At 40.5% G+C, this 245655-nt stretch overlaps 5 protein-coding genes across 6 annotated transcripts; 3 read left to right on the forward strand and 2 right to left on the reverse strand.

Annotated features, from left to right (window-relative positions):
* Positions 1–16516: 16516 nt before the first annotated feature.
* trpm3 (transient receptor potential cation channel, subfamily M, member 3) lies at positions 16517–182294 on the forward strand. 2 transcript variants are annotated; one of them, XM_085367211.1, is made up of 27 exons: positions 16517–16720; positions 101321–101400; positions 104300–104501; positions 106728–106941; positions 108671–108795; positions 110190–110361; positions 134757–134931; positions 135275–135398; positions 152833–152905; positions 157793–157893; positions 158195–158329; positions 158414–158464; positions 163072–163107; positions 163272–163412; positions 165222–165251; positions 166595–166887; positions 168552–168780; positions 171287–171490; positions 173727–173867; positions 175061–175189; positions 175776–176027; positions 176787–176961; positions 177422–177550; positions 179176–179326; positions 179876–180069; positions 180225–180357; positions 180674–182294. In XM_085367211.1, exons 1-27 carry the CDS (start codon positions 16517–16519, stop codon positions 182292–182294), a joined length of 5514 nt encoding a protein of 1837 aa, XP_085223337.1. The 2 variants fall into 2 exon arrangements, with proteins under 2 accessions (XP_085223337.1, XP_085223338.1); XM_085367212.1 differs by lacking the exon at positions 163072–163107.
* Positions 182295–189423: 7129 nt separating this feature from the next.
* klf9 (Kruppel like factor 9) lies at positions 189424–193683 on the forward strand. The gene is made up of 2 exons (XM_085368113.1): positions 189424–190279; positions 191645–193683. The coding sequence occupies exons 1-2, from the start codon at positions 189871–189873 to the stop codon at positions 191923–191925; spliced, it is 690 nt and encodes a 229-aa protein (XP_085224239.1). The 5' UTR covers positions 189424–189870; the 3' UTR covers positions 191926–193683.
* A 1976-nt stretch (positions 193684–195659) lies between these two features.
* On the reverse strand, positions 195660–203201 carry fam219ab (family with sequence similarity 219 member Ab). The gene is made up of 6 exons (XM_085368114.1): positions 203124–203201; positions 202078–202177; positions 199882–199987; positions 199215–199295; positions 199073–199127; positions 195660–195818 (listed from the first exon to the last, which is right to left on the reverse strand). Exons 1-6 carry the CDS (start codon positions 203199–203201, stop codon positions 195660–195662), a joined length of 579 nt encoding a protein of 192 aa, XP_085224240.1.
* Positions 203202–220561: 17360 nt separating this feature from the next.
* ela3l (elastase 3 like) lies at positions 220562–223303 on the reverse strand. Its single transcript, XM_085368115.1, has 8 exons — positions 223259–223303; positions 222972–223060; positions 222654–222751; positions 222331–222459; positions 221691–221827; positions 221175–221320; positions 220716–220868; positions 220562–220619 (listed from the first exon to the last, which is right to left on the reverse strand). The coding sequence occupies exons 1-8, from the start codon at positions 223296–223298 to the stop codon at positions 220602–220604; spliced, it is 810 nt and encodes a 269-aa protein (XP_085224241.1). The 5' UTR covers positions 223299–223303; the 3' UTR covers positions 220562–220601.
* A 3845-nt stretch (positions 223304–227148) lies between these two features.
* bco2l (beta-carotene 15, 15-dioxygenase 2, like) lies at positions 227149–242529 on the forward strand. Its single transcript, XM_085367213.1, has 12 exons — positions 227149–227203; positions 228972–229149; positions 229386–229597; positions 229989–230104; positions 230203–230305; positions 232151–232291; positions 237131–237291; positions 237728–237898; positions 239968–240105; positions 240799–240981; positions 241172–241282; positions 242057–242529. Exons 1-12 carry the CDS (start codon positions 227170–227172, stop codon positions 242171–242173), a joined length of 1665 nt encoding a protein of 554 aa, XP_085223339.1. The 5' UTR covers positions 227149–227169; the 3' UTR covers positions 242174–242529.
* The last annotated feature ends 3126 nt before the right edge of the window (positions 242530–245655 follow it).

Consider the following 245655-nt stretch of genomic DNA (forward strand, 5'->3'; position numbering starts at 1 on the left):
ACGAGCAGTGCAGAACCGTGCACACAATTTCTGGCAAGGTTTCGTCTTGCCAGAAATCGTAAAATTATTACTGTACAGTAGTAATTTTATGATTCAACGTTATTCAATCATCATATTTCATGATTAGGTAGAAAGCTAGCTTTAACTGGCTTTGCTTTATATTGCTTTGGAAATGACAGTTTATTGCTGTGCCATAAAATGTGTATTCACACGCACTGTGAGCTTCTGGTATAACATTTTACAAAGTATGCACTTTCTGCATTTAGATTTGTATCCAGACAGAAATTATTTTTAGTGGAGGTATAGAGAATCATAGGAGTACCAAAAAGTTCACTGAAGAGTAAGAAAATAAACTTTTGTTGTCTGATTCCCAGAGATTCAGACAAAGCCATAAGTGTCTGAAAGATGAATTACAAGGTTCCCTGCCCTGCATCTGTGCAGTGATAAACTGCCTTCATGGTAATACTGAGACTGTTGTAAAACACCCTTTGCATTGAAAGTAGACTCATTGTTTATTTAATTTCCAGGGTTACAGTACAGAGCATACTGAAACCGCAATATTTCCCTAAACCTTTAATGAGTAGTTTTTAATACCTAAACCTAACCAGGTATTTTATTTATTTATAAACCATCTATCAAAGTGAAATCTAAAAGTTAAAAGTGAGTAAAAAGAAAACCGAAGTGCAAAACACGTAGTCGCCAAACGGTACACAAAACTTTGCTCTCCTGGCTGACAAACGTGTCACTTCTGTCACCTCTGCCTCTACTTATCGGTGTCCAGTGCATTCATCAAGGCATCATTACCAAAAGACACTTCTGTGTCTCTGTGACATCAGTGGAACCTGACAGGATGTCAGTATTTGACACACTGTCTCGGCAAATCTATAATCAAATCGATCAATTCAGCTTGAAATCTATCATGACTCCTCTTTTTCGAAAGGACCGCTTCCACGCACACATTTGCATGGAAACAATTTGTGTGTGCAGAGACCACATTAGGCTCCTTGAGTCCACACTGGAGACTTCATTACAGCAACAGTATCGTGTATTCGAGGTAAGTTTATTTGGATTCCCGCAACTACCGCACATGATACATCATTTTTCAGCCTCACCATTCAGTCGCTTCAGCGGTTCCCTGCTGATGCTCGGTGATGGCGGTCCTGAATAATTAAACAATTCTGACATCCATGTAGGGGTCCGTTTCCATGACAACCATTCTCCCCTTGTCCTCGCAGCCCTGAAGAGTAATGTAAATCTCCTGTCTGCTTAATGTCACAGTAACACCAGCAAAGTGCCACAGAAAGACACACAGGTTGGGATCAATGGGAGCTTTTGATGACATGTTTGGCCTTGGTTTGCTCGCCGCTTGGTGTTCTTACACAGGCAAGTCGTGGTGGACAACTTGTGATGACATGAGGCCTGCCAGGAAAGTAATGCTGGTTTTCAGGTGCCAGGTGACACCAGATGAAGCGTAATGATAGACCACACGGGGCACAGAACACCGAACTGTAGTAATCCAGGCAGTATAGAAACTTCGGTATGTACTGATTAATCCAAGCGGAGGTGGGAAGCATCGCTTTAAGGTCACAGAGTGAATATTTTAATGATGCCTGTAATCTTCTCTGACAGTATGTTGACACATCCACGCTTCTGAGGGCGATGCTCTCTCTATCTCGACACACAAAGTCCCCTGGTTTTCCCCGCCACACACACAACACCACTCAGACATAGGCAATTACCCTTTAACATCAAATGGTTCATCAGTTCCCAGGACCATTAGACAGTGAATTAACCTTATCTACCTGCAGATGAAGAGCCATGGGTATGACAGTTATACCCTTGTCCCAGTCTGAGCTATTGCTAGAAAAATATGCCGTGTACTTTCCACGCAGCAGGACACAGGCTAATCACGCACTGAGAAATGCAATAAAAAAAGGATTATGATGCAGTTATTCATTGTCAAGAGTGCTTATTCTGTATTTTAATCATTCACTCAGCTAATATGTGACTCTTTGTTGGGGATACAAACCAGGCCGTGAGATGACTAAATGCTAAAACTCAGCATGGGGTTTTTAAAGCCAAACTTCCTAATGCTGACTCTTTGCTGTGTGTTACCTCAGAAAAAGAAAACCCTCTATGTTTGTAACAAAGATTAGAAGATGCTTTAATTTGATTAAACGTAACTTTTAAAATGTAACTTTTATTTAACTATTAAAGAAAATTGTGGAAACTGTCTAGTCTCAAACACTGAGCTTTGTACTGAATTAGTTTTGTGCCTTTGCTGAAAGCAACTATGATGCCAAAACTATTTGGCACATCATCACAAAAGGATGATCATGGCTTTAGAAGTCACTCACTAATTCGTCCTGTGCAACTGGTCTGTTGAAGACACAAAGTGTACCAAGCCAAGATAATCACTTGTCTTGGTAGCTTACCAACTCTTGGTATGCTTTGACTGGCCAAACATTAAGTCTGTTGTTCCATGCTCACACAAATGGATCTAGAAATTGTGGGAGATGACAGGGTAAAATATCTGTAGAGGCTATATGTAGGTTCTCAGTCATCCAGGTTATAGTGGTCTAAGGTGTTTGAATTAAATGCAACCTGACATCTTTTAATGGTTTGAACATCGCTTCCCAGGCGATTAAACCATTCGACATGTTTGATCTTAACAACTCTCATAATCGTCAGGAAGGGTCACCCCAAACCCCAAATTTCCTTTTGGAATCTTCAGCTGAAACACCAGCTGGAAAACTAGTTGGAAAAGCTACACCTATCCCGACTTCCTAATCCTAGATTACTTTTCAGTGACGACACTCCCAGCTCTGACATCCAACATAAAAGTATTTCAGGAATAACACCTGGTAATCAGCTGTAATAAAAAAATTTAAACATTTTGGTTAAGAGGTGAAAGAGGTGGGAACGCCTTGGTGTTCCCCCGGATAAGCTGGAGGAGGTGGCTGGGGAGAGGGAGGTCTGGGCCTCTTTGCTTAGGCTGCTGCCCCCGCGACCCGGCCTCGGATAAAGCGGATGAGGATGGATGGATGGATGGAGGTGAAAGACCTTCAAGAACCTAAAAGAAGTCAACTTGCCTTCAACTCAAGCATTTTAGTCTGTAAAGTGCAGCAGCTTCACTTTAGTCGAGTGAAGCTAAGCTATTCATTTCTTTGAGCTAATAAATTCATCACTACTTACATTTACTGGAACTCAGGAAGGAGGGAATACTTTAGAAGCTATTGAGTGCAAAAATGCATCTCCAGAGCTATGAAAAAGAGAACAGCTCGTGTCTGCAGAACACTTGCTATTGAATAGTGAGCAGGCTGGATGCATGCGGGTAAAACTGCATTGAGGTATCATTCTTATGCTAATCAGTATACTGTGTTTACATCAGCCATAACTCACAAACTCCAATGTTGTGTCTCTATACTACTGCAGTGGAAATAACATTTAAATAAGTAAAAGATGAATCAAACAGTCAAGATGGGACTGAAGTGCAGACTTTCAGCTTTAATTCTTGGAGCACTGAAACTGGTTGTAACTCCTAAACAATTAATGCGGTACCTTTGTTACTTCAATCACACTTCAATCACATCTTGATTGTTTGGTTTAAAATCCACTGCGGGGGGTGTGCAGAGGCAAAATGAGAAAAAATTGTGTTGCAGTCCAAATACTGATTATATCTAAGTCCCAGAACCCAGCTTAAAAAAAGGATACAGTGAGTTACCAAAAAAACCCTACCTGATAACCTTTTCATCTGAGCAGCTCAATACGTGACATAATTGAATGCACGGATTGGATTTTGGATTGTGTGACTTTTTCTTTTGTGCCAGCGGAGTCATGCCCTCAGCCAGGCTCAACAGTATCAACACCCCTGATGATTAGAAATAGATTTTGTGTGTTTTCGGTTGAGACTATTTTCTGCTCTTGCACATTGCTGGTTAATTGTCTGCAGTATCCTTGCTCCTCAGCCACATGTGAGACACCATGCATTATTGCCTTTGATTAAAGTCACACTGACATAGGACATGTTTTAGCTAATTATGTGTCTGTTTTATCCACTTTCTTGCTTTGAATCAGTTTTTTAAAAAAAAATCATTTTCTCTTTTCTTTCTTAAAAGGAGAGCAATAAAAGTAATAGTTATAAGACTGACATTGTTTCCAATAAAGTTAGATCATCATTAAACCGTCAGCTAATGCGAAACACTCTTTAGTATCACAGCTTAAGGTCACAGTGGTAAACAGCTTTAAATGTCTGCTTTATTCCCTCGCTTTCTTCTCTGACAGTCTTCACTGTTCATCGCCCTCCTCCACAAACTCCTCCTCATCGCCCAGCTCCTTTTTCTACAATTACTGTCTCTTCTTATTTGTGCATTATATGGAGAATTTGTGATAACAAGCTTGTAGGGTAGAACCACCCACTCACTGTTACGCACCGTCAGGTAATTGATTACAAATTGTACGCTGTTATCAGGAACCATTGTCTAAGATGCTACGCCTCTCTTAATTGTTTTGTCTTGTTCATGCACTGTTTTGCTCGGATCTGTCTCTCTGTGTCGTTCGTTAAAAGTCCAAAGCCTAAAGAGGTGATCAGGGACGTTTGTATGCAGCAGGTGTGCGTGGTTGCACGATAACGCAGTGTGGAGATGAACGACGCTCAGATCAGCACCGGTTTGTACCTGATGTGACAGACCAAAATTGGATAAGCCACTTTACAGTCTCACCGCTGCATTGTTGCAGACAGGCCATGATAGGAGATGGAATAAAGTGAAGGGAGGAAGCGAGAGAGGATAGCATGAGGATGAACTCAGAGGTGAAAATCACAAATAATAAAAGTAAAATAACTAAGATTAAAGGAAATAAAACAAACAGGAAAAACGAAGAAAGATAGAAGAGTCAAATAAGCAGAAGACAGTCGGTTAATTAAGCATGGATACCAAGCTATGGGTTATCTCATGCTCATGTTTCCAGACAACAGAGAGCCATCTTAGGGCCCTAAAATTAATATTGGATCGACAGCGGCCCCTCGGTGTTGTCTCTCAAGACAACTCCTCCCCTCTGTTGCTGTGGCATCCAAGTGATCTCTTCATTAATTCATAGTAGAGAGCAGAACTAAATTAGCTCTTGTTAGCCTCCTGCTGTTTACTTTTCTTTATTTGCTATCATTAAACCTGCTCCCTTCAAACTGTGCACTTTGTATATATATGCGTGTGTGTGTGTGTGTGTGTGTGCATGCATGTGAGGGATGTGAGGTGGGCATCATACCACCCTCACCTAGCAACCTGCTCCTGTGAAATGCTCAAAGGGTCTGAATCACTGGGGGTGACACACACACACACACACACACACACACACACACACACACACACACACACACACACACACACACACACACACACACACACACTGGGTGTCCCACCCTGCAGCCCCTCAGAGTAACTGTGACTCAGGTGCTTTTGTTGACGACGTTCCATGTGCCAGATGCTCATCAGGCCCAGGCAGCAGCCAGATCTGCAGGAACAGGTCTTCACTGACTCTCCGATTTTCCTTCTCTTTCAACTTCATCACAAGAAGCAAGGCACTGACTGATAAGAAAATGAGAACGAGCAAAGGAGACGTGACACATTAGTGGAAAAGGGGAATGGCATTGCCTCATCTTCATCACCTTGAGTATTAATTGATTCTTGCTGCCAGAGAGATCTTTTGCAGAGAGATGTAGTACGATTTTTTTTGTTTTTCTTCCTCGTCTTCATGCTCTTTTTGACTCTTCAGGCTCAAACACAGGTATGGCTCGCACTAAAAAGACATTTAAAAAGGCTGGTGTAAGAACGGGACGACGGGTTTGGCACTGAGGGCTCAACAAGATGACTCCTTGGACAAGCACTCTTAGTGGACTAGCTAATGTGTTTTAATAGAGACTGACATTATCACATACACACACACATCCCCATGTGGATACGCTGCGTCATGCCCCATCCTCCAGCACGCCTCCACTACCAGAGGGATGTCTTCCCCACCTGTGGCTTCTGACTCCTAGAGCCAACCATCCTATCACAGCCACCATTATCTCTCTCCTGGCATTCATCTGGTTTTCCCCTTCATCATCTGGTTGTGCTTTGCACCTTTTCTGTTGAAAGTTTTTTTTCTTTAAAACAGAAGAAAGAAGGACTTTTGTAGAAGATTCAGAAGTTCACGTCAACTAAGGCCAGGAGGAAAGCGATTCCCAAAGGAGCACCCGGAACTTTCCCAGTGGTAAGACATCAGCCATTTTGAATATGAAAGCTCCCTTGGAGATGATGCTCGAGCTAAGGGTATAAAGATGTAATAAAGAGGCCAGCGATAACATGGAAAGTTCCATTAAATCATGCCTAAGAAAAAGTAGTGGAATGAGGACACAGTGATTTGGCAGTGAATTAGAGTCACTGTTGTCTGGGGTGTATTACTGTTAATATTTAGTTATTTAATGTTTTTAGGGTGATGATAAAAATTGCATTGTGTAAGCTGTAGTAACAGATCAAGTGCTCGGCTGCTGGTGTCCTAAATAAATAATAGTCCTGTCCCCATATTCTCTCTTTTTCTTGCTTTGCCCCTCCATCTGTTGGCCATTGGACACTGAAGCAACCATATGCTCTTTATGTATAAATCATGTCAATGTTAGTGAAACATGGATTTGGCACACTTCTTCAAAATCAGCCTCTGAGGTATCCTCTGTCCCCTAAAAAGAGTTCATTGTCTATCTCTGTTCTTCTATTCTATCTTTATATTTGCCTTATGTATGTATTTATATTAGTCTAAGAATTCACAACCCTGTGATGTCCTATATGATATTTCTTTCTTCAGTCTTTCCACATTACTGAAATTTATCTCTATAGTTTCAAATGGCTTAAAATTTGCTAACGACCTGGATGAACATAAACTTTTCTTTACAGTGTGAATTTGTTTGTTTTTTATGAACACAGCTTGTGTGGACATACTATGGTGTCTTGTCAGAAATTCAGCGATTGGCTCGTTTGTCCTTAGACAAAGGCGAGCCTCATTAGTGTATATATGGTTGAGACTGAAGGCCAACTTTAATTAGAGAGGCGAAACCACATTTATATAGAAACGCAAACAAAAATGCATCATTTTGCGAGCATATTGAGGGTATCATGAGTTTGCTGGCTGTCACGTAGACTGTCATCAAACAGCCTGGGAGATGTGTAGGAGTGTCGGCAGCAGTTTGGACAGTTTGGATGACACTTCTCTACAGGAGGCTGAGTTTGCTTTTGGCTCATCTATTACAGCCTGACAGTTTGTTGAGTCTTTCCCAACAGTATAGCAGCCAGCAACAGAAGGGCCTAAACAACAGAAAAGCAAAGCTGGTTCATGTGTTTTCATTGGGTGGATTTAGCTCTTTTTTTGTTTCTTTTTCTTGGAGTAACACCTGTGTTTCAGTATGGTCACAAATGATAGCTCACCCACTACATAAGGTAGCTGCGCTGCTGATGACAGCTCTCTCTGTCTCTTTGGATGATTGATACCCGACCAGAGTTTTAGCTCTAAATATGCACCTGATGAGTACAGCTGACATATTTGAGGGAAATTCAAAAATTCTGGCTAAGAGAAACACATATATTGTGTGTGAATATTGTGCGTGAATTATTGATGGCATCGGCCTGCTTAAAAATGCATCCCCAACCTTTCTGTCGCACAGAGAGAGGAAACAGTAATTAGTGTGAGGTTATGAGAGGAGACACTGGCTAATTATCAGTGGGGTAAACACAGCCGCTTCTCTTTTTGGAATAAGTGTTTTATTTACAACAGATCGTACAGTTATATGGATTTACAACAAAACAAACAAACAAATAACAGCCATGCCATATTGTTATTTGATGTCCCTAATTTTGAGCGCATGATAATTTTGATAATGAGGGTCCTTTGTTCATTACACTAGTTTTCTACGTTGATTTGCTCAAGATCGTCAGGTGGCATCGTGCCAGACTGAGTATGGCACTCACGGCTGATTAAAGAAAATAAACTATGAAGGAATAAATAGACGGGGAATGGGAACTAGTTAGGCTGCGTGCTGAAGCATAATTGAATCTTATAAAGAAAAAAAATCTGAAAAATCAAGTTCCCACACTAATCTGTGCAGTCCTGTGTAAAACTAAGTACACCCTACTGTATCTGCAGGAATTAATTGATAAGTAGCAGCCAGGAGCTCTAATCAAATGCACTTATTAACTGATCATAAGCAAGTATGAGCACTTTGGTCTGGTCTGGAGCATTCAGGTGTGTGTTAACTCAATGCCACAATCTTCCTAGGGGTGCATGTCTAAGCCAATTCACCCCAAGGTCAGAGTGTGCAATGAGAGAAAGAGAAACTGCAACAAACCCAGGAGCTGCATCTCCAAATCAAGTTTGACGTATTTGGAAAGGTTACCAGGAGACAGTGTCTTGTCTCTAAAAAGAACAGGACAGGATCGCTTTGGTTTGCAAAGCTACATCCAGACAAACCACAAGACTTCTTTGTGGCAGAAGGCTGCCCCTCCCCGAGCCTGGTTCTGCTGAAGGTTTCTTCCTGTTGAAAGGGAGTTTTTCCTTCACACTGTTGCCAAGTACTTGCTCATATGCTGGTCGTTTGATTTTTGAGGTTTTCTCTGTGTTATTGTAGGGTCTTTACCTTATAATGCAAAGCACTTTAAGGGGACTATTGTTGTGATTTGGCACTAAATAAATAAAATTGAATTGACACAATGTCCTTTGGGCAGATGAGACCAAAGTGGAGCTCTTTGGCCACAGCAAACACAGCAAATGTCCACAAACACCTCAGATGAACTGTCAAGCATGTTGGTGGAGAGGAGACGGCTTGGACAATTTGCAGTCCCTGACTCAACCATGGAGTCCTCTGTATACAAGTATGCTAGTCAAATATGAAGCCATATTTTTTTTTCCACAGGACTAGATGTTCAGTACAGCGGAGAAAGTGCCTTCAAGCGTGATTGTGATTATTGTTATAACAGCATTTATAATTTATTTATTCTACAGTATTTTGATCTTTGTGGCCCATTGTACTAGTAAATCCACACTCTGCAGTTTGCCTTGTGTTGCATTTCCCGGTAATTAAAGCTTTGCTATCGTGACTTGATTAAAAAACTTTAAATTAACTGAATTTGGAGCACCTTCAAAACACCCGAAACACACATCTCTTATAATGTTCTTACCAACTTTTTAAAAAAATGTAACGCAATTCTGAAAATTTACTGTGAGGATTTTAAAAAGGAACAAAAAACACTTTCCTGTCAGTCCCAAACAAATAGTGAAAAACCTTTGATTTATGACCTTACCTCCCTGGACAGAAAACAGACTGAAATCATAATATGTCAGTTAACATACAGCCACAGTGAGTGTGCAGATCTTCATAATGCTTTGAGTGTAAAGAGTGTAGCTCCAAGAGATCTGGTTTCAAAAAGAGAGTAAGGGATTTTGCAAGTAAAACTATTTGTGTGGCATAAAAAAAGAATAAAAAAAACACAAATGCGGAAGTTCAAACATGATTTTACTTTTTGTCTTTTAGAATCTATTACATTTGCTGTCTTAAAAATACTTTCAAATTATGAGTTCAGTGTCAAATTGTTATTGGACAGAGATGAAGCAGTTTTGTTTCTGACATCTTCTGACTCTAAGAACAACAAATATCTCATTTTGCTCTGCTTTTTTTTTACCCAGGGGAAAATGACGAGGAAGTCTCACACCAGAAGAGTTCTGACCCCACTGTGCACGGAAATTAAGGTAGGAACGATACTCCCAGTTTCCCCGAATATTTTAAATACTAAAAAGACAAAAAACAAACAAACATTTCATTTCTAATAGTCGTTTCTAATAACTCGTGCCTGCCTTGTTTCTACACATCAATGATCAAAAATCATGACGAAAACAAAGAAATATACAATTAAACTGACTGTTTGGTTGAACTGATTGATAGAATAATGAATGAGAGGTTCGAGCTCAGCAACCCTCACTCCAGTCCCGCAGTGATACATTGTGTTTCCTAATGCAGCTTAATCACGATAAAAGCCTAATTAATAATGTTAATGCAGTGTTGATTAAAGAAGGAATATAGTTTTCTAGTAAAGAGACTGAAGTGTTTCTGTTTCTCAGGCTACAAATGCTTATTATCCACTTGCTCATCAACAAAAATTAAGACAAGAGTGTAAAGCCTCGTTAAGAAAGTCTAACCACCACCAGTAGCTGTTTATGATATTAGGAAATAACAAGTTTTTCTCAGCTAATGGCAACTCCTTTAACCCTCATCTCCCGCTTCTCCTTCTATTCTGCTCCGAGCCTGTTTGCAGCGTTAAAAGAATAAAATACAGACAGTCAAAGTCACGATCGCACAGCATTTTCTGCTGTGTTAATAGGTCAGTTAGACTTTTAACACTGCAAACATACCTTAGATAACACAATGTGCCACTAAAATACAGCGTTTGCCGGTTAATTTATTGTAATTTAAAACATTTCTAATCAATAAATATTATCTTAAATAAATTAAATGATGTTCTTTCAAAAACAGGTTCGCCCCCCCAAAAATATTTATAGCATTACATTTAATAAAAATGTCTATTGATTAAAAAACAAAACAGATCAGCGTGAGGTCTTAGAATTATTTATTCACATTTTGAAGGAGAAAAAAAAGTTTGTCCACTTATTAATATTACTAATTTGTACTACTGAATTTAAATATAAATATGTAATAAAAGTTATGTTATGGTGAACATGACAATTGAATTCTGTAGAAACACATGAATAAATTAATTACAGGATATTAAAGACTCTCTTCAGGCTTTTGGTCTGAAAGTGTTTCCTGCAACTTTAAATTAAAGTCAGTGTGGGTCAGAGATTTGTCTATATGTTACACATACGTATATTTTCCGATTTCTTTGGGACAAACACCGTGGAGAACATTTTGTGCAAAATCCTTTCAAATTTTCTTATTTATGAAAACCGCCCAGCACTGAGTGAATGACAGATAATTTGATTGTCAGGAGAAGAGAAATAATTTGTTCTTCAAACGTAAGTGTTTCAAAGCCAGATCATTTCCTTTAAAATGCTCATTACTTCAGCAGCTCTGCTACTACTGCTTGGACAATTTTAATAATTGTATTGATGTCTGTAGGAACAGTAATTCTGCCATTAACAGACTGAACACAAGAAAGTAATGTCTTTTTTAAACTCTGACAATTAGTAGTTGTTTAGGAGATCAGACACTAACTGAGCAAAGTGTTCTTTCACACCCTCGGCTAGTGGTAGCCCCTCGCGAGGGCATGCTTTGCTCTTTTGTTTATGTAACTGGTTAGAGTCTGCGCCTGACACTTCACGTTCAACCCCGTAAAAAAGTAATTCTGCCACTTGAAGACTTTAAAAGCCTTTCCAACATGTCGCTTGTTTAATGAGATGACCTCGAACTGATGGGTACATTTTGATAAGACAAACAACTCTGTTAATTACTTGGTTTTGGGAAATTTTCACATCCGTCTGACACGAGTTGAACTGAACAAGAAGCACAGGTTGTCCTCTGCATATCTTACTTTCTTTTTTTTGCGGCACTTAGTACATCACTTATAATTTTTGTTGTTAAATCTTTTTCATGCTGTGTAAGAAGATGTGATCACCTGCCATATATGAAGATTTATTTCTTAGTAACTCTTATCGGTAAAGTTTCCTGTACAAGAAAAAACACAGAAAACACGGCTCTGTAGGATTGTGTGTATGTGGATGCAACTGTGTAGCCTTTCATGGGAAGAGTGAACATGATCATAGTTGTCAGGTTAGTAACCTTAGCAACGAGAAGATGTGAAAAGGAATCCTGAGAATGGAGACGTGCCACATATAGCATGTTAACACTTAAGTTACATTAAAAAAAAAAACCTCTCATTCTCTCAGGCCATCGTTGTTTAGAAAGCTGCCAGGTTAATGAAAGTCAAATGGTTTGTATGATCTTGGTCTCAGTTCTTGGACCTTAAACCAAATAAAACAAAGAGATGCTGAGCTGACTGAGCTGGTAGGCTGTCAGGTTCCTCTGAGATCAGGTTTGTGGCTGTTTGTGCTGTTTGTTACATTTCATTCACATTTCTTCGAGTGATTTTCACCTTCTAGTTTTGCCTTCTTGTGAGATAAAACTGTAATTGTTGTTTGGTTTTAGTTGTAGCTTCTAACCAACAGCATGCCTTTTAATCAACTATATACATCAAAGAAGTGCCGAGAACATAGCCGTGAGTTTTTCTTACTCTTTTTAGAAACACAGTAAACACGAATATCACTTGTTTCTTTTGAATAGAAATTGCAACCAAAAACAGTGCAGTGTGCATTTTTCTTTTTCTTATGCTTTGCATACTCCGAATCTTAGCAATAGCAATTTAAACACTTGAGTGCAAACAAATTATGTCTGGATACACAATGCAAATGTTACTCAAAAGACTGAGTGATGTACAAATGACTTCTTACTTTTTAAGAAAGTAATGATACTTATTATTCTCTGAAGAGAACATTTTGTTCCCTGACAAGGTTTGAAATGCGCTACAGAGAAGATTAGACTACAGTCCACCTCTTAATGAGGCTGCACAGAGTTTTCTTTTAATGTTTAAGTAAGAACAGAAAGCTGACGAAAAGGTAAAAACAAGCCCGAAGAGCACTTCACATTGATCAAAAACTTGGCAGTTGTGCAGAGATTGCATTGAATTTTTTTTTTTACTTTTAGCAACTGGTTGCTAGTAGTTGTAACAACCAGCTAGTTGCCCAGAGGTTGAGTGTTCAACAACCTCATTCTATGGGCGTTTGATCACAAGGAAATTGCAAAGGTTACGTGATGGGATGCGACCTGTCTTCAAACAATCACAGTTGGATTCAGACTGGCTAAATTAGCCCAGATTTAGCCAAGAAGACACACATCCAATCTCAGACACATTTGGGAAAGCTTGTAAATAACTGTCTAATTAATAAATCGATTCAGCTGGTTCCCTTCTGGTTGGATACCTGTTTTAAAACTAGGTTGCTGAGTCCCTATGGCATTTTACAGTTAAATCGCTTTCCTGCAGCAACTACGTCACTGTTTATCGAGGAATTTGTGTTCCTCTAACCTCTAATCTGCAAGGTTACGGCTGGACTGTGAATGCAAGTAATTAATATGAATTTCTGTTTGAATTTCTGCTCATGTAGATGACAATAAATTTACAACCGATAGCAGGCTGTCTCTATCTTATTGTTGTTTAATGGCTGTCTTGAAGCACCAGTCGCTTTGAAGATGGAAGCTGACTACAGGTGCTCACAAACCTGATCCTTACCCTCAGAGCAGCCATTTTTCAAGTTCATTACACGTGGTTGGAGTATTTTTTTTTTTTTTTTTGAGACAGGATCTTCAACCACTGCTTTCCCGGGTGTGACTGTAGCATTAGCACCAGTTTCTGTCCAGGTCATAACTTTACCGTTATGATCTTTTCCATTCATGCAATAATAATAAATGTAATGTCCATGTAATGTCCATCTCTGCCCCATCAAAAGTTATAGACTGCTCCAACATTTTTCTTGCAGGCTGCACAAGAACTGAAATCAGTTGATTTTAAAAAGTATTTTAAAAAGTGTGCAGGAAAAAGGAGACAATGTTTTTTTCCCCCTTCTTATCAGTCAATAACTGGTGAACCCCTGAAGCACAAGTAAAGCCAACTCTGTGATTACTCTGTATTACATTGCAACACATTACATAGTTTGAATGAAGGCACTCTGTGCTTTTTAAATTTTGAAATGCTGACTTTTGGAGGAGGGGAAATAGGCTGATGTGAGCTAGGCTAGTAGGCTAGTAAAAGTTGTTAAATCCACTCAACTTCTCTCAATTTCAGATGAATCCAGTGTGTTTATACAAAACATGCCTACGACCCTTTCTTTCTTTAAAGAAAGGGCGTGTGTGTGTGTGTGTGTGCGTGTGCTTTTACCTTAGCAAAGCAAGGTAAAATTATGTATACAAACAAAGACAGCAGCTAGCAATGTAGGCTGGCTGCTGTTTAGTTTACACAGTTCAATTAAGATCAAATCAAGAGAAAGACAACCAAGAACTTTTAAAAACTACATTATACAGGTTACTCGTTCATATTTGTTAGCTTTATCTATACCAACCGCTCCTTGTGATGGGATTTCATTTAACTCCTTTCAAAATGATGTGAAAATTAGCTTTAACTGACTCACTGATAGTGAATTTTATATGTCTGGTGTCATGGTTTGCTTCAGATAATACTAAACACTATTAAATTAACAAACTGAAGTTAATTTAGTTGACTTTTGAAATGTGAAAGCTTAACTTAATAAAGTTAGTTAAGTGTGCGTAACTTTAGTGCATTTACACAGAACCATCAAACTGTTAAGAGACGTTTGTGTAGCTGAATTCAGTCTAACGCTGAAACAAGCGGCCTGCTGTGTTTTACTGTGAGCTAAATATTATTAAATATTTTCCTTATGCTCTGAAAGAAAGCACATTAGTGTTTTATGCACAGCTTTCAATATAATATACAAATTCTTGGTGAGAGCCTACAGGTCATTTTCTCTAATAGTTTGAATGATCAAAAACAGATTCATAACATAAAATTCTCTATAAAACATAAACACCAGTTAGATTTATATAAAAGAGGAGAAGCTGGGACCTGTGAAGGCTTTGACATTTCTGCTTGAATGCCTTTTTGTTTTCTTGCAACTTTCAAATTGATTGACAAATTGTTTAAGCTATAGAAGTGCAACGACTTTTTGTTGTTTGATAAGACTGAATCAATGGTATACAATCTAGCACGTACACTCTGACATTTCCTTTTAGCTTTTCTGATCAAACATGTCATAACTGGCAAAATGTACATCGCGTGGCTTTGAGTTGTTCACCAATAACATTGAGGGCTGGCTTTAATATCATTTTGTTGTCATCATTTGTTTGACCTGAACTGGTGATGGTGTGTTTTTTGCTCCAAAAGACGCCGTCTCTCGGTCTCACTCCTTCTTCTGCTCTCCCACTCACTTGCTCCCTGTACCTCCTCTCATCCTTCAGGGACTCTCTGTCTCACTGTCTCTTACTTCTCAGTAAGACTCTCTATCTCTCGCTCGCACGCGTAAACGCCGCAGCGTCCTCCCAGGTGGTGAGCGGTTGCTGGGAGCGACTGCAACAATGTCCCCGGTGTTCAGACACTGTCACCTCTTTTTACTGTGCATCCCCCCGTTTCCGTCCCGTTATCTTACTTAATCCCTCTCTTCCCGTCTCTCTCTATATCTCTCATATTATTTTTTGTCCCAGAATAATTTTGTGCTCTTCTCCTTTTGCCACAATCTAGTTTGTGGCATATTAGACTTGCTGTCATGCTGTTTCTCCACTACTGCACTGGAAAAATGGACTCAAATCCTTACCGTCTGTCAACTCCACAGCGTGGCATGTCTTTTAACACTTCTGAAGCCTTTGAGTGAGAAGTGTGAGAGTGGAGGAGGATGATGATGATGGAGAAGAAGAAGAAGGAGACCATGACTCTTGGTTTTATTTGGCGACACTTTTTGTTCTACAACAAAGAAGCCAAGGCTGCGCCATGAACTGTAAACCATGTGCATAAAGTACCAAAAGAGAAGAAGAAGAGGGGGACACACACATGCGCCACACACAGAGGAGAGAGTGACAAGCTGAATGAAAGATCGGGGAAGCAAGACAAGCAGGAGAGGGAGGGAATGGAGGTTTTAGTAGCTGTGGGTATTCAAAGCACAGTGTTCACAGTAAGAGAGTGACTTACTGAACAGGGTGTCTGTTTCTGTGCCTCTCAGTCAGCTTTAAGCAGCTCTGCGCAATGCTCAACAGGAACCCTGCACTCCTGAGACTCTTGCTTGTCTCTTCGTTTTTCCTTGTGTGGTCGCCTTTTTTTTTCACCTCTCTCCACCTGCCTAGCTGTCATCTCCTCTCCCCACCTCTCCTCCTTGTTGTTATTTCATCTCTTTCACCCGGATCTGAATATTGTACTCCCTGACCCCCTCCTCCTCCCTCTCCCTCTCTCTTTCTCTCTCCCTCTCTCCTTCTATTGCCTTGTTTCCCTATTTTTCACTCTCTCTCTCTCTCTCTCCCTGCGAGGAGGGAAAACAGCATCAACGGCTGAGCCACAGTAACAGCACATGCAACAGGGTGCAGGCAGCACCTTCTGCTTCACCACCTTCCTCTCTGACTCTCGCTCCCTGCCAGAGGAAAGACACAGAGAAGAGAAAGAAGAGCACAGGAGTGAAGCCGTGCAGGTTGCGCAACAGATCAGAAGAAGAGAGAGAAAAAAGTGACATTAACAGGGAGACAGGAGTCAGACATTTACCCAGTCTTAAGACTTAAGGAAAAAGGGGGCAACAGAGGGAGACAGGGGCTGTTCAGTGGGTAGTTGAGAATGAAGTGAAGATGCCACCTGTAGCACTAGTTTGAATCAAGAACAGCCTCCTCTAGTCTGCGTGGCTGCCGTACTTGCCACATCTGTTGACTACATTTTTAACACTAATGGCTTCCAAGAAGAAGTGGGCAGAGCGGAGGGAGTTAAGACGGGAGCGGCCGTTCTCCACCCGGGATGATTCATCTGTTGCATCCGGGACATCTGGGCCAGGACGTCCCACCACCAGGGGGCGTTTCTCAGAGTCGTGGAAGAGGCTCAGCTCCAGAGGGGGGTCCACCAAGAGGGGGGTACTCAACTCTCAGCAGCCACCGGTAAGATGTTTCGAGGCCCCCGCTACTGGTTCCCCCAAAGATTAATCGATGATCTGGGTGCTGGGAGGGGAAATGGGACAGGAAAGGCTGCTGTTAAGCACCTGTGAGAGATCAGGAGGTAATTGGGGTAAAGGAATTTGTAAGACTAATTTAACCAATCAAATGTACCAGTTTAGTAGTTTAGTACGAAACTGGTACATTTTAGTAGTACTCAAGTAACAGCAGACTTTTTATACTTCTTGAGTGGTAAAAAACATTTAGCGTTTAGGTAGGTTGCTGTTTTTGCCACAGAGTAGTTGTTTTTTTAGCTTTATAGTCTGCCATCACCTGTTACCTTGGAAACCACATGCAGCAGTCAGAATAGCTTTATTATATTCATATTGACTTTATTGTATACACATACTCTAAATCACACAAACATATAAGATCACTTACTGGTTATGGCTTAAAGCTGCCACTTTTTTCTTTAACTTTACTGGCAGTCTTCTGTAGGAGCACCACAGTGTCGTGTCTACCAAAGACTAATGGTGATTAAGGTGCCTGCGTTTCCTGCACATAATTAGCAAAATGTCCAAAGGACCAGCCCGTAAAAACCCAGAATACCCAGTGGATGTGTAATGGGACAAAGGAAAAGAACTGCACATGCAATAGTGATTGAAACAAATGAAATAACTTACCTTGTGTATTGAACCAAACAAGAGACCAGCCTTGAGGACAGTGCCATTTGGAAGTTTTTGCATTTTTAAAAAAACAGGTATCAGCTTTATGACTCTAAAAACAGATATTTTAATCTTGGTAACACTTTATAATAACCCTCAGCAACCAATTTTAGCAAATATTTCTCTCACAGTGAAATCAGTTTTCTTGCTCTACTTGCAGATTATGTGTATAAATGTATACACTATATTAGAGAATCTGTTAACATTATGTAGATGAATATTAATGTTTATGTGGCTCACTTGTCAAGGCTGTGAACCTGCAGAAGAGCTTGTGTGATTCTGTGCGAAACCAATGGGTTGAATGACAGCAGCATTTGGGAATGATAATGGACTCAGTAATTACATTTTTTTTCTTTTATAGAGTTACAATCACATTTGGAAATCATTATTCTGGATTGTATTATATTACACAAGCTTAGGATCAAGTAACAATACCGATGGTTATTAAACAGCTTTATTATTTCACTGTTTCCTCACAGCAAACTGTTTGCTAAATCTGAATTATCCATCAACAACATATTAACGATGGCGACTACAAAGTGTAATCTCCATCTTAATAGCCTCTTCGGAAATGGCCTACGCATAATACAATATTCCTGTGGATTAGCATTACTTTACAATTTATGAATAATCCAGGAGACAGAATTAAACTATTAGCACTTGCTTGTAAATATATCGGAAGTTTAGATGAATCACTGAAATTCAGACTCTTACTGTTCTCTACTCTTCATTTCTTATTTCCATTTTTCTGCTTGTCTTCTTGTTCCGCTTCAAAGTGCCAGGATGCTTGTGTACTCCTTCTTATGGCAGCATCTGTCAAGCTAGTGGGAAAAATCTTCTCCATAGTCACTGCAGCAGTGATGAAACTTCTGGGTAATATGATTCTTAGGGATGCAGGGTCCGGTTCACACTATTTTCCGAAATACAGATCTTCTTTGATGTCTATGGATTTAGATGAGACCAGCTAAAGCCATCGGTTAGCCGAACTATCGCACTTAGCCAATCTGTGGCGTGATTTGGCAGCAGTTCCTGCAGTTGGAGATGTGCAGGGGACAGCGATATGCACAGATGGAGATACTAGATCTGTTTCCAGTTTCTCACTTGTGCTCCAGTAACCAGTACGATTTAATATTGCACACAAAAAAACTCAAAGGAAATGGAGCTTTTATTTATTTATTTTTTAGCCACATGGACTTAAAGGTAGTGAGCAGCTAGTTTTGTTCCACGTGGGCTTAGAGATCATCTGAATATATGGAAAAAGCTCATTTCATAACATTAAAGCCATTATATATTCTCCTGATTGCGTTTCATGTGCACAGCATTAGCTTCTCTTGGTCATTTGGGATTTGAGTTGCTTGGATATGAACCTCTGTGTCATACTACACTGCAACACCACTGCTAGTGTCACATCATTAGTCATCCATAATGGCTGCTGTAGGTGTGTGTGTGTGTTTGTATGCCTTTTTATAGAGCGAGTGAGTGATCCTGTGTGTGACTAACTAAATGAGTGGGACAGACAGTGAAGAATAGAAATAGTGATAGATGAAGAATTACTCACCTAACATCCAATATTTTGTAATTATTCTGAATGGATGAAAGACGGGAGGATTAGAGGCCAGGGAAGACCAGGAGAATGAGGCATTTAAAAAAAAAACATTCACCACAGTATTGTGGATTTAAGTGTATTTCTTGAAATCTCGAGTAAATGTCTGCATACTAAATGGAAAAAAAAAACCTTACAAAAAAGGCGAATAAGGCAACCAGCTGCAAAGCCTTTATCAAACTAAGAGATGACATCTTCTGCCAACTTAGGTTAAGAAGTTCAGTCAAAGTGCTTTCATGAGCCTGTCAAATGTAATATTCCTGCTCAGGCTTTCCAGTCTGCTTAAGTTAAAATGACTTATGCTATTAAGTTACAGACTTTTTAAATACTTCTTATTTCAGCTTGTAACCAAGTGTTTGGAGTGTTACTTTTATGCTTATTTTTTAACGTATTACCCATAGAAGTTAATTTGTTCCAGATATTACATTACTTTTCCATTTCTTTTGTGTTATGTATTTAAGTATAACCTCAAAGTTGACTGCACAAACAGCACAGTGCATTTCGTTACGATACTACAAGTTGATCCTTCCTTTTACTTGTTGTAAATCAAACTGTGGCTTCTTGGTTGGGGTCAGCATACACTTAGTTTAACCATCACCCTGTGCCTAGATTATTATTATTTTATTTTTTTGCATAGAAATCGAAATGTAATATATTGCCTTTGCAGATGCAGATGAGACATTAGATGTATTGGTATATGTTTCTAGCATGGGTACAGTTTTCGATTTGTGGTCACATTGTTGTTCTTTTTCACAGCTCTTAGAATCCTCAGACATTTTTCTCCTATTTTCTGCACAAATGATCACTGCCACCTTTTCTTCACATCAATCTATCGAACTCATCCAGTTCATGTGCTGGAGGCTATTTGGGCTGTCATGGTGAAAGGGAGGGTACACCCAAACACAGAAAGACAGACACCCATTCATGCCAAAATTCAAACCTATGGCCAGTTGAGAATCATGAGTTAACCTAAGACGGATTTGTTTGCAAGAACTTAGTGAGCCCACTAGTGCAAATTCCACACCAGAAAGACCCCAGGTGATCAGTAGATCTGAATACTTCTTGCTGTGAGCCAACAGTGATAACCACCTCACCACTGCGTTGCTTTTATTCACATAATAATGGATTGGATTTATATAGTGCTTTTCAAGGCACCCAAAGCGCTTTACAATGCCACTATTCATTCACTCTCACATTCACACACTGGTGGAGGCAAGCTATGGTTGTAGCCACAGCTGCCCTGGGGCAGACTGACAGAAGCGAGGCTGCCATATCGCGCCATCGGCCCCTCTGGCCAACACCAGTAGGCGGTAGGGTAAAGTGTCTTGCCCAAGGACACAACGACCAGGACAGAGAGCCCGGGGATCGAACCGGCGACCTTCCGGTTACAGATACGCTTCCCAACCCCCTGAGCCACAGTCGCCTTACATAGAACTGTAAGAAATAAAACAAAACAAAAAAACAATAAAGGAACACATTTTGAATCTCATATCTTTCAAAAGTATTTCTAAAAATACTGATGCGAGCCTGTGCTACCCCTCAGCCTCCTAGAAGATGCCCCTTTGGTATAAAGTTGAAAATCCTACATTGTTTAATTCTCAAGTTATTGGATTCACAAACGTGTCCACACCACCCACTGACTATCTGCCCGCCTGGCCGGCTGACAACAATACCCCGTCAACCTTTTACATCTGAGGGGTAAAAATGGCTAATAATTGCTTTAGAGGTGAGACTGTAAATTTGGTAGTTAGGTTGGTGCAAAACTAAATATAACATACTTTAAAAAAAAAAAAAAGAAATATTTCTGATTTTTAATTTGCTGGCAACAGTTTCATTTAACAAAGAAGGTACTGACTCTTTAGGTTCAGCACAGGCCACGCCCACATATGATTTGTGATCTACACCAGCGGTCTCAAACTCATTACGATGCATTCTCTTTATACAGACAAATATATTCTAAAAAAGTTGACATCCATCTAAAAATAGATCGATTATGAGAAACATGTTTAATATAAACATTAATTCTCCACAGTTTCCACATTGGTCAGTCTACTGTCATTACAAAGGCTTCCATAACACAAAGGAACTTGCTTAACCATCATACTTCAAGCTAAGGCCATACCATACCATACACTTTATTTAAAAATCACTTATTTATAAAGGGCTAATCAAAGTCCTGTACAATATCATATATGTATAAAAGACAAACACAGGCCAAGTAAAAGAAGAAGTTAAAAAATAACAGAGGATATAAAAAGTAAGCTAAGAGCAACATCTCACGGTTTTGGCCTTGGGTAATGCCGCTTTCAGTAAGAGGGCTATAAAAGTGATGATAATTCAGCCTGATGCTAGTATGAAAACAACTGTTTAGCAATCCCTTCATGATGTGATCTCAGTCATTTGCAACACAGTGTCAAGTGAAGCGCCAAATATAGCGAGCCAAAGTCCAAAAATGATACTAACTTTCTTAACGTCCTTTCTTCTGGATCTGTACGTATTTATGTTAGTGAAACATGCATGCTTATGTTTATGCGTATGGCTAAAAAAGTGAGTGCAGCGTGTTATGTTGTCTGGCTGTAGCAGGTTCAAACTACAGCTTCTGCTCAGCTTTATAAATTCTCATTATATAATTGCAGAGAGAGCCAGCAGGCACGCAATCAGATCCCAGAAACGGTGATAATTAAAGTGCAGCTGCTAATTAATATTATTGATCACACCTGCACCAGCACCAAAAACATGTCTGAGCAGTATCCACCGATGCCTTTCTATAAATAAAGCTACATATTGGGTGTTTATACTCATCGATGCACTTTAAGCCTGCACTTTAAAGATTGCTGCAGCCACTTTTTTAATGTGCATATGTTTGGTGGCTTCATCACCATATGTTAAATTATGCATTCATGCTGCATTTGTTGCAAATGGTTCGGTACAAGCTCCTCTCCTCTTTCACAGAAAAAGACTTGTGTTCTGGCTCCTTAAGAGTCACCACTCATGTTATGTAGTGTTATACAAGTTCATGCAATCTTTATTCGTTTCTGGCACACTGTTCATTTTATTTTGACATTCTACCGGAAGTGCTACTTCTCATTACTTCCTGTCTAACGGGAGAAGGACAGTTTGCTACTCCTGTGCCTGCCTATGCTACCTCTTAAGCCAGCACAGTCTGTAAGTTGGCAGTATTGTTGTGTTTTATGTTAGCACTAACTGCCGTGTGTTGTTTGTGATATTTTGAGAAAGCAAATTGACTCAATGATGTGCTTTATTAGTCATTAGCCTAAACGCTAATTAGCGCTAGCTAACCGCTAACGTTAGCTTGTTAGCTTGTTTCGTTCTGCTTTGCTTTGCATAGTAACAGGTCATAGCATCTTCTAATTGTAAGAATGTTTGCTTATATTAGCTCACATGGGATATTTTGTGTTTGTTTACAGTTTTACCATTCATCCATTCATGTATTTCGACAAAGCCATGCTATGCATCCAATCAAATAAATCCACCAGAAAGGAACAACGGTGTGGTTTTTCTACATGGGATGATGGTTGTCTGTCTGCCTAGTTAAGTGCAAGGGCAGAACAGTAAAAAGACTGGCGAAACGGCTACTTCAGGAGGCAGTCTTCCAGACATCTGACCCAGACGCCACTATGCTGTCAGCAGAGGAGGAGCAGCTGGAGGTACGGTCCACCTGCTCTGGATCTACATCCAGATCCCGCAGCTCACTCGCCAAAGCAGCAGTCGAAGCACGGGCAAAGGCCGAAGCAGCACGTGCCAGAGCAGAGTTTACACGACGGGAGATTGAGGTGAAAATGAGGCAAGCAGAGTTAAGTGCTACATTAGAAGCACTAAAAGAAGAAAAGGAAGCAGAAGCTGCGCTCGCTGAAGCCAATGTATTTGAAGCAGCAATAGCAGAGGAGGTAAGCGGGGAAATGTGGTCATCTCGTGTGTCAGAAAAACAATATGGGGAATCACGACAGGGTCAAGAGAACTCACAACCAGCGCTGAACTCTCACGCTCTACTCCAGCTTCCAGCTTCAACCCAGTCATACAGACTACAGAGTTATCTTGGATATTCTTCACCAGAGCATCGCAGAGAAGACGTGCCGGACCCCAAACACTTTACGCCGATAAAACAATGTGACATCAGTCCAATCCCCGATCCAGCCACTTCACCTCAATATGTCCCACAGGTAAATCAACAGGACATCAAATATGAGATTGGCAGCCATCTGACACCAGCTGCTGATACCCAAGAAAAATGTGGCCAAAGGTATGTAAGTACCACACCGCAACCTATGAGCTTTTCCCCTTACACTCCACCTTTCCAGCCAACGCAAATCAACAACGGGAACAGTGACTTTGCTAATCTCGCTAAGTTTCTGGCAAAAAGAGAATTGGTGGCAGACGGTCTGACAAAGTTTACGGACAGAGCAGAGGACTACTGGGCATGGAGAGCTTCTTTCTGTAACGCTATTGAAGGGTTAAGCTTAAAGCCTAGCGAACAGTTAGATTTGCTCACCCGGTGGCTTGGAGAAGAGTCGTCTAAGCATGCCAAACGTATACGCTCTGTCCATCTCAACAATCCAGCAGAGGGCCTACGTCGAGTTTGGACACGGCTACAAGAATGTTATGGCACCCCAGAGGCTATTGAGAAGTCGCTCCTTGACAGACTTGAACGCTTTCCTAGAGTGTCAAACAAAGACCCCCAGAATCTCAGAGAACTTGGCGACCTACTTTCTGAAATTGATGCAGCCAAATCAGACGGCTCTTTACCTGGGCTAGTGTATTTGGACACATCACGTGGCATTGCCCCGATAGTTGATAAGTTGCCAACAAATCTTCAAGACAGGTGGATGTCAGAGGGGACTAAATACAAGCAGAGACATGATGTATATTTCCCTCCATTCTCATTCTTCTGTCGCTTCATACAAGATGAAGCGAAAATGAGAAACGACCCCAGTTTTAAGTCTACTGTATCAGGTCCCACATCCTATCCAACAACTCACGACAACCACTATACAAGATTTGCCAAGTCAAGACCGCCTGTTGCCGTCCACAAAACAGAGGTAAACAAAACTCACAAACCAAACTTAGGCAGCACGAGTGAGTTCACAAACAAACTGTGTCCCATCCACAAGAAACCGCACCCGTTAAAGAAGTGTAGAGGTTTCAGGGAAAAGACACTAGATGAGCGTAAGGCATACCTCAGGGAACACAACATCTGTTTTAGGTGCTGCAATTCCTCAGCTCACCAAGCTAAAGACTGTAAGGAAGAGATTACTTGCCTAGAGTGCAACAGCAACAAACACGTTGCAGCGCTGCATGCAGGTCCAGCTCCATGGACACAAAACACAAAAGCTCAAAACATTGCCCCAGACCAGGACAGGGAGGAGCATGGCGGGGAGAGTAGCCTAGACTTGGAGACTAGCTCAGCATGCACTCAAGTTTGTGGGGACTTAGGTGGGGGGCGTTCCTGCTCCAAAATATGTCAAGCCTACATTTATCCAAAGGGGCATCCAGACAAAAAGGTCAAGGTTTACGCTATCATAGATGACCAGAGCAATAGGTCATTAGCGAAGTCAAATCTTTTCGACACCTTTGGCATCCCAATGAGCAACCTAGCGCCATACACACTTAAGACATGTACAGGGGTTTCCACTACAAATGGCCGCTTAGCTGAGAACCTCTTTATACAGTCTGTTGATGGCCAGTTCAGCTCTCCTCTGCCTTCTTTGCTCGAGTGTGACTCACTCCCAGACAACAAGAATGAAATACCAACGCAAGAGATTGCCCTAGCCCATCAACACCTCAAACACCTAGCAGATCATATGCAGCCCCTAGACCCTGAGGCTGACATTATGTTGCTGTTAGGCCGAGACATAATACAAGTGCACAAAGTGTATGAACGAGTGAATGGACCAGTCAATGCTCCATTTGCCCAGAGACTTGCACTTGGGTGGGTTATTGTAGGTGATGTATGCCTAGGAGGAGCCCATAAGCCAGCCATCATAGGCACATACAGAACGAGTGTTCTAGAGAACGGGCGTCCAAGTCTCCTAACACCCTGTCAAAACAGCTTTCATGTCAAAGAGCAGTCACACAACAAATCCTGGAACACTCACAGTTCATGTCAAATAGGGAAACACATATTCCAGCAAAGTGAAAAGGACGAAGAGCTAGCCCCTTCCTTTGAGGACCAAGCCTTTCTGGAAATTATGGAAAGAGACTTTTACCAAGACGATGCAAATAGCTGGACAGCTCCACTTCCTTTCCGTACACCGAGAACCCACCTCCCAAACAACAGAAATCAAGCACTCAGCCGCTTAGAGTCGTTGCGCCGCACATTAAATAAACGCCCTGAGATGGAGAGACATTTTATGGATTTTATGCAGGGGTTGTTTGACAGGGATCACGCCGAACCAGCACCAGCTCTCGAAGAAGGAGAAGAATGCTGGTATCTGCCCTTCTTTGGCGTTTATCACCCGCAGAAGCCCGGGAACATCAGGGTGGTATTTGACTCAAGTGCTAAGTTTCAGGGAGTGTCCTTAAATGATGTGCTGCTCAAAGGTCCAAATATGAATAACAGTCTGATTGGGGTGCTCATCCGTTTCAGAGAAGAAACGGTGGCTGTCACAGCGGACATACAACAAATGTTCCACTGCTTTCAGGTGCGAGAAGACCACAGGAACTTCCTCCGGTTCCTTTGGTACCGCAACAATGACCCAAGAGAGCCAGTTGTCGAGTACAGAATGAAAGTGCACGTGTTCGGCAACAGCCCCTCTCCAGCGGTGGCAATTTTCGGTCTGAGAAAGGCAGCACACCTGTTCGACACACAGCACTATTCTGAGGCCAAACAGTTTGTTCAAAGACATTTCTATGTCGACGATGGACTCAAATCCCTCCCTACTGAGTCAGAGGCAATTAAGCTCCTCAAAGACACACAGGAGCTGCTCGCTGCGTCCAACCTGAGGCTCCACAAAATAGCTTCAAACAGCCCAAATGTCATGAAAGCATTCTCTACTGTAGACTTGGCAAGCGGGCTCAAGGACATAGATTTCAACACAGAGTTTCCTCCAATGCAGAGAAGCTTAGGAGTATGTTGGGACATTGAAGGCGACACCTTCACATTCAGAGTCTCTCAAGCCGAAAAGCCTTACACGAAAAGAGGTGTTCTGTCCACTATCAACAGCCTTTTTGACCCGCTGGGGTTTGCAGTGCCAGTGAGCATCAAGGGGAGGGCACTGTTGCGGGAGCTGACAAAAGAGACTTGTGGGTGGGATGAGACTCTTCCAGAGGGCATGTTTAAGGAGTGGTCAGAATGGAAGAATGCTCTCAAACAACTCGAGCAAATCCGTATCCCAAGGCCATACTGCTCCTTCTCCTTTCTTGGTGCGAAGCACAGAGAAATCTGTGTCTTCTGTGATGCATCAACCCAGGCTATTGCAGCCGTGGCTTACCTGAAGTTAACGAACAAAAATGGTGAGACAGAGTTTGCGTTCATATTCGGGAAAGCCAAACTTGCCCCCAAGCCCGATCTTACCATTCCCAGGCTCGAGCTGTGTGCATCGGTGTTAGCGGTGGAAGTTGGGGAACTAATCAGAGATGAAATGGACATTCAGATTAGTAACATGCGCTTCTTCTCCGACAGCAAAGTCGTTCTTGGCTATATCTACAATGAGGCAAGAAGATTTCACGTTTTCGTGAACAACCGGGTGCAACGCATCAGACGAGCAACAGTACCAACTCAGTGGGGCTATGTACCCTCGGTGCACAACCCGGCCGATCACGGATCCAGATCTCTACCTGCCGAAAAACTGTTGTCCAGCACATGGTTGAAAGGGCCGGAGTTTCCCTTAAAGCCCTTACAGAGCAACTCATCAGGTACATTCCAACTTCAAAACCCCGACTCAGACATTGAAGTTCGTCCCTTGATCACTGCCACCATTCAAACATCATACCCCTGTTTAAAGACTGCAAACTTAGAATCTTTCTCCAGCTGGCAGTCCCTTACCAGGGCAGTTGCACGTTTGGCACACATTGCACGCACCTTTAAGGTAAAGCAATCAGGCGGACAATGTAAGGGATGGCATATATGTCATGAACTCACTACCTCAGATTTTGAGCAAGCAAGAGAGACGGTTATAAAAGCAGTCCAACAAGAAAGCTTCCCAGAGGAGCTCAAACAAATAGAGTCAAGGAAGGACATCCCAAAGAAAAGCCCTCTCTTAAAGCTTTCTCCCTACCTTGACAAATCAGGCCTCCTGAGGCTTGGCGGACGCCTTCTTCATTCTGACCTTGAGTCCGCAGAAAAACACCCCTTGATTATGCCGCACAAACACCATGTAACTAACCTGTTAGTCCGCTATTACCATGAAAGGGTCAGGCACCAGGGGCGTCATCTTACAGAGGGTGCTTTAAGATCCGCAGGTTACTGGGTCTTAGGAGGTAAACGCCAGATCAGCAGCCTCATTTACTCATGCGTAGTTTGTCGCAAGCTAAGGGGAGTAACACAGTTCCAAAAAATGTCAGATCTTCCTGCAGAACGCCTTAGTGCTGAGCCTCCATTCTCTTACGTAGGCATAGATGTGTTCGGGCCATGGTCTGTTGCCTCTCGTCGTACTCGGGGTGGACTTGCCAGCAGCAAACGATGGGCAGTGATGTTCACCTGCATGAGCACAAGGGCAGTTCACCTTGAGATCATAGAGGGGATGGACACGTCTAGCTTCATTAACGCTCTCCGCAGGTTCTTTTCAGTCAGAGGACCTGCAAAGCAATTGAGATCGGATTGTGGAACTAACTTCACAGGAGCCTCCAGGGAGCTAGGGTTTGACAAAAGGATTCCTTGTGACCCACGTGTTAAATCCTTCCTAAATGATCATGGATGTAGTTGGGTCTTCAACCCTCCCTACTCTTCTCACATGGGGGGCAGTTGGGAGCGGATGATAGGAGTGGCACGTAAGATATTAGACTCCCAGCTCTCTCAACTTGGTTCCAGGCCCCTCACGCACGACGTCCTGATCACCTTCATGGCAGAGGTGGCCGCCATCATCAACGCACGGCCGCTGGTTCCAGTGTCAAGTGATCCCGATGTTCCGTGCATCCTTACTCCCGCCACACTCCTCACGCAAAAAGTTGGTGCACCTCCAACACCCTTAGGTGACTTCGGGGAGAAGGACCTCTACAGGCAACAGTGGAAAAGAGTTCAGAGTCTGGCCAACTCTTTCTGGCATCGCTGGCGTAAGGAGTACTTATCAACACTGCAATGCCGCCGCAAGTGGCATTCCACCAGACCAAACCTGCAGCAGGGGGATGTGGTCCTCCTGAAAGATCCTCTCGTGAAGAGAAATCAGTGGCCCATGGGGGTGATTGCAAAGGTTCATCCTAGTAGTGACGGACTTGTCAGGAAGGTAGAAGTCAAGGTGGTGAAAGATGGTAAAGCCAAAGTTTACTTTAGGCCAGTCACAGACGTTGTTCTTCTTGTATCAGCTGCTGTGCAACAAGTTTAGTTTGGGTACAAGTGTGACATCTTACCGATGTCAGGCGGGGAGTGTTCTGGCTCCTTAAGAGTCACCACTCATGTTATGTAGTGTTATACAAGTTCATGCAATCTTTATTCGTTTCTGGCACACTGTTCATTTTATTTTGACATTCTACCGGAAGTGCTACTTCTCATTACTTCCTGTCTAACGGGAGAAGGACAGTTTGCTACTCCTGTGCCTGCCTATGCTACCTCTTAAGCCAGCACAGTCTGTAAGTTGGCAGTATTGTTGTGTTTTATGTTAGCACTAACTGCCGTGTGTTGTTTGTGATATTTTGAGAAAGCAAATTGACTCAATGATGTGCTTTATTAGTCATTAGCCTAAACGCTAATTAGCGCTAGCTAACCGCTAACGTTAGCTTGTTAGCTTGTTTCGTTCTGCTTTGCTTTGCATAGTAACAGGTCATAGCATCTTCTAATTGTAAGAATGTTTGCTTATATTAGCTCACATGGGATATTTTGTGTTTGTTTACAGTTTTACCATTCATCCATTCATGTATTTCGACAAAGCCATGCTATGCATCCAATCAAATAAATCCACCAGAAAGGAACAACGGTGTGGTTTTTCTACATGGGATGATGGTTGTCTGTCTGCCTAGTTAAGTGCAAGGGCAGAACAACTTGATACAGTTGGAGTTGTTACTTTGTATCTAGCCCAGCTTTTCACAGCCACACAAATTTCACACCAAATTAGGTTTGGAGCTATCGCTTAAATTTCCCTATGCACAAGTCTGTAGAGATTAAGTGTGTGATACACTGTTTCTCTCAATTTGGGTCTTTCTTTATTGCCATGCGAATGCCCTGCAGTTCACGAAGCCATCTGTGGATCATAGAGACCGTCTGCTCGGTAAGGCTAGAGAAGTCCCACATCTCTTTTAAAGGTCCACGGGGATGGTTTTTTTCCTCAGGTTTCCCATATCTGTGTGATGTCTGTTTGAGCGTAGCTTCTGTGTATTTTAATATGTGAACCGTGTGAGAATATATGAAGAGTCTCCTTTTGAGGATATGGCAATTTGAGATGGGATGGTAGTGTCAAAGCCTCTCAGCTTGTACCGTCACTATCAAGCTTTGGTTGTAATGAGCCTCATCTCATGCCACAGTGGGACCATACTGTCTGTAAAACAGATATTACCCCCCTCCCTTGATCACTCTTGCCCCCGGAGCATGACATCAAAAGCTCCCAGAGCTCATTTGACTCTTTTTCTTATAGGTCTTTAGCTGCTCTGATGGGACACATTGGTGCTTACTATGTTTTTCTGGAGATTTATTTGATGTTAAGAAATAGAAAAAAAGAAAAAGAAAGTTACACCAAACATCAGATAGCTTTTTAAATGGAAACCTGGCAGCTTTGGTCACAGCAGGAAACTGTTTTAGTGCAAAAGACCTACTACATTTTTCCATGAGTCACTCTGTCGTCTGTATATACTCTGTATATATCCCAGCTTCTAGCAAATCATTTTTTCACACAAAACTGGTACATAATGATGTAAGTTAAGATTTTATTTTCTATTTTTTTCCCGTAATTTAAGCATTGATGTAAAAGCAAACACAGGTCGATCACGCAGCCTCAGTTGGGGTAACCGAACTTACATCACTGTAAAAATGTCCTGCTTGCATACAACAGTCATGCGAACAAATCAAGTTCTTCACGTGTTTGTAGGAGAAACAGATGCAGATTTTGATGTTCCCATCTCTATGCTTCATGTTTTAATTTGTCTCATTCAGCTTCTACCATCCTAACTGTGTAGTTCAAAGTCCTCACTTGAAACCTCGCTGTTTTATTCTTTTCATTTAATGGTTCGTGCTGTGCCATTCTCTCTCTCTGCACTCATACTAGTTGACTGTATTTCACAATGGGTTATAAAAAAAGTTGCATCTGGTAATTCTCTACAGCTATTCCTGCTGCTATTTCCCTCCAGGCTTTTTTTTATTGTTATTTTGCTGCAGTGTTGGGCACAGGGTCTGCCTGTGCCCAACACTGCTTTTGCATAGAAATCACCCAACAAATAACCTGCATGATAATCTGCCGGATAAGATATGTGATCATGACTGGCTCCAGCATCCAGGCCTCCGGGCCCTCAGTCAGCAGTCTGGTCACTGGGGAGGCGACACATGCAAGGAATCTGAATCAAGGCAGGAAGTGTATGCTAGGCAATTAAAAAAATCCTCTCATGTTATCTCCTGTGGTTGCTTGGCAAGAATTTAAGCAAATTTTACATTAGCTGTTTCATTCATGGGCCTATGAGTCCTTCAATGTGCATGAATATGGATAATCGCCTCACAGAACTAAAAAGGTACGGCTAACTGCTTAGCATTGCTAACTGTGGTAGATGCTTTTACAAAAGCTTTTTATGGAAGCTTTTTTCCACCAAAAAAACAAAACAAAACAAAACAAAAAAGACATTCATAGCTGAAATTTCATGGCAATAAATAAAATTTCAAGAAACTAACTTTAGCTGAGCGACTTGGGATGCTCTGTGAAGCTTACTTACCGGGAAGCATAAGGCATCAGTTGGGGGTGGAGTTTTGTCGCCATCCTGCTAGGTGGGTGGCCGCTCTGCCTAACTCGAGAACAGGGCAACATAGGATGTTGAAATTCATACCATAGGTGCATCTACTAAAAACCTTTGACATATTCCAATCTCAGTGACCTTGAACTCAAAGTCAAGGTCAGAGGTCAACTTTTGCATAAAACAAATTATTTCCTAAAATTTTGTTGCTTTTTTAGTAAAGTTTTATGATAAAAGTTAGAAATTCCACTTTTAGGTTAAGGTTTAATCACTTGCACTGAAAGTGCCCGATTTCTTTTTATATGTTCACATTTCCCTTTTTTAAATTTTAAAAGTATCTTCATAAGAGGTTACAGAGTTTAACCATACAAAGTTTTTGAGACCACTGTTACTAACAGCTTCACTGCTTCATTAAATTCTTTTGGAAAAGAGTAAATGTTCACCAAATAGCTCCACATCACAGTTGTGTTAGCAGTATTTCAGGCTTATTTTTTTTTAATGCTTCACCTTCTGCTCGTGTTGGATTCTCATTAAAATTAAGTCAAGTATAATAATGCTTCTGAGGCAGAGGTCATAAAAGAGGGAAAGCTTTCACAGTTCCTATGGAAACAGTGCGTTTTTTTTAAGCAGTGCTTTAGAACAAAAGTCTCTTTCTCACAAACTTCTTTGTGTTTTCTGCTCCATTGCACAAACACTCAAAATATTAAAAATAAGATCAGACGTCAGGTTAGTGCTGTTTGCCTCTTCAAGCTATTTTTACAGTTAAAGACAGACACTTAACGATTAAATGCAAATAGCTGTATTTTTGACATTGATTGGAAACACGTTCAGTTTTATACTGTTAGCTGTTTGGATCCAAAACTCAATGAGAGAGTAAAAGCTTTGATTACCTTCTTAAACATTTCAAGTTTTGAGTGATTATGTGATTTTTTTGCAACTTTTTTGCTAAAGGTGGTCAGTCTTTCTCCTGCTTTGCATAAAACGTCTCATTTTTACCTACATTTGCATCCTAGGTACAGTTTTCTGGTATTGATTCTAATATCGCTGGGAGGCACTTACTGATTTTTTTAGGGCATGATGTGTTTTTTTTATTTTATATTCATAAATAAGATGCACTTTTTATTTTGTCTTGGCTCTCCTGGGCTCACTTTAAGTGTTGTCATGTTTTTGAGAGTCCTAATCTTCTTTTTACTAATGTAACAAAGAAGATTCAGCCTTCAGGTTATGATGCTGTGTGAGTGTCGCAAAGACATCATGATGAAAAGAAGAGCTACGTAGCTCTCTTTGCTGACTGAATACACTGTCTGGTTATATTAAGTTATAAATGATGCAAACCATCTCAATTGGCTGCTTGTGAATCTGATATGTGCCTTATCTTGCAACTTTGTTTTGTGCTTTCATGGTTTGTGCTTTGAAGTTCTCTCAGTGTAGCTGTTCAATAAGTGCAGGTGATTAACAAAATGTGACACTCATGCAAAATCAATTGAGCAAATATTTTAGTGCTGTGGTGATACTAGTGCCCCCTTGTGGCTCCTACAGTGAAAGAAAGAGATTAAAAGACCACTCAGCAGACAATTATTTGACATTTATTTTCCTAACTACTTTTGTAATTGTGTGAGATATTGGCTTTATTTGATTGGAAGGCTAACAATAGCTGATTCACTGACATGCGTGGGCGATGTGGTGGGTTACCACTGCAAGGTAGTGCTAAGACCAAGTGTGAAGAAGGATGATTTGTGCAGATGTTCTGGTAATGGCAATTGCATTTGCACCCTGTTGTTGTCTCAGCAACACTTTTTGTTGCTTCTGGTCACTTAACACGCTTCTTGTTTTTCCAAGCTTCTGACCTTTCCATTTTCAATGCTAACCCGAGCTAGCAGCATTCTTAATTTCATTCCAGAAAACAGGTTTTAATAAATTACTATTCATGTTATGCATAATGTATAGTACCCCTGCTCTATATTGGCAGATACCCAGTATTTTTTAAATTCTTTTCATAGAAGTGTTTCATTCTAGCACAGTAAGGTGAGAACCACGGCTTCTTTGTAAACCACTGGCCTATTGTAGTACAACTCATGTTAATTAAATAGAAATTACACAGCAAAGGGAAGGGGGAAATGAGGCGGCCATCTGGAGAAAGGCTAGTGGGTGGCAGATGGACAGAGACAGATGTGGGAAATGTGAAAACATCAGTCCCCACACCACTCTCAAACCGGCATAGTCTGGCAACAAGTTGCTGACTGGGAATTAGCTGTCAAGCAGCCCTGCTTTGTACACAAAATTTAAACAGAAGTAAAACATCCTCTTGTTGATGAAGGAATCATTAATTTAAAAAACAATGACAAGAACAACAACCTGTTCTTGTAATGCAATAATAGATTTAAATTTAAGTAGTCCATCACGTTCATAAGCACCTCTTACTCAGTCTGTGCTGTTCTTGCTACCTCTGAAGCTGTCCTTTTCTTTCATAACCACGTTCTCTTGTTTGTTTGTTTGTTTTTTAGATATTATTATTTTTATTTTTTCCAAAACTCACGAGTCTCACATGTTAAGATTTTGAAATGGGAAAACTTCAACTGAAAGATCAGATTCTTTTTTAAGCTAATTTACACTCTTTAGACCTAGAACATGACATAAACACAATAAAGGACCTACTCACTCCTCTTTGATGTTTTCCGTCTCGTCGTTCCCGTCCTCATCATCACCTGCCTAAATAAATAAATAAATGGACAGGATGAGATGGCACCCTGTGGTGAGATCTCACCAGCTGTCACTGCACCATAAGATGACCTTGTGAAGATCTACGTAGCTCATAGGCTATATAATGCCAGAACTGGGGAAAGAAAGGTCATGAGGAGCCCAGCCCACCAAGAAAATGACGTGCTTATCTTTTAAAGTTTTATTTTAGAGTCCATCTAAATTGAAAATCTGAAACAACTGAGTAATTGGTTTATTTTGGTAAGTGTCATAGCATGTTTGAGACCTTCGTTTCACTTTCTGTTAGCGGCAGTCATGAATCAGAAGAATCCCGAGGCTGGGCTGCTGGCATGCCAGCGCAGCTAAGTCCTCAACGTTTTAATCTGCTTAACACACTTTTCAGTGGCAGACCAGTAGTACAAATAAGCTGGTTATTTGATGGCAGGGAAGGTGTGTATGTGTGTGTGTGTGTGGAGGGTGTTGACTGACATCCATAGCAACAGTAGCATGGAAACAGCCTAAAGTATCATGTGGAGTTTGTTTAAGAAGTGAACACTGTGGGAGGTGTCAGATAGTGGGAGAACGTGCTGCGGAGACAAAGCATCTTTTGGGAGGATAAAAGCAGTTATTTGTACGTGATTGTGTCCGTGTGTGTACGTGAGACAGAGGAGGAGAGGGAGTTTGTGACACAGATGGAGCTTTAAGTGCCAGAGGATTGAGTAGGCAGGCAGGGTAAATTTGAAACATCTCAAAGTGTTTGGTCTTACAAATAAAAGTTGAACATTTAACGACTTTTTTATTTTGTTTCATTTTTTTTTGAACTGCCTCTGTGCCTCTGACAGCTGTGGCAGTGTTTTCAACTTGTTTACTGTGAGTATGTCTGCTAAATGAATGTGGAAATGACCATAACTCTAATTACAATGTGGAGCAGGATATAAAACCTGATTTAAAAAATAAAAAGATAAAAGTTGTTTACTTTTGGCATCATATATGCCTCAATCCTGAGCGTGGAGACTGTGCAAGTCTCACCGCACCACAACACAGTTTATGAAAACAGTGAGCCAGTATCTGCACGTTCACTCAAATAACAAGTCAGGGTTTGCTTATGTTTCCCAGAGGTGGGAGTCTCGCCGTGTTGCAGACTTCTTGAAGATGGCTTCTTCCGTGTATAAGGTGGATGTAGCTTCTGATACAGAAAAAACCTTGCACCTGCAGTTTTTCAACTGCCAAAAGGGGTCGACTCTTCTATTTGAAGTCCAGCTGTGGAGAAATGCATTAAAAAAAACCTAATTTCTAGTTTTCCAAGCCAAAACATATCTCCATGTGGACATTATGACTCTGTTCCAGTCACAAAGACGGTCATGTAGGATGGATTTTAGGGCAGGCTTAGCTTGTGATTGACATGTCACAAACCAGCGTTTATTCTTCGATTTTGCAGTCAGACTCCTCTTCCTTCACTCCTCACCCCTCATGTGCTATTTGAAAAGAGGAACATGGTGATGTCAAAAACTCTCATCTCGAGGCTTCATCACAAAAAACCCACATTGTTAACAAACATCATGGCTGCATCCATCGTTTAAATGGCGATAGCACAATATTCTGCAGAAATACCTTCACTGCCATTATTGAACTATTGAATTGAATGAGATATTTCTATATACTGCAACGTCATCAGTCATTTTTCTTTTTCTTTTTTATATTTAAACAACTAAAATATCCATACAAAAAGAATGAAAGAAGAAAAAGAAATGAAAAGAAAAAGACGCAAAACAGGAAACAATAAATAAATAAATAGAAGATACATAAGGAAAAAGAAAAAGGAAAGAAAAATAAATAAATAAAAATGAATAAATAAATAAATAAATTTAAAAAAATGTAGATCTTTTGTTTCCATTAATATAACTAATATTTCTAGTAGTTAACAAAGTCAAAATCTAAAGCAAAAGCAAAAACTGGCCAGCGTTTTTTAATGTAGTCCATCCATTTCTTCCATCGTGATACAAACAGGTCCCTCTGTAATTACAAGTCTGTAATCTGGTTGCTGTCACACACATTTTGGAGGTGTGGTGAGACCCTTTTGTTGAAGTGTGTCTCTGGAGATCTTCTCCCTGGAAACCATTCAGAAGGATGATGTGAATGGTGAACTTTTCGGGGCAGGGAATTGAAAGGGCAAAAATGAACTGCTGCCATGGATAGAAAAAGAGAGGGAGAAGAAAAGCAAGATGACAGGGTATGATAAGGTTGCATGGCATACTATTGTTGCTGTGTCAGTGATTCCTCAACTCTCCTTGATGAGGCAATGACCGCGGTGGGCACGACGCACACTATCTGCATGTTTGGAGAGATTATATGTGTGGAAGCTGCCTGATTGAAGGCGTATCCTGACCTCAAAAACTCTCATTTCGATTGCTTCAGTTTGACTCAAGTTGAGTCTTTGTTATGCAGCCCGCCAAGGTCCTCTGAACTATAAGTGAGTTTGCCTGCACTGTCTGCTTTTGTCTAGATAAATTGCTATAAATAGAAAACAGGAGCTGACAGATTTTATTTTTTTTTGTAGATAAAATACCACACCATACACCACGGAGGGCTTCTCATTTATCGCAGTCTTCTAAATGCCATGCAGACAAGAACACATGCCTGGGTGACAAGGAAAATATGTGATCAGAAGTCATCAAAATTGTAGCTTTAATAGGGCTTTTATTTATCGCTTCTTCTTCCTCACTGATCCACCCATCAACTCCTCACTGCTCTTTTCTCTCCATTTGATTTTACAGAGACGTGGAGGTGTTATGGCACTTCAGTAATACTTTCTGCAAAGCTTTTGGATCATCCTTGACATTTACTGTGAAAGAGCACTGTGAATTAGATTGGGGAGATCGTTTTCAGGTTACTTTGTCTATACTTTGTGCAGCTTGCCTTTCAGGCTTGTGCAGTAGAGTGGCAGAAATTCAGAAGTGAAATAACTGGCGCATGCACAGCTTCACGCTGAAACAGAAAGAAATGAAGCAAAAGAAAAAGGAAAAAAAATGTTAAAAACATTAAAAAGGCACGCGACCTCAAAATTACTGAAATAATTAATCAGATACACTTGTGATTGTTATTATTAGTGCAGGATAGAGTAAAGGCATGCTTAAACACTTGCCAAAGCAATATATAGCCTCTTAAAAATGAACATGCTTTGAGTCGCTCCCCTTATGGATTTGTCAGATTACTGGCATGGGTCCTGATCAAAGCTTTTTTAAACCCGCCTCTAAGCAGCCTCGCTCTGAATTCCTTCCGCTAATTTATCCTCGCTGAGACAGAGGAGGAGAGGAACAGAAGTGGAGCAAGAGAGGCAGACAGAAGTGTTTCAGAGATGCTCAGTCATGCCTCGGCAAAAACAGCTTCCATTAGCGCCCAGCTCATATTAGATTAGAGTTTTTCTGAATGCTGAAAGAAATTATAAGTCTTAATTTTTCATTTCCATTCCTCTTTTTAGAGAAATCATTAGTGTTTTTTTAATGGGTTAGGGTGCCATGTATTGATTTGATGAACAGGGCCTGACAGACAGTGAAATCTCTGCTGGCCTCTTGGTCTTAATTTTTTATTTTTTTTTTTTGCATATTTGTCACATTTGCATGTTTTAGATCATCAAATTTCAATATCTGATAAAGATCATATTAATGTGATTGGCCAGTCATATTATGTGGTCATACTATAAATAGTAGCTGGTATCTGGGTTTGATCAGTTTGATCGGGCAATGCCGTTTCTGAGAAAAACAAAACAAAACAAAAAACAGCCAATTGGAAGCTTCTGCGGCTACAGCCTGTAATCACACCTGTTTACCACCGAGTGAAATAACTGAACTTATGGGCCAAAATAATAACATACCAGTAATCCATAGAGAGGAGGCTTCTGAAGAAAGAATCCAGAGGCAATCTCTACAAAAGCACGACTCAGCCAATTCAGACCCAGGCAGCAGGACATGACTCCTACCTGTAAAAGCTATGGAAGTCAGGTGAGGGATGCTAAGCTAGCAGCTACTATTTACAGTGTGACTATACAATCCGATTGGCCATCAACCAGCAATTAGCAATGCAACATTAAATCAAATATTCATTCTGCTACACATGGAAGAGTGGTGAACTTTCCCAGGAGTGGCCAGCCTACCAAAATTACTCCAAGAGCGTATTGGCGACTCATCGAGAAGGTCACAAAAGAATGCAGAACAACATGTACAGAACTGCAGGCCTCACTTGCCTCAGTTAAGGTCAAAGTTCATGATTCAATAAACAGAAAAAGAGACTGGGCAAAAAAAAAGGTAAAATCCACGGCTGACCAAAAGGAACACAAAGGCCTCACGCCCCCCCCCCCCCCCCCCCAAAGAAAAGAAATATCAATGATCCTCAAGATCAAATACTGCATTTTGCGTGTACTCGGGTTATTTTTGTCTAATATTAAAAAAATTTTAAAGCCTGTAAGTGCGACAAAATATGCAGAAAAATACAGAATCAGGATTGATCAAACACTTTTTCACAGCACTGTACATTTTAGCCCTGGCTGTCAGCATTCAAGCTTTCTCCCAGAATTTGAAGGTAAATATGTAAATTTTGTCATCTTTGATTTAGGATCTGTTGATCTGAAACCCGTGTTGCACCCTCGCTTTGAACTGTGGCTTTGAAGCTATTCAGTCTGATGCCGTGAGTCTGGGCTTTGAGGCTGAGTGTATCCTCCTATGTATCTCCTGGTTTAGCGGTGCTTGTGGCAATAATGATTGCGATAAAAGCCATTACCAGGGGCCCCGGGCCCACTGGGCTGCAGGTCTAGCTTTATTACTCTGACCCATAGGATGGTAATTACGCTATGTCTATGTTGCTACGGCAACGTGGAGGTTCTCCACAGCTAATGCAAAATTTATGTCAGGGGAGTGTGGCATTTTGTGTTTATACACATTGTTGCAGGCAAGCATTGAGACTTGTATGTGAGCATGTGTGTCACTTCTGAGAGCTCATTTCAAAGACAGAGGCAAAATGCAGGAAGTTGACCCATTATTTGTAGTGTCCATTATTTCACCTCACTGGTTCCAGCCACACAGCTGGGTACTAATGCCTGATTTTAGGCTGGGCTGGAAACATTTCAAACAACAAACCACATCAGATGCTCTCAGATTCCTGAACTAAACGGATCCGAGCACCCGGGGTGAATCATTTCATCAAAGTCTGCTTATATTACAGCGGTTTTTGGATTAGTTTCATAAACTATGGCTTCTGTGATATACTGAATGAAATTACAATATCTGTTACATACAGCTCTGAAAATCTTTCAGGCTGTAAAAGTTTTGCTAAAAGTTTCTCAACTTGATCCTGGATTGAATTGACGAATCAAAAGTCTAGTGAAGCCACAGAGAGTGCTGCAGAATGAGGCTTCAGGTTTAAGACAGCAGACTATTCCACAGCACTGGGGTGCAATGAGTGACTGTTCATTATAGTGGCTCCTGACACTGAGCCGTGTCTGCATTGCTCTGTTGACTCAGAAGATTAGATCGGCAAGCACTAAGGCTAATCTGGCATTTATAGATTTCTCTGAGCCTGCATTCGTGTGTGTGTGTGTGTGTGTGTGTGTGTGTGTATGTATATGTGTGTGCACTAGCTCTCCTTTGAGCACTGAGCTGACGGGGACTTGTGGGCTTCAGGTATTACCAGATGGGCCGATCTGTTGTCTCGAGATGAGTGTGTCCCTTTAAAGAGAGAGAGGAAACACCAGATCACCTATGATACAAACAGATGTTGCAGATGGATCCTCCTCGCTCAGGTTCTCATGTGCACAAAGCGACCTTCTATTTTCTTACCTGCTGTTTTCTTTTCGTGATCTGACTGCAGCAAAAAGACCAGAGACTTTATGTTTTTGGGTTGCCCGTATGTCCCATTTGTGTGACTGTGATATCTCTTATCACTGTGAAGGAGTTTCTTCAGATTTGGTGCAAATGTTCACTCGGGCTCAAGGAGAAACTGAGTACATGGTGGCTGAGAACAAGATATTTTTTGGGCGTTACTCATGGAGAATTACACTAACTCACATTTATTACGTGTAATAAAAACAATAAAAAAAATATTTTATGAAATCTGTTAAGAACGTGTTCAAAAGTAAAAATTATATTATTAATTTTTTAGGTAAATAACAAACATAATTGACATTTTTAGACCCAAATATGATCCGACACAGTGGAAGTCAGAAATTAATCAAACGTTACATTAATAAAATTCATTTTTTCTGTTCAGTAATGCAAGTGTTTGGCATCTAAATCAATGATTTTCAATTTTTAGTATTAAAAATATCATTTCGGTTAAAGAGGTTGCACACACATGGTATATTAACCATTCCAGAAACATAAAAAAATATTTTAGTAATTAACAATAATTTTAATTTAGAGCAGCTGTGGCATAAGACTTCTAGTGTGTGCTGGGCTAATAAATTTGGTAGGACTGAAAATTTCTAACTCTGGTGTTGTCACAGGAATAAATGGCGTTAATTTATATTTGAGTTTGTTTTTAGATGATGTAGCCCAGCATAAGGCCACAGGTTTCCAGTATGATGCAATGTCCTTTAAACGGGCCACAATGACTCCACCATAGCCCAGATAACCTCTGACATACAGCAGGTCCTAATATAACTCTGATGCACATCACATGTTGACGTTGCATGTCTTTCATTGTAAAGCTTCCATCATTTCCCACCAATTTCAGAAACTTTTAGTTTAAACACTTTTAGCTTTTGCATGAGAAAAAACTGTGATACACCTGCGGTTTGCAGTTTCTCTGCATTCAGCAAGAAGTTGGAAGCCCTGCCAGTTTAAACTAGGAGTGACAGTCTGCTGCACCACTATGAAAAAAAGTCTCAAAAATTCCTTTCACATACACCAAAATAAGTGGTCACACAATATTTCCACCCATTGTATTTAATTATATTATGCCTTTAAATGCTATTTTTTTTATTTGTACCCCTAAAAGAGTTAAAGATAGGGACTATAAAACGAGGTTGTTAAACACCAAAAAAAAAACCCCCACAGGTAATAACCTTCCTAGACTATTTTAACAGATTGAGATGAAAATTTATGATAGTTTGAATCCCTTCAGTGGCTTTTATGCATCCATATTATGCATAAGAGCTCTCTATATGTGAAATAAGTGTCTCTCTGCCATGCCCTCTCTGGTTTCTGTCCATTACCCATTTTATTCGCTCTTTGCTTTTATACTTTCCTCTCTAATTCTCCCTCAGAGGGGCTGCAGAGAAGTTCTCTCACCATGTTCTTTGTCACACTTGTCTGCTTCATCGAACGTTAAAAAACTCCCCCAGATCTACTTTTTGAGAAACTTGAAGCTTAACGCTAGACATTTTTAGCTCTGGGCTAGAATTTGATGTTTTTCATTGATTTATCGTGGAGTTTTTTTAACAGGTCTTCACCATATATTCAGTCTTCCTATACTCACTGCCCTCTGTGTAAAACTCTGACAGCGTGAAATCCCTAAAAACCTTAAACCACAAGAGCACAAACAAAAGCATATTTGGTTTACTGATGTACTTCCTATATTGAACTAGTGCTGAAAGGAAGATGTTGTATTGTTCATAGCCCCATGCTAGATTTTGGTCAAATTGAGCTGTGGTACATGACGAAAGCAGGGAGGATTTCAGATCAGTCAGATGACAATGATGCCTGTGTCCCTGGGTTAATACAACATTTTTGCCAGGCAGATGCTTTTGATATACCAAGCACTTAAAAGAGGGTGAAAGCAACACAGAAGTAATCTGCTCTGCATATGAATGCCTCAAGCATGTGATGCATCAGATATACAGAATAGTCTTAGACAAAACATTCGGTCACATCATACACATTCTCACTGAACATGCTGCCTGCTTTAATTTAATTGCCATATCTCTTGTGAACTCTTTTTTTTTAACCTTTACACACATGAAGTGACTGCTGTGGAATAAGGAATCACCTTAGTTGTGTTTTGGTATATCATAGTTTAAAAGGCTTTTGGGAGGATCTTGTCACCATCTTCCTTGTAGCTTCTAATTAGTGCTTGCGCCGATCATTTAATGAAAGCCAAATTAACGAAAGACATTGTGTTGTCGTTTTATGCACTGGAGGCTATAGACAATTTTTCCTCCTCTGTATTTAAAAGTAGTGGAAAGAAATCTGCACTGAGTCTCCTGAAAGTGTATGCAGTTTAGCATATATTTGACAATGCTTGTTTGTATAAGCGATTTCAGCAAACTTTCACAACAACTAAAAAAAAATAAAATGAATGTCTCATCCAGGGATGCTTTACAGTGAAAACTGTGAAAGTTGGCTGCTATGCAAGAAGAAATGAATCATGTGCGTTTGGCGTATCGTGCATTGAAAAGCTGCTTTTCTTTTTGGCACACTTGATATGACACAATGCAGTGCAGCTACGGTGATATAAATTAAAGAATGCATTTAATGTACTGAGTGTAAGAAGCTTTTCTGTCCCCCACTCGTTACCTGTATGAATGGCACCTGTTTGAACTCATCATCTGTATAAAAGACACCTGTCCACAGCCTCAAACAGTCAGACTCCAAACTCCGCCATGGCCAAGACCAAAGAGCTTTCGAAGGACACCAGGAAAAGTATTGTAGACCTGCACCAGACTGGGAAGAGTGAATCTACAATAGGCAAGCAGCTTGGTGTGAAAAAATCAACTGTGGGAGCAATCATCAGAAAATGGAAGACATACAAGACCACTGATAATCTCCCTCGATCTGGGGCTCCACGCAAGATCTCATCCCGTGGGGTCAAAATGATCATGAGAACGGTGAGCAAAGATCCCAGAACCACACGGGGGGACCTGGTGAATGACCTGCAGAGAGCTGGGACCAAAGTAACAAAGGTCACCATCAGTAACACACTACAACGGCAGGGAATCAAATCCCGCAGTGCCAGACGTGTTCCGCTGCTGAAGCCAGTGCATGTCCAGGCCCGTCTGAAGTTTGCCAGAGAGCACATGGATGATACAGCAGAGGATTGGGAGAATGTCATGTGGTCAGATGAAACCAAAGTAGAACTTTTTGGTATAAACTCAACTCGTCGTGTTTGGAGGAAGAAGAATACTGAGTTGCATCCCAAGAACACCATACCTACTGTGAAGCATGGGGGTGGAAACATCATGCTATGGGGCTGTTTTTCTGCCAAGGGGACAGGACGACTGATCAGTGTTAAGGACAGAATGAATGGGGCCATGTATCGTGAGATTTTGAGCCAAAACCTCCTTCCATCAGTGAGAACTTTGAAGATGAAACGAGGCTGGGTCTTCCAACATGACAATGATCCAAAACACACCGCCCGGGCAACAAAGGAGTGGCTCCGTAAGAAGCATTTGAAAGTCCTGGAGTGGCCTAGCCAGTCTCCAGACCTCAACCCCATAGAAAATCTGTGGCGGGAGTTGAAAGTCCGTGTTGCTCGGCGACAGCCCCAAAACATCACTGCTCTCGAGAAGATCTGCATGGAGGAATGGGCCAAAATACCAGCTACTGTGTGTGCGAAACCTAGTAAACGTTTGACCTCTGTTATTGCCAACAAAGGTTATGTTACAAAGTATTGAGTTGTATTTTTGTTATTGACCAAATACTTATTTTCCACCCTGATTTACGAATAAATTCTTTACAAATCCTACCATGTGGATTCATGGATTTTTTTTTTCACATTCTGTCTCTCACAGTTGAAGTGTACCTCTGGTGCAAATTACTGACCTCTGTCATCATTTTAGGTGGGGGAACTTGCACAATCGGTGGCTGACTAAATACTTTTTTGCCCCACTGTATCTATTTATCCATTCACTCCCACCTTCATAAAGGTTGCTAGTTTGACCACCCACTTCTGTCTTTTTTGCATCCATTTATCCAGTTCAGGGTCACATAATGCAAAAATCACAGCTTAGTGCATTTAGAAAGAAAGAAAGAAAGTGTACTTTATTGATCCCCGTGGGGAAATTCCTCTCTGCATTTAACTCATTCACTCAGTGAAGCAGTGGGCAGCCATTGGGCGCCGGGGAGCAGTGTGTAAGCAGTGTGTAAGGACGGTACCTTGCTCAGGGGTACCGAACCCCCGACCTTCCGATCATGGGGCCACCACTCTACCTACTGAGCTATCTCTGCCTTAGGCATGTAGACATCATCAAGACGAAGTTTGTTTTAATGCTTGGTATCAAAAGTGGGAAGACTGTCATTTGAATGTGGTATTAGATGGGCTGAAAGCATGGATCCATCCCGTCAATGTCAATGGTTGTTGATGGTGTAAGGGGGTGGGGGAGATTTTCCTCACACACTTTTCGCCTCTTACCAGTATGCCACAGCTTACCTGAATATTATTGCTGACCATTTCCTTCCCTTTATGATCAAAGTATATCCATCTTCTGATGACTGCCTCTAGCAGGGTAACACACCATGTCACAAAGCTCAGATCATCTCAAACTGGTTTCTTGAACTTGACAATGAGTGCACTCTACTCAAATGGCCTCCACAGTCAGCAGGTCTCAAACCAATAGAGCAGCTTTGGGATGTGCAGCCAAACATTATGGTGTTATTCAATCCTGGAAGAACATGAATTGGACCATAGCTTCTGCAGTAAGTTAAAAAAGAACAAGAAAAAAAAGGCTTGTTTTCAGTAGCCAGAATGAGCATGCTATTAAACAAGAGCGAATTTTGGAGGCACCTTGCTAATCAAGCTAGCATTAGCTGCTAATTTAATTTGTGACTGCACACAATTTATCTCATTTTTATGAGCAAATTTGACTTGTTGTTGCTGTGATGAAAAGAATTTAAAGTTTGATGAGTCATTTTAAGAACAGAAAGCTGAGCTACTTTTGATATTTACCAGTTTTATGACACTTCTGAGGACTCTCCTCAGATAAAGATTCATGTTCAGGTAAATTGGTTTTGGCAGGTGCTGTCCATAAGCTGATGAATCTAAATAATAAACGGGATCTTTGTTGACCTGAAATAGCATTATGCTAAGCTGTGATAAGGCGGTTGCTACCTGAACAGTCCCTACAGGTCATTATTTTTAATCAGTGCCATCTTCTCACTCTGTTACCTCTGGCTTATCCGATAATGTTTATCAACAGCCGTTTGGACCTGCCAATAATATTTAGCAGCACTGCTCGAGGCCTAAATACCAGAGATGAAATATGCAGCGCTGATTTTAGGGGATGTGAAGACAGATATGCAACGCATTTTGAGTCAGCTAATATCAGTTTAAGAGGGCTAGTAACCTTAGAAAACACCTACAGTAGAGTGTGAATATTTAAGTGACTGGCTCGTGAGTGATGGTTGGTGGAGAATGGAGAATTTCCCCCAAATGTGGAGAAAAGAATACATTTTGAGAGCAGTGGTGTGAATGTGTGTGAGCTTGTGTACGTGCGGTTCCATCCCACAGGCTAATAATCATTGCTTCTCTCCAGATGGAGGAGTGTACCCAACTCAGCAGAAGTCTTCCTGCCTCTTCGGGGCAAAGACAGCGGGGGGGGGGGGGGGGGGGGGTAGTGTGTGTGTGTGTGTGTGTGTGTGTGCATATAATGTGAAATACTGAACTGTCATTTACTGAAAATCCTCCAGGACATGAGTATCTCACGGAGAAGAAGGATGGGAAGCCAAATTAGAAAGTGGCTTTGTTAACACATACCTTCAGTTAACAGTGCCTTAATGTGCACATCTTTATTGTGAGTCCAGTACGATATATAATTTGTTGCCATCATTGATCCAGAACTGAACTGCGACCCTCATTTTCTGTCCTCACAGAGAAAGAAAGCTGCTGCAACAAGAAGTGAGATCCTGTTTTGCCTCATCTTTGCATAAATACAATCACAGTTATCGTAGTTAGTTGGTTAATATTAGGAGAGGATGCTTTTTCCCAGTATTGTAGTTTGTAACTGTATTACAGTTTCAGTTCTAAAACCTGGAAGACCAAGTAAAACTGAGACAAACCTTAAGAAGAAAGTAAATGTCCTTAATTTATTCCAGCCTTCATGCTAACCTTTCAGTTTTCTGTTCTGGTTTGGCTCAAGCGGGATCTTTATAGAATAAAGTTCAATGGTAGATTGAACAAGAGGGACACAGTCGTACAATCTACGCTTTGTTTGAACATGATGATGGTGGTATTGTTTATATGCACTCATCTTCATGCACTCCACCTCGAAGCCTCTTGAGTCTGTGCATCACTGTGCATTGTGATTTCTGAGAGGTTTTTGTTTACTTACTCACCACTGCAGCTCATATGAAAAAGTGGTACGCTTCCCTCTGTTTATTTACTGCACAGATTGTGTGGTTACTTTTTCTCCTTGCTTGAATATAAATACAGAACTAACAACATACAGCTTTATATCTTATTCACACGGAACCTGGAAAAGGTGGATTTGAATACTTTTGCTGCATATAAATTGATCAAACCACAAAAAAATCTTTTACAAGTTGGTAACTGCGTAAATCTGCAACTGCTCTTTGAACATGCCTCGCTTGAACAAGATCTCAATGAGCACTTTAAAAGCACTTTAAAGTAATTATATTGATAATAACATGCAGGAGCTGAAGTGTATTGCCATTAATCCCCTGACTTCAGTTACATAATGTTTTATAGAAGAAAGTACCTCTACAAACATTATGCAAAGCTATCTAATCTATCTCATTCACTGAGCAACATTTATTGATATTCACTCCTTTTACAAGCACTTTTTGCACGATACCAGCACAAAGGATTTATTTTTCCAGTGTGTGACGAGCAGCTCTGGGCTTTGGCTGAATGACAGGTGGAAATGGGCTTCTCTCACACTCCTGTCACAGTGCTGACTGGTGATGTCAAAAGGGCTACCTGTGGCAGAGATGTCCCTGAGAATAAATGGGTTACAGAACACCCACTCAGTGCTATTACTGCACTGCTTGTGGGTTGTGATGAAATGATTCAATCAGCAGTGCACTCACATTTACCCATGCTTGCTTATACATAATACCACCTAAAATCACATCTACAAGCACTAAAACGCGATGATTTAGGCTGGCACATTAGTCATGCTGTGTCTACAGAGCAGCATCTGATGACAGTATATTGTGTTATTTCTATATATAAAAAAGAAACCGTGCTGACCTCAGTTTCAACTTCTCTGGAGATAAGTTACCTCATAAAACTCCTATATCGTGCTAAATCTGAAAATGTGAGTGATATTTATTGTTTGCCTTCACAATCTGATACAAGCGCTCAGTGCTGAAGGACTTAAGTGATTCACAGTAAATTGCCTTCTTCGTCTTGCCAAGTTAAGTTCCCACTGGGAGGAATGAATCACTGCGAGAGAATTAAATCTCGTCTTGTCTGGTCCTCTCCTGTGCCAGAGCTATAATACCTTTTTAACGTCACGATAATTAGTGTAGCCATGCAGAATTAGAGGATGAAACAAACAAGACGCTCTCTGTTGTGTGTGTTGAACAACTGCCCTCTTTTGGTAGCACTGTGCACTCTCCCTTTATCTTCAGAAAGATAAGACTCAACTTCCTCCTCCTAGCATCCTTAGATGTTTAGTAATTAAAAAGAGGTCTTGTTTTGTTGCAGTAAAGTAGCAGACATTTTCAGTGGTTCAGTTGAGTTAGGGGAGTACAAGTGATGTGTTTGGATGCTGGGTATGAGATGGGTATTGTGCATTAGAAGGTTGCCATCTAGAGGCAGGATACAGACAGTGCATGGGTCTGAACTCAGCTGTGTTGGTTGAATCATTTCATGAGATGAGATGAAGAAGCGTGTGAAGCGAGAGGGCTAGAGGGGAAAAGACACTCTTTGCCTTCCTGTACTACAGCCTCCTTACTGCCTCACAAGCACAACTGCACACACAGGCGTAAACACACACGTGTACGGTTGATAGACAGATACCTCAGAGGTCTCGGCAGTCCTCAGGGCAGCCAGTGGTCGGTGACGTGGACACGCTTAATGTCAGTGCTTAACTGTCAGGATGAAACACCTACTAACCGGGAGCTGGTGACTCAAGAGAATTGTTAGTCATAACTAAATTTAAAAGAGCAAGGCGTTCTCTACCGTCAGGGATGTATTTAATTCATGCCAGCGACATGCACTTTAAAACAAATTGTGACAGTGTGTCATTTGTGTTTTCTCATATTGTTTGACCTTTAATTTAGGAGAAGAAATACAAACCTGTGACTTTTTTTTTCTCTGTTTTGCTTTCAGGGTACCCTCAACAGTATTTCCTGCTTCACTGAATGCTTTACTTTCATGTGAGCCTCCTTTTACCCCTAGGTCCTCCTTTTCAAAAGCTTGAAAGCAAGGCAGACTGCTCCCTCGCCATATGTATGTGCATATATATATATATATATATCCTGTGTCCACATTCAAAGATGCCGCTCTTACGTACTTACCCGCACTGTACACATACATTTGAAAAGTCTCGGCTCATCCGTGCTGCACAGTTACTCTCAGGCATTTTGACGCCGATCAGGTATAGTCATTAATTTGAGACATTTTTAAACAATGACAACATGCAGCACATCAAACACGAGGCGTGATGCTATGTCATCAACACCTCTGAAGCCTTTATGCTTTATTTTCCCTCTCACACTTATTCAACCAGTCCAAACCTGTCAATTCGGTCGCAAAGAGAACTGTTAATTTTAGTCATATCTTCTGTTTTGACAAGCTTTTAGGTGTTTGAGCTGCGCGCATCAGCAATTAGCTGGAGACAAGCAGTCCTGATTGTCCAGAAATAGAAGAGATGAGGCAAAAATAGATGTCTCTTTTTATTTATTTATTTATCTTTGTCAGTGTGCTTCACAAAAGCTGCACTTCACTGATAAGATTTTCTATTGTCAATCTGCTTTAGATTGCTGCAGCTCTATAGATTAGTGATGTGAACCAGTGGCTTTGACACAGTGCAGCTCTCCCTCAGCCCCGAGACAATGAGAATAATCAATTAGCCTTTAATCAAAGCCCGTAAGGATTTTGTAGTAATGACAAATATCGTACGTGTGGTGTAAAATATCCACAGACATTTACGCCAAAGATGCTGAACCAATGTAAAATGCAGATTTCATATTGTAAGTTGTAAACTCGTTTGTATATCAGCGGGGACCGTCACTTGAGAAGTCTCTGTTGCACTGATCACAGGGATCAGTCATCAGTAGTTTGTAATGAACTTAACGATCTTGTTGAAGATTTTGTTTTTAAGCTCACATCATCCAAAAAAAGAAAAAAAATCATACTTTCTTCTCATAGACTGAATGCAATAAACAAATTAGCTTACACTATTAGTATAATTGCAGCATAACATTTATGCCAATACATCAAAATGAAGAAAATGAAATGTATCAAACCCAGAGGGAGGCGTGTTGGGACGCTGCGAGGCGTTAAAAATGAGTTTATGCAATATGACAGTCACATCAGCGTTCCTCTCTTTAACATTGTTTTCAAGCCACTTTAGAGATTTTTGTGCACAAACATGATGCCTGACATGTGAATTCCTAAGTAGGTCGTACTCCCCTCCACAGCCGCAGAGCCAAGTTGCTCAGTGTGCTTCCATCTTCAAGCTCCATCTGAATTCACTCTATAAGGCACAGCCTTGACTTCGCTTCATCCATTTCCCCTTTTACCACCATACAGTTCCCTCTCTTCCCATTTTCTCCATCTTGCTTTCTCTGTGTGTCTTTCCATCCTTCCTCTTTTTTTATTTCTCTTTTCTTTTTTGTTCACCCCCATGCACAGAACCAACCTCCTTCTCCTGCATGGCACCCCCTCCTATCTCCATAGTTTCAATTTCATCTTGTTCATCAGTTTTATTGGATTTTAATTGGTTTTCCCCTTTGTCTCTCTCCCTCTCTTCCTCTCCCTCTTTCTCCCTGACGCTCTCTCTCTTCCATTCTCTCTGTTTTCATCTTGGAGACAGTGGTGTGCATGCAGCCTCAAATCTAAGTCACTGCCTGTCAGGCTGCTCCGTTTATGCGCTCTGCGACTCTCTTTTCCTCTCCTCTCTCCTCAGTGCTGTGCTGCACTGCATTCCTCGTCTCTCCTCTGCCCACATCTCCATCTCTCCTCATTCTCGTTCTCTTTTCCCTCTTCCTCTACCTGCATCTCTCTCACCCTATGCGCTCTTCTCCCTGTTGTGCATTGCTGCGCTCTGCTCCGCTGTTTGGGAAAATACTCTACCATCTCATTTTTTTCGCGCCAGAGCTGAGTGCACTTCAGCTACTGGTGGAAGAGGAATTAGATGCTCATGGAGCTCCAGGTTTGACTTCCCTTGGATTCCTTGGATCTGTGTGAGCTGGAGAGGAGGAGAGGGCAGGAAGGGAAGGAGAAAGGGGGCAGAAAGCTGCTCAGGTGAGAGCTTCGTGTGCTTGTGGAAGTAAAGGCTTAAAGGTGGTGGTGCTGGTGACGTTGGTTGGGGTTAGTGGCTGATGGTTGTCCGTCAAGGGTCATGCCCTGGGACTTGCGTGCTTTTCGGCAGTTGGAGTTGGAGACCCTCTCCCATTTTTGTCCCCCTTGTGGGGTAACATTGATCCTGGTGCCGGGAAAAACTGCCGGGCACCAGTGGCTGAACCGTGAAGAGTGGACACCATGAACCAGCTGGATGCACCGCGGCCACTGAACTGGACCATCAGAAAACTGTGCCATGCAGCCTTCCTACCATCTGTACGCCTGCTAAAGGTAAAAGAACATGAAATTTAAAAAATAGATGCCTGGAGAGATTTTGTTAAATATGTCATGCAGTCCTCCTGCTATCCTGATGCTTTTCCAAAAGAACATAAGTAGAAAGAGGTGTGAGGGCACAAAATGAATGCTGATGAAGCCGCTGCGCTTTTTGGTGCATACATCAGTGGATGCAATGCAGTCATTAAGAAGTAATAGAGGGGATAATGTTGTTAAAAATGAAGAGAAGTGTGGCAAAGCTGTCGGTGTAACACTCTTAGAGGGAAGCTTAAAGGTTTTGGAAGTAGATGGCTGTGCAAAGTGGATGCGCAAAGAGTGGAGGATAAAAATGGAGATGGGAAAAGCGAGAGCATGATGCTACAGAGGCACGGATGAGAGATTGGGATAGAGAAATTAAAGAAGTGTGATAAAAGAGAAAATGCAAATAATTTAATTATTTTTTTGCTGATAGCCAAAAAAAGAGAGAAAGAAACCGAGAGAAAGAGGAGGAGATGGAAAGACATCAGAGAGGGATCCAGTCTTAAAATAGCAAGAGGGTTACACAGAGGGTGAAGGTGGAAGCATGAAATGTCGAAATAAAGTGAGCGAGAAAAAGGGGATGTGAGAAGGGAAAAGAAAAGGTAGATGACAAACTGAGGAGGCATGTAACGAGTTAAGAGAGGATTTGTGGGAATGGGTGAGCGGGAATGTAAAATTGGAGGTGGCAGACATGACTGAGGAGCTTTAGTAAAGAAGTGACAACAGAAGACAGATTTTAAAATGAATTCTGCCATGTACCTCGATGTAAAGAAGTTAGAATTAACCAGGTTTATTTGGTTTTTTTTGGTGAACAAGTGTAAATTCATCTGTGTGCCTGAGCATGTGTGGCTGCCTTTGTGTAAGTGTGATTTGTAGCCTCTGCAAATCTACAGTGCAGTCTTTATAACGCTTGCTTACTGACATTTGTTACCTAAATCCTATTGTTTATGCATTTCTGTGCTTTCATAAGCCAGTTACAGGCACTCTGTAAGACGGTCTATTGTCAGAGGTCTTGAATGGCTCTTCTTCAATGTCCTTTGAGCTAGCTTCATCAAAGTGTGTCACACAACAGTATTGCTGTGATGTTGAACCACACAGCCAGCAAAATCATTGTATGTGCATTAGGATGTTTTGTGTGTGTGTGTGTGTTTTAGCATGTGTTGTGAAACTTTACACGAGAGGTTTTTTTTCAGGCAATTTTATTTCAAGAGTGAAATGTTTGTGTAAGTGAAAACACTCCAAACATCAGTGAATTGATACAAATGTTTTTGGTGGAACATTTCTTCTTATTCGTGGAAACACTTGCCAAATAGATTTTTAGACTCAAGAGTGTGAAACTCTTGAGTCTTCTGGATTAGAAGAAATAATATTTTACCCACCTAAGCTTTATCTGGCTGTAGCAGAGGATGGAAAGTGAGACTTTTTGAATTTCGTGTAACAAATGATTCCCTGGCTCATCCAATAGCTAATCAGGACATATTTTTATCTTAAAAAGCACAGACTGTATGTGAAAGATCCAAGTAGCCACCAGGTCTAAAAAGAAAAGCATTTCTTTCTAATGACCAGCAGGGGCGCTCTTCTGGTTCCAAGAAGAAGTCTGATTGTAAAGAAATCTTTGAGGAAGTGATTTTAATTCCTACTGGATTTGTTACCCCAGTTAACATGTTCCAGATGAGTTTATGGTCTCAAGATTGAGTTTCAGATCTTTTTAAATACAGCATGATATTCATTTTTGCACACTCTGGTCACATTTAGTGCAAAATGGATGATACACTTTAGAGTTGGTGAGTTTTCAGTCATTTTCACCCATAATATTTAGTTTTAATCCCAAAATGATGACAGCCAAAACTCAAGGCTTCTTATTTGTAGTCCACAAACCAATAGTTGATGTTGTGGTGGCACTGTATGTCTTTCACACAAAGATGCTCTGACAGCACCATTGCCACAGTGCTTCGTATGTACACTTAAGAATTACCTTCTCGATATTTTGTACAAAGTGCCTCACTTTGAGTGGATCTTTGCTTCAGGATGACTCCTATAAATAGTGCTGCTTTTGAGCAGCTGAGTTTTCATTTTTGAGGTTATGTTTACAGGCATCAACAGACACAGCTGATCCTTTTGCCTCACCTGTACTGGCACCATGGATGAAGCTATACTACAGAGGATTACGGTTCCTGCAACTACTGAAACAGTTTATGTGAATCCTCCCAGGGAGACATCAGGCTGTCAGTATGAAATTAACCTAATAACCTTTCATTATTGTTGGAAATTTCTGCTTGGCAAGCACTTTCCTTGCAGGCCTCTCTAACTGACCTGCCCCCTGCTGCTAAATGCATACTTAAATTCATGTGTGTGTGACTACAATTTTTATAGGCTGCCAGAGATGTCTCCATGTGTGGGCACAGTGGTGTTTATGCATAGGTGTATAAACATATAGTTATCGACACTGCAGCAAAAAGGTACTAGTGCTGGGTTGTGTGAACAGCGAGTGGGATTGACCATGGAACATTTTTCCATATGAAGCTTCCCTCTTACCTCTAGCCTTTCCATGCACAGGCGTACTCTTTCAGTGTGTTTCATTGTATAAAACCAGAAGTTGTTTTTTTTTTTTAAATAAATCTAAAATCTTGTTTTCTTTAGTTAGTTTAGTTTGGTTTTACAAACATGCTCCTACATGCTACAAACTTTCACAATCCGTGTCTTCTCGAAGCTAACCAGTGATGCAATAACATGTAATTTCTGCAAATAGAAACCTAACCTGCTGACGTACCTCTAGCTTGGGTATCTTTTATGGTCTGGTGTGGAAATGGAGTCAAACAAAACACAGATTGTTGCCCCATGTGAAACTTGCTCTTTTATGTGGACTGATATGAAAGCCCTCTTATGCCGGTTATGGTTTGCGATGCAGGTTTAATAATATGTTTGTCTCTGTCAGAGCCTTTGTTTCTCTCTCAAAACGATCACATCTTTGCAAGATTGAACTTTTTACAAGTGTAAGCCTGGGATTTTGTGTAGACTTTGTTGGATAAAGTGTGAAAAAGGAAAATAATATTAGACAGAAAATTGGAAATCTTGTTTAGTGTTCTGTGCACCTGTAATCCTCAGCTTGTTTCACTCGTGTACCTTTATCTGTTCTTTTTCTTTTCATCATATATATATATATATATATATATATATATATATATATATATATATATATATATATATATATATATATATATATATATATATATAGTGCAAGATGCTAGCAGGCAAGGCATACATGGAACGCCATAACCAAGTGGCCGGCATAGTGTACAGGAACATCTGTGCCGAGTATAACCTGGAAGTCCCGAGGTCAAAATGGGAGATGCCCCCAAGGGTGGTGGAGAATGAACGAGCTAAGATCCTGTGGGACTTCCAGATACAGACGGACAAAATGGTGTGTGGCTAACCAACTGGACATAGTGGTGGTAGACAAACAGAAGAAGACGGCCGTAGTGATCGATGTAGCGGTTCCCAATGACAGCAATATCAGGAAGAAGGAACACGAGAAGCTGGAGAAATACCAAGGGCTCAGAGAAGAGCTCGAGAGGATGTGGAGGGTGAAGGTAACGGTGGTCCCCGTGGTAATCGGAGCACTAGGTGCGGTGACTCCCAAGCTAGGCGAGTGGCTCCAGCAGATCCCGGGAATAACATCGGAGATCTCTGTCCAGAAGAGCGCAGTCCTGGGAACAGGACCCTCAAGCTCCCAGGCCTCTGGTAGAGGACCCGAGCTTGAAGGATAAACCGCCTGCAGGGGCGTGCTGGGTGTTAAAAGTTTATATATATATATATACTAGGGGTGCAACGATATTCGTATCGATATTGAACCGTTCGATACAGTGCTTTCGGTTCGGTACGCATATGTATCGAACAATACAACATTTGTAATTTATTTTATCAACTTTCCTTCTGAAAATGCTGTCTGTGTTGAGCGCTCAGTGAATCTGCTTTCGACTACTCCGCCTAGGCTGCACTGTCGAGCGCAGATCCACTGAGCGCTCAACACAGACAGCATCATCAGAAGGAAGAGCGCAGGGCAAGCTAGCAAGACAGAAGTTAAGCTCTCCTTGCAACATGGCAAATTGAACCTTCCCCACCCTCATTCAGATCTGGCGTTTGGAATTATTTTGGTTTTCATGTGACGTATGACCCTGAAGGTAAGCGCGTCATGGACTTGGTAATTGTGACGTGTATCTTTGTGTGCCACGCAATGCTTAATTACATGGGTGGGAACTAGTGTGTTAGCGCAGTTAGCTCGTTAACGTGTTGGCCGTCTAGCCCCATGCACGGGGCAATCAGGGGTAGCTCGTTAACGGAGATTTGCCGTGTTGTGGCGTTAATGTCATTTCAACAAGATTAACCTGAAAGCACTAGTGGGAACACAACAAATATGACTGCACATTTACATCATCCTAGTGCAAAGACAAGTGGAAGCAGACAAAAACAACAAGCATGCATGCTACAAACTTTACCCGAGTCATTTAGACAGTCGTTAGCACATGATTCTCCTTATGGGGACCTGATATGTTTAATATGCTGCTGAGAATATACCCCAGAAGAAGCGTATAGTATAGCTTTTATTTTGGAAAGAGACATTTCTCTGTAATAAACTCTCTTTTCCAAAGATGAGTGATTCCTCAACCAGGACGTCGGGCTCGCAATATCGCTAGCCCGACATCCTGGGGCTAGCGATTTTTCCAGTCGGGCTACCAAAATCTATCTCTACCCTGCCCGTCGGCCTATCGTAGGAAGGAAAAATATATATGTCAATGCTTTTGCATTCTTTTGGAAATGTAGCTGGGTAATTATGTCATTGGCATCGGTGAGCCACTGTCAATATGTGACATATTGAAATCGCGTTTGAATTTGTGCTTGTTTTTTGCTTTCACTTTGCAATCGCGCGAACTGTGTATAGAGAGCGACAGCACTGATCTGTGAGTGATGATAATTTGTGCACCAATTCCTCTGACATCGTCTTATTAATCGTTAGCTTACTATGCAAACATGACAAGTGAAATCTCCCGCAGCTTAAACATGTAAGAGGTTGATCGCGCAGAGAATCGCTGACCGTTATGTGTGTGTGTGTAAAAGCAGCAGGATATATATTTCAGTTCTGCTGAGCCAAATAAGACAGGTCAGGGTGAAGAAGTGACAGCCAAAGAAAAGCTTACCACAAAACGGAAAAGTTATGACAAATCAGACTATAAGGTAAAAGAAAGTGCAGCTTTATGGTTTCATGGACAAAGAATTTCTGTGGCTGCGATATGATGAGCTAAATAACCAGGGGTGCACATAAGTGGTCCGCAGGTGCGCATTCGCTGTCAAAATAAAAAACACGCACAAGGGTTAGGGTTAAATTTAAAAACTGTACTTTTGAGTTAAAATATATATTTATAATTTTAATAAATGACAAATTAAAAATGCTTGAACATTTTATTTGTATCGAAAGAATATCGAACCGTGACACCGAAGTATCGAACCGAACCGAACCGTGAATTTTGTCTATCGTTGCACCCCTAATATATATATATATATATATATATATATATATATATATATATATATATATATATATATATAAGGACGAAAGTGGCCACCGTCACCCATAGGTGGCACCACCAATTTTTGTATCTACAGTAATTCCAGTAAAGGAGATACAATAAGTCTCAATTACAGAGATTAGCCCTTTTTAAATAAATGACATATGAAGTACCCTCTTCCTCACACATACTTTTAGTGTACGTGTGTGTGTGTGTGCCTCTCTTAAATGTAAGATGATAGTTGGAGCTGCTGAAGTGTTTAAACAGAAATTTTACTGACTGATCTGAGTGTTTGCATCAGACTCCCTCAGTATAAAACACGTTGTGCCTCATTTCCATATCCTGATAAATCATACAGATTGGGTCGGCAGGGATTCTTCCAATTACCAAGCTCTGATTATCTGATTAAAATTTTCATGGTTAATGACACCCGTAATACGTGCAATACATCAGGCTCTTTGTGTGCATTTTGTTGTTACCAGGTTTATTTAAACTGGGGAAATGTGCATAACATGGCATTGTAAAAAGGAAGGACTAATAATTTGCTCTTTATCTTTTTCTTTGTCTGTGCAGGTAAACACAAAAATATCGTTTCTTATAGTTTTTACAAATGTAGTCAAGTTAGTTGACTAAACTAAATACAAAAGCGCTATTTTCACAAGTACTTCAAGGCGAGGGTGTGCTCAGTCAGTCTTCTTTCTCCCAAAGTAACCAAACTCGTCTTCTCATACTTGCACACATCCTGACAGTTCCTAGTGTGTTGACCAAATGCTACTTGAGTGTTGAATGAAACTGGAGGAAACAGCATGTTGTCACACACGCCTAAGGGGAGGGTCCTCGCCCCCCCTTTTTTTCTCACTTTCGTTCTCCTGGTGTAAACAGGCCTCAGAATTGCAGGATGTCTCAAAGCTTGCCCTTGTTTATGTCTCAATTACCCAGCAAATGCTGCAGTTGTAAGATTTCAATTAAAACATTATCGTCCTAATGAGCCAAAACGAGAACATAAGCTGCCAATTAACACATCATTCCTTTTATTCAGGCGCACAAAGGCTATATTTCCTATTTGGCACGCTTCCTCATCATAGGTAGTTAAAACCGCTGTCGGTAAATTTGTATTTTTAGGCTTTTTCTAAATATTTGGATCTTTAAACAAGAGACCAGCTTGAGGAAACAATGCATTCTTTTTTCAATTGAAAAATGCACTTGTCCTGAATAAATACAACAGATAGTACACGAGTCTACCTACCAGTCAGCTGCTGAATAATGTATGAGATTTGATGCTAAAAGGACCTGCAGTTTCAGAATAAATGTATAATTTGGCAAACCACCTCCAGCTTTTACTGTTGAAAATCCCCACGTGCTAGTGAACAAACATCAGTGACACGCGTACAAAATAATGATAATCGCATCCTGCTATTCACCAGTCACACTTTGACACAAGCAGTAGAGTTATGAACTCAAAACATTGACCTTTGGCCCGTGAAGTTACATGTGGGAAATATATGCCAGCGGTGATGGAAGGGGGGCCATTTAAATATGTATGAGGACAATAAGTCATGAATGCTCCTCATGTGCTTCATGAACTTTGCATACACGGTTAGAAAGTCTGACACTGTACTCAGAGAATTTGTATTCTGTAATGTTTATGTGTACATCAGGTTGCTTTATGCATTGAGTTTGCAGCTGCTGAATTTCACGCTCACCTTATACAGCTGCAGGTTTATTTTATGCTGCAACCATTCGACAGTGTGCAGATATGGAGCGAGAGAAAGGAGGGAGAAGGGGAATTGAATTTGTAACTTTACAAACTCAGCAACATTACTGTTGGCATGAATTTGTACTTATTCCTTCTAGTAAATTATTTATTTAGAGGAAAAAGCATCTTTTTTTCTAGGCCTTGCCAAGAGTCACAGAAGAATATCTGCTGTATACCACTACCATATCGACCCAATAAGTAGATGAGATTTACATGAAGATCAGGAATCATGGGGGAAAAACAAAAGCAAGTCTGGCTCTGTGTAAATGAGAAAAACAATTAAATAAATAAAACTACTGACTCCTTTAGAGTTTACTAAATAGCACTTTTGTTTTTTGTATCTCTTTGCAATTAACTGGTTTCGTGCAGACCTTGTTTGTGATTTCAGAGAGTGTCTCTCTGAGTGGCAGTCACTCACCCCTCCTGCACATCCATCACCAAGACTGGACCACTTTCCATCACTATTCATCACCCATCCACCCTCCACCTGCTTATACTGAAACAAGAAATTGACATGTTTTGTTACGTACGGATGTACCAAAAATAATATCGATTGAATGTTGCGAGGTTTTGGCAACCAGTCCAAACAGTTGGTTTGGCCCCCTTCAAAGGTGTTACCTGTCAGTATGCAGAACTAGTGCGATAAATCACTTTAACAAGGCGTGTTTGTTTGGATTATTGGATATGTCAGTATGCATGGATGCTTGGGAGGTGGGGGGTGATTTGCAATCAATAGCGGGTGTATCAATAGGTCAACAGTAAATCAATAAATACTCAATGCATTTCCGTTTTCACATTCGCTCACGTAATTGCCAGGGGTGTTAGGATCATGAAAGGCCAACGTGAGGTGTGAGGGCAAGATGGAAAAACGAAACTAAAATTAGAGCCTGTATAATCATCTGAGAGCTTCTCCCATATTGTTACTCAAGTGTGTGTAATCAATCAAGTGTTGCTCGGGTTGAATTGGAGCCATACAATCAGCTCTACTTTCACAGTGCAAGTGACATTCAGTCAGATTAGTCTCAAGTTTTTAAATCAGCACCACGGACAGCTCAGCAGGTCACGCTCTCATCTGAAACTGCAGGGACACACAGTCCAAATCATGGCCACATTTTATTTGATTTTTTATTCACTCGAGCCCTGATAGCATCTATTCTATCTTACCAACAGTTTGTATGAATTAGCAACTATGTATATATATATATATATATATATATATATATATATATATATATATATATATATATATATATATATATATATATATATATATATATATGTATGTATGTATGTATTGTTAGATTATAATATTATTTTAGGCCATGTTATACCCCTAATTAAAGATTGTGAATTATTAGGTAGTTTTAGTTTGCATTATTCTCCTGAATTAGAAGAAGCTGATAACTATTACATTAGTTAAACTGATTTGCATTACATTAAATTGCTGACTTGTTGTGAATGAATGATATTGTTTTATGATGCATTATATTGCTGAGTTATAAGAAATACTGTTCGCAGAAGGTTATTGTCTAATTTGTCTGAGTAGAAGAGAACAGAGTGTGCTGGAGTTTTCTGCCCCATTTCAGCAGGAGCAGATAAACAGGGAGCCAAGGTCGTAGCTTAGGCGCTGTGTGAGAGAAAGCATGTGAATGTTTAGGCTTTGTATGATAAGGTGGAGGCACCAGAGGCTATAAAAGTTTGAGCAATGCTCCACCATTTTGAGATTTTGAGGCTGTCTGCATCAGTGTCCATCTCCCACGTGTGTGATCATTAAATCATCGTTTGACTCAACCCGACCGGACCAGTGTTGTTATTGTGGTTTTTCTCTTGTCTCCATCCCCAATATTTTGAACCTTAACAGTATATTAGGGGTGCAACGATACACAAAATTCACGGTTCGGTTCGGTTCGATACTTTGGTGTCACGGTTCGATATTTTTTCGATACAAAAAAATGTTCAAGCATTTTTAATTTGTCATTTATTAAAATTATAAATATATATTTTAACTCAAAAGTACAGTTTTTAAATTTAACCCTAACCCTTGTGCGTGTTTTTTATTTTGACAGCGAATGCACACCTGCGGATCACTTATGTGCAGCCCTGGTTATTTAGCTCATCATATTGCAGCCACAGAAATTATTTTGTCCATGAAACCATAAAGCTGCACTTTCTTTTTGCCTTATAGTCTGATTTGTCATAACTTCTCCGTTTTGTGGTAAGCTTTTCTTTGGCTGTCACTTCTTCACCCTGACCTGTCTTATTTGGCTCAGCAGAACTAAAATAGAAATCCTGCTGCTTTTACACACACACACATAAGCTCAGCGATTCTCTGCGCGATCAACCTCTCACATGTTTAAGCTTGCTGCGGGAGATTTCACTTGTCATGTTTGCATAGTAAGCTAACGATTAATAAGACGATGTCAGAGGAATTGGTGCACAAATTATCATCACTCACAGATCAGTGCTGTCGCTCTCTATACACAGTTCGCACGATTGCAAAGTGAAAGCAAAAAAACAAGCGCAAATTCAAACGCGACTTCAATATGTCACATATTGACAGTGGCTATATATATATATATATATATATATATATATATATATATATATATAGTATAGATAACTAGAATGATAACTAGAATGATATAACAGAATATAACTAGAATGATGCAGATTTCAGTGTCAATTTCAATGGGTGAGTTACAAACATGCAAAAATGACCTTATTAAAGTCTGCACTGACAGTGTCACCTGTTTAAACCTCCGACAAACTCATGGGAATGGCCGTGTAGGCATTGCTGTCTATGCATGTCTGAGCATGTGGTAGTCTATGAATAATTGATACGGCCTTGGTAATTGTGACGTGTATCTTTGTGTGTATATGAAAGGCTGAGTCATGTTTGTAAGATTAGAACCTATTATACAGGCTGTGCAAGCCACTCGTTTATTGGGGAACATTAGTGTGAGCTGTTCATTCTTTCAGTTCAACACTCAAAAACTTGATAGAGAATTATTATTTTTCGCAGCCAACCTGCCCGCTTGCTAAAATTGAGGTGCCATTTATCATGCAAAGGCAACAGACTGAGTGGATTGAATGTTATTGTTTTCACACTGTGCATATTGGCTGATTTGATATTTTTCTCAGGTGCATGCGGTGATATCGCTTGCATAAGCAGTTACAGTAATTTAACTTTTATCATTTTAAGAAATCAAATAAAAACAGAAACTGTTTTTCTTGTTATTTTTTACTCCGTTTGTATTAGACTACATATGCACATATGGTGAATCTTGAGCGAACATTCATCATTGTGAAGCTTTTTCTTGAACTTTAACAACATAATCAAAAAAAGAGTCTTCACACAGCAACATAGTGTGACCGTTATTGAAAAGACATCTAGCACCTTGATTGTTGTGTTGGAGAGCTGAAGCTGCAGTGCGGCAACCAGATGAAGCATAGGTAATACGGCGTCTTTATTTATGAAAAGTATTTAAAGATAATACAATTGTTTTAATAGGAAGCAAATTTTAACACAAAGCTTTCATCGGTGAGAACAGTGCTCTCTGTCTGTCGTGCCTTTGCGCTGAGCATCAGCTCTCCCTCTTCTTTCTCTCTGTCCTGCTCTCATTGTTTTCTCCCTACTTCTTCATCTGCCACTCTAATAAGTATCCTCTCAGACTCTGTCTCTTCATCTCAACTCAGCTCACCAAAAAGAAAAAAAAAGCCATCTTGTCATGTTACTTGGCTGCTGTTTTTTCATCATTTTGCTTTATTTTTAAAGCTAGAACTTGTCACAAGTGGATACTTGTTCAGGATCCCTTAGCAACACAATTTATTGCACTAGGTGTCCTTGGATGAATTTGTTTCTATGCAGAATTATATGTTAACTGTCTTTTCTTTCCCAACTAAACACCTAACAAAAACAAAATTAAACTAACTACAGTCTTGAAATGTACTCCACACTAACCCCGACCTGCCTCTTTAACCCATCTTTGTCTCTTAAAAAAATGAGTGTTTGCTCTCTGTTTTCAATATTGCTCCAACCTGTGCATGACTCCATCTGTGCCAAAGGACGCCAGTGGCTCTGAGAAGGCATCAGCATTTGACACCCTGGGAATAATAACATCTTGGATAGATTGACAGGCTTTGATGGAGCATTCACATTTTCCTGCGTGGAAGCAGTTCAATACTTCACAAATCGATGGCTTCTCATGTATGTGCATGAATTATAAACCAAAGGGCAGGCATTTAGCTCACTGTAGGTAAAATAACGAATGTAACCGTGTGCTGTGAGCTTACGATTTGTCAGATTTTCAGTATGTTTTATTCAAACTAGCAGAGCTATGCATTTCCTGTTGTTTCCAGCCTTTGTCCCATGTTAAACTGATAACTATGTTACGCTTGCCACATAAAGTACTAAACTGTTCTCATTTATATTGGTCGATTTGCAATGGAATACTTTCCACCCAGCATGGTTTTCTGCAGTTTAAATGTCTAATTTTGTTTCAGGCGCTCAGATTTATTAATACTCCAAAAGTGTTGTTCAGCTGTCCAGCACCCTGCTGCGCTGCACAGTGACTGGAAGTTTGATAGGTCATTGGTCAAGTTTCATACACCTGTCTAGACCTCCCTCTGAATTTAGTAATCCTTTAATCAAGGTTAAATAAGGTGTACTTGTTTAAGATTACTTGCTGGGGAGGAAGTGGGGAATTTTTCTTCTCTCTGTAGGAATTGTTCTCTATTTGTGATGATCATTTTTCAGCACCACTTCCCGCTGCCTGCACAGTATTTCCTCCCTCACTCCCCACTTCCTCTCTGTTTTTAGGTCTTTGTCAGCAGCTGTGTCTCTCCCTGTATCCATCTCCCAGCAGCACTTTTTCTCCATTTTGTATGTTGTTCAAAGGAGTATTTTTGTGTTGCCAATCTTACTCAGGTCATTAGCTGCGAGTGGTGGCATATTAAGTTGTACCTGGGAAGCTGAATGCTTCCTCCAAAATGATACCCTGTGTTTTCATTCACGGATCATCAGACGAACACAGGAACCCCAGAACATAATACACATGGTGCCAAACATTATGCACACACCGGTACACCCATTCGGTTAACCAAAACAGGCAAACCAGAGAGACAATATTGTTTTATAGCTCATGTGCAATTAGCCTTCTTCTGGCTTAGAGGTTTATGAGGACTTTTTATAGACGTGGATCTCCTCTCTAGCAAGATGGAGGAAATTGGGAAGAAGACAGTGGAAGAATTGGGCCCTTTTTACCCTTAGCTACAATGACACACATATGCACTCATGTGCAAGAATACAAAAACCTATGCAGTTTGCACATGACTGCCTGTGGACAAGAAGGGTCTGAAGATCAGCTGTAACACTAAGTTTCTTTTTTTTTTTTTTAAATAAACTCGATTCCTGCAGGTCACTGTGAGCCTTGAAGGAACGACAGCTGCATGTTTGCAAACTGTCCTCTCCTTTTCTGTTTCCCACTCCAACTTTCCTTTCCTCCATCTCAGCCTTTATCTCTATGGTGCCGTCTCCTTTCCTTCCCCTCAGCCTCTCGCTGTCCATCTCTCTACCTTTTGTCCCCTTTAAACGGAATGAGCAGCTCTAAATCTCATGGCACTGCTAAGAGGACGGCACCCTGGGGATGTCCACCAGCTGCAGTCTGTGAATGTGCATGTGTGTGTGCCACTGTACTCCTTTTCCCAAGTGCATGGCTAGGTACAACTTCACCATCTGTTGAAAATATTCTGGATGGAGATGTGTATGAATGGGACTGAGAAAAAAAGGGAGCCAATGTGGAGGTATACAAAAAAAAGTGGGGAAAGACCCAATTTATCACAGCTGTAAATGGGATGGTGCGCATGTATGAGGATGTGTGTGTTTTTCTGACATAGAGAGGGGGGATGGTAATTTGGGATGAAGTTGTGTACGCGAAGGACATCAGAGGGAGATGTGTAAAAATGTGCCTGTGTGTGTATGACTGTAAATTGGATACTGGGACATGGAAAATGAAAGTGAACGGCATGGCCACACAGAGCTATTTTTGTCCTCCCATCTATCTCTCAGTCTCACACTCTCACTTCTGGATTCCTCTCACCCCCTCCTCCTCCCTAAACTTTACTCCTCCCTTTTTTTCCTCTTCTTGTCATCTCTGTCCTCTTGCCCCTTCTCCAATATGTCTGATACATCTGTTGCCACATAAGCCTAGTCAAACCACTCCATCCTCAGTATCCCAACTTTTAAGGATAAGTCACACTTTCATCATCTGCTGTTGTCACTGCTCTATCCTGCAGGAATAACTGCCCTTTTAGATAAAAAAAAGTGGCTGCTCCACTTTGGGTGCCAAAATATTGTTGCTTTTTTCTAAAAAAAAGGTTTTTTTAAATTATCTGCGCACTCTGTCTTTTACATGCCCTGCAAAATTTAGCATTTCAGTGTATTATTTTCTGTCCAACACAATTTTACTATTAAGTCATGTAATCATTTTTTTCTTCGTGTTCACACAGTACTGAAGTAACACTGTTGTAAACCCCCGAGGAGAATTCTTTGGAAAATTCTGCAGTAGTTTATGCAGGATTTCCCTCCACTTCTTTTCATCTTTTTTTTCCAATTCCTGCAGCCGACAGCTCAGTTACGGTATATTAATCTGTATCTATAAAAATTCAATTTCTTCCTCTGCTACAGTGAGACATGAGTTTTGTGCAAGGAGAAATGAGGGTCACTCTGCTTGACCAGATAAGTAGCAGATTAGCGGAGAGATAAAGGAGAAAATCGGAATACAGTGATAAAGTCTTTCGCATGAACAGTGACTGCATGAAGCTATTTCAGTTTGTGTTTCACAGAAAGGCTTTTAAGTGTGTGATTGCTTTGAATGATGGTCCCCATGTGCAGCTATAACACAAAGCATGGGTTGCCATTTGTGAATGCAGTTCTATGAAGCGCAAAGATCATTGTATACAGTGATCAGCATTGCTCTTTACAGCTGTACAGTTCATCTTTTTGTTCTTAAATACTTTGTGCAGCGCAGACATACAGTATGGATGTTCGAACATTGTGCCTCCCTTTTGAGTGCGCAACAACAGAGGCAGAAAATCAAGAGGATTATATACTCTGTGAGGACAACTAGAGACAGCACTGCTCGCTCTGCCTGCCTTTCAGTGTGTTCCCACAAGGCAGGAGGAAAGTAGGATGCATCACTTTCCCAAAGAAAAAGAGAGAGAGGGAGAATGGGTGGTGAAGGGGGACAGGGAGAAATAAGAAAAGACACAATAAGAGATGGAAAATAAGGGGAAATGCTGTGCCAGGATACAGGAATGAATGAGCAGATGGAAGGAGGAAAAGAAAATAGGATGCAGGAAGTCTGTGTATTGGTGAATGTGTGCCCGTTGTTCTGTGGGATTGCTGGCAGGTGCTGTGGCCGCTGATCGCACGAGCCCCAGTCCTGCCAGCAGCCTTATGTAATGAAGCTTTATCTCTGCCACTCCACAAGGGTGAGAGGCACTGCGGCACAGTGCCATGAAGAAATATCGAGCTGGAGGTCATTAATGAAGAACATGAATGAGAATTGCCTGTTCAGTTTCTCATTCCTTAATTAGATTGGTCGCCGAACCCTTAGTAAAGTACTGACCACTGATTGGTTATGAAATCAGACATTTCATGAACTTCAGCCAGTAAACGAGTTTTATTGACTCCTGTATACAGTCCAGTGCCAGTTATTGAAATGATAATAAGCAGTAATGTGACAGCACAGGACCCTGCAGTCAACACGAAGCCAGTAAACCATGAAATTACACAAAAGGAGTCCTCTTTTTCTCCATATTTAACAGTGTTGATATATACTGTGTTTTAGAGCATATAAATATACTGATCATACATTCAGAGGTTTTAATTATGTGTCAGTTAGCTTATAGGTTAGCAGACTTGTTATAGTTGTGTTAATTCTTATTTTGCTTTTACTTGTTGTATTCAATTCATTTTAGTTTTACCTTTTTGAACATTTTTATTGTTAGTTTTATTCTTCTTAATTAATATTGAATGGAAGGCATATGCCAAAGGCAAGATTTAAGAAAATCTGAAGAAATCGAAGAATTTATGAACAAAAGATAAACCAAGGTTTACCTGTGGTAGAAAAGTCAGCTAGCGGCAGGTAACACAACCCTTACAAATAAAAGTCAAGACATAAGACCAGAATAAACAGATCGACACAACAAAGAACTGAGTAGAGACACTGTTATGTATTTAGTAAAATCAGTTTATAGTTTGTGGCACTACTTTCTGTTATTGAGTGTAGAACACAAAGTGTGGTGTATGCGCGCATTGATATGCCTGCGCCTTGTTTTCCTTAGACTGGTTATTAAAGTAAATTCCTACGACTAAAGAAGGCGTCGTTACTTACCAGTTAAGTTATAAGAGAACATAACAGACTGGCGACGAGGATTAAAACGGATCCCCGATGTGCATTGGACGACAGAGAGGGGGAAATCCTTGTGAAAGTGGCCAAAAAGACACGAAAAACGGTTAGGGCCAAAACAACTAACCCTCCGTGTGGATGCTAGCTCACCTGCCTGGCTAAAGAGAGGACGTGAGTAACATCAATTATTTTAAGTGAAGGACGCTTATAAAAATACCGAAAAATGTCAGGAGGCGTTGGACAAATGGACGTTTTCGATAATGGCACAGAGGATTGGACAACATACGTAGAGAGAGTTGAACAGTATTGTCGAGCTAATAAAGTAGAGGACGAGAGGAAAGTTGCTGTGTTACTGAGTGTGATGGGAGCGAAAACATACAACTTGTTGCGCAGCCTCATCACACCGATCAAACCAGCTGACAAAAGTTTCAAGGAGATCACAGAAGTGCTCCAAAAACATTTCCAACCGAAGCCACTGGTTATAGCCGAACGTTTCCGATTTCATAAACGAAATCAACTAAAGAATGAGTCCACATCGGAGTACATCGCGGAACTCCGGCGGCTGTCGGAACACTGTCAGTTCGGGGAGGGGCTGTCAGATGCGCTGAGAGACCGTTTCGTCTGCGGCATGAACAATGAAGGCACACAGAAACGACTTCTCACAGAGGATAACCTCACCTTGCACCGTGCATTAGAGATAGCGATATCGATGGAGACAGCAGCAAAAGATGCCGGAGAGCTTCAGGGAAAAGGCACGGAGCCGTGTTCTGTAAACAAAATGTCAAATGGAAATGGACAAAAAACTGTGAAGAGGCATTTAATGGCGCTAAGCAGCTCATTACATCAGAGGAGGTTCTGACACACTTTGACTCCAATCTACCACTTCGCCTCGCCTGTGATGCCTCACCATATGGCATTGGTGCTGTGCTATCTCACAAAATGCCTGATGGATCGGAACGCCCAGTTGCCTTTGCTTCAAGGTCCCTAAATGCAGCCGAACGCAACTATGCGCAGATAGACAGAGAAGCACTCAGTCTAGTGTGGGGCGTGAAGAAGTTTAATCAGTATTTATATGGACGACACTTCACCCTGATCACAGACCACCGACCGCTGGTGTCCATCTTTAACCCTCAGAAAGGTATTCCAACCATGGCTGCGGCACGCTTGCAGCGATGGGCCTTGTTCCTAGGTGCACACACCTACACCATTGAGTTCAAAGGGACAAAGTTACATGGAAATGCAGATGGACTTTCACGTCTTCCACACATGCAACCCACTGAAGAACTGACTGATCCAGCTACTGTGTTTCACGTTACACAAATGGAACCCCTACCTGTCACAAGTGCTCAGGTAAAAAGGGAAACGAGCCGAGACACAATCTTGTCCAAAGTATACGATTTTACTGTGAATGGTTGGCCGTCCTGCACTGACACTCAGTTCTCTGCGTACTCCACCCGCAAAGACCAACTATCCGTTTGCCAAGGATGTGTTATGTGGGGAACTCGTGTCATCCTGCCACCCAAACTACGTACAACGGTACTGGACTCACTGCACATTGGACATTTAGGTGTGGTTAAGATGAAATCTCTTGCTAGAAGCTATGTTTGGTGGCCAGGCCTTGACTGTGAAATAGAGAACATGGCAAAATCCTGCACTGGTTGTCAGCAGACGCTGCGTCAACCTCAAACAGCACCTGTACACGCGTGGGAGTGGCCATCCGCTCCATGGCAACGCATCCATATAGACTATGCTGGCCCATTTATGGACCAAATGTTCCTAGTTGTGGTTGATGCTCACTCAAAATGGCCAGAAATCTTCCCCGTAAAGCAAGCAACAGCTGCCAGCACGATCAATAGCCTTCGGTCACTGTTTGCACGCACAGGTCTGCCACAACAGCTCGTAAGTGACAATGGTCGTCAGTTTACTGGAGAGGAGTTCCAGTGTTTCCTTCGGAGTAACGGCATACGACATATCACTTCAGCTCCCCATCATCCTGCAACAAATGGACAAGCCGAACGGTTCATTCAGTCCTTCAAGCGGTCAATGAAAGCCAGTCGCACAGAGGGGAAGCCGCTACAACAGAAAATAGACAATTTCTTACTGGCTTACAGGAACGCCACCCATGCAACAACTGGACACACACCTGCAATGCTCTTCATGGGACGAAATCTGAGATCACGTCTAGATTTGCTGAAACCAGACATTCGCAAGAATGTCCAAGACAAACAGTCTTCCATGGTGGACGCAACAAGAAACAAAACTAGATTCTTCAATGCCGGACAAAAAGTTCTCGCCAGGGACTACAGAGACCCAAGTCAGAAATGGCAGCCTGGCACGATCCTGTCACGGACCGGACCACTGACATATACTGTAGATGTTGGAGCCAACTTAGTCTGGCGTAGACATGTTGATCAGATTGTAGATGCGGAAAGCCACATGGTTCCACAGCCACCTGAGAGCACATCTACACACCAAGATTCAGAAGAGTTTGCCCTCGCTCCATCACCTGAGGTTCAGGATTTACGTGAAGCTACCGATGTTCACACACCTGAACTTACCACACAGAGCACTATGGAGTCTGACCAAATAGGCAGACGGTACCCTGAGAGAAATCGCAGAGCACCTCAGAGACTGAACTTATAGGTTTCACGTTAATTCTGTAGGAAAGCAGTTCAAATGTTTAAAAGGAAACAACCTACCTACATGTTGTAAATCACTGAGTAGGTGTCATATTTCAGTTCAAGTTAAATTATTGGTTTACAACATTATCTGAAATATTTTGATTGTTTGGTACCTATTGTGTTCATCAAGGTTGGATGGGAGGAACTGTTATGTATTTAGTAAAATCAGTTTATAGTTTGTGGCACTACTTTCTGTTATTGAGTGTAGAACACAAAGTGTGGTGTATGCGCGCATTGATATGCCTGCGCCTTGTTTTCCTTAGACTGGTTATTAAAGTAAATTCCTACGACTAAAGAAGGCGTCGTTACTTACCAGTTAAGTTATAAGAGAACATAACAGACACTAAAAGCTATAAATACACAATGTAATTAGGGAAATGGGAAATACCAGAGTACACATCTGCAATCAGTCAGGGAAAACAAACAAGGGAAGCAAAATGAAACACAGTGCACATAAGAGTCTAACAAAATAAAACAGGAAATAGCTAAATATGGAAACATCTAAGATGCAAACAGAGCCACAGAAAACACACTGGGCATAAAAATTGCAACTTAGGGAATAAACTGATAATTATAATAATGGAGTACAAAAGAAGGCATAATTAAAACTGAGAAAAGAATAGAATCATGGAAATTAAAAAGAGATAGTAATGACAATACAAACTTGAAATGACGTCAACAAAGAACAAACATGTTGAAAATGTAACAATAAACAGAACTAAACAGCACAATAACACAGGTATTACAATACAAATGCAACAGATTACATTACAGGCATGTCATTCATCATTTCATTCATCTAGTTTAAGTTTTTGGTTTTTAGTTGGTTTTAGTTAACTATGATAACCTTGTAGACTAATAAGGTTTTCAGAATAAAGACAGAGGTTTCTGCGGCATGAAGGTGGATCTATGTTTACCTGAAACAGCCTGTTGCACCTCACCACCATCTCCAGTGGAGGTTTTCTCCAGTGGTGTCAGGTATATATTTACATTGCATAAGCAAACCTGTTGAGCAGTATTAGTAACACCATGGAAAAAAGACACAAAGCTGCTTGGAACAGTATATGAAAGTGAATTTATTGATTTACATCTGTTTCAGTATGCCTTTTTATGCTTGGTACTAATTCATGCCAAGTTACTTTCACACTATTAAAACTGTTTCCAGGAGATTTTATTGGTGCCTACCTTCATTTTGGGACCATGCCAAGTGTAAATGCACCTGTTTAAATGCAGCCAATTAAGGTTGAAGTTAAAGCGCATCTGATGGTGTTAGTAACTGTAAAAATACACATGAGTATTGAAAATGCATTGACTTATAATAAAAAATATTTTAACTCTGGAATTTACAGGTTTTACTGAAGCATTCATTTAACCAGTGACTTCATGCTATTATAATTTTGGTGCATTCTTCATAGCTCCTCGCCTGCGCCTCCTAAATGAAGTAGGCGGCTCTTTTCATTGGTCAGTTTTTGCAGAAGAATAGCAAAATGACACTTAAAACACCCACTTTTAGTGAAGTGCTCACAGAACCTGATGAAGACTGTTTTGGTAAATAAAGAATGCTGAGGTTTTAAGGTTTTGTTAAGTCAGTTAATACAAATAATGCACAGTTATGTCAAACTGACTTTGCAGTATAGCACACAGAATAATATGCAGGTGAGACCTTTGAAGGTAAAGCAGGAAAACACACATGGTGCATTACATCAGGTTTTCTGGTTGTTCTTTTTGGGTTGTGAATTCAAATGCTATATTTTAAGAGCCAACAATTCTCACATACAAATTTCAGCCGTCCTCCTTCAGGTCTAGGTAAAGGGACAGGAGGATTTTCAAACATTGCACGGTTGAGTGGAGATGGGTTGAAGCAGAAAAAGAAGTCCTTGTTTTTAGTTGTCGATCAGGAGAGGTCATATTCAGTACATACGGTACTGGAGCATGTAGAACTGCTGCGATTCACATTATTCATCTGTTTCTTTCCATCCGTTTTGGGACTTAATGTATGCCTTTACCTCGGGGTGGATGTTGCCCCATATTTGAGTTTGAGCCATGATATTGGCCCTTTTCCTGATATAGTTTGCAAGTCCTGCAGAAGCAGCTATCTTTCCCTAAAGTCTGTATGTATTATTCTCCTTGTGACAACCCCCATTAGCTCTGTTGACTCACTTCTTCTGTTATTATGTAATCTCTATTTGTCGTACCCTTTAGTTTCTTCAAGTTGCTGCCCTTTTCTCTATTACACTAAAGTTTAACTAGGTAATAACGTACCTGGATATGTATACCATTAATATGCTGCTACTGGACTGACATTGTTTGTGCCTTTTTACAGACTACCTGTCAGTATTTCTCAGTGACTACTTGAGTTAAGTGGATAAATAGATCGGCTATATGTGATTGGTTCAGTCCATCAACTGTAATTATTTTGCAGGGTTTTGCCTCCCATTGAACTGACAGTTGAAAATTTTTAACATATCGCTCACCCCTACCGCCCACCCGTGCACTAAACCTCACTTTGTGTATTAAATCTGGGCTTTTGAACTGTGTTTCCTGTTGTGATTCCTGCTTTTGAGTCTATTTTTTGGGTCATGAGCTGCTACACTGTTAAAGAGGGTCAGGTGCTTAACAGTAGCAGCTGCCAAGAGTGGCAGACAAAGAAAGCCTAGACCTCAGAGAGGCTGTAAATGAGAGTAGCTATTTGGGGAAACCTCACACTCCACAGCTTTTCACCACAGGTGCAGCGAGAGACATACATGACTCATTTTATGGTCAGACACCAGCTCATAAGTACGCATGAGGATGCAAAGTACACATCCACTGAGAGATATGCATACATTAATGTCTATGTGTGTAAATTTGGATGTCAAGTGAAAATTCTGTGCATGCACCCACAAGCCCAAACATGCATGGGAGCAGACACACAGTGTAGCCCATATTTGCATGTTTGTATGGAGACATTGTTCCCCTATGAATTGAATAGATTGAGAGAACGGGGTAGATGGCTGAGATGGGAATAGGGGGAAGAAAAGCAATTAAAGTGGCAGTCCAATGGTTATTGGTGCAGCAGAGCATTGGATGAGACATTCACTGGCTTAATTATGCTTAGACCTTACCACGATGACACACCAGGTATTATGACACACTAGGATAGCCAGGAACATGTGAAGTTTCAGTGTGATCTGCTCATGGGTGTATAAAGAAAAGAGCTGCCATTCAGCCTTGTTGCTTCTCAGTGGTTACATGTGTTACTGCAGTCCACCCGCTGTTTTACATCCATGAATCTGACTCTACTGTACATCACATGTAGATTAAAAACCCCAAACCTATCGATTTCTCTTCTGTGCATCACCTTCTCTTTATTCCACACAGTGTACAACACAGACAAAGCTTCCAGGTCAAAAGAAATGAAGCCAACACGGAAGTACCTTAAACCTGATGGCCACCAGATGGCGATAGATGTGGTAGCAAAAAGACTTTTGCTTCTTTAGAAGTCTATGCTTTCTGTTGTGACCTTTAACCTCAATCAACACTTCCTGTCATTCATTTTGGGTCATATGAACTACAAAATTGGTCACACTATGTTTCAAAATGAAAGATTATCTGTGGTATGAAACCACATGGTCATTGGTCATTACCCAATGAATATGTCATTTCACAGTTACATCCATTTTTTTTAAAACTAAATGGTAAATGTACAGTGTCATACTACTCTACCTGAGCACTCAAAGTGCTTTATCCAACATGCCTATGTCACCTGTTCACAAAAGGACTTTTTTCTACACTTAAGTGCTGAGTGTTAAACAGAAGGAGCAAATATTGGAAAAGAAATCATGTGCTTTTCAAATCATCCTTGTTATCAAGTTCTTATTTAATGATATAATTGATAGCAAGAACAAAACTAGGCAGATTGGTTTGTATGTATGTAAACAATAAAGTATTAGTAAAAAAGTATATAAATGCATCTTAAAGTGTCAAATTCCAGCACTTTAAGTTATACTGTGGAATTTCCAAGCTGGATTCAGTATCCCTCTCTCTCAAGTGTTCCTTATTGCGCACATGTCCCTACATCTCAGTTTTTGTGGGCTGACAGCCTGACAGCAAGGGTAAAAAAAAAAAAAGAGCCTAAAGGAAAGGAAAGAAAAAATATGAGTGCTAGAGAAGTGCTTCAACAATGGAAAGTGAGGGTTAAAATCAGCCCATTTTCAGGAAGATGGAGAAGCAGAGAGACTTTAAGGACTGAAGACACTAATGAGTTGCTGAGAGAATGAGGCGATAAGTCAGGAAAGGAGTGAAAAGGTCTGTTGTAAAGCAGCAAAAAAATAGGAAGAGCACACGCAAACAATGTGATTAGTAAGAGAGCCTCCGAGCAGAGAGAGGACGCTGAATAAGAGTGGGAACCCCTGATCCTTTGCCAACCGTTTTTGCCTTATCAGGCTGGTCCAGACATGGGAGAAAATCTTGTACCCGCAATGCGCTGTGACTGTTGCCCATTCTCCTGGAAAGTGCCCCTAACCCTGTCCTATCAGCTCAGAGGTCGACTGCCAGTGCTAGTGGCTCTTCATCGTTGGCTCTTCATCTTTAGGTGCTGAGCTCAGCAGACATAAAAGCCCACAGATGCATTCACAGTATGGGCAGACACATGTATATCAACTAGAGTCAATGATCGAAAGTTGAGTTCAGATCATGATACCGTCTACATCATTGTCTCAGTTGGCAGCTCAGATTAGATGCACATATACATGTAAAAAACAAGAGTGGTTTTCTCCTCTTTGCTTCAGGTCAATAATAATAATATAAATCATGTTCAAACCATTTGGAAGCATTGCAGAATTTTCAGGAGAAGAATTAGAGGTTTTCAATCACACAAAATGGTGCTATCTTGATACTCACAGGCACAAATGGACACTCAGAGAGATAAGTATGCATGCATATGCACCAGTCAGTTGGATAAAGAACCCAGCTGCACTGACTTACAGCCGCTGGCAAACGTTGAGGCAAGCTGATGAGTGTACTGTACCACTACATTTATCACAGGGCCTGTTTAGTGACTTGTAATTTGCAGTGCCCACTTACTTTGTGTGTTTGTGCGCACACACTACTCTTTGTATGGGACCAAGGAAGGTTTTAGTGAGTGTGACTTTCACTGATGACTGACATTGATGAGGCCGTTGATGAGTTTGATGAGCTTGTGCAGCCATTTCTCCATTCGAAGGGAGAAAGCCAGCAGACTATGTTATGTCATTTCAACTTGACACAGGCGTGAAAAATTAACATAAAAGGCTTTCAAATCAGTCTTCTTCCATTTAAAATTTGATATTGTACACGGTATGAGAGCAAGAAATAGACAGAGCGGGGTGTGGATTAACTTCTGTTCAGCGTGTGCAAAACTGTGAATGTGCTGACTCGAAACTCCGTGGAAATTACATTAAGACGAGATGAGATTCTCTGTTTGCAACAAGCCCCCCCCCAAAAAAGTCGAGAAAAAGCAGCATATCTCTTGTGAAAAGACAAAGGAAGATGTATTGTGCTTGTGATCATATACATGCTTTCTTTAAACTATCTTATTACTGAGTAAGTGTTTGCTTCTCAGGATAGATGCATGGCGTAGAATCGATTCGGGGCAAGTGAGTTGTTGATGTCCTCGTGTTTCTGCCCATCTGTTGTGGTTTAACCTGTCTTGCTACTGCAGCCCACATGTTCCTGTCTGTTCTTCCTTCTCTCTGAAGCACACCTGTCTGAAGGAGAAACAGCATGTTCGCTAATTGTAAAATCTTTCAAAATATGTTGAAGTTACACATTTTTAATATATAATATTCCCTCTTTTTAAGCTGCCAAAGCTACAGTTTTGTTTTTGCTTCCTTTAACATTTGATTGACATGAAATGCATGAAAATGACAAATTTGTCATGACACATTTTAGAAGTGCCTACAAGAAAACTGGCAATGGCTATGATCCCAGTATAACATTACGCTTCTTTATAACATGCATATTGAATTAAACAGTCTTAGACATGTTTTTTTCTTCTAAAAAAAGGACCATTCAGACTCATTCTTCCAACCACAATTTATCCCATCAATGGAAAAAAAACACCTCTGTGCCCTGTGTAATACTGCTGCATCACCTCGCCTGTTTACCTGTTGCTATGTGTGGTGGAGCTGCCTGAGCCCCACCAATAGTGAATATTGGTGGAGACAAGAGCACAAAAAGCAGCTTAGACAGAAATAACAGCAAAACAAATCTCATTGTTTACAACAAAACAAAAAAGATGTCCAAACAACAGACACAGCTTCTTTCTTGGTCACAAGTTATTTTAGTCTCTCGTTTCTTCGTCCTTTGTCTTTCTTTACTGTTTTTTAATATAACGATGAAGCTTTACACAGCTGTTAACTGATAGAGCTGATCAAGGCGAGCCATTCCACTTCCCAGTAATCCTATTGTACAGAAATTGGCTGCAATGCAACCAGTGCGGGGTGGAGGCTGCATGACGATAGTCCTAAATGAATACAAGTGATTTAGAGAAACATCTAAAACAATAGACAAAGTAGGACACTATTTATATTGGTTTTAAAAGTACAGCAACAATATCCCTGTAATTTCCATTATAAGGATGACTATTTTGCCCATAAACCACTAACATTCTGCTAATACATGCCATGTCTATTTCTAAACTAGACCTTAAAAGCACAATTAAACTACAGCAGAAGCATGCATACAGTTTGTGTACTGCACTAAAAGCTGATTTTTGTGGTGGCTACTGACTGACTACTGCTAGAAGATACCTGAATGTTATAGAGTGGCTCATGGTGCTGGCAAGTCCCTAATACTTAGAGAAATATATTTTATTACAATCAAAACCCTGAAAAATGCAAAAATGGGCTCATATTCAATCCATCCATCTATCCATCCATTTTCTTCTGGTTATTCGGTCGCAGGAGCAGCAGCCTAAGCAGAGAAGCCCAGCTCTCCCTCTAACCAGCCACCTCCTCTAGCCTGTCCGGGGGAGAACATTGGTGTTCCCACGCCAGCCGAGAGATATAATCTCTTCAGTGTGTCGTGGGGCTGCCCGGGGCCTCCTCCTGGTGGAACATGCCTAGGGCACCTCACCCAACATCTAAGACACCCCAGGTCGAGCACCCACAATCACCCCTCCCAGGGACTCCAAAAAGGCCGGGTACTTTAAACTGTAATTTGGCACATAAGCATAGACATCACACCCATCCCCCGACCCAGAGGTTCAGGGAACAAACCCTCTTGTCCACCAGAAAAACTCCAACATAATTATTGTTTCAGTCTCTTAGATCAAGAACATGATGAAAATAGTAAGAAGGAAAACGTTTACCGTGTGAAATTGACGTTTTCCAGCTACAGCTCCATTATCTCATGAGCACCTCGATGAAATCTGAAGTCAACAGAGTGGGGCTGTACATAATATGAATGCTACCAGGCTTGTTAGCAGTGTCCAGCATGCTCAATGGTACTGTAGTTTTGTAAATGTCCAATATAATGTACTCAAGTTTCACAAATTATTAAAGAGAGTTAAATGTGTATCATATGTGTTGTTTTGTACAAGTTATATTAGAATTGTGAATAAGAGGTTAAGCAGTTAATATAGCTATTATTCCCCTCAGTGGTTCTGGTGGTTAATTACAGAGAAATGATAGATTCAAACCAATGAAAAGCCCCAGTGACTATTTTGTCCATCCATCAGTATTTGAAAAGATTGTATCATGTATGAAATTATAACTGGCTTGCAGGAGTTAAAGTTTGCTTGGCCAAAAGCATCAACAGTTATTAGGTAAAACATATTTTGAGCTTCGTCAAGATTAAATCTTAAGTAACTTCACGGTATCAAATTTGGTTTTGATAGATAAAATCATACGTGGTGGAAACTGACATGGTGCTTTGAAACTGGCACAATCACATGAATTCTCAGGCCAATTCATGGCAATTGTATGCATGGTTCAAAAATGAGGTGTATAAACGCACCACTGCTTTGACTCGCAGGTGGTGCCAGAGTGCTCAAGGCCCAGACATGATGAAAATCACACAATTTTTCCAATCAGTGTGCCAAATTTCAAAACGTTTTACCACAAATTCAAATATTTGAAGGAAAAAGAAGAGGAAATACGCTCACTAAATGGAAAGACTGTGGAGGCCTACTGAGTTTTTTTCTGCTTGGCACCATGTTACACATTTTTCTAACCTAAAATGTCATTTGATGTAGAAAGAGATTATTTTACACAAGCTCGATGAGGTTCAGTAGACAGCAGCAGAGAAAGGGAGTGAAAGAATACAATAAAACATCAAGTCCACTTTGATTGTGGAGCATGTGAGTGTGGGGCCAGTGCTGATTGCCTGATTATTTAGTTAATGGTGCTGTCCTCTGAGACCCAGCTGGCCTGACAGTTCATTTCACTGGACTGGTTCTAAGTTAACAAAAGGAATGTGTCCCCTTTTTGCTGACTTTTAAAAAAGTTATACAGGTAAAAGAAGTTAAATAATGTGCTTCCTTAGAGGCCAAAGTTTTAAACTCATCTGACTGATTATTATTGACCCATTTGTTAGAGTATGAACCGAGCACTGACACTGTAAGTGCATCTACGGCCTGCAGAGTGAACCCTGTTTGCTGCAGCTCTCTCCAACCAGACGATCATCCCACCGTTATGCAGTTAGAGATGAGAAATACTTATTTCCCCCATATTAGCAAATTCTTTGGTTACAACAGTTAAAACAACGACTAACTCATTAACCCTTCATCCACTGCTGTTACTGCACCTGTCTCTTCACAACATTAAAACCACTGACCAGGTGTAGTAAATAACATGGAACATCTTGTTACAGTACAGCACAATGTCCTGGAGACACTGGGTCCTGACACCTAGACACAGATCAAACATGTGTAACATTGTAGCACATGGGGTGGACCTACAATATATGTTCCAGTGGTTTTAATGCTGTAGCTGATCTCTCTTTATTATCCCTCTCGCTGTTACTACCCCTCTTTCTCCTTGGCTCACTAATTAAAAGGAATTTGTATGCTTTGACTCCGGGAAATTTTTCTTGCTGAGGTAATGATTTGTAAATACAGGCCATTTACTGTACCATCCACTACCTTTTTGTCCAATTAGAGGGCTTGACACAAATCCCTGCTGAGCAGGGATAAATGGCAAACAAAGTGGTAATTATCTTCAAAAGCAGTTAAGACGGTGCTGGCGGTGAAATTGTGATTGTTAAGAGAAGATTCATATGCAACACATATCAAAACCGTGGACCAGAAATTCCCACGGAAATATACAGCATTCTGTACAGATGTTATTTATAGCATTATTACTCTGGCGTATTTTCATTACTGCGATTTTGCTGAGGGGCATCATTCTCGGGTCTGAGTGAGATAGAGAAGCATAGATGAAGAAAAGGAATAAATAAATTGTCATGTGCTTAATGTTAATGTAAGCATCTGATGTTTGAGTAAGAATCCATATGGCCCCCCACAAGCTGAACCCTGAAGACTGGGCCTGTATTGAGGATGTGAATGTGTTGTGTCTGGTAGATCCTGGAGTACATCGTTGGATAAAGACCCGGAAATCATGATGTTAAAAGAAAATAAAAAATAGCCCTAAGTATACAGCAAACAGAAATCAAATGCATGTTGATGCATGCCTGTCTGTGTGAGTGTGCATCGTTATATGCATGTATCACAGTGAGCGTGCAAGGTTATTTTGTGCCAGGGTTTTTGTCCTCGTTAGCCTGTCATGTCTGTAGTTAAACAAAGCATTGCCCCTGCCCATCCAATTAGACTTAGATTCCCGCAGCACACCGACGATGACACGTGAACAGACACTCCATTAACACTGATAGAGATGGATGGGAAGGGACAAGAGACGGGAGAAAGGGGAGATTTTTAGCCTTCTAGCTTTTTTTTTTCCAAAACCTTCCTTTCAAGGCATCATTAGCTGACACAAAGTCGATCAAGTTGTGCATTCAGTGAGCGATATGAATATCACTAGAAGAATTTAGCCTGCTCGGTAGTTTAACATGTCTCACTTGAGTGATTTTCATGTTTGCTTATAATATGTAGCCTACAGGGAGACACAGACCCAAACAGCCAATGATAGCACACAACATATTTAATAAATTCTACTTGCAGTGTAGTTTTAAATCCTTTATTCGATAAATCTTTGTTCTGGACTGGTGCCAGTGCCCACTGTTATATTTATCTATAGGAGATGCCTATGTTGTGTGGATGATGAGTATTGAGCTTGTGATCTGGGAGTTTTTATAGTTTTTTTTTTCTCAGGGAAATATTGATGTATTTTCAGGACGATGCTGTAAAGGTTTGCTGCTTAAGCGAGATCTTGTGGGAGTGTGAGAGAATTATGAAATTGTGTTAAAACTGCAAAACAAAATTAGAGGGTTATAGTTTAGATTTTCCTGAGAAAAATTCTGAAGTCTGGTAATGCTGCTAAACTGCTGCTTGTCGAAGTGCATCACTGTCAGTGCCGAATGCTATTTCCTCTAGACAGAATTAGAGAAGAGCAAATACAGATGGATCAAAGGAAACGACACAAAATTATTAAGTGAATCCCATTTAGAGCTCTAAAGATCAGAATGTTAGATGGTGTTAGAATGTCATGACAGAATGATGTTTTGTGAATGTTATTGCTTTGCTTTGGGAGCAAAATTGGGTTTTTTATACATGAGACGCCAACTAAAGTTTAATGTCTAAACCAGTGCAGTGGCTAAAAGGCAGTTTGGTGTCATGCAGACTCTCCTTTTTGATTTCCCCGTCAAAGTACACCTTAAAAATTACATATTTGTGACATGTAAGGCAGGAGAAATAATACTTTACTTTTCTTTATTCTAGTTCTTTTCAAACATAGTGCATCTCAGCATGCTGAAATGGCCTTAAAGTGTAGGTGGGGCAAATCATTTTAATGAGCGTTGCTATTCTTCCTCTTCCCACAGCCTCTCTTAAAGGCCAGGGTTCATCTTGATTTAGCTGACAGGCTCTTGTTGTGAGTGTGTTTGGGCAAGGCTGAGCACAGGGCGATCGGTCCACTGATTCCCACAGCAAGAGAAAATCCACCTACAGTTTAGTACTGTGTGCACCTGACTGAGTCGCTGAACCTGCTAATAGAAGCTCTGAATGCTCTTTGTGATGTCTTAAGAAAGCAGATAAGAAAGAAACAAAAATTACATTGCATGATATTCAAATTCGAAACAGGGCAAGGGTTAGGGGGTGGAGGAGGGAGTACAGTCCTGGCGAGCCCCCACCACCTCCCACCCCACACAAATGGGTAAAGAGTTAAGAAAATGGATAGGTGGATGTATGTATCAATGAATGGCTGGAGAGAGAATTGTGTAAATTAGGTGAACAAAGGTAAATGCCAAATGGTGAACATCTGGCTGGCAATTATTTTGTTTTATTGCCGTTGTATTTCCGAACATCTCAGTAATAAATAAAGGGATCTCTGTGTGTCTGCTGCCCGTTCAGCCTGCCTACTTCAAATGTAGCAGGTGTAGTGCCCGAGGAAGTGCCGTGTCAAGTATAGATGAACAGCACTTTTTGTTGTCGGATTTCCTCTTTCATTCTTATATTGATACACACCTCCTGGGAGACTTGTACTGCGCCAACACTGAGGAAACAAGGAGACAAGCCCAGCCATAAATTACATCAAAGCATAGTAGAGTTTCATATACTGTGCTGAAATACATTGTGAGCACAGGAACTGGGCACACAGTTTCATGCCTGCTCATAGGTTTCTTGGAGCAGTGCTTGGAAAACACTGGACCGATCTGATGTAAATGAAGAGAAGAGGAAAAAACAGACAGAGGCAGAAATTACTTGACACCACAGAAAGGGTGTGTGTTTGTGTGTGAGTATTCTTAAAAGTATTGGAGTGCTTGAGTGTGTTGAGCTAATACAGCCCCAATTCCCAAACAGTTGGGACGATGTGTTAAATGTAAATATTAGCCGAAATTGCTTTGAGGCAACTGAGGTTGTTTTTTGGCACTATATGAATGAAAGTGAATCGAATTGAAATCTCACAACTCCATATCCTATTCACAGTAGCATATGCAAAACACATCAAATGTTTAAAATGAGAAAAGCGTACCATGTTAAGAAAAATAATGTCTCAGCAACATGCCCCCAAAAAGCTGGGACAGGGACATCTTTACCACTGTGTATCATCCATTGTTCTTTTAACAACAGCCCATAAACATCTGGAAGTTTAGGAGACCAGCTGTTGCACTTTTGGGAGAGGGATGCTCTCTGATAGAGGATTCTAGCTGCTCAAGAGTCCTGGATCCTCTTTTTGTTTTCAGTTGCTGGAGAGTTTGGTCTGCAGGCAGGCCAGTTCTTCATGCTTCTTACTGTAAAGCCATGCTGTTTTAATAGATGCAGTATACAGTTTTAACATTGTCCTGCTGAAATATGTAGCAACTGAAAAAGACATTATCTGAATGGGAGCACATGTTGCTCTACAATCTATTTACCTTTTAGCATCGATGGTCTCCAGATGTCTGTTTCATAGACGCTACTGCACCCCCATACAATCAGAGATGCAGGCTTTTGAACTGAGTGCTGTCCCTCTCGTCTGTAGTCCAGAAAAGGAATTTCACATTTTGATTTATCTGAACACAAAACAGTTTTCTGCATTGCTTCAGCTCATTTCATTCAAGTCAGTAGTATTTTTTTGGATCGTGTTCACGTATGACTTCTTCATTGCATGAAAGGGTTTTACCCGATGTGGTTGGCACAGTGAACTGTTTCACAGATAATGATTAGTGGAAGTGTTCCTGAGCCTATGCAATGACTTCCATGAGAGAATCATGCCTGTTTTTAATGCAGTGCCGTCTGAGAGCTGGACGATCACGGGCATCCAGTATTGATTTTCAGCTTCGCCACTTACGCACAAAGAACAAGGATGAAAGCTAAGACCAAATCTAGATTATTGGAAATGTTATTACGATATTATATGTATCGTATTGTTACATTATGATACATTATATGTATCATCTATATGTATTATAAATGATGGATATTGAAAGTCTTCCCAATATTACTTTTAAAATTTTTCTGAAACATTTCCACAATTTCTAGATGCAGTTTTCATCTTTACTTCTGAGTAACTCTGTCTCTCTAAGATTGCAATCATGTTACTGACCTGTTTCCAATTAACCTGATTAGCTGCAAAATGTTCCTCCAGCTGTCTCTCTTTAGTACCTCTTACTTTTCCAGCCTTTTGTGGTCCCCATTCCAACATTTTTATATGTGTTCACCCCGTCAAATTCAAAAGGAGCCTGCGTTTTTCATGAAATAGTAAAATAGCCCAGTTTAAACACCTGATATATTTTCTGTGTTGTACTGTGAATAAATTAGCAAATCATTGCATGTGTACACAGATTTTACGCAATGTAAGATGAACTAAAAATTATTGTTAAAGAGGCTTTTTGGTGCAGATTTATATATTTGTTATAATTTTTATAATCTACAGTATGTTGTTTAAATTCTAGGTCTATTCAAGTGACACAAAACTGGCGGCTGAATTCAGAAATCTGACAATCAGATGAAAATAGGACATGAATCTCTGCTATAAATTAAATGTTATGCTTTCAGTGACCTAGTGCAAGTAGTTGTTAGACCGACTGTAGTCTCTCTCTTAGACAGTTTGCAAAGGTTTGCAGATAACCATCATCTAATTCATAAATGCACAAAGATCACTTACACGTTGCAATCAATCAGAATCAGTCTGTCCTGTGAGCAACTCAACTGGTTGTCAGCTGCCGAGCACCTATGTCATTTTACTGTCGTCCTGCATCAACTACGTCTGAATTTGCATTTGTTTCAAATTTATCAGGTTCTAGCTTGACTCTAAATATAAGTCGTTGATGTCTGTTCAGTATGAATTTCTGTGTATGGGGACGGCAACAGATTTGCGCCAGCGGATAACAGGTGATTGTGGTATTATCAGAAACAGATTGCATGTAATTGCAAACCTGATCCCATTCAATCATATTGCAGATTCATATTGCGTCTTATTGCAGTCTTGACGCTACAAAGTCACTTTGAGGACAGCAACTGACTGTGAAGGGTATAAGATCCGGTCCCAGTCGGCAAAGAATCCATTTCTAAAGCAACAGGATCAGAAGTTCATTGCTAACTGTTGAAATAATTTTGTTCTGTTTTCCCTAGTGTGACCTTAACTGCTCTCCTGTCTTAGCAAATGCAGTCTTGACCCAAAGAAATCTGTCTGCTTCACAATTATTGCTAGAGTTCTGCCAAAGGGTTTAGTGTCACCTGGATATGTAACAGGCATAAAGCTCCCAAGTCATTAATTATCAACATTCTTCCCCTGGATGACAGCTAGGAGAACAGACATTTCTACTTAGACACTCTAGCCTCAGTCGCATAAGATCTACCCACCACATCCTAGAGACTCACCTCTCTGAGCTGTGGTATGCCCTTGCTAATCTAAGCCCAGCTCAGTTGCACTGAGCCTCCTCCTCATTAGACACAGTGGTGTAACACAGTTTTAAGTTTGGTCTGAAACTCAGCAGCCTGAGAGGCTGCAAACAGCACCACCCCAACACACATTATGTCAGTCAGAGACAATCTTATGCAACATTTGAAGAAATTATGTAAAAGTCATGACTGAACAGTTTTCAGGCATTTTCCACAAGCTGCCCCCTGTCAGCCTCACCAGCCTCCTCTCATGCCCTTTCCTGTGCCTGTTGCTCTGGCCCATCTGCTTTACAGTCACCACTCCTCAGGGTGCTTCTTGTTTTGGCCTCCTACATTTGCGAACAAGGAAAACATTTAATTTTATATTTTTTTCCCTCTAAAAATAGTTTGAGTTGTTTGTGTTGGCATAAAATACATCCAAGCCTTTCGACAGCATTTGATCAGCTCTTGTCTGGACAAAAAACAAGTCTTTGTCTTTGAGGAGTGGTGTTAGGAAGCAGGCGAGCGCTAGCATTGATAAAACTGTCAGATTTAATTGATTGTGTCACATGTGGCACTGTGGTCACTCCCAGCTAAAAGGTGGCCTCAGTGTCATAACTAGAGACATCCTCACAGCTTTAATTCATCTTGAAAGCTTAGCCACAGCTTCCATAACATGACGGTTGCTTAAATATCAAAACATTTTTGCCTCAGCACAGCTGGGCAGCACTTAGCTGCTTCTGTGACAACTTATCCAGTCTCTCTGAATACTACATGGGGTCATTCTGACCTTCTATCTCACTCCCAGACAACAATGAACACTCTGCTAATGAAGACGTAGGAAGGCACATAGAGAAATTAATTCCTTTTAAAGAGGTTGTTATCAGCTTTCCTTTTGGCATATCCCCCCATCGCTATGATTGGGGAAAAAAGGCTTTGTTAAGTTTTGAAACAAAGTTCCTAGAAAGTCAAAGATGCCTGTGTCTCAGAAGCACAGTAAAACTCTTTTCTGCAGAACTCTGCTGGCTCTCTGGAAATGTGGAAAAAAGACATGCACACAGAGAGGCAGGTAATCATAAAGGTTGGAAGAGTTTGCCTGTGCCGTATGTACAACCCAGTGAAGTGTGTCCTAAGATATGCACAGGTTCCATATAAATTGGACAAGTGCAGCTTGTGGAGCAATGAACAGCTGTGTGGAGAGATTAAAAGCAAGTAACAAAAGTTGCATTGTTTGTTATCATCTTAGTCTAATGCAGACCTTCCCAAAGTGTGGGGCCCGCCCCCCGGGGGGGGGGGGGGGGGGGGGGCGTGGTATGAAAGGGGGGGGGAAGAAAAAACAAAACGCTTGGACACTGCTAGCACGGGGCGCCCACAGAAATGCAAAGCAGGAGATGAAGCATCGCTGAATATGTTTCCAAACCAACTTCATTCTAAGCCAAAGACTAGAAAATATTGTGAAGCATATCTGCCCTTTGGTTTCACCTGTATTTTTTGAAAAATGCATTGATAGTAATGTTGAATATTATTACACATACAGTAAAATAATCACACCGTGACGCCTCAGCCTTTCTAAATAGAGGGACAGTAACTGCGTTTGTATATGTTAGCGTGTAAAACCTGAAGATAGTCAGATTAACAGTATTTTGTCTCTATCTGCCATTCTGCAATTCATCTCATGTAAACAATAACGTGGCGCACAGCGTGACGTGAAAAAAGGCACATACCTTTGACGTTGCGGGACGAACTCTGTATTCCTCGTCCACACGTAGACGGAAAAAAGGAGTTTTAAAAAATCTCAGTTTTCAGTGATTCGAAACGACGTTTACGTGTGGACGAAACAGCCGCATTTTCAAAAATACCCGTGTAGGTGTGGACGTAGCGTAAAAGAGTTAGTAGTTTACTTTCTTACTACCTGTCATTTATTGCAGGTTACTTGTATTTGCTTAATTGTTTACTAAATGTTTGAGGTGTGAAAGAAACCGCACATTTTTCTTGTAAAACAAAGGGGGGCCTAGCAAAAAAAGTTTGAGAACCACTGGTCTAATGATTGTAGCATATACTCAAACTCCTCATGAACATGTTAATCAATCTGGGTGAAATTTGCTATGTAAACTGCTCAGGGTACCCGGATTAATGGCACTCTTCAATCCTTACAGATTACATGCATTATGTGTAGTAGCTGATCTCAAAACAAACAGCGACATTACATGTAGATTGTTCTTTGTAAATACATTTGGTAAACAATTTTTAGAGTAGAAAAGAATAAATGTTTTGCACACTACAGAACTCCAATTTCATTATTTATTGCATGTAGTATTATATGATGTTTCGAGTACGCCTACTATTTATCAGACATAGAAACAACTTTTAGTTCAGCGTGACTGGAATGTGTTGTCAGGCATATCTGTTAATAAGTGTTCATCAAACCGAGACCCTATTAGTCCCTTTAAATAGTTGCTTTGTCTTATTCAATGACTATGTAGCTTGCAAATAAGATAAAGAAAAATATCTATTTAATCATATTAGGAACAGCCATTTTGCCTTCTGACTGTACACAGAGATATAATGAAGATAAAAAGAATAACAGGATAAATTAATTTACATATCTGTGTTTTAATATGTGAGTGAGTTGAACAAGCTCCATAGGCCTGACAGTGAATTTATAATTAATTCTGTGCCTTAACGCCTCACTTCACTTGCAAGTCCATCAGATTTCTATGTCCGTCTGTCTGTGTCGCTGTCTCTATCTGTATGTTACCACAAACAGTCCCATACATTAAAAAGAGAAGACCCTGGGTGAAACAAGGGGTAATGTACACTTAGAAAGACACAGAGAGGGTCAATAGGATTAGCATTGTAGCTCTGACCAAAGATTCAATACCAAGTCTCTTACCCACACGTGATTTATTGTCTACAGCTCCCATACAGAAAACCTTTTCATTTTTCAGTTTTATGGCCTGTCAATCCTTAAAACAACATGTATTACTGAAAGTATAATGCATCTAAAAAGGAACAGGAGGTCTATAAGTCATGTGTGAACTACATCTTCATTCAGTTCACCTGGATTTTCGTTTTTTGTATGTGCGCGTCTGTGTGTGTTTTTTTCGCTCTTTAGTACATTCGCAAAAAATAATAAAATCCACCGTCGATTGTTAAACACATTTGCATTTATTTTGTTTCGACAAAGCTGATGTGTGACAGGCTGTTCACCAAACACTGATAGAGCCGTGTGCACCCAGATCTGTCAGCACCATTACTCGTCTGACAGCTAATCCCCAGGCTGATAACAAATCACCATAGTATGCGCCTTCCATGGAAAAGAGCATGTCACAGAAATGTCAACATGGAATAATTTGTTAAACTTTGAAGCTTATGTAATGGTAATACTCAACTTAGGGCCTGGGAGCCGCCGGCCAGTGTCAAATTTACTAAATAAAATTGTCTGAGGAAGTACCAGTTATGCTTAATGTCGTATAAAAATTTTAATATGTAAGCAAAGACTATGCAACTGAGATGCAGTTGCATCTGTGGTGAATCCAGTATATCAGTTAATACTGATAAAAGAGCTCGCTACGACTTTTTTTGTTGTTTCGGATGTTAAATATTATTGTTTCTCTATTAACTGTCCATCTTCCTCTTGTCATTTTCCAAAAGTATCCCTTGGGCAAAAGAGGTAAGCACAAAACAAGTTATCCCTGAAATATCAGCTTCCTCTGTAATTACAAAAAATTGCATAACACAAAAAAGTTTTTAGTGTGACAGTGAAGCAACAATGAGATAATAAGAAGCCCGCAGGATTTTTATTTATGATTTTTCTTCAGTTTTGTGCACAAATGTCTTACCAACTGATCTGGTGTCAGTGATTTAGTTTAGAAACAAAGAAAAATTAATGAAAGCACAAAAAAGTTCCAACCTTTCTTTTAAAGCTTTTACTCTTTTCTTTTCCAAAAATGTTATCACATTTTAATTCCAGTTCTTTGGTCACAGTCTGTGTTGTTTTAATAGATTACGGGGCCATTTATGATGGGAAGGTCTATCAGATACCACCGGGCGTATAGAATCACAGTGGATAAATGAGCCGCTGGTCTCTTCATTTGCTTTTTATCAGTATTAAAGTTCCTTCTTTTTATAAGTCATTTCCGTTTGCCTGTCAGAAAGAAAACAAAAATGTTTGTAGGCAAATGTGTAAATATCCTTTGGTACCTTTTTCTCTGTATGCGTGTGCTGCTGTATCCAGAGATCACCACTCCGGTTCCTAAGCTATGCCTGAGGGGGCTATGGGAGGGGGGGAGCACAGGAAGCATGACGGGGATCTTCCTAGTTTTCAGTAACCATGGTAACAACATCCTGCCCTGCCAGGATCTATGTCAGTGGCGCTGAGATGGGCTACAGAGACATGGAAGAACTGGAAGATGGAGGGAATAAGAAGGACCAAAAGAATCAACAGAAATTGTTTGGTTTACCTCTTTGAGCCTGACTTTACTGTACAACGTATTGTGCTTTGACGTAACTGTTGTTTAGACTTATTTAGAGCTTTATTAATAATTAAACAGAATTTCAACATGAATTTCATGGAGATGAAATTGTGACTTCCTTCCTCTCTTCATGTGTAAGTTGACTCCGTTTCATTTATGGGTGTCTGATCAAGTTTACCAAACAGCTTATCGATCCAAAGTACTGATGGAAGCTGTCAATCTATGATTCAGAGTGGGTGCAGGGATTCAAATCTTATGCAGGACACTGTTTTTATGGGGTAGTGGCAAGGTCTGGCTATAGTTTTACTAGTTTTGGTAGAGGCACTGTGTGTTATTTCCTAGTGTCTACGTGTGTGTGTTTGTGTGTTGTGAAATAATGCTGAAGGCACGCCAGAAGAGGAAACTTGTCAGCTGTTCCTACTGCGCTGAAAACAACGGGGAGACAGACAGATGGGGGGGGGGGGGGGGGGGAAGATGGATATTGTGTGTGTTTGTATTGGTGTGTCTTAATGTTTGTGTGTGTGTGCGTCTTCTGTATTTGTGCGACGTTGCGAGTGTGAGAAATGGATAGAGCTTCTCAGTTCTCCATCAGCTCAGTAACCAAAAATACACGTTCGAGTGTGCTGAAAAGAATCCGTACGACGCTGCTCGTGTTTCCAACAATGAGATGTTGTGTCGAGGAAATAATTTGTCTTTTGTTCGATGCTTAGACACAGGCACGCTCTTAAAAAGAAGTCATTTCTTTTCCATTTATTCCGTAACAAAACATTTTCCTTCTCAATAGTTCCCTCGCTTATTATAGCTTCAATGTTTCATTAAACCTATTGATCACATGACGATGTCAAATTAGAGCTCAGACAGTTATGCATGATTAATGTATTTTGTAATGAATCTAGCAATTTTAGAAAAAATTATTTATTTATTAATTTGTTTCTTTTTTTAAAGCCTTTTAAAATACTTAACAATGAGATTCCCAACAAGCAGATTTTGAGTTTCAGTACGGAAGCCGCGCCACCGTTTGATCGCTGCACTGGCTCACAGCATTAAAAATGAATCAATGGATATGTACCTCAGAAATACATGCATTATATTAGTGGGATAGTGAGAAACTGAAAGGACAATGTAAGGAGAACAGACAGGTTCACAGGGAAATACTATGAGCCTTTATGGCATTTTCCTTTTATCTGCCACCTCTCTCTCTCTGTCTCGTGTTCCTATCCACAGACACACATATTTTAAACTCTCTGTTGGCTGGAATGTTTTGGTCACATGAGAAGCAATTTCACAGCTGACGGTCTGAACCACCTCAGCACCTGAAACTTCATTACGGCACACTGGCTGGTCTGCTGTGCGCACATAGACACACGCACATAACTTGGCATGGCGAGGCGCTGCAGCTCATGTTCTGGTCTCGAATGTGGCACTTCATAATAATGGCGGTGACATGTTGAGTGCCCAGCTCATATTGCCAGTGGTGTCGTAAACAACATATCACTTTGTGCAACAGCAAAAGCCACAAAGCAATGACGGGTACAGCATTGCTGGACAGGCGGAGATACAGATAAGATAAAGCACGTGCAGAGAAAGAGAACTAGTGTAGTCGCTGGGTGACGATATCTGATTGTCACCCACAACTCAAAATTTCTTCAGTGATTTAAAACAGGTCTTGCTCAAAGGGCCCTGGAGCAACTATTCAGAGCACCACAGTCAGATTTAAAGACAGCATATAAAAGATGGACGCACCATCTTTGCTTTCTTGGTGTTTTGGAACCAGATGTAACAAGCAAGAGGTGATGTGAAATTCGGAAACTTGAATATAATAATAAGTACCAATAAAAGAATAAAGGTGATAGAACAGAGAACATAAACAAGACAACTAAACTAAACGACATAAAAGCACTACAAAAATGTGTATACCAAAGTGATTCTGCGAACCTTTTCTTCTCAGGCAACTGATTCAAGGGGGCCTAAAGGCGTAAGCACAATCAACCTAGGACTTTAGCATAGCTAGAAAAAGTCCCACCTGAGGATCAAAAACTGATCATATCCTCATTTTTGCTATGTTGGTTGGGACCACATCTAGACATCCACTGGACTACTCTGTGAGTAGGCCACTCTCACACAATTGAAGATTATGTATCGGAATTTCAGGAGCGGGAACACGCCTCCAAACACTCTCCTTCCGGCCCTCATCTATATAGGTTCTCCCAGTTCTGCAAGCTGTCATTCACGTTTACGTGCCCCACCCTCCTTCCCCTTTTCAATTCTTTAACTTCTTCACTTCTGTTTAGTACACGGGGATCTGCCAGGCCCGGGAGCCATCGCCAGTCCCCTTCGAGGCCTTCCCCAAACCGCAGCTGAATTCATGTCCAAGCGTTTACCTTTACCTACTAAAACGTTGTCAAACGTAAAATGAGGACGTGGGCCCAGCTAGTGAATAGTAAGTTGCTAATCACAACATGGGTCTACCACAACCATACCCTACTTCATCCTCCTTTTTGACTTTAATAGAGAATATATTTTACAAAATAAATCTCTCCACGTGTCCTCACCCAGGGGGCATCCTTATCAGATAACCAAACCTCCTCAACTGGCTCCTTTCGATGTGGAGGAGCAGCGGTTCTACTCTGAGAGCCAGCCACCCTTCGGAGGAAACCCATTTCCGCCGCTTGTATCCGCAATCTTATTCTTACAGCTCCTACAGCTCATGACCATCGGTGAGGGTGGGGATGAAGATTGACCGGTAAATCGAGAGCTTTGCTTTTGCACTCAACTCTCTCTTCAACACAATGGAATCGGTGCAGCGTCCGCATCACTGCAGCCACAGCACCAATCTGTCTGTCAATCTCCGACTCCCTTCTCCCATCACTCGTGAACAAGATCCCGAGATACTTAATCTCCTGCACTTGGGGCAAGAACTCATCCAATGTTTATACAATCTGACTTATTTATGCAATCACTGCTGGCCATTAGAACGAATGTAGGTTTGCTTCACATCATGAGTAATAATACTCGTCGACCATTTAGGGTTAGAGAGAAAATTCAGATGGTTCCTGATTTTGCTCCTGGTATTAAAGTTTTAAGACATGAACACAATGTTTCAGACCCAGAAGCTATGACTACCTTTTAGTCTTTAGTCTACTGACAGAAAGTCATGTTGACATTAACTTTCTAACCAGCTATATGTCAAAGTTCTGATAAACAGTGACTGCAAGTAAACTTGCCATAAAATTACAGATACGTTTAGATAACATTGATATTGTATGTGAATATATGCAAATATAAATTAACATTTGTTAAACATTGAAAATAATTTGCTTAACTGCTCTTAGCATCTGCTTAACATCCTCTGTGTTACCTTCAATTGATGTTGGTGGGACAAATGCATCACTCAGTAGTTGGTTAGTTGCCTTTATAAACAAAACCGCTAAGAAATCTGAAAAATGCCAACAGAACACAGAAATTTGCAACACCCAGTGCGGTACGGTATCAGTGAAATCTAAAACTACAGATCAAACCTGAATGAAAGCCCATCTGAAAAAGTACAAACTTGGTCTTTTTCCTCTTTCCTCCTTTCATTCCTTCTATGGGCTGCCATCGTTTCCTTCAGCCTACACTCTTGACGCATGTCAGTCAGTCCCCAGTTAAATAAAATGACAAGTCATCATTAGACGGACTGCATCTAACCGGCTGCTTGCTGCGCTTGTCATTCACTCTGATTTGTTGCCTTTCACTCTCTCCCTCATCACTCTGCGTCTCTGCTGGCTGAAGATTCTCACTTTTCTGCCCTCATCTGGATGCACATAAACCAGATGAATTCATGTTTCCTTTCATCTGTCTGTCAGTTTATTACCCCTCCCTCCACCCGCTTCTCTTTTGCTCATTTTTCACCTTCATTTTAGCAGCCATGAGGAGGCATTAGTGCACTTTTCATAAATCTAAACCTGAATTCCCCCAACCAATATCTGCAAATTAAATAAAAAAAAAACAAGAAGCTACAAACATGACTAAAATCCAGCTTTTTTCATATAGTATGAACATAAATACACACAGCTGTGATAACTGTGCTCGAAATTGCTGTCTCTTGCCTGTACAATCTCTCGCCAATCTTTGGCTTTATTCACTGAGGGTCTCATGCGACATTTTGACCCTCATAACTCACACACATGCTCCCTGACACAATTCAATTTACAGCACATCCTCTCTCTCTCTCTTCTGTCTTACTGTACACCCTTTATCTTTAACCACCACTGCCTCACCCACGCTCACCCGATATCTCCCGCATCGCCTACATCTGCTTCCATCTTCCCCGCTCCCTACCTCCTCATCGACTCTGATGCTGAAATCAGCCCCCTGTCTCCTAGTCCCCCCCCCCCTCTGTCGCAGACAGAATGACCATGCCAGTGTTGATTAGAGCCCGCATGGCCAGATGCTCAACTAGGCTTAGCACAGGCCTGTGGGAAAGAGTACTGCTTATTCTAGCCTCAGGAGATGGATTGAAAATGACGGGACCTAAAACAAGCAAGCATTGTCTTGTTACCTTCACATATTCAACACGCACAGGCACACAAGTCATTGCATGTAATATATAGCAGACAAGTTTTATTCCTATGTATTATATTCCTAACGAATGTGATAATTACTAATGTTACAGACTTATTGTTGTTTAAGTGTACAAGTACACATGTTCAGTTCGCTGTGATTAATTTAAATATCTAGTTTATCCTTTAAAAAAATTGCTTTATAACATTTATGCAGACCATAGTGAGGGATAGTTGTGACATAATGTTCTCTTTTTGTGAAAACGGCCCACTCCTTGAGTCCGATTCAGGTGATTTTTGGAGCACATATTGCTACAGCACTAAACACTGCCATCTCACCAAGACAGTAATTTATTGTAGATCAGATATGGTAGATACCACTGAGCTTATAATTACAGTATGTCTAGCTGTACCCATTTCAGTGATGTGGATATTCCCTCTTTTTAATAATCACAACATGACTTCTTCATGTCACATGAACACGGACCACAGTGGGAATGTGCACTTAGGCCAATATCACAGAAACCCATTAGTAAATGAAATGTTGTGGAGGGTTATTTATGTATTTTTTGAGGGTTATTTAGAATTTTTATTCAATTTTATATAAATCAGACCTGGGACAAACTTAAATAAATAAAATATGTGCTCCTGTAAGAGTTTTACTGTCTGCACTCTTGTAGGACGTCACATAGCTGCAGTAGAATCAATATATTTGATTCAGGTCATTACATAAATCGTAACCTGTCGTAAGTCTTTCATCGGGATGACAGAAATCCCATTCCAGTTCATTTCAGTGAAGGTCTCCTCAAGGCCATTGAGTTTAAAAATCAGTGACAGATGAGGCTGATCTGGTATTAGTTACCCAGAAAGATTATAGATAAACGACTTACATTATGTAAACCGACACTGGAGCTGGAAATCAGTGTATTCAGCAGTTTGCCTAATTTAAAGCGCCTTCTACTGAAGAGAGCTATTATAATTAAAAGTGCTGAAATGTGCATAAGCATTAACGTAAGATTTTTAAGGCTTTTGAATAATTTCTTTGAAAGCAGCCAGTGTAGAGGAAAAACAAGCCAGATTTCAAAGAGTAAAGTGCTTTGTTTGCCCTTTTTTGTCAGGTGGATAATAAATACAATATGTGCAGTTAGGCAATCCAGAAAGCACTGATAGTCTTGTTATACAGTACCTCAAGTTTGGATGCATTGTGTGTAATTAAAACAATTCCCAGTGGCACCTAAGGAATTATTGGATTTAAACAAGTGTTCTGTGTTTACCTTTGGTGCTTATTAATGTTTGGAGTTTTCCTAAGATATGTTTTAAACTTGTTTCATGGTTCTAACTGGACAGCATAGGGAGCATGATGAAACTGTTGGCAATTGCCTGAAGGGGCGGATATCCTCTGTCTTGTATTCACAAGCTAATTATACTTTCCGTCAGATACTATGAGAAGTCAGAGTAGTGTCTATATTTCCCACAAAATTCCTGCATACTGGGACTATTACAGTGCACAGTGAGCAGACGGGCGACAGAGAGAGAAAGTTCGGTTTGAGCTGCTCTGAATTTGCCTGTGTGTTGTGCAATTTTCTATAATAGTGGAAGGAGAGCAGTGGAACAAATCTGGAAATGTCTTTTTGGGATTCAGGCCTTTCTGTTATAGGACACACCAGTGCAAAAAAACAAAACACTTTGGTTATCTTGTGTGTTTTACATAAGGTAGTGGAAGCGACTACGAGATGTTGATCAGAGATGTACATGTGCAGTGGTTTATTTTCTCTAACTTTAGTATAGTTAAAAGTACACATAGAGGCAGCTGATGGTAGCTGCTCATACCTGAACTAATGAATAACTAAGTCAAAATAATCACTGGGAATGCATGAATGCACAAATTATTACTGACGTTCCTGTAACTCAGCTCGGTTACTCTGTTGCCATTTTTCAGTTTTCATCTTTTGCATCTCTCTTTAGCTGGAAAATGCTGAAACACGTGGAAAACTCACTTGGTATGTAAATGTGTGGCAGACCGAAACCATGCATGCGTACATGCTACCTGAGCTCTTGGCTACTCTGATGCAGACACCGGAAGATATAACTGGTATCTGCATCAGGTTAGTGAGTGCTGCCTCACTTCACTTCCTCTCCTTGACAAGACCTGCCTTTGGAGGCACTGACCTCATCTTTATTACAAGTACAGGGAGCTGGCACTGGTTTTGGGGGGGCTGGGTTGTTGTTAAGTTACAGTCAAGTGTTGTTTACCAGTGAAATAACTCTTGATCTTACAGAGATCACTGTGCCTGTGGGATTAGTTATAGTGGTTTTCAGCTTATCCTTGTTGTATAGGTTAAAGATACCTCAGAGAGAGGCAGAGAAGTACAGATACCTGTGTTAAAAAGTACTGAAGCAACTTTTTTTACTCAAGTAAAAGTGAAAATCTACTGGACAAAACTTCCAGTATATTCATGCAACATTTGAATAACCCACAGCTAGTATAGCTTAATTTGTTTTGCAGGACGTTTCACAAAATGCAAACAATGCATTTGAACGTTGATAAATTGCTGAATTTGAAATTACCTGACTCTTTAAAAAACACTGCCTTAATTCTTTCTCCTCTTCTGTAGTGCTAGCTAGATTCTGAACTTATGGAAACCTGCACTGCTTCCGGTCCACTTTAACTCCTAAGTATAAATGCTATTAATGATGCTATTGATGTAAATGTAAGGAGTGGAAATAACAGACTTTTTTTAATGTAGGGAGTGAAAATAGAAAGGTTTCAGAAAAATTATAGATACCTGAAAATTATTGTCAAGTACAGTATTTGTAAGTATTTGTACTTCGTTACTTCCCACCTCTGGAGACCGGGATCTAACATATGCTATTAGGTGATCAGCATGATCAATCTACATTACTAGATTTTGTTTGAATTTGTTTCAACCTCAGTGATACTCTGTCAATTCAGATCTGACTGTTCTGTGTTCAGAGCATGCAAGAACTCTAGAGACTCCTTTCTGCATACTGACCCTCTAAACTGTTTGCTTTACCTTATCATCGGCGTAACCAGGCCACACTGATCACTCAGCCACATCCATAGTGCTTCACATCGATTTATCTCTGAACTAATTCAGTGCTACTATATGCTTATATCTTAATTAGCTTGTGCATCCTACACGCTTTCATTTGAATTTCATCGGTGTGTAAAAGCATCCCACTCGCACCCAGTGTGCTCAATGGATTTGAGGGGACAAGCCAAATGACCTCTGCTGCTCATTTCATTCATCAGATGGAGAATCTGAATGGAAGGTACCCGTCTAGTCCATTAGAGGCTCGTTATTTGGCAGGACCTTCAAATGTCTGTGTGAACCACTATTTACAGTCAACAAAACCAGCAGGCATCGATTTTCTGATTTCTTCACATAGAAGCATGAAATCTTACAGGAAAAAAATGGCAAATGTGATGTTATTGTCAACAAGTATCTCGTAAAGGTTTTTCACTTTGCTTTGTTAGATGTGAAAAATCCCCAGATTTATTCCAGCAGACAATATTACATATATCAAAATAGTGTTGCCTACATATAAAACAACGAAAAATCCATTTATGCACTGTGATAAGGAGACGTTTTGACACTGAAATGCAGAATAGAACTTTCAGCAGGACAGGTTTGTTTAATTGGACCCAACCTGCAATAGATGTGCTGCATCAGAATGAATTGGATTAAATGTAATTGAAATCACGCATTAGTTTTGTAAAGGAAGATCTTTTTTTTTCAGTGTTTAATTAAATGTGCCTCTCGATATCTGGATATATAATAGCAATTAACTGAGTTGTATACTCTCATCCAAATATCAAATAGCATTAGTAACCAAAATTGCTCTATATGCAGTACAAGAAGCTCAGGTACATGGCCAGTTGTCATTGCCAGTTTGCAGGGGCAGCAGTCTAAGCAGAGATACCTGGCCACTTCCTCCAGTTTGTCTGGGGAATACCAGCCAAGAGACATAATCTCTCCAGTACATCTTGTATCTGCCCCAGGGCCTCCTCCTGCCAGGTCATGCCTGAAACATCTCATTTAGGAAGCGCCCACGAGGAAGCCCAGTCAGATGCGTGAACCATCTCAACTGGCTCCTTTCCATGTGGAGGACTCGTGGCTCTACTCTGAGTCCCTCTCAGATGACCAAGCTGCTCACCTTATTGCTAAGTGACAGCCCGGCTACCCTTCACAGGATGTTCATGTATCAGCAATCGTACTCCTTTGGTCACTACCCACACACAGCTCGTGGCCATAGGTGAGTGGGGGAATGTGTGATACGTAAAAATAGATACAAAGGAAAACGACATGCAGGGATCCAGAGTAGATGTTTTAATCAGGCTGAACTTCTGAATGTTGTAAATGTTGTAAAATTGTTGGGACTACACCTCAGTGAAACTTCAGAACAGCCTTGTTTCTGATTATTTTGCTTAGATCCACATTTTGTTGTTGTCTTTAAAATAAGCAATATGAACAATTTTTTGGAAAGTACATTCTCATTCCCAACTGTGTTTTGTCCTGCTTGTGCATTGATAACTTAATTTACTTGAGATTACAGTCTTATGTGCCCAGTTTCCCCTGCCGCTCAAGGTAATTAAACCTGGTGTGTATTATCTACACTTCTCTTAATCCGCTTTATGAAAACAGGTTGGAAAATGCCCTCGCACTCCAAAAAAGCACCAGGAAAACTGCAGGTGGAAGGGAAAAACTCATGTACAACTCTGTGTGTGTCTGGGTGTTTGTCACTGAGGACAAAATAAGGATGGTGAGCAAGCCTAGACGAATGTCATATTTCTCCACCTAATAGGCTTGCCTGCCATTCAGACACTCCACTAGGTCTTGATCTCTGACAGAAATGTAGCTAAGGGACACACGCACACATACACATAAAAACCGTTTCTCCAACCTAAATTTGAAGCTTAAACAGGTGAGGTACTGAAGAGGAGTGGATGTGCTCACTGTTTCTGAGAAAGGACACAGACTTTGAATATTTGACAGAGGTCAGACACTTGTGGTATTTCTTGTAACTAGCTAGCTAGCTGGTTTCTCATATAGAATTGTTTTAAAATTATTTTATTCCAGTCCTCAGTTTGTTAACTTAGCAGAGACTGTGGATACACACTATTGCACACACTCAAGTGACTAAGCCAAAATAAAAAATATTACTAATCATACTCTTTACGATTAAAAACATGCTTAAAACACACTTACACTTTCAAATTTGATTGTCTTTGAAAGACATTTTAAAAAAAAATCCAGAGTGAAAAAGGAAAAGAAAATCATATGAATGTGAAAACAGAGCCATGTCCCCATAACACGAGTGAAATACCCGCCCACACATCCACACGCCTGCATGCAAACACACACTAACACACACGCACACACATTCCAGCAATGATATCAGTCCCTGAGTAGATCAGTTGCCCGTGGACAGAGAGGTTGCCTGATCAGGTGTGCTCTGATCAAGTTATTTTAGTTGCTTCTAGTTTTTTGGGCAGGATCATGTCTCTAACACCAACATCAACTCTGACTATGAAGGAAAGGCCACAACAGTGAAGCACATCAAACAATACAGGTGAGTTAACAAATCCAGACACATGTGCGTCACACTCTTGTTCTTAAAAACCCCTAAATAGCAGCCTGACCTTTATTTTTTTATTTTTATCATTGATGCACTTGATGTTTATTTACATCAACTTCTCTCTTTTTTAAACTCTATTTGTGGAGATTCTATTTAGATCCTATTCTGGCTGAAAAACTGAAAACGGTGCCATGTGTCAAAGATAACTGAGCACATTAAAGCTTACACAATATCCTATTTAAATCTTTGCTTTGGTATTCTCTAGTTGTCTAATTTTAAATTAAATGTGGGAACAATACGAACGAGAACTCAATTAATTATGTAATTAAGCTGTTATTTCTACCTTAAATTGTTTGGCTTTCAACTTAAGGTAGGAAGCCTTAATCTTTCGTTATAATCAAAAATGTGGCCTGATTGTAACTCATCTTGATTGCATCATATATTTGATCAGCATCTACTGGAATTTATTTTTTTTCCAAAATGCAATATCTTTTTGAGTTATGTCCTTTCTGATGCGTGTAAAATCAAAGTAAACCAAAAGTAGAGATCAGCTTTTCCACTTTCTTTCTTTCATCTCTGAACTGGCAGTATAAATAAATTCATTGTGAGGCACCGAAGAGGTCCACAAAGAGTCGAAGATAAAGATTTAAAGCAGTCTAGGAAGAAAAGCAATGGCGATATATTTAATGTTAAAACATTCTCTGTATACAGTCCACTAGCTCACCTGTATGCTCAAATAAGAGCTGAGTCATTTGTGTGCGTTAAGAGGAAAAGATAAAGAAAAGGGAGCGAGCGGACAGATTAGGTGGCTGATTGGATATGGTTCTCAATTCAGCTCCCTGCCAGGGCCAATAACAAAGAAGAGACACAATAGTAAGGGAGCTGGATGAGAGGACAGAGAGAAGAGGGTGGAGGTGGTGGAAGTGTAATGGAGTCAAGGACCCTTACAGACTGTCAAATGCTGCACACTTGCTGCATGTCAGGCCCAAGACACACATGCACGCATAAGAATCAGTCCAATATTTTGCTAGACATGTCTGTGTGTGCGTGTGTACAAGTGCTCCTTGGCGATAAATCTTAATTACACAATGGAGTGCAGGCCATGTGCCATCTCATCACACCATGTCAAATCTCATAAGCAACACAAAAGAATAGAAGAGCAAGAGCAAGAGCAAGAAAATCAGATGCAAGCAAATGTGTATCTGGTATGTGAAGAAAGAAGGAAATTCAGACCTGCACAGGGGGGATCCAGGGGGAAGACAATCTTTGTATTGGATCCTCTTGGGTAGACCCACTCTGGTCATTACTTCTAAAACCAGAAACTCACCAGCAGCCAATTTTGTGTTGCTGCTGGTGATTTTGCAATCAGTTCAGTCAATATTAACAATTCTAAAAACAAAACAAAACATGTAACCGATCTATTTTGTGCCAAGGGAAGCTGGCGGATGAATACACAGGTTTAGAATGTGAGAAAGAATGGGGCTGGGGGTGTTGTTGTGGCCTGCTGAGTCATCGTGGCTGGGTGATCTGTAAAAAGCAGCCCCATCAGCCCCCCAGAGTAATGGTTAATCGTGGGAAGTCTGGTGTTAGGGTAAGTGTGGCTGTGTGCAGGCCCGGCCTGATTGTGGACAGTTGCGGTGGGTTTTGCCGTACCGTGGTGTGACAGGGCCAGTCAGGCGGATGGGGCGTGTGTTGTTGTGGGGAAAGTCCTGTACAAGCAGCTCTTTGCTCTGCTGGCTGGGAGAAAAGCTGGGGCAGCTCTCCCAGAGTAGAAAAAAAAAAGCTCTGTTCTTTTGTTTTCATGGCCGTTCTGCTCCCTCTGCTCTGTGAGTTTGGGTATCTCATCTGGTTGGCTGAATGATATTCGGTCCTGTTCTGGACCTCTGGTGTCTCACAAAACTTCCCGTAGTCTCTTCCTAGAAACTTTTACTTCCAAAGTTAAAATACAATTACAATAAAAGGGAAAGCAAAGACATTGATCTCTTTTGGCGTGGCATTAAAATGTATCTAGCTTGTAACGAATCAATGAAGGGACACTTAAGCTGACATGCCGATAATCATCTTGTAGTAGCAACATGATAGAAAGCAGACACACACACACACACACACACACACACACACACACACACACACACACACACACACACACACACACACACACACACACACACACACACAGGAAAATACCACCAGAAAACAGCAGTGTTTTCCCTTATAGTGCTGAGGGGGATTTTCAAAGAAAATGTCAAAAAAGATTTAGTTATTTCTCCTTGTGACATTTCACGGTACCTGTTAGCCATCTTACTTTTTATATATTGTGAAAATACAACATTATTATTTACAGGTCACTGTAACCTCTGCCAGAAATTGTTCAGTGCTATCACAACTCTGAGGTTGCTATGGGTCAGTATTTAATCATGCTTCGATGTGTGGAAATATCTACTGTATATAGATGTGTGGCAGATTAGGAGGCAGAGCGGCTCATACGCTAATCACAAGGTCAGGGATTTGATCATCAGCTCCTCCTCAATGTACATGTGGAAATGCCCTTGGACAACATGATGAACCCAAAAAACTACCTTTGATACATCCATCAATGTGTGTATGTGTTTGTGTGTATGTGATCTTAATATTTTTTTTAAAAAAGCAAGAATTATGCCTTGTAGTGTAAAGTGATTTGAGTGTTCGCTAAGACCAGAAAAAGCACTTTAATAATTTCTCTTCCTGTGCTGCACATGTGGTTCCACTGTGTGTCTGTCATGTCTTTAGCGAGGTAATTAACTCCAGTCAGACACTCTGTCACTCAGACCCGGAGCACATGTGTCTCACAAAAGCCTCATTTCACAGGCTGCTTCAAATCAGACGTAGAAACATCTACCCACACTTTTTCAAACAAATGTGCTGGCTACACATATGCACGTCTAAGGACTAGACCTCTGACATAGTTTACCGCTTCAGTGCATTTATCATCCCTTTTCGACATCCAAGCTCTTCATCTCATCTGGTTTGAGATCTAGCCACTGAGTAACATAAAACATTTCTCTATCCGAGTGTCAGTGTTTGAATAATGGGTCAGGGACTACATGTGTCTTTGTGTGTGTGCTGCGTCTGCATATGTGTGTCATTCCACTGTGCTGTGATTTCCGTTCTTGAACAAGGCTGAGATGTTTTTTAAGTATTTTTAAGGCATTTGTTCCAAGGTCCTATTTTGTATGCTCTGTTTGCCATGCAACAAAGCAGGACTCTGAGCTCTTGATGGACTAATGTAAGGCTGTTTTTGCTGTGTGTCACTTCTCCATGTTCAATCCTTAGCTCCTTTATTTGACACTGACTTCTTTTGTCTTTTCTTTTGTCTTGTTTTTGTTGCAGGCACAGAAATCGTGGATAGAAAGAGCATTCAGCAAGAGAGAATGTGTTCATATCATAGTGAGCGCCAAAGACCCCCATAGGTGAGTACAGAAAAGGGATATTAGAAAGTGTTAACCAAAAATCTTTATATCTTTAATCTTTACAATCCTTTGCATCATTGTAGAGTTTGTTGTTTTGCTGTTGACCTTTTAAAACATGTAGAGTAACTCTAATGACACTGCAGGCAAGAGCTTCGCATTAATGAACCAAAACACTGACATTATGCATTTTAAAACACAAATAGGGAATTTAAAGGTACAGTTGTTTTCTGCGGATAATAATAATAGTAATGATCAGTGTTGCCAACTTAGCGAGTTTTCAGACCCCTTAGTGACTTTTTTTCTAAAAAAAGTCGCTAAAAAAAGACGTGAAAGCGCGTATCGCTTTTACTCTCAACAAGCAGCGGGTGCTGTAACGCAGTCAGTTCTTCTTTTACTCTTTTACTCTTATGCTGTTTGTGGATCACAAGGTTTAAAACTACTTATAAACACACACACACAAAGTAACTCCACCAGAGCGCCTATTTCGGGTCACTTTTGCCGGTCCAAGCCCGGGTAAAGGAGCAGGGTTGGAATTGTGACATTAAAAAAAAACAATAATTGCTAAAAGAAATTTAATTTGTAGTTCTAAATAAACTCTAAATGCATTTAGGACGTTTTTTACTCACTTTATGTCTCTTCCACGATGTTATTTCTCTCTCCAACAACATAGGTTACAATTAGATTAGCATGACCAATTATGCAAATTAGGCGATGGCGTCATTTAGTGACTTCTAGCGACTTTTAGGACAACCAATAGCAATTTTCCTTACTGAGGAGTTGGCAACACTGGTAATGATAATCATTATTATTATTATTATAAAGAATTTTATATTTATAGTCACAGTTCTGCCTAATCTCACTTTATGTATGTGACTAGAGACTAGCCACATGTATAGTACATCAAAGAAGAAGGGAACACGCTCAGACTCCAGTTATGAAAGATCATACCTATGTTTTATCTTCTGAAAAGGAGTCCCCTTCACCAAAGAAGTGAAAAAGCAAAGGAAAGAGACAACATGACCAGCATCTCAAAAATGTCAGATTTATTGTTTCCCTGGCTTGCGGCAACAAACAGATGCTAACAGCAGCTAACAGAACAGAGGCTAACAGCAGCAAAAACATCAATGCTTACTGACAAAAAAGTTTAAAGCGTTGTTGAAATTCAACATTAGCCACAGTAGATAGACATGTTACTTAGGTAAACATCAGACTTACAGCCTACACTCACTGCAGATGAACAGCAGCCAGAGTTGTTTGTCCTGTAGTGGACACCATAGACAGGATTACACACTTGAATTGATAGAGGTAAGAAACAGAACTCAGCTGACTGCCATCTGCAATATTCTGACATCTATTGAGACTAGACAATGTAAAATTAAGGTCTAGACCAATTCATGAAGACAGTAACATATTCTACATTGTTGTAAAAGAATATTTAGGAAGAAGTCCTTATCATTCTGGCATAGTCTATCTCAAAGTACATTTATGAGGGCTTTGTTTACATAATACAACGCTATAACAGCACTGTAATGATAACAGCACTTTAGAACAATTTGACTCAGTGTGATAAATTCACAATTACCACCACATTCATTTTTCATTTTGTTTTACAATCTCACTGTCACCTTGAGATTATCAAAATCATTAGAAAACCTGTTTTTGCTGGAAGACAAACTCTCTCAATTCTCCTGCATGTACTATCAGGTGCCACACACACACACACACACACACACACACACACACACACACACACACACACACACACACACACACACACACACACACACACAGGAAATGCCACAGTTTGTTTGGTACGGAAATTTTGCATTACTAGAGGAAAACGGGTGAAAGCCAGAAGCAAGACGAAGGAAAAAAGATGTTCCTCAAGATCAAATCAGCTCATTCTTTTTAGTTAGAGACACTTGTGCTCATGCATGAGGAAGAGGAAGGCAAAGTACCTTTGGTAAGACATGATGGAAACATGAAGTGATAATCGCAGTCTCCTGCCTCCGTTCCTCCCTGGGCTCCCTCTTCATCCTGTAAGATTTAAACACAGAATATAAAAGCGCCATTCAGCACTTGTGAATAAGAATGTACGCAAGCATCATAACTAGCATTTTGCTAACTCTTGTAGTTGCTGAGAGGGAAAAGGAAGTAACAGCGACAGGTACAGAAAACAGAAAGGGATGGAGCTGAGAAAATTTAGCAAAAGCCCACAAATCCTTCCACTCATCTGCAACATAGCCACAGAGCCTAGCCTGATTCACACCTTCCCAGAAATATAACTAAATGCAACAGGTGGGATTGCTTCCTTTGATTTTAATAAGCTGTGTAAACATGGTGCAGGCTATAGTTGTACTTGGCTTGCTTACAAGGCTAGTACAATTGCACAGATTCTATCAGTGTAGACACGCACCTCTTTCTTGGTTTGATAGTTTTTGACGATCTGTGTGTAGACTTAATTGCCACTAAAGCTTTTCCCGTGTTTCAGCAAGAGAACTGTTGTTCAGTATGGATCAGCTACAAGATCACCTCAGTTCCATCCATGGAGGCAGAGCAATGCAGGCTCAAACATAATGGCAAACAGCCACTTGCACAAAATTTAATATTTGCTCCTCTGTTATTCTATGCAGGACTATAAATCAAGCTTAGTAAAGAGATGAAAGTTGGACGGCATGCTATCCCTTCAGCCATGCCCACCTTTTATTGCTAGATACATACTACGGCAGCTCTCACGCTCTTTTCTCCCCACGCTCTCAGTCACACACAATCTGTCTCTTACTCTCCTTTTTCTTCTTCCTGCTCGGGGCTTGCACTTCTCAAGATTTCAATTATTCTCTGCAAAGGACTGTGTAATATACCGGTCTTACACTCACTCTTACTTTCTCCTCTTGTTCAGGTGCTGTTGTGGTCGTCTAATAGGTCAGCATGTGGGCTTGCCACCGGGCATCTCATCTAGTCAGAATGATAAGGCAGAGCGTTTGGCCAAGAATGACAGCCTGTCGGAGAAGTGGTCAATCAGCAAACACACACAGCTCAGCCCCACTGATGCCTTCGGCACCATTGAGTTCCAGGGAGGAGGACACTCCAACAAAGCCATGGTGACTCTCTTTACACTGTGTTGCATTTTATTAGACTTCTCCTTCAGCATGCTGCCCACACAAAGCTTGAGCTTTATGGAACTGGTCAACGTGATTGTTTTGAGCATTAGGGCACCTAAATAAAAGGAGTCACTATTCTGTTGTTATTTCATGCAGCACTGACCTCAGCCGTTGCAACTCATGTTTCCATTAAGACTCGAGAACCTTTGGTGACACATATCTGAGTGCACCAGCGCAGGAAATCTACTTTGTGTAGCTTTAAGAGTGCATTTGTATGCTTTACTGAGCTATTTTAAAGGCCATAGTTAACCTCCTAAGACAAGAAAGAAGAGAGTAGAGGATTTAGATATCCTAAAATATACCTCCAAACAGTACAAAGGAACCTAACCTCTGATGGAAGTGCTCTCTTCTGGAAATATGAAAATAAAAGTAATACAGTAATGATGTTGAGCAGATGCTTTTTTATGAAAAATGGCCACATAAATTGATTATAGAGATAGTAAAGACTGAGTAATTCAAGAAGAGGATTTCAAAAATATTCAGAAAGTGATGAAAGCTGAAAGTGCATAATGTGATCTAAAGATATTCTTCAAAGCTTCAGTAAACATGTTGTTTGACAACACGCAGGTACAGAGGAGGAAACTGTTTGATTCCTAGATAACTGAAATACTTTTTCCCTGAATGGCAGATGTAACACAGCTGAAAATAGATGAATAGTTGCGGGTTGCTGAATAAAAAATGACATTGACAAGAGGACTCATCAGGGCTCATTGTATGCATTATGGAGAATGACAAATGTGTCCAATCAGAAGACCTGGAGATAACTGAGGAATCAATCAAATTACTGGAATTATTGTGGAAATATGTGTAATTATTGCTTTAAAAGACTTAAGTGTTATGAGTGTTAGCAGACTGCATTTTGCCTGATTAATTGATCCGTCCCTAATGTGATCTGATGACGTTTTATTCGCAAAGTCACAAACTATGATAACTACACTAAGAAAGTCATATCACACTTTACTGCAGCAATCTGGGAATTCAGATGATTAAACCCAAATTATGTCTGATTTTTTTCCCCAGTGTTAAATTATTCATCCAGACACATGTCAGGTTGGCTTTCTGAGGGTGCATTAGAGGGATAAACAGATGCTCCATAATGTATGTGGTTCTTCAATCATAGCAAACATCTGCTCAATACGTCTTCTAACTTGAGAAATGAAATCCATACGCATAGACACACATGAAACACCAATGCTTTTTACGTTATCATACACATAAGTCGTCACAGCGGTGAAATACTTCATCCCCAAGACACCATATACCTGAATGTAATGCATAAAGTTGTGGTAAAAACAAAGTACACCATATGTCAATTCTAAGGTTTTATATATCCAGACAAAATAAAATTATCTTGACTGTAGCTGGTTTTAAAATGAGCGAAATACAACCTCTGATGAACTATAATGTATTTATTTAACAACTAAGCCAAAAACTGAAATTATACTGCCATGTTGTTTTTATACAGAAGAGGCTTTCTCCTGGGAAATTGTCGAAATAAGTCATACTTGTTTCATCTTCTTATTACTTGTCATGAAGTTTAATATTTAACATGCTAAGTGAAGCCTGTAGAGACTGAGATGTAGCTGTTTCAGTATCTAGTATTGCACAATTATCTATATAAATATTGATTTATGCAGAGCAATAAATCTGCCAGTTAACCTAGGTTAGCATATTTGGTGATTCTAAATTGGTCATAGGTGTGAATGTGAGTGCGAATGATTGTCTGTTGCTCTGTGTTAGCCCTGCAATAGACTGGTGACCAGTTCAGGGTTTAACCTGCCCCCTGCCCTATGGTGGCTCGGATAGGCTCGAACCCCATGTAATCCTGAATGAGATAAGCGGAAGAGGATGAATAGATGGATGGAAATAATAACACAGTGCAATATGTCATGTTTTACTTTTCATCTGAGGTTGTATTTTACCTCATTCGCCTCCGTCAGTGCGCCCCAGGGTGGCTGTGGCTACAATGTAGCTTGCCATCACCAGTGTGTGAATGTGTGTGTGAATGGGTGGATGACTGGATGTGTAAAGCGCTTTGGGGTCCTTAGGGACTAGTAAAGCGCTATATAAATACAGGCCATTTACCATTTTAAGACACATAACCTCTTTTTTACTACATTTGTATGTATTGCTTTATTTCACTGACATGCTTCATGCTGTTTGCAGTACGTACGAGTGTCTTATGACACCAAGCCTGACCTGCTGCTCCACCTGATGACCAAGGAGTGGCAGCTGGAACTGCCCAAGCTGCTCATCTCAGTCCACGGGGGCCTGCAGAACTTTGAATTGCAGCCCAAACTCAAGCAGGTCTTTGGCAAAGGGCTCATCAAGGCTGCCATGACAACAGGGGCCTGGATATTCACTGGAGGAGTCAACACAGGTAAACCACGGGTTTTGACTTATGAAGACAAACTTAAAAACTTTCATGTTTGCAAAACAGAGAGATTGCATACAGCGTTGCACAGCCGTCTTCCTTTTTATAAAAATTAAGTGGGCACTTCAATTTGGCGTATGATGAGTGTGTTCAAGTCTTTATCACAAGTTATCAGCTATTAAATAACCATTTGTCAAGTGTGTCTAGGCTCTGAAGCTGTTCAGCCACTGGATCACTGTAAAATGGCTGTGAGCACACAGTGAAAGTATGTCAAGTAGTCTAGACTGCTTTTTAATGACTTAAACCTGATGACAGGGTGGCTCATTCAGATTAAGAGTTATAAGATAAGATAAGATAAGATAACCTTTATTAGTCCCACACGTGGGAAATTTGTTTTGTCACAGCAGGAAGTGGACAGTGCAAAAGTTATTATTCCAGTATTAGTTGCATGAGAGAAGGCCTGAAATTAAGGACGATCAAAATCTTACACTTGTCAAGCATTCTTACTTTTTGAACAAAGTAATAAAATGTTCTAGCTTAGTAATAGTCCATATGGACCCAAGAGAATAGAAGCAAAATATAGAGTGCTAACTAATTAATACAGAACCTTTTGGTGTTACAGTGTAGAGGAATCAGTTACATTGTAGAGAAATCACAGAGATGTCTGCTTTAAGGAAGCAGTCTTCTAAGGCTAAGGAAGTCTCCTATTCTTAGTGCTGAGTTTTTTTTTGTTTGTTTTTTGTTTTGGATGATTTTGGCTCAGAGCAGAGTAAGTGAGGAGCTCAGAGGACTGGATGTTGAATGCTGAGGTTGGAAGGGTGAAAGTGTGAAAAAGTCCAAGTTTCAAAGCTTGAAGAAATAAGACTGTGCAACAGTGTAAGTGGTGAAACAAGATTGGTTGGAATGAATACAGGAAACCAGAGTGTTAGCTGGCAGACTGGAAGCACATGAATTATTCATAAATATGCTGTTGCCATGTATATAGAAAGAGGCCTCAGCGAGTAAACTGGAGCTCCACTAACGCTCTGAACAAGCGCACATTACACATTCATATAGTACTTTTGTCTATGGGGGAAAATGTGTCTTATCTTATCAGCTTCACTTTGCCTTCAGTAAGGAAGTTAACTGTTATTTTTACCTTGTATTGTTTCCAGGGCACAAAAAGAGATGCTATTTAAGTATCTTAGATTGTATTTAGCACACTTAAAATAAGATAAAAAGGCAGCAGAATAATGTTTAAATAGGAGAGATGAGAACAGACAAAAAGAAATGATACACGCTGGATGGCGTAGAGTGCGCGCACTTGAATACAGAAAGGAGTAGAAAGTAAGATTTAGTGACAAAATGGGTGCAGGAGGAGAAAAGAGGAAGAGAGGCCTGAATAATGGATAGCTGGATTGGAGGGACAGTGTGTGGAGGTGGAGAAAAGAATGAATGTCAGCTGGAGAGATGAGATAAGATGGCCCCCAGGTCTGACTGCTGCTCCCCTGAGGACAACTACTACAAGCCGAGAGCTACAACCTGGCTGTGTTTAAGTGTGTATGTGTGCGTTTGTGTTTGTTAACACTGGCTCCACACAGTTGTCTTGTGTGCTTAACAGATTCTTTTTATCTATCTCAGCAGTGTACGTAATTATCTGACTGGCTGTGTATTGATTGTGACAAAACATCTTTCTCTCTGTCCGTCTCTTAAAAGCCCTGAATATTCATGCACACATGCCTATGTCCACACACAGGTGTGATTCGCCACGTGGGTGATGCACTGAAAGACCACGCCTCCAAGTCAAGGGGAAAGATATGCACCATTGGTATTGCTCCATGGGGCATCGTAGAAAATCAAGAGGACCTTGTTGGCAAAGATGTAAGTCTGTGAAGATAGATAGATAGATAGATAGATAGATAGATAGATAGACAGACAGACAGACAGACAGACAGACAGACAGGGTAGATAGGGCTGAGGCTATAAAGTGCTATTGACAGCTTATTCACTGAGATGCTGAGTAAGCCAATAAACACTCCTTCACAGTGAGCTGGACAGCTGGGGAAACCAAATGAGGCCCATGCTGACTCAGTGAAATCTCTGGGAATCAGTGTTACGCTACTGTTAAAATTTCATCATCAAAATGTCCCGCTCTCTGTCCCTCTGAATAAGTCAGGCAGAACCAATTAATGTTGGTGACTGAAATGAGCTGATTAAGTGCTGAGGTTCTTTTTTATGCGTGATTGGTTTTAGCTGTCTATATACTACCAGATGAGTTTACCTCAAAGTGTCAGACAGTGTTGCGGTATTGTATATATCTGAGAAACTTTGGAGAAACTGAAAGTTTAATTTCAGCAGCAGTACAATGAAAGTTATGTTAATAATTATTGGATACATGGCAACTCCAAATCTAAAAAATGATTAGAACTGCAGTGTAGATGGTCCCTCTCACAGCTGTCACAGGGCAAAAGGCGAGGTATACTAATGAGGGGTCACCGTCCACACGACCATAAGTGTGTGTATTTGGGACAACACCCCCCCGCTGATTAGGACCTTCTTGCTTTAGGCAACAGTTACAACCACTGCACTGTCACCACCAGTATACCAGAGTGATGTTAATTTTTGTAATTACTAAATAGATTATCTACCATTAACTTGACAATATGCTCAGCATCCAGGTGCTTGAGTAATCTATTACTCTTGAAAGACTCGCATGAGACAGGTTTTTTACCTGTCTCTGTTCATCCTACTCGTGATTTCACTGCGAGCATTTTCTCTGTGATAGTCTCCCTCTGCTGTAACACTTCCTTCAGTTGCTCCCTCATTCGCAAGGGGTCACAACAGCAGATGGTTCCACATAGTTGATTTGGTAGTTTTTCATGTCAGATGCTCTTCCTGACCCAACCTTCCTAGTGATGTCTGTCTTAAACTGGGGATCTTTTTTGCGTCTGCACCATGGAGCCATTATAGTATCACACTGCTTGAGAAATGCTAATGTCTTTAAAAATCTATGGCCCAGCTTGTAACATAGGATATCCATCAAGTCTCAAATCACAACCCAAGCTCACCCCACATGAAATCCTTACGGTTATTTTACTCATATTTCTTAAAGCTTTGGGCAGCAATGCTCTCTTGAGGCATACATTCAACTTTAGATGCAAAAGCAAAAGTAGTGAAAACCTCTTGAGAACAGGAGCAGGCTGTAATTTTATATTTGTATTCTAAGAAAGGTGCAGTGTTTGCATAGTTGTTAAATATTGACTTCTTTTGGCCAGGTGGTGCGTCCATACCAGACCATGTCCAACCCGATGAGCAAGTTGACGGTTCTTAACAGTCTCCACTCCCACTTCATCCTGGCGGACAACGGCACCACAGGAAAGTATGGTGCTGAGGTCAAATTGCGACGTCAGCTAGAGAAACATATCTCCCTGCAGAAGATCAACACACGTGAGTGAAATTTATCGCATCTTTCAGTCTGAGCCAAACTGACCTATTTACCCGACATTAGTGTTGGTGTTTTTAAATATTGCGGCGAGTGATAACGGCATCATGAAACTGTAATCCTCGCTTTATCAGCGACACCTCTGTGGGTTAATTGGGTTCACTCTAGTTTGTAGACTAAAGTTACCTGCTTTATAGTGAGCACATGCTGTCAGAAGGTGTATTTTTAGCCAGGTAGATATAACTTCGTAAGCCTTTGAAAGTGTCCCTCCCTTCAGGGGTGGGTTATTTTTTTTCTTTCAAAGCTTCTTGACAGCTCCGATGAACTCTTTCCTCAAATAAATCTGCTTGATAATCTGTGGGGGGGGTTTTTTCTTTTCCTCTTTGGTGCCTACAGCTATCAAGCCAGCTGGCAAACACAGGCACAGTGGCAAGCACAGAACTACAACATATGTAGACATACAGTATACATGACTGTAAATGCATGTACATACAGTAATGTATCCTTATACTACCACTGGGGGAAGGAAAAAGCTTGATCACACTGTTTTTGGTTGTTTACTTACCTGTCTTTGTACTGAATATTGCGTGATACACATGTTAAGCTGCTGGCTTTGCTGTACAGACAACAGTTTCTTTTTATATATTTTTTCAGATAAATCAAATTGCATTAACACAAAAATCCTAATTTCACTGTATTCTTTATTTTTGTGAAGCTCGAATTAGTTGCACCAAAAGCGTCCTGTGCTCACAAAGGGTAGCAAGTACAAATACTTGTTCATGTGCCCAAAAACATAAGCTTTAATTTTTTTTTCAGTGTATTTTTGAGTCGGCATATTTGCCTTTGTGCGGCGTGTTCATCCGGCACTGAGTCCTTGTTGCATTGCATTTCTCTGTTTTCATTTTTCAAATTATACCTTAGCTAGAAACTGAATGAATTTACATGAATACAAAATGCATTTCTCTGTCTTTTTCTATCTCACCCTCCTCTTCTCGCGCTCTGTCATACACAGACACAAGCAAAGCAAAATCGCACATAAACCTCTGTGATATCCTTTAAATATATTTCTCAATAGCCTCTTGCAGTATTGTTTTGATTGAGCCAGGAGCAAACCTAAGTCAGATAAATGTTGTTTGCAACCGGGATTTATTTGCTATTACCTTCTTTTGCTGTCAGGGTAAAACCATTTTGAAATAATTTCTTCGGGGTTCGGTTGACATGAATGCACGCACTTTTACACTAGTGCTTTTTGTAAAACTCAGGAAGTGGGTGCGTTGCCACAGAGTCGAGTGCTGTGATTCAGATCTTCTCTTTGTCAGCACCAGTTTTATCCGCTGTCAGATGCCTCATTGATGTTTGCTGATAGCGAGCTTGCAAGGAGATGTTAAATGTCATTTTCATTCTTAGAAGAAGTGTTAACACTACCACATCCCTCCTAATCCTCTAACTTCAAGGTTATTAGAAATATTCCTGGTATTAAAGGGACAAAGCGGTGTACGTTCATCATCCAGCCATGTGACCTATGGACTTCCCTTTGTCATCCTATGCCTGGATTAATACAAAAGGGGCTGGGAAGGCAAAGGGACGGCCAGTTGTCATGCAAGCATCTAATGTACCACCGCTGATTTAAATCCTTTCTGCAGCTGTTAGCTGTATTTCCAAGATGAGTACTAATGTTTATTAGTTATTACCAGTTGTTAGTTATAGGTAACCAGTGACCTGCTGACTACCCACAGAGCCATAACCCACAGACTATCTCTGAAAATAATCCGCACTGCCTGAGGTTGCACTGATAGCCACCTTCAGCTTTAGCTAAAGTTAAACCTGCCACTCATCCTGGCAACTTGCCTGTTGAGGTGAAGTCCTCTATCAAAGGGAATCCACCGCCTTAATCAAAATCACATGAAAACCTATACTTCTATAGTGACTTGGTACTTTTATCTTTGACTGTCAAAGTGAGCTCTTATTAAGTCTTATGCATACACATACACACACACACACACACACACACATATATGCATATATACATATACAGTACATATATAAAAAGATAATAACTGTATAGTGCTGTGAATAGTATTTACCCCCTTCTTCATTTCTTAGTTCTTTGCAGTAAATTATTTCATTTATTGTGGGGAAAAAAGCTATCCAAACCAATCTGACCCAATTTGAAAAAGTAATTGCCCCTGGGCAAAAATGGCATCCCTGAGAGAGTTGCAAGGAGAAAACCCAAAATTCCTCACAGTGATGTGAAAGGCTCATTGCCAATTATCACAAACACTTGATTGCAGTTCTTCCTGCCGATGGTGGCACAACCAGTTAGCAGGTTTAGCCAGGTACATTTGGATTGCTTTCTCACTTAATAGATGAAATCATCTTTTAAAAACTGAATTTTGAAATTTACTCTAATATTAATAGTATGTCTAATTTTTTGCTGATCTGAAACATTTAAATGTGCCAAATATGTGAAAAACAAAGAAAGGAGGCAAATACTTTTTCATGGCACGGAAGCTTTTCAATGTCCAGTTTGGGAAATTCAGGAAGTCCAAGCAATTACCCTTCTGGTAATAGCAAGCTGTTTAATTGCTAAAAAACAATGATTAAAAAAAGAAATTAAGGAAAGTGAAAAATGAATACTGAATATATTCAATCCTCTTAACATGAGAAAGTCAAGAAACAAATCCACTCAGTTATAGAGTGAAGAGCTATATTATACTGAATCGTGTTGTGCGTTTGTATGCATGTGTATCTTGATGTGTGTGGGCATTTACCTCTTTATTCACCAGTGTCAGGCTTGTGGACAAAGGCCATTTTTTGACTTGATCACCTGTCCATAGTCACTGGATGACTGCATCAGTTTTCCTCACAGCAGGTACCCCTGTGGGATCCACGTGTGCCCGGAGGTGTTGTCAAAGAAAGAAAGATTTAAAAAAAAGTGAAGGGGAGAAAACAGCAGTTAAGTTTAAATGGCCATGCTTGTGGGTTTTAGACCACATGTAACCACCAGATCTCTCTTTTTCCCCAACATAGTCCCAAACATTGCACACAACACAAGATGAAAGAAGTGTGGTGGATAGATATGCGTAATCTTCCCCTGTGGTATTTTTGTGATGTCTGGGCAATCCTGTAGCTAATCCTACTGCGCTTGTGTGTGAATATCCATGAAACAGCTATAACTATGTGACTGCCAGAAATGCTGTAGCAATCAAATTGGCTCCACAATATTCTAACATTTTGTTTAAATTATGGGAATCAGTGCTTTACAACAAATCTATGGGTGTTTTTGTCTGGTTACCCTCTTACAAAAAGGTTATAATCTAAAACAGGTCAATTTCTGTTGCCGTAAGAGCACATTTGAGTCAAAAACTGACTCACTTTTTGCTGAATATTTGATGTTAAATCTAAAAGCGGTATCTCTGGCTGTGTGTAAACAAAATAAAAGTCCTAAGACACGAAACATGGCTTCAAAGGCTGTAAATATGGATGGTTGGAGCCAGCACATTAAAACTAGAGCACTGGAGTGACACTCCATGGATGATGTAGCCCAATTTGATCTCAAGCGGGCTAGGGTAGAAAAACCATTGTACTGTAAGGACGCACAAGTACAATCAGGGAGCACTAGAGTCAATACTGAGTACTACTGTATCAATGGGCTTCTCATTAGTTAGCTAGCCAGACGAGGATGGAGCTCAGGCAACCTAGAATATTTCCCATGTGAACAGAGGTACAGATTACCCAGTGAACGTTGATAAATGAAAGTAAACAAATGTTGTTTTGGAAAAAAAAAGAACTTTATATATATATTCTCTCAGTTACTCTTACACTGGAGCATTTCTTTCTCCTGCTTTTCATTCCCAAGTAGACAATGTCAAACTGTAAGATGAGGAAATCAATAAAATGATTGGCACCATTCAACACTGTTGATTCACCGCTGCACAGCTCTTTTGATGTGTCTGTGGCCTTGGCTGTAATGCTTTTTAATCACTGCCTCACAACAGACAGAAGTGCAGAACGAGCCCGAGAGGAGAGTGGGAAAATTAATACAGAAAAAAAGGATTAAGGGCAGGGAGAGAAGGAAGAAAACTAAATAAAGTGCAAAGGAGGTAAGAAACAGCCGAAGATGCAGGCAGTGAGGCAAGGTGTTATCTGTGTTTGCTTTGATGAAAAATTGGGAGGTAAAAGGAGGAAAAACGTGGTGTGATAAAATATCAAAACAGGCCTCATCCATTAATATAGAGAAAAATAAGAGAGCCCTTCATCTTATTTGCTGCATTCATTACGTGACAATTTGAAACTGAATCCACACACCAGGAAAAAAGTTATTAATTTGTGCAAGTTTAGATGCGGTCAGTGACAATGAACGACTGGCCTTGAACGTGCCCTCTTGCTTTTCACCTAAATTACTTGATGTATTGAAATAGATGCATTCATGTAGATACTGTGTTAACCTTCACCTGCCCTCCTATTACAGTGATTTAATTATCACAGCACACGTAAAAGAAATAGTTGGGGCAATTGAATTCAGAAGCCATAAGGCTTTGCATTGCAGATTAGCCTTGACACTGTGACCTCCATCAGCAAATATTGAATGAATTATAGTTACACTGTGGCACATGGGAAGTCAATGAGTTTGTACTGTTCTGTGTTCACTGTAAATGCCTGGACAAACTCTTTCAGAATATGATCCTTTTTAATGCCAAGTGTGCATATGGGCATCTAGAATATGAATTAGAAATGATACCATTTACAGATTGTAATAGATCAAATAAAGCACTAATAGGAGATTGAATTATATGGAAGTGTGCATAATTCTAATGATCAAATACAAATGTTTAAATTTCTTTTAAATGTTTAGAATTGAATCATTAATTCTCTTTCACAGCCTCTCTGGTCAGTGGTCAGTGAATTGGCACGGTGTGTGGATCAATAGATAATCTATTTTCAGGCAATATGAGTAAAAACTGACCAGAGACATTGTGGGGACAATTGAAGTCACTGTGGGTAAGGTGTGTTCATGCATGAATGCGTACACAAAACATGTCAAAAATGATAACCAAGAACTGCCAGAGTGTCCAACCCTGTGGTGGAGAGATAACAGAGTCAGTAGTGGGTAGGATACAAAACTTGCTCCAGGTATGGTTCCAGGTTGAGGATGTGCATGGATGACGACATGTTATGTGGTGTGGAAAGAATCTGACTGCACAATCAGTAGTGTGAAATGTAGTAAATGTATTTTGGAACAGTAGGTGGGTTAAAAACAGTGGTGGCACAGTCAGAAATGTCACAGTGGACGGGTTGCGAACCTACGGAGCCCCTCTGATGACATGGTCCAAAAAATAAATAAATTGTGGCCACAAAATACTACTTCGTGGGCACAAAATGGGTATAACGTGCTCACGAAATACTTATTTGTGGCCACGAAATACTATTTTGAGGGCACGAAATAGGTATACTGTGCGCACGAAATGCTAATTTGTGGGCACGAAACACTTGACCGATAACTGTGATCCTTCCGAGACCCCTGCAGTTGGTTGACAATAAAATCTGTCTGTAAAGCAACTGGGCACTCAATTATAATAATTGCTATATAACTTTTGCACTGTCCACTTCCTGCTGTGACAAAACAAATTTCCCACGTGTGGGACTAATAAAGCTTATCTTATCTTATCTTATCTTAATATCCTGTTTAAATGTCTCTCTGTAATAATGGTTCCTTGCATTGCCAGGCTTTTCAAAATGCATTTGTTGCTCATTTCCAGCCTAAAATAAAAGTCAGTCATACTGTCTCTGTCCATGGTGTATAGGTTTAGCCTACTCTTATGCTTATGTCTCTACGCAGCTGTCCAGGAATTGTATCAATATGGTGTGTGCACATTATATATTTCATTGCCACAAATGCGTAATTCGTTTGCCACGTTATACTCAATTCGTGACCACAAATTAGTATTTCGTGCGCACGTTAAACCTATTTCGTGCCCTCGATATAGTATTTCATGGCCACAAATAAGTATTTTGTGGGCACGTTATACTATTTCGAGGGCACGAAGTAGTATTTTGTGGCCACAATTTATTTGTTTTTTGGACCAAGTCATCAGAGGGGTTCCGTACGAACCAGACTAATTCAGACAAAAAGCTAATTTTATTTTATTAGTAAAAAAAAAACCCCAAGTTGAATAAAGGTTGGTGAAACAGAATCAATCAACTCTTTTTTATTTTTCTCAAAAAATAAATACGTTTTCTTAACGGCCAATTGAATTTGTCATATAGTGTGAAGTGGAATATATCCTGGACTGTTCAGCTAAAACAGTTATTTAAACCTAAACAGTCAATTTAGAGTACTCAATTAAAGCTACAGTAAGTCAGGTATTATTTTTTAGGTTATTTATCAGGAAAAAAAAAATTTTGGACTCATAAAATGATTGGTTGAGCAACACTTGCTAATATTAGCTAGTAAGCTAATATTATATTACATTTTCACTCTGATAAACAGTTTCATTACATGTTCACATCATATGAGCATGTCCGAGTCCTGCGTTCATGTGCTACCTGCAAAGTGTCCAACAATGTTAGACCGACTTCAAAAAAAGTTTCACTAACGTTGACTAACAGCTACAAAAGCTGCAGCTAACGGAGCAGATGCTAACAGCAGACAAAACAGCAGTGCATAACAGCAAAAAAGTTCAACATATCATCAACAACTCACCTTAGTATCACTGTCATCTGACAGAAAGGAGATTCACTGACTCATCTTATTATGTTTCTTTCACAAAGTTTTTTAGCCTCCTTCAAAGTAAAGAGACATGAAAAAGACAGCGGACTCACAGCCTAGACTCACTACAGAAAAATGGTAGCCACAGTTGTTTGTCTCACAGGGGGCACCATAGGTTTGATCATGCACTTAAATTGGGACAGGTAAAAAAAAAACAGATCTCACTTGACTGCAATGCACTGGCTGTTGAGAATTTACACACTGTAACTTTAAGCTACCCAGACAGAACCCACACATGCACAGGGAGAACACGCACACATGCGTGGCAGTGCAGTGGTTAGTACTGTACTACCGCTGGTTAACACTTTTTTTTTCCAGTGAAAAATCTCATTCAATTAATTTCACTCCATATTTTTCCCCTCGTTGTCCACACCTACAGACGTGGGGCCTGCCTCACAGTTTGGGAACTGTTGCTTCAGTGAAACAGGGAGAACAACATCTAATTTCATTTGAGTCATTTCAGCTGTCATTCTCATAGGGTACAGACCCTGTAAGTGGCTATTTATAAAGAATGCTTCCTGACATAGACACACTCAGAAGGGCGACACATACGTATTCATCTTGAAGAGACAGAAGCATTTATGCCATTTAAGCATCTGTCTTAAATGCCTGAGGTGATTTTATCCAGTTCAAATCAAGTTCCTCGGGGGCAAAATGCAAAATATTCTTCAGGAATATAATCAACACTTAAAGAAATGAGGCTTGAATTTATAATGGACAAGCTGTAGATGTTTAGGTACAAATCAACACACAGATCAACCCCAATTACTGTGTTTTCTGGTCAGTGAAAACACATTTTTAGCTGAGTGCTGGTGTAAAACTCACTCTGGCACATTAATTCTAATATTTCTAATAAAAATAAAAAGATATGTGATTACATCTGAGCTGCTTCAAGAAGGTTAAAGACTAAATATTTGAGATTTTGAGAGAAGCTTTGACCTTTTAGCATACCATCTGACATTTTGTTCTATAGCTTGTCAAGTTAGGTTCTCATATCTGTTTCTGATGTTTAAGTGTGTCAGTGTGTGTTGAAGGAATTTACTTTTTTTTTTAAATTTATTTTTGGTTTATTTTATTGGTGTAGGGTGGTGGTGTGAGGTGAGAAGACAAGGGCCCACATACTGTAGCACACCTCCTCCAGTCATGCTGATGCTAATTTGACACATACAAGGACAAACTCGCAAACGCCAACGCACACGCAGACACACACGCGGCGGATGAGTCATTGCTGGATCCTTAATTAGGACCATTTAAGCATGTTATGTGTATCTTGCTTACACGCTGCTCTTTACCTCGCTAATTCCTTCAGTTCCTCATTACTTCCTCGTCTTCCAGACTGGATATATATATAGAAAATTACAGCGTTGGACTCCCTCCCCCCTTTTTTTGGCTACTTCTACTTTTTTCACACTCTTTCAGAGTAGTCTCGCTCTTGAAAAGTAAGGTGTGGGCAGTGGATTAAAATTATATTTGATATATGAGAGACATGGGAGCCAAAGAGAGACTGGGGATTTTTACTCTTTGTTATCTGATATTAGCGTGTGTGAAGTGTGCATGGATACAGTCAGTACTTTGAAACAGACAGTACAAAGGGGGAATATATTATGTGTATATTTATATTATATGATATATATAAATAGGATTGAATAACTTCACTGTTTAACTATCGTCAACATCAAAGTCCAATTAAAAAAGACAAAAGCTTGTAATATTGTTGATATAAAACTTGCTACAGTTACAGAACTGAACAACAGACAGCTAAAAAGACATGAGCCTCAGTTTCTGCTGCAACATCTGGGTGGATCCATCTGGATCCATCAACAGTTCAGGCTGAGTATTCAGACACTGCATATCTACTGGGATTTTCCCACACATCCATCTCTGGAGTTCAAAATCTCCAGCTCTCTGTATATAGCAACAATAACCCAGATAACAATTTGTTACAATCAAGGTATGCATAAAAGTCGAACCTCGAAGCAGTTGGCACACAGTAGCAGAAAACCACACAGTCAGCTAAGAACAGGAAACTGAGGTTACAATTGATACAGGCTTACCAAAACTGAACAATAGACAATTAGAAAAACATTGTTTGGTCTGAATAGATAATAGATATGATTAGTAGGGTCAGAGTTTGCCATTAACAACACAAAAACAGGGATTTATCCTGCTTTGTTTTATTAGTGGTTCATGCTCGTGGTGGTGTAATGATGTAGGGAATATTTTCTTGGCCATTTCTTGACCCTTATCATTTAAACACCACATCTTACCTGGATATTGTTCCTTTATGAGGCTTTATGTGTACCCATCTTCAGATAGCTGCTTCCAGCAGAATAATGCAGCATGTCATAAAACTCAAATCATGTCTGGTTTTGTGAACATGACAGCAAGTTCACTCTACTCAAATGGCATCCACAATCACCAGATCTCAATCCGATAGAGAACCTTTGGGATGTGGTGAAACGGGAGAGTCACGTCATGGATGTGCAGCTGACAAGTCTGCAGCATGTCAGTATGGACCAAAATGTCAGATGTGTGTCTCCTGCTCCTTGTCAGATCTATGCCACAAAGAGTTAAAGCAGTTCTGAAAGAAACAAACAGTAGTTTCTGTCAAGACGTTATGTGGTTTTTTAGGGTCCCACTTCAATTTTAGGATAGTTTACTGCATTTAAGGATTCAGGGAATTCCCATCATTTAAACATAGACACAAAAACCTAAGCCTAGATATAAGTCACTTTCTAAAATTCAGCAACAGTGCTACATGTTGCCAACACCTCCACATTTGTCTCTGTACCTGGATCGTGCACGCAGCATCTAAGGACTCCACAATCTACGTTTGTCTCACCCTAGCAGCACTTGTCCCTCTCCTCCTCCTTCAGTTCACTTCATCATAAACTCATCATCATATTCTGTTTGTGGCCTTTTCACATGTGTCACATGCCGTGTCTTGGCTTTTTGCGGAGCTGAAATAACTCCACACATGACTCCGCTGATGATCATCAACTGAGTGAGAGAGCACACATGATGCATTTATACAGCCGTATTTAACAATCAAAGGATTGCATTTAAAAAGTACAATCACTGTATCTCAGCAGAGCATTAGCATTTCTAAATTTAAGGATTCAATTTCAACCACATTAATATAGATGATATCCACAGACAGAGAAATATTATAGAAAAACAACGAGGTAATGTCAATACTGCTTTTCACTGACATTAGAAACAGCCTCTCTGGCAACATGCTTTAAAGCAGGGGTGGGGAACTCCAGGCCTCAAGGGCCAGTGTCCTGCAGGTTTTAGATATCACTCTGGGTCAACACACCTGACTGAAATGACTAGTTCATTACCCGGCCTCTGGAGAACTTCATGACAGATTGAGGAGGTAATTTAGCCATTTAAATCAGCTGTGTTGGCTCATGGGCACACCTAAAACCTGCAGGACACTGGCTCTTGAGGCCTGGAGTTCCCTCACCCCAGCTTTAAAGAATCTTCTCAGATGCCTGATTCATACCTCCCAATCCTGTGTATTAATGCATCGAAAACCATTTTTTTCTACGTAAGATAACAGATCTTGCAGGAAACAAAGTTACTCTGTAAGGCATAGCAATTGGAGGTATAATAGCAGGAATGGTGGCTCCATGCCCGGATGGGTTGTAAGCTACTTTAGGACTGGAAGAAAAAGGTACACTCTGAATAGATGTGTTTTACAAACCAATTTTGTTTTTGTTTTTTATAACAAAGTTTTTTTTCACAAGCTAATAGATGGTTGTCAGACTATGTTATCACTGACTTTTTATGCCTTTATTCAAAGTCCATGTCAAACATTAGGTGAAATCTGTGTTTTAAAAAATACTTAGAACACTTGTAAAAATGCAGCGCATAATATGTTCAATTTTAATGGATTTTCTGCATAAACTCAGGGACAAAAGATTGGATACATGTGAAAATTTCAAATTACATTTGTAACTTTTCTTCTTTTTGATTTTTCACAAGTTGTGTTCAAATTCACAGAAAATGTGTGACACATGAACCAACACATTTTTTAAACACATCATTTCTAAGAGTATAATCTTAGAGGAAACACGTGCTGTTTTGTTCCATTTGATAACCTGGAGACTGTAGTAAGTAATTTTTTTTTAAATTAAACAATATCTATGTGATTCTGGAAATATCATGGAAGGTCCCACCCAGAACTGACACAGATGAGCTTAAGAGGAAGATGGATTTGGCCATCAGAGCCAATCAAAACCAAGCCGCTGAACAGAAAATGGGATTAAATCTCAGCAACTGTTCCAGGTACTTAAACGAGATTTCCTTCCTACTGACTCTATTTGAAAGGTGCTGCTATGATATCAGTCATGGGATACAGAAAGCACATCATGCATCATCAGCACATTAGAATTTACCCTCTTCATTTTAACAATATGTGAAAAATACAGTTTTCCACAATGACTTATTTTGAGAGGACAAACCCAGTACTAAAAGACTGTTAATTTAAAAAAAAAAACAAAAAAACAATGCCAAAGCAATAAATACTCTAAAGTTTGATCCTATTTTTTTTTTTTAAAGAAAGTAGGAGAAAAAAGAAAAGAAATACTGTAAATCAGAGGCCAAAAGTCATCCTAAAATGTTCCATCGACTTTAGGCTAGTTAGCCAAAAGAGAATTTGTGGTTTGTCTGTCTTTGTGACTCTATTTGTGTGAGTGGTTGTGTGTGGTTGTGTGCACACAGGCAGAATTTCCTCCTACCAATTAGCCATGACACAGCTGTGCTTTTCCCTCCTCATCTGCTCCTTGGTGGGTTTCAGTTGAACAATAATGTACTTTAGAGGGTGCAGCGTTGCCTCCAAAGCTCAGCAGTCATCAATATCAATGCATGATCTGACACTTGCGTGCACACCACACACACACACACACACACACACAGATAACAACAGAAATTGGCATTAAAAAAAATGGAAGAATCAAATGTAACAAGGAAGCCATTAGTCTGCTCCTCTCTCTGCTCTATTGATGTATGGTCATGAGATGTGTTGTGGCACAGGACCCGAAAATATTCTCTTTATGTAACTGTCCCTGTTGTAAGGCCATACAAGGCTGTGTGAGGCAAAGCGTGATGGTGGGTCGACTTCTGACTATGCACTTGCTCTTGTGTTTGCGAGAGTGTGTGCATGCCCCATGTGCGCATGCATTTGTATGTGCCTGTCTGCCTGCTTGTTTGAGAGACAGACCATGCTCTTTCTTCCGTGAATTATGCAGAGCAGGGTGAGGATGCTGGGCGGGTAGGATCAGGCAGTTACACAGCTTTTGAATTAGAAGGGTCTAAACAGCCGCCATAAAACACAACCGCATGGAGCAGAACGGGAGGAAGAGGATGAGACCGGAGTGGCAACTGAAAGAACTTTAGGAAGAGAGGATGTGAGACACAGAGGAGAGGAAGGGGGCTTGGGACGTGGATTGGACTTAGACCACTAAAAGGGGAAAGAATATAAGGGAGTAAGAGAGAATGAGACTCTGGGGTTTATAGGGTTTTATAGTGGTTTAAGGGGGGATGTTCTGTGGTCGACTATGAAATGGGGAGGAAACCATAAGAATTAAAGAGAGGAACAGACAAAAGTAGTAAATTTCTCTGAGACTTTTGTGATATAACTTTTACATAAATTTACAAATTTAACTGCAGTTTTTACAGTGTTCTCCCATATGTCTCACTGCATATAGAAAACACACCTGCAAATTATGAAATATTACCCTGAAAAGCCATGATTAAGAGACAAAGATCTCTGTTGTGAGAACAGGGATCACTAAACCACTTCCTCTGTTTCTTTCTCTATCTCTCTCTCTCACACACACACTGCACCTGTCTCTCTCGCTCTCTCTCTCTCTCTACAGGGAGTGCAGAATTATTAGGCAAGTTGTATTTTTGAGGAGTTATCTTCTAATTCATTCTAAAAAGCGGGAATTTTACTGTTCTGAACTTCTAGAAATTTCTTTTGGAAATAAACATTTACTAAAAAGATGCAATGGTTTTTGAAAAACATTTATTCTGAACTGTGCACCACAATTTCAAAACATTTTCTGAAAGATGTAACAGTATACATGTTCTCACTTTCATTAGTATTTTGTTTATCAAAAGGTCTGACATGGTAAATGCAAATAACAGCATTCTCATCACTTATTTCTTTAATACAATATGCATGTCCTTCATTCATCCCTTTGTGGAACTTCAACGCACTTCTGCTCTCCCCCATATTCCATCTTCACAAGCATATCCTGTGTGGAGATTGAATAAAAATTAGTTGACACTAATTAATGGCACAAATAATCCAGTAAACAATTGCAGCACAGTAAAAAAAAAAAAAAAAAAGGAATCCTCTTTGAGCCATTACTTGTGTAAAGTATTTTCCCAAAAGACAAGGACACAGGCAACAGGTAATACTGAACTAAATGTAAAACCTCAACCTTTTTCATTTTTACCTAAACCGTGTGCACAAAACTCTGGAGGGATCTATGCTAACGTAGAATCGAGTCAGGACGTCAGCTACTGCTGTTTGCTCGTTTTTTTTTTTTTTTAATGGGAAATCGTTTTCAGGCTTCAAGTAGCACCATTATACCAACATTTCACATTCTAGACATTGTTTTAGGTGTTTATTAGACCAAAAGTTTGACTGAAAATTCACATGCAAGCTTTTTTCAAGGCTGTGGTATTTGCCCGCAAACAATACCTTTCAGCTAGCTAAAACAGAATATTATGCTATCAGCGAGCAACATGGCTAATGCCTTTCACACAGCTTTGTCTCAACTCCAAAGAGCCACAGAAGTAAAAGCTCATAATAATAATTGAAACAATCTTTGAAAAAATGACTTACCAAGCATGGCAAACAACTCAAATATGTAGAGCAAAATGTTCTGAAACGGCTTCACTTCAGCTTCGATTGGAGCCGTGCTGAGGGCGGAGTCTGCGAATTTACTCTGTTGGTGTCATAGCCCCTCTAGGAGTTCAGAGTTAAGAGGTCAGGAGTTAATGTTTCCATTGTAACACCTCCAGATTTGACAGAGAAACACTCATTTTTAACACTCGATTTTAACTACTGTCATTTTACACCTCAGAGTTACATTAAAAGAATGTGACTCTGCTTAGAGTAAAATTAACTCTACTTTTGCAAGGAGACTATTAACACCAAAAAATTTAACACTTTTGAATTTGCTGTGTAGTTTTTAGTTTGTTTTTAGTTTTAGCTATTTTAGGGGGATATCTGTGTGTGCAGGTGACTATTACTGTGCATAATTATTAGCAGTGTTGGGACTAACGCGTTATTAAGTAACGCGTTACAGTAACTACGTTATTATTGTGGTAACGAGCACGGTAACTAGTTATTATGCCAAAATCAGGAACGCGTTACTCGTTACTGGGATTTAGATAGGGTCGTTACTCGTTACTTCGTGTGGTGGCTATCGCGGAGCTTCCACAGATTCAGTAACATTAGCAAGTGGTGGAGGCCAGCAGGTGGATGAAGGAAAAGGGACGCAGAAGGAAAAGAGACCCCAGGCGGCCGCCGGTCCAAGTGTGAACTGAACTTCAGGTAAGAAGTTATGACCTGCAGTCTCTCTGGGTCAGATATAAACCAAGCTTAGGTGGAGTTTATTTTCGTTATTCTGACTTTTTCCGTACTGCGTGCTAGCTAGCATGACGGAGTTTCTATACAGCTGGGTGGGTGCTATGAAGTTAATGATGTTTAACTTTATTTTGTTCATAAGTTATTAGAGTTGCCAACCGTCCCGTCTGGTATTCAGAGAAAATATTACGCGTTTCTTATTGAGGTGAAAAGGAACAGTTTGTCCCGGACTTCAGCTACAATGAAAAAGGCACAAAGCTGGAGTTACTCTGTGTCTTTACGTTGCACAGCTGCCTCTTCTCTCATTCTCCCCCCTCCCTCTCCCGTTTCTACTTCAATCATGAAAACTGATCAGTGATCAGCTGATCGTCTTTTCTCTCTTGTGTGTTTATCGCCCACTTTGCGCCGAAAGAGGAAACCAGCGGATGTCGCGCTAAACAACAGCAGCACGTTTAAGCTTGATCAGCTGTTGTTAGAATTTATTTAATATTAATTTCTAGTATCAGCTGATGTTTGCTGGAGCCACAGCTGCAAAAAAGCTGCTGGTCATGATATGGTTTGGTTATGTGGTGAGAGGGAAACATGAAGATGAAACCAGGAGATGTCCTTACTGGATCATCAGAGCTGAACAGGTGATGGAGAAACAGGTTTACCTTTTAGGTGACATGAATGAGTTGAAGGGAAGTTATGAACTGTTTCTGAGAGACAAATAACCCCAGGATCCTTTTTTAGGTAGCTGACAGCTGGTAACTGTGCAGGTGCAGATCTAGCAAAGTGTGGCCAAGGGGGCATGTAGGGCATTAACAGGGAATGGGGGGCACAAAGAAATACTTTTCTTTCTTATTCTCATTTAAAATGTCTAGCTTTTAAAAAATAATTATCTGAATCTTACAACAAACGATTGATAGATTGATGCATATATACCATCAAAACAGTGTACATCACTGTCACAACAGTGTTTGTTTTCATTCAAAGGCTTTATGATTTTTCCTATAATGGTGGGCCAGTCTCTAGTCAAAATGCCCGGGATGATTTTTTTGTCCCAGTCCAGCTCTGTATGCAGCTCATCTGCAGTCTGGTGTTGCCTACATCTTCCTATTCGGAAGGCAGAATTTCAGAGTTCTGAGTACAATCGAAAGCACCACGACTGCAGTTTTTGTGTTGGATGTAAAAGGCGCAGATGACACTGTGACGTAGGCTAGAATCATGGCAGCGGTCAATGACGGTCCAGGCGTGGGATTTCTCTCGTGGAAATATGCACATTATCTTTTTCTTTCTATTGGTAGGTGGCACAGTGCACTTGTGGCAAGTAAGCAAGCTAGAAGACTGGCAAAGTTATGGAAGCAACACATTAACAAGAGAATTCTGAGTAAAACCAAAGTTACTTTCCCTAGTAACTAGTTACTTTGAAAGTAACGAGTAACTTGAAGTAACTGAGTTACTTTTGAGAGAAGTAACTAGTAATGTAACTAAGTTACTATTTTAAAGTAACTTACCCAACACTGATTATTAGGCAACTTAGCAAAAAACAAATATATACCCATTTCAATTATTTATTTTTACCAGTGAAACCAATATAACATCTCCACATTCACAAATATACATTTCTGACATTCAAAAACAAAACAAAAACAAATCAGCGACCAATATAGCCACCTTTCTTTGCAAGGACACTCAAAAGCCTGCCATCCATGGATTCTGTCAGTGTTTTGATCTGTTCACCATCAACATTGCGTGCAGCAGCAACCACAGCCTCCCAGACACTGTTCAGAGAGGTGTACTGTTTTCCCTCCTTGTAAATCTGACATTTGATGATGGACCACAGTTTCTCAATGGGGTTCAGATCAGGTGAACAAGGAGGCCATGTCATTAGTTTTTCTTCTTTTATACCCTTTCTTGCCAGCCACGCTGTGGAGTACTTGGATGCGTGTGATGGAGCATTGCCCTGCATGAAAATCATGTTTTTCTTGAAGGATGCAGACTTCTTCCTGTACCACTGCTTGAAGAAGGTGTCTTCCAGAAACTGGCAGTAGGACTGGGAGTTGAGCTTGACTCCATCCTCAACCCAAAAAGGCCCCACAAGCTCATCTTTGATGATACCAGCCCAAACCAGTACTCCACTTGCTGGCGTCTGAGTCGGACTGGAGCTCTCTGCCCTTTACCAATCCAGCCACGGGCCCATCCATCTGGCCCATCAAGACTCACTCTCATTTCATCAGTCCATAAAACCTTAGAAAAACCAGTCTTGAGATATTTCTTGGCCCAGTCTTGACGTTTCAGCTTGTGTGTCTTGTTCAGTGGTGGTCGTCTTTCAGCCTTTCTTACCTTGGCCATGTCTCTGAGTATTGCACACCTTGTGCTCTTGGGCACTCCAGTGATGTTGCAGCTCTGAAATATGGCCAAACTGGTGGCAAGTGACATCTTGGCAGCTGCATGCTTGACTTTTCTCAGTTCATGGGCAGTTATTTTGCGCCTTGGTTTTTCCACACGCTTCTTGCGACCCTGTTGACTATTTTGAATGAAACGCTTGATTTTTTGATGATCACGCTTCAGAAGCTTTGCAATTTTGAGACTGCTGCATCCCTCTGCAAGATATCTCACTATTTTTGACTTTTCTGAGCCCGTCAAGTCCTTCTTTTGACCCATTTTGCCAAAGGAAAGGAAGTTGCCTAATAATTATGCACACCTGATATAGGGTGTTGATGTCATTAGACCACACCCCTTCTCATTACAGAGATGCACATCACCTAATATGCTTAATTGGTAGTAGGCTTTCGAGCCTATACAGCTTGGAGTAAGACAACATGCATGAAGAGGATGATGTGGACAAAATACTCATTTGCCTAATAATTCTGCACTCCCTGTATGTGTGGCAAGGAACACAAAGCACTAAGTGGGATGGATATTTTTGGTTCAGCTGCTTTTTTGTCAACTTCTCTCCCATGATTACAAAGTGACATGAAAATAGTCATGTGGCATCACAAGTATTAAATTTAGAACACTTTTTCCAATTATAGATCCAGGTTTACACAAGTAGTGAAGCCTATTTATTTTTAGATTTTTCCTCTGTTCAATACCCATCTTCTTTCCCTCTTTACTTTTTTGTCCTTTTTGAGGGCCAGGCAGTGCATCAGAGGCAACCATTTCTACCTTTTCTCATCTTCTTCTTCCTCTTTTGTGTTCTTCTGCCAGAGTATCTGTATTGTATTGTAGAGAAGTTTAGAAAATTGATTTTTAGATAGTTCCCCGATTCCTTTCAATAACTTCCATTTCTGGACCGCGAGTGCTCAAGTATCAGGTCAAACATGGAGGTGTGTTACTGCACAGAGCTGAGACTGTGAAAATGAGGAACTGTCGGGGGCTTTTCATCCAGCTAAAGCTCAAAGCATAATATGGTGTGAATGTCTGCCATATTGGTTTTCATAAAGAATTTAACTGAATTCAGTCTTATCAAACTGGGAACACATGATCTTCATACCAAATCACATAAAAGTTATAATATGGATTTTTGTTTTTTAAAAGCTTTTCCCAGCCAAGCTGTCTAAGAAGCAAGACAGCTTTTGTCCTCTGCCAGTGCCAAACTTGGTAGATCTATCTAACAGACTCCAAGTGGTTCTTTCAAATGGAGAATCCTCTTCACACACTAAGGTTAATTATGGAGTTCCACAGGGTTCCATGCTGGGACCAGTTCTGATTACAGTTTACATGTTTTCTTTTATATATATACTATAAACATATTCATCATATTGTTAATAAAAAAATAAAAAAAAGAACAAAAATAAAATTAATGTTTACTCATTTCAAAAATGCACCCTGCGACAGACTGGCGACCTGTCCAGGGTGTACCCCGCCTCTCGCCCTATGACAGCTGGGATAGGCTCCAGCGCCCCCCGCGACCCTGAAAAGGACAAGCGGAAGCGAATGGATGGATGGATGGATGGATGGATGTTTTCTTTTTCCTCTAGGCAAGGCAAGGCAAGGCAAGGCAAGTTTATTTGTATAGCACAATTCAACAACAAGGTGATTCAAAGTGCTTTACAGAGACATTAGAAACAAGAACAAATAAAAAGCAGGATTTAAAATTGATTAAAACAAGCAAATAAACTAACTAACTAATTAACAAACAAACAAACAACAGTATATAAAATCAAAACAGATAAAATCAGAACAGTAGATAAAATCAGTAGTTAAATGTAAGTTTTGAAATTTAAGCTTAAAGTGTGGATTTGGTGCTTTATTCAAATGCAGCTGAGAACAGGTGAGTCTTCAACCTGGATTTAAATAAACTGAGTGTTTCAGCTGATCTGAGGCTTTCTGGGAGTTTGTTCCAGATATAAGGAGCATAAAAGCTGAATGCAGCTTCTCCGTGTCTGGTTCTGACTCTGGGAACTGATAAAAGACCGGATCCAGATGACCTGAGGGATCTGGATGGTTCATACTGGGTCAGGAGGTCATTGATGTATTTTGGTCCTAAACCATTCAGAGCTTTATAGGCCAGCATCAGAACTTTAAAGTCTATCCTCTGACGGACAGGCAGCCAGTGTAAGGACCTCAGAGCTGGACTGATGTGGTCCACTTTTTTGGTCTTAGTGAGGACTCGAGCAGCAGAGTTCTGAATGAGCTGTAGTTGTCTGACTGATTTTTTAGGTAGACCTGTAAAGATGCTGTTACAGTAATCAAGCCTACTAAAGATGAATGCATGGACTAGTTTTTCCAGGTCCTGTTGAGACATCAGATCTTTTATCCTTGATATATTCTTGAGGTGATAGTAAGCTGACTTTGTTATTGTCTTAATGTGTTTTTCTAAGTTTAGGTCTGCATCCATCACTACACCCAAATTTCTCGCCTGGTTTGTGGTTTTTAGATGTATAGATTGAAGTTCTCTGGTGACCTGTAATCGTTTTTCTTTGGCGCCAAAGACTATTACCTCAGTTTTGTTTTTGTTTAGCTGGAGAAAATTGTGGCACAACCAGTCATTGATTTCCTCAATGCATTTACCAAGAGCCTGTACAGGGCCTCGGTCTCCTGGTGACATTGTGATATATATTTGTGTGTCATCTGCATAGCTGTGATAGTTTATTTTGTTGTTGTTTATAATCTGTGCCAGTGGGAGCATGTAGATGTTAAACAGAAGGGGTCCCAAGATGGAACCTTGGGGAACTCCACATGTGATACTTGTCTGCTCAGATGTGAAGTTACCTATTGATACAAAGTATTTCCTGTTTTCTACGTATGTTTTGAACCAGTTTAGTACAGTTCCTGAAAGACCTGTCCAGTTCTCCAGTCGTTTGAGTAATATGTTGTGGTCAACTGTATCAAATGCTGCACTGAGATCCAGTAAAACTAGGACTGACATTTTTCCACTGTCTGTATTCAGACATATGTCATTAAACACTTTGGTCAGAGCGGTTTCAGTGCTGTGGTTCTGTCTAAAACCTGACTGGAAGGCATCGTAGCAGTTATTCTGTTTTAAGAAGTAACTGAGCTGTTGGGAAACTGCTTTTTCAATGATCTTACTTAAAAACGGGAGATTTGAGATCGGCCTGTAGTTGTTCATTTGTGTCTTGTCAAGATTGTCCTTTTTCAGTATAGGTTTGATTACAGCAGTTTTTAGTGATTCTGGAAACACACCTGATAATAAAGAAAAGTTGACGATCTGTAACAGGTCTGACTCTAAAGTCTTTGAGACCTTTTTGAAAAAACTTGTTGGCAGGACATCTAAACAGCAGGAGGAGGAGTTCAGTTGACCTAAGATGTCCTCCAGGTCTTTGCTGTTACAGTTTTTCTCAAATGCTAAAACACATGTCACAAACGTTACCACCAGGTCCCCCAATGTCTAAACACAACACCCTTCTCTAAAGCTACATAAACACAACCACACCTTCCCACTGCAAAACTCAAACTCCCACACCAAGAGAGCAGCTCGAAGCTGTCAAAACTGTAAACACTATACACAGCATTACACACTACAGCAAAACTATTGAAAACACAATGCCCAATTTGTGAGAAGGTTCTTTGTTTCATAACTGCCAATGCATATTTTAGAAACTATACAGTAACGGATCGTCGTAGATCTCTGCAGAGGATTAGGCATTTAGATTTGTGAGTTTCATATGAGTAGTATAAATCTATAGAAAATCCTGCATGTACGTACACTACTGTAACACAACTCAATGCAAAAACAGAATCTATTGCACACAACAGTAATCTTGAAAACATGAACAGGGTGTGAAGTTTTTTTATTTACGTTACAGTTTTTCTCAAATGCTAAAACACATGTCACAAACGTTACCACCAGGTCCCCCAATGTCCAAACACAACACCCTTCTCTAAAGCTACATAAACACAACCACACCTTCCCACTGCAAAACTCAAACTCCCACACCAAGAGAGCAGCTCGAAGCTGTCAAAACTATAAACACTATACACAGCATTACACACTACAGCAAAACAATTGAAAACACAATGCTCAATTTGTGAGAAGGTTCTTTGTTTCATAACTGCCAATGCATATTTTAGAAACTATACAGTAACGGATCGTCGTAGATCCCTGCAGAGGATTAGGCATTTAGATTTGTGAGTTTCATATGAGTAGTATAAATCTATAGAAAATCCTGCATGTACGTACACTACTGTAACACAACTCAATGCAAAAACAGAATCTATTGCACACAACAGTAATCTTGAAAACATGAACAGGGTGTGAAGTTTTTTTATTTACGTTATTCACACCACAATCACTGTGCGGCATCATGTCGCTGAGCTGTTGCTCGCATCTCGTCCGTAATGATGGTACGAGGTTGTCTTGCTCTCCCTCCTGGACCTTCTCCTCTCCCATGTTGGCCTTCTCCTCTTCCTCGTTGGTCGCTCCTCTTCCTCCTCTCATTTGAACTCCTCTTCCTCATTGGCCTGCTCCTCTTCTTCCAGGGCCAGCTCTTCTCCCTCCTCTGCATCAAATTCCTCTTCCCCTGACTCTGCCTTCATCCATTGTGTTTGTTTGGAACCTTCAGCATACTGTGCACTCTGAACTTGCTTTTACATGTGGGTACAGCATTAGCAACAAGTGTCTTCAATTTTGAGTCATTGTGTGTAGTGAATGACGCCAGGTGTGTTCCCTGTGTTCAAAGATTGGTGACTGTGGCAAGCATTTTGCATCACATGGGCTTTCATTTGAGGATATGAGCAGAGTTGTTTTGCAACATGTGTTTTAGCAAGGAAAAATGTGTTTAGATTTATGAGTACAGAGGGTTGTGTTTTGTGAATTGTGTCTTCATGTGACATGTGTTTATGGTACTGGAATATGGTGGCTACATTTAGTAAATGTGTTTAGACTACTGGTCATTTGGGTTACAGGATTGGCTTTTGTGTTTTAACATTTGAGAAAAACTGTATTCACACCACACACATCACAATCACTGTGCGGCATCATGTCGCTGAGCTGTTGCTCGCATCTCGTCCGTAATGATGGTGCGAGGTTGTCTTGCTCTCCCTCCTGGACCTTCTCCTCTCCCATGTTGGCCTTCTCCTCTTCCTCGTTGGTCGCTCCTCTTCCTCCTCTCATTTGAACTCCTCTTCCTCATTGGCCTGCTCCTCTTCTTCCAGGGCCAGCTCTTCTCCCTCCTCTGCATCAAATTCCTCTTCCCCTGACTCTGCCTTCATCCATTGTGTTTGTTTGGAACCTTCAGCATACTGTGCACTCTGAACTTGCTTTTACATGTGGGTACAGCATTAGCAACAAGTGTCTTCAATTTTGAGTCATTGTGTGTAGTGAATGACGCCAGGTGTGTTCCCTGTGTTCAAAGATTGGTGACTGTGGCAAGCATTTTGCATCACATGGGCTTTCATTTGAGGATATGAGCAGAGTTGTTTTGCAACATGTGTTTTAGCAAGGAAAAATGTGTTTAGATTTATGAGTACAGAGGGTTGTGTTTTGTGAATTGTGTCTTCATGTGACATGTGTTTATGGTACTGGAATATGGTGGCTACATTTAGTAAATGTGTTTAGACTACTGGTCATTTGGGTTACAGGATTGGCTTTTGTGTTTTAACATTTGAGAAAAACTGTATTCACACCACACACATCACAATCACTGTGCGGCATCATGTCGCTGAGCTGTTGCTCGCATCTCGTCCGTAATGATGGTGCGAGGTTGTCTTGCTCTCCCTCCTGGACCTTCTCCTCTCCCATGTTGGCCTTCTCCTCTTCCTCGTTGGTCGCTCCTCTTCCTCCTCTCATTTGAACTCCTCTTCCTCATTGGCCTGCTCCTCTTCTTCCAGGGCCAGCTCTTCTCCCTCCTCTGCATCAAATTCCTCTTCCCCTGACTCTGCCTTCATCCATTGTGTTTGTTTGGACTCTTCAGCATACTGTGCACTCTGAACTTGCTTTTACATGTGGGTACAGCATTAGCAACAAGTGTCTTCAATTTTGAGTCATTGTGTGTAGTGAATGACGCCAGGTGTGTTCCCTGTGTTCAAAGATTGGTGACTGTGGCAAGCATTTTGCATCACATGGGCTTTCATTTGAGAATATGAGCAGAGTTGTTTTGCAACATGTGTTTTAGCAAGGAAAAATGTGTTTAGATTTATGAGTACAGAGGGTTGTGTTTTGTGAATTGTGTCTTCATGTGACATGTGTTTATGGTACTGGAATATGGTGGCTACATTTAGTAAATGTGTTTAGACTACTGGTCATTTGGGTTACAGGATTGGCTTTTGTGTTTTAACATTTGAGAAAAACTGTAATAGGTTGAAACTGTTTCATGGTGTTTAAACAGTTTTTTGGTGGACACAGTACATATCCTGGATCTGCTGTTGATGTACCAATTGCTTGTCTAATTTTTTGGATTTTTTCAGTGAAGAATTTGGCAAAGTCATTGCAGGCCATGGTCGAATGAAGTTCAGCTGCCACTGACACAGGAGGGTTTGTTAGCCTGTCAACTGTAGAAAATAAGACCTGAGCATTATGGCTGTTTTTAGTGATGATGTCAGAGAAGTAGGACCTCCTTGCATTCCTCAGTTGTAAATTATAATTGTGAAGTTTCTCTTTATAAATGTCATAATGAACCTGGAGGTTTGTTTTTCTCCATCTGCGCTCAGCTTTCCTACACTCTCTTTTTTCATTTTTCACCAGTGTGGAGTTTCTCCATGGAGACTTTTTCCTTCCAGAGATAACCTTCACCTTAATGGGAGCAATAGTGTCTAGGCATTATCATTAGAAGGCATAGCATACATCCACACTGGTATTCAAATGATACCCAGCTTTATCTATCCATGAAGCCAGATAATACACACCGATAGTTAAACTAAATGGTTTAAAATGGTTTAAAGGCAAAAAGACCCTATTTGAGGAAGCACAAAGAAATTGCAGCATGTGTTGGTATTAGCCTTAAAAATAGTTCTGGTACCAGAGGTTCCAGGGCTGAGTCTTCATTGATATATGAGTCTTTTTTTCCTTTAAGCTTGACTCAGTGCAGTCCTTCACACGCTTTGGTTTCTGTCACTTCCACAGTCACATTAACATCACCCTAAAAATTATTTTTTCCATTGTACTTTGTGAGATTTTGTTTTATTCAACTCCCATTGTGTTTTATGTGCTTTTGCAGCTTTTTTCTATTTCTGGGTGTTTTCTGAAGTTGCAGTGCTTTTGACCTCTCAGGGTCACCGTACAGATTATAGTCAGAAAGCATATCACATGGTTATTAGATTTTGAAACCGTCGAAAAAGGAAACCAAACAGGAAGCGTGATCATATATCAAACATTGTTTTTATGTGCTGACACTAAACTGAATATATATATATTGTTGCCTGAAGTTTTTTTTTTCTTGAAAGCCTCATTTGACTACCAAATCAGTGCTTACAGCGCTTTAACTATAATTATACTGTACATATTTACATGGAGTTCATAGCTAAGCTGAACTGCTTGGCTGCCTATGGCTGCTTGTAGCTATATTTCTGTTTTGTTCTTTTATTCTTTCACTCTTTACCCTCCTGTTTCTCCTGCTGCCACTTGTTTTCACGTGTAGGTATCGGTCAGGGTGTGCCAGTGGTGGCACTGATCGTAGAAGGGGGTCCTAATGTGATCTCTATAGTGCTGGAGTACCTCAGGGACACTCCTCCAGTTCCTGTGGTGGTGTGCGACGGCAGCGGCAGAGCCTCTGACATCTTGGCCTTCGGACATAAATACTCAGAGGAGGGAGGGTAGGCACTCACATGTACACATTTTACAGGAGTGGAACGGCAAGCATGAATAGCGTATGAAAAAATTGGATGCACTGTAGATGTCAAGGGATTGTTTTAGATCAAAATATCTTTGAATATTTATGTGAGTTTGTATGCAGAAACTTGGGGAAAAAAATGAAACTTGCTTTAATAAAACACAAATGTGAGAATTTGTATTTCAACAAAGACTCAAGAGATTTGGTAGCTAAGAGTTCCAGTCAGCCTTGGTTTAACCTTCTGATATAATTTGCCTGTTTTCCTGTCACTCTGGCCCCGTTCTTGATACTCTCTTTTCTTTTTCCACACCTTTCTGCCTCTGCAGCATAATTAATGAGTCTCTAAGAGACCAGTTGCTGGTGACCATTCAGAAGACTTTCACCTACAGCCGCTCACAGGCTCAACATCTGTTCATCATTCTCATGGAGTGCATGAAGAAGAAGGAACTGGTGAGTCACTCCTTCTCAAACACTCCTTATGCATTTGCACATATACATTGTGGTAAACACATTGATGCAGAGCTGCAAATGCATATGTGCAGATGGAGGAAATGCAAGCTGATGAACAAAATATACATGATACATTAAAGCACAAGCAACCTGACACAGAAACACACAACATTCAGATACACTATTAAACAATTTATAACATAGTTATCACTATTCACCTCTGTAAAGATGCCCCAAAATGAACAAATATGGATTTGTCTAATGAAATGTTTACATCTTGAAACTGAAGCACTTATTTCTCCATCTTTTATGTATGTAAATCATGTAATGTCAAGTCAATGTAAATGTATTCAGATGACTTTCAGGACCAAATGGCCTTCAACTTGAGAATCTGTGCCCCCTTTTAAAGCATTCCACCAGAACAAATGTCTTGTGAAGGAATGCAGTCACACACATCCTTTACTCCTGGGAAGGAGTCCCAGTCCCTTTGAGAGCAGTCACATGACGCAAAGGTCTTATTAATGCTGTTAAATACTGTCTGTGGAGTAGGAATGTCTATCTGTGTGTATCTGTATATAATTATGTCTACACATCTACTAATGAAAAGTCATTTGCACTGCTCAATTCTTTAGCAAAAATAGAGAAAATTTGCATAACTTTCTGAAATGTGTTAACAGTGAACATTATTGAATGTTCCTGAAAAACCCAACCTAAATGTTCCTAATGAAAAGAAATGACACCACTGGGCAGCCTATTACATACACTGCAGTTTTGCAGGTTTGATAAGACATGCTGCGAGTAAAAGTGTACCACAATGTTACACCCAATCTACATGCACTCCTGCACAACCTTACACTCACTTTACAGCATAACACTGCAATATATTCACTCTGATACAAAAACACCCAGCAGCAGTACTAAGTCATTTGCTACTTGGTTGCTTTTGCCCCAATTTGGTTTAAACATAGTTCACTAGATGCTTTGTAAGGAAGGGAGTGTTTGCCAGATCAGTGATTTTTGGGACTGCTGGCAGATCGTGGCATTTTGCCTTTTAATTTGTAATCAGTATCATGCACACACACACTTTTCTTTACTTTAGTAAAATGCTTGAGCTTGAATCCAACACATATTTTGTGATTCAGTCAGTGTAATAATTACATTAAGTCAAAATCTATAGATATAGTACATGCACACACATAGTATACATGTAGCATTTTTGCAGGCAGCTCAGCTTTGGTCATGGCTGTGCAGCGTGTAAGTGGATTGATTACACTCTCAATGGGGTTCCAGTGGCTGACTGATCCTCAAATTAATAGATCCTCTGAACATAGTATACAAAAGCAGAACAATGACATGTGAATCATTCAGCAGGAGCAACTGTAAGGCCCAGATAATCCAACGCAGCCTCTCCCCGAACTCACAAAACTGTTATAAAAAGGGCATCTTTGCAGTGCTGTCAGTCCACAAACAGGACAGTCATTGTGATCTCCACACTACTGGATGACTTAAACATTTATATAGCAGCTGTCAGTTCACCAGATGCACAGGTTAGTCCAGATCAAAGCATTTCACAGGTTATTGACAAACTAGTAATTAAAGCTTGAAACCAATCTAATAAAAGAATGAAAGAAAATAAGAGCGCAAGAATAATTAATTTTATTTATGCTCTCACACACAATAAAACAATCCCTCAATAAAAAAATAAAAAAATAAAAAAAATCATAAAGTGAATATAAAAATAACTGAAAATGTGAATTAAAGGATTTCAAGGTAAAAAAAATAAAAAATATATTACCAGAAATAATTAATAATAATAATTCTAATAATTCTAAAAATATATATAAATAAAATTAAATAAGCAAATTGAATGAGGTAAGTAATTTCTATAAACCACACTAAAAAGCCAGCATAAAGAGGTACTTTTGTTTTTTAAAGACTTCCAGCTGCTCTCAGATCCTCTGGCACACTGGCTTGGGGCAAAAAAAAATATGCTTGATAGGTTTGTAGCTTGAACCCATCCGCTGGAACGTTGAAGACAATATAATTACACTGCTAAGCAAGACACAAATAGGCAAAGTTCTTCATGTTACTCGTGCACGGGAGAGACCGGACAGAGTGCCGTTCCTTCACTTGACCCCAGTTGCTCTCGTCCGTTCTCCCGTACCACTGTTCTTTTATTGAGGTTACATGAATATGCATAAGTTCATTAACATATGACGTCTACATACACACAAAGAGTACCTTGCCTGTGTGTGTGTGTGTGTGTGTGTGTGTGTGTGTGTGTGTGTGTGTGTGTGTGTGTGTGTGTGTGGACTGCTGATCAAAGGGTCAAACATCCTTGGTCAGGAAGAGGGTAGCCTCCCCCTCCCCCTAGATGGTTCATCCTAGATAACACGGTGAGGAAGTCCTGCAGTTCATCTAAACAAAGAGCACTTAGACTAGAACAGACGCAACTACGTTAATCCTACCATAAAACAATAAGACACGGTATGACCTCTCATGCTCCCAAAGTGCTGTCTAATACACACAAAGTTTGCAGACTATCAAGGATCAAAACCTCTACCAATCTACAACTAATTACAAAACTCTAAGCATATATAAGTAAATATTTCTAAGCATAAATGACAATCAACAATACAAATCTAACATTTCCCCCCTTTTTGACCTTTATGCTTGAAAAGTTCCCAGGTATGAATACCTCATGTCTGACAGTTTCAATGCAAACATTTTTATACTCAGCATACGTCAAATCACCCTAAATTACTGAAAAGGTACACAGTTCAACAAATGTATTAGCAGTTATCCCATTCCTCATTGATCTCATCTCATGGCAAACTGCATCCTATGAGCAAACAAAGAAATTGTTAATTTAATAGTGAAAATAAGAAGATAATATTTTCAAAAACATCCCAGCTTGGTGATGCTTCCTCCGGGTGTGCACATCACATGTCTCTCTGCAGAGTGGTTTAAGCTCTGCAGGGCGTCATGAATGTCTCTTCCAGTTGTTTCCATCACTGTCCATAGGACCAGAGTCCAAATGTATGTAGAATAGACATTCAAACATACCAGTTGGTTTTGTTGTTCGTCAACATGGGTCTCAGCTATTTCCAAGCTGCAGACTTCTCAGCACTCTAGTTTTATGGCCTCCCATCACCTCACTTCAGGCCTTCATCCTGCGAGGGGGATATTTATGACTCCTTCATTGTCCACGCTCTGCAGAGAAACACCTCTGTGGAAAGGGTGCAGGGTTCAGTTGTCTTACTGCTGTTATGATCCCAGCAGCCTTCAGAGTGTCATCGTATGCACAGTATAGTGGCACAGCATTAGGTGATGTTCATAGGAAACTGCTGTTATCACCACCATAGCTTCTGGTTCCTGTGCTTTTCACAGAATCATGACGTCATCCTCGAACTCCTTCTGCGCTGTCGATGGAGCTTGGCACGCTCCCCTCATCCCTCGAGTTTTCATGTTCCAACGCTGCTGAAGGTTTAAGGCAGAGCACGTCGTACACCTTAGTTGTCTTCCTCAGCGTCAATATTGAATCTTTCATTTTATTTAAAATCTCCTGGAAGCTCAGTAGCACAGCTCTCTGTGTCCTGTCTGCTGTGCTGAAGATGATCTCTGATCCTCCTGAAGCCTCTCTCCTGGCCTCAGCTCCCATCTTGTGGACGATCCTCTCCTCTATTTTGCAGGCAGTTTCATGGTCCTTGCTGTGGCTCCAAGGTCTGATCTCATGATGGGCCCCAACCAGCTTGACCTTTGACCTCAACCACTGCCTGGTCCTGTCAGCTATGCGCTTCTCACTGGGCCTCTGAAGATTTCTCAGGAGATTACTGCTGCACCTGTATTTCCTTGCTAGGAAGACAAACTATTTGGAGAGTATGTCAACAATCATCAAACCACATTCTTTAGTTCAGTGAACTTCACTTATAGGCCATCAAAGCCTCATCTGAACATGGGTGCACCACTTGCATAGGTTTAATATTTGTAAATAAAATGGCTAATCACACAAATCACTGCAACAATAATAGTAAACATTGTTTAATGTTAATCCTTGCACTCCACCTCTTGACGCATGGACATTCCCATGCGTCAACTCACCAAACCTGGATTCCAGTCTTAAAGAAAAAGATTAGCTAGATCATGTCCCAGGCAACAGCAGGGCACCTCCTCCGGAGTAGCTCCGTAACCCTGCAATAAAAGATGTTAGCGTGTGTTGCATATTAAGTTTGCTTAACACCTGGCTCCCCCAGGAGCCTGCATACACACCATCACGGCCTGGAAAGCAAAATCTGGAAGTAAAATCAAACTTCATACCTGTAAACAATTGTATCATAAGAACAATAAGCATTCAACATCAGCAAGACAAGTGTCATGTGCAGGTTTTCTCAAATCAGTAAACTACAATTATTTTCATAAGTCGCCTCAGACATGGATCATCCCATGTACTCAGGCAACATTAATGTAATCAGTGACTTCTCGTAAGCAAAGTCACTCCACTCATATATTATTTATGGGCTCAAGAGTGGCCAGCAAATGAGCCCATATTAACTATTCCATAACACCGCATCTCTTATTTGTTTGTCTCATGTCACTTGTCCGCTTCTGCTGAATCTTGTACATGCAGTCTCAAAAAACAAACATTAGCAACACACATTGATTATCCTGGTGGGCAGGCGTCGGCCATCCACATTCCAGAGGTGCCATAAAACACCATAAAGTTAACACTCGCTGTGGAAAAAGTAACACTGGTCTCATCACAGTATGTCTCAAACTATATTAATTTCTCCATCAACATATAGCCTGTAACTACAGTTTTCTTCACACATAAACCCAGAAATCTTGTAGTAGAGAAACATTAGCCAGTATTCCTATAAATCACATGATCAAACACATGAAGAACCGTAATGCTGTAAAAACGAAAATGCAAATGTTAGCGCTTGCGCAGGCGTATGCATACTTTGTCACAGTTATCTCTGTGAGCACACAAGCTAGTGAATGACACACACATAGTAAATTCACAGACACAGAAAATGGCATTTAAAAGATTAAATCATCATGCAACCTCGAATGTTGCTGTCATCTTTCTGCTCCTGTAACAAAAACACATAAAATCATCCACCCTTTTGTCCTGTCTAGGTGGAGGTTAAACTTGAGTCGTGGTCAAGTCCTGTCAGCTTTTACCAGTCAGTCAGTTTGTTTTTATTCTATTTCCATTCATTCATTCATTCATTCTTTCTTTCTTTGCTGATAGTGGAACCTATCGTCGCATTTAGTTTCCACTCTCAGCAAAATGACGTCATTTCAAAAAGAAAAAGAAGAACTTTAGTTTGGATTACATCGCTGAATCCTTTTGGACTGGGACTGTCATTTAATAATTGTCCCAAATAAGTGGCTTTCTCCAGAGTCCATTTAAATGTGGAGAACTCACTTGGCACAATTTTCTCGACGACGTGTAGCGCTTTTAATTCCCGACGTGCAGATCTGCTTAAAGAACAGAGATTATCGAACAAAACTTTCAGTGCACTGTGAAAGTATCAAAATAAAAAGGCCTTGTTAAGTCATGACACAAACTCCTCATCTCAGGAGGGTAAATCATACCATTAGCATGGTTCATCATACCATCATACTAATCGGCAGGCTCAACTTCACAACAAAAGAAAAATCATCAGCTAGATTCACTCCAAATCAACCATCAGCTGCACAAAACAACATAACCTTAATGCCTTATTAGCTATGAGTTTAATCCCCAGGTCTGTGCTCTTCACTCATTTAGGTCACAGATCTATTTTATTCAATTTTCCTTTTCCCTTCATCATAAAACATGTGACATGCTGTCATGCACTTCACAAAACAGTCTGTTCTGACGTATTCAGAGTTGTGTATCTAAATACAGGATTCACTCGCACATCAAAGCAGGAAACTCAGTGTTTTAGAGTCTCCACTCAACACACAACAACTCCAACACATCTCATTCACTCATACTAGAATTCAGTCACCTTTCATTAATCTAAAACCGATCAACTAATTTGCATATCAGCTATTAATCCACTAAGTTGACAGGACGACAGAAAAGCATGTTCAAAATAGTATCACAAAAGACAATTTCCCTCATACAGTAAATTTAGTAGTAAACTTGTGCTGCATCAATCAAGCAGGAAGCTTCTCCCAATTTACTATATTAACACTAAATTTATTATCTGATCACTAGTTGGTCAAACCAGAATCTTTTTTCCCACAAAAGTTTAAACTGTTGTCCTGCAACCTAGAGAGTCAATTTTTTGCATTGGATACATTCAGTATTTAATAACAAGTGTCTGCTAAATTGACACTAATTTAACACTGATGAAAGATAACAAGCTAATTTTCATTACATGTGTTTGTGTTATTAGGCAGGTCTAATGCATGTCTGTGGAGCTGCATCTCCAGCAGAGCATGTTCTTAAAGCTGCCTTTCCTACACACTTCTCTGCTATTATTTAATCATTTCTTAACTAATGTGCTATGAGTCTTCATGAGTCATTTTGTGTTTGGAATTGTTAGTAGGGTTAATGCATGTTCTGCTTGTGTGTGTGTGATTTTGTATATGTTTCTATTTTCGCAATGTTTCAGACTCCGTCTCAATTTTCCAACTTAAGCAGTCAGTTTTCTTTTCCCCAGGTTTGCTAACCCAAATTTTGATTTCCCACATTAAATAATTCCTATGTGTTCTCACCTAGTCTTCTCACTCTGTTGTCCTCTCACTCTTTTGTCCTCTCCCACTTCAACAGTCCAAACAGCCGGCAGTTCTCCTTCAGCTTTGTCCTGTGTTCCACTGTCTCTTCTTGCCATTTTACTCCACAGGTGGCAAATGTCAAACTCCAACTGTTCAGTTCTCCTCAAACGTTTTCTTCACATGCACAGTGAAGTCACAGCCTGTTGTAAACACAGTGCCATCCATCCGATCAGTCAGGATGATGGGTTTGCTCTTCTTCTCTGATACTGTTTGTCCACATTGCTGCTGCTTTGCTGGGACTCTTTGCTCAGGACTTGCTGCTGTCTCTTTATCATGTTATTGCTTTGGAGCTGCATTCCTTGTCTTCAGGGAGGGGTGAGAGCTTGCTTGCTTGTGAGGTTGAGAGACACATGGCGCTGTAAATAAGTCAGCCAGAAACTTGGCCTGCATGTTTCCAATGATGTTGAAATATAACTTTCTTCCGACTGCTGCATGTGGAAAATTGATTCAGGTCTGCTTTTCACCTGAAAGTGACAAACTAAGACATTTTCATTATTATCATCGCTGCTTAATCAACACACATCTCTCTCTCTGTTTTTGTGAACAATCCTTTCTTAAAAGCAAAAAATAAAATCGTGGTTGTTTTTGGCTGATCAACACAAAACCTTTTCCCTATGATTTTTCTTTTTCACTCTTTTTTTTTCCTTTTTTTTCGTTACAATAGCTGGTGACCTGCAGAATCACCGCTCTCACTCACAATCAAAGGCAATTACTTTTACACAGCGCACAAAAACACTGTGACGTCAGACACATTCACACTCACTTTGTGATCTGCGTAAATAAATCACATGACTGATGATATGTGCCATGGTGATCCATAAATATGATCACCAGTTTATTTAATTATTATTAACCCAACAAAACAAATAAACAAAAACATGATGCTGATGCTACACACACGAGTCAAGGTGCAGGAAAACTGCTCACGGGAACGCTGCACACTCATAGCTCTGTTTCCCTCTCTTTGAGTAGTTCTCAGACAGCTCTTGATCTGATAATGTGTAGCCTGCTCATCAGCTCAGAAGAAAAAAAAAACTGCAACGCAACATCACACAGTAGTTGCTCTGCCCACAGCGGCAAAGTCTTACACTTTCATATTCAACACAGCTTCTCCATCATGTACTTTTAGATGTTTCATACAGGGTTCAGCATATTAGTTGTTTTCACAGGTGTGCTCCATATCTCAACAATGGCTCATAACAAGACGACAGTCTTTCACACAGGTCAAGTGCCTCTATGCACTTCATTAGTTTAAATATTTACCTATATCACTTCACCTCACATGTCATTGTACTGAATTTAAGCAACCACAAGTTTAATGTAGGTTACTTTTAACAACTATCCACCTAAATTAAATCTATGGTCTGGCACACAGGCTGTTGTCGATCAGGGCAAGCTAAAGAATAAACATTGTGTCAGCAAGGGGTGGGGGGAAAGCCATTCACCAGAGCATATCTTAAGTGCTGTGGACTGGCCTTCTCCACACGCTCTTCAAGGCTGGTGTGTTTTCTGAAAACTTCTAACATTTTAATCTCCTCCATTTTTAAGCCTGCGATTAACCGCACGGCTCAGGTCCGCGTGAAACCCGCGTGACCGCGCTCGCGTGAACCCGCGCAGCTGTGGAGCCGTCGCTCCCTCTCTTTTTTACATAAATACTTTGTGCTGCCAGGAGCAAAGTCCAGCACAAACGTCTTTCTCCCTCTAACTCACTCTTGGTTGCTTAGAAACCCATGATAACAACAACAGTCGGTGTCACAGACCACATGTTCTGCTCCGCACACACCCACACAACAACAGCGACGACGACAACAACGAAAACAACACAAAATAGGCCTAATCCGGACTCACACCGGACCGCTCGGGACCCTGACCCAGTTGTGGGACGCTCACCCACTCGCGCGACAAAACCCAATGAAGGGACGCTCGGGACACACACCCAGGGCGATTTCAAAACCGGACACTCACCGGACGCATGGGCCCTTGGGCGATTTTACCAAAACCTCTTTTTCGGGACACTAACCCAGTTATCGCTCCACAAAGCAGCGAACTTCTCAACGCCTCACAAAATGGCGGAGACTGCACAACGACACGGTTATAGAGTCGGCCTCTTCAAACTTACTTGGCGTTGCTTAGCGTGTAATATCAGCTTCGAATCCCGCCGATCGCCATTCATCGAGGAGAAAGATAGACCGCGAATCCACAGGAACTTCCTGGCTGACGTCAGTCTTTCAGCGTGTCCCTCCTCCCCTCGGTGAATGCGATTCCAGGGCTCCGGCTCGGAGGACCAATTAATGATAGGTTTGTAGCTTGAACCCATCCGCTGGAACGTTGAAGACAATATAATTACACTGCTAAGCAAGACACAAATAGGCAAAGTTCTTCATGTTACTCGTGCACGGGAGAGACCGGACAGAGTGCCGTTCCTTCACTTGACCCCAGTTGCTCTCGTCCGTTCTCCCGTACCACTGTTCTTTTATTGAGGTTACATGAATATGCATAAGTTCATTAACATATGACGTCTACATACACACAAAGAGTACCTTGCCTGTGTGTGTGTGTGTGTGTGTGTGTGTGTGTGTGTGTGTGTGTGTGTGTGTGTGTGTGTGTGTGTGTGGACTGCTGATCAAAGGGTCAAACATCCTTGGTCAGGAAGAGGGTAGCCTCCCCCTCCCCCTAGATGGTTCATCCTAGATAACACGGTGAGGAAGTCCTGCAGTTCATCTAAACAAAGAGCACTTAGACTAGAACAGACGCAACTACGTTAATCCTACCATAAAACAATAAGACACGGTATGACCTCTCATGCTCCCAAAGTGCTGTCTAATACACACAAAGTTTGCAGACTATCAAGGATCAAAACCTCTACCAATCTACAACTAATTACAAAACTCTAAGCATATATAAGTAAATATTTCTAAGCATAAATGACAATCAACAATACAAATCTAACAATGCTAAAAGCTGTCTCGCTGAAGGTTTTTCTTCTGCACTTTGGAACAACTGAAGGACTTGTGCCAGAGGACATTAAGAGTCATACTGCTTCAGACTAAGTATACGAGCCATAAATACTGAAGCAATTCCACGAATTTCTTTAAACCAAGTTAAAGAATTTTAAAATAATACAGAAACTGACAGGCAACCAAAGTAAGGTCTTAAAGTGTTCTGTCTTTAAACACTTGACTGCAGAGTTTCTGAATCACCTGCAGTCAAGTTATAACAGCATTTGGGTTTAGCAGAACATTCCAGTCCTGTTTGATATACACACATCCATAAGTTTCTCTGTGTCACTTAGATAGAAAATATTTATGAGCTAATAAAAGGAAGATTAGGAAAGAGACCCTACACAAGATCTAAGTTATAGATTTTTGTTTCCTGCTTGTTGGCTTGGGGCAAGTCCAGGAGAATTCTTTTTTTTTTTACTTGTTTCACTCTCTGAACTTAAGAACCTATAAATAAACATTTATTTTGGTTCACTTTTATCCAACTTGAGCTTTAATGAGTTTGATGATATCTGGACAAAAATATATAAAACACAATTTGAAATGCAACCAATTGGTCGTCATCAGATGCAGGGGTAATAAACCTTCTGTGTAAACCTGTGCGTGTAACTGATGCATCTTTAGGCTTAATGGAAGAAAAAACTAAACCGAAAGACATAATCATCCTTGGCTTGTAATCTTAACAGTGCAATTCAACATTTATTAAGGACATAAAAGTTTGATTAAAAAAGTTGACTTTTGTATTTCCCAGCAATTTCTGCATCTCTCATAAAAGTGTCGTTTTTGTAGCCCATCTGCCATACAGAGAGTATCAAAGGTGTTTTTTTGAAAGGAGAGAAATGGATATGGTTATCTCTCTGCTGCCTATTACCTTTCTGTTTCTCTTACTGTGATGATTTTACCACCCTCCTAACTTGCCAAACTAATAGGCATCACATGAGCTTCCCCTCCACTCGCGCTCACAGCATGTCTCTGTAGAATACATTTCAGGCTGCATTTTTCAGCTGCTTTCTTCACGAGTATATGACAGAACAGATGCTTCCCTATTTCTGCCCAGCTGCCTATAAAGACATCGTAATAGTTCACGTTCACTTGCTGTAACCACTAACCTAAAGTGTATTTTTAGCTCTCCGGGCTTTTCTTCACCATGTGTTTTACAAATACAGTATAATTATTGTGTTGTGTGTTTTGAGCTCTGCCAAACACAACCGATCTGCAGCTCAGTAATATACCTCCAGCTATACATCCAGCTTTTCCACTAACCTGCTTCTTATGTGATGCTTTGAGTATAGACTGAAAACTCTTAACTTTATTGTACCTTTAATAATGAGTTTTGACACCTCAGTATATATCAATAAAAAGGTGTTTTGACAACCATTAGAAGGATCCAGGTTTTTCCAAGAGCAGCTACATAAGAAGAAACCACCCCCACTAACTTCTGATGATGCACACCCAGGTATTTGTTCTGTAAGCAGGCTTGAAATGTGATAGAAACCGTTCACTTTTCTAAGGAAATATTTGAAACTCAAATTTTCTTTTCTAGCCATATGCAAACTGCACAAAAACCACTCACTTGATAACGATAGAAAGATAGAAAGCTGTGGTACATCTCTCCTTAAAGATCTGTCTGTATGTGAACTCTGCAGAACCACAAACTATTACAATTACTATTTACCAAGTGCACTAAGTATAATATAATGTGGTATTACGGTGATTATTCAGCACCCATAGAATTAGGTAGTATCCAACACCCACGGGAGTAGTCAGATCACACAACAAGCTTGTCGTCATATCCGAAGCAGTAGCGAGTTAATCCTGAGTCTTTGCACTGGTCTGAAAGGGGCAAGTGTGGAAGAGAAAGACAAAGAACAATTGTGAGTCTATATGGCTCTCTGTCAGAAGGCCTTTGCTTTGATTTTTGACTCTGTGGCAGAGACACCCAAGTAGAAAAGATCTAGACCGCAGGTGACTGGCTGTGTGTGTGTGTACTGAAGAGGTCTAGTGAAGAGAAACAGGAAGACCAAAGAAAGGCTGTGTCTTATTTTGCTTTACCTTATTTCCAGCATGTTGGTTTATTTATGTGGACAGTTTGTGCTTCAGTCATTTTCTTGTTGGCTTTCTTTTGTTTATTGCACTTAATGTTTTTTACACTGCATGAAGAGGGCCTAAAGTACACACTTTTTCAAGACATTTTTGCCACGCTGGAATGAAGACAAGGTAGTTTAGGGGTAAAGTTAATCGGTGACTAATATGCACCTTTTGAGTTAGATGTAAATTGCTCTCACATGAAATTTATTGCATACACTCACCAGCCACTTCCTTTAGTTGCGTCTTGTTTGTATTGGGTTGGATACGCTTTTGCTTTCAGACCTGTTTTAAATCTTCATGACATAGATTCAACAATCTGCTGGGAGGACGCCTCAGCGTGGACTCAACTCGAAAGTGGACTTTCTGGTCCACGTTGAGATGATGGCATCTCACTGTTGCTGCAGATGTGGGATATGTAGAAGCCATTTGAATGCAGTGAACTCACTATCATGTTCAAGAGACCAGTTTAAAGTTTTTTGGGCCTTATAGCATGGCACCTCATAATGCTAGAAGTAGCCATCAGAAAGGTACACTTTGGCCATAAAGGGATGCATGTGGTCAGCAACAACACTCAGGCTGACTGTGGTGTTTGAACAAAGCTCAGTTGGTACTAAGAAGCCAAACGTATGCTGAGAAAATATCCCCCATACCCTCAGGCCACCAGCATCTGTGTGATCTATACAAGGCAGGGTGGATCCCTGGTTTCGTGTTTCCTGTTTCCATTTCCTGTTCTTAACTGACAGGAGTGGCACATGTGTGGTCTTCTGCTACTGTGGGCCCTTCTTCACTTGTGCATTCCGATTCTGCATACCTTGGTTGTTGCAAGTGATCTTTGAGTGATCCTTGACTTCCTATCAGGTCAAAGCAGTCTGGCCATTATCTCTGACCTCTGATCAACATGTCAGTTTTGCTCAGAGAACATCTGCTCACTGGATATTTTCTCTTTCTCACACCCTTGTCTGTAAACCCTAGAGATGGAGGTGTGGGAAAATCCCAGTAGATCAGCAGTTTCTGAAACACTCAGGCCAGCCTATCTTGCACTAACAACCATACCATGTTCAAAGTCACTTAAATCATCATTCTTCCCATTCCAAACCTGAGTTTGAACTTCAGCAGGTTATTTTGACCATATCTATATGTCTACATGCATTAAACTGCTGGCATTGGCTGATTAGCTATTAGCATTAATGAGCAGTTGAACAGGTGTAGCTAATGAAGTTTGCTGGTGAGTGCATAATAAATGCATTGACAGACGTCAAGCCATATCTCACTTTTTAACGTGTCTTGGTGAAGAACAAGATTTAGATAGGTGGGGGGTCCTTAATATATATCACTGCAGCGTAGTTGCATGAAAGGATTCACCTCAGACTTCCCAAATTTATCTTTATTGTAACTCACACTGCTGTTAGTGCTTTACAACCCACAGGCTTTTTAAAATGTCATTATTCTGGACAGAATAACTGGACAGAATTAATCTCTGCCTTTGAAATAAAATGAGGGTCAGGCCTGTCTGCTGGGTGGTTTTCTGGGGGACTTATTTCCTATAAGACTTAGAGACATTTGGGATTGGTCAACATCTGTCCAGCATTTCAGATGAATTAGGAAGCCTTTCAGGCATTTATATCAAGCTAACAAATGCTCATCAGTTATAACCGCTATCACCCGTTTTCTCTTCCTCCCTGTCCTGCATGTAGCACTCTGCAGTAATAGTAGAGCTGGTAAGCTCTGAGAGAAACTGTAGCATAACCATAAATAACTGCAAAATAGCTCTTAAGGGCACTTAAATGTGGGAAATACATCAAATGCTTTAATTGTTTATTTATGCATTTTTTTTTCTGTTGTTGATCTTGGTTGATGATAAATATCTCACACCTGTGACTTTAGTGACATGAACACATGACAGGACATAGTGCTGAGCCACCCATAAAGTGGTGTTTCTTGCTTTCATGGCACCAATCAGAAGAGATTTAAGGCTGAAGCACAAAAAAGAGTTTATATTAAACTGCCAACTACATATTTTTTACTTATTATTGCTGTTCTGTATCATTAATCTTTTTATCATCAGTGTCATTATTTTCTTATGTATTATATTAAATTCTCTATCAGATGAACATTAAAACCACCTGCCTTATGAAGTCTAGGTGAACCAACAGTGCTTTGGACATCACATCCCACAGTAACATCCACATGAATGGCAGAACCCTGGGATTCCCAGCAGATCATTGCATTGTAACGGGATGATGGGACTAGACACTGACTGTGTCAGTTGGGTTAATGTTGTGTGATTGGTGTGATTACTGCACCCCCCCCCCCCCCCCCCCCCCACACACACACACACACACACCCCAGCCCACTTGGCTCTCAGAGTATGTCCAAGCTTTGTATAAATAAAAGTAAAACCATCTCTGTTTCTTTAATTCGGATTAAATATTGAGGAGGAACCACCAGCCCACAATGTTCCTCCACAGTCCTGACAAGAGATACTAAGAAAGAGTAGGAGGAAAATGAGAGCAAACGAGCGACTTAAATAGACCATGAGAGAGAGGGAGAGAGCAAGTGGGAGGGAACATGGTAGGGACAGATGGAGGGAAAGAGGAGGGGATGTAGGGAGGGATGAGGCAGGGGGGGAAATGGTTTGGCTATATAGCAAATGGGAAATGAGGTACGCAGAGAGTTTGAGGCACAAACAGAGGGAGACAATTCCTTGGTTCATTATCAGCAGGGCAGTTTATCAGTTTAAAATTTCATGAGTAGAGAAACTTATTTCCCTCGTTCCTCTGTTTCTCGCTGTACTGAAAGCTATTGGTTTATGGTTTCTCCCAGAAAGAAAGAAATACACATGTAAATAATTTATGGTTAAAATTCATCCAGATGAAACCATTAGCAGAGTTTTGTCAGACTTGAACTTTTACCATTGTTATTGCATGAGCCGCAGAAGACGATTCAGAAACCCGTGATTGTGTGTTTGGCCAGTGTCAGCAGGATCTTTGCCTGTTAAATGAAGATGAATGTTTTGCAATCAGCTCAGCTCGCTGGAGTATGAAGAGCTGTTTTCTGATCCTCAGGGTATGCAGCATAGCACCTCTGAAGATGCAAGAATCCTGCCTGTTCCTCTTTAATTTCACATATCAATCTTCAATTTGCCAACACAACATCTCGCTCCTTCTGGCTTCCATTTGCTTCACGCACGCTTCCTCTTTCCTGCCGCCTTTTCTCTCAATCCCTGCCTCCACTTGTCTCCCTCTTCTTGTCATTAATGCGTCTTTTCTTAGTTCCTCTATTCTTGTCAAAAGACAGCTGGAATCCACAACAGATGGGTGAATTTATGCCTTGAGTGGAAGAGCAAAAATATTGAAACTGTGTCTACCACTGTGCTAAAGTTGTTTGCTCCCAGTAAGTACTCAAGAGCGTCTTTCAGTGTATGAGGTGAGAAAAAGGAAAAGCTGCCTGTTTACTTTCGCTCACATTTATTGATGACTCTCTGTGGGATTGCTGAGATTAAAGCAGCCTTGCATTGTCTCAGAGGATATGTAGCTCAGCTTCTGAGCAGCAGTTTCCCAGCCATAGCAGGTAGCTCATATGCACGGGGTCACCTTGGGGATGTAATTGGAGGGAGTGACGAGGGATGAGGCAGTGGGCAAAGGATGAAGGGGCAGCATGCCAGTGAGAGGCTGCTGTAAGATTAGTGATTGACAAAAAGATGCTGGGTGGAAGAGAGAGCAGAAGCTATAATCATCGTTCATCTACCACATTATCTTTCATTGTAGTCCTGAAGGAATTTGACCAAGAGTCATGTGTGTGTGTGTGTCAGGGAGTGATTGTAGGGGAATTCTTCAACCCACTAATGATAACTACAGGGTATAATGGACAAAAAGCCAGATTGGTTGAAATTAGACACGCACCCAAACACACCCTTAACAGCTGTAGATCTAGCTGCCCTCTCTGCCTTCAGATATTCTTTCCCTTTTGTCAGTATGAGCAGTTCTTTCTGTAAATCATGTTGTCAGAAGGTCACACATTTCACATACGCCATTTGACTTTTTCAAGCCTCTACACAGGAGCACAGATGAGACTAATCAGTCTCTTAAACTCATAGTCATGCACGCACACTTGGAAAGACTTTAACATGGGATCTACAGATGGCTCCCTAAATGTGTTGTCAGTGTCTATTAGAGTGCAGGCAATGAGTCTGGCATTGTGGCAAATGATGCTCAAGCCACTGGCCACACTATGAAAATGCACACAGGTGCACTGTAACTCCAGGAAGCTAATGAAATTACGCTCTGCACCAGCGACTCACTGGTATCAAGAAGATCTCAATCGATACCTTTACATCTCATTACACTTCTATTTCACCTCCGGAAAGACCCCATGATTAGATGGGCACATGACCACCACATGCACATGAGCATGCACGCACCTAAAAGCTACCCTTATTAGCAATTAGTTTTTGTTCAAATGAGCAAAGAGCCAATATAAACAGATAATGTAAAATATCAATGTGGACTTGAATTACTTGTGTTCACTTAGTGTGAAAGCGGGAACGAGATATAGAGGGATAAAGAGGAGGGTTAGCCTACAACATTGCAGCATTGCCCAAGGGATGCAGCGGCAACAGCAGCAGCAAAGACTGCGGATTCCTGGAGCCCCACGAAATGAAGGCATTTGGGGTGGGGGTGTAGATGGGAAAGAAGATGTGCTGCGGGGAGGGAGGTGGGAGGAGATGGATGGCTGGTTGTAAGGGATTAGAGGAATAGCTCATCAAGCATTCAGAACACGGATTCTCTCATGCTCCCACAAGGTGCCTTTCACACATGCACACATATGAGCACGTGGGCCCACACGCTAACGCCATTACATGTGCGCTGTTGCTATTTCTGACTTTTAAAAAAATCAAGAAAACCCACAGCATTTCTCAAATTACCCTCTCAGCTGACTTTAGCTCGCATCCATCGCACCATTTGTTCATTCTCACACATGATATAAAATATGCAGCAAATAAAGATCTAAACTGGGCAGTGAGTAAAATATTCCCTTTAAGCCTAATCCGAAAAGTGTACGACACAGCGGAAAAAAAGACCAGAATGAACTGTGTTAGGGGAGAAAACCTGCAGTTCTTATTCATTTGAACCTCCTCCCTTTTGTGTTTTTACTCGTTCTCCTCAGTTGCCTCCTCAGCAAATCCCTTCATTCCCTCTTTCCAGTGAACAGGCTGCTTGTGGAGTTCTCTCTATAAGAGCCAAGAGAGAGGGGGACTACCGTACAGTACATGAGAGGATTTCGTCAGCTCTCCCCTTTTCCTCCACCAAGCACCTCAGCAGAAGTGTTTTTAGTGAAGCAGTTTAATCCAGCAAATAAGAGCACACACGATGTAGCTATATTACTTTCTTTATATGCTATGAGCATACATTAAGACATTTGCTCCAACAAGAATCACATGACTCAAAACTAAAGCTGCTTTGCTTTCACAGGAACAACCTCACCTCACTCCCAGACGCTCTCGCTTTTCTGTCTCCTTGACTTTCTTCTGTGTGTGTGTGTGTGTGTGTCATTGTCTGGTCATTGTCTCACAGATAACAGTTTTCCGGATGGGATCGGAGGGTCATCAAGACATTGACCTTGCCATTCTCACTGCGTTACTCAAAGGTGAGTATGTTGGTACGTGTGTGTGTTTGGTGTTTGTTGAAGCATGAGTCCACAGTGAGTGACTTCAATTTCACTCCTCAAATGTTGTTATTTGGCAGTTTCTTTACATGAAGGGAAGATGACTGTTTCAGAAAGCGTTCCTTCCTCATACACTGTTCCAGTTAGTTGCTCAAATCACACAGGTTTCTGTGGTTACACCTCATAGCTCTGGAATAAAACACAGAGAAATCTGTCTGATCTCATCAGCCAGTCACATGGCAGCAACGCAATGCTTTTAGGTGTGTAGACAGAGTCAAGACGACCTGCTGAAGTTCAGCCTGAGCATCATAACAGGAAACAAAGGTTTAACATTTAAGTGACTTTGAGTCATGGTTGTCGGAAAGAGACGGGCTGGACTGAGTATTTCAGAAACTGGGATCCATTGCGATTTTCCCGTAAATCCATCTCTAGAATTTTCAGAGAACTGTGCGAAAATATCTGGTGAGCTGAATTTCTCTGGGTGAAAATTCCCTGTTGATCCCAGAGCTCAGAGCAGAATGGACAGACTGCTTCAAGCTGATTGGAAGCCAACAATAAATCACATAGTGATTATACAGCCAACATATACAGAAGAACACTTTAAAACGTAAGACACATCAAATCTGGTAGCAGATGGTTTTCCAGAAGCAGAAGAACAGGTGCCACTCCTGTCAGCTCAGAGCATCAACAGTTACCCCAGAATTGGTCTATAGATATGACAAACTTTGCCTGTTATGTTGAGTCTAGATTTCTGCCAAAACATTCTGATAGTAGAGTCAGAATTTGACGTAAACAGCATGAAAGCATTGAGCCTTCCTGCCTTTTATCAATGGATCAGTCTGCTGGTGCTGGCATAATAGTGTGGGGGTATTTTCTTGGCTTGCTTGGTGCCCCTTGTACCAGCTGAGCATGGTTTAAATGGCACAAGCCGCCTAAGTATTGTTGCCGAAAATGCCCATCCCTTTATGACCACATGCAGTATAAAGCATCTTCTGATGGGTGCTTTCAGCATGATGACACGTCACAAAGCTCAAATCGCCTCAAACTTTTTTTCTTGAACATGACAATGAGTTCAGTGTATCCAAATGGCCTCCACAGTCACCAGATCTAAATCCAATAGAGCATCTTTGGGATCTGGTGAAATGGAAGATTCACATCATGGATGTGCAGCCAGCAAATCTGTAGCAACTATGCTATCATGTCAATATGGACCAAAATCTCTGAGGAGTATTTCCAGGAGTATTTTAAGTCAGTCCTGAAAGCAAAAGGTGGTCCAATCTAATGCTACCAAGGTGTAACTAACAAAGTGAGTGGTGAGTGTATATTTAGGTGTCTAATTGTTTAAGTAATTACTTAAACACAAAGGGGTTGCAGCTCTAGTTTCCCAACAGCTACAGTATTAAAGCCATTACAGGCAGGCTTACAGTGAGCTCAGCTTTCTCATTTTGTATGCTAATTAAAAACCTGAGATAAAAATAACACCTGTAAAATCATCAATTAGCGCAAACACAGCTGCTCATTACCTCTGTGGCCAGAGACAAGTAATTCCAGGATGACACTGCCAGTCCCCGGTAAGTGCCCTGTCTTTTGTGGCATTTTCTTTGAAGAATATATTTGCATTTAAGTTGCACTTATGAAATACATTTTCATGAGGTAAAAAAGTTCTTTGTGAAAGCCATATATCATCTAAGCACAGCTCATGTTGTAAAATATCTTATATTTACACATGTACAGAACCTTATGTGGCATGGCCGTTCAAGGGCTGCTGTCATGGCCAAAAGATTTGGACCACGAGGAGTTTAAACTCTCTTTTAAAGGAGAACCACTGAATACTCTGGGACTGCACGTCAGATCACCTTATAAAATATCTCATAAATTGCTCCTCAGAGACAAACTAATAGTGATTTAAAGGCTCATATCCTTGTTGTTTCCTCCTCCATTTATCACACTGCAACGCATTCTATTTAATCAGCACGACAACATGAGGACTGACACTGAAATATGCACAAAGAAACACTGAAGAACAAACCATTATCACTAGCCCTGCGTCATATGCTGTTGGTCTTTGCTGTGACAGTAAAACACTTCACACCCACTGAGTTATGGACTACAAGACTTCTAAAGTAGCTCTGGCACTGAGAAGTTTACATTTTTAGGGTATATCCCACAACAGCCCTTTCCTGTTTAATGGTTTGTTCCTCTCCAAATCACTGTTTGTAAGTATTCATTAATACTGGCCATGAATGATTCACAAGTACTGCTATTTTTGAGATGCTCTGAACAGTTGTCTGGGCACAAAAATTTGGAACTTGGAAAAAAAAATGCTCAGTCTTCCCATTCTCCTAGATCCAATACATTGACTGTGAGTGGACATAATGCTTTGGTTCATGTGCGTACACTTGTAAAAAGGCTCATATTCGAGCTGTTCTGTAACAAATTCCTATACATTTGTTAATAATAATGAAAAATTACCAAAGTAAACCACACACACACACGAGTGGGAGAGAGAGGGGATCCATGGATCCATTTGCTCAATTGGTTGTTCAGTAGGTTGTATTGATTGTGGTTTCTGTTGCTTCTTCTATGCTCACAGGAGATTGCATGCATTTTCTCTTCCTGTCACACACTCACATACACACACACACTAGAGACTAGAAGTACAGACATCATGCCTGCATGCCAAGGATCAGTGATTCCTGTGGGAGTGCTTAGAAATTCAACACATATGATTGGCTGTCTCAGGAATTGTTCCCTAGAGGAACATGCCAGTCCACAGACAAGGAAAAAGTGCAAAAGAGTAGCTTGCAGTCATGATGAATAATTTCTTTGGCCCATCCATTAATTATCTTCATTCCAAACTCTTTTTCTCCCATTCTGTTACCTTTTCTATATATACATAAGGTTATTGTGTTTAATGAGATCTGCTATTCATGTCTATTCACATTGTTAGAGAAGCTTTTGTGAATAAGTGAAGGAAGAATGTGAAATCAAAGAGCAAAAAGGCAAAATAGCAAAAAGAACATAATTAAAAAGAAATTAGAAAAATTAAAAATGAGTTAGGGGCAAAATTGTCTTATGGTCAACAGCACGGGGGCCATTTCAGATGCAATTCTCATTCTGCAGCTGCATGAATGAGATGTGTTCAAGGCTTTTAGTGTAAAATGAAATCGGTCACATCCTGCCTGAGAGCTTTTTAAAACACTGGATTAGACTCCTTCGCCAAGGAACTAAGCCACTGCCTGGGGCTCAACAAAAAAACAAAACATCACAGTCAGGAACGCACAGAGTGGAGCGAACTGAGCAAGAATCGAAGAAAGAGAATTTAAGGGGTGAGCGCAAGCCTCTGTAAGAAAGATAGAAAGATTAAGAAAAGTGGAAGGAGACCTCGCAGAGAGGAAACAGCAACTACACACAGATGGTGCAAGTGTGGTGAGGTGGGAGTAATTGATGGCCTGCTGTCTGGGGTAGTCAGTATCCTAAAGATTGGGTACATAAAGTCAGTTGACTTCAGTCCAACCCTGCAGGCAGAGAGAATGAAGTCGCAGGCCTTTGATAAAGCAGGACCTCCTTTCCTTTTAATATATACACATATCCCCTAAAACTCCTATTAGTGGGCACTGCTTATTATCAGTGGGACTCGGTCAGAACTCACTCCATTAAGCTCTAGTGATGCAGCACAAGCCTTGAAGTCAGAGAGAGCAGGCTGTAAAGTGATGATATTGGGATTCTTAATAAAAATCACACCATCTTGTCAAACCGGGGATATTATTGTGCTTTAACTTACAGTTGATTTGTCAGAAGGCTAAAAAAATCAATTTCTTCCTTTGTGTTTTTCTTGTTTTTCTCTGTTTGCACTACGTATTGTTGGGAACAGCAGGCTGTGATCTTGAATTACGTCTCATTAGTCAGCATTTGCTGAGATGTGTTGGTACAAACAGGTACAACGACAAAAACTAATATCTCTCATGGACTGACTGTCTAGTCACTTCAAATGCTGTAAGTGCTTTTTTTTATGCAACCTTGAAAAACTGAGTTAATTCCAAAATACAGTATTAGACGACAGAAAACAAGAGGGGAGAGAAAAAGGAAATGACAGGGGTCCATGAATACATTCGAACCACAGTGCAATTTCATTATGATATTAATTTCAGTCACAGTCACCATTTAGAGAAAAATAGCTCAACAGATTTACACAAATCTTGTAAACAAGGTATTTTGTTCCACCCAGCATTACACTCAATTTAATCCACTCACACTCTTTTGTTATTATTATTATCATTTTAATCTTGCATTTGTATACATTGGAGTTTCTTTACTTTGGCTTCTAGTTATGTTACTGATATGTTTTCTGGAGGATCGAAGTGAAGGATCAGAGTACTGTAAATGTTTTTGGACACAGAAATCAAAGGAAAAATGTGTATTCCACATTTTCTGCAGGGATGAGGTAGAGTGTTAAAGAAATGCTTATATCAGTGAGTAAAGACGGGTTCTTCTGTTTTACAGACGACAAGCGCAGCAAAGGCACAACACTTTTCAAAAGAGCTTCAAGTAGACCAAACCTTTGTCTTGTCACAATAACATTTTGCAGTTTAGCCAAGCACTTCAGCAAAATAATTCATGAGCGTTAACCTTGGCAGTCCCACTGCAGCACTTTACAAATATACAAATTCTGCAGAGTAATAAATCAACACAATGTCCATTTAGAATAATCATAAAAAATTATTTCTTTTGGTTGACTCTGACATATTAATGTTGATATATTGATCAAAGATATAGATGTGGCAGTGAGGACATACTAGAATATATACTTATATTTTATAGCTGTGTTTCTCCTAAAGAAAAACTTGTATGTGTAACAATCCATACCAGGTGCTAATGCTTCAGCCCCAGATCAGCTGAGTTTGGCTTTGGCGTGGAACAGAGTGGACATCGCACGGAGTCAGATCTTCATCTACGGACAGCAGTGGCCTGTAAGAAGCAGATACAGTATAAGCCAGAATATATGTGATGTATACATACTGTGTTATTACTTATATTCACAGGATGTTTGAACCTGATTTATTCGCACTGACGCGATGAAACGGGCTGTTAAAAAAACTTTGTCTCAACTCTGAGTTTCACAGTAGTTGAATTTGAACTTAATGCTAATACTGCTCTAATAATTATAACAATAATAGCTCACGATGCTCAAAGTTGTTTACATGACAAGAAATACTTGATGCAGTTCTTGTGTATAGGATGTGATATCACTGTATACTGTGTATGTCCTAGGTTGGTTCCCTGGAGCAGGCGATGCTGGATGCCTTAGTTCTGGACAGAGTTGACTTTGTCAAGCTACTGATTGAAAATGGAGTCAGCATGCACCGTTTCCTCACTCTTTCCAGGCTGGAGGAGCTCTATAACACGGTAATGACAAGCATAAAGTGTTGAAAACACGCTTTTAAAAAAAAACAAAACCTCATTCTGTTACTTTTTTCTTTCTTTCAACAGCGCCATGGACCATCAAACACGCTGTACCACCTCGTCAGAGATGTCAAAAAGGTATGACCATCACTGCCGTCCCAGTAGCTCTGTTGCTGTTCAGTATGGGAATGTGGTATATTAAAGAAGACAAGTTTGACTCCATAGAGTTGCAGTTGCTTTTTTTGTGGTGTGTGTTGTTATGCTGTTTGCATCACTCCGTATATATCTACAGTTTGCACTAGTTGCTGTAAACTGCAAATAGATGCCGGCCGGCTTTTCTTTTTCAGCTGGAGTTGCGGGCTGCAGTGGCTGTGTAGTGCTGTGCACGACTCTCATCCCTCTCATGATTCCTCAGTTTACTCCTTTCTTTATCAAAGGCACACACCACCACGGTAAACAAACACTACATGTATTAAATATTGTTTTATCCGCAGAACTCGGAGCAATACTGAGCAAAGTGAGACCACAATGGAAATGCTGCAAGGCTGAAGAGCTTAGTAGTCCCACAGTTTGTTTTAGTTTTAACTTGTATTTTAAATGGCCTGTAACGTGATTTCTTGAATAGTGATAGTTGAGACACAAGGTGATTCAGAGAGCTTACGGGGGGTGATAGAAAAACATTTATAACATTTAAATAAGGGGTGTCAAACTCATTTTACATTGTGGGCCACATGTGAAGAAGTGTAACTGCACATTTAATCTGTGAGATATTTTAATATAGGAAAAAGAAGTGTAATTTCAGCAGCACGTCTCAGTTTTTGTACATGATACAGAAATGTGCTTCAGTACATTAAAAAATGTCACTGCATGACTTCGGGCTTAAATTGTAAGGAAAAAATGTGTAAAATGACAGAAAAAGCTCTGGCATGTCATAGCCTACACAAGGTTTTTTTTTTCTTTTCCTCTGAAACCAATGTAAAATCTTTTTTGTTTGTTTTTAAATGTTTACTATATATTAGATAGCAAAAAAAAGCTTAACCCCCCCCCCCCCAAAAAAAAAAAACAAAAACAAAAAACAAACTTCTATGGTGCCTTAAAATTGCTCATGATAAAAGGTGACAGCATATATTTTACATTCAGCACATATTATAGTTTTGAGAGATGATAGAGAGGTCAACAACCATTACCATTAGCATGGAGACATGCTCATTAATTATAGTGTTACTAATTGCAGTGACGCCACATGCGCCTCTGAAAGTGTCTGTAAGCTCCCCTCCTTTACTTCTTCCCCTATCTTTGCACAAACTTCGATCTCATGCTGGTGTAGAAAGCAGGAACACGCAGCGTACAGTAACTGCCATCTCACTGCACCATTTCACCAATGTGCAAAACATACACTGTAGTGCATGGCATAACGTTACCATCTCCTTTCTGCAGAGCTGTGTGTAATTGCAATAGTGTTGCTGAGTGTTTGTGTGTCACTGTTCTATCATGGTATGGTGCTAATTAGATTTAAATTTAGATCTTCATGTCATAGCTGCTTCCTTTCTTTTTCATTGGTCTTTGAAGACTGTTAGGCTTTACCGCTGGCATTTAATGGCTATTAATTAGATTTAAATTGCAGGTATTTTGCTAATATCAGCGCTATGGGTGAATGCAGGCTGTATTCAAGTTCAGTCTGCAGATCAAGAAAAGCGATCGTCATAGAAATGGGTTTCTGTACTACACCTAGTAAATAATCAAATGAATAGCAGAGTAAATGAACATTGTAGCTTTATGTACAGGTTGTGGCTTTAGTGTTGCTTTTCAAACAGGGGTTGGGAAGGCATCCTAATGTAGTAGCAGTGTGCTTTTTACCCTCAGTTTGCTTTGCTATTTACAAACTGAGAGCTCAGGAGATAGCTAAGAAGGGTAAGAAATGTGGCTCCAGTACACAGCACAGTATATATTTCACCAATGCCTTTACAATTATCATCAGAGAGGTTCACATAGTTTGGGCAAAAGGTACCTTTGTCAAAGCACCTGGTTTAAACTAGAGCCGTAAATGTTAGAGGCAAGTTTTAAAAGTTTCAGTTAATCATTAGTAAGTCCGCTAGGACTCAAAGCTAACTACACAAGAATATTAAGAACTGTTCTGTAAGAGCTCAGAGTGCATTCATAGAAGCTATTAGCTTGACCTTTAACACCAATTACAGGAGGGATCAACAGCTACTTGCTGGTACATGTGTATATACTGTACATTCATTTATTAGTGTAAGAGAGTGGAGAACAATTATTATTGAAGTTTTTTTTTTTTTTTTTAAAGTACATGCCATGACTTTTCCAACATCATTGATCCTCTTTGAAAATTTGTCTTCAGGTAAAGGTGATAAAGTCAAACAAACAACATGCTAGTGCATCTCAAAAACTTATCATAGTGTGAAAAAGTTTGTTTTTATTTTCCTATTATGGCTCATAGCTCGTGAAAATACAAATTAAAATATTTAATTTCAAATTTGAGCAAATCACTATTCAAACAGTATAAATACAGAATAAATATTTGTGAGAGCAACCACAATCACAGAGACGCCTGCTGACTTGGCAGTTGTCCAGATAACTTTCCACAAGGAGGGTAAGCCTCAGAAAAGGCTGCCTGTTTGCAGAGTGCTGTAGCAAAGCACATTAATGAAGAGTTGCCTGGAAAGGGAAAGTTAACAAAAACAGAAATGAGAAGACTGTCGAGAAAAGTCAGTTCAACAACTTGGGAAAGCTTCACAAGGACTGGACAGAGGCTGGTATCAGTGCATCAAGAGCACCACGCGCAGATGTTTTTAGGAAAAGGTTTTCAACTGTTACATTTCTAATATCAACCCACTCCTGAACAAGAGACAAAATTAGAAGTCTCTTACCTGGCCCAAGGAGAAAAACAGAACTGGACGGTTGCTCAGAAGTGCAAAGTTCTTTTTTTTTTTAGATGAAAGTAAATTTTGTATTAGATTTAGAGATCAAGGTCAAGGAGTCTGAAGAGAGGCACAGAATCCAAGCTGTCTGAAGTCCAGTGTGAAGTTTCTGCAGTCTGTGATGATTTGGGATCATCTGCGGTTGTTGGTTGTTGTCGGTGGATTGTGTTTTATCAAGTCCAAAGTCAACACAGCCATCTACCAGGAGATTTCCATCTTCATGGAAATGCTTATTACTTTTCATTTTCCAGCAGCACTTAGCATCTGACTTGAAATAATTTACTTTACATTTACATGAAAGTTTACCTGTTTGAATTAAATTACAATGAAAAAAAAGTTTTTCACAATACTCTCATTTTTTGAGATGCACTAGCAGAGTCCAGTCCAGAGTCCTGTAAATACCTACAAGTCTAACAAGGGACATAAAAAGGTCTCTAAATAGTTTGAATGAAATCGTTCAACTGGGCAGCCTCAGTAAATTTAGGCAGTGAGCAGTCTCAGTTAGCCGCCTCCAAATATTTTGTCACATGAACTGTGACAGAAGAAGAATGGGGCTGAATTCTTCCACAGCAATGTAAAAGACTGATGAACTCATTTAGAAAACTATTACTTGAACTTAAGCGGTTCTACAAGGTTCAGAATCATGGGATGCATTTAGTTTTTCACAGGTTTGTATAGGTTAAAGATTTTTGGAGTAATGTTCTCTGGGCTCAGATTTGAATTGCATCAAAAACAAATTGTGGGTGAAATTTGAAACGGTGACTGCAAGAAAATGGAAAGATTTGTGCCTTTAAATTTACAAATTCCCTTGAGCACACAGAGGTTAATCCTATTTAAGTCTTTTGTGTTGGGTTTTTTGTACTTACTTTTACCACAGAAGAATATCAAGTAATTGTTAGCAATTAAATGTTAGAAAAGATAAAGAAACCACATTTTAGAATCAAATGCTTTCTTATTTACAAGTGCTAAAAAAGTCAACAGTTTCTAGTGGATATACTTATTTTCATCCATGAAACAGTGATGGGTAGCACACAGTGGATTTCTAGGATACCACATCTGATTGAAGAACAGTCACGACAGGTAACTGGTGTCTCAAAGGAGCAGTGGCTGCCAGGGTAATTGCTGCAGGGTTGATGTTGAGGGCATGAGGAGGAATAGCGAGTGTCGACATGGTTATAGTCCACATGTGAAGGTGCTTCTGTTTCAATAGTGAGTCTCACCTTCCATGTTAATAGCTGTCCGTCTATCTTTCCACTCTCTTCCAGGCTAATGAGTCATTTATACTTTCCTTCTCCTTTCTTCTCCTCGAGACTGCATTGAACCTCACTGTGAAGATCTCATTACATGCCTAAATGCAAATTATGACAAATCATTCACTTTTTTTTTTTTACATGCTTTGTAATTGTCCTCAGAAATTACACTCTCTAATTCACGCTGCACCTGAGATTTAATTCTCTCCTCATTTTCAGCTCCTCTATTGAATATAAAAGACTTGCACTTTGGGGCTTTATCGTGTCACATTGTAGAAAGAGTAATGGGATCCCTGAAACTGTGATCCTTTTTTTAAAAACAACTTCATTTTTTCATTTTTTTGCTTACAGTATTGATAAAACTGTTTCACGTTTCTACATGGAAAACAAGACCCGTGTAAATATCAAAAGCCAAACAGAACAACAGTCTGGTTGAGACAACAATTTATTAAAGAGACTGGAAGAGAGATCTTGCCCGAGAGTTTCTGTGTATCTCATTTCTCCTGCTCTTGCTTATCATGCCGTTTATTCACTGACATTATGTGTTCTTTCCAAGCAAGAGTATCCAGGGTTCAGTTGGATCTACTTCAAGGTGAATCAGATAATCAAGTTTTCTTTCATAGCCAAAAACAGTTTGATATGGATTTTGTGCAGTGAGTGTATATGGCTGTGTGATTTTGTTTTGTACTCTTGTTTCCCTTCCTGTGTTAATCAGTCGGTGTGGGTCGTTGCCTGTTAACCCTGTTTGGTTTTTAGGGAAACCTGCCCCCGGACTACCGGATCAGCCTCATTGACATTGGACTGGTCATTGAATACCTCATGGGCGGGGCATATCGGTGTAACTACACCAGGAAGAGGTTCCGAACTCTATACCATAACCTCTTCGGACCCAAGAGGGTGAGTGAATGAGTCTCACCTGAATTATCCTCTTAGTGTTTAATCAATTTCAGATCTACTGTCATTAATCCAAGGAGCAGCACCAGCTAAATGAGCCTCATTATCAAACGTGTCCTCATAAGGATAAGTGGATAATAATATATTTCTTATACTAACATATTTATCAGAGAGTCTAAAGGTCAGCTGCGCTTTGCGGATGGTAATTAATTAACTTTTAGATGCAAGTTTTGATGATTTTTACCTGACAAATGGCAGAAAAGGAGATCTGCAGTGGGAGGTCAGTGAGACACGTGACTTTTTTTGGACAAAAAGATGGGAGCGGTTTTTAGTAATTTTGTTTTTTATCAATACCAATTCCAGAAAAATATTAGTCTGAAAGTACAGCAGAAAAATAGGTAGGAATAAAAATGACTGAGTCCAACATTTATGCTGCACTTTTTGAATTTATCACAAAAACCAGAGTTACAACATGAAAAAAATAAACAAAAATGGAGACTTCTTTCTGTTAAAAGGGAGTTTTTCCTTCCCAGTGTCACCAAGCCTGTGATTTGGTGCTATCTAAATATATCTAAGTGCATAATTACTTATGTAAGTGTAATTGCCTGAAATCAGAAAAAGGCACCAATATGTTTAAGGGATTAATTTTGGGTTTCAACTGAGAAGAATTTAGTTAATATGCACATACTTACACAAATTTAGCTTTTATTTGTGTGTCAGGGTGCTGTTGATCAGCACAGGTTAAATATATGAGCATTGCTTCCCCTGTTATTCATTTACACATCAAGTAAAGTAGGAACATTGCATGCCCTATCATAAGCCTAATGCAACAAATCATCTTTGTGTAGCAGTTGCTCTTCATTATGCGCCGTCATCATCATCAAACTGCACACAGTTCATTACAACCCCACCAGCAAGTTTTCTTGGTGATTAGTACACACAACCAAAGTGACAAAGTGATCTCTGAAATCGTGCTTTGTTTGATGGTTGTGTTTTATACTGCTGCACATGTTGCACATTATATACATTTCACATTCTGTTTTCTCATTCTGCCTCGAAAACCTGCACACTTGTGAGGAAAATGTAAACATGCATAACTGTATAAAACACAATAATTAATGATGCACTTTGGTATTTGCACATTCAGTCGTGTGATTGTGAGCGTTGTGTGCAAGTGTGTATGTGAACCTTTGTGCATCTGTTTATCTTACTGTACAAGACTGCATGGTAGCCACAAAGCAGCTGGAAAGGCACAGATAACGTTTGAGGTAAGAAACAGGAGAGACAGAGCAAGGAGGCAAAATGAGAGACAAAGAAAGACAGAGTCACCTCCACTTTAACTGGGATTTTCTAGACCAAGTGAATGCACAGCCACATAGTTATGTGCATGCACACATAAACACATGTTAAGGAAGAACAAAGTCTTGAAATAGATGTAGATATCAGAATCCCCACAAGAGATTTGGGTTATTTTTACCAACTCAGATGATGGCTCATGAATACATAATTCATACATGCCCTGCTTTAATGCAGATACACAGTACTGTACCAGATCTACAAATATAAATTCATTTAATACATGCAAGCAGAAAAGGATTAGATATTATTGCCATATATACAGTCACTCAAATGAGCACAAAGTGCCATCCCTAAGTATCAGTTCCATTTTGAAGCATGCAAATAAAAGTCAGTGATTTACTCTGTTTAAAGGATCTTCTTGGCCTGTAAGTCTTGTGCATAAAAAGTAAAGTGTGCTATAAAATACATTCAACAAGGTCTCGCTGTGTGTTAATGTTTCTTTTTCATTTCTAGCCCAAGGCTCTGAAACTGCTGGGGATGGAGGTGAGTCTTGATCCAATCATGGTTGTTATTTAGTCATTCCTTCACTGTTCCTAACCCTTATCTCTCAAGCCTCTTTACTTAACTGATCTACAGTTTACTCATCTAAATAAGTGTGCTCATGTGTGCCGTGTGCCTCTCAGTAGATGAAGGGAAGCTCTAGATGTATATTTAATCTATTTTGCTGGTTAGTTTTATACATTTCTGAGTCAGCTGAGTGCTTTTCACACAAACAGCCAATAAAACAAAACAAAGTCATTTTGGTTTACAGCTTTTTCTCAGATTTATGGACTTTTTAAAAAGCTGGAGACTCATCCTCCAGACAGTTTAAATGCATATATATCTTGCAGTGCATTTCAAAGCAGTCCTGCTGTATTCAGCTGAATAAGCTATGGATGACCTGATCAGATTCATGTGGTGTGTGGTGTAATTTCTTAAAGCTTCACAAAGCACTGTTCCTCGGAGGTATTTATACGCATGGAACAAACATTCCTTTGTTTTTCTGTATGTTGTGAATTTATCCCCCATGTGTCGGTGTGTGTTCTCTGTTGTTTTTGCCACGCCATTACCTTTCTATCTTCACAAAGCCTATTTATCATCTAGCCAGTATGTATGTCAGAAATACTGCTGTTAAAGGGTGACAGCTGTGAACCCTGAAGGGTTTCTTTTGTAATACTTGCAATCATTTCAAGCATTGCGATAATTTCATTTCTGAATATCACTGAAATTTGCTAGCTTATACCAGATATTTGTCACTATCTGTAATTGCTGAATATTTTACTGCTCTGCAATCTTTTATGTCCAGCTGATCTCTTGCACTGAAAGTTATTTTTCAAATGGATTTAGCTGTTTTCAACAGTCTAAATGTGAAATTATGTCATTTAATGACTGACTGGCAGCAGCTATGTCTCCAGAGACAGAGAGCCAACTTGGTGAAAAGCCAATAAATTTACCTCTTGTAAGGTTTTTTACTATTAATTGAATTGAAACTATATTATAAAGAAGTTAAATTATGTTTAAAATCATGCGGAGATGTACATGAGCCCATACCCGCTCTGCGTTATCTAGATTGTTTAGTATTTGGCACATTGTGCTCTAGCTTGTCTCTTCAAAATATAACTTCCCAAGCATTTATAGAAGATCAGTTTAGGCGTCTAGATGCAGTCGAACCAAAGTGTTCTTCAGAGGTTTACATCATGTAAAACTTTCAAATTTCTTGGCTGACACTTGTGATCAGTATTTACAATCCAAACCACATATATGCATAATGTTTTCCTTCTATACAGAAAAGATCTGAAAAATCCCTAAGAAATACTTTTATACAGATGCTTCTGTTTCCCCACTAGGATGACATGCCAATCCGAAGAGGTCGTCAGAAGACGACACGTAAACGAGAGGAAGAGGTAGACATCGATTTGGACGACCCAGAAATCAACCACTTCCCTTTCCCCTTCCACGAGCTGATGGTGTGGGCTGTGCTCATGAAACGTCAGAAGATGGCGCTGTTCTTTTGGCAGCATGGTGAAGAGGCCATGGCCAAAGCCTTGGTGGCATGTAAGCTTTGTAAGGCCATGGCACACGAAGCATCTGAGAACGACATGGTGGATGACATTTCCCAGGAACTAAACCACAACTCTCGGTGGGTGACATGATATATTTTCATGTTATCCCAATCTCTCTCCGTCTGGCTCACTCTTTATCTTTCCCTCCCTCTGCCAGCTTATTCGGTTTAAACAGGATATTCAAGTATAGTTTTATATATAAATAATGTATATTGTAGTACTTAGAAGAGCTGGAAAACATGGAAACATGCTGTAAATGATTAATGTTAACGCTGAGCTAAGAGTCTAGACAGGAGCGTCTACCTCATACATCAGTATATGTAGGTGGATGTACATACACACATGCCTTCCCTCATACAAACTGACCTGTTTCAGACTAGCTCTCATGGGATGTAAGTGACGCACATAAAAAGATCTAATAACATGCATCACCATTAGTTAAGGATGGGCATGTGAGATTGAGGTAATGCCTGAGATGAACACACACATTTGAAAAGATAACCTTGTAATTGACATATTTGGAGTTAATTGTCCAAACAATATTTGGATTCCTGAGTGAGTTTGTATCATATTCTGCGTCATATTCAGGATAATATTCAATTATGAACCAAACATTTTTTATCCATCCATTGTATGTGAAGCCACTAATGCTGCTATATATATACAACACCCAGCACGCCCCTGCGGGCGGTTTATCCTTCAAGCTCGGGTCCTCTACCAGAGGCCTGGGAGCTTGAGGGTCCTGCGCAGTATCTTAGCTGTTCCCAGGACTGCGCTCTTCTGGACAGAGATCTCCGATGTTGTTCCCGGGATCTGCTGGAGCCACTCGCCTAGCTTGGGAGTCACCGCACCTAGTGCTCCGATATTCATGTAGCCCCTTCCGCCGGGGTTACTTGCGTAGTAGCATTCCAACAACGCCCTGTTTTCGTCCCTTGCCCACCGATGCCTTCTTGTTCCAGTAGCCCACTTTTCGTCAGGGTGCCCTGGTTCCTCAACACCTGACGCGGACCTTGTTGATCCGGGCGACGTCCGAGCCGGCATGCCTTCATATTTATCTGTCTCGCTCATGTCTGCGGTAGGCTTGCTTAGCATAGGGGGTCTAGCCTTAGAACCCTTACTGGATACAGACGCCCCAGGCAGGAATCGAACTTGCGATCCTCTGTTCCAAAGGCGTGTAGTTTAACCACTACGCTATCCAGCTGCTATATATATATGAACAATTTTTTTTAATTATATATATATATATATATATATATATATATATATATATATATATATAAAATTAAAAAAAATTGTTCATAATTGAATGTGATGCTGTAAAAAATTAATGTCCTGAAATGAAAGTATGAGAAAAGTATTGTGTAGGATTTTGGAACCCAATTAAAAATTTGATATAAGCGATGGTACTGGTACAGATGTTGCTTTGAACATCTGAGAAAACTGTTGTGTTTCTGCATGTATTTGTGTTGGCCACATCATATTTCTTTCATTTATCAAAGATATGTTGCATTTAATATTATCCTTGTAAGTCATCTAAACATTCACCTTGTAACCAATTCACACCGCACAGTTTTTATGTTTGTACATGTGTTTTATGCCATAATAATACCCTCAGACTTGGGGCCAGGTGGCCAGCAGTGTTATGACCAGTTGAATAACATTTTCACTTTTAGGCAAAGTATATTGCTGTCTTGATTCATGACTCAGTGTGCTTGTATACATACTTTATATATTTTCCCAGAGAGTTTGGCCAGCTGGCTGTGGAGCTCCTAGACCAGTCCTATAAACAGGATGAGCAGATGGCCATGAAGCTGCTGACATACGAGCTGAAGAACTGGAGCAATGCCACCTGCCTGCAGCTGGCTGTAGCAGCCAAACATAGAGATTTCATCGCTCACACCTGCAGTCAGATGCTGCTGACCGACATGTGGATGGGGCGCCTGCGCATGCGCAAGAACTCAGGGCTGAAGGTAGTACGCGTCGGGTAGATGGTTGGGTAGAAGAGTCTGTGCATTTAAAAGCAATGTCCTTCTCTAGTGTAAAAGATTCATGGTTGTATCCCCTCAGACTGCCTGTAAAGTAACGAGATACCTATCAGTTACTCTGTAGGTGATACACCTGCATAAGAAGTAAAACCTACCTGTAGTCAGCATAGCACATAAAATATAAATATACCGTAACTTTCAAGTAATTTAAAAGCAGTATTTCCATGATGTAGCTTGTCTGTCAGAGTGCTGGCATGCATATTTTTCAGCTATAAGATGAATAATCTGTACGTAGCTTGGTCATGCTTCAGAGATTTTTTAAACTCTTGAATATCTCTTATGAGTTATAGGCTGCAGAAGATGTGTGCAAGTGGAAGTGGAGGAAGTCTATAATGAGGACATAATATACAATAATGTAGTTATGTCCTTGTTTCATCTCGTGCACGCTGTGTGCATGTTTATCCTCACTACATACAATTGGCCTGAACCATACGAGTGAAAAATTAACCTAATCCAGAAAGTTCTGTTCACGGGGAATTAAAAAGGTCAAATGAGGAACACCTGAAGGGGCTATGATGAGTCATTGTTCAGGATTTAGAGTGCATGCTGGACTGTGAGGAGTAGGCAGGTCACCACTGGCGGTAAAAAGCGTACGCTATCCACACCTGCCTCTCAGTTTAGCAAAGACTTACTATTACTATTACTTATCAGATGGACAAATCTGAACCTACACCTGGATTGGTTAATACCAGAAAATTATGTAATATCAAATGTTCGTGTTCTCAGTCACTTTGGTCTTCCAGGGTGACCAGCGACACTATTTCATAGCAGATTAACATCTTAAGGTGAGTTTATGTAGGTGAAATGATGTACTGTACTTAAAGATCAACCCAGTCAAGGTTGCTTGTGATGGTGGGAGGAATGGCCATCCAGAGAAAAGAGGTTTATTGGACAATAATAAGCTCGACACTGTCAGTGTGATCAGTGCCGGACTGCTGGCTGAACTTCTGCCACAACTTAATTAGTATAAGCCTTCAAAGCCATCTTTTTAGGTCAGAGGGGACGGGAGAACTGACCTTAATTTAGTCACAAAAAAACCCCTTGAAACAGAGTGCAATGTATTTTACATTGACGCTCGTGCGGTGAACACCCCTTTTAAGTCAAGGAAAAGCTTTTAGTTAAGACTGGTGGTTAAGATTAGAGAAATATTTGCTCATGTGGGTCTCCAAGACATCTGGTGGTAGAGTGATAGGCAGGGAGCTGCTCAGTTCAGAGGTTAGACTTATTTATGCTGAAGAGTTGCACTGGGATTTGCTGAGGCTGAGATCACACTCATTCATACACCGAGCGAGGGGAGTGATGGGTCCGGCTTTCTAGCATCTCAGAGCGAGAGGATACTGCAAGTGCTTTAAGTGTGATTTGGCCTTTGCAGGAGAGCGAGAGAGAGAGAGCGCAAAAGAGAGATAGAGAGAGCCCTACTAAGGCAAACTCACTGGAGCAGTAAGACAGAAAGAAGAAAAAGTGGAAAAAACAAACAAACCGAGATGCATCAAGGAGTTTGTGAAATACGGAGAGTATCATTGTTAAAAATGTTGTCATAATCATCCGTGTGCACAGCTTTTGAATGTATTTATATCACAACTGGAAACTGGAAAGATTTCAGTGGACTGTAAGCTGTACACTGCTTTCTTTTTCTTTTTTACTGTGAAGCACTTTGGTTTTAAACATGCTATAGAAACAGACTTTACTTACTTACCTTATACATCAGTAAGTAATGGTGCGGTTGCCTTAAACACCCTCATAAAATCGGGGATACTACCTGCTTTACTGTGATCCTTTTCATATTCTATATTTAATCCATGCTACTCATCTAACCATCTAACTTTACTGACAGCTATTTTGGTAAATTATTGAATCCGTTTTTAATCTTAGCCCTTAACATATTTATGACGAAACAAACAAAAAATAAAAATTCACTCTTAAGAAAAAGATAACTCATTACCCTGATTTTCATCTTTTTCTCTTATTCTTTACTTCCCACTGTGATCACGTTTGACTTGCTCTTGCTTGCCTATTAGCTGCTGAAGTGTTTACAGCACAGCTGCCATTTTTTTTAATAGCCGCTCGAGATGCGTGTGTCCCCGTCATCCATCTTGGCAGCACAGAATTCTTGCTGCATGTCCTTGTCTAATGCCTTTATAATTGACCTCCACCGTTAGACTAGCTGTTGTAAATACCACAGCTTTGTCATTCAGCTAAAAGCAGGTCAGGACAGGATTGGGAGGTGTTCGTGAGAGCAAATGCTTTATTATGTGAGGTTCACATGTGTAAAATAGAGCGATTTTGAAGGTTTTTTTGCTCCAGAGTCTTTGTGTCCTAATTTCCATGGCGCCTCTCATGAAATTAGTGCTATAGCATAACACTCTGTGATTTGTCACTTCCAGCTCTTCCTTCCACATCCACTTCCTGTCTCCCTCATTTGATCACACAGGTAATATTAGGGCTGCTGCTCCCACCATCGATCCTGAGTCTGGAATTCAAGAACAAGGACGAGATGTCCTACATGCCCCAGGATCAGGAGGCCTACCTGCAGGAAAAGGAGGAGGAGGAGCCTGAAAAACCAGTGAAGGAGAAGGAGGAGGAAGACATGGAGTTCACAGTAAGATCTTACTGTGAGACGCAGTACAACTCCGTGGTGAGAGAACCCACCTCAGCCCTGCATAGTCAGAATCGATACACATATTCAGACTATGCACACACAAACACACACGCTTTGTTCGATCTTAAAACTGCACCCAACCCTGACACTGTTTCCTTTTGTAAATATCTCTTGTGGGCAAGTTTTTAAACAATGTCGGTGCTGTCCACAATGAGATGACGCTACACACACTCAGACACGGATATATGCACACAGTTCTCCACGCGCACACATTTGTTTCCCTATTCTGGCCAGCTGGACACTTCCTGCCAAATTGGCCTTTCTGTTTCTCATCGTCTCAGCAAAGACATGATTGTGGAGTTGTAGCGTCTCAGTCTGTCGCCGCTTGTGGGTTCCCTCGTGTATCTTTCTCTTTCCGTCTATCTTCTCCTCTGTTTCTCTCTCACCCACCCCCTTCCCTTCTCTCTCATTCTCAGCCCAGCTCTCTCTTTGCTTCTTTATTACTTTTGCTTTCTATCTTTTTTCCTGCAAATCTCTCCCTCCCTCTTTCCCCCTCGCTCTTTCTCTCCCTCTCTGGTTCTTTCTCTCTTTTTCCCTTTTTCTTCAAGCTCAGGTCTGATTGAGGTACAGTACTGTATGCTAGCCAATTGCTTCCCCTCACTCTCTACCATCAGTGATGGCTTGCTGCAGCATACCACTCAGCATGGCAGCTGCTGAGCATGGGAGGCCCAGGCTTTTGCATTATATAACCATGTCCGCCTGCTGCTGCAGAGCTTAAATCATGCAAAGTCTGAGCACCTTCTCCCAGCTCACAGCAGAAGAGTTGGTCCATCTGCATAGACACAAAAAGTACCGAAGAATTAGAACTCGCTCCATTTCAGTCCAGGTCAGTTCTAGCGACGATGCCAGGATCCAGCTTGTGTGTTCGAATGAAGACTGGAATTTGAAAATCAATTTCAATGCACAAACTGAATCCGTGGCTGTCGCGTGAAGCGGCTGAACTGAAGTTGAATGCCTTCCAGCACCACTGTGCATATTTTCCATCTTGCATTGAGCAAGCCAGCAAGCCAGTGCAAACATTCACGAAACGGGTCTTTTTTTTACACTCGCAGTCCTTGAGGCACTCTGGCGTTAAACAAAGATTCCCCGCTGCTAGAGAATGTACTTGTAAAGAGCCCCTTCCTGTTGCCCTGGCTTCTGACTGCACAAATGCAGCGTCACTTACTTATGAATCACACAAAGATTCATACATATATACACGGACTGCTACACCACAGAGGGAGATTGTATTTTCGTGATATGATGATCAGATGCTTGGCATAGAACACACTGTAATGGATGTAAAAGCCTGTCTGATAGCTAAAATGCATGTTTAGTGCAGTTAAGGCATGGTGTGATTTACACAGTGGCGTCTGAATTTGTTCATCCTGAAGGCCCTGTCTGTGTGTGCCTTGGAGAAAACTTTAGCTCTATATGTTTCACATATTTGGGGCATAAAACAAAATAGAAATCCTCTAGTTCTTACTAAAAGTGCTCCTTTTCTTCTAATTTCATAGAGGTGGTTTTTATGACGAGTCTACCTATTCAACGCCCTGGGATGTACACCGACTCCTCATTGCATATTTGAACCATTTAGACCAGCTTTAAAACTTTAAACGTTGCCCAGGTCTGTTACGCTTGTTGACTTAGAATACAATTCCTCTCAGAGGTCTGGTGTTGCTTTGACATTAAGACCATGACCCATAAAAAAGTGGGCTCCGAACCCTCTCTCATGGATAAGGAAATGTGTCACAGATTGAAGTGAGATATCTATGTCTTATCTTTCCTTTTTTCTGTCTTCTTCCTGTCAGTACCTTGTCTCTTTTTTGCCTCCTAATTGTTGTCTGAGACACAATCCATGAGTGTCCATGTCTGCGTAATACTCTGTTACCAGCCTTCCAACCTTCACCCAAACTCCACCTCAAACACACATTTCACATTTTGGAATGATTGCATTGCTTGTGCTTGCTTCTTTAATTATGATATTAAAACAGTGCTGTAGCCCATAATTTAACCCTCTCCCCCCTTCTCCCTTTTCTCTGTTATTCAACTCTTCCTCCTCCATCCCAAATACTCATCCTCCTATCCATCCTTCCTCTGCATCTCTACCGACTCCTCCTCCCCCACCTTTCCCATCCATCACATTTCCCTCTTCCCACACTCTCTATACTTTAAATCCTCACACCTCTCACTCCTTCCTCCCTCGCTCCATGTGGGGTTTGCATTCGCCCAGGCAATGCTGGGCAAAGTAACCACAGAGACATCCAGAAAGAAGGATGTTGAGGAGGTTCAGAACCGCCACCGCCTTATCCCCATGGGACGCAAGATATACGAGTTCTACAATGCACCAATTGTCAAGTTCTGGTTCCATACGGTCAGTGTCAGTTTCAGCAGCACCACCTACATGCTCTGCTTCCTGTTGCTACTGTCACTGCTTACTGTATTTCTGCAACAGCATCAAAAGCCTCTACTTTCACGCTCCCTCCATTGTCATTAACCTCCCGTTCCAACCTGACATTGCCTGGCTTGACGGTGTGGGAAAGTATAGTATGAAGTAGATCTGGAGGCTGATGGAAGCAGCATTGAGAGAAAAGTATAGGAGGATGAGGGTGGGTAAGGAATTGAATCACACAAGAAGGCTTTTTATTGACAGTGTGAATATTGACTAAAGTTTCTGGGCCATTGCCACTAGGTTAACTACTACAATATATAAATATTAAATTAAGCTTTGGATTTTTCAATTATCTGTTTTAATAGAGCAGCTTACATGTAGAATCTGTAACTGTTTATGTATAGCTTGTGTGGTACAGTATCTGCCTATGAGCGTGTGTGCTTTGTTTGATTCTGGCTCATTTATTATTTTTCCTTACCCTATCTTGGGTTGCCTCAATTTGCTTGCCCAGTGAAAACATCTCTTTAGCACCGGCAGGGATTTCGCTGTTTATTTATGCAGAGAAAATATTTTCACTGCTCTTTGTTTCATCCTGTTTTCCTCTCTCTGGCTATTCGCTCTCCTTCTCTTCTCCACCCCCCACCGTCTTACCCCACTTCTCCTTTCTGCCCTTCAGGTTAAAGAGAAATACTCTGTGGTGCCTTTCAACTATTGCAGATGTGTTCTCTGAGCCAAAATGGAGTTTTTAGTCTTGTTCCCAATTTAGATTTATACCTATGACCTGATGTGTGCTGTCCAGGTTTAATAATTAGCTATTGTGTGAAGCAAATGTGCATGTGTAGAATGAACACCGGTAGAATGCTTGTTTTGCAGATGGAAAAAATATGCGTATAAACCAGAAAGCCAACATGTTTTTTTAAAAGATTCAGGACACACATAATGGAGGTACCTTGACCCCAAATATCTTTTATCAAAGCCTGAAAACTGCATTAATGGGAGTTGCAATGAGGGTCAGGACTTCACTCAATATGTGTTTAATTTGGGCAAACCCCCTTTCACTGAATCTGTTTGCAGAGAGATAATTGATCTTCATTCGTGTAAAGTTTGCTAATGTGTCTGAAGCGCACAAACTCATAACCATGCTGATTTTTCTCTGCTGTTGCATCACTATGCAGATGGCATATGTGGGCTACCTGATGCTGTTCAACTACATTGTCCTGGTCAAGATGGACTTGTGGCCTTCTCCTCAAGAGTGGATTGTTATCGCTTACATCTTCACCAATGGCATAGAGAAGATGAGAGAGGTACAATAGACTATAAATGTAGACCTGTAGTGACCTCTCTAAGCAAGTCTTCCCTACCGGCCAGCCAACTGAAGACCCAAAGTGTCTCCGGCAGCTTATTTAGTGAGTTCAGTGGTGGAGGGCAAAGGCTAATCATGATGTCCATATCATCTAAGTCTCATAGCAAATAGGTAAAATGTACATATATCAGAGAAATAGATGTAAAAGAGTGTTTGGTAGTGGAGATGCAGGCAGGCCACAGAAATGGGAAAACCATGAAAGCAAAAGAGTAAAGTGAATAGAATATAAAGGTATGTGGCCATATTATGTTCATCCTCTGTGGCTTTGTTTTTACTGTAAGTATATGAAATGCATTCATCATTGTGTCAGCTCATTCTGAGCTGTTAGATTCTCCGATAGGTGAACTCATGCTGCCCTCTTATGGTGGTTGTGATAGAGTGCATTTTTCTGTTGTGCTATTTTTGTCACTTTTTAGAGTCACTGTTTATTTTACCCTTTAGCGTCTGTATTTAATTAATGCCATTTTCTGTCATCTCTGCATTACAGCATCCACATTTCTGTTCATTTTCCTCTGATTGCTGTTTAGATCCTGATGTCTGAGCCGGGAAAGTTGTTACAGAAGGTGAAGGTGTGGCTTCAGGAGTACTGGAACATCACAGACCTCATGGCCATCCTCATATTCTCTGTCGGCATGGTGCTGCGTCTCCAGGAGCCACCGCTCATGAGTTATGGACGGGTGATTTACTGTGTCAACATCATCTATTGGTACATCCGGCTGCTCGACATCTTCGGCGTCAACAAGTACCTGGGTCCCTATGTGATGATGATCGGCAAGATGGTGAGAAGAGGACGGGGAAGTCAACTCTGTGTGTTTAGGCATCCCTATTATAATCTGCAGTATTTTTCATATTTTCCTTCCATTATCTGGCCTTCATGCCTATCTGTTTACCCTCTGACTTTGCCCAACATCATCTACAGTATACTGACTGTAACAGCTTACTGAGTTTGATGATTGCAAAGGTTTAATCTGTAAGCAGTAAACAAGCTTCTGTGCCTCTTAACTTTATTGTTTGATCGTAGAGAGTTCAAGATCAGAGCCGATACAGACATGGAGATAAAACAACGGGGGGAGGGGGATCAAAGAGCCAGTTCTGTATCTTTCTGATCCTCGACTGTCCTGGGCATGTCCCTGTTTACCGCTGGATGCAGACTCTTTGATATGAAAATCAGCAGTTAGAGTTACTTAAATTGACAGTGATTTACTCAAATAATTTGCATATGTGATGAGCAGGTTTGAAGTCAACGTTGTTCACAGGCATAAACAGGGTTTTTTTCTGGCTCTGAACAAGCTCAGGGGACTGACTACACATGCAAGCACTTCCTGTCCACATACAGTAAAAACAAATGAGTGTGTTTCACCTAATTTAATATAAATCTTAATATAAATGCAGACCAACTGATTTTCCTGCAGTGACAGACATGCTCATTACCTATTTCCCCATCCAGTGTCATTATTTTCAAAATATCCTGTCCTCGTTTTCTCTTTCCTTTAACCACTCACCTCTTCCCTTCTCCTCTTCCTCTCTCCCTCTGTCAGATGATCGACATGATGTATTTTGTGATCATCATGTTGGTGGTGCTAATGAGTTTTGGGGTGGCACGTCAGGCCATTCTCAACCCTAACGAAGACCCATCCTGGATGCTAGCCAGGAACATCTTCTTCATGCCTTACTGGATGATCTACGGAGAGGTGTTTGCCGACCAGATTGACCGTAAGTTCAGGGGCGAGAGTGTAAGCTGTTAGACAAAATGCGTTTTTGTAAGGAGGAAGGAGGGAGGAATGACGGAAGCAGTATTACTGAAAACACCAGTCTCAGTATGAAATTAGATTTCATTTTCACTCGTTTCTTCACAGCTTGAACTATTACTTGAAGATGTTTATGTGCGCGCGCATGTGTGTGAGTGTGTGTGTGTAACACATACATAATAAAACTGTTTTCCTCGGAGACTAATTGCATCTGCAGTCATGTAGAGAGAGTGACATTCTGACTCAATAAATTATAAATAGACTGTGAGAAGTGTGTATGTGGAAATGTCCAGAGAGTGAGAGTGCGTTTTGTGTGCTGCTCCGTTCTTATCTTTTTGTGTGGTAATATTTGGTGGTGTGTACAGAATGTGAGGAGTGGCCCAAAGAGAAGAGATCTGAAATAATGTTTTCATTCTTTGTTTCAGATATGCATAGTAGGAAGGTACAGCAAAGGCTGAATGAAAAACTCTGGCTGGTCGAAAATTACTTACGCACTCATGGAACCTGGCGTAATAATGGTCCATCCCACATTGCCCAATGCAGTCAAAATCCCAGTAAATCTATAGCTATAGAACTTAATTTAACCACATCTACCTCTCCCACCTCTCCTTCATCATCGTCACATTAATGCCATGTCATGCCCACTGCTACCACTAGAGGACCACTTGATACAAAAGTGTGCATGCAGCTCCATGCTCTAAGGCTGAAGTTGCCCTCATGTGTTGGCATCTTGGGTCAGCTACTGAATATCAGCAGTGTTTTCTACAAATAACAGAGCGGATTTTAAAAGAATCCAAAACTCCTGATTCCCTGACACTATCAGTCTTCTCCAGATCTTTTATTGAGACAACTAGTAGCTTGACCTAAGGCCATATCCTGCAAGCAACTTTAGACTCACAAATTTTTGCACTGGCTGGCAAATGGTAATGTTACATGGCAGCAGCACTATTCAAATGTGTCTGGTCTTTGTTTTTGGCAGGCTTTCACATCAGGAGGAAATATCAAAGTTTAAAATTTGATATTCCGTTGATGTTTCTTATCCTCTCGTTGTTATTCGATTTTTAATTCGTCCCATTTGAAGAAGTGACCCTGCCATGACAACTCCATCTGTCACATTAAACCATGTCACCCTCCCCTTACGCCGGCTCAGCTTCTCACCGAAGCAATTGCAACATTGGAGAAATATTTCAGCCGATAAATCCGACATTTAACGTGACTAAGCACTGAGACTCAAAAGCTAATACAACATCACGCAGGAATAAAAACAAAAGCATCCACACATCAGCACCACAACATATTTATTAACCACCTCTCATCATCTATAATCTGTTTTTTCAAGTGGTTCAGTTGTCAGAGTTTTTAAATCCAAATTTTTTGGAAGGTTAAAAAAAATTAAATGGAAAAATTACTTCAGTTCTCTGTCTTTGGGCTGCATTGCGTGAAACAATTGAGCACCAAGCAATGATGAGTATGAGTAGAATGAATCTCAAAAGCAAACAAACCAACAACAAATGCTGAATGTTCCCCAGATAAGCCACAGCAACTGAACCATCACAGATGGAAAAAACATTCTAAATACATCTCAAATGATTCAGAACAGTCAACCATTGCTGAATGAAGCTATGGCTCGCATATGTGACAATATATTTTAAACACGGACGACATGTTTAAATATATTGTAAACGCAAACTGTGGTGACACATGACAAATGTGTTTTTTTTCTGTGTATGTGTGTATTTTGTTATCAGATGCACATCTGTGTACATAAACCCCTACCATTATGATTTCCACTCTCTCCTACCGCCACTTTAAGAAAAGAAGCATAATGATGAATTATGCTTCTTGTTTGTTTGCAAAATAAGGAAAAGTGCATTTTTTTTTAAAAAAAAATATATATATATTTTGAGGTCTGCTTGTCTCTTTTAGTTGATCGAGTATACATTTGAATGTTTGATAGTTTCTTCAATTTTCTTAGTTTTGCTTTATTTTAATTCTGATTATATACAGCATCGTCTGTTTGTTATCTGTTATTATGTGTCTGCATGTATTTCATTTATTTTTTGTGCAAAACATTCTTCTGAAATATTATTAATGATGAATGGATGTCTTTATCTAAAGATATAGTTTGCCTTCTAGTAACTTGTTTGCTTGTTTGTATTTATTTTGTGGTGATGCGCAGCCCCCTGTGGGCAGAACATCACTACAGAGGACGGTGTGGTGGTGGCTCTGCCTCCGTGCAAGACGGGTGCCTGGATTGTTCCAGCGATCATGGCCTGCTATCTGCTGGTGGCCAACATACTCCTGGTTAACCTGCTCATTGCTGTGTTCAAGTATGTAAAACCCTCCAATAGTTTTAGCTTTTGCACTTTAAGTAGACACCGCAGTGTTTTAGAAATGCAGCGAAGCACAAAACTCAGTTATTTTTGGCTGCATGAAGGCAGAAATTATTTATTCTTGTCCTCTAGCTCTCATAAGAAAGGATGACAAAGATGAGGATTCATCTTAGCAATATTAAATTGTTTTTATTGATGTTTTTTTCCCTCATATTCAAAAAAATGGCATCACATGTAACTTTTATTTGGGCACTGAGGCTGGTAGCTAATTATAGTATCATAATGGGATGGTGGTTTTTCCACATGGACATTATCAGACTAATGGTCGGTTGCTGCTCTTTTATATAATCAATGAAGCAAATGCAGTCGTCCTCTTCTCTGCATTAGTGTTATTACAAAAAAAGCAGACAATATAAGACACAACAGTTAAACTGAAGGTTTAGTCAGATTTTCTCCTCAAAACTCTCTTGATTCGGTTTATTTTAGCTTACAGCAGATGTAATCTTTCTCGGCTTGTATGGCGTCTCTATCTGTGATTGTCTGTAGTAATACATTCTTCGAGGTCAAGTCCATCTCCAACCAGGTGTGGAAATTTCAGCGCTACCAGCTCATTATGACCTTCCATGAACGTCCGGTCCTTCCTCCACCTCTCATCATATTCAGCCACATAACTATGGTCCTCAAGCACCTGTGTTGTCGATGGCGCAAGCATGATGACGATGAAAGGGACTATGGACTGAGTGAGTTGCACACATACAATAACAAGCTTTTTGTAATAGAACTCGTTACATTTATTCCATTTTAGTGCAATAAAAGTGTCTGTTTACGAAAAAAGAAATCTCTTCAGTATTTCTGAATAGTTAGCGTTAACACACTCAATCCCTTTCATCCACAGAGCTTTTCATCACAGAAGACGAACTGAAGAAAGTCCATGATTTTGAGGAGCAGTGTATAGAGGAGTACTTCAGAGAGAAAGATGACAGATTCCACTCATCCAATGATGAGAGAATCAGAGTCACTTCTGAAAGGTCAGATATGGCTGCACTCAAAAGCAGTGTCCGTATTAAAACCATCAAACAATAGAAATATAGAACATATTTCAATACTTATTTCCATTTTTCTTTTTCTGTACAATGGCCAAGAGAGCCCAGCGCACTCTAGCAAAAGAAACTAAGGGCAAAGAGAGAAAAGAAGCTGATCAATCTGATAACACAAAAGTGAATTTAGAATTTCCTTTGGCGTACAGAAATGTGTAGCTAAGAACACACACTGTTTTCGCTTCTCTACTCTACCCCCTCCAGTGCTTTTATGATGTTTTTCTCTCATTTCTGTCTCCTCTGTCAGGGTGGAGAATATGGCGATGCGTTTAGAGGAAGTCAATGAGAGGGAACACTTCATGAAGGCATCACTACAGACTGTTGATATTCGTCTGGCCCAAATGGAAGAGCTAATTGGACGAATTACTGGAGCGCTGGAGCGCATGACTGGTGTCGAGCGCGGGGAGGTCCAAAAAGCACGTTCTCGGACTTCGTCTGACTGCACAGACTCTGCATACATACTCCGCCAGGCTGAGTGCCCTGAAGCCGCATACATTCTCCGTCAAAGCAGCTTTAACAGCACAGAGGGGAACTGCTACCGCCTCCAGGAGGCTCTAGAGGGAACAGCTGAGGGTTCCATGTCTCCTCCTTCGCCCACTGGCATAGCAACACGGACCAGAAGTCATTCATTTTATGTTGGAGCTGGTCGTGCTGCTGAACGGGGAAGTAGAGCTGAGCGAGCTGAAAGTTTCTTCAAAGACCGCTCCCTCAGTCTCCACAGAGCCAACAGCTCACAATCTGTGTCCTCAGCTGCCGGCCCCAAGGAGTCTAAGCCCCTCCCACTGGCGACGTTATCGGTCTCCCAGCAGCACCGTCCGTCATCCTGCATTGATATCTATGTCTCAACGTCTGAAGAGGTGGGGCCTGCGGAGGTCTTTCTAGATCCTCTCCGTATGGTCCCACCTCTCCAGAGAGACTCCTCGCTGCAGTCAGATATAATAGAGACGGTGCTGCCTGGAGGCCGGGAGTTCAGCAGTGCTGCCACCAGCGGTTTGGGCGACAGGCACTCGGAGGGCGGTGCAGGCAGCAGCGGAACTGCTGGAGCTATGTTTGATGATAGTGCTGCAGCTGATTTGTCATTATGCTCAGCACATCTCTTACCAGACAGCACATTACCTCCTTGGGATATGGAACCATCCCCACCTCCCTCAGCAGGGCTGCTCGAACGTTCTAAGAGCAGCCGCTACCTCTCTACCGCAGGCACAGGATTCCTGGATGAGCCTCCTCTGGTCAAGTCACACAGCCTCATGTTCACACCAAGAAGCTGTTATGGTGGGATTGGGGCCGGAGTCCAGGTAAAGGCCGCGGAGTACACCAGCATCACTGACTGCATCGATACACGCTGCGTCTCATCTCCGTACACCCCCGCAGAACGCTCGCAGTCACCTGGAGGTTCCACTTCATTCCCCTTTGATAAGCCGTCGGACGTTGGTTCCTCTCATCCAGAGAGAGAGGCAGAGCTTAGTCACACAGAGTCTGATCCTGAGGACCCTGATGACCTGGTTCCACCCCCTGATACCCCTCGGCTAGGGGTCCTAGGTGGCCCCAGTGGGGCCCCTCTCTGCTCCCCCTTTTCCAAGCTGGAGCGAGCAAACAGCTGCTCGTCAGACGACTCCCATCCTTCGCTCACGCTGGCTCCTCCGCACCGGAAGAGCCTGTCGGTGAGTGAGAGGATGGAGAGAGGACCGGGTCTGGGGGCAGACAGGGGGCCTGGGCCTGGGGGGCGGGGTCTGGCAGGAACCAGAAACCCCTTCCTCAGGAGCAAGTCTGGAGCAAGACCTGACACAGCCAAAACTGACAGCCTCTCAATGAGGAAGCTGGCAGCTCCGTCGGCTTTCCGCAGCTTCGATAGACAAAACTACACGTGACAAGGATGTGTAAGTGCACTTGCACACTGTTAGGACCAGAGAGGAGTATTGTGAGGGCCGAGGGCTAAAGTGATAGCAGGGTGAAGTTGCCCTTAGATGCTAATCTGGACGAGATCTAAGGTTGTTTTTTTCCCCCGCATTATATCTCAGATTAGAAAAATGTATTCATAGTCAGTATTGAAGGGCAGCTTTACTCTGAATCATGAATCTGCAGAGAAGGATTGGAGATATAGGGGTCCTACTGTACACCAGTCAAAACAAAGAGCTATGAATCTAGACTAGTTTTTACCTCTTGTAGCTAAGTAACTCTCAGTTTGGTGTTATGGCAATGGAAGGTGTATTCGTACTGTATGTCTTCCACCCACCACCTTTACTTCAAGTAGACATCTTTCACTGTGTTACATCACATATCAGTCACACTAGTCACACACAAAGTATACTGTTACTCCTAGCAGCTTTATATGGTAGACACTGTCAAGTCTGAGAGGCCAAGGGAGAGGAGAAAGAAAGAAATGACACCCACCTCTTTTGCCAACATAGAGTCATTACTACTGCAAAACCTTACCTTCAAATACATTTTCCCTGCTTCATATAATCCTAACTCGCATAAACTCAACCCAGAAAGACACTAACATTTCTGGCCACTTTGTGAAGAGATCAGAAGTCTTTGGACTTCACTGCACTTCAAATTACCTCTAAGTACTCAATCTTTCACATAATAAATAAATATTTCATTTTTGAAGGATACAGTTCTTTCTCTTCTGTTTGTATATTGTAGCATCAGAGAGGAAACGGCTAAAGCACTCATCTTTGCCAGAAACAAAGCAGCATTTGAACACACTGCAGTCAAAAAGTCGGCATGCCACCATGTATCTCCTGCGGCCGTGCTTGAGGCACTGTCCTGAGGCATCATGTAAGGGCGTGAAAGAGAAAGGCGCTCCGCGTATGGTGACATCCTCATGTTTATCCGCGCACACACTTGGTCAGTGAAATCCTACATATCACTTGGAGAGATACCTTAGTTTATACCTGACTCCAGAGAGCTTTTACAAGTGCAATTGCAATAGATGGGGACAAGGGGGCGTTATGAGCCTGTGTGGGAAGCAACGCTTGCTGGGCAAACCTGATGTGAACCTTAGTTGCCCGCACCTGACACCAAAAATCTTTTCACTCCAAGAATCGTAGCTCTCTTGTAGCCCAGCCCTCTTCCTTCAGGTTTCGGCAGTGGCATTATTTTTGAAATGGTTTTTACATCCGCCTGCACCTAACAGATCCGTCCTTCATCTATCCAATAACTGTCATCCATTTGTTTTTCTCCTTTCATTCTTTTTTTTAATTGAATTCAAAGCAGGTCACTGCAAAAAGAGGCTTATTTTAAAAAACACACAAAAAAGCAGTTGCCTAATACTAAAACAAATGTTGAAATAAGCATACAGATCATATTGAAGGACCTTGAATTTATTTCTGATTGATTTATATTTGGAAAAGCTTCGGAATGAGTTGCCAAGTATACACATTCTAGCTGAGATTTATTAAGAAAGGCATGCATTTTAAAGCGGCATGAAGGAGGAAACATAGGGTCATTAATATTAAAAGATGAAAGCCAGATCAGTGTTTTTAAAAAAGTTCTCATTTTTTTTATTGTAAAGAAAGAAGTCTGAAAAAGAAGATGTCTTTTTCCGATAGCTTTGTAAAGACAAAATAGCTTCAATCAATAGAATTCTTACTGATTTTTAATGTTTGTTTTTATATTTTCTCACTCTTATGATTCAGTTTTAATCATGTTGCTCTTCTTTTGAGATTGATTCTATTTATTGACATTTTCTTGCTCCTTATTGATAATTGCAGTAAATGCCTGTTTGAATTACAAAAATCAATATTTATATCTTCTCAGTGATATTTTTGTCGAGTATTTTCTAATTAAGCTTTTCAATTTAATAAAAGATGACCATCTACATGCACTAAATGACGATGTATTATATTATTTATTAAATATATAGACTTGTCTGATATAATGTACATTTCGATCATATTTAAAGTATTTAAAGTAGTTTTTATTGTATGTTTTATCAACCAGCTTATGAGAATTTTCTAATGTTGACAAGGCAATACATAGTTGCCAGTATACCAAACTTAGGGTGCCTTTTGGGCATGGATGGAGTATGTGGGGACTGAAGTGATTCATAAATCTGTGAATTTCCTCTTTTCATCTTTGTCTTCTGTTGTGAAGAGGCCAAAAAATCAGTGGTTATGTTCTCACAGACATTTGTTGTTCTCTTTGGACACATCTGATGTACAGAGTGGAGGAATTGTTGTTATCTGTAAACTGTATCATTGCTTGTATGGGTATTTATTTGAATTTCTTCACCAGAACACATAAAAGATCTCACTGACAACAATAGCTTTGGAGGACAAAAAAACAAACAAACCTGCGCACGAAAACGAGGGTGAGGATGTGATATAAACAGTAGGTGTCATTGCAGTAACTGGTCTTTCTTGCTCGAATTGGATTAAATCATGTGGTACTACCCAAATCTAATGATCCAGGACTGTTAAAAGCCCCCAGGTGATGTCTCTTAATTTGCGAGCTACAAAAAACATTAAACAACTGTGGTCCTGGGCAAAGCGCCACACCACGTGACCAGTTACTTTTCTAGGTAGAATCTGGAGATTGTCCCTTTAACCTTGTAATCACAACAGAAGTTGCAGTTAACCCCAATTGTGTGCAGTGGCTGGATGGCAAACCTAAAAGATGAGAGTTTTAATTTCCTCAACACATATGTAAGTCATAGCATAGTTTAAAGATGAAGGTCAGTGCTCAGGGACAACATTACCCCAGTGATGCAAGATGGAAAGTTAATCGTTGAAAGAAAGAAAGAAAGAGTCCAGTATAATCACTGTGCTTAATGAGTCTAACCCAGAATCTTTTTGATCATAGAAAAACTATATATTTTTGTGTTTAGGTGTTCAGAAATGGCAATACAATGCATGAATGTCTTCATACCTGATCAACTTGTTCTACCACAAAAGTTGAAAACACCAACAGTACAAACAAAAGTGAGGAATGTCTTTGCAGTCATGCTTAGTTGACTCTTGCATTTTGAACCAAACCAAACTCTGTCTAACCAAATGGAAACACGCTGAGTCACAGCTGTTGCAGACGGGATTAACTAGGCAGAGGTCACCTCAGTCGTTGCAGGGCCAGTCAGAAAACAAAATGACCGCGTTGGAATGAAAGTTTATGCCCTGCTATTTGACCTTACATTCTCTTTTATTCTTTTCAAAGTTCCTTATCCTCATATACGAGAGAGCATACAAGTCCGAAGCATGTAGAAACTTGTTAAGGTTTGTACATGATTGTGTTTGCGATATGCTGACGAGACTGTTGTGGAAGGTACTGACAGGAGGCATGCGTGTGTGCGTATGTTTGTACGTGCGTTTAATTAAACTGCGTGTGAATCGGAAGTGTAGATGACACTAATAACTGGGAGGCATGCCAACACAACACAACCCAACAGAATCTTAATGTACAGTATTTTTTAAATATTTTACTACACTGTCTCTTAAAGTTTTGGGGAATCATGAGCATATGTGATAATAATAATCAACAGATTTGCTTCCCTCCTATGAAACCTGTGACTCGTAAGCTTTAGAGTATCACGCACATGTTTTTTCTGCAATAACTTCTGATGTTGTTCGACTAAAAGGGACTTATCCCTCTACTGGTCACACTTTATTTAATGTCCTTTAAATGCATGCAGTTCTTCCACTCAGAGTGTACAGAGATGATGTGTAATGATGACTGAGAGAAAGATAGAGAGAGATTATAATATGAAATTAAAGTAGTGAGTATTTGGATGCAAATACAAATCTGTATTCTTCAATGTGAATAGGATCATGTCTGGCATGCATTGTTAAATAAACAATTAAATAGATTTGTGTCTTGTCTGTTTTTAATTCATGTGGATACTCAAGCAATGAATGACAGCACACTGAGTGCCCTCACCACTACCAGCTGCTTTGGATGGTTTAACACAGGTATTTAAATGCATCCATCTGCACTGCTCCTTGCATCTTCACCATTAACACCCACCTTCCTCTTGCCTACCTGTGTCTTGCTTCTACTGACTTTCTCCCCTCTTCAGAAAAGAAGAATGAAAGTTCCTACACTCGCTACACATTATAACACCCCAATATCTGATTGGGACAATGATTTAAACTCTGAAGTTAAACGGCTACAGGTACATCAGCATCTTTGACTCCCTTATGATGTATCTCACCTCAATTTTATTTATATGGCACTAAATCACAACAGCGGTCACCTCAAGGAGCTTGCCCACTGCGCAAAGTGACATCGGCGTGACAAGTGATGGATCAATATAGACATGATCTGCACGTCTATCCGACATCCAGTGTTTGGTGGGCGATATTGTAAAGACTTACAGTAGTAGAGTGAGAAAAGCAGCTCAGGTTACCCTTAACCCTCTTAAGGGAACCCAGGCTTCAGGATCCAGCCCTAACTAAGCCTTGTCAAAAGGAAAGTTTTAAGTGTAACCTTAAAAACAGAGTGTCTGTCTCCTGAATCCAAACTGGGAGTTGGTCCCACAGAAGAATACCTTGAAAGCTTCTAGTTTTAAGCAGAAACTAATAAAAAAACAAAAACAAACAAAAAGTCTTTGTAGGATACATAAGGCAACAAAGGCTCATAAGGCACTGGAGCACATCAAGCTGTTCTGCAGATATGGCAACAAACCCCTGCATTGACTGTCCTTTGTAAAACTTCTTACACTGCCATAAAAACACAGCCTGGAACTGGTCCCAGAGTATAAATGGTTTTCACACGCTTTCTTCAGCTGTAATAGAAATTCTTCAGTAATCAGCTGAGTACTGAGTACTTGAATATATTTATGTCATATTGGCCAGGGCCTGCATGACACCTGTGGTTTATACAAACGTGGTTTTACATATTAACGTGAAGGTTTTACACTCCCTGCCGTGCCCGCGCTGTGCCTGTAGTCCGCCGGGCTGTGAGTGTTTGGAAACCGGGGAGGGGCGGGGTAGCACAAGGGAGAGGGCCAGCAGTGGTGCGTCAGCTCATACTCCGCACGTGGAAGAGAACATTTTGTACTGAGATTATGCGCGCGCCCTCCTCCTCCTCCTCCACCACCTCTCGGTTACATGACACGCACGCGCTCACACGCTTTTAAAAAAACAACCTTTGCCGCAATCGCCGTACAAGACACCACAACAACATGACCCAGATGCACCGTGCACTATTGAACTCTTTGCACGTTAGTGCGAGGAGGAAGCGGGGAGCAGCAACTGCGGCAGCCGAGGAAGCGCCTCCTCTTCCCCAGAAATGTTTACAGCTCTGCTGCAGGAGGAGTGGGAGGGTGGCTGCAGAGACTACACTCATCTGGCCCAGACCCTAGTTTCAACCAGATTTTTGTTCCTGGAAATCTGGGGGTTCTGCTGGAGCAAAATGGGGCGGAGTTCCAGCATGGGGCGATCGTGGAAAAAGAGCAAGAAGTCCTTGTACAGTTTTATTCTGTGATGCAGAAAATAGAACTTATTGTTATGTTATTTCTGTGCAGTTGGCTTGAATCCTACTCCCTCATAATCCTTGTTTTTCATATTGATTCAACACAAGACATATGAATCTATATGAGCTATATCTATATATATATCCATGCAGCAGAGGGGCAGTAAGCTTCGTCTGAATTATGCATTTGTGTTGTTTGTCACCAGGCAAAGTTCAAACCCATATTTTGAGAACACCGAGTCCTGTCCTATAAAAACGAAGGGCCATACCTCTCTGTGGGTAAACAGAAAAACAAAACCAAGGAAGAACATGTGTCCAACTATTGACTACAAAGTTCACGTCAGGGAGAACTGTCAAGAGCTCACATTGCTCAATCCCTGCAGCCCCTAAGCTGAGGATTTTCTAGGAACTTTGACCAGAAGTGAACCACCCCCTGCACTTTTTAACTAAAGGGGTCTTATTTCACTTAAGTGGGCTGGCAGTATTATACTCATTCCTTTTCTTCTTTTTTCTTTTTTTAAGCAAACTTTTAAGAGACAGTGGGAAACATGTAGTCTGAAAATGTTGAGGCGCAAGGGAAAGGTGCTGCCTCGTTTAGTTCACAGTGAATAGTAATTTGGCAGGATTAAGAAACACATAGTTCTAGGGTGAGCGTAAACTAAGGAAACTATCAGAATGTAAACATTAAAAATGTTTTTATAAAGTCACGGGAAAAAGTGTGACTGTAAGAAAAACAGTAGCTTTATCTTAGATGTCTTTATCTCACGAAACAAGCTTACGTGTCAATATTTCTGCCCTCTAAAGTGGAACTTGTAAATATTTAGCAGCTGTAAAAACACAGGGGCAAACTATAACCACAAGCCATTTTTTCCATACATAACAGATCATTCATAATTTTACATATATATACATATACAGTTTTTTGTGTCATCTTTAAAAAAAAATCTGCTGGCTCGTGCTAAAGCATGCTGTATGTTACTGTGTAGGGTAGGAAATTACCAGAAAAGCTTTGACTGTAAGAGAATGACAGGGATGATACTTAAGTGTTTTGTACACATTACACAGGTCAAATTAGGTGGGATCACCGAACGATGAAAGAGACAAGTGACTGAAGCAAATCATCCAGAAAAGAGGAAAGGACACCATTTATTGCTTACAAAACTTAAACTTCAGAGAAAGAAATTTGTAATTATTATTAAACTTGTTATTAAAAAGGCATGTAATTATAAATCTGACCAAATATAACCAATGTTCATTATTCATTTTCCATGTATTTATTATCCAAAATCACAAAGGGTTAGACTTTTGTTTTTAATGACGACACTTTTACGTATCTACATATAGATCTACATGGACTTATATTTTTCTTAATGATTCCTCAAATCCATTTTTACACTCTAACAACCATATTTACCATTTTCCTTAAGTCCCTGAAGGTAACATGAGTGTGGTCTTGCCCTTTTCACCAATCCCAGTCTTGTGATTAGTCGAGGGTCTTTTCACTCACTTTAGTCAATAGGCAGTCCCCCAAAAACCGAGTCACGTTTCTTCTCATCCAATCACAGTCCAGTTTAATTATGACACAGTGGGATTCCGCGAAATTGTTTCTTGGAGTTGAACTAAAGTGCTGCTCTCTGTAAAATAGGACAAGTTGACCCGTGTGTGTCTGCGCACAGGGACGTGGACACAATAGCGCCGTGGGCAAACGCTGTGATTTTGATTCGTCCGTTAGAATTAAAAGGATCTGGAGGAAGAAAGAGAAAGGAGGTTAGAGAAAGGAGGAACCGGGGAACATTTTCAAAGCGCTATCTTTCCTGAGCGGGGCGTTTATTTATCCTCCGCGCAACCCCGACAAGAAAAGCGCAGTCTGCGCGGAGTGGTCACATTGAAGACGACACGTGTGGATGATTAACCGCATGTTTCCTGGGAGGACTGCGGACTGATTACTGTATCCGCGTTGTCGGATAGTTTTTCCTCGCCTCTCAAGATCTATTGTTTTGCTTCTGTCCTCCCGGCTCTGCTTCAGGGATCGTGATGTCGTCGGAAGTCGACGTCTCTGCAGACCGCGTCCCCAGCCGACCACCGCCGGGGCGGATGGAGGACGTACTGAAAGAGAGCCAGGAGAACAGGACTTTACTGATGGTGGCGAGGATTTTGCTGGACTTGAACAAATGCAGCCCCAACGCTGTCAGCGCCGGAGAAAACAGATGTCTCGGGGGCAGCGAGACCGGCGCGCAAGAGAAAGCGGAGCGGGGGAGTCGCCTGAGCTGCGGGGACAGCCGCGGCTCTCCGGCCAGCCAAGCCAAACATCCCCGGAACACGAAGGCGGCGGCGGCGGGGGGACTGCCGTGCTCCGAGAAGAGACACTGCTGCCCTTTTGCTGGCTGCGGGAAGATGTACGGCAAGTCGTCCCACCTTAAAGCCCATCTTCGGGTCCATACCGGTAAGTAAAGTGAGAGGGGATGGGGTGCTTGCTGGGTGCTTAGGCGACACGATACCAACAGCTCTGCGTCACTTCGACCCTTTTTCGTATTTTTCTTATTTATGACGTAAGACTTTTAACCGAGAAAGTAAGAGTAAAACGTGACGGACAAGAGTCCAGACCTGTGTCTCGTGTTGTGAGACTTTTAGGGGCGTGACCACGTGTTTCTGCAAAACCACATTATAGGAAAGGTGGTCTCATGATCGCCTACTTGTGGGAGGGGGTGTGACTCACCGGGACATATTGGACCAGAGGCTGGCAGAGAGGTGGAGAGGCAAGGGGGAGGAAATCTTTGTTTTAACGTCCTGTGGACACGCGGCCAGAGTGCGATCTTGGGTAAACACCACGTGCGGACGCCCATATTTGCGAAGCTTTATTGTTGAGATGTAATAAATGACGCCGGAGCTTGGGGCATCATGAGACCCAATAACGCCTCTAATGATTTTAGCTTTGTGTTCCTGCCACCACTCTTCATCATACAGCACTGGCAGTCGGAGTAACAGTGGAAGAACATCTGCCGACACATTAAATAGGTCGTGATTCACACGCGGGTCACTGCGACACTGTTGTCCCCACGTGTTCTTGTCCGGAGGTAACGCACACTGCGCCACCATTTCCTCATACGTCATCCACCTCCACTCCCCTCGCGTGGGCTTGTAAACAAGAGCTGACATGTGGTTCTGCTCAGCACGTGGAAGCGCTGTTGAGGGAGTAATGTGCCCTGTTTCACCTCAGGGCTATCTTGACTGACGGCTCCGATGTCAACATGTTATTGTTCTTAGCAGCAGTCTTTCAGCAGATCTTAGTTTCGCTCCAGACCGCAGCCTGTGTCTTATTTTCACCCCCCCCTTCTCCTTGTCACACTTGATTAATCTCGCAAATGTGTGTCTGTGCTTTAATTTTGATTGTTTCCTCTTATCACAATAAGTTTTTTCATCCACTCTGATTGTTGCTATGCAGAATACAGCCTCCAAGTCCTCTGGGTTGTTTGTTGGTCTCTGTGTTTTTCATATTCTCATACTTGTGTGAATGCAAAGCAGGTGCCACAGGAGACTTTTTATAATCATTTTGATTTTTTTATGTTTTGTAAAATAAGTATTAAAAAAGTGAGTATTTGTTCACACACAGCAAACTCAAAGTAAGTCCTATAATAGATTTCACAAAAAAAGGTCGACTCTTAGTTTGTTTTCTTTTTAGAAGGAAAGAAAATGTGCAAATGTAACTTGATGACATGATTGATTTTGTGGCGAGGAAGGAGTGGTTTGGGTTGGTTAATATGATTAGTTGTAAATGTACAAAAACAAAAACTGGGTGTGTTTCCCTCAGGTGAGCGCCCCTTTGAGTGTACCTGGGCAGGCTGCGGCAAGAAGTTCTCCCGATCGGACGAGCTCACCCGTCACTATCGCACGCACACAGGCGAAAAGCGCTTCAACTGTCCGATGTGTGACAAGTGCTTCATGAGGAGCGACCACCTGAAGAAACACGCCCGGCGACATCCAGGCTTTCATCCCAGCATGCTCCAGGGCTCCGGCGCGGCCAAGAGAAGGCGTTGCTCCGTGTCCGTGTCCTCCTCTGATTCTGGAGACCGAAGCCCCACCGGGGTGTGAGACACACCCACATACTGTACATGTGCACACAAAGGTACATACTGCACATACAGAGTGTGGCGCCTGTACCTTTTCTACAAATCCTGTCGAGCCAGACAACCAGCCAGACCACAATTCAGAGTTTACTACACATGTAAACGAAGTAAACATGACAAATCTGACTGTAATCACACTAGAACTTCTCCTCTCATTCCCTGAGGTGATTGTTATTTATTAAGGGTTATTTCAGGGAAGTTCAGTTCTTCTTCAACTTTATTGTCTGTTGTCAAAAAAATTTTCTTTTTTCTTGAAAGAATCTGCCGTCCAAGTGGAAACCATGTACCCATAAAGTGTTTGAAAAACACTGCATAAGTTCACTTTGCATCGCAGACTTCCCTTGCAAATGAAGAGAATGGGAAGAACGCAAGTCCTTATATTCCTAGCGCTTAAAGAAGTTCTGGAAATAGTCCTTTAATGAATATTGTTATTGCATACATAGACTTATGCACACTTGAACAGTTGCTTTTCAGCCAGGATAATGCAAATGCACAACACAGCAGTATTATCATGTAAATAGATCAAACTAACTTCAGATGGGTGATATACTAAGTCTAGTGTAGTTACATGTTATTAGAGAGTAATAAGAAAACTATACTATAGAGAAATATAGAGCCTGTTTATTTAATTTCACACATTTTGCCATGGACTTCAGGTATAATCAGGTGTGTTATGAGCTTGTAGGGATAAGCAGTGTGTTTCCTGTGTTGAAACACACACATTGCAATTAAATGCACCAATATACCTTTATAGTACCTTGTCGAGGCCATAATACACAAGCAAATCTCAGCATTTGTGTTGTTTCTTAGTAACGCTTGAAAACATAACAGGGTAAAACCTTTTAGACGATAACGTGGTAACATTTTTTCACTTACTGTTTAAACACTACTCGGTGTTCTGACCACAGTGATTTATGTTTAGTAAAAGTCCGTGCCTTTTGACGGTTTTGTGGCAGAGGGGAATTTCTACGTTTTTCAATACTACCTGAATTAACATCGTCAGATTCTTTGTGTTGCTGTTCAGTAATACTTTAAAGCTCAACGACTGTCTTCAAATGCCAAGAGTGCCAGTTTTGTTTGGACTGCATTTTTTTTTTTTAAATCAGGGAATAATGTGATGTGTGGACACATGACTTAAAATTACACCCCCTGGTGTTGACATGGAAGCACAACATTTCTCGTAGGATAGAGTCCTAATTATTATTATTATTATTATTATTATTGTTATTTTTATTCTTATTGTTTGTCCTTCCATTTGAGGAGTGCTTTCTTGATTAGTTCAACAAATTCCATCATGTAGCATGTTTGTATGTATTTTCTTTGGTACAGTGTATGTTTTATTTGTCTGGGGATCTTTTATAATATTACAAATGGAATGAGAGGTCTTATTAAGCCACTACAGGAGCCAGATGAATTATTATTGATGTCATTAGTTTTCTTTTGTACTTGTCATGCGATGCATTCAAATGTCCAAATAGAGTCTGTAGCTTGTAGAATACAAACTACATATATTTGTGAAGTGAAATGCTTATTTTATTTTATTTTTCTTCTTTTCTGGCATTATGATGACTGTGATTGGATGCTGGTGCCTTTCAGGTTGAAGCCCTTACTTCTGATGCTACTGTACTGTAATCAGGGACTGTCAATGCAGATCCCATGCTATCGCAATACACATACCTGTGTAATAATTGTTGCTCAAATGTTTTAACATTAAAATTATCCTTTTGGGGTTTTTTTTTCTTTTTAAGCATTCGCCTCTTTCTTCTTTTTCGCATCTCACACCCATAGTCACACTATGCAGCCATTATTATATATTACCATAATAAATTATGAATAATGTTATTATGGATAACCAAGCACATCAGACGCTGTTTCATTTGCATTTTGTTTATTTGTCGTTTTCATACACTGCACATAACATTGTTAAATACTGTAATGGAAGTGTTTACGTTACAAGAAAATCTTTTTTTTCTTTTTAAAAAAAGAAAAGAAAAGAAAAACACTTATCACTTGTGTCTAAATGTAAAAAGAAAAAAAAAAGCATAACTTCTTAGCAAATGCTCTTCAAATAAACTAATCAAGATGGAACACAGACATCTTTTAAGTTTTTTCTATACTTAAGGCATATAATTGCAAATCAACAGCTAATTTAGAGGAGAGAGGGTCGTAAACGAAGGGCATTAGTGCTCCAAGTCAACGATCCATGATGTTGCAATAAACGATTTTCATTCTGTTTGAAACAGAAATCGATGCTGTCTCACTTATTATTTTGGCATTGTAGGTCTTTATGCATGCATGTGTGTGTGTGTGTTGGGTCATCTTTCTAAGATGTATACCACGAAACAAATTCAACAAAGCCAGGTTATCTTTGTGTTAGTTGGCTTGACAAAACCTAAAATGCCACAACAGTGGCTGTCAGCTGCCTTTGTTAAGTCTGGCTTTCGTTTTTTGGCGATCAGTAGTATTTACCATGGTGATTTAGTCAGGTTAAAACAGAGCAACCTTTCTAACACTGAAATCTCTGACTTTAAGCTTAAGATAGCTCATTAATCTCACTTCGAAGTACACCTCCTCTGGTGTGTGACCCTGTGTTCACCTAATGATCTGTGGCACTGACACAGAAATGGGAAGGAGGGTGTCCGGTGATCATCAGGTTGCTTTGGCCTTGATAACGTGGGGATCAGAGCAAGAAACAATATGCAATCATCCCTTTCTACACAGTTCATTTTCACTGCTCTGCAGGAAACAGTACAATGATAAGGGCTCCCCAAAAAAGTAAAAAGCAAAATGTGCAAATTGAAAACAATGCAACAACAGTAGCGTGTGATTGCACAAATTAACTGTGGTGCAAAAAAGCTACTTGCTCATTATTTACCATTGGATTATTCAGTCAGATGCTCTTCATGCAGTTTGTTCCTCAACTATTCGATTTCATACATTCCCTCCTAAACTCTGTGATGCCACATCTCTCTTTGCCATTTAGGCAAAGAGAGCAGAAGTATTGAAGGTGGTGTTAATGAGTGCAATGACCTGGTCTGTGCTACATATTAACCCCTTAAGGTACAACAACAATACAGTTTCCTCTGTTTGGAGAATCAGACTTCTACGACACAATCAAATATCTGAGCATCAGCACATTCAATTTTAATTATCCCTCAGGTTAAAAAAGTAAGCGTTTAAATAAAAAAAAACTAACAAACAAACTAGAAAATAAAATATATATATATGCAACTCAGAATTCAGGTAAACAGAACAGCTGAGTCAGTTATGATAATGTTTCTTATTCTTCTGGGAAACTGAAATCACTTTAGAGCATCAAACAAACTTTTCTTTTTTGTCAGCTTTTATCAGTGTGTTATGTTAAATCATGTTGACCAGGAGAAGAGCTCTCAAACACAAGTGCAAGTCCTACCATAGGAGGAAACCACCACTTTACTAATCTTTTTATTACATATTGATTAATTTCAAATATGTTCATTCTCCTAGATTTTAAACCAAGGTTTCTATAAGGTAATTTGATTATTTGTTGTTGTCAATATCATCATAGCACTTACGATATTCTAACAAGGTCTCACTGTCGCCACTGTCATGGCGAAGTAAAGTCACAGCAGATAAAGACGGGAGGGCAGGGGAGCTCATGTTGTGTGGAAAAGAGCGGGGGGGTGGGGGTGGGGGGGGCAGAAGGCTGGAAAGGCAGAGTTACTGTATTTGACAGGTGGTAGAGGAGGTTGCCTGGCAGCACATGCAGGTAGGGTTGACTGATTTGGGTGGGATCAAATCCAGGTCCTCGTCGTCGGGGATTTCGTCAAGGCGGTAGCCATCTTTCAGCAGCTGAATGTTCAAATCTTGATTGATTTGCTGAAAAATGAGAGGACACAGAGAGAGGTCAGTGAGTTACAGCATCATTTACTAACCCTTGGGTTGCAGATCGCCGGGCTGCAGAGCTTTTTGCAAAAGCTGGAATGTGCAAAAAGTAATGAAGACCAAACATGTAACTTTATGTGCTGATTCCCTTCCTGTCACACAACGAATTACTAAAATCATGTGACTCTAGTGAAAAAATAGTGGTGGACAGGAGTTTACATCCACCCATCATGGGCGTGAAGGTCATGGTAAGAAAGAGTGACCTTTATCCTTTAGATCCAGATGTACAGCTGACTCCTGTCCTGTCGAGGTGGCTCTTCTATGTGGCTGTTTGGTTTGTCTAATGTAGAAGACTGAGAACTCCTCATTACACTGCATAGTATACACTACGTTGTTTAGTTTGTGTTTGGGAGAGTTGTCCTTGGGACAAACCATTATGATGATGATGATCCTAATTCGAGGAGGCCAATGTTCACATTTTGGACAGAGAAGACAGCTGGTTTGAAAGAGGATAAAAGATGGCCTCATCTATGTGCACTGTGAATGATCATCTTTGAACAGAGGGGGTGCCTTATGACACCAGCTGTCTGCCACCTACAATCCAGTTTTGAGATCTGTTCCCAGATGCCTTAACGCCCACTCACATCTTGCATCAGGTGATCTCAATGGTTCAAATGATAGGGTGAAGCAAGATCTCACAATCGTTGCACCCAAAACCTCTCCTGATAATGACCCACACCCTTTTCACATCTTGGCTCATGTGATGAGGCACATGATCAATAGTGGGCCAATGACCCTCTTAAGGGACAACTCCCACTCCCACTTCCACAAGCTCCTTAGAGTTCTTTTGGAGTCATTTACATTTCTGGTTTGCTGGCACAGATCCGGCTTTTAAGCATAGTCAAAAGATTTTCGAACAGACTGGGGTTGGGGCTTTGGGAATACCATTGCAGAAACTTAATGTTAACCTGCTTTTTCCACTCTAAATTCAGTTTTGATGCGTTTGGGATCATTGTCTTTTTGGAAAACCCAGTGTGTGTTTAATTTTCAACTGCATAGCTTTTGATTTGCAGTGAAGTTTAAGAAAATGGAAGTTGTTTTCCATTATTTCACTTCATGCAATATACCAGTTTCTCTGACAGCAAAACAGCCCCGGAGCATGATGCTACCACCACCATGCTTGACAGCTGGTACAGTGTTCTTAGGTTTGAAAGCCTGAATCTACAATCTACAGTTCTTCTTAGATTTTCGCTGAGTTCTTTGGAAATCTGAGTATTGATCAGTCCAGTGACTGCTGTTAAACAAAACCTGTTTAGGATGGCAAACAGAAACTACCATTTGTAGTCAATATATGCTGTATTCCACCCTGGAAAAGTTTATAGAAATATATGGGCTCAAATTGTGGTCATAAATATTTTGTACTTGTAAATCAGTTTTGTATGTGTAAAAAGAATTTGTGTGTGCATAAAAAAGATTTGCATGTGGACATAGACAAAAAACACTTGTGAAACTCTGCACTCAGGTTTCAACTTACAAGTACGGATTTTGACCCTATTTTTCTTCCTTTCAGCTGATTGGTCAATGTCAGGTCAATCACAAATTTAACTATCGAATCAGAGAACAGATGGGTTTGGCTGTCGGAGGGGCACTTTTTTGAACTGCAGGTCCTTGAAGGGTAATACAGTTTGAATCTTTTTTACGCACACACAAATCCTAATTTACCAGTACAAAATATTTATGACCACAATTTGAGCCCATAAAAATACCATGACATGATGAGTAGATGCAAACATCTAGTAGTAGGCTCATCTAATCTGTGTTTTTATTTATTTATTTTGTTGAAGTAGCTGTTTAATGTTTGACAGTCTCAGACAGCTTATTGAGATAGTGTACTTCTTCGCTTTACTGCAGAAAATTAGGTGAGAGGATTAGTGCCACTCTCGTATGTATAAGAAAAACTTAACTCAAGTTAGCAGGCAGGTATTTTAATTTATCATAAAGGAGAGATATTTGTGAGAGCAGCTACAGGCTTAGCAGAAAGGTAACAAAATCTACACCTCAAAAGTTTAATAATCGGCATGTTTTATCTAGTTTGTATGATGTACTGAATGACCCAACCTTTAAAACCATTCTTATATGTGCTCAGGTTATCTAATTCCTCTGAGTGTCCACTGATTACCAGCAAAAGGTCCATTATTTCCTAAAATGTTTAAACATTTTAGGAGTTTCTTTGCAAAAAGCAGGAAAAGCGTGTGTTTGTGTTTTAATTGTTTTAATTTGGTCCTTAAAACACTCCTCAGGACATCATTTGTGCAAACTGCATGGTTGGGAACATACGAGTTGGAGGAAAGTAAAATTCCAAAGCACACAGGAGGACAGGTAGGGAAAAGAAAAGAGAAAAATAGATATGTTTATATAAATCACTGGTAAATCAAAATCTGATTATACTAATGCAATAAAACATTAACATTAACAACAAACATTAGGACTGTCTATGCTCGTGATTTAGACTGGCTAAAAGTTCGAGTGGTAACCATGGCAAAGTGAGATTGGGCACTTTCACAGATGGCTGGAAGCATCATCACTTGGAGCGTGATAACTACTGTTCCTGCTGTGATTTTTTTAAATAACCAAAATAATTCCTTTGTTTGCACAAAAAGTGTGCAGTCATTTTATCTATATGCTGTTCTGCACTCTATCAACAATAAGCACAACAAACAACCTCTGTTCGGCCTGCAGTGGAAACAGTAACTGTATATGTACTTGTTACACCCAGGTTAGCTGGAACTAAGAGAGCAAATAACTGCTTTAAAGTATGTAACGTGCATTAGCTATTCATTTCTGACAGCATGTTGGAATTAGGATCTGACACTGTAAAACTCACCCTACAAAACCCACAAGCTTAGACTCGTCACAGACAGGTTATAAATATGAGGATGCGTCTGCGATTTGCACTTATAGTGGCAGCAGCGTTACAAACAAGATTTGCAGGAGCAGACTTGCAGATATCACATTTCATTTGTATCCAGCTTTGTGTCTAATACACATTTGTCTGCAGATATATCTGCAGTGTAATCATGCGCTTGCAGGGAGTGTACATGCCCACAGAATTGCCATGGATAGTTTTAACACTGGCTTGTAAAACCCTAACACTTAGCCTCTTAATAATTATGGAAGATGGGGGGAAATATGAGAGTAAATACAAGGGGGTGGGATCCACTGATATTTGCTGAAGCACAAGCTCTTACCTCGGCTGAAGAGTATCCCGACGAGGAGTATCTAGACATGTCAAAGTCATCGTCACTGAAACAGAAAAACACAGGATACTATATTAATATCATTAATGTTTGCTTATGTGCTTCTCAGAAAGAAAGATGTTTGTGTGTCCACCTGTCTGTATCTAGGGCCACCAAAGGCTTCTCATCCGGGCTCTGGTCTAAAGACGAATAGCCTTTATTGGGAACTACCAACCTGCATTGAGGGGAAAAGAGAGAGAGTTGAGATCAGGCGCAGAGGAGGAAAAAACAGTTTCACAAGCTGTAAGAAGTGAGCAAAAACAGGACTGGCAGAGATGTTGAAATAAATGAAAAGTAGGCCTGGAGGCAGCGTCACAGCTGAATCACTGGAACAACAGAAGCGTGAAAGCAGTATAATGTCTAACTTCAGACATCTTACAAACCCTACATCAGTACGACTCTTTTTTTGTACAGCCTTAAAACACATTTTTGTTTCCACACATGGCACATTTAGAAAGAACAAAATAAGCTTAATTTCTACATTTGAAATACTGTCACACCTAAGCATCTTTATTTGTATTTTTCTGTGGCTTCACTTCAGGCTGGATCATTACAATTGTTACAGTACTCCTATACTTAAAGCTACTACAGTTACACAATTACACCACATGAATCTCTTTCAACACGTAAATTGCACTGTATGAGGTTTGCTGTGAGAAACTTCTAATTACTGAGATTTTGTTTATCAATAACAACCAGCCAACAGAAGTCTTTCTCATAATTTCTCAACTGACCCCACGATGAGACTGCTTGCATCTTACCGTGTTCTGGCCATGACATTGTTCTTCTTGGGCTGCTGGTTGACTGGACTACCTACAGCGTTGCCGTTCTTCAGCGAGCCCTTCCTAGCCAGCTCTCTCTGTTTCTCTGTGTAAGGAACACAGAAGCAGGCAAAGGCATAAAGGTTGAGCTTTGAACAATAAATGATCTGTATAAGAGTGACGGAATAAGTTTAACTAGTAAACTACAGTAAGGTAAAGTAATACTTGAGTTAAATGTTGCAAATATGCACAAATATGCACGCATGTTCATGTTTACTTTATTTAGGCACACTTATGAGAATCAGGTGTGATGACCTGATTTAGTTGAATTCTATATTAAGTCAATCTTTACTTTAAGAAGACTGAGATGGCATTTCTTACTTAAGAAGACAACGTTTTGGTAAGCTGTGCAGCAGAGTAACAGACGTGTCTATCTTGCGTGCTGCACAATATCGTTTATTATTTAGTAAATATTGATATCTATGACTAGCTAGTTTATTGTGATGGTGCTTTGTTTTCTCTATTATTATGTTGCTCTTTGTTGTTTGCTGTCTCCTCTGTTTGTTTTTTTTGTTTGTTTGTTTTTTTTTTTTTCTCCATACAGGTGACCCAGGAGTTCTTTTTTTTTTTTTTCTCTCTCTCTCTTCCCCCCCCTTCTCACCGTCTCTTCTCCCCTTTGGTTTTCTTTCTTTCTCTCCCCCTCTTTCTCTCATTCATTCCCCCTGTCCTATTTATTAAAAAAAAAAAAAAAAAATGACAAAGGATGAACTGAAGCTCTGCCATCACGTAATGTCGCATACTGCTGTTTCTGATGTCATTTAAAAAAAAAAAAAAGAGTAACAGACGTGACTTCAGGGCAGATCAGTTTCTGCTCACTGGAGAGATTTGCTTCAATGATCAGCTGACCAAAGAGTGCTGATTGTTGCTGTGTGAGCTTAGAGAACTGTTAAATTTGTTTAACATATTACAATTCAAAGGCCTAGAAGTAAAACGTATTCAGAAACTTTGCATGTGACATCAAAAACTAGAACCTTCCCCTTTCGGCATCAGCTACTGCTGAACTAAAATCTAAAAACATTTGAATGTCAATGTATTTTCTTAACCACTTATAGGCTGGGGTTGTAGGCGAGGCTGATGCCTATCTCAGCTGACAACGAGAACAAGAGTACACCCCGGAGAGTTGCAAGCTCCTCACAGGGCTAATACAAAGAGACAAACAACTCTGCACACTAACAACTTCACCTACTGCCAATTTAGCTTCACCATTTGATCCATGCAGTCACTGGGAGAACCTGCAAACTCCACACAGAGAGGCCTGGCTCACCAGCATTTTTCAAACCTGACCCTTCTTGCTGTGAGGAATCTGCACCAAATACGTTTTGACATGACATATAGATGTAGATTGTATTTTTGTTTTGCTTGTTTCTTTATCTCAAGGTCACAAAAGCAAAGTGATGAATTTAACAAACATGCACACCTAATGAAATCAACATAGCTGCCAAGGTAGTTTTTATAACAATGTTTAATTGGACGCAGGACCAAGAAACGGCGAGAGAGAGAAGATAGTGGTAACGTATACATAACTGTAGCTGTACAGCCTAAAAAAAGAGCGTTGACTAACAGAGTAGCTCACTAATTCTTAGATATTATTGACTCTGAGTAAACATACAGTAGCAAACAGTAAAAATAAAAAAACATTAAAAACTATGTGCTCCTGCTCGCCACTGGACTCTGTCCAAGGTGCTGAAATGAATCTTTAAGAACTGTGGCTTTCTATAAAGACGGCATGAGAGGGGCCAGAGAGGCTGTTATTCCCTGCCTTGAAGACAATCACATTGGGTTTTGGGAACATGCAATTGGCCTTTTGTTAAAAATAATAGACTAAAAGATTAGTGGACAGATTCTAAACATAATCAGCAGATTCGTGAATAAAGACAATAATCTGTAGCTGCGGCCCTATTACAGTAGTAACCGCATTAGTTTTTACTTAGCAAGGCATCAAGAATAATCATAGAGGCCAATGTGCCATTAATTAAAATGCCTCAGCACAGCTATACAGTATCTATGCTGTTTCCTTTACGATCTGTGTCTACAGACTACGCACCATTTTGTGTTTGACAGTCAATCAAACAACACTCCAACAACCACAGATGGACAGACAGACATTTAGCCTGCAGTTAAAACTGTATCTCTCACCTATTTTCATCTGCAAAGGTGAAGGCTTGTAGTTTATAGTGACAGGCTCCCCCTCTCTGGTGTCTGAGTCAGCCTCTGAAGCTGTGGACGAGGCAGGGTCCTGGACACAAGGAAGTGCAGAGATGTGTTTTACTGAGGCAGCGATGAATAATGAATGTCGTTTTGTAATGCAGAGTAATACCCACCATAGCTAAGCAACGGGAATAAATGGTAATAAACACAGATCTGTGATTTGTGCCAGCAGTCTTAAAATAAATGTGCATCTTACAACTAGAGAGCAAAGGCAAGAGGGATGAAAGGCTTTATAAACAACAACAAATGAGGAACGGTGGGGACTTCTGGTGTGGGGGCACCTGGAGACAGCAGGTCAGGTTGCTTTAGTCTAGTCTGGTTCCCCAGCGGCCCCGGCGGCGGGCAGCAGAGGCCGCCCTGCAGGCTGCAGTAACCCCGGGCCCCGCTACAGGCCACGGAGCGCTCCGTTAAACCGTTTACACTGAGATTTGTATGTAAAGGCGAACCTTTAATGGCACGTACAAACATATACAAGGATAAGGAGCCCCCTGCTAATCCCGTCAAAGTGACGCAAGTGGCGTCGATACCAGAGTAACTTGCTGCATGGATGCTGAGGATGCAGCAGCAGCAGTGCTGGGATGGGATGCTTGTTTTCGCCAGACATGACGGATGCTGCGCAGCAGACCGGACGCTGTTTGCGTTATGCCGAGCGACAAAAACAAACAAACAAACAAACAAACAAAACACAACAAAGCTTGTTTGTGAGCAAAATCCACGTCCCCTCGTGTATTCCGCCGTCGTTTATTCGATTTCACTCCGTGGAAGCAGCCGGGAAACTTGATGGAGAACGTTCTAATGGCAGCCCGCATCGAGCAGCATTACACATGGCAGGTGATGCGATTGTCGGGGTCTCAGTCTATGAATGGCAAGGCCTCAAACACTACACAAGTATGCGCGGTTGTAATGCCATTTTTAATTAAACAAGGCAAACAGATCAAGCGCCGCCGGTCATTTCCAGACTGGTCTAGACTTACCAGCGGCTGCATCTCAGCCTGCATCTCCGCCTCCTGTACAGCACTCGGCACTTGAAATCTGTCTATTTCTTCCATCATTTTGGCAACGCGCCTCTTCCCTCCCTTCTCCTCCAAAGTGAACGATGGTAGCGGATCCTTTCGACGAGTTATCGCCGAGATCGTAAGTGATCTCCGATTTCTAATAATATTTGTAGTTTTCCGGTGGAGAACTACATCCCAGCAGGCAGTATGTCGGCGATGGTGTGACCAGTTGGATGACGGTGACTCCACCACCCACTTCCGGGTCTGGCATCCCAAAATAGGGTACGGGGACCCAAGAGGGCCTTCCAAAGAGTATGGTCCCCAACAAAGTGTGCAGTTGGAGGATTATGTGAATGACTCGTTACACAGTATATGAGTATTTCCCCTTTTCTTGTTATTCACTCGATATTTGCCATGTATAGACCTGCTCAGGCACAATCTCTAAAGAATTATTTAAGTTTAAATATTAGTACATTTGCTCTTTAATAACTTTAATAACTAATAAATTACTTTAATAATTCTTCTGAATCACTATTTCAGTATTAAAATATTCCAATTTTTCATTGAGTAAATTATTGGAGAACCTACATAAATGAACTAAAATGTATATTAAGAAATAATAAGCTGTCATTCCTGTTGGACAACATTTCCCACCCCATGCAGGAGACTCACAGCACAGAGCAGCTTCTTCAGTGGCAGGTTGCAGCACCCACGATGTGGGACAGAGAGATTTCACAGGGCTTTCCTTCCAGCTGCTGTCAGACTCTGCAGATGATCACACAGGTGCAGACAGACACACACGCACATCCCATACAGAATTGTAACTGTCTCCCTGATGTGCAGTATTACCAAGTGCAATTTTTTCCTACTATAACAGAGCATTTTATTCTATTTTGTACAGTATTTTATTCTATTGTATATAGTATTTATTAGTATTTAAATAGTATTAGTATTTACTCGTGTTTTATAGTATGTTATTCTGTTTTATCGTACCCTATTCTATTGTGTTTTTCTTAACTTTTACTGCTTTTAAACTTGTACTTTGTGCCGTGACCAAAACCAAAAAATTTCCTACGTGTGAGACTAATAAAGTCTTATCTTATCTTATTTTATCTTATAAAATTATAAAATAATGGAAGCACCAAGTGTCAGCTTGATGGTTTTGTCAATATAGAGAAAAATCAGTGGGAGGTTGTGTCCTATAAAAAACACTGTGTCCCAAATGCAGTGATTCAAAACTAGTAGCTCGCTGCTAAGTGTGATTTTTCATATACTAAAAAGCAAACATGTGGCAGAGCACTGCTTCATTTAAATGGAAGTGGAGTTGGATGGCACTATGAACGGTAAAGAGGTTATCATGCAAGAGGAAAACAAAATCAGAAAGTTATAATAGCTGCCTTGTTTTCCTAAATAAGGAGGCTTGTGTTCATTAACAGAAAAGCAATGATCAGGAGACAACTAGACAGTGGTCTTTTGGAGTGTTTTGGATATGTTTCCCTTTCAAAGGTAAAGAAATTACTGGAGCTCTAAAAAACAAACAAGCAAACAAACAAACAAAAACTATGAACATATGGGGAAAAGTTCTTTGTCTTCGTAAAATACAAAAACAACTTTGATATAATGATGGAAAGAACTGTTCAGAGTGAACTCATGTCTTGCATGTCATTATTATTTACCCACTTGCTGAGCATGACATGTGCAGATATGAAAGGGAATTCTGTGTACTAAAAATTAGACAAAAGCATCACATTTCACTGGATGATGGATCAGTAATAAACATATCGATACAAGAAACAGTCAAAGCTACCAAAGAGCTTTTGATGTTTAAAAAGGTAAAATATGTTTTAAATGACTGCAGCAAACATCTGATTTCATTCTCACTGAGTTGCATTTCACTTACTGGGCACCAGTCTATAGCCAGTGGGACCACAAAATAAGTAAAAAGAAGCATGTCTGTACAAAGCAGATGGTTATCTCCAGTTACATCTGTAAGTGTTTAGACAAAGATTTTTTTTCTTTGTGTAATTTTGTCTCTCTACAACACCACAGTGGATTTTAAATCAAATAATCAATGCATGATTAAAGTGCAGATTTTCTCATTTTTAAAAGGTATTCCATTGAGTGTTTAGGAATTACAGCAGATTAATACATAGTAAACATGATTGTTTGTGAGTCTCACTGCCTGCAGTTATGTCTACAGTAACGGAAAAGAATGTGCTATTGAAATAAGATCAGGTCATTGGGCTGGCTATTGTATCATATTTCTTTGCCTTGAGTAACTCTTGTGTTTGCAGTATGCTTTAGCTCATTATCTATTAACCCAACCCTGGTTTCTAAATCCTTTTTCTACTCATGTGAATGTCTCTTGATTGTAGATCTCACCTCCTTAGGAGTGTTTCTGACTTGGTTAGATGTTGCAAAGGGGTTTTTCTTAACCAAGCAAAGATTTCGCAAGGTCTGTGGTCTTTCAGACCTTTTGGTGTTGCTGAGTATTCCTTCTTTTGAGGACTGTAGCAGATTGTTTTTGCTGTCTCTCTTATAGATTTATTTGGTTTAGTCAGTCATGATGGCCTCTTTCACCTGCACTGACATCTTTTTGGAGTTGTTAAGAGTTCAAGTGAAAAGTTCAGTAGGGGAGAGTGAGGTAAGATGAGCCACTTTTTACTCATGTTGCCCTGGATGTGAGAAAAAAATGACACAGAAATAGAATGATAACATATTCCTTTATTTCAGGATGTCTCCTTTCAAATGTAATGATCAGAATCTATGTCTGATGACGCTGCCCAAAATAATGACCTATTAAAAAAAAATGCTCCTTTGGCTCAACTTGCCCCAGATTAGGGGTAAATTGAACCTAGTCAGTGGGTAAACTGAGCCATCTTGGGGCAAACTGACCATGTAGTTTTTAAAATGTAAAACTGATCATATTGTGAAAACAAACCATTTTAACAGTTGTAAACCTGTGAGAACAAACCTGGAAACTGGTGGTTTCTAAACAAACCACCAGTTCAAAACCATTTATTCAAAAGAACTATTCAATATTCCAATGATCAAGGTTGCAGGGGAATATGAACTGTTGCTCCCTCCTTGCAGTTCCTCCAGCCTGTTGAGGTTGAGGTAGCTTCTTCAGCACATCCTTGCGTGGGAAAGATGCCTCATCATTTTCCTTGAACACAAACGTGGGTTTCTTACTGCTAGTGATCCCTCGGATTCTTCTGAGAAATCTGGCACTCACTTCGTTGTCTGCAAACCTGTCAACCAGGCCAATGTAATGGTGGCTCCTGGATTCTGTTACCTATCGATCACTTTAGCCAGATTGTCAAAGAACTCCCCAACTGTAGTCTTATTGAAGGCTGTAGCTCTTCCCAAAGATGTTGCCTCAGGCATACGACAAGAGAGATGGTGGCGTGCCAAAAAATTCTTGAACCATTCTTTACCTAAAAAATGTAATGGTAAAGTAGTAAACTACACAAAATACATTAGTCTGTGCCAACCTACTGAAATGTTGTTGCTTGCACTTCCTACCGGCTAAACCTTTCTCTGTCCAGTTGCTGGGAGTAGGAATGTTGTTTCTGCCTGCCAATTCTAATGCCAGTTCACGGCATTTCTTTGGGGAAATGCCATGGAACTGCTCTGCAAGCTTCTTGATATGCTCTGCTAGCTCCTTCTCCACCTCCTCAGAGAAGACTCTCTTTGCTGAAGCTGTTCCACTATAGCCAACCGATTTGACCTCCTGTGTGTCCTTCTTTTTAATATATCTCCTGAGGGTTGACCTGTCAATTTGTCTTTCTTTAGCCACTGATCTTATGGACTTTCCTCCCTTGACTTCACTCGCTGCCCTTTCAATCTCCTCCAGGGGTGTTGAGCCCCAGCTGGTCTTCCGTCTGTAGGTCCTTGGCATGATATCTTTTCTATAATAGTTAACATATGACAAATACAACAAAAGGGTTCAGTATACTGAACTAAAATACTATTTAATAAGTCAGAGCCTTAAATAAATTTCAGTGCCTTATGGTGGGGTAGGTTGAACCATTGGATCAATTTACCCCATAGCCTTTGGCTCACTTTGCCCCATAGCCACCACTTTGAAAAAAACGGGCTAGCTTAGCAATTTAGGCTAATCTTTAGAAAACTTCTTCAGATGATATTATATTTTAGAAACCCACCAACATGTATAATATATCATTTTAGACACAGATACATTTGTTTTAATATTACAGTCAATTTACCTGATATGCAGAAATTTTACTTTGACAAGCAGAAAACATTTTTTTGTGTAATACAGACTTACCCCTTCTCCAATGTGCTCCTCTTTAATATAGCAGGATGGAAATGATGAGTGCTTCCTGGATTTATGGTCACATAACAAAACATGTACACAGTTACCTAGATACAAGGGGTGGTTCAACTTACCTCACTCTCCCCTACTTGGAATCTACTCTGGATTTTTTATCTACTTACCTGGCCATAAACGTCTTGTCTGTAAATTGTTCCAAGTGCTTCTGAGCCTTTAATGCATAAAAAGGGCTTTTGTTCCTAAACACTTAATGCAATAATTTTGTTGAATCCCTGTACTTAAAGCTAAAAGTCTTCACTTCAAATATATATTGATTTAAAATCCTTGTGGCCATGTATGGAGGCAAAATTACAAAAACTGTACATTGTACATATAATTATGCAAATATCCAAGAAAACCTGACAGTTATATAATTTCACAAAACAAAAAGCAGTGAAATTTAACGAATCACAATTAATCCAGTACAATCTAAGGTATTCTGCTACTTCACTTAAGTACTTTTACTCCAGGCTTCTTGAAATACAAATATAATGAAATTTTAAAGTAGTCTGTAGAGGTAATAGACTTAATAAGTTATTACCTTAACAAATGATCTTGTTAGGGGCTGATACTTTTGATGCTTTAAATACGTTAATTAAAAAACACATATTAAACAGAATCCAAATGCAGAGCCTTTAGTGGGAAGTAATTTTTACATAGCTGCATATTTAATTTGTGGATTAAGGTCTCGTCTATGTGGAACTAACTACAGCTTGAAAATTTAAAACTGTTATTTTGGGTCTTTAAACTGCCAAACTTCTGTCCTTTACCTGTAAAAATCCCTGGCAACAATTCCTTTGCATAGTGTAAGTTGTTAAATTCATTACAAAAATAAATAAGCCTTGTATTTTTAATTAGCATTCTTCCTCTGTGCCTGGATGAGAACAAATAGAAAGAGCATCACGAAACTTTAAAAAGCCTTCGCTGAATGAAACAATCAAATCGCCTTCGTGGAGCCCATAAATTATACATTCTTAGGAAAATAATCTCTGGATAATGATGGCTTGCCAGCAGACCATGCCACTCGTTCTCAGTAAAAGTCACTGACACGTCTGATTGCATATTGTCCTTACCTGGAAATACCAGCAGAGAGCAGCAATAGTATGCTCTGCTGCACAGTAATAGAGAAGGATCGTTGCAGCAATCATCCACTGTACAGTCAAAAGGGGAAGGAAGCCCACATTAAAGGTTAAACCAGCAGGTGGCAGTCTATATCTACAGAAGACAGGGCCACAGGCTACATGGAGGATGAATGACAATGAGATGTGTGCAGGGTCAAGTGGGTTGTAGCATTTTATTCTGATAAATCCAAGCGTTTTGAGGTCCTTCCCAGCTAATCTGCTTATCTGTGTGGCTTTCTTAGTTTGAACAGTATAAGGTGCTATTAATTCCTGAGGCACAAAATGAAAAAGGTATAATTGAAAATTAATGAAAGGATAAAAAAATGTATATATATGATTCTTATTTTTCTTCTTGCTCTTCTGTTCCTCTTGAGCTCACACACACTCACCTCTGTTCCATTGTGTTTGCTGTTTCTTGCATACTGATGCTATGCCCATCAACACCATTATATGAGGTTGTTTCACGCTATAATTAGACCTCTTTTGACAGAGTAAACATTCCTATTGACTAAATTGAACTAAATTGCTACCATTTCAATGTCAGAGCCGCACAGTTGTCAAAGTCTATTTAATGGTTGTATGTCTCTGTGCATTTAATGGTGTTGAGTGACTTTATCAGGGTCCTGGCATGAAGTTCTGATTAGGTGTGAGTCGGAGTTTGTCATGAATTATTCATGCACAAGAACAGTAATACAACACACATGCATACACATCCACACTCGCACTGCTCACTTTACGGCATGGATTCATACTTTCAGCCACCTGAAAGGCTTTATTTGAAGCCGCTAAATTAAATGATAGATTACATAAGATTCTGAGATCTGAAAGAAACTCCACAAAATTTTTGGCCATGCAGCATCCAAATTATAGATTAACATTTGATCCTTTGGCGATTGCTCTGCAGCACACCGAGAGACACGCATTTAGACGTAGCCACTAGCAATGACTCAGTGTGGCCTGATGTGGGTTATGCAACCCCTCCAGCAGTGCAGATGGAGTTGCAGATTACTGGTCCCTCATATATTTATTAGTAATCTCTCTGTCTCTGATATTTGCAGCTATCATTATATAACACCATGTTGAGTTCAGTGACCCTCTTCCTTCTCAGCTACAACTGGAAGATGGAGGGAATTTGCTGCTGTGTGATGCAGCATGGTGAGAGTGATGCAGAGTTCAGTGGCTATCTTCAATCTCAACTCGATGAACTCACAGTAAGCACCAAATCTGAGATTAATGAATCAGTGTAAGTATGACAGTCAGGAGATGGATGACTGGATGGACGATTAGTGAATGCCTTTGCTTATTGATAATAAGCATTGTCAGTTATAGTAGTGAATGCCTTCAATGGTCTTGAAGAGAAAATCACATTTAAAAACATCAGTGCAGTGGTTCAGACACTGTGAGTCAGACTGTGCTGACCTTCATCATCCAAGCAGCTCACTGTGGGGTAGATCGCTGGATCTTTTCTGGGCAGTTTGCCGAACTTTGGCATTTGTCTCGTTAGATGTGAAACAAATAAGGGAAAGCCTGCCAAAGAGACAGCGATAGAGAGGGAAATTGGCAGGCAGATAAATAGGAGTGAAGCAGATAAACACTGCACAGCTGACGAGCGGCTTCAAGTCATCAGCCCATCTGCCTCACATGTGCTATAAACCAATGTATTTACACATGTGCACACATGTAATCGCAGCTTTTGTCTCTCAAGCACGCACACGCTAATCTGACATTTAGTTAATATATAGAGAGATTTTTAATCTCTTCTCAGAAGATCTGAAAAATGCATGACTCTTTTTAATCTTGTTAGTTCTTCGACTTTAAAGAGCCACAAAAACAAAAAAATCAGCAAAAATCAGTGTAAAAGCACCATGACTATAATTATTCCAGTAGAAATTCAGCATCCAGTTTTACATATGTAACAAAAAAGTACTCAGTATGGCATATAGGAAGAATGAACTACATTACTGATACAAAGGATCCTCTAACATCTTTAGTGTGTCTGTTTAATGCTGAAAATGGAAAAGGTGGACTGGCTCATGATTATTTTATATATAGTTGGCTTAATCGACAACAATTTAGCCTATTAAATTTCCTTATGCCCGTTTGTTGTTTCTTCAGTTTACGGTGGAGCAGAAGATTCTAAATATTGCACATAGCATGAGTACAGTATTTTGGTAAGGCAACGTAGTTTTTTTTCTGCTCGTGCCCTTTAGTGTGCTGAAGCCATACGGAGAAAAATAATGACCAAAATATAAGAAACACCATATAATGATGTTAACTGTCACTCAAAGAAAAATGTATCCATAGTAAGCACTCGCAAGTTCCCCAACCCCACGGCCGTTATAATGATGCTGGATTGTGGTTACAAGATAAGAATTACACACTTGTAGTTCACTAACAACAGGATGTGGGTCACTGCTGAGGTCAGTGTGTTCCACATTGATTACTTCAGTGCAGGAGGTTGAAGTCAATTGTTATTTTAATTCAAGCACTAATGTTTAAATAATTTGGAGGGAAAATGATGGTGATACACACTGAAAGGGCAGAGCAACACTGATTGCAGACCACATTAGTTAGAAACAAGAGTAAATGAGTTTATTGTTGATACAAAATAGACTGTCAAGATTGCATGGCATGGAGGACAATAGCATTAATCTGTAAGGCAGCAACAAATGATTAATTTCAAGATCAGCTATTCTTTTGAATGTTGTTTGAGTGATCATTTAGTTCATTACAAAAAAGAAAAAGAAAAAGAAAAAAAGAAGCATATTCAGTACCAAAGATAACTTAATCTCATCGTGTGGCAAACATAAAACAAAGCTGCTTAGTTCACAATGATGCTGAATGATACTGCGATTGCTTTTTTGTCCATGTCTCATTTTCCTTAAGTACCTATCCAGCAGGGATTGCTGGAGCCTACCTCAGCTGTCATAGGGAATCTGGGTACACCCTGAACAGGTCACCAGTTTCACTTTCACACCTTTGGAAAATTTAGAATGAACCAAATGTTGGTGTATTTGGAAGCCAAGCAAAGCTGTGACACTCAGTTCAAGGGCAATCACATGAAATATAAAAATCTTCACATATAAGAAGCTGCATTATAATTTGAATTTATATGATTCAGAAATATTCCAGAATTTAGCCACTAATAATCAATCCAGCAAGTGTAACAGCATCAGCATTATCATTTGTACAAGTATCCTCTTTAAAGTAAGTAGAACACAAAAGACAAAATCATATATGTATTAAGTTAACCTGAGATCCTAAACTACAAAATGAAAGCATTAAAACACAGAGCCCTCTCAATAGTTGAAACAAAATCTATTGTGTGCATACATATATGCATATACGTTTTGTCATTTTGCCAGTCAGTCTGTTGGCTCTTATCTCTCTTCCATCCGCAACATAATCTTTATATCACACAGTTAACAGCTGGAGAACATCCACTACAATAAACACACTGCTCACTCCTGTTCTGTAAGTCGTGTCATTTCCGATGATGGCTGCTTATAAACATTTTGGAGAAACCCACAGAATGAAAGCGAGGCACACCAGGACACGAGTAACGCATTTTACTGTTACATTTAATCCCGTGGGAGTTGGATCAGTGGAAGCAGAGACTTGTGTGTCAAACAGGGAGACTATCAAACAGGGCCCTCGAGCTTTCTTTTCTGTCAACAACACATCAAAGGATCCCCTTTCCTATCCTTCCCTTGCACTTCATCAATCCCCACCAAATATAAACCAAACTTTATCTCTGTCTGTCTTGACTGACACACATCCTCCAGCTACACCTTTATTCCTGTCGTGTTTCTGCCGCTCTGTTGCTGGCATCATCAGTGTGCAGCTATGGGGAAAAAAATATCCCAGCTGCTGTTGCTTTTTCTCTTTACTACTAAAAATGTGATTTTATGTCTTCGTGCCTCTCGACCAACGTTGTCACCTCAGTTCCTCTCTCCCAGTTAACTTTGCTGTTCGTCCTCCACATCCGCTCTGTGGCTTCAGATGGAGGGTTGAAAAGGAACAGAGCAGAGGAGGAGATCATGGTGAATCTGTGCCGAGCAAAACCAAACTGACTGACAGATGGACAGTCCCCACGATGCACAGCAGAGATAAGAGGATTGGGCCCGCTTGTTGTTGTTGGTCTTGCCACAACTCTTAATGCAGTTAGCTTACTCTGAGCTTCACTCACTGGCACAGTCAAGATGCAGAGATGTAAACAGTGATTTATGTAACACAAAAGGAGATACAGACGGAATGTAACGGCATGCATATATGATGTCCAGCTCCATTAGAGTTCATACCTATGGGTCTCGATTAGGCTGCAGTCAGCATATACTTCTGTTCATCCTTCTTCTGCTCCAGCTTTGCTGCAAAAGCAGGCACTTTCTCTTGGTGTGAAGGTACTTTGCAGGCCTTGTAGAGGATGACAAACAGGATGACGATGAGAAAGCCTACCACAGAGTTGCAAACAATGGCCACGATGCTCCATATAGACAGGCCATTTCTCAGTTCATGCTCCATGGTAGGTGGGACAGTGGTCTCCAAGATCCTGGTGGTCAGCCTGAGGTCTGTTAGATACCCCAGCTCCACAGATTATCCCTGAAAAGAAAGGAAATGCATAACATGAACACGGTCAATCCATATTTCATACACTTTTGCCAGTACACACTCAAGCTGCGACACACTTGGCTGCAGTTAACCTGCCTATCATATGAGCATGCTGCTTCCATGAACGAGGTCAGCTCAGTACAGATTATTTCCTCTGACAACTTAGACTGTAGGCCAAGGTGCTTCATTCCTGCAGGTGTTATATATGGAACAACCTACATATGTATCAAACAGGCTTTTTTTTATGTTGAAAGTGTTGTTTCAATGTTAAATAAGGGATCTTACAGAATATTTTCATAAAGATACACAATGGAGTATTATTATTATTTCTTAGTGCTACTAATGTGAAGGAAAAGTGTCAGACAGATGCAGAGAAAAAGCATTGTAGGACCACTGTTAAATTTGAATAATCAGTGTGTAACAGGAGGGCATTACGGGACAAGAAACTCTCTTTGTGTGTCACAACATCCTTTTTTTATCAGTTTCCTTTATACTGGCAGAGAGCAAAGAGGTTATTAAGCTGATAAAGAAGGTGCGGGTAAGCACTTTTTCTTGCTGAATTATTGTGGATGAGTTTTAGCATTGATGTGTTTTCAGGAGGAATATGTGGGAATATAGTTGCCAGTTTTGTGGCTGATATTAAATGGGTCACTGAGGTGTACTGGTGTGTGTGTGAGAGAGAGAGAGACTGACAGAGTGAAAGGGGGGGAAAGAGAAGCCAGTTCAAGCATGAGATGGAGGGTGTGAATATTTTCCCTCTCAGAGTTTAACAGATAAAAACTTGAGCTCATCTCCCCACTTCTATACCTCTCTCCCTTCCCTCTAATGCATTTCTAATGAGACCACATATTTCCTCTTCTCCCCAACTGAGGGCAATACCACAACAGTCCAAGCCTACTGTTGAGAACTCATTTCAAAGTTATCCTTCCCTTTATAGGCATTTTATGACCAAGCCAAATAAAGATGGATAGCTACAAGATACAGTAGATGACAGTGATATATTTGATCTTCTTTCCAACACACAAAGCTGGTTTCACTTTGCACCAGATGGGTCCCTCTCAGGATGCTGGTGGGGCTACTGTGGGGAAAATTATCCTCATAATGACTAACTGGGACAACTGTCAATAAAACTGCCTGCACAGTTTTTCAGGATATTTCCAAAACAACCCGAGGAAGTAGGGCTGTGCGATATGTCCCATATGTCTCATATCCCGATATAAGAATTCTATTGTCTGATAATGATATAAATCACAAAAATGTAACATTTTCTGTAAATTCTGTGAATCTCGGGCAGCTCGTCTTGCGGGAAGTGTTTCCAGCTGCGCGTCATGTACCTGGAGTCGAGTGTTTTAACCGATGCATGAAACTACACATTTTTAGACATAAGTTGTAACAGCCGCCGTTTTCTTTGTGAGCATTTAATACACGGCGTGCTGCGGGGAAAAGCCTGTTCTAACGTTTGAGTCTAAGGTTTATTTTTTAGCACCTGGCGGCTCTTTTTTTACTTCTCATCCGTAAACAATCTACTCTTTCACGTGATTCAGTTTATTTTGAAAAGTCTCAACAGGATCTTGAGCTTTATTGTGAAAGGTTTATGTGGAACATAAACAAGCGGACACGCGATGGTGTTACCTAGTTGTTGCTAAACACAACGCATAAAAACAGGCGCTTGTCTGTCTGTAGTGTGGTTATATTAAATATAAGAGAAAGAGAGAACTTTAAGAAATTAATATAGCCACTACAGTGACCATAAAAACGATGAAAAAAAATATTGCTGTAAACAGTTTATTTTGTGACACCATGAAACAAACGATAGCATAAAATGAAACAATAGACGTTTTTATATCGTCACCCGATATATATCGTTATATCGAACAGCCCTACGAGGAAGGGTTTCTTTTTTCCCACAACAGTCACACTAAGTGTGACTACTGGGTTTACATTTCCAATCAGAGCCAAAGCGAGGAATTTGTAGGTTATTAGATAGCAGTGGAATGTGATGGGGAAGAGTCTGCATGTGTCTACTAGAGAGGGGGGGAAATCAAATGAGTGTAAGCAATATATTAGATCAGAGCACTGCATGCTTATGTTAATTTCAGACAATCACTGGTGCATATAACAAGAGGAGTCATGTTGTTATTCATTATCACTAATATAACACATTTTCATAACTCATACTTCCCAGAGAAGGTAATTGTGGTCCACGTCTTACTAAATACAAGGGTAATTTGTTCTCATTAAAAAGATGAATACATTTTAATAGCAATGCTGGAAGAAAGCAAAGGCATTCAAAAATAAAAGAAATACATCTGAAAGTATTGACAGGCTGTGACCTTCGGGTCCTTAAATGACACTGCAATGCAAAGAGCCATCAGTAGGCTTTAGAAACACTTCTAAACAACACAAATTGTTGCTGCATCCTCACGTGAAAGTTGAAACTTTGACACATGAAAAGAAAAAACAATATAAACTAGGTTAAAATTTAGCTGACTTCTCTAGGTGCGAGCTCATTTTGGATTGACTGAGGCAAAGTGGAAAACTGTCCTCTGGTCGGCCAATCAAAACTTTAGAATTCTTGAAAAAAATACACATTGAGCTCCAGGCTGAATCACTCAGCTTACTTTCATCATACAGCTCAAAAGCCAGAGATTGTGAGACGATGAGGCTGCATTAGTGCACATGGTTTGGGTAACTTGGCCATCTGTAAGCCCCATTCACTTTTAAATACACAGCTTTTGGAGCAGCACATTTTGCCATTCAAGCTTTCTTGGGAAAGCATTGCTTATTTCAGCGAGACAGTCCCAAACCACATTCTGCATGTTGTACAGCAGGGGATGAGCTCTACTGCCCAAGAGTCTTGGTGCTAAGCTAGTGTTACAGAGTATAGCATGGTGGAAAAGGATGGAGAGAATCCCCACTAAGCTTTTGGGTTGGCATTTCTTTAGATTTTGTTTTGTATTAATTGCATGCTTTGGTGTTTTTTGTGTTTGATGTGAGGTGTGGGCCACACCCATGTGGGAGTGGAGATTCTACTCTAGTCCAGCTGCCAGCTATTTGGAGTTGAATACAGGGAGCAGCTGATTGGGGAGGATTGGAGCCCTTCTCTATAAAGGGGAGAGGAAACAGGAAGTAGGGGTTGTTGTTGTTGTTTTTTTTTTTGTAGGACACTGGTGAAGCAGGGAAGCTTCGAAGATCCAGGATGAAGTGTGCACATTTTAATGGAAAAGATTTTTAACCTGGCCTGGTTTTGCTTTTAAAATAAACTGAGGATGTTGGAGGGAGGACTCATTCTTATTGGGATGTGAGTGGATGTGCTGGAAGGCAGGAAAACAAACACTGGACTGGAGACTCTCTGTGCCCCTGACAAGGAAACTGGACCAGTTTTGGGGAAGTTCCAGCTCCCAGGATGTGATGTGGAGACCCAGCCTCGAACGAAGTCAGGCCTGAAAAGGTGGGTGGCAAGCCTTTTTGAGGAAGCTGCAGGATTGATACGTTTTGGCTGCTTGTTCTTCCAAGTGACCACCTTTCCTCTGTTTGTAACCAGGCTAACAACCCTGACCGCGGTGGCTTTGGGCCTTGGATTCCTGGCCAGAGTTGTGTCTTCAGCCAGTAGTTTTACCCGGAGAAAGAACAAATAAATCTTGTGTAACCCATTACAGTGTGCGTGTGGTGGTTCGTTACTGGTCAATATTAGAGCTACTACTTTCTTGTACGGAGGCCATTTTGGGCCTTACGTAACATTAGCCTTCCTATTTTTCCCCACCAGTCAAAGACTGAAAAAGTCTGAGGTTTTATCAAGGTAATATAGGTCAAATGAGGCACCTAACTGTTAAGCATTTGGTATCCAATATCAATCAAGAATGGGAAAACATTTGTCTTTCAAAATTGATTTCTTTGGCTCTCTGGTTCTTACAGAAGAGGTGATGCAACACACTGATAAACATGGCAATAAAAACTTTGAAATTCTTTTTTTTTTTTTAAATGGACTCTGCGCTCCAGGCTGAAGAGGAAAAAGGACCATGGCCTACTCCGCCAGAGGCATATTTACCAATCCAGTGGGCCAGCTTGTTTAAAACACATATTGCATCATCAAATTCAAAACGACCACATGTTTTTCGGATAGCCTTAATATTTAGAATTTTTAAAATCTAATTTTATTTTAATATATTTTTTAAAAAAAATTAAATATAGAACTCGAGAAAACATATTTTAGGTTTAACATAAACGCGCACAATCAATATAAAGATAACTATAGTATGCAATGTCTCTGAGCTCAGTGACTCAGAAAAGAGTTAAGATTTAAGTCTGAAACCAGAGTAATTCAACAGTTCAATAGAGCCTCCAGGTTGTGTGTTCTCTGTGAATGGTGTCACATACAGGCCTTTTGCGGCAAAATGCAAATAATCTGATGCAAATGTATGAAAATATGGCATGCTTACAACATCAAACAAGAGGACAGTGTAGGCACGAACAAAAACAAACAGACACCACATGGAAAACAGAAGATTACTTATGCATAATGCATCACCTGGCTGCAGACTAGCCGAATGAGCGACCCCCCACCCTCGTATCCTGTGACTGAAGTTCCTAAAAAAAAACCAACAACAACAAAAACAAAAAAAAACAAAAAACACTTAATACAGCAGCCTACTTGACACTCCAATCGGAAGCCTCGAGTCCACGCATTTGTCTTGGTGCGCACCCCAAGAGCAAAACGGATTATAAGGAATGACTTCCAAATCTTCAGCAAGTTCACCGCGACGTTTCTTTAAAAAAAAAAAAGGGAACTTTTACCCCGAAGTAGGTCACCAAACTGCGAGCCCGTGGGGCGTAGTTCAGCAGCAACCAGTGGGCCTGGTCACTAGCGGAGTTTCAGACTTGTAATCAAGTCGGTTAGTGACTGACTGCTGACAGGCGCAGGGCGACAGAGCGGAGATGCTTCTGTCATTGTGGCTGCTCATCATCCCCGCCTGCCCCTCCCCTTTCCTCCCCTCCCTCAGCCTGTTACTACAGACTATTTATAAAAACGCTCCTGGAACATCCCATCAAGGGCTTTCCCCCCGTCACAACGGTGAAGATCCAGTGTGTGCACAGTGCAAGAGGTTCAGCCTAAACATTCAGTGACAAGACAGTGCAATGCAATAAAAGAGATCTCGTCTTGATTAAATGGACAGAACTTTGGTCTAGCTGCTGGAACTTTGCAAAGAAGTTAGGACAGTTTGAAAGAATCTTTTGACACAATCTGAGAGTGTTGTTAAAAATATGCTTTACTTATAGAAATACACAATAAAGCTGCAGCTATATTCTAATATTAATGTTTTTTACTGTATATGGTTAACTGGAGTCAGTCACAACTACCTACTAAAAAGCACGCAGCTGAGCAGAAGCCACACAGACCTTAAATTCGTTGACTCCATTTTCCTCATTGGTATTCAACACAACAGCAGGGTGTCCCTGGGGGATTCTGCTCTATTCTCTCGGTCTCCCTCTCATCCACGGTATGTGTGCAAACACTTGTCTGTCCTTCTTTTCTGGAATGAAGGACATCTTTGAAAAAGTGAGGGCATTTTGGCCCAACAGTGCCGAGTATGTTAGGGTTCGGGTGATCATTTGGTAATTGTGACGGTTAGGGATAAAGGGTAAGGAGCAACAGGGAATGTCACTGTGTGTCCTCACAAAGACTGAAAGCCGTGTGTGTGTGTGTGTGTGTGTGTGTGTGTGTGTGTGTGTGAAAGATGGGAGGGAGCTATCCTGACCCAGAGTTCAGACAGACACAAAGAAATCTTTTGTGGTCCCACGCTCACTCTCACTGCCGGTTGCACAGAGAAGTTTTTCAGGGGAACAAATCCAGACTGCAGTAGTTTAATCAGTGGCTCATACACTGCTGCACATTTAAGCTATATTTCAAGTACTGAACAGGGGATGGCAGTGTAATAACTGCTACAAGATCTAGTTGATAAATGGAATTAAAATGGAATTAAATACAGCAGCAAATGTGCTAAAGATGTGATTCATCCTGGAGCATCACATGCTACCTGTCATGTTTGAAAGTTTTTATTAATAATAGTCAAGATTTATTGCTTTCATCTAGTTGCTATTACATTTTTAGTCCATTCATGTCATGTCATGTGTAACTATCTATAGCTGATTTGATGTTGTGATATTCCTCCGCTACATTATCTTGATTATTACAATAATGAATAACAATTATATTTGTAATCTGTGGGTTTTAGTTGTAAACTGTATTAAAAAATCGGTATACCCTTAGAGTTGCCTTATCAGGTATATTTTTAAGGATCACTAAATTAGTGTAGGCTCAGCCTACATGGGACCTCGGAGGAAATAATTAGAATGGATCACAGGCTGATGCTTCATGTGAAAGCCCCAAAAGATGTGTGATTCATTACATCAGAGATGAGATCAAATACAGCCTGAGAATCATGGATATGCAGCAAAACAGTGCCTTCATGTCTGTGCTTCTGTCTGCTCTTTACACACACACACACACACGACTTCATTATTACTCGCTCTTGCAGGACGTGTCATGTCTAATGAATGCGTCACAGGCGTTCACATTACCTCCATTAACCTGCCAAAGCTTATAAGTGTGCGCATATGTGTGTGTGTCTCGCCAATGTGACAGAGAGAGGGAGAGAGAGAAAAGAAAGTAGTGAGAAGCAATTAATTTTTTTTTAATCTTCCCCTCCCAACCCAATCCATCCCCATCTTTCTCTCATTACTGCTTCTATCATCTCATCACAGCATAAACAAAAGACAGAATCTTAACTTTTTTTTTCATTCTGGCCTTCTTCATTTTCAGAGCACTGTTTTTAATGAAGAAATTCCCAGCAGAGTATTGCGGTCCCCTGTGCTGAAAATACAGGATAGAGTATCAAACCAGGACAGGTTCTTGCAGGATAGTCTTTCTTCTTCTTCTTCACAACAAATATCAGTCACTTACTCTCAATATGAAAGTTGCTATTTAAAATATCACTGCATATTTATTTTTATGAATCACATGCTTGACTACAGTGAGCTATTTGAGGGAAATATCTTGTGTTTGCTGCGTTTGTTCCAGGCATAAACAATACACAGAATCCTGCTTTGGAAAGCTGTCAGAACCAATTTAACCTATCAAGAGTGTACGAGGACACCTGCTGGACGACGGGTGACATTGTTTCCATGCCTGGCAAACTTTTATGAACAGGGTAAAATAATTTGCTGTAGAGATGCCCAGTTTCTTTCTTTTATTTTTCTCTCTTTTTTTTAATGAAATTTGAATTCGAGTTTGTCAGACCTGAGTGTGCTTTAATGTGATGGGTATTGAAATAACACACAAAATACACGCAGCTCTCCAGGTCTTCTTTAAAAATTTATTTATTGCCATCTTCCTTAGTTGCTCATCATAACCTGCAAGAAGGAATGAGTCATTACTTAAAATAGGAAAAGAGGAAAGAGAATTAGAACAAGAGATGTTTGTTTACAAGCAGCTGTGGTTCTGGTTACCTGGTCAATCCAGTCGTTGAAGGCAGAGACTCTGGTGAAGACAGTGGGTTTCTTCTCATAGTTGCAGCCAAGGGCGGACACAAAGCTAGCAATACCGTGCACCTCCCAGACACCTTCAGCGTTCTGACAGTTCAGAGGGCCACCGGAGTCACCCTGGAGAAAGTAGGGAATAGACATAGAAGTAGATAGAGAAGATCTAATGTTTTGTGCATTTTATTAAAATAGTGTATGGTATGGCAGAAAATAACTGCAATCAGGACTGTTGTTTATAGTTATGATTGAAATTTAATTTTTTTAAAAAGTCAGTTCTTGTCAGCTTGAACATAAAATCTCTGAAAAATGTGATTACCTGTGTATATTTGTAGTTGAACACATTACATTCAAATTTGCTTTGAGTTTTCAACACACGATAGAAAACAGCTCTTCCCATGTACACAAACACACACAGTGCAAACTTACGTTGCATCCAGCCACAATTCCATCTCCGCCAGCACACACCATGGTGGTCCTTACAGCGATACCCCACCAGTCAGATTGGGAGCAGGTGGCATAGTCTGCCACAGGCATCAAAGCTTGCTGCAGCTTATCAGCTATGGGGCCTCCAGCTAAGACACACAGGCAGAGCCTACATCATCCACATACACCGGCCTGCAGTCAAAGCTGATTTACAGCATTTCTTAAAGCGTCAAATTCACTGTCTGACCCACATTTTTCAATTTAGGAATAATCCTCCTCCCTAAAACTTCCAGCAAAAAATATCATGCATTTGATTTTCATCTGAACTTTGGAGGTTACCCCAATTAGATATGCTTACTCACAGCTCGTTATAAATCCATGCATCTCACAGATGCACTAAATGCTCTAAAGGACAATAAAATATCCCGTAGATACCAAACTAAGAAAAAAACCAAAAACAAAGTAAATACCTCAACAGACACATAAACATAGCTCGGCCTTCTTTAAACAGCGACTTACTGTACAGTCTTCCCCATCCAGTGATGTAGCAGGGGTAGAGGTTGGACAAGACAGTGCCAGCAGGGGGGATACATGCCACCTGCACCTGGTCGCTCAAAGTCGCAGACTCTGACAGTTTGATCAAGGCGATATCGTTACTGCAAGAGAGACAGAGGGAGAGAGACTGTGTGAGGGGTTCGTACTGACAGGCAATTTAAAATCATCCTCCAGAGCAAAAAGCAAAGAGAGCGAAACACAGGCAGATAAGATAATGGGAAAGAGTACAGTCTGTATTCCTGCGTCCTTTCTGTTTGCTATTACTGTATGTCTAAAAATACTGAATAATTAATGTATTCAATTACAATCTTTACAATCTTTGAACTCTATTGCATGAAAAAGTCAACTTGTTTTTTTAAAGAAAATTAACCAATATAATAATATTTTTAAATGGTTCAGTCTTTTTTTCTCATTTACTCAGCAGATCTTTGACATGTATAAAAATGTCGACATTCTTCATGGATATGATTTAGACTGAAGCAAGTAAATGTAATTCGAGCCCTGTTCCCATACGCTATATTGATACACTTTTACAGAGATGATGATGTACTATATGTAGGAGACTGTCTTTGCTCTCAGTATTGTGAGGTGGTGATTGTGTTACCCGAAGGCCACAAAGATAGGGTTCCATTTCTCATGGACAATAATCTTCTCAGGCAGGATAGCCTTGGAGCCAGCCTCTTCCTCCACCAGGTTGTATTTGCCCACATACACCCTGTAGGACAACGCGGTACTGTGGGAGAGAGCAGAATGTCAAGGCTGGAGTCTACCAGACAGAGGAGTTTGTACAAATAGCTGAATAGTGCGGTGATTGGTTGAATTGAATTCCCACAGGATTTAATGTGGGGTTGGGGACCAGAATTTAATTTGTCCACTGGTGGTTGTGTTTTTGTGTTTTGTGTCTTTGTATTCCTCTGCTGCTCATACTTAATGCAGTGAGCAGCAGTCATGACCCAGTTGGCAGCAATCAGAGTTCCCCCACAAGTGTGCCTCCACTCGCCGTCCTTGTCATACTGCAGGGAGATCTGGAGGTGAAGAAAGGACAGCAAAAAGGACGGAGTATAAGCAGCAGGTTGCTGATGAATAGATGGACTGCACTGTGTGCAGATTAAATTCAAAAGCCACTCTTTTAATTAGAGGATTTCCAATAGCCACTGGGTATGACAACAAATAAGCCAGATGCTCTACCCATGAGGTTTGCCGGTAAGTATAAAAACACAGACAGATGTGTACATATTAGCCTACCTGCCAGGGCCAGCTGTGAGGCCTGGCATCGACTCCGTTGACCACACGGGAAGTCAGGGGCGGAATGGGTGGTGTACCACACCCAAGGGCTGGACGAAGAGGGGATAGAAGTGAGCTTTAGAGACACGGGAAAAACTTTTAAACTGCATCATTTTTCTTTTTGATAAAGGACCGCAGGGGGGCGAGCTCCCTGTGTGGTAATGAGCAGGCACGTATCCGCGCTTACATTACTTGCAAAACGGCAGAAACAATTACACACAGAATTAGAAAATGCCAGATGTTCTTACCGCCAGCAATGAGCACTGAGGCCAGCACAATGGGGATCATGTTGATTGATGCTTCTTCTGAGGGACAAGAGGACACACGTTCTCTTTTAAACTTTCCCCCACAGGCAACGCCTGCTCTGAATGCAGCAACACGTACTACCATTGGTTTGGCTGCACCTCTCCGGGATGAAGATGGACCAATGGCAAAGAGGGTCAGTGTTTGTCTGTGTGGCTGACGGATCACACAGGTGTGTTTTTAGGAACATTTCTCATGGCCTTCCTGTAGAATTACAATGGGTACAATGTACAGAAACCATGTATGCACAAGAGCGCCAAGAGTTTTCTCATTCATAAAAGGAAAGTGTGTTTAAGTTTGTAAATACTGAAGGTACATTCACCTCTGTAGCATTATGATTCTGCATTGAAATTCACCTTTACACTTTCTGTGATTAAAACCTTTTCCCTGAAAGCTGGAATTAAATGCTTGCATAACACCATGGGAAGCCGACATCTGGCACTAGCTTGTTTTCTCAGAATTGAAACACACACACATGCAAAAAAAAAAAAAAAATCTAATTAAGAAGCATGAGTAAGGTAAAGGACAACAAAGTTATGAGAAACAGATGTTGTCATTGATGCAGAAAATATTGATGGCTGCGTTACAGTCTTTTCTTACACCACAAACAGCTCTAATGCAAATTCTGCAGCGTCAGAAACACAAGACACATTGGCCATATGTATGAGCATATATGTCAGCTCAGCATCTTTCAGGTTTGAACAGTCTTGCTATAGCTATGCTGTATATCAGCTGTTGTGAAGTTAAATGTACTGATGAAAACACCGACCCACCTCGTTACGATGACTTGAATGAATGGATAGAACCGGAATAAATTATGAGACTTGGAGGACACAGATACAACTTCTGAGATATGAAAGTGTCTGGGGTGACTCAGCAGGCAGACACACTAAATCTGTCTAGGTAGCTTTTACGTACTGTTATGTGGCACAAGAAAAAGTTTGGCGGTTGCTGCCAGTTTGCAGCAAAAAAAGTGTTGAGAAATAGAATCGAAATAGAAAATAGAAGCGTTCATATGCTTCTGATAAGAGAACCTGAAATACATTCAAAAATTATTAAGGTTACAGGAGTCCTGTCTTACATTTGAGACTTCCTGAAGCAAACACTGTGCTGTAATCAAAATCAATGTCACACTACTTCAGATGGCAGACTGGACTTCTTGCTCATGAATCATTTAGTTTCCTGGTTCACCACTAGATGGGACAATTTATCTGCTTAGACACCAAACTGATCTATAGTCATTTATTTAAAAAAAAAGAAAAAGAGGAAAGAAAGAAGATTAACAGAAAATCGTGCTGTACTTGATTATGTATGCATTTGTAATGTGAGTCATTCAGAAAATCAACTTCTGTGAAGTGGGTCTGAAAAAGAGGTCCGACAAGACTTGGAGACATATTTGTTCTCCACTGAGAACACCTTTGCCATGAACATGTGCAACTCGTAACAACACTTGAACCTACAGAAACAACTTTGCTTAAATGTTGGGTTACAGCTGCTCATTTAGAGTTTACAAAACAAGCAAATTCTCCATGGGAAGAAATAAAAAACACTTGAAAGGCAACTACAGCAAACAAGCTTAGACATCCCCGGCTTATGTGTGCTTGTGTTTGCGTGCATGTCTGAGTGTGTTGGCGCGAGTGTAAGTGCACCTTAGTGTGTGTGTGTGTGTGTGTGTGTGTGTGAGAACTCCTCTACAGCTATCATATGTATTTATATATATAATTATTTGAAATCTAATTAAAATCAGTCTTCTAATTAAAAAAAAACATTGTTATACTTATTACAAGCCAGTGTCCAAAGCAGATGCCTCCTTTCCCCTTCCATTTTCTGATTAAACCTCCTGTATTCATTAATTTGATAGTGGCAAGATAATGAAGTGAGGTGGATGTTGAAGTGATACAGCTGTACAGAACGGGGGGGGGGGGGGGGGGGGGGGGGGGGGGTTTGTTTCTGTAGGAAAACACATAGACCTGACCTAAACTCTTACCCGCCTTTTTATTTAGCCCAAAACCTCTGATTACCCAAATATACTCCCTACCACTAACTCCTGTTTATACGAAGTAGAAGGTAGCCTGTCGTGTGCTGAGACGAGGCTCACTGCTTTTATGGCTGAGGAAAGCACAACACCTCATTTACTGGAACCCTACCCACCCCCCCCTTTCCTCACCCCACTCCTGGGGGTTTGTAACAGACACAGTTCAGGCCGCTTCCCCCCATCAGAAGTGCAGCTGAACTCCGAATGACACCGAGTGCGAGGTTTATGGTTGGTTTGTGTCACACTGGGGCAGTAAACACTGCACTGGCCATTGCCGTTGTCAAGTGGCACAAACAAGAGACATTTTGCAGTAATGTATAAATATTATTGTGTGCTTTTGGCTGCAGCCAGCTGTGTGGTTTTTGAACTAATTTTCTCTTGCATACCTCTGTCACTGGTATGTGATATGCCTGTATGAGTGTGTCTTTTGGTTTGTAGCAATAGTTCAGCCCAGTCTGAACCCACTAATGTCCCAAATGTTTAGCTTTCTGCCTTTAAAAAAATACACAGCTGTACTTTCCAGTGGCTGCCTTAGTTGCCATAGGCAGAGTGCTTTGAGCCAGAGGGCTCAAGTAAATCTGTCGGCTGTCTGCTGCTGATTTGCTTTTATCTTTGATGCTGATTTTACCAGAAGCCCTTCCCTGCTTTCTCGTTTGGGTTGATTGTTGCATGTTTATTTTATTTCTGTGTCTTTGTTTACTGCGGGTATAAAATTCATTGCTAACTGTGCTTTAATACTCCCAGGACGGGGAATACTAATTTCATTAATTCTCGTGAGCACATCATGACCAAACTGGTCTTACAGGTCTTGCACATACTTGCCTGCTCTCTCATTTTCAGTGTTAGAATGAAGAGGAGTAGTGGGAATTGGTGCCGTCTATTAAGATCTGTTTACAGCGTTCATATGTTCTTCACCTAATTTTGCATTTGTGTCCAGTATGTTTATGTCACTACAGTTTGCACTCACTGCTGCATAGCTTCTATCAAACATGGCATTTTAAACATGCTGCATATTCCCGCATAAAACATCTCCCAAAACATCTTTTGCACTCGTATCTGCACGTTAGTTCGGAGTAATTAATTTTTTGTGCCACTGAGTCTTTTTAGAGCAAGAGTGGAACATCGTACATGCAGCTACCACTGGAATTACACTAAAAATATTCCTCATCACCTTTGTTTATACACATACTTTTGCAGTCAGCACCAGTTCATTGCAATCTCTACTTTCATCAGTCCACATGAAAGAGATAACAAGCAGTGTAACCTACTGCTACGTATAATAACATTTACAGTAATTACAGACATTTTATATAATTTGATTTTAGTACAAATACACAGGGACCTTGACTGCATTGGAAAACACACATTATGTGAAGCTATGCAGAGCAGAACAGGATCAGATGAAAGCAGTAAACATGCTCTCACTGTGGGCAGTGGCACAGACATTTACATTATTAATAAAAAACTGGATCATAACGTTACATGGCTTTTTCAGTTCATGAGCTTATCCTTTTTGACTGATTTCACACCCAGAGCAGCTCATTTCATTTCATTCATTTGATTGTATGTAGGTAAATAGTGAAAATGTTTTTTGTCTGTTTGCTAAACTTAAGATATCAAGGCTAACATATTATGAAGATGGCCATGTTTTGCTTTTTTCCTGCTCCACTTGTTAATGATTTACTAGACTTGTATTCTGCTAGTACTGTATTGTTTAGTGCGTGGATTCAGTTACTTAACAAGGGTCCAAAGGTTGAAGGTTTTTCTCCCGCACTGCATAAATCCTGTGTATTTCTCTGCTCAAACACAGACCAACAAGCCATGTCCAAGACCGCAGAGCCCCAAACACGCAGCTGTGAGTAGAAACCTCTTTCCGATAATGTAGCCAGAAGATGTGCACATATGCGTAAGAAGAATGAAATGGGACTGAACCCGTTCTTTTCCTGATATATTTTATTGCATTATAAAATATGTAATAGCTCTGCGTTTAGTAACTGGTGAATTGAGCTCACTCCAGCCTGTTTTCTACATAAACACTAAAACCTCGAAGCCCTTACAAGAGGCTGCTTTTTGTTACCCGTGACTAAGAACAGAAGTAAATCAAAATCTCAAGTACAATAAAAAAACAAATGTGTCGAGATATGTGGCGCTCTTAGACTTTGTTGCCTCCGCCTTTTACAAAAGAGAGGCAGTTTGATAGCATCAAATGTTAAAAAAAAAAGCCTTTCCATACGGTTCCACACAAAATATAGGTGTGCATTCAGTTAATGCAGTTAGGCCTGCTAGTCATAATGTTGCATTTCGAAATCAGAGCTGCAAGTTACAAAAAGACGTGCTGGCATTTTGTATTGTTCCTGCTCCAAGGACTGCTGAAGCAGAGCTGGTAAAGAATATGCACAATGTCTCATTAACAGCTTTTAGTCATTCTCAGCTGTTAACTCCAAGAGCGGCTGACAGGCCCCTACACAGTGACAAAAAAAAAGAAAAGAACATAAATTAAAAAGATGTGCAGGATTATAGCAGCAAATTCTAACGAGGTCATTCATTTGTATCCTGACTGTACTGTTGGTGCTAGAAGGGAAACAATTCATTAAAGAAATAGCTGTTGCAAATAAGCTACTGTTGCATTTATCCCCCCCAAAAAAGAAAAAGAAATATATATTTTAAAAAAAGAAAAAGTAATACCTGAAGCTATTATCAACAACAGTTCTGGGCTTGCCAGTGCTGCTGTTTTGTTTTCAAGAAACTTAATTTTGAATGTAACAGTAGGAAGCTCAGAAAATAGCCTCCTAAAAATGACAGACACACATTTAGGCGTCATTTGCAATGCTGCTGTAATCACATTCGAAACCCACCCAAATCAACATAGTAAGAGATTGTTAAAGCCTACTGTGGTTATATCTCCCATCACACATTCCCATTTTTATTGCCTGTTGTATTCGTGTGACAGCAATGAGCGAAATTCTCGCTCTGCTGATTTGTCGCAATAACGTGGTCAGGAAAACTGCGATATTGTACGCTAAGCTCAGCATGGCGCCCCGTGCTGAACCCTGAGTGTTTTGCTTTTGCTAATCACGTCACTCTCATATATATTTTACAGTTCCCATTATGAGGAGAGATATTAGGTAGCGAACAGGAATGGGTTATTGAATAACAGATAAGACAGGCAGTGCAGGTGTCATTTGTAGTGCATGACCCCAGAGAGCCGTGTTTTCATACTAGCAGGAGCTGTTAAAGCACAAACCGTCTCCTATCAGAGATAATGAATGTTTCACAAAACCACTTCCCTTCACATGCAGAGTTTAAATGTTTGAATTGAGGATAACCAAACATCGGAAGAGCCAACAAAGGACATACAAGATGGAGTTGTTTACACAATTATCTCACAATAAATAAAGGTTTGCTAATTAGTCACATCCAAGGCCCCCAGTTAATGCCATCACATGGTTTATGGAAAGGATCTAACCTCACTTTCTCCTTCAGAGTCATTTAAGAAATGCAAGTGTGCAGCAACATGTTACCCACCAGTGAACCCCTATGTGCATACGACCAGTAATATAGAACACAGTGTATACTATAATGTGCTTTACCAGCCTTTCAGTGCTTCTTCTCTCCTCCCTCAGTATCCAGTAGGCAGAGATGTCCACAGGCCAGTGGACTCGAGTGCTTGGCGCCTCTGGTCCGTTCTGCAGAGGAAACCCCCGACCCCATCCCTACAACCATAGAGGGAACAATTCCACCTTGGATCAATGGGAGCTTTCTGAGAAATGGCCCTGGGAAATTTGAATTTGGAACAGACAGGTATTTAAGGAACACTATGAAAAAAAATACATGTATTATCATGATAGATTGTAAACACATCCCTGTATTGTAGATAGAAAAGATAGTTTTCCCTCAGTGTTTGTTGAATAAGGCACCGATTCCTCAAATAATCCTTTTTTTCCACTCTCTTGTGTCTCATAATTCTCACAACATTCCCTCTACCTAGTCTTACATGAATATCCTGCCGGGAAATTAATTCTCTTTTTCGCTCTCAGATACACCCACTGGTTTGATGGCATGGCCATGATGCACAGGTTCCACATCCGTGAGGGCAATGTCACTTACAGCAGCCGCTTCCTTAGGAGTGACTCATTTGTCGAAAACTCAGAGAAGAACCGCATTGTGGTTTCAGAGTTTGGGACATTAGCCATGCCTGATCCCTGCAAGAACATCTTTGCACGCTTCTTGTCACGCTTTCAGACTCCGAGTACGTGCGTCTTCTTTACATATTGCATTTTCCCGTGTGTACTCTGCTTCTGCAGTGTTGTAGCACTAGCGCTGCCAAATACAGTGTTACACCATTTACTACATCAGGTTACCAGCACAAAGTAAAAATCAAACAAAAACATATGTGAGAAGAAAAGTATATATGGATATTCTTTCTTCAGCGCCCAGGTTCTTGACTCCACAGCAAAAGGCTTTTGCAGACAAATGAAAGCTGGGACATTACATTGTGTTTTTTATTGAGGTAAAAAGAACACAAGTCAATATTTGTGAGTTTGGATCTCGTCGTGTGTATGCTGTAAGGGAATGGGGATCAAAAGGATGGCATAAAGTTCTCTGCTAAAGAGCTGCATTTGATATGTTTTGTCTCCCAGAGCCAACAGATAATGCCAATGTGAACTTTGTCAAGTACAAGGGGGACTATTACGTGAGTACAGAAACCAAGTACATGAGGAGAGTAAATCCACAAAGCCTGGAGACAAAAGAGAAAGTGAGTCAGTGAGAAATGTGTCTTTTGACTGCATCTTCCAGCTTTTCTATAGCGAGGTCAATGACCAGAATGGTGTGTATGTTATTTTTTTTAATAAGGTGGACTGGAGTCAGTATATCGCTGTCAACTCAGCTTCAGCCCATCCACACTACGACCGCGATGGTTCCACGTACAACATGGGCAACTCATACAGCAGAAGTGGTAACCTGTCTTTGCTCTTTCCTTCTCAGTAGTTTACTATGTTGAGCTATGATTGGAATTTATATGATGTTCACACCCCAAAAGCCGCATTCCTGTAATGCATCTATATCCTCCTACTTGCCACACACACACGCACACGTTTATTTGCTTCCAACAGTGGTCCCACAATAATCTCCTGTTTGTAAGCTCCCTGTGGGTGTTATATACCAGGTATTAATAGGATAATCTCTGGTGACAACTTTACAAAGCCTTGTAAAGCCCTATTGACAACCATAAAATGCCATATCGGGTCCATTTTCTCTCCAACTTTCATCTTCTGAGTTCTCCAAAGCAATACTTTGCACCATCTGGTTTCAGGGTTCCTGCCATCAAAGTACTCAATCGCTTCAGTCGCCCCCTCCAAATATTTTCCTCTTACCCCTTCCTGCAGCAAACATCAACCGCTGCCCTTTAGGGAGTCACTTTGATTTCAACACGTGCATAGTTCCTCGGGGCCACTCATTCATTTTTCACTTGCTTTCACTTGCATCATCCCCCACCCTTGCTTCTTGTTACAATCAACCTTGACAGCTTGTGTGACTCTGGCAATCCCCCCATGTCAGCATTAAATAGCATTTTCTTTTTGGGATCAACTGTCCCACAAACAGCAACATTCGACTCCACACAGAAGCTGCTACTTTTGCTGGTTTTGCTGGGTGTTATGGCAGAAGGTGGTTCTATGCTAAACAGCCTTTTACCTTCAGTCAAAATCAGCCTCAGCTCGACTTTATGCAATCTACTCAATAGTAATGCAGTCCTTCTATGAGGGCATGGATGGAAAGAAATCCATTCTCACTCATTCTGACAACTGTATTTAATATAATGATGACAGGTCAGAGCAGCTCCCACCTTTATGCTTTGTCTAACCACGCTACATTCAGAACATCTTCTCATTTCCATTTTCAGCCTGCTTTTTCCAGTTTTCGACATGTTTCTTCTTTTTCCATGCCGGTCTGCTCTTGTTAGTTAAAATGAGTACTGTAAAGTTTATCTGACCTGCATCATCATTATCTGCATCACCTCAGCGTCAAAAGCCTCTTTCAAGCGCTCACTGTCTCCAATTAACTTTTGATGTCCTCTTCATCTTCATCACACTCAGTTCAGAATATCCGCACAACCACCTGGCACATGCACGTCAATCCATTCGATCCAGGCCACCGTCTCTGTGCAACAGACCTTCACCACTGTGCTTACTTTCTCAGTTAAGGAGAGTTACACTGTCATAATATTAAGTAAAGGCAGTGGTTTGTTAAAGTTACTGCACTAATTGCTCAGAAGTCTCTCCAGTTTTCTAAATCTCAGTGCGCTTCACCTTTCAGGCTTCGTACTGACCCACCGTTCAGCCTGCCCAATTTGTCCATTTTTGTCAAGTCATCACTTTCGCTGGAATTAGTATTTTGGTATTTCTTTGCTGATTGGAACAACCACATCTGCTTCCCCTTCCAGATCACTTAATCAAGGGTTGCTGGTCTTCCGAAGCCTGCCAGTTATACTCTTGCACTCTATGAATCTGCCATGAACTGCCACTGATCCTCAAAGAGGACTTCAGGCTTGTTGACTCCAGTTCATCTGTCATCTTTAATATCAATATTTTTTGTTGCTGGTTTTTTGATGATGAAGATGATAGATGAAATAGGGGTGGTGTTTGGAGTGCTCCTTGCTTGTAAATTGTCTGTATGCCGGCTAAAGATAAACCTCAAGATCTTTAAAGTTCTGTCCTCAGGTTTGTCTCTATGTATCTTTGTGGGTTTACGCTTTGAAATAAAGTCAGCCTAATAACACAAGGTGATTTTGGACATTCTTTAGGATTTTTCTACAACATCATCCGTGTGCCTCCTCCTGAGGAGAAGGCAGCAATGGAGGACTCAGCCGACCTGAGTGGAGCCAACGTGATCTGCTCCATCCCTGCAGCTGATCCCAGGAAGCCTTCCTATTTCCACAGCTTTGGTGAGAAACACACTACAGCATAATAAAGAGTCCCCCACTCCGCACTTTTTAAAGTTGTCTGCATGCTGGATGTAAACTGAAGTGAAATTAATGAATTCTGGGAGAGTTTTTGCTTTTTTTCCAGCACTGGCTGGGTGAATCTACTTCAGTGAAACTTTTTAATGCTCTTATTAATCACTGATTTTAATTCCAGTCTCGCCCTCCTTTTTGTCATTCACAGTTCCTTTGTCTTTCCTTTCAGCTCTCTATATCTCTCCTCTTTTTAATTCTACCTCCAAGTTTCACACTTTTTTTCAGCGAAGTATTTACTGTAGTTTTTTCCACGGCTTAAATCTGACAGGACTGCTAACAAGACAGCTATAATTTGCATGTTAATGTTTCATTGTTTGCTGTCCAAATGTTATTCAGCTTCTGCTTGTCTACACTCAAAAAACAGATTCAGGTCCTCCTTTCAAAGAACACATGCAAATTATGTTAGTTGTTCACAAATGCAATTAAAAAATACCAAATCAATTTGATTTTCTTTGTGTAAACCTAAAATTATTCAAAACCAGCACAGGCTGATTCTGAACACAAAATGAATGAGTTTGTTGGGGCACTGGGGGTAGGGGGAGTACATTTTTGCACTTGCACATTTGTAAACTCAAAGAAAAAAATTCAAGCCCCTCATTAAGCCTAAACATTTTTTTTAATCTCACTCAACGCAAATGTAGCACTCCAGCGTTACTGCAACTATTATTCGTGTGGTGAACCTAAATTATTCTCCCTCAAAACGGTATTTGTCACAAGAACACAAAGTTGCTGAGTTACCCAACAGCCCGCCCTCTCCGAAGATTTTGCGCTCTTTCAGGATCATCAGAATGAATGCAGCTGCTGTTGGCCTCTCTCTGTACTTTTCGAACAAAACTACACCTTCAGGTAAGGTAACATTTTCATTTTTCATATATCCAATTGTGTATTACTTTATGAGCTGAATGTATGGCAATGCTATTTATCATAGAAGCTTTTAATAGTTGTTTTTCGAACTTTAGGTGGTGCTACCATTCTCTTCTCTGCTTGGATACTAATTTTTGGACAATATAGACAGGTCTTTTCAAAAGTGCCTTGTTATAGAGGAGAAATTGTGTAGCTGCCAACTTTTAAGTACTCAGAGCGTGTGCTAGCTTATCAGCAGCTAGCCAGCGGCCATGTGCTCAATGAAAGATGATGTCCTATAGCTAACTTCTTTCTTACTGTTTTTTTTAATATAATCAAATAATGTGGTATTCTGTGCTTATTATCATATAATGCCATTTTCTAGTAGAACGTATTGTTTTGAGGTGTCTCTAAAAGCACTGCATAGTTTACTGAGGGTGCTACCAAAAGCGAACCATGTGGCCGGAAGAGTAACTGTAGTCAGCACAATGCGCACTCCCGTGATGTTCAAACCTACTTATTATTATGAAAGATTTCGGCTACGTCTACACATGCACGGGTATTTTTGTAAACGGAGATTTTCCGTTTTCATTTCAAGAAATAATCCCATCCACACGTAAACGCAAAACTGAAGGAAAACGCTGCTAGGAACATGCCAAAGCAACAGGTGGCGATATATATATATATATATATATATATATATATATACATATACATATATATATATATATATATATATATATATATGTATGTATATATATATATATATATGTATACATATATATATGTATACATATATGTATATGTATGTATACATGTATATATATGTATGTATACATATATATGTATACATACATATACATATGTATATATATGTATGTATACATATATATATGTATACATACATATATATATGTATGTATACATATATATATATATATATATATATATATGTATGTATGTATGTATGTGTATTTATGTATTGTTGGGTTGTTTCAAATTCTGAAGTGAAATCTGATTTTACAGATTCCAGTTTGTTTTCAGTATTGCCTAGTAGTACAGAGGTGTGTGCTATTCAGATTTGACATTCATTACAAATGTACGTCAGCACTTTTTTGTGAGCACTTTGATTTTGTTAAGGTTGATTTGACCATGTGACATGTATGTTTATTCACAAAATATTCTGTTTCTGCTTTTAATTCAAGTGAATAAACCCGAGTTGTAAAAACAAATTCATTTTGTCATTATTTTAATAATTAAATTAGTTTTCTGGTAATGAAAATTATGATTTAGTTGAACTCAAAATAATGATTTCAATGCAATGAAAATCTAGCTCACGTGAATGACACTGTATTGAGTTGGACCAACCAAAACCTTTCACATCATATTAATGTACTTTTTTTCATTTTAGCAGTATTTACAAAATTGTGTTCTACTGACTCAATTTAATTGAATTGTCACGATGTATGTAGATTAGGTTGGACCAAAGTAGATGTATTACGTGGAAAACCTGCCATCAGTCCAATTGAGTTCATCCAATGACTTATTTTTTTGAGTGTACACACTCACCGGTGTCTTACTTACAACTAACTAGCGCCAGGCTGGACCCTCTTTGCCACCAGAACTGTCTGAATTCTTCATTGCATAGATTCAACAAGGTGCTGGTGTGGTGACCCACTAGAAGGCTCCACTCAGACCCAAGCCTGGAGGTGGGGTTCTGTTGTGTTTGGACGCTGAGTTAATGTCTGGAGGTGAATAAAGTTGGAGTGGAAAACTAGACCTCCTGTGTCGTGTGTCCCATGCCTCCATACTGGAAACATTACTTAGAGGTTTTGCTACATATTGACATGGCAGCATCATACAGTTGCTGCAGATTTGTCAGCTGCACATCCATGATGTGAATCTCCCATTCCTCCACATCCTAAAGGGGCTCTACTGGATTGACATCTGGTGACAGTGGGTTTCATTTGAGGACAGTGAACTCATTACGATATTGAAGAAACCAGGTTGAGAGATGACAGAAATTTGTGAAAGCACCCATCAGAAGATGGGTACATTTGGTCCGCAATAATATGTCAGACAGGCATATTTGAACGATGCTCAGTTGGTACTAAGGGCTCCAATATGTGTGATGAAAATATTCCACAGCACTGACATCAGCCTGAATCATTCATGCAGACAAGCTGGACCTATGCGGTCATGCTGTTGCGCTCAACTCTGACCCTACGGTCCAAATGTTGCAGCAGAAATTGAGACTTTTGTCCAATTTCGGTAACCCTGTGCCAATTGTAGCCTCATCATGCTGTTCTTAGCTGACAGAAGCTTAATTAGATTTCTGATAAATCACTTGTTGCACATTTATATACTAGTTCTACAAGGAACCCTTGATCAGTAACAGGGCTTATAAGTGGTTATCTTAGTTACTGGTGCTTTCTTATGAGTTGGAAGCAGTCTGGTCATTCTCCACTGACCTCTGACATTTTCCCCAGAAAATCGCCACTATTTGGATGCTTGTGTGGGAAAGTCCCAGAAGATGAGAAGTTTCTGATAAAAACAGGCCAGCCCGTCAATGACCATGTCACATTCAAAGTCACTTAAATCACCTTTCTTCCTAATTCTGATTTGAACTACTGAATGTTTTGCTGCCTTATGATTGGCTGATAAGTTAACAAGCAGTTGAACAGGCCAACCTAACTATGGGGCTGTGAGTGCAGATATCTGTAAAAGATCTATAAGAATACTGTTGACCATTTATGGAAAACCATATTTGGTGAAAATTGTGATGAGGGGTAGGATCTGCGGGGAGAACAAATTCCTCTCATAAACAAACACTGGATGTGAGTAAAGTCAATATCATAAAAAGCTTTGCATGCAATATGAAGGTTATTGTTGTGGAGGAAGGTTTAGCAGGCTAATGACTGTGTGAAAACGAGTTGGGTTAATATGACTACACAGACCATGATTAGATGTTAACAATCAGCTGAAGCAAACAGTTCATAAATAAGCTACTGTTAATTAAACTTAAGCTGACACTAGCTAATGAAAGCCTCATTCTTTGGTTGCTCTAACCCAGTCTTGCCCCACTTGGCTTTTACATTGCTTCAGTTCCCTGATTATATCTATGTCTATATTACTGGCAGCCCACCCATGTGCTGGCAGACTTTCAGACACCAAGAAGTCCCACAAGTGTGGGAACATTGTTCAGCAATCCAGGTTGCGCGCCACATCTCTTGGTAGAGTTGCTGGATGCTTATGTTTAGTTTTTATGTGCAAAAGCAAATGTCTTGGTGCTAGACTTGAACCTAATGTTCCGGTTACATGCAGGTACATGCTGATGGTTGATAAACTAAAGGGAAAACAGAACCCTTTAATACCTATTGATAGAAATCTGGTGGCTTTGTTATACCGTGTTTCCCAGCATGGTGTGGGTCCACTTGTCTTCTTAGAGTGAAAGGTAGCTTCAAATCTAAAACAAGTTGTTTTTAGGGCTCTTTACCTTTATCCTGTGAATAAACACTTCCATCTATATGGCAATAGTCTCTTCAAGGAACATATTAAAATTATGTGAATGCTATTTTGTCCATGATTTTTGACAAAATGGTTGCGGTGGTGGTGCTTTTAAAAGAATTGTATCCTGTCACTCCAGTAGAGCACCACAGCAGTGGTAGAACCCATGCCAGGGAGCATTCAAGTTACCAATATGATTTTTGCTAGTTTTTCCTGTAATTTGTCACCAGTCTGTAAATAACTGCTGAAATAACGTGAGAGTTTTAGTCTTAGTTTCCCCAAAACAGCACTGATTAGTTACACTACACCTGCAACAACAGTAGAATTCATTGTTAAACCATGCACACGACACCAAGGTATATCTTTTATGTGTCTTTTAATGCAGCCACTTCTTACTGTGTGTGCCTCCCTCTCTAGTCATGTCGGAGAACTATATTGTGTTTGTCGAGCAGCCAATCAAGATAGATCTGCTGAAGTTCATGCTGTACAAAATACAGGGGAAGAGCTTTAGCAAAGTCATGACCTGGGAGCCTCAGCATGCAACAATCTTCCATCTGGTCAACAGACACACCGGAAAGGTGACATATATTATAACGCTTATTTACTGTATACAATCTAGGGTAAAACAGGAAACACACAATCACAACCAGCTGCCGAGGAGTCGGAACAGGAAAAAAAAGGAAAGCTGTAAGCTGATCTCTTCATGCACTATTACATTTTTTTCATATTTATTTTGATGAAACTACACTCTGATGGTGTAGCCTTTCCTCGTGTGTTGTTGCTCTCAATTTTTTCATCTCATTACACAGCATACCCATTAAGCATATAATAACAAACTTTCAAAATGATAAGGTGCAACTCAATAACATTCGTGCCAAGCAGGGAGCTTGTCTTCAATTGTGAAAAAACAGCACATCACCTCGTTTGTCTTTTTTTTTTTTTTTTAACTTTGTCTTGTTTTCTTGATATTGTACGAATCTGAGTCCTAACTGGTTGATGTTTCTGGTCTGACAGAAGAGTGAAGTGAAGTACTATACAGGACCCATGTTTACGCTCCATCAAATCAACGCTTTTGAGGACAGTGAGTTCTTGGTTATGGACATGTGCTGTGGGGATGATGGCGAGCTCATTGGGGAGTTCACGCTGGAGAACCTCCGAAGAAATTCAGGAGAGGAAATAGACGAGGTAAATGCCTTGAGTTTGTTAGTTTGTTATCAGTGAACAGGGCCCTGTGCTTCGTACGTCGCTTACTACATCCAAGATCAAATGAAACATCCAAGACCAAATCATCGCGCTAACTCTGAGCTCGCTATTCCGGTTCCCCGAACACACCTGTTGTTGACGATTAGTATAGCTGGATGAAGTAATGTGAGATCACTGGGTGGCCCAACAGGGGCTACGCATCGATAGTAGAAACATTGATCGGCAACCCTTTGATTGGTCGGCGAAAATGTCAAGGAGCGCGCTCGGTATTTTTCGGCAGCAGAGCAAGAACTCTTGAGTGAGGGATTTCAGGAGTTTCAGAGTTTAATTAAAACGCAAGGGAACACTGCAAAGGCTGCAAAAGCAAGGAGAGAGGGCTGGCAGAAAGTTGCTGACAAATCAAACTCGTAAGTAATTTAATAATAATAATAATAACAATAATAATGGAGTGGATTTATATAGCGCTTTTCAAGGCACCCAAAGCGCTTTACAATGCCACTATTCATTCACTCTCACATTCACACACTGGTGGAGGCAGCTACGGTTGTAGCCACAGCTGCCCTGGGGCAGACTGACAGAAGCCAGGCTGCCATATTGCGCCATCGGCCCCTCTGGCCAACACCAGTAGGCGGTAGGGTAGATTTATCATATCACACCATATTATCCAATATTATATTACATTATATTATATTATAATATGTTATATTATATCCCCTTTCACATTAGAGCCACAACAGGACCCACTAGAACATGGGAACAGGTAAAAGTGAAATATAAGAATATTCTACAGAATGGTAATATTTATCACTTATATTGCTTGTCGTCTCTTGGAAAGAGACCCTGGAATACTCTGTTTGTTCATAACAGCAACCAAGAAAAGGGCAGAGCAAAAAAAAAGACAGGTGGTGGTCCTGCACCCCCTCGTCAACAAGTTGGTTAAGTGAATAATACCCTCACGGGAAAATCGATATCTCTCTATGAGCACACTGTCGCGCTGAGCTAAAGGATCCTGTCTGTCCCGCAATATACGCTGAATTCTGAGGACTCTCCTTATCAATCTTGCACCTTCCGCAATGGGTTGCTCGCGTAAACGGACAGGATATGACTGCGACAGACTTCCCAAATCCACCTTCGCTTTTATAGCCGTGGTCTCTCATCTTGATTACACGAAGTAATTTACAATTACTACTCTGAAATATGAATTACATCTGTAATAATCACATACATGTAATAGAATGTTAATAGTACATTTCCCTTTTTTAGGGAATGACCTGTATGTATCTGTGTGAAATCAATAAAAGGATCAAGTGCTGCATTATCTTTAGTTACATTGATGTTATTTATTTATGGTGAAACAGTGGTGGAATATCGCTGTTGCTTTCGTATGAATGACGCGGACATACCTGCGTGGCCGCGATCTAATCCTGTTTACATAAAGTAAACCTGCTCCCCAGCAGGTTTACGCTTACGGCTCTGTTGCTATGACAGCAAGTCCCGGATGGGCTTCGGGGAACCGAACGATCCAGGATCACGCGAAATCGTCAACAATCTCATCCAGCTAACTCACTTAGCGCGGTACGAAGAACGGGCCCCTGCTCAGATTGAAATGCTGGCTTTTACCAAAACAACAACACGAGTGACTTCCACATAATGGTGTTTTTGTATCCATCATTGTTCAGCTAGTATTTTGTTTTGCATTCATAACATTACCCTCATCCACCCTGAAACCTAAAATATGAATCAGCGAGGATTTGTGGAGGATTTGTCTGTTTCTTGGGCATAGACTGTTCAATTGCCTCTGATGTTTTCTTCTTTTTTTTCTTCCTCTTCTTCTTATTTGTCAGTTTCCAAAGAAATAGACTTTGGAAATATCTGTGATTTCAAATGTGGTGGAGTGTATTACTTTCATCAAAACATAGGAACATGGTTTTGTGACAGCACTTTGTATCTGTTTGGCTGTGATTGTTCTTGAGGTTGCATCGCACCTTTTATTCAAACACAGATAGTTGGGAGTCTGTTTTTTTTCATATCCCTCTGATTTCTTTTGGCAGTTTTATAACTCATTGTGCAGAAACCTTCCAAGAAGATATGCCCTGCCTCTGTCCGTGGATGAACAAACTCCTGCAGATGAAAATCTTATCACTTTGCATAACTGCAAAGCCACGGCGAGGATGACAAAACCTGGAGAGGTAGGAGTCAATAGCATGAATTTCCTGCCTATAGTAGTAATATTTTTAACAGTACATTACTGGTTGTACTGGGAACAGGTGAAGATGGAGGCCTATAATCATGATGAATACAACCAATTTACTCCCACACATTCTCATCAATTATCCAGCGTGATGAAAGTTACTTTCTGCAAGAGAGTAATTTCATGAGTTACAGCAGATAAAAACGATGTGTCCACTATTCAGGTGAATAATTAGAGTTTAACGGCTTATGTATCCTCACACATACTCGCTCTCCAACGCTTTCTTACAGCGGAATAAAGCTGAAAGAAAAATGTGATCTTTTAGTTGTCATGACTACCTGTATGACACTGTCCTCCGTTGTTGTTGTGAGAGTGCATGCAGCAACTGAAAAACATCTGTTAAAGTGCTCATGCGACCAGAGTCACAGAAAAAAAAGATAGAAGAAAACTGAGAAAAATATTGCTTGCTCGTTGCACGTGACATTACATTTATTTCTAAAGTAAAATGAAGAGAAATTCATTTATTGTTAACTAATGGATGCTCTGGCCCTTTTGCGGGAATCCATTAATTTCCCTGTCAGAGAGAACAATGCTGTACTGATTTGCAGGACCAAGGAAATCATGTCTGTCACTATGTCTCAATTTTTGGCTAAAGTCTTTCACTGATTTGAGCAAAACCCTCATCCTGCAGGTTTACATGACCCACGAGGAGCTTCACAATGATGAGCTGCTGCAGTTCGGTGGCCTTGAGTTCCCTCAGATCAATTATCACCAGTTCAATGGCAGGCCTTACCGCTACTTCTACTCCTGTGGCTTTGGACACGTTTTCAGTGACTCCCTGCTCAAGATGGATGTCCACACCAAGGAGCTTAAGGTTTTCTATCAGTCAAAGGGTACACTTAGAGAAACCTCATTGTTAACTGAGCCGGGTATTACCACATCAAAGCTATTTCTACTTCTGTTTCTTTATCATAGCGAGGGCAGCAGTAGGTTGTGTGAGTTGGTTTTCTAACATGAAAAAGTTGAGAGTAAGGGGTATGTTTATGTGATCTTCTCCTGTCTAGGCGTGGCGTTATCCCGGCTTGTACCCGTCTGAGCCTGTCTTTGTTGCTTCGCCTAAAGCTACTGAGGAAGATGATGGAGTTGTCTTGTCTGTCATCATCACGCCCAGAGAAGTAATTGAAACCATTTATCTGAGAGAGATATTCACCTTTTATGGTATTTGTGCATCACTGTTACAGACAAAAAAGGCTAAAGTTAGTTTGTCAACACAATAAAAATGAGCAGACAACTGTGAAAATGTATGTGGCCCGGATATGGCCATTAGTATTTTCTTCTAGGCTAGCCTGACTGATCCAACCAGGGTCAGTGTGGGGCTAGATGCCATGTGCTTTACAATATTTTAAGAAACGCGTGGCCCACACAACATTTGACTGTGCCATAAACTTATCCAGAAGGGCCAAAAGTAGTCAAAATAATACCAAAATGTGCTACCTGAGTCCACACGGTGACGTCTATATAACTGTGAGTCATTTACCTTCACAGAGTGTTTCTTATTGTAATGCTTACTCTGAGTTTCTTTAATCTTGCCTGTGGCAATACTACACTAAACACTTTTAAACAATAAAAGCTAAATTGAAAAACCCATTGTGGAAACTAACTGGATCTAAACTGAATTTGAAAAGAAAACACACACATATAAAAAACTAATGAAGAATATAAACAGAAATTGGGTGTATACAATGAAATTTATAGAGGAAAAAATATACATAATAACAAACAGATTTGTTATACTCTTATTGCAACCTGAGCAGACATGTGTTTTTACTATGCATGGGAGAAGACAAATGCTTTGGTGCTCTCAGTATCATTATAGCAAGAAGGGAGATCTGTGACCTTTTTTCCCCCCTTCCAATAACATAATCTTCCTCCTCTGTATCTGTTTCCAGGAGAAAAGTACTTTCCTGCTTGTTCTGGATGCCAAGACCTTCTCTGAGCTGGGCAGAGCGGAGGTCCCTGTCAATATCCCATATGGGACCCATGGTGTGTTTAACGAGATGGGCTAGATTTGCCACTCTCTACAACTCTGTGGCAAATTGCTGAAATTGAACCAGCAACCAGCCACTTTATCCACAAAATAGAAAATCTCTGTCGATGTCGTTCCCTGTAAAACTCCTGAACTGTAAAAGACAGAAAGAAGTAAGAGCTTGGAAAAACTGCACACTCATGCCATTTGTTTGTGCCTCCTTGATGGGAATAGGTGCATGTCCCCACCGTGTGCTGCCATTACTGTTAGAAAGATGGCAATCTTAGGAGGCTAACAAGACAGAGAGCCCAGCATGGCATCGGAACACTGATATAGTTTGTCCTCTATGTGTCCTCGTGATCTCTTGTAAGAATTTAAAATTGTGCTTTCCTTTCAGTGCATACATTCAAATAAAATATGTTTCCCTTTTTTTTTCTCGGTTAAAGTGTTTTTGCATCATCATACCACTGGAAACGCTATACTCCCAGGGAGAACAGAACAGCACTTAGGATACATAAAAATGCATCAGAGGAAATTCAATTTCTGTCAAAGTAATGTGATAGAAATGGACAACGTCTGAAATGCCTGGAAAACAAATGGAACTAACTGGTCGATAGCCTCCAGAGAGTCTAGCGGAGGTCACATCAGAAATTTGGTGTTGTCCATCCAAAACAAAACCCCAAACAAAGTTGTCATACGCATAAACACTAACATTTAGGACTTTGCATAGAGTGGCTTGTTATTTCATTCTATTAAGCCACGAGCCGAACAGAACAGTGCCATACACAGACTCTACCCATTGTGTGAAGTGGCCTACTATAGCGGCACTTGTCTCGCCACAATTGACTTTAATGATACTTATTTCATTGGCAATTTTCCCTCTTACATTGATTTGAATGGGCTGATTTGAACTGAATTTAGGCTCTGCAGCTGGAAGCTGTGGCGTTTCAACTATATTATGAACTATACAAATTTTCCCTTTGACTAAAATCGACTTTTAGTCAAGAGTTTTGCAAAGGTAATTTGCAACAGCAGGTCCCAACCTTAAATAATTTATGGCTGTATGGTACACAAGCAGAGGTTTCATCTTCAGCGTCTCTTATTTCACCAAGTGGAATAAGATAGGATGGGATAAAGCCATAGTTTGCTGTTTGAAATAATTTAACACAGGGAATTGAAATCACTTACATTTTTGTCATGTTCCTCTGCTCAGCTGCAGCTGTGTCTTTTAATAAGCATGCTGTACATGTCTCCCAAGATACACATTAATTAGCCTATAATTCCTAATCTAATCAGTCATGCTTAACCTTTTCGAGTGCCTGCCTGTGTGCGTGCGTGCAAGTGTGAGCATAAGAGATGCTCAACTTTATTAGTACTCACTCCACTGGCAGCGACCAGCAGAGAGTGATCCAGCGACCTTTGCACTCAAATGAATCTTGGGTTAAATGTTTCATTAACCAAAAACGCAGCTGAAGCAAATCTCCATCCAATTTACCAAATGACAAAGACAAAATCATCATCATGGCTCATTCAAGGTGCAATATAGATAACACTTTGGTGGCCAAATGGGCCAGATTCATGTGGGTAGAGCCCAACAGTCATTAGGAGAAAACTAAACACGATAAACAAACATGCTAGCATTCAAGTTTGTCTTCCCTGCTGTCAAGGTGACAGCTTTCAACTCTCTGAGCTCTTATTTGACCCACGAGAGTAAGCAGTAACTCACTCTGAACCCCCTTGCTGTCTCACTAAGCACAAGTTATTGCCTTAACTTTGAGTCTTATCTGTATCATTATTTCATATCCCATGAATTCATAACGATATCATCTATATTCACCATATTAGAGACACTTCTAAAAGACAGGGAGTGATTTCCCTCAGTAGTGAGAACCATGTCTACTATATCCAGATTTGTCATTCTCCATTTCACGGTCTTGAGCCATGTTGTCGGAGCCCAGTTATTTGACATATAGATTACGCACATCTCTGCACGCATCTGTCTACATGCTCTCTCGCTCTGCACTGCATATAAGTATGAGCCTATTTATAAAAGATAGCACAATTATAGACGCATGCAATTGTGTAAAAAAACCGCGATAAAATTGCAAATGCCTTATGAAGTCAGAATGGAGCAATTAAATACCCCTAGAGGAGCTGAATCATGCAACGTCAAGAAGAAGAAGAAAAAAAGAAAGCGAGGGGAGGATTTATCCACATTGCACTATTGTGGATAGACATAATATGAAGCCTCAATAAGACTTCACGTTTGTTTTTTTATTGAGTGCATCCACTGCTAATGTTTCTTTCTTGATTTCATGCCTTTTTTGTTTTATTATAAATGCCTTCATCCTCGCGAGCCTGCTACTCAAGCAACTGTAGCCTTCATCCAGTTTATGCATGCGATCTTCAGTGAGAAATCACTGCTAAAATAAATGGATGAAATTGCTCTGGTATTTGAAATAGATGCACGAAAGGCAAAAGGTTGCCATTTTCAGGTGAAATATACACTTCCACTTAAAAAACATTTGAGGAATAGTCTCCAGCAGCCACTGCAGCTCTAATTCAGGACAGTTTCTGGATACTCATGATGGTGGATGATGCTTTACAGTGTCCTCATAATGACAGCGACTTCATACTCGAGAAATGAGAATAAGCCTGGGCCGATATAGGCAGAATGAGGCTGATGTTGCCATTATAACGGCAAGCTGTTTTCCCTCTTGGATGAAAGCCTGGGCTGACAGTCAGACATCATTATGAGCCAGTGGCCTTGCAGTTTGTCACTGTCACAACCTCTAAATAGAGACTTTGTTTTCAAGATTTGTAAAGATTTATGACATTATGGGCACTATTTAGGCGATGATGCACAACAAAGTCATTTTATTTAATGTGAAGCCACTTTGTAAAATGGCAGATTCTGCTGCTTGTGCGCTTAGCTATTTCCTCAGAGCATGACTATAATACGAGACATTGTGGTTATTTTCCCTTTCAAATCTTTCTCCGGAAAAAACCCAGATATGGTGTGAAGTGTTGAAATGAATGGCGACATTCTCATCATCATTGCAGCGTCCACCCTTTGATCCCAAATCCTAAAAATCAGACCTCAAATTTCTGTGGTTTGTAGAACCCAAGCCTAGATGTCAGCCAAAAAAATTAATTGTCCTGGTGACCTTGCAAAAATTCTTGAATAAAGCATTCCCTGTGTGTTGGTTGCCTTACTGTGATTGAAAAAAGCCAAGGTATTTATTATTCCTTCATAATTCTTTCCTTGATCAGTTGCAGTTTTGGCCTCGCTTCCCTTCAGCTGCACATTGAACAGAACTGTAAAGAATCTCTTATGGAAAGAAGATGGTATTCATGTAAGAGGGATATTATGAAACACATTCATTGTTGCATTAAAAGCATACGCTTTTAAACACCGGGGCCTGTAGCACCACGTGGAATCAAAGACATACCACACAGCTCAGGTGAGGTCCCTATAATTTCACATACCGTGGACCAGAGGTTAAAGGAATATTGATGATT

The sequence above is a fragment of the Diplotaxodon limnothrissa genome, linkage group LG12 (assembly GCF_057381915.1).
Source record: "Diplotaxodon limnothrissa isolate DT_005_m linkage group LG12, D_limnothrissa_male_GT1.1, whole genome shotgun sequence".
In the NCBI taxonomy this organism is placed as follows: Eukaryota; Metazoa; Chordata; class Actinopteri; order Cichliformes; family Cichlidae; genus Diplotaxodon; species Diplotaxodon limnothrissa.

Excerpts from the sequence above, each read along its gene's own strand:
- trpm3 (XM_085367211.1), top strand. The coding sequence starts at position 16,517 with ATGGCTTCCAAGAAGAAGTGGGCAGAGCGGAGGGAGTTAAGACGGGAG. Across the intron at positions 157,894-158,194 it reads TCTACGGACAGCAGTGGCCT|GTTGGTTCCCTGGAGCAGGC; the intron begins GTAAGAAGCAGA and ends TGTATGTCCTAG. Across the intron at positions 171,491-173,726 it reads AGACGCAGTACAACTCCGTG|GCAATGCTGGGCAAAGTAAC; the intron begins GTGAGAGAACCC and ends GCATTCGCCCAG.
- klf9 (XM_085368113.1), top strand. The coding sequence starts at position 189,871 with ATGTCGTCGGAAGTCGACGTCTCTGCAGACCGCGTCCCCAGCCGACCA. Across the intron at positions 190,280-191,644 it reads CCATCTTCGGGTCCATACCG|GTGAGCGCCCCTTTGAGTGT; the intron begins GTAAGTAAAGTG and ends TGTTTCCCTCAG.
- fam219ab (XM_085368114.1), bottom strand. The coding sequence starts at position 203,201 with ATGATGGAAGAAATAGACAGATTTCAAGTGCCGAGTGCTGTACAGGAG. Across the intron at positions 199,988-202,077 it reads ACCTTTGCAGATGAAAATAG|AGAAACAGAGAGAGCTGGCT; the intron begins GTGAGAGATACA and ends TTCCTTACACAG. Across the intron at positions 199,296-199,881 it reads AATGTCATGGCCAGAACACG|GTTGGTAGTTCCCAATAAAG; the intron begins GTAAGATGCAAG and ends CCCTCAATGCAG.
- ela3l (XM_085368115.1), bottom strand. The coding sequence starts at position 223,298 with ATGATCCCCATTGTGCTGGCCTCAGTGCTCATTGCTGGCG. Across the intron at positions 222,460-222,653 it reads ACTGCTGCTCACTGCATTAA|TACCGCGTTGTCCTACAGGG; the intron begins GTATGAGCAGCA and ends TCTCTCCCACAG. Across the intron at positions 221,828-222,330 it reads CCTATCTTTGTGGCCTTCGG|TAACGATATCGCCTTGATCA; the intron begins GTAACACAATCA and ends TCTCTCTTGCAG.
- bco2l (XM_085367213.1), top strand. The coding sequence starts at position 227,170 with ATGTCCAAGACCGCAGAGCCCCAAACACGCAGCT. Across the intron at positions 227,204-228,971 it reads AGAGCCCCAAACACGCAGCT|TATCCAGTAGGCAGAGATGT; the intron begins GTGAGTAGAAAC and ends CTCCTCCCTCAG. Across the intron at positions 237,292-237,727 it reads TCAACAGACACACCGGAAAG|AAGAGTGAAGTGAAGTACTA; the intron begins GTGACATATATT and ends CTGGTCTGACAG.